Raw genomic sequence first — 208897 nt, forward strand, 5'->3', positions numbered from 1 at the left:
TCGAGATTCTTTTTCTTGGTACATTTGATAAAGACACTTCTGCACTGTACATGACATCGATGGAAACGTATCATATTCTAATATTGACTTGACTGCTTCAATATTCCCAGTATATGTTATTTATTTTTGCATAGCAGATCATATTCATATGGAGTGTTTATCGGTTTCTTTGGACACAGAGAGCCTTTATAAAGTCGACAGTTAAAGAGAAAACAAACCTTAAGAGACTTTTTACATTGCTGTATGTCCATAGTTGTCATATAACCTTTTGAGTCATACTATGGATGACAGAATGTTACCACAACATTATTGTGGTATAATAAAATATTCTAACAGTTCTACAGCTGCTTCTTTCACAGTATAAATCATAATAATGTTGCCTTGTTCTTCGATGGTACAACTTTACTCGTCTTAACTGACAAATTTAACCAAACCACCAAAATAAACTATGAGGTGCTGCAATGTCTAAAGGTCCAGTGTGTAGGATTTAGGTGGAAGGGATTTATTGGCAGAGATTTAATCTAAAAGAATCCTAGTGATGCTTAATGTTTAATCTAAAATTTACAAATTGTTTTAACCTAGAACCGGCGATTTATATTTAAATACTTTATATTTACATCAGTAGCTCTCTATGGAGGCAGACATTTTTTTACAGTAGCCTAGACTGGACAAACTAAACACCTTTTGAGTTTCTATGTCAACTGAAGGTTACCACAGGTCATCTGTCATGTTTGGAAGGGGAGGGTGAGGTGAGGGGTGTTCACCTGCAAAATGCAACTTCACCACTAGATGTCACTAAATTCTTCACACTGAACCTTTAAGCAATGTAAATAAATATTTTTAATTGTGTCACTGCAGATGGTGTTTTCAGTAACAACTTTTTAAAATAAAGCTTCATTAAGCAATATTTCAATCCTCACAAATAAATGTGTTAGACCTGCTGATCCTACTGCAGATTGAATGGGGCTGTAGCTTTGTGCAGTTACTCAGTCAATTGGTTATTCAGTCATTAAAAAAAATCATGAATAATAAGGAATGCACAAAGAAATATATTTTTTGATTAATAATTAATTTGTATCATTCCTCGAATGGATCTTTATTGGTCTTTTCAGCTGAATGAGCAAATAACACATTTTGTTGATTCTGAAGCTGAAAGAAATTTATAACAAAGCAACATTAATATTACAACAGGAACAAAATCAGTCTCTTTAAATATTAATTCCTTGTGACTTTTTCTTCCAAGAACTTCCATTAAAAAAAAACATAGTTGTAATAAATATTAAGTAATCGTGCAAAAGTCAATTCATAGTAAACCTGCTTTCAAACATGATTTGCTTGATGCAGCTTGATGTGTAAAAGCCACCACAGTGTGTAGACGTCTCAACTGGATCAACGCACCTGCTCCTGTTGGGCCGTGGGATCCCTGTGAGTTCTGGTTTCTGTCTGTTCCATAGACTGTAAATAAAGATGGACGACACATCCAGTCCTCCCACCATCCAGAAATGAAGCCAAATCCTCCTGATAACAAACGCTGCCATCTTGGGCTGATGTTTGTCACTTGGAGCCAAAATCTGCAAAGTTGTGACCGGGGGATGGAGCCGTGGTCGGCAAATAACTTAATGAAACCAAAATGACTGGAAACATGAACACAACATGTATCAGAATTACAGAAAATGACAGAAACCGTCTTTGAGAAACATTCATTTGACGTGGTTTTGGACTTTTTAGTTTGACTCATGCTCCAACCAATAACATGGAGGAGGCAGGAATTATGACCTTCATTGCATCCAGTCCCCAGGAGGTGATTGAGCCTCTGGCTTCACTTTGGGGTGAGACCTCATGTCGTCCATCTTTATAAGACAGTTTATGATCCGCTCTAAGTGAAATGTTTGGGACACAGCTTCGTCAGATGTCACTGGCTGGTCTTCCAGCGGCCAATCGCCATCTTCAGGGTGTGGTTAGGGGTGAGCAGGGTCGTCAGCAAGGGGAGGTTGGTCATGGGGCTGGAGCGGTTCTTGGTGTTGATCCAGCTCTCGATGGCCTCTTTTTCATACGAGTAGCCATCTGTTAGGAAATGTACACACTCAACTTTAAGTGCACAAACATATTCCTACACTCTGAAGAAACAAACACACGCTGGTGTCTGTGTCTCATTCGCCCACATGACCTAGTTATAGTGGGAAATGTCTGCTGTTCACGTACCAGCAGCAATGACCGGCTCCTTCATCAGCTCTCGGGTGATTGGACACAGGAACTCGTCAGGAACGCCTGAACAGACTGAATGACTCTTCAGCTCCTCCACCTTCCTCAGGAGTTTACTGCGCAGGCCCACAGACTCTACAGACATGAACACAAGAGAGAGAATAAACAAAAGCACCAGAGAGAGAATAAACAAAAGCACCAGAGGAGAGAAATTAAACAAGACTTTGTTATAGAAAACGGGGTCTCACGTCGAACTGATCAATAACAGTCACATTTATAATATTAATATCAATGTTTTGAGCATTTGTTACTTCCACTAAAGGGATTACATTTCATTGCTGTTTGTCTTTTTGTAAGATTAAGCATTAACTACTAAACTGATTTTCTTTAAACGTGGTGGAAGCGGTGTAGACTAAGGAAGAGCCCATTATCTTATGGAGTGGTTTTGATTAAGGGGGCAGATCCAGATTTATTAATTTGTTTGTATACTACAACACGTAAATCTTCATGAAAAAAGATCCGGTACATTAAGGGAACTGATATCTATGAGTGTGTGTTCAAGGGGACCTCTGGGCCTTGGCAGAGGTCATTGTAGATATTCCCTTCGTTGAGCACGTTTCACTCTTGGATGGCGAATGTGAGCATGGATTAGAGTGATGGGAGATGACCATGTCTGCTGACTCCAGCAGGTCCTGGAGAGCGGTTGAGTAAGAATCCTGTTTATTTAAAAAATGAATGACCACAGAAAATAAAGCGCTACAGCGGAACATCAAATGGTTTGTAGACTCCCTGCTGATCTGAACTGGTATATTCTGTTTCATGTTACTCTGCTGCTGCTTCTTCAACTTCCCACCTTTGATAATCGCCTGTTTCTCCATTTTTCCCTGCAGAAGATAAAATGTGTTGCTGCTCGACTCTTCTCTTAAAAAAGTTGGGATTGTTGCAACGTTACTAAAAACAGAACAATGTGAACACAAGCTGTCGAGGCGCTGAAGCTGTGTAAACTGAGGAGTGATTGACAGAAACTGTGGGATGGAAATGACGGCATTGGAAATACAACAAACATTCGCTGACAACCACATGACGAATACTGGCCTGGCTGGTAGACTGGCATCAACAACACAACACTCATACTTCAGCCTTGTGGTTGCACTTCTTACAGATACTAGAATAAACACCATGTAGTTGTATGCCTCCGTCAACCAGTTCAGTGTCAGCCTACATATTTATTTCCAGATTTAAACGAGGTCGCTGTGACGTTAATCTTCGAGTCCAATTGATAACTGATTCAAATTTGAAGACATTTCCCAAAGGCCGACTTGAGATATAATATTCAAGAGGCCAAAAACCAGTTTTTCGACCTCTGACCTTTAACCAGCCAAATCTAATCAGTTCATGTTTGAGTCCAAATAAGTATTTGTATCAAAGTTTAAGAAATTCCTTCAAGGAGTTCTTGAGATATGTTAACAAGACCAAAAACACACGTTTCATAAGGGCACAGCCACCTTGACCTTTGGCCCCAATTAATGTCAGTTCACCCTTGAGTTAAACTGAAAATTTGCACCAAGTTTAAAAAAATGCCCTCCTGGTGTTCATGAGATATTGGGACGTAGGACAGACGGACGGATGGACAAACTGAAAACAATAAGCCTCCACCCGCGTGCTGTTGCCTTGGCTGAGGCATAGAAAAGACAGAAATACATCAGAGGGTTGATAAGTCAACAATTTCAGGAAAACCTCATTTAAAGCAGGACTTGGAAATAACCAGAAAGACCTTTTGACATTAGGTGTAAATCCACTTTAGACTTAAGGGGAAATACTGTTTTGGGGGATTGAGTTATGTAACTGATGAAGTGCTCCAGATTAAAGTCATGACTCCTGAAGCCTCACAGCTGAGTGCTTTATCCAGTGCAGCCTAATATTATGGAATTTCTCTGAATAAAACCTCCATCAACCTTCATTCATTCATTCATTCCTTCACCCTTACTTGAATTTAATGTGTCTCGTTTCATCCGTGCAAATAGGTAGAAAATCCTAATCCACACACGCCCCTGTTCATTGTCACGGTACAGCTGCTGTGTAAATCCCCTTATACTGGTTTTTATATTCTTACGTTTCAAACATAACGGGAGCATCAGGACTGTGAGGTAACGAGTGTCCTGTCATCCACTGAGCTGCGTGTGTGTGTGCGTGCATGTGTGTGTGTGTGTGTGTGTGTGTATGTGTGTGTGACGTTTCTCTTCCTCACCTATGAGCAGCTCTGACGCCAGCGTTTCCTTGGTGAGACTGAGCAGCTCGGTCCCGTCTATGTTGTTGGCCCTGAATTTCTCAACCAATCCCGAGAGGCCTTCCTCCACCAGCCACTCTGACACATCCCCCTCTGACCAATCGGTGACCAGCAGCTTCGATTGGCCGGCTGAGGTTTTCCCTGAGAGATTGGGTCGAAGCGAGAAGGTCAGTGCTTTGACAGCTGCAGCGCCTTTTGAAAAATGGCCAAATATTCTGTGTGGAAGAGCGTCCTGGAATGCTGCTGACTAATTATTGATTATGGGCCTGGAATAAATGAATATGATTACATGTCTGTCTGAGGTGTCATCCACATTGTCATTGACACCAGATGAAACTCGAAGGTGAAAAGGAGCTTGTGAGTTGCAGATAGAAACATGAGACCATTACTGATGGTACCAAAATCACAGATTGTGAAAATATTGTAAGAGGAGAGCCTGGTTTACAGATTCTTACTTTGCTCGACTGTAATATACGACTAAGGGATATTTATCTCCTTCCTACCTTCATGTGATGCGAGAGCAGGATCCTCTGAAACACAAGAACGAGGGATGAGAATCTGTAACCAGAGCAACGCAATGCAAACCTGCAGCACATGAGAATGAAAAGGAGAGTAGAGTGAAGAGCGCTCTTCAATACACAACACCTGTGTCCTTCACTCCAAGCATCTGTCTGTCGGTCTGTCTGTCTGTCTATCCCTCTATCCATTCACCCATCTATCAATCTGATTGTGTATCTATCCATTCCTCCATATCGATCTATACATTCCTCGATATCTGTCCCTCCATCTAACCCTCTATCTATCTGTCAATCTATTATCTCTCCAAATCTATCCCTCCATCCATCTAACCATCTGTCAGTCTGTCTATCAATCTATCATCTCTCCATTCCTTCATATATCTATCACTCTACCTATACATCCCTCCATCTATGCAACCCTCCTCATATGTATATCTCCATTTATCCCTCTTTCCCTCCATCTGTCCCTTTATATATATACATCCAACTCCCCTTACCTCAATCCCTCTATCCATCCATCTATCTATTGATCCCTCCATCTCTCCATCTCTCCATCTATCTATCCATCTATCAGTCTGTCCATCTATCAGTCTGTCCATCTATCTCTCCATGTATCCCTCCATCTCTTTCCCTTGAATTCAAGTGTTAAAGATAGAAAGGAAAACTAACCAGGCAGTGTCTTCCCTCCTTTCCATTGGACAGAATGTTCAGAGGAGGAAGCCGCCACAGAAACAGATAACAAGACAAAACAAGATGTAATTTATCACCCGAGTATTGATTCTGGTCTATTTCAGTGTATCTGTTTGTGTGTTCGTGTTTCTCCCACCGTGGCCACTGCATCCGTCCTCCAGCCTCCAGATGTTTACAGTCTTATCCATAGATCCCGTGGCAATTAGCGGTGATGTTGGAGAGAAGCAACACGCCGTCACGTACCTGCAGCAGACGACAGTCACCAGCAGAATGTTAATGGCTGGCTGTGTAGCAACACAAAAAATACTAGATAATAGAGGACTTTAAAACTGAGGAAGAAGAAACAAGTGGAGTTTTTGTCCACATTGATTTTCTCCAGACTCATATAAGGTCACTGTGACCTTTGACCCCTGATATCAAATCAGTTCATCTCAGTCCAAGTGACAACTGGTCCAAAATAATTGAAGAAATTTCCTGAAGGCACACTTTAGATTTTCAGGGGGCCAAAACGTGTTCTGTGAAGCCACCGTGACCTTTGACCGCATTAAAATCAAATTACTTAATCTGCCAGTCTAAATTAATATTTTAAAGCGTTTCAGAGATGACGCACTCCCGAGGCAAAAAAAGGGTTTCGTGAGATCGCTGTGACCTTGAGCTTTTACCTCTAACATTTAATCAGTTTATCTTTCAGTCCAAATTAATGTTAATGAAAGAAAATCCCATTAGGCGTACTGGAGATATTGTATTACCAAAACTATGAAAGACATCTTGATGAACAGATCACCCAAAGACATAAAGCCTCTGGCCACTGGCTGGCACCGGTGTATGAGCATAAAAACAACAAAGTAGGAGAACTGAAACGCAAAAACAGGTTTATGTGATGTTTTTAAAACATCTGAATATGAAATCTTAGTCCTGAGCCTCGGGATGCGAGGCTGCCATTCAGCTCCAGGGTTAAAAGGTGGTGATGCCAGACATTAATATGTGGCGGTGATGGAGCTGTTCTCCATCAGAGGGTCAGTTCACTGATGGTTTACCACGTCAGAAAGCTGCACTAGAATCTAAACAAGGATTAAAACAGACTTTTCAGCCGATTCCAGAAAGTCAAAGCAACGTTAAAGAGGAAAATCTCTGGTTCTGAAATATAAACTAAGAGGAAGACATGCACCAACCTGGCCTCTGGATACTCAGTTTGTCTGAAGTCGAGTTTCCTGGAGGCATTTTGTCAAGTGCTGTCATTCAATTTTTACCCCATTTATCCTCTTTCTCCTGTCTCGACTACTTCCATTTCAGTTTTCAGATTTTTTCTTTCAACATGACTTTCATGAGAGGAAGCGACTTCGCTGCCTTTCAGTCACAGGTGGCTGGATGGACGTATAAATAGCTCGTACGTGTGATCGTTCAGCTGTGGCTCACATGTACGTGTAGGGGGAGAGATGCAGGGAGAACGGTCCTATCATTTTTCATAAGATGCAGGGCGAATGTTTTTTGAACACACTGCAACACAAAACATCGACTGTATTGTCTTCTTGTGGCTCAGCCCTCTCTGTGCCTGACATCCTGTTGTGAATGAGCGGTTACAAGTTGAGCTCATTCATATTTATTACATCTTTTACATGACATTACCATTTTGTGTTGAATAGAACAAAAATACAATCATGTTCAGTCATCTGTGGAATTTGAAATCGCAAAAATATCTTAATGTTGCCTTTAGTCTTCCAAAGATTATGCTTATGGTAATTAGAGAGACGCTTTCTGTCTATATAATATGAATGTTCATAGAATTTTAACATTATGGATATGTTATAATATTTCCTAAAGTTTTTAAAAACACATCAAGACCATTTAAACTAATGATCATCCAATGATTTCCTTTATTTGTAATTTGGCCTGAAATATCTTTCTAGTTATTCTCGATATGACATCACCGTGACTAATTTTATAAAAACATAGACAGGAAAACCCCAAATTCTCAATATACAAATTATAATTTTTCAAGATACACATAACAAGAGAGCACTAACTATAACAAAATCTATCGCTCGCCAGATGAGAGAAATTCACATATTTACGGTGGTAACACGAAAAAAGTAAAGTGGATATTCACCTCTCGTGCTGTCTCAGGGTGTAAAGCAAAACTGCGTTTGCCTGCAAACACACAAACAAAATGTGAACATTGTGAAAAGTGCATTAAATAACTATTCACCTATATAATGAGTAAATCGGTAAAAGGGAAAATAACTTACTGAGTCATAGACTGTAACAGTTTTGTCAACTGAGCTGAAAGAAAAACAGATATAAAATTGTAGCTGTAAATAATGTTTTATTAAACCAACTATAAACATGGTACAGGACGTTCATACATGCTTCAACTTTTTGAGAAATAGAGCAATCTATGTCTCCCTCCAGTGGCTTGATTGAAGTACTGCATGTTTATGCTTGAGTGGAGGGTGGCCTACTTCTACATCTACATCGACCTCTTGATCCTAAACAGATCAAAACCTGGAAACAGATGTTCTTAATGGATCAAATACAGTTCACTGGATTGACTGTGGTAGATTCTTTATCTTCTTTGTAGCCATCACTTGAACATGTTCCTAAAACGTATACACATACTTACAACCTTTTGGTTCTTTGTCAGTTACTGAGTCGTTTTATTCTTAGTTAAATAAATCAACAACAGAAACTAGACATTTAGAAAATGGACGACAGGTGAAAACATGTTAATGATAGATATCTATTAATTATAGGTAAATTCAGAGTCTTACCAAGACGCAAGCAGCTGCCCATCTAAGGAGTAGGCACAGGAGAGGACTGGAGCCGACTGGCCAGTTAATGTGTGCAGGAGCTGCATCTTATAGGCTACAAGAGAAACAACTGAAGTTATGTCATCAGACAAGTCAGATAGTCCCACTAAATAAAACATCATATGGAAAAGACTGTTTTCAGACAAAGGTTTGACTGTGACATGAGATATAAAAGGATTAAAAAAAGAGGCTAGAAATGGGTTAGAAAACATGAAGGGAAGTCAGAGAATAAAGACAAATGAGAAGATTTAATCTGCTAAATATGTGGACAAATACAAAAACTTAAAAGTAATAAACAATAGCATGGAAACACAGGATTGTATCTAGATTGGGCTGGCAGCTAATCTAGATACAACCACAAAGAGTAATGTAAGACTGCAGCTCTTTTCCTGTTGAAAGGGGTTTGAAAGAGGTTCAGATTGTCAGTACATGATGCCACTGTACCTCCAGGAGTGAGCTGGTTAATGACCCAGATCTTCAGGTGACTGTCTTGGCCACAGGACGCCAGACGGAACTGCACAACTTGACCTCCTACAACACAAAGACACACAGACAAATACATCATACAAAACAAATCACAAACGATTCAACTAGTTAAAAAGATCTGAACGAAATTTACCAAAACTGTCAATGTTCCAAGTTCATTAGAGAAGTTATCTAATACATAATTGATAATTCCGATTTCCTTTAATAACTTCTTTATTCTCACGGTGGCTCTTCTCACCACTGAGGATGTCAGGAGCAAACGTGCAGCAGGTGACCCCCAGGTCGTGGGCGTTCTTCTCCGCGTGGAGCTGGTTCATGCTCAGGTCCCACAGACGCAGGTCTCCATAGGTGGAGCCCGTCATGAACACCTGACTGCAGGGGCTGAAGGAGCAGGCCGTCATGGTGGTGTCGCTCACGGCTCCGGTCCTACACAAACACAACCAGCGGCAGCAGATCGTCATTGTTCAAGAACAATAAAACGTGGAGCTGAATATTATGCGAGTGCAAACAGTGGTGTGATGACAGGTGTTTACACTGAGGTCAGTTTCATAGTCTTCTCTATATATCTTTATGGATAAACACTGGAAGAGGTTGGTTTTAAAGTGAGTGTTTACCTGCATTATTTACTAAATGATGGACAAACGTGGGATAGACTTATTTTCTTTCTCGGCTAATGTGACATCTATCAATCTTTTACCGGTTCAGCTGTTTTGACGGGAAATCCCACAGGGCCAAAGTCCCATCGGATGCACCAGTGACCAGGTGGGCAGAGTCAGGAGAGAGCGCACAGATCCTCACAGGGCTGCGACCGGGATGCTCCATGACGGCCTCGATCTCCCCCGTGACCGTGGACCAGACAACCGTGGTGGCGTCGGTGGAGCAGGAGCAGAGGAACTGTCCGCAGGGGCTGAAGCAGCAGCAGTGGACGCTGTAGCCATGTCCCGACAGCGGGGAGAAAGGCAGCTCTGAGAAGTCACTGGTGCAGTATATCCGGACAGTTTTGTCCCCAGAGCACGTGGCCAGCAGCTTGGCCGAGAAGGCGCACCAGTTGACATCGTCTCGATGGTCATTTAACGTGCAAATCAGAGACGTCATTTGGAGAGCCGGCCCTAGAGTTTCCATAGAGGGAACGAGAAGGTGATTAAAAGGTTGTTCTGTTGAATCCCGTAAAATAATGCAAATATCCCATTACCCTTCTTTCTGTTTATTCACTAAACCTTTAAAAGGACAAAACAGTGAGTTTACACTGGGCTCTCAATAACACAAACTGTTGTTACAACTTAAGTCAATTCCCAAGACTGTAAAACCAACACAGCCGGGTCTCAATTCCCAAAAGATAAACAGTGAGAGTATTTCAAGTTTTACATCTAAGGGTGAAAGAAACAGAGAATCTAGAGTCTACTGTTCCAGCTGGGGCCTAGAGACACGTGCTAGTTTTTCCACAATGAAACGTCAAAGGTATGGTTCATAACAACCTACATCTGTCCCACTGGGGCCATTAATGTGAATGATTAACCCTACACAGCAGAACGAGAAGAAAGTTCACTGATATAAAACTAATCTGTTCAGTAACTTTACATATACAAAACACATTCAAAGTCATTTATTAGGAAGGAATTCCACAAACGAATCCTTAGTAACGGTGATGGACAGTTTTCAATAATTCCTGGTATTTAAATCACTGAATGAAAAGACATTTTTAAACATTGAGAAAACTAAGTGGTTAAGTGAGGCCTGTATGTCACTATATATTTTAATTGATTTTATAATATTCAATGATAATTTTTTTTGCTTTAGTCTGTCAGATCTCAATAAATCCAGTTTACAGCTTTACCCTCAACGCAGTGTCGGCCTGAAGGAAATAACAGAATTATACAATTTGAGCAGCAACAATTGATCAACAGGAGATGAATTGGCAACTTAATTTGCTGACTCATCGATGAGTAGTAATGCAATAGTACTAATACTGGTACCAGCTTCTGAAATATCAGGATCTTGTCATATACATGAAAGAAAAAAATAAATACTGTGGAATTAGTATCACAAATGTCTGATATTTTATAGACACATTTTATTACTTGGAGAAACATTATCTGCAGATTAAAATATAATGGAAACAATAAATATAACAACTGCAGCGTTAAATAAAAGACACATATTTAGAGTTTTCTGATGGATAATTCATGTACAAGGTTCGTGTAGCTTTCCTTGTTTTTCTCGCCTTCATACGCGTTAGTGTTTTTTGTTCTTTAGTGACAGAACTTTGACAAACTGAAGCCTCACTGCTGCTGTGGATCCTGTAGCTACATGCTAAGCTAACGATGCTTCAGTGACGACACAACGATCTATCTTCGCCTCCGCGGAAACAAACCGCGATAGAATCAAACCGAACAACAAACAGATTCTGTGAGACAAAGTGAAACGAGGCTTTATCTTCAGAGACATCTCACCGCAGCAGCTTTACCTTCTCCCGTCGAGTCGTCCGCTCGCTGCAGGTTTGTTTACTTCCTCATTGAGCTGCTGATCCTGACGTAACGCCCCTCACGTCACCCGCACTTTTTCTTGGATGTATTTATCTGTTTACATTTTTAATTAACTGATTTGATAGTATGTAGCCAATATAAGTGTTTTTATTGATTGTATTTATTTATTTCCATTTATTTTAATCAAATGAAATGATTTTTTGTAGCTAATATTTCTATTTCATGCATTTATTTATTAATATTTATTTATTGAATTTTTTTATAAAATGATATGACTTAACTTGTGTTTTTAACCCCATGTAATTCTCTAGATTTGGCAACAATCTTTAAGTTCTACTTAAACGCTTATAGATGAAATATTTATATATATTGTATGTATTTATTACATGTATTTGTTTGTCCGCTTTACATTTTGATTTAATTAAATTATATGGGATATATATATATATATATATATATCATAATCATTTATCTGGGAACATTGTCAACGGCAATTCAAATTCACTTTATATCTGTAAATTAAAAATAAAAATGTTGCCCTTCATCAGAGTTCCTCATTCACAAAATTCCCCTAACACTCCGGTAAATCTTTAAAATAGAAATGAAACTTTACTGTCGTCATGTTCTGCTTTGATTCTTTCCTGAAACACGGACAACTGTGGAAACTAAGACCCTTGTGTAGTTAATTTGATCTGATTCATTTCTTTTTTAACTTTAGGTTTAGCTCATTATTTTGTATTCATCATTATTTGTGAATTACTTGGATCACATACTGATCTCATGATGTAATGTTGTAAATGCACTATGAAATATAAATATAAATAAGCAACAACTCAGATTTCATTGACTGCAAGTGATTGGACATAATAACTTGAAATGCTTAGAAATTGTATGAAGTGTAATATTTTGTAAACTTTAAATTGGCTGCCATTACTTCCAAAATGACACAACCATGATATTGTCAGCTTCCCATTTGAAATAAACATAATCAACAATAATAATACAACTTTTCACGGACTTGAAAACAAATCCTTTCACAAAAGTCTAAACCTTGAAATTGAGCTCAGCGTTAACAGATTCATATGAAAGGTGCAGTGAAGAGTTTATCAATCATTCAGTTGATTGACAGAAAAATAACAGGTAACCATTTTGATAATGGCTGGTGATTGAAATAAAACAAGTGTGAGTCATGTACGTTGAAAAACATCCTTTTAATAGGTCCGTGCCACACACTAGTGAAAAATAAAGCTCCTACAAAAGAATGATACTTTTATTCCACAATATCTTAAATAAAGTAACTTCAAGTACTCTTGACTTGGGTACAAAAAAATCTAGCTGCCTCCATCAGGCCACAACACACAGCAAGGTTCAACACAGTGGTTACAAATGGCCTTAGGTCCTCTGTATTGTGGCAGATTACGAGGAAATGCGTCATGGAAGCATAACTGAATGCTTGTTGCTCCTTTTTTTCTGCTATGGTGAGGAATGATTTCTGTGTCACTGTCCAACTTTGGAGGCCTTGTTGGATTGAAATCATATAAAAAAGGAAAAACATAATGTTGTCATAAGAATGAAAACTAAAAACAATAACATCCCCTACATGCCCCTGTTGGAAGGGTAGGCACTACCAAGATTAAGGATACCACAGTGTTTGCAGAGGATATGTATATACTGTACAAACAATATTTATGATAATGTTTTCATCACGTTCACTAAAATAGAATGCTACAATCATTCTAAGGCATAAACAATATCTTAATATTCTTAAACAATTTTTACACATCGTTCCAAACAAGACATAATATTGACATTAATAAACAGTATATACACATGAGTCACCTTTGTCTTAACTGTTCCTCTGCCGTTCCTGTAAATAAATGCAGTTTTACAGTCTGAACAAATGAATACAGTATTCTGATGCCTCAAAGCACTGAACAGTGTAAACAGGTTTTTTTTTTCTTGGCTTTGTTTGATATTTGGGAGAAAAATTACAACACAAAGACACATTCCTTTTTTTTTTTTTTTTTTTCAATTCAAAGCAGTTCAGCTGACTCTTCCTTTTCATAGAAAATGAAGTGGACCTTGATTCATAAATAATTATTACAAAATTAAATACATTCACTATAATACGATTAAATAACAAAAGAATATTTACAAGTAGTGGAAAGTATTCTAGCGCAGACACATCAGTGACAGTTGAGGATTCATTCAGTGCAGTGTTCTGAGACAGGGAATGGTATTGCACTACGACACCCCATTTCTCTGGGACTCTTTGGGGCTTTTATCCCTGTTGAAAGAAATCCAGCGCACCTCATGTAATTACTTTTTATATTTCAAGGTGACATCCCTCCTAAGTAGAACACCATGGGTTCCTTGTTAAGGATTAGATTTCCTCTTCCATCCTGCAAAGCCGCATTTCTCCATCAGGGAATAAAAACAAAAGTAAAACCTGGTGCTCCGATTTGAAACGTTATTGGGTTTATGGGGAGAATCTGAACAGTTTGTTTTAGTTTGTTTGTTTCAGAAGCTCAGTCCAGCGCTTCTCGAAGAACTTCCTCATGTTATGACCGGCTCGGCCAATGTCTGAATTGTCTTCATTGTATTTTTCGCAGTTGTCAAACACCAAGTTGACATCGATGATGAAAGTCTCCAGATTTTGATACCTGGAAAGAAAAAAAAGAAAAAAGTATTTAAATCATTTCCTGAATAACATTTCCATCTCTCACTTTTATTATTCTTTTACTTTCAAACCCTGAAGGATTTCAGCTGTAAAAACAGAACAAACGGAGGCGATCGGAAACTCACTGGCTGCTCACGAGCTTCTCACGTATGGTGGCGAAGTCCATCGGTTTCTTGATGACCTTCTTGTAGCCAGGGACTGACTTCAGGTTGACGGGTGTGAGGAAAGGCCATGCATCCTGATGCCGCTCCACCTCAGCAAGGAGCACCCTGATGAACACAAACACACAAGAATTGTATTTGTAAGAGAAAAACCCTTGAATACCACAGTGAGAAGCTGTCAAAGAAAACCCACAAGAGCATCTTATTTACTGATGAAGAGGAGACTCATTATCTCCCTGTAGATACAGTCGCCTGCAGCTACTGTCGGACTGTTTAGAAGAAGGTGATGAATAAATGAAGAATTCAACAGAGGGACAAGTCGGAGCAAGTCGGAGGCACATACCTGCATAGTCCCAGGTCCCTGTTGTTGTCTCTAGCCGTCTTGGCTCTCTTCACACACACAGGGGTCTCCGGATTGACTCCCGGCAGAGCAGGTGAGCCCTCTTCGACTTTCCTCTTCCTGTTGGTGTCTTTTGCCGCTGCTTTCTTGGGCGTGCTGCTGGCGCTCGCTGGGTCTTCCTCCGATACTTCCCCGTTGCCAGTCTGCTTCCCGCTCTTCTTCGCTTCTCCGCCTTTCTTGCCACTTCCTCCGCTGGTTGCTACTGGTTTGACTGGAGGCCTTTTGTTTTTGGGGGTAGGACCACTCGCCTGCACAGAGCCAACAATGCATTATGGTCTGGTGCAACTCAAACAGAAGTGAAGTGACCCCACTGACATTGCTGATATTGATATTGGCCTTTTCTGAAATACAATATTTTTTCTAACATCGCTCATCATCTAGTTCTTCCCGGACCAACATCGGCATAAAAACATTCTTGTAAAGCTTGCAATAAAATCTGTTGATGTCCAGATTCTCGGAGCATGAATATGAATGGACGTTTTTATTGTCACTTAATGGGCGAAATGCCAACGCCTTGCAGCAAATTATCGAGTTGAGAGGAAAATTAAAGGCAAAAAACCGGAGACTCAGAATTCTTTGAGCTCCTGGTGACATGATTCTGAATTCATCTCATCTCTCTACAGCCCCACATGCACATAAGGGACTTAAAGGCCCCCCAAAAAATTCAAAGAAAGATCTCTTGAGCATGAAAATGGTTGGACTTTTAAGTGAATGCTGAGGGCAGATGCCAATTCATTATTTAAGGCTCTGATACCTTGGATATGCAGGACGGGCAGTACCAGTCTCCCTCTGGGATACTGGTGATCTTGGGTTTGTGACAGTACGTGTGGCAGCCTTTGTCACAGCCATCACACAGCAGGAGCAGGTCCTCATTATCACCCTTCCTGCACAACTGACAGTACTACAGAACGAGAGGGCAATCATTATTTTAATTAATGAGGTTGGAAATATTCGTATTGTGTTTTTTTTTTGTTTTTTTTATGTGCTACTCACCACTTTCATGATGGACCTCTCCCAGGCGATGGACTTCTGTAGCTGCTGGATGCACATGGCCAACTGGGCAGCACTGCGCACCTCGCTCAGGGCCTTCCTCCACACCTTCATGCCGTGGGCCACCTCCTCCTCGCCACTGGGAGAAGATAATGTGGGAGGATGGGATGGGGATGAGAAAGAAGGAAAAAAAAACACACACATATGTCAATATTTGGGTGAGGTCACACAAACACAAAGCGGTAAACTGATCAGCTGAACCAGCCGCCAACAAGACAGCAGACCAGAAAGAGCTCCAGCTGTGCAAAGACAGGCATGAGGATTTTGGGGGGTGTGGGGCGCTGGAGGAGAGGCACACACCGATTCTGTCATGTTAGGCGAACGTTCATGCAGAAAGAGTGAAGGAGTAGAACCAGGGTACATTTTATAGTGGGAGCCATGAGTGTGCCCACAACCAAGGTTACTGATGCAAAACACCATGCAGATGACTGCAGAAAAGCAAAAGATGCCAGTAAACAATGACTGTACAGGAAAGGGGAGCCCCCCACCACCCACCCTAAAGATTGCACAAGACCAAAGAAACAAAGAAAATATGCCACAAGCCACCACAAAAAGCTGCTGTGCAAGCAGCAAAGACCCTCACTTCTTTTGATAGTATGGGAAACACAAAGCACACACAGAGGAGAGGAACAGGTCTTAGTGGGAGAGTGGGGAGCTTTGGTTGGAGATATGACCTACCCTTCCCTGTCAGCACTAGTGGATGGGGCGGGGGCAGGGACAGTGACCGTACCCACATTATCCAGCCTGATCTGAATGGTGGTACCTAAGGGGCTCCTCAGGTACCTTCTCTCGATGTTGCGCTCCAGATCAGCCAGACGTGTCACTGCTATGTCCAGCGGGTTATCCAGGTGACGCGTCACCCCACCCTTCTCCCCGCGCTCTTCGGGATGCTCCTTGTCTCCGCTGCTCGCTGACGTGGATTTTGTGAGTGGCTTGTGCTCGTAGTACACCAGGTCCTCCCGCTCAGATTGAGGGTCCGGATACATCCAGCCCTGGAAGAGGAAATTAGCTGTTAAAGCTCTTGGCCTCTTATCACACCACTTCACATCAACATGTTCTTACACTAAAAAGGTGTGTTCTTGTATTTTACCTTCGCCTGCAGGCTGGCAGACGTGACCTTTCTCTCCAGCTCCTCGACCTGCTGCAGGACGGCAATGTCCATCTCCATCGCCTGCTCCTCAACGCACCAGCCTCGCACTGACTCCACACTGACCTGGCTCTCCTCCAGATCACGCAGCTCGATCATGGCCACTAGAAGGACGACATGATAGATATCAGTCAGCCATGAAATCACATGCAGATGTTCTTCGGTCAATAATGCAGTGTTCGCAGTGTATTCATGGATCATCAAGGACATGCTTCTTAGTTTGAATGGCAGAATACCAAATCTGTATTTATTACTATAAAAACAATCAACTCTCTGACTTCTCTCAGTCCTGCTTATGAATCTCAGCCGTATGCAGTGATCCTGTGCTCGGGGAGAAGTGCTGAGATGCTTACCGTCTCTGTGTTTGGTGCAGACCTGGGGGATGATCTCCATGTATTTCTGCATCTGCCTCTGGAGGCCCTTCTCTCTAAAGCCTCGGCTGTGCAGAGCATTGACTAAATTCCTCAGCTGCTCGATGTCAGAAACCCGCCACCATCCTGTCAGCAACTCTGAGACAAGGAGCACAAACAGGCATGTTAAACTCCGAGACACTGAACATACATCACTGTAACAAAAACAGGGCTTCACACAGCTATGTTATACCCAATGAAACAAAGCACAGCAGAGCAGAACATTCCCTGATCCAATTATCTTGGATTATTCAGGCAAGTGAAATCTTTTCATGCAGGTGAATCATTGTCAAATACAAACTGAGGGTTGATCACGGTTTCAGCTTTAATTCTTCTCAATGTGTTTATTTGTCTCTCACCTTCTGGGATGGGTCGAGGCATGGGGTGGTCGAGGGATTTGGGCATTTCCAAGGCAGGAGAGGGCATGAATGAGGATTTCTCAATGCCAGGTAAAGGCGATTCACTCTTACTGGAGACACTTGCTGTGTTGCCCTCCAGTGAGTGACCCGGCATGGGGCTGAGGCTGCTGCACAGAGGCAGGCTGGGACTTATAATACCGCTGGGCCAGCTTCCAAAAGACACACCTAGCAATGAGCCACCTGGCTTCACCTGGGGAGAACAGAGGGTAAACAAAAGGGTGAGGGAGGTGGAGGTGGATGACATCATAGAGAGGGTCACAGATTCAAGACAAATCTCACCTGCAGGGCTGATATTGGGTAGTTGAGGAGCCCAGCTGGGTGGTGTGGGCTGGTGGAGGCTGAAGCAGCAGAAGGGGTGAGAGGCAGGGCAGGGGACGGAGGTGGGGATCTGGGCCCGGCTGGGGTGGAGGATGCCTGGGGAGACACTTGTGGCGCTGCTGGAGGAGGCGTGGTGAGGGAAGAGAGGTCGCAGGGGTTGCGAGGGAGCAGACTGAACCAGTGTCCACTCTTCTCCGTCAGGACTCTGAGCAGCTGGTCGTTGGCTTGAAATGAGAGATAGGGAGATGGAGTAGGGGACGAGGACAGAGGAGTGTTCCCCGGGCTTTCACTTGGGCCTGGCAGGCGCGGCACAGGTAAAAGGTTGGAGGCCGGGGGAGTGATGTTTGCGGCGTCATTAGTGGTCACCAGGGAGGGGGTTGATGCTACTGCCGGCTCAGAGGAATTGTGAGTGGGGGAGGTGGCTGTTACTGAGGCAGCGGCGCTGTGAGTGCCCACGGGGCTGCCGTTTTGCCTCACATGGGGACTCTGCTTGTTCTCTTCCTTCACAGTTTCTCTGCCAACGTCGTTGTTTACGTCCCGGATTGTGCAGAGTTTGGAAACACAGTCTTTCTGAGGGTAGAAGAGACTCGGGGAGTTATTCTTCCCCTCGTGCTCCTTTTCCTCCTCTTCCTGTTGCTCCAAACCTTCTGTTCGAGTGCTCGGCCCATCAGCGTCGGCGTGTTTCTCCTTCTCCAACTCGATCTCCATAGGTTCCTCTTTGACCTTGACCTCCTCCGCCGCTCTCCTCCTCTGTCGCTCCTCCTCCAGTTCCTCTGGTGCTGCAGAGGATTGAGAGAGTGTACTGTTGATGCAGCTGAAAACTCTTACTACTGTGGTTGGTTTAACAACTGAGCATATTTTTCTAAAGGTGCCTCTGGATGATAAGTAGAGTTGTGTTCGATTATTTGAGTCTATGCAATATCTAATTAGGTTTTGAAAATTAAGATAAAGTCAATCGTAATCAGAAAATGTCATTGAGCACAAACAGCTGAACTTGCAGTTGAACAAGTATATTTAGAACATTTCTTTCTTCCTCTTCCAGCATTAATTATATTACAGAATTTAATTTTCCAAATATGTTTTTGATAAGCATGTTAGACCCTCGCGTGGTGTGTGTTCTGTGCTGTATATACCTTCTCCGCTCTCCATGGCTTCAATGAAGACTCCTCCACAGTGGGGAAGCACCCAGTACCGGCGGCGGTATCGGTCCTGGCCGTACGTCATGGAGCGCAGAGAATGAGAGATCTCAAACAGCTTTTTTCTGGTCTGATGATGTTGCTGAAACAGTAAAAAACACATATAATGATTTCTATACGTTATTTTGATCCAAAGATCAGGAAAATAAAAGACACTTATCCTTACTAATGTCCTATTGTAACGACCTGTGATATATTAAGCAGTACAGGCTATGCTAATGAGGCTATTTATTGAGATAATCAATGGCTTCAAGGGTATAACGCCCCTTTGTAAGAATATATGTGTTTAGAAGTTGCTTTTTTCCAATCACAGTGAAATTTCTGTTGTTAAACTTTTCCCTCAAGAGACCTTATACAGTTAGATTCATGATATTAACTGTTTCAAAGCACTTTAACGAGCATACCTTGGCTAACTTCTCTATCTGCTTCTCCAGCTCCTCGATGCTGGTGGCCTGGTCGACGTCATCCTAACGGGAACAACAAAGTCAATGTCTGCAAGCCAACCATCACACTGACTTCTTTAGAAAATGGAACTGTAGATGGAAATCTTACCTCATCAATGACCTCCACTTTTTTAACTTTCTTCACCTCTTCCTCCTCCTCATCCTCGTCTTCATCGGCCGGGTCATCGCTGTCCTCTTCGTCATCTTCGTCTTCATCACTGTCTCCACCCAGTTTCCTCTTGCGCTTGGCGGCGGAGGACGGAGTGCCAACAGACTGGTTCTCTTCCACACCCATGCTGGCCTCCCTCTTCCCAGTGCGTTTGGCATGAATGATCCTGAGCCTGCATCAACACAAACACTCAGGATCAGCCTGATAGTCTACAAATTATTTAAGTAAGATTTTTTGGGGGCTTAAAGAAAACTCACTTTTTCAGTTTCCCCTCCATGATGAGCTTGTCCTTCCTCATGTTTGCCATCTGATCCAGACTCTTGTCAATCTCACTGCAAGAAGAAATGCAATCCTGTTAGTTACAGTTGTGTTTGAAAAATGTTCTTACAATTAAAAAAAGTGTACTGTCAGTTACTGCTCCAGACAGAAGATGCAATAGTAAAACATATAGATGGACCTACCTGATAACAGCTCTGCTGCATGCTAGCTCATTAGCCAGGAAACCCAGAATAGAGGACTTCTGCACAGGCGTGTGGGCCTGGAAAGCCTTGGTCTTCAGACTGAGGGCCAGAAGAGCCAGGTCTGTGTTGGCACAATGGGCCCCCATGTACATCTGTAGCACCTCAGACACATTATCCCTGTTGATGCCAACATTGGTCAGGTGGTCGCCCAGCATGGTTTTGGTCTGAAAAGAGAAGAGGATGAGTTGATAAACACTTGATAAATGAAGGTCTGTTTGACTTCTAAGCTTCTCTGTCTTATGCACATGCATTGAATCAAGGTAAAGGAACATGTTCTTAAAATGTTTGTTTAATTCTCGAGTAGGTTCCATTGTTTCAGAGTTTATAGTACCATCATTCTTAAACCAGCGTTTAACTAGCTCACCTTTTGTCCAGGTGGCAACCCAGGGTCACAGACTGCCAGAGAGAGCAGTTTGACCAGAAGATCTTGGACCTGGCCCATGCTGTCCCCCACATTGAGCAAGCCCTCCTGTAGCATGCCCAGGGTGGGCACATCCATGTTCAGGTCGAGTCCCAGCACCTTCCCGAAGCCTCTCAGGAATTGCATCAGCATAAGGCAGTCGGACACGGCACGTCCTGGCAGGATGAGTCCAGGGATCCGGGAGAACTCAGGGAGAGGCTGCACAAAGGAAACAGGGATTGTTAGTGGTTTTAGTTTTTTTGTTGCTGTGAGCGAAATGCATTAAATCCAATTTGTACAGCAAACGGTTATGATTTAAACAACTGTGGTAAATTGAAAAAAGCTGCCATTATATCACACATCTGTTGACTGTTATCAAGATGGTGTTGTCCAATTTAATTTATTGACTGCAAATTTTCAACACTCATGCACTAATCTTCTTTAACCACTTGGGGGCACACATCTCCACAGATAAAAATGCATCTGACCATGTGGTCTCATTGTAAATACAGAGCCATAATAAAATATAACACAAATAACAATAATTCAAATAATAAAGTCAACATGGATTTGGTGACTGTGCCGTTCTGATATCCACATATTTAACAGCACTCAAATGAGACGTTTCCATCAGTGTATATGAACCAAACTAAAAATCCTATGATTTTTTTTTTTTTTTTTATCGACCGCCTGTCTAAGCTACCTTGTGGTCAGACAGACACATGTCTTCATTTGGCTTCTTCAGCTCCCTCGCTATCTCCATCTCCAGCCTCCGTTGCTCCAGTTTACGCTCTTTGTTCAGACGCTTCTCATCCCTTTTCTCCTGCCGCAAGCGCTCCCGCTCCTAGAGAGTCCAGAAATCATTCATTTAGGGAAGCACAGTGTGTGTGTGTGTGTGTGTGTGCCTCTGAGTGCCTGTGTGTTGCGTGAAAACAGACGAGAAGGTTTACTTGACTTTGCTGAGCAGTATTAGAATTCAGCCTAATGCTGCTGTGAATTCAAAGTAAAAGTGCTTGAGGGCCAGAATCTTTTGACTTGGTAAGTGTGTAGGAAAAAAAAAAAAATGAATGGAGGGAAAGAATGCACAAAAAGAAGAGAAAGTAGGAATCCATCCAGGGAATAAGGACTGAGGCTCTTTTCATGGAGTGGACTGTATGTGTATTTTTTGCATTTATTTGTGTCCATATGGACTACCTCTGCTTTCTTGCGAGCCTCGACAGCCTTCATCAGCATAAGATGTTGCCTCCTCCTCTCCCTCTCCTAGAGAGTCAGAGAACACAGGCACATTAACAAGCACACATTGCACACACAGCACTCAAGGTCGACTAAATTTAGTATGTATTAATGTAGAATTGTGATGCACTAGATCCAATAACGGCACTGTACTTGAACAAACACAAAACAATGCTTCACATGTATACACTTTCACATGTATGGTGGAAGCATAAGTGAAGAGTACAGTAATACAATGACAACCAAAAAAGCGACACAGAGATGCGATACAAAGTAGATGTGATGACAGGCTCAAAAAGAGAAGCAGCTGGAATCGGTGACGGCGCCTCTAAACTAAAGCTGACACAACAAAAGCAACAAAACGCTCGTTTGCCCAGAGATCCTCTGATGCGCCACAACGGCGTAACGATCAAAATAATAAATTCAATTACACGAGTCAATGCTAAAGTTTATTTGACACATCATTCGAAATTATATTGGGCGAGAGGGGGACGACAAAGAGGAGCGGACGCTACAAACAGAGCAGTTCTGCTTCAGTGGTTATGGCAGCTTAAGTATTAGCACAGTATGTAACTGCTGAGGATGAGACATCTATGTTGTTCTGTGGTGCGTGACACACAGTCTACTGCGAAAGGGCACAGGAATCACCAGTGACTGACTATCATTTCATTTGATCTCTTTAGGTTTCACGCTCCTCCATATCAGGCTGTCATTGCCTCTGTGATCCAGCAGAAAGACACAATTGCCACTATTAGGGCCTTGCCAAGGACATTTACAGGACATGGTGCCTAGTGTGGGCTGTTTGTGAGGATCTTTTTGTCATTGTGATAAACAAGACAGGCAGGAAGCCAGATACGCCGCTGCATCCTTCCCATGTTCTTACTGGTTTGATTCATCTACAAATGGGAAAACTTCAAACAGGAGGAGTTCAGAAAGGACATGAAGCCGGTGGCATTCAGCGCATTCTAGCTTTAGGATTCTTCAGAAACCACTGGTTCAGAGGTTATTATGATAACAAGCTACAGTGCATCACATGCAATACAATTGCGTATGACAACCTCAAACACCAGCATTATTGCATGTGTCTCAATTTGCCCCCGATCATTACGCTCTGAGTGAAGGTGCAAGGGGTTGATGATGCAACAATCGGCTCAGAGTCCACGGAGAAACAGATAGGCAGCCCTTTTGATTCAGCTGCGACTGTGTATGAGTGAGAAGGGGCGACAAGCAGAACAGCCAGGCCAAAAATAAAATGCTACACAGAACCATATTTGTCCTCATGGTGGAACTGGTTATATTTTAGTTTGACAGTCTATCAGGTTTCTTTTCTAGTAAAGGTTGTGTCTGTACCCTCCCCAAACTCGGAGTGAGGGAGGCAGGTGGGGGCGGTGTGTCTGGAAGTGTCTCCACCATAAAGACAAAATGATTCTCGGTAGCGGTTTTTCATTCTTTGTGCAGAGTACAGGAACAGTGAATGACAGAGAGGCTGGGATGTGGTTGGTTAAAGTCCGGCACTCGCCGGACCGCAGAACAGATGCACGGACGAACAGACACAAGCTCAATGTCTGGGGCCGGAGAAATCGTCAAGCACTCATGGGTAACACAGGCGACTCCAATTGAACAGTTAAGACAATGTACAGTGTGTGATGGATGGAAACTCCTCCAGTGCACTTTCAGACAGTGAGTGAGGACTGGCTAGCGGTCTTTGCAATGCATTCTGAGTTTGTTTTTTTTAAATAGAGGAGGGGGGAGGGTTGTAGGATGGGGGAGGGGGGGGGACAGAAGCTGCCTGGCCACCGTGACAGGGTCAGTTGTCCCTCAGGACGAGCAGATAGAGGCAGCATACTGACTCTTTTTCTCTTTTGTTGGTTTTTGCTGGAAAGCCATGCAGAAGAATGTAGTATGACAGCAGCCAGTGCTACACTTAATGCATTGCTATGACAACCATAACACAACCAGTTACACGATGCAGGTGTTAGATGTACAAAAATAAACATACCCATACCATATCTAGTCTATGCCTCTCCAACTCCTGGCAGAGAAGAGTTGGCAAAAATATTAAGGAACAGAAGTAATAAATCCAAAACCAATAAGCATGGTGTTAAATAAAGATAAATACTAACCACATTTATATATATACACAAACACACACACACCTGTATTAAAATATATGCAGAAGCACATATATAAATCACTCAGTCACACACACATACACGCCTGAAAATTCTTACTGACATCTGAGTTAAATGGTTTTATTCAGCAGTGACTATTATGTTCAAGGGGGATGAGCAAGTTGTGTTGAATGCCTACCTGGTGCTTGAGAACCTCCGCCTGCTGTCTCCTCATCTCTTTCTCCTTAAAGGAAAGAAAAGAAGAAGATGAAGAGGGAACAAAAAAAATCGATACGCTTCCATAGTGCCAATATCAAGAAAATCACTACACACTGATAGAATTTCATCTCATTTCAAATAGTCGCTCAAATTGTTATCGCCAGCTGCTTCTTGAGTGGAAATACACTTGCTCATCACCGTAGGTAGCCAATGCCAATTACCCAGAATTTTGATTGCTTCTTATAATTACACAAAATGTGTGTACATAGTTATAACCTGGCATGTAAAGGCCTGCATTGTCAACGTCAGCTGTATGGACCTGTACCTGCACGTCCACTTAAGGGGCCCCCTCTTTATAAGGGTATTTCTCAAGCTTTCTATTGTTGTGCTTCGAGGTATGTTCAAGTCTTTCTTTGTTAGCTTCTCTGTTCTCTCTTTGTTAGCTTCTCTGTTCTCTCTTTTCAGGTCAGGTGCCTGTTCTATGGTTCTATTCCATGGGAGAGGGGCTCTAGATATGTGCAAATTGACTGGAGGATTTGTTTTTCACTTGGTTTGCCTGAATAAACGAAGATCACCTCCACAGACTTCAATCGCCGGACTCCACTGTTTACACCAACAGTAATCCACGTCCAATCTATACTATCAAAACTGTTACATCTGTTCCAGGAGATTCGTTAAATAAAACATACCTTTATCCGTTTTTCTGCCTCCAATATTTTGGCATTGTTAACCTCTTCCTTCTTTCTCCGTTTGGCCTATGAATAAAGATTAAGGTCAAGAAATCACAAACATACATCAATCAGTCCCGGGCGAGGACTCTGCTGCACTTTAACTGATTGTGTGCAGTTTGAGCACAGATTTCATGCTCCTGGATGCCAGTCAAATTTGTAAAACACAGCAAATGAATAATGTATCTCTTTAACGCATAATTGTAAAAATGTTGAAGCCTCCCGTTAAGAGTGGCTTGCCAACCGTGTCAACTCAAAATTGATTTAGTCCTGCCTGCTAAAACACATTGAAGCTCTTACAGTATAATTGTTGTGTCTGCATATGTGTGTGTGTGAGTGTGGGGATGTTTATGCATCTTGGCATGTGTGCGTTTGTGTGCGTGTGTGTGGAAAACAGCACCTTTCTTTTTTGCACGACCCACTTATGCTAAACTGTTACTGTTGTCTGATGAAAAAAAAAAAAAAAGAGAGACTTTTCTGTCCAATTTAAATAAGGTCTGAGGAGGCAGCAACAGCCATTTTAATATTCAACAGCCGTCAAACCAAGACCAATTTAGCATTAGTTCCATGTGGAATTATGCCTAAGAAGACGCAACTCCCTCCAATGCATGCTGCTGTTCAGTAATGAGCTTTAGGAAGATTAAAACACTATAGACTGAGGGGCTGTAGCTCTCCAGGAATGTTCTGCTTAATCAGAGGGGCCGTTTGGATCAGATTCTGTACCTCCAAAAGATGCTGCGCCCTGAGTTCCTTCTCCATCCGAATCTGCTGAATACGCTTGATCTTTTCCTGTTTCAAAAAAACATAATCTCTTAATATTTTAGACACGGGAAAACATCCGCAGATAAAAATCACTTCCTAACCACTCTCTTCCAATTGGGATGGGCACGGCAAGAAAAAAAAACAATACCCACAACAATAAGTTGAGCACTAGAAGTAATGACGGTAATTGAAGAGCAAGCTTTAAAGCATCACAAAATAACCATTCAGCATTTCCTGCCGAGGAGACGGGGACTGTGCGGAGTCAGGACACTGAGATAAGGAGGAAGGGAAGAAAAACATTTATCAGCACACACGTTAAAGAAGACCCACCTGCTGCTTGAGAATCTTGATCTGCTCTTTCTGCTTCCTTCGCTCCTCGGATGCGATGATCGCTGCAAAAGTCAAGTCAGTGTTGTGTTACAAACATGACCCGCAAAGCTGGGATCAACTGTATGTCTGAGGGAACTGCAGCTTTATTCAGAGGCTTCAAATACTAGAAACCAGAGGGGTGGATTTAAAAAAGTGCACGGTAATAATGACAACACGAGGAAAGCAACTTATCGAAACAAAGCCATCATCATTCGATATTTAATGCTTTCCACAGGTCAACAAATTGTGCATTGTGTGTATTGTGTATTCTTATCAGTGCAGGTATCACACTGTGATCAGGTTTTAACCTTGATTCTCAGGACTGGTGGATTTTATTAAACTTCACGAGGACATAGACATGAGAGTTGATCAATGATCCGAGGGTTTGAGACACGGTCAGACAGGTTTTCGGTCGCTAGTGTCTTCAAGCACATGCAGAGGATCTGAGCTCATTCCCATATTTTAGCAGGAGTGAAAGTTTAATTATAAAATATGCATCGGTTATGTGCCTACTCTGGTTTAAATGTATTGCTATGTTATACATTTCCGAATATATATTATACTAAGCAAATAAACTGGGTGTATGATTGGATTTTTTTTTTTGCTTTGACATCGTGTGTAGGAATTACAAACATGTATAAGCATAATGTTTGAAAGCAGCAGCGTGGCAGAAATAAAGATTATGGCAGAAGAGGGATTGAAGCTTGAGCTTTAATGTGCTGAAAATAAATCTGTATATACAAACAAAGTCCCTGCTGTCGTTATGCGACATTTAGATCGAAGTGGTGACCAAGCAAATAAACCTGTCCTTACACCAGAGTTTACCTTGCTGCTTCCGAGCCTCTTTGGCTGCACGTGCCAGTGCCTGCTTTTCCAGTTTTCTCATCATTTTCATCTGGGCAGCCTGTCGAGCTATTTCTGCACAAAACAGTGGGAAAAGGCTTCGTCAGTGAGAAATATTAAGAGAAAATAAATGCGGCTGTAGCCAAATACATTTGACTGAGATCATGTTTTGTCTAAAATTTTGTAAAAACAAGGAAGAGATAATTGAAACCATTATTCCCTTTGGTGATTAACACGAAAATCTCCATAAACATTTAAAAATATACATGGTTGACATATTTCTACAAGAATAGCGCTGACCACGTATTTATTTATGTGATACCACCATCACGTCTGTCAGGGAGGTGATGTTTTCAATGGGGTTAGTTTGTTTGTCTGTTATTTACGTGGAATATGCAAAAACAATGGGATGGATTACCACAACACTTACTGGAAAGATGTGGTATCGGTCAGGATACAAGACATTCAATTTTGGTATGGATTAGGAGGCGGATCCAGGAACTGTTTTCAATTTAACTTTCTTTTTGTGTATTTCACAGGGAATAATTCATTGATTCAATATATCAGGCATTTGGGGACTGATATAATTCATGAGTGAGTGCAACTTGGTGCAGATCCAATGAAAAATTGGGATCTAGTGAATTTAAAAGTGGATCCGAAGGGGGTCTGTTGGGGCCTTATGCTCTTATAAGTCCTAATCAAATTATCAATGCTACATAAAAGTCCTGAAACATTAAAAGGATATGATAACGTTGCTGATTCACCTGAGAAAGTGTCCATATGACTATAAATCAAACAAGAAGGCAGAAAAAACTGACTTGTCTGAAATATTTTAAACTGTTACTCCGTCCTTGGCCTCTGTAACCTTGATAATATCTGGCTGTCACACACACTTATGACAAACATATTTCAGGGCTCTTTTCTACCACTCACCTTGTGCCTCTAGTTTGCGCAGGAGTTTGACCTCACTGGGACTAGGGCCCTCGGGCACCAGCGGATCGCCCACATTAGGGGGTCGCCCCTTCCTCCGGCGGGAGCCTTTGGTGCCCTCGCCCGCCGATTGGCGTTCTGAACTTGAGGGGCGACCCCTCCGACCTTCCATCGCCAAAATATGAGGAATGACCTCCTCTTCCTTCAACAGGCTCCACTGTAAACCCTGGAGAGTCGAGGGAAAAATAGATATTGGGGTTGGCAAGTGGGTTGGAGAGACGTTAAAATGTGTTTTGATTGTTTACATATCATTTCATTTTGATCATTTAATATTAAAAAATTCAGTCAATAGCAAACTGGACTCTGACAGGATGTATTCCATTTAATGATTCAAATTCGTCTATTTTATAATGTGCAGTAAAAAGCTGGTTGCATGGTATTTTAAATAACAATTACTCATTTACTGATCTCTCTATTTCTAATCATATATTTGATTTGTTTCTCTGGCCCCTCAGACAGAATAGCATACGTCTATCTTTAAGAGTATCTTATCCCTAACAAAGCTAAACACAAATACATTTTCTAGTTTGTCTCTTTGTATCACAGACACATAAAATTGCAAATATCACTGGCCACCTGTGGAAGTAATGTCAGCTGATTATTAAATGCCTCCATGCACAGTGAGAGATCTATAAACTAGGACTACTGAGGGCTGCGGTTGATTCCTATCCATGCCCTGAAAGTGACTGCTGCATAAAGCTTTTGCCTGCCACTAGATGAAAAGATGAACTTGGATCAGGGAAAGAGAGAGAGAGAAAGAAAGAGGAGATGAAAAGCAGTCACCTGGGGTCCTTCTCTGGCTTCATAGAAGTCACCAACCCTTATCTTTGCACTGAAGCTAAAATTATCACGCGTGATGCCACTTATTCCATTTCTGGATAGATACTATAGAAGAGAAAATAATAATTGCGTTGGTTTAGGCAGGAAAAAAAATTGTGAAATTAGCGACATTCAAAAAGCAAGGGGGAGGCACTCGATTGGGGGGGAGGGGAGTCTAAGGTTACAGTGTGCATCTGTGCAGTGCTACTAATCATTATAAAAGCAGGGAGGGACAAAAAAAGAGCAAGAGCTCTCAGGAGAGAAAAACGGTTCTGACCTTGGGGTGCACAACTCAGGCCCTTTCTTATTTATCAGTGGCATTGCAAGGCTTTTTACTGCGAGTGTTACTGAGAGTACTTATTTTTTTTGTTCACACTCAAAGACAGTTTTGTCAGTCAGTGTGTTTGAGCTTTTTCTTGAATTGAATAAGAAGATTACACACTATGACATACTGTATGAATAAGGCCAAAGCTGTGCATCCCAACACGTTTGGGGAAGGGGGAGGGAGTAGGGGATGAAAAGAAGCAGCACAAGAAGTGAATCTAACAATATTATCTCGCACTATAAGGGTCATAGAAAGCAGGGTGGGGTTGGGGGTGGGGGGGTGGAGTGCAGGCTGGAGCGATAGCAGAGATTAGCACACAACAAATCCTGATACACAAGCATGTGTTTGAGCAATGTGGACGAGCAGTGAAAAATGCACTTCCCTAAGAAATCATAAACCATACCACCCACAATGATTCCCACTGTCACAAACGCAACTGCTCATCCGTTTTGTCACATTTGCTTGTGTATCGCGGACGTAGACTAAATCGCAGCGCTGCGGCCGAGGTACCTTCATTACATCTGGGTATTGCCTCAGTTTCTTGCTACAGGGGGCGTAGTAGGCCACCTCGCCCTGCGGCCGCCCGGCCACTGTTTTGATTCTTGTTTCTCTTCGCCACCTGGATTTGTTTTTTTAAGGATGAAAAAAACAACAACACAGCTGTTCAGACAAACAGTATGCATCATGCATTTTTGTGGACGCGATCACGAAAGGGACAAACACTTCAACACGTTCTGAAGTGAACCGCTTTCCTTCTCTCCACTCCTTGTACATACCCCAGCTCCAGAGGTATCATCAACTCCTTCTCATCCATCACCCTCTTCCTTTTCCCTAAACCTGCGGAGAGACAGAGTTCAACTATCAATTTGACAGCACAGACTTTGACTAGAAAAACCTCACACATACAGCTGCAGCAGTCAAAGCCCCTTACACCTGCAAACATACCTGCCAGGGTTTGAGACTTAAATTCATAAATAAAACTAAAATGTGGAAAGCAGATCTGTAGAAACACAGCGGTAAAAATAAATCATGTGGTATTGTCTAAATACCGGTGTCCATTAAGAATAGAACAAGAGAGAATGATTTTACCTACAGTAGGGGAAAGACGGGAGCATTTATCCAGAACGTTTCTAGCAGGTTATTATTCAGGGTATTTTTTGTGAAATTAAACTTGTTACTATGCCAAACAAGTCGTCAGGCCTCTTAGACGTGCCTCTACAGGACCTCCGAGCTCCAGCGAGTCCATGACAACACAGTGCCTTCTTCCTGCTTCCCTAAAAATAACAAACATTCTTCATATCCAGAATGGCACTCGGTAGAGCACATACCTCTGCTCGGTGTCAACACTGTCCTTATGAAACCACTTTGAAACTCACTAGATCTGTATCTTGCAAGTACAAGGGAATCACCCCCCTGATCTGCATTGGCACCAGAGTGCAATGGGTTCTTCTTTGAGTCATGCCTCGCCCCACAACAAAATTCCATGAACTTTTTGTGTAATTCTGCTAGAAGCATTACCTCATGGCAGGGCAGAGGTAATTATCAGATTTGATCAATTTATACAACTTCTAGGCTGCACACCACACCTCTTTGGCTTTTCCAGTAAGAGATCTTAAAACCACCTTTCACCCCTGCACTTATACGCTTATTACGTGAAATCATTTTGAACACCTTACCTAATGGGGAGGCTAAGCTATAGGATGATGAGCCTGGAGAGCTGTGATAGGCCAAGGCACTGGAGCTGGAGACAATGGTGGGAGTCTTGATGACCTGCAGGTTGAGAGGGGAGCAGCTGGTGGCGGTGTTCTCATTGGTTGAGGTGTTCAGTAGTTCTGGGCCTTTGGTTAGCCGGCGGGGAGTCATCTCCTTTTTAGACGATCCAGATGGCAGCAGCTTCAGCTCCTTCACTTTCTTCCCAGAGACGTCGCTGTCTGAGTTGCTGTCGGACTCTGAAATAACAAAACCAGGACAGCTCACAAGTTAATGAGGAATCAAATCGTCATAATAATGTATTATGTGATCAAATGAATGATTTTATTGTGCGACTGTGTTTCAAAGGGTTGTTAATTCCAGCTGAAACAACTGGTCAATAAATGATTTGCTGCTATGAATATTTCAGGTTTCTTCTGTTAGTTGGACAAACTAACAAATTTGAATGTCATCGCCTCGAGCTTTAGCAAATTGTTTCACCAATTTTGGACATGTTACCGTCCAAATTATTCATTTTCCCATCGAGAATTTTTAATGTTTTATTGTGACCACAATATTCAATTGAGAAAGTTGCGTTAACTGTTAAACTTAGAAGGTACAAACCTGACAGACTATCATCTGAGTCCTCTTCATCCTCCTCCTCCTCCTCAAGGTCATCATCCTCATCATCATCATCCGAGTCATCTGATTCCTTGTTAGCTGGGAGACCAGCTGTGGGGTTAAATGTCCCAGGGATCCCCACTCCTGGAATTCCAACTCCAGGGATACTGACTCCAGGAATCCCGATCCCGGCCTCTCCTCCACGAAACAGATCTACAAGCGATTGTACCAGGTGGTTCTGAGAGAAGCCCTTCCAGGCAGCTAAAGGGTCTGCTTGTGCCGGTCCCTGTCCCAGCCCTGGTGTCTGTCCCTTCCCCTTTGGGGACTTGTTCTTCCTAGATCCATGGCCTGTGGCATGGGGTGAGGTAGTGGGGGGCTGGGACGGGGGTCCAGCCTGGGTGGTTCCTTGGGTCCTGCTCGCCCCTGTGCTCAGATTGACAGGCATTGACCCAGCTTCAGAGTCGCACTGAGGGGACTTGCCTTTCGCGGCAGAGTCTTTGCGAGGTTTGCTGATGAGGGCCAAAGGTACGTCCTGAGTGGTGCTTTGGATGACTCCATTGGGGTGGTTGGGTTCAGGGAGCCCCAGCAGGGCACTCGAGAGGAAGAGGTTGGAGTGATTGTTCTGGGGTGGAAGAAGCGGAGCAGGTGGCAATGGCGATGAAGACAGAGACGTCCTCTTGGGAGACTTGTTTGGCCCCGGCTGCTGCTTCTTTAGCTCAGCTGGGAATGTCTGCCCTTGGGACATGAGAGTCTGGGAATAGGACAAGGAGCAGAGAGGGAAAGAACAAGGACGGGAAGGGAGTCAGGGGGAGGGAGGGAGAGGGAAAACCAGAATGGGAGGAACAAAGAAAGGTTAGGGGAAAAAAATTGAAAAGGAATGGGACAAAGTGGAGTTGCTCGAGCTGTCAGTTTGCATCACTGTTGATTGTTTGAGCAGGTGACAAAACTACAATGCCAAACACTGGTACAGTTAACTGTGTCTAAGCCCCATTTCTGAGAAACAAAAAGAACACAAAATGCAATAACCAAAAGGCATTGTACTCGGCCAAGTTTACAAAAAGAAATACTGAGTATGTCTCAAAAATTGTAATTACTTGTGAGCACATGTGAAAAGCTTCATTATCATCATCATCATCATCATGCGGCCGGGCATGTTCTGTTTTTTTAAACTGATGACAAGTTTGGTTCAGTCTGTGTTTAACCAAAAGCAGGTTTGACTTTAATGTTGCTCTTTCAAATGGATGTGATATGAAGTGAAACAAATCTATTTCACAGACCATGAAATACAGTAACAGTGCTCAAACCACAAGGGGAATTTAGCTCGTTGGAAACTCCTCTACACTGGTAAAACAAAAAAGGGGAAGTGATTTTCACAGAATAAGCTGATCTCAATAGGTTTAGCTTATTGATTACACTGCTACTGTTCATATTTCAACTGAAGAAATGGAATTTGTGTAGTCAAAACAAATAAAAATGCCACTTGTTATTGCATTTCATCGGAATTTCCCAGAGTCATAAATAATAGAGCAGCATGTATGCAGAGCCCACGTCGGCTTCAGAATGGCAATGAAACTAACTGCATTTTTATCAACAGGCGAGAGTCTGCAGCAGGAGAACGACTGTAAATCACTTTAAACACATAGAAACCAACGATAACATATAGATCATAATGCTAGAAGAGTAACTAAACCCCTAAACCACAGTTTGTTCAGCTAAAAACCAATGTATACAGGTATACTGTAGTGTTGTTGATTGACAAGTGTTTATGCCCACCACCACCTTCTCATATAACGCCTCCTGTGCGGAATGTCCACTAACGTTAGCCCTCTAATTAATGTAACATTACCGCTAAGAAGCCGTTTTCAGAGGCCACATATTTGGCCAGTTGCAGCCTTAAAGTTAAACTCCTTGTTGAGAAGGTTTATTGACACTTAAATCCACAGGAGTGAGACGTGATATGAAAGCTCTGTAAACTTGACTGTGACGATACCACACTGTGTTGTGACAGGATTTAACCACTTACTACGAGGCTGCAAGAGGATGTTAGAAACAAACGGCTGCACAGCGCCTGTTTGCTACACTTCTAATGCTCAGTACACTTAAGTAATTAGCCATTTGCACAATTGTAGCCATTAACTACAGTTGACAATGACATTAACTAATTCCAAACGCTTTCCTCCCCCAAGATTAGCTCAGGAATGTCTTAGATGTCTAGTTGCTGTTTCTGTGTCCAATCCCCATGCCCTACAAGTTTACTCAAATGAGTGCTGCCTCATAAATCAACTGTATGAAACAAAGACGCTCTCTGATGTCCGACTGCGGTTGTCGGAATTTGCTTGAAGCCATGTTACAGTTTCAAAGAGGCCGGGACGGGATACCACAATCCCAGCTTCTTGTGAATGAGAACCGACAATAGTAAAGATTATATTGATTTCTAATTGAGTATGCAGAGTAGTCACAGGTCTGTGCCTGTCTCTGAGCATTTGCATATTGTGTTAAATATGGTAAATGCAGTCAATGGCCACCAGATTAGAAGAGCTGGCTGTTTTGTAGTAGTGATTAAAAAAAAGAGAGGAATACAACTTTAATCTAACTGCACACTCAGCTCCGGTGGATAAATTCATTACTGTCCGTTTATTGGGAGTAACTTAGTTCATGAAATCTGACTTCAGCTATATTACTCTTGCTTACCTCTCACATTGCACATTGTACATTTGAAGTGAACCATGTGTCCCTGGTAAAAAAAAAAGGCCTTATTCAACTGCTGCTATCACGTTGTCTTACCTGTTTGAGCCTGAACTCATTGATCTGCGCGAGTGAAGCTTCAAGCTGTTTCCTTTTGTTGGATTTGGCACCGCCAGCAGGAGTGTGCTGATGTGGCTTCAGTGATGACTTCTTGGAGCTTCTTACAGATGAGGGCTGGCCAAAAGATTTCGGGGAGGTAGACAGCGTCAGCGTCGAGTGGGGTGGTGAGGGCACGGCCAGAGGTTTCGGGGAGGAGCAAAGGGAGAGGGGCAGGTGCTGGGGGGAGGAGGAGGGCAGCAGCCTGGGAGGTTTGGGAGAGGCGGTGCTGGAGCGCGCCTTTGGAGACGTGGTGAGAGCTATGGGTGAGGAAGAGGGTGAAGTCTCCCTACGGGGCTGGGTGAGGAGTGCCAGTGGCTTCGAGTTGGCAGCCAGGCCGGTGGACTGGATCACACTGAAGTGCTGCTGCGGACTGTCTGTCCAGGACCTGGAGCTGTGCAGAGCCAGTGGCGAGGATTGGGACAAGGCAGGGGGGGACACAGAGCAGGGTAAGGGCACAAGGGTCGGGGGGTTGGAGGGGGCCTTCTTCTTTGCTGTTCCAGTGCTGGGTAACGAAACCTGGGGAGGAAATAAAGAAACTGTTAGAACAAAGAACTGGCTCATGGTATGATAATTTATTATAATTCACTCAACATTTTGGACACTGTTTCAGCGAATTAAAGTGCAGTGAAGTCAAGTGCACTGTCGCAGGAGTGGCTGAGTGCAGGCAGGCTTCCTGCTATGCACTGGCACAAAAACAGACCTGTGAGTGTTCATTATTCCAATTTATCTATTTTTCTCTTTACCTTTCTTTTCTTCTTTGTCCGCTTCTCAGAGTCTGATACTTCACTCTGTTTGTCCTCTTCTTCGTCATCCTCATCGTCATCATCATCATCATCGTCTTCATCATCCTCTGCGAGGTCGTCTAGATCACTGCTGAGGGACCCATCACTTGAGCTGTCTGATGATGTGCCTGATTCGCTTTTGCTCGCCGCAGAGGTGTCCGCCAGCTTCTTCCGTGGCTTCTGTGTCGAGGAAAAAACTAAATTGAGTTTCACTGTATCGCACATAATGCATTTCACATGATATTTTTCAACTTATGGGGTACATCAAATCTCAGTACTGACCTTCTCTTTCGGTTTCTGGATCGGCTTCATAATCAGCTCTGCTGGATTGTTGTGGGGGCTGCTACGGTGACTGTTAGAGTGGTTTGAATATTTGGTCGACTTGGTCGATGCCTGAACAGGAGCCGGACTCGGGGAAAAGCTCCCTGATTGTGTGGTGGGAGGAAAGACATTGCTGCCATTCACTGCCCCATTCAACCCTAGAAGCACAAAACAGATCTACTGTATTACTGATCTGATCCATCTTTTCTGAGAAGTCTGCTGCGCGGGATAATGAAATATCTGAAGCTGAATGCAGAATGGAATATGGCGAATAAAAATATTGATTTATACGTGTATCTCATCAAACAGGCCAGCTGCGCCAGGCACAAGCTCAACACGAGTGGTTTACATAATAAAAGATAAATTAAAAGATACTGTGAAATTAAAAGAGTGCAAAAAAGAGGAGGGAGGGAGAGGTTGACGGAATCGCTAAGTGAGGACTGAAAGTCATTAAATCTGTCTTGAAAGGGAGAAATCTCATCACAGCACAAAGTGGGTTTAGGTTTTGGAAGAGTTAGACACGGCATGGCGGATGGCGGTAGAAATATAAATTAGGTTGTTTATTTTTAAGTGCCATTACTTCTTAGAATTTCATGTATTACTTAAAAATTGTTCAACACACATGACATATATGATAGTGCCTCTGATGTTGTTGTGTCATCTGAGACAAATAGAAATACTCTCTGCTTCTGATCTGTATTAGACTTTAGTACAATAAGCATTATGTAATGTAACAGAGAATCAACGTAAAGGTCGTCTGGGTGGTTCATTACCTTTAGTTGGGGTGTGGCTATTCTTGCCTGGCATCCTGATCTGAACAGGACCTGCGATGTGGTTGGGCTGCATGTGAGGGGTGAAGAATGGAGGGAAGCCGATGAAGGAGGGGAGAAAGGCAGCAGCTCCCCTATTATGGGCTTCAGCAGCTCGCCACCACTCTGTGAGGGAGAGGAGAGGTGAGGAGGGAAGAGGAGTGGAGAGGAAAGAGATGATGGCCCATTCTCATTTAGCCAATTGCTGCCCAAAACTCAAACTTCCCCCGTCTTACCAGAAAGGGCTCCTAGTTGGGGATGTGTAGCTAGAGCAGCTGACAAGCCCAGGGAACCCAAGCCTCCAAACTCCGGCCTGCCTGCTCCGGCAGAGTAGAGGGCTCCGAAGGCTGGGTGGTTGACCAGAGGGAAGGCACTTGACAATGTGGAGCCAATAAAGGGCTGCTCTCCTGCCACTCCAAACAGACGGCCTGAGATATATCCAAGAAGAAAAGTGTTCAAATGTTTTCAAAGAAAAAATAGCGTACAGCACCTACACTTCCCAATGCTGTTCCTTTGATCTCCCACTGTCTAAAAATAATCACTTCTGACTTAATGTTGTTATTCAAATATGTGTTAAAATTATTTTCATCCATGAAGTGCGGTGTTGACATCAGTGCTCAGCTGCTATGACAGTTGTTTATTGAACCTCTAGCACAATTCGTTGCCCTCCTGTTAGTTTGGTGTATGTTTATTTGTGCAGACTGAGATCACTGTTCTCAAATTACCTCTCTGAGCTCTTGATGTAAGAATCGACGGGGTGTAAAAAGTAGATTTGAACAGCTTTTGAAAGTGTCGCTTCTTATCCACCTGACATTCGAAATAAACGGAGAACGACTGTCGTCTGTTTGTTTAAGAATTAAATTCAGATTTAACTTTTACTGAGTGCAAGCTGCACCTCATTTTAAGAGGCAGCTGTGCAGCTTCTAACAGACTGACTGTTACTTCAGACTGATGCTTGTGTCTATACAGTAAAAAACCCATTTGAATTACAGAGCATTTTCTTAAAGTCCAACTTTAGCATGGAGGTATTTGTGAATTGATATTTCTTCAGTGTCTAAAAAACACTGCACGGTGACAAAGTCTGAATATTCTCCATGAGGAAAAGGGTAGTGTGTGTATAAGGTGTAAAAAACGAACCTCCTTCTACCCTTTTGGCATTCAATTTCAGCCCAGAAGAATACTTCATCAACATCATCATCGTCTAGCGTTTTCCTGAGCACAATCATTTCTGGCAGGGGCGACTGCCACGTATTACCTCCTCCCAGAGTCAGATGCAATTTGGTGTGAGCATATTTCATGCAAATTCAATTTCTATTCCAGAGGAGCGCAAGCCTGCTTGATGCCGCCGCCTAAGCCAGGTAATACACATGCAAAAAAGTGATGACTGAAGAAAAGGAAAGTGTTGTGCACAATGCAGATGAAAATGTCAAACTACTATACACTTGCACACACCACAGAAATGTAAAGCAGACTGACACCGGAGCAGTGTTTCCTGAACTAATGCGGTGCAGGATCTAATTATCCAGAGAGTGACTTTACGCAGCAGGGCCAGTTATGTCTGCCCAACACCAAAACACTGAAGAAGACTCTAAATGTACATGATTCTGCAGACGCATCTCACGGAATATTTTCCTGTGAGAATCAGACTGTTTGTGGTTATGCGGCAAAAAACAAAACCGTAACGTCGTGCCAGCAGCTCTTTGTGTTGGTTTCAAGGCCCCTGACTACCACAAGACAGCAAAATCTGCCTTTTGAATGTCATTAGAACATGCTGAATATGTAGAGCCCGCCTCGCCAGAGTCAGCTAGTGGATACAAAGATAAACGACTGCAATGCAACCCCCAGAAAGGCCAGCCACAGCATTCACTCATGCCTGGGGTGCCCACCTCTCCCCCTCGCACCCCTTGCCTTTCTAGGCAACACAAAGTGACATCTGCAAATGCCTTTTCAATATTAATGCAGGCTTCCAGAAGGGGAATAATTAAATCTAAAAATTTGCGGCGAGAAAAGAGGCACGGTTGAGACATACCTAGGATTACCTACTCTCTCTTCCTCACTCTGCGTCTCTGTCTCTCTCTCGCTCCCTCGCCCTCTCTCATTCTGTTTCAATCCTTCTCTCCTCTCTGACAAACTGCACCGCCTGCTTTTTTCATGTTTGGATGCTGCCGAAGGGGGATTAATTTGTTGTTTGTTGCAGTCAATCAAATTTCCACAGACAGATTTAAGTTAATTGCATCCGTGAGTTGATCCCAGAAGGAGAGAGTGCTACAAGCTCCGATCAGCTTTTATTCTCCAAGTGATATCCTCATCAATGACATACGCATGCACGCGCACACACACACACACACACACAGGCCTGCACACGCACACACACACAGACACACACACACTGTGAGAGTCTATGCTCATTTTTTGTGTTCTTCAGATTTTTTTCTAAAGTGTTGCTGGCACACTTGCAAAGGACCTTGAATCAATGTCTTCACAGTCAGTGATGACACTATCTACACAATATGCAATTACTGATGTTACCTACTTACAGAATACACTTGACACAATATAATTTATCTTACTGAGAATGTTTTTCCTTTTAATTATGACACTTGAATCCTTTAAAGAAGGAGGAAGGTGGCTCTAAATCGTACGGCTTATTTTTATACATTTGTAAATATGTTTGCGTTACAGTCCGCACACTAAACAAGGCATTGTAGGAAATGGGGAAAAAATGGCTTGCTTGATTCCCACAAAGCGCAGCAGAAGTTCAGAGCTAACCGCCTGCCTCTCAGCATTTCATTTGACGCTCAATCCAAAAATCGCTTATCTAGAAAATCTGAGCACACGTAATGGCACAGAGGGATAAGAGGGATGTATAATGCATAAGGAGGAGATGCTCCTAATGGCATCTTCTTTGGGGCAACACTGAGGAGATGGAGGACAAAACAAGGGGCTTTATTTTGCTCTCTTCTTATTTTCCTCTTCTCGTAAAGAAGAAAAAAAACCACAACAATCACAGAGGAAGCTGGATATATACTATTCCCTACTCAGTACAATCTTGGTGTGTGTATGTGTGTGTGGGGGGGGGGGGGGTCAACACAAAACAGCAAGACATTAAGAGATGAGGAGAAGGAGAGTATGAGCAAATGATTCACTTGCTCTCACAAGGGATATCTGACACACACACACACACACACACACACACACACACACACACACACACACACACACACACACACACACACACACACACACACACACACACACACACACACACACACACACACACACACACACACACACACACACACACACACAGAGAGAGAGAGAGACACTCCTCTTTGCCTAATGGCTTTGACCAATACATAGAAAAGAGGCTGGATGCTGGACAGGGCTGACTAGACACTGAGTGGCTGACAAATGTTAAATCATGCAGGCTGAGGCGCTCCCTCTCTTTCTCTGTCCCTCTCTCTCTCTTTCTTTCTTTCTCTTTTTCTCTCTCTCTCCCTCACACACGCATGCACACACACAAACATACATGCACATTGTCGTGCTGAGCCTGACTCTGAGGCAGCTGGAGCCAGAGAGCTGAAGGTTGTCAGGAGACATGGCGAAGCATGTGTGTGTTTCTCACACAAAAGAGCCCTCTAATTGTTTGGGATTCATTAATGCAGCAGCTTTTCAATTGCAACCCAAGCTGTCAGGAAAAAAAAATCCCTGTAGCTGGGAGAGAGGTGTAGTCACACAGGCTGTAAAATAACTATACAATTAATACCGGAGGAAACTCATTTCTCATGGTAAAGAAATAAAGGTTTCTGAATGACATGGAGATAGAAGGGTGACCATATTGGTCCTGTTTTTATGGTTATGGGGAAACTGTTGTGTGTGTGTGTGTGTGTGTGTGTGTGTGTGTGTGTGTGTGTGTTGGTATTTTTTCCCCTCTGTAAACATGGTTTTTGAGAGACAGAAGATCAACAGAGGGAGAAACTGTTTTCTTACCAGAGTTGCTGAGGGTGGATCCCAGTGCTGAGGGGCTCGGGGCCAGGCTGCTCTTAGAGTGGGGAGCCGGGGATGGCGAAGAGGATGAAGAGGAGGAAGAGGCCGCAGGGGAGGAGGTGCGAGCAGCAGACAGGGTGGGCGCAGGGGAGGCCAGCCGCTCTCCAGACTCCATATCTGTCAAACACAATCCAATCAGCGGGGTTACAATAGCAAAGCACACCCACCCGTACACACATGCTTAAACACATACACATGAACGCATACTGTCACACCTACACATCATGTTCAAGCACACGCACGCACACACACAACTCCTGACACTTTTCCTTTCACATCTCACTTCCCCGGAACAATATTTCTATTTAGCCATGCTCACTGGCTCTCATGCAGCGCCTATTGACTCTCACTATATGAAGTAGAAAGGAGGACGACATCTAAACAAAGCAAGTTTTATATTGTCACACCAGAAAATACCAACTCATAAGATTGTGATGCAAAGGGACAGTTTCAGCAAGACTTTGCTCTGCTGAGTCTGAAGAGGCAGTGAAAGGCTCCAAAACAAAATTAGCACACACAAAAAAAAAAAAATCACTTTTCTTTGCCAATTCTTTCTCCCTCCCTGTGACACACATTTGCAACCTCCACACACACACACACACACACACACACACACACACACACACACACACACACACACACACACACACACACACACACACACACACACACACACACACACACACACACACACACACACACACACACAGAGAGACACACACACACACACAGAGAGACACACACACACACACCTGTGTTCGACAACTAGGATCCCTTTACAACTCTTTGATGAAAAGGAATGTCATTTAAATTTAAGAGCTCTTTGAGGCCTTTAAAAACAACATTGCTCCCCGAGTCCTTTCTGTTGGAACTAGAAGTAAATGGAGAGGCTTTTAGATGATGGGTGCATTAACCAGCACGGTAGCCGTCCATTATCAGTCTCACAGAGTCACCGTGCCAGCCATTATCAACCAGCCGACAACATAAACCCTCGCAAGGAACACTTGGCCGTCCTGCAGCCAAATATTTAACTAACATTATTCAACTTTAATCCCCTTTTGCTTACAACTGTGAACACAATGTGGCTGAGCCCACACGGATGCTCACTTGTGCGGGCAAATAAACACAAAACAGTGTCAAAACTCATGAATTCGCACAAACACACATAGATGCACAATCACACATTTAAACCCCCAGTGCAGACGGGCCGACACACGCACATACACAAAATCACCTCTGCTGTCTATCACATCAACCTGACTCTTTTTCTCTCATCTCCTTTTCCGTATCCCTCTGCCTGACACTAATCCAGGACCGAAAATCCCCTTCAAAAGCACAGTTTGCAGATTGTGTTTTACAGGCAGGCTTTGTTATTGTGTCATTACACATAAACAGTCTCTGCCTCCATCTCTCTTTCCTTCCCTCTCTCCTGCCACCCCACCACCACCCTGCCTCCCTCCCTCCCTCTCTCCTCTGCAGTGGGAGCAGAGCCACTGATTAAATCTCTGAGACAAAAGCTGCTATCCTCTGAATATCAAGTATCAGCCTTTCGCCAGGAGCAACACTGACAAGAGAGAGGGAGAGTGGGAGAGGGAGAGAGGGAGAGCGAGAGGCGCAGATGACAAGAAAACCTGCTGCAGTCCACGGGGAGGAGGCTGGTGTGCCATCGGACTTGGGCGGCCATTGCTGCAGTGGAAAAGACGGCGGTTGTGTAATTATGAGGAAGGTCAAAGGTCCTCCGGAGTGGCCTCTCGTGCGAGGTGACAGAATGTCGGTTTAAGAGCCAAATTATCATTTTAAATGAACGTTGCATATCAACAACAGGAATGCATTTCTGGCTGAGGGAGGATTCTCGCAATCTTAACCAGAAACTGTTATCCACAAAGTGTTACTTCTCCGCCACTTTTAGTTGCATGAATGGCTGCCACACTTTGCTCATTCACGTCGGCTGTCACCCTTTAAATGTCAGGATTTGGTGGGAGAATAAAAAAAAGGATTCTGTCACAAGATAATAAAAGGAGGGAATTTTTTTTCTCCATGGTTGCTCCTGACAAAAAATGTAAGTATCATTAGAGGTGTGATGAAAATGGAGAGGAGCTGTGGCCCTTCATAATTATCATAATGCACATGAAAACAAAAGGCGCACGTCTCAGAGGACGAGCAAGCTTATGTGGTGTCAGCTGGTAAGTGAAGCAGATCATTCTCTACCTTTCAGAGGAGGAGGGAAAAAATGATGGGGAAAGAAATGCAATAGAGGGATGGAAAGAGAGAAAAAAGGGGATAAAAAGATTGAAGGGGAAAAAGGATAAGCAAGACAATACACTCAGATGTTGTTGTGGGGAAAAAAAGGAGACAGAGGAGAGGAAAAGAGTGGAGATGAAGGACAGGCTGTAAACCGTTGCTGTCGTTTCTCAATATCTGCACTTAATGCCTTGCCTTGTCAAAACGTGATGATGTGAACAGAATTGATTTCCCCCCTAACAAACAACAAAAAAGCAATCCCTTCTTTGCAGAGGTGTAAAGCAGAGCTACCCTCCCCCTCATCTCCTCTCATCTCTCACAATCTCTCACAGGGCCTCTCTCCGGGATGAGAGACGGAGAGAGAGAAAAGACAGCGAAGGGGGGGAAAAAAATTACTCCGAGGCAAGTCCATCTTCCTCCAACAACTACAAACTGATCACTTAGAGCAATTAAATCTAATAACAATAATAAGATTGAGCTCGGCAATGTCCCACCAAATGCACAGCCACAACAATGATTGCTACAATAATGGAGCGCCAAGGTATTTAAGGATCCAATCCTGACTTAATTACGAGAAATTAAAATGGATTTAGCATCAGAATTAGCTTGATTTTATAGGTAATTAACGGCACACCACAGTGGCGGTATAAGGCAAGCGTTATAATCTCCGTGAACAGCTAAATCAATTTGACTTGAACAACACCAACCAATCAACACGGAGCGGCGCAACCAGAAACAGCAGGTCTCGCGTATGCAAGGAGAGGGAGAATTTATGCTAATAGCTGAACTATGATTTATAAGACGTGTTCCAGCGCTGGATTCACAGTCACATCCGCAAATACAACACAGCACCCGGCTGTCAACGCGTGCAGCTAATAGTGGCTGGATGCAATGGCCCTTCAGGAGATAGTGTAGCTATAAACAGCTCTGCGGATTTACGATTGCATGTGCCCTTCATATAGAAGCCTTCACATGTCAGCGACTGAAAGGAGGGCAGAGCTGTATAAAGGAGGGATAGAGTGCGTGCATTTGGTGGTTGTGGTGGCGTAATGGCCTGTGCTGCTTGGTATGTGGCCTTTCATCATGCATTTGTTTTGTGGCGTTGTGTGTCTGCTGCGGTGCGCTCATGTAGTGGTGCTCAATTACATGTGCGGTAATTTTACAGAGGACATGACCAGTGCTTGCGAGTGTGTGTGTGTTTTTTTTTCGTGTGTATGTGTGAGTGTGTGCTTCAAACTATTCACCCCCTTGCGTCTCAATCCTGCCCCTATTCTCCTCAGCCCTTCAACACACGTGCACGCACACATATGCACACACACACACGGACACAGAGACACACACACACGGACACACAGTAACAGATGGCTGATACTAACTGAGATAATCCGCCAACAGAGTCATCAGCATGGATCAGTGGTAATCAGAGTGTGGACACAATGTCTCTTCTCCAGCCGTAATGGAAGGAGCGCCTGGCGCAAGGGAAGGGAAATGCATTATTCCCCATGATGCCCTGACCCCATTCAAAGACACACGGTGGCTCCCAGCTCTCTTTCTTTCTTCTCCTCGCCGCAGCCGACAAAGACTGCCTCATTGCTGCTTCCACAACATTCACTCTCTCATCTGGATCTCTCACTGACCGCTTTTTTTATTGTGATCTGCAACTGTGTCAAACACCGTCCTCCGTTTAGCTGTGTCCGACTCCGAGCAGCCAAACAAGAGACAAGTCACAGAAGAAAGTGTTGCCGTAAAGGTGCCTGGCAAAGAGGGTGATCAGAATGAGTAATCCACAATTAGCACCTCCTGTGTTTTTCCTTTCCACTACTTGTTTTGATGTTAACATTTCCAGTAACTCACAGTTATTCCTTGGAACTGACGGCAGTTGTACCCAGTCACTCTTTTGATTAACTAGACAATAAAGTGTAACCGTCATGAACCAGTCATTATTTTTAAAGTACTTTTTGTTTCAGTTGTGTTTCTTAAAGTGAAATAATTGACTCTAATTTATTATTTTACTTCTGACCTTGTGTAGCTGTTCCTCGGGCACGCTGTGTGAAATTCTCATCTTCCTCTGTGTTTATTAGGGCCCGAGCACCGAAATCGGTGGGAGGCCCTATTGAAATTGAAATGATTATTATTATTATTATTATTATTATTTTTCTTAGCTTAAATGAATTGGCTTTTTGAGGGCTTTAATGTGCTCAAAAAGTTGTAGGAGTTTGCAGTAAATTCGAAGGCGGCGAAAATTTACGTATTCTGGAGTATTTTGAAAAGGGCGTGGCAAAATGGCTCAAGAGCGCCACCTACGGAAAAGCCCCTCATTTAGCATTCACCGATCTTCAAAAAAAACAAAGACTATTTTGTATCATGACTAGATGCACAAAAAAGTCCATCAGTGCATTATGAATAACGCAACAGGAAGCCCGCCAGTTTGACTTTAGTGGCCATTTTGGTCATATTCCATATTTTTTCTTTGATGTACTTGTCGTACAGCTTTCATCAGATCAACTTCAAATTTAGACGATCGTCATCACAACAAATTGGAGATCTAAAGTTATTGAAGGATTACGTTTTAGCAAAACCGTCTGACCGTGGTGTGGCGTTAAAGTTTGATGAAACGCCATCAAAACACAAGCTTCCATATTTCAGACATAGTTTGTCCAATTGAGTCCAAACTAGACACATACGACAAGAGTCGCGACCAGAAGACATCACTGCAGAAATTGTGACTTACAATCACAGCGCCCCCTGGTGGCAACAGGAAATGTCTTGTTTTTAAGACGTGTTATGTTTTTATGTACTACTCGGAGAGCTTTCATCAGATCAACTTAAAAATTAGATGAGACTCTACAAAACAAGATGAAGATCTAAAGTTATCAAAATTTAAACTTTTCATCAATCCGTGTGACCGTGGTGAGGCTTAAAATCTTGATGTGCAAAATGAAAAGACCTGTTTTCATTTCAACCATGTATGTGTTTCATGGTCTTATACTGACCTCTAGTGGCTTTATATTGCCGGCACAACCTACTTGTACCGCAATATTAAGTCACTAGAGGGCAGTGTAGGATCATGGTTTGACCAAGGCACAAATTGTGTCACCTAAGGCAGGGGTAGGCAACCTTTACTATTTCCTCCACTCTTCCCCCAATTTAAAGCTGTCTGTTGCCGCACAACATATTTGATAACACAGGTTATAAAGTTATATATATATATATATATATATATATAGTCATGCAATATATATAAAAACTATAGTTTGTTGCATTTATTAAATAATAGAACGACAATAAAGACAACTGTTGACATTTAACTGCTATTTTTACCTGTTACAAAATAGGAAAACACCAAACTCTGACCATGGCGTGGAGTCAAAGTCTGATCACACGCCATCAAAACACGAGTGTCTGTATCTTGGACATATTTGGTCCAATCAACTCCAAACTAGACATGTAAGACAAGGGTCGCGACCTGATGACATCTACAAAGACATCATGACTTAAAATCCTAGCGCCACTGGCTACAGGAAGTGAAGCGTTTATTGTTGCTGCAGAGCTTAAAACGCACGCAAGGCAGAGACATGCGCTTGGTCATCGATCGTTCTCTCTCCCCCGACCGCAACAGACTTGAAATTGCCTGTGCTCGACCACTCTTCCCCCAATTTAAAGCTGTCTGGTGCCACACAACATATTTGATAACACAGGTTATAAAGTTATATATATATATATATATATAGTCATACAATATATATAAAAACTATAGTTTGTTGCATTTATTAAATAATAGAACGACAATAAAGACAACTGTTGACATTTAACTGCTATTTTTACCTGTTACAAAATAGGAAAACACCAAACTCTAACCATGGCGTGGAGTCAAAGTCTGATCACACGCCATCAAAACACGAGTGTCTGTATCTTGGACATATTTGGTCCAATCAACTCCAAACTACACATGTAAGACAAGGGTCGCGACCTGATGACATCTACAAAGACATCATGACTTAAAATCCTAGCGCCACCTGCTGGCTACAGGAAGTGAAGCGTTTATTGTTGCTGCAGAGCTTAAAACGCACGCAAGGCAGAGACATGCGCTTGGTCATCGATCGTTCTCTCTTCCCCGACCGCAACAGACTTGAAATTGCCTGTGCTTGACCACTCTTCCCCCAATTTAAAGCTGTCTGGTGCCGCACAACATTATTGATAACACAGGTTATAAAGTTATATATATATATATAAAAACTATAGTTTGTTGCATTTATTAAATAATAGAACGACAATAAAGACAACTGTTGACATTTAACTGCTATTTTTACCTGTTACAAAATAGGAAAACACCAAACTCTGACCATGGCGTGGAGTCAAAGTCTGATCACACGCCATCAAAACACGAGTGTCTGTATCTTGGACATATTTGGTCCAATCAACTCCAAACTAGACATGTAAGACAAGGGTCGCGACCTGATGACATCTACACAGACATCATGACTTAAAATCCTAGCGCCACTGGCTACAGGAAGTGAAGCGTTCATTGTTGCTGCAGAGCTTAAAACGCACGCAAGGCAGAGACATGCGCTTGGTCATCGATCGTTCTCTCTCCCCCGACCGCAACAGACTTGAAATTGCCTGTGCTCGACCACTCTTCCCCCAATTTAAAGCTGTCTGGTGCCGCACAACATATTTGATAACACAGGTTATAAAGTTATATATATATATATAGACATACAATATATATAAAAACTATAGTTTGTTGCATTTATTAAATAATAGAACGACAATAAAGACAACTGTTGACATTTAACTGCTATTTTTACCTGTTACAAAATAGGAAAACACTAAACTCTTACCATGGCGTGGAGTCAAAGTCTGATCACACGCCATCAAAACACGAGCGTCTGTATCTTGGACATATTTGGTCCAATCAACTCCAAACTAGACATGTAAGACAAGAGTCGCGACCTGATGACATCTACAAAGACACCATGACTTAAAATCCTAGCACCACCTGCTGGCTACAGGAAGTGAAGCGTTTATTCTTGCTGCAGAGCTTAAAACGCAAGCAAGGCAGAGACGTGCGCTTGGTCATCGATCGCTCTCTCTTCCCCGACCGCAACAGACTTGAAATTGCCTGTGCTCGGGCCCGTTAGTGCTACAACGTAGCCCTAGTATATGTTTGTGTGTGTGCTTTTGTAGACATGACATGTGCATATGGATGTTTGTACTTTGCATGCGTGTTGGCAATGAACACTAACTGAGCAAGATCATCTTGCTTATAGCGGAGTGCACGGCACGCACAAGCTTGCTTGACCTCCTTTTTTTTTTTTTTCTCTCTCTCCCTTCACCCGCACCACCGCCCCCCCTCCCTGCACGCACACCGTTAGCCAGGAAATGACATAACTAGGCGTCTTGGCAAAACATTTAGTGACAACCTTTGTCCAGAGTCAGACGTTGACTCAGAATCATTTAAAGAGACAGAATGTGCTCGCTGTGTGACACCACTGGTTGCCGAATAGATTGGTCAATTCCCGGGCTGTTGGTTCATCACTTGGTCAAATGAATGTGGGAAATGTTCATCTAAATAGGCTAAAGCCAAAGGTGATGTCATACAAGCTTGCTTCTTTTGTTGTAACTAACGATCTAAGTGTATTAAAAAAAAATCTGCAAATCCCAGCAACTGACTCTAGAGCTGGAAACCAGGGGATTGTTTGATAGTTTTACTTATAAATTACTTTATCAATCAGCTACCTGCTCTTTCTCTTGCACGATTTGTCTGATTTGGGCCTTAATCAACTGTATCACTTCATGAAACTCGAAAGGTGTGAGTGGAGTGAAATTCATGAAAGGGGAGGAAAAGAACTGAATCACTGAATCAGGATATTAACAAGGATGTTTGCTAAGCTGCATTAAGTACTTCATAAACTGAGCCTGGCCTGGGCCAAGGCCTGAAAGGAGTACAAAGAGACAGCATGCCCCAGTGTGGTCTGTCTAGGTGACAACAACTAGACTGACTCGAACCCCTCCCTCGGCTCCGCTCCTGCCCAGTGACAGATGGCAGAGCAGGGCATGTTGGGGATGGGCACCATCTCTCACCCCGCCTCAGCTAGCATTGGCAGTGGGCGCTGGCCACAGGTCGTATTACAGCCACACCACTGCCTGTCTGCCTGCCTGCCTCCATGTAACACTGGAGCTTACCACGCTAGAGCTGCTTACTGCCTGCCAGGGCAGAAAGGTAATGATATGGTCCTGTGTGTCGCAAATAGCAGAGCGTGGCGTTAGCATTGTAGAGTTTCCAGCTCCAGTATTCACTGGTCCCTGTCGTAACACGCACACACATGCGTATCCATGTCGCTGTAAGAGGCTTTAGATAAAATATAAAACCGAATGGCATGCCACACGTGTTCTCTATATTTTTGAAATGACAAGAAATCAGCTCTTGCCAAATGGCTTTATTTGCCTTTTGAAGCATACTGTAGATGCCAAAGGCTGGAATCAACACCCCTACTCACCATCCGTCTCTGCTGGCTTCCCAGTGACAATAATGTGATTTTGGGACATGGTGATGACTCGGTGGAGAGGAATAGGATAGGCTTGTCACTTGTGTTTGATGTCAAACCTATGTGTGACAGAATAGTGTTACTCAGCTCAACCAGACACAGCACTACTCCCATTTCCTGGCCATAAATAGAAGAGAATGAGACGTTAGTGAGGGTGTGTGTTGTGTTTGTGTGCATGTGTTAAAGAGTGTCTGAATGTGTGTTTGTGCACATCCACACATGCTCCATCCTAAGTATCATAAAGTAAGCTCAATAAGAAAATTCCCATCTCTTACGCTCATTCGCATCTGCATCCAGCCAAAGCTAATTATTCTCCCCATGGTAACCTAGCGGGGTCTTCACATCAAAAAACCAGAAGTGTGCATCAGGCAATCATCCCTGATGAATCTGCCCTTCTCCCTCTGCTAGCCACTCACACTCATTTGCCAGTCTCACTGCTCATTACGGGTTTTCTGCAGATTGAACCAGATCTGCTCACCACTGACTGCATGTCTCTACAAGAGTCCATAATGACTCTTGAGCTGTTTGGAAGGAACACAATAAAAGCATCTTAGCTTCAGAGAATAACATATAGTACATGCAGACACAAACACACACACACAACTGCACGCACACAAACACGCGCAACCACACACACATGCACGCGCACACCAGCCGATACCTATTAAGGTTAATTACCATTTAGATTACAGGCTGTAGTATTTTACATTTGCTCTAAAACATTTTTTGGAACGCAGCTTCACTGTTTGCAACTCAGTGCAAAAAGGCAAAGTGATGACTGGCAAAAAATGCAGCCTGAGGCCTTAAATATTGAGCTTAGAAACCAGAGCGCAACTGACTTCACAGAAATACATCCTACATATTAAACACTGTAACCAAATTCTCACATATTGAACGAGACATTTGCAGAGGTTTGCACAATTCTACATTGTTAAATCTGAACATTGTCCACTACAATACTGGAATTGCTGCACTTGTGCTTTTTATGTTTGGAGTTTACAGAGGAAATAAAACATTAACTGCAGATTGATGCAGGAGCTACAGTAAACCGGTGCTTTATCACCAAAAACACATTTTGTTTTGGACACGTCTGATCTTCTTTCTTGCATCTCAATAATGACAATATCAATTATGCGTTAAATTTTGTAATCTCTCTCAAATTGAGTTACTGCAACCAGAAATCTAAAATATATATTTTTAATGTTGTAAAATAATAACCTTGAATACATTAAATATTGACAGCGTTTTGCTTAGTGCTATTTCTATGATTAAAAACTAGATTACTGCTACTGTTCTCCTGGCATGACTGCTTAACATGCAATTTATTGTACAATTCCTTAAACTCTTACAAGTGAGCAGCAAAAAAAAAATTATGATAAAAAAATGTAATTTAGCAATATTGCTTGATATGTTGATCATGATTTTTCATTAATAAGAATTCATCAATGCAGGAAACACACAAGCCCTGACAGAAAACAGCCTAGGTTACCAAAGAATATCAAGGAAAGAAGGAGAGAGGGAGAGAGAGGGAGAATGAGAGAGAATGAGCGCAGTACTCCAGATATGCATAATGCAAATGACATGCATGTCAAATAGCACAACAAACTGACAGTGACAGAACAATGGAAGAGCCAGAGAGCGGCAAACCTCGCATGAGCAGTCGTTGGAGCCCTTCTGTCCATTTTCAAATGGGAAGAAACCATTTAGAGTCGGTTCTGTTCAACTAAAACTTTACGTGCAGCAGATAACTGATATCACTGCGTAAATGTGACAGAAGCCAAATAAGTGGTGTGATGGCAGAAAATAGCTTATTCACGACCACCGGCTACAAGAGCCTGTTTTGATAATGTTCCTGGAGCATATAATGTGTTGTTCAACAGAACAGAAGAGGTAATACATGTACAGTCACAGTCCTTAATCTTTACTGCTCCCCTCAGCCACACAAAACTTCACTACCCATATTCCTCCCTCACTGGCCAAACTGTCCAGAACAAAGGTCACACATTTTAACACTGCAGTGTAATGTAGATTGTAAAAATTCAGTTAAATTCAGCCTGCAGAAAAGAGTCTTAAAACTCACAACTCTATAAGGATGAGCTGTGGTGTCCACACAGTCGCGTGTGAGCAGAACCAAATCAAGTACAACAGCTTGTGTCACAAGAAATATTGAGCTATTCATGGAATTATGGTTGAAAGAAAATTAATATTGTTTTCTTCAATCAATTATATATTTTATGTCCATTTTCAAGCAAAATGCGGCCGTTCACTGCCTCATTCTAGCTCATTAATTAACTGGCAGATTAATTAAGGAAAACAATTCCCTAATAACAATAAAACTCCAAACGGCCCTGATTAATTACCAATAAACCATTGTAAAAAAAAAAAAAAAACATGATCATCGCTCTCCTTTGATGTGCAACGTGAGGTCACAAAAAACCCTGAAATGTAATGCTGTACAAAGTGGAGGTGAAGTTGTGTTTCTTGCTCTTCGATGTGAGGACAAACTAGTTTCTGTGACTTGCTCCTCAGCTGCTGGCTCATTTAGTCAACACCGTTAAAAGACATATTTCTGGTTTGATTGCTGTGTTTATTCTCCTGTCGGCAACCTGCCGTGTCTTATCTTTCTCCCACCCACTCTCTCTTTCTGCTTTTACACTTTCTATATTCTTACATTGTAATCAACATTAATAACACCCGCATGTTTAAATGACATGTCATAGGTTTGTGTGAGTTGGGGAAACAGATGAGTAAATGTGTAATCTTTAAAAATGTAAAAACACATTCCACAAGTAGAAAAAAAAATCTCGCAAACGTAAAATCTAATTTGCAAATAAACAAACTCCCCCGAAAAAACAAACAAAACAAACATCTGTCATATTTTTCATTCTAAAGTATAACACTGATGATCACACTGAACGCAATGATCAGTAATACAAAGTTATCTCTTCATCTCTGGTCTGTTTACAATACATCTCAATCATGTTTACCACATATTAATTCCCTGGCCCGGTGTCAAATATAATCCTCAGCATCGCCCACATGTTTACTGTCACCGTGGCAACAGATGTCAGTTCAGTCGTTAGCGTTAGTTCAGGTTAATCTAGAAACATATTAACAATAAGCAGTGAAATTTACCATTCAACGTTTCTCAAGAATAACAACCATCAGCACTAATAGCCAGACAATAACCAGATCGCTGTGCCTCGTCTAACTACATTTAATCCCTGCCACAAACTATATCAAGATAAAATGTTCATATAAAGACAATAACGATAATCATCACAATAAATGTCACATTTCTTTTAAGTTTAAAGAGTGATTTTTTGCTCCAGTGTGAAGGTTCTGGTTTTTATTTCTTCTTTTTAAGCAGAGAAGGAAAAACACTTGATAAACAGCAAAACATTTCACAAATCTGAGGTAGACCAATTATTTGTAATCCTCACTGTGCACAATGAAATAGCAACTTATCAAAATATGTATTTGTATTATGTCCTTATTGATGAAAATCATAGTGATAATTACTGATTATTTTTTATTTCCCAGCTTAAACAGAGACTCAGTAAATTCAGCACTGTTTAAATAACAACTTAATTAAGTAAAATGGGAATTGCTTTGTAATTTGTAACAAATTATTAATGAAAGTAAGAAAACATATTTAAGATGAGTTGGCTGGCAGCTATAAAACTATATATAGAAAAAAGTGCATTCCTTTAAAGGCCTCAAAGTTGTCGAATACACTTAATTATTTGTTAATTATATAAAAAAAAAGAACTAATAGAAGGGCTGTGAGCTCTTATTTTGAAAAGAATGTGTGTGAGAGGGTTTAATTATTATCTGTTCACACAAATACTATTAAGACAAACCAATATCTACATAAAGACTTCATTACAATCAAAGCTCTCGTTTCAATGCAAATTGGCACGTGTTAAATGGCAAATGACGGTAAGCATGTACCTCACATCGGGTAGTAAACAGAAGACTTGCTCTGTGTTTACAATTCACCGTGTGATCGAACACTGAAATCAGACGCAGGCCTTTAAAGCTATTGGGGGGTTTCAGAGGAACAATCTGGCAACATAAGCTCCAATGAGAGGAAATCCACCAGCATTAAACTCAATATGCCAATCACTTGTATTCCTCTGTTCAAACGGCTGCTGTACTTAATGTTAAACATGTGAAAATGACTGGCTGGAAGAGAATAGTGTTGTATTGACAGAGAGGGAGGCAAAGCAGCGGGCAGTCAGCCACTCTGTTCTGCTTCACTGCAACATGGGAGGGAGGCCAGCGTGGACACACACACACACACACACACACACACACACACACACACACACACACACACACACACACACACACACACACACACACACACACACACACACACACACACACACACACACACACACACACACACACACACACACACACACACACACACACACACACACACACACACACACACACACACACACACACACACTAATCCCTCTTCCTCTCTCTCTCTCTCTCTCTCTCTCTCTCTCTCTCTCTCTCTGTCTCTCTCTCTCTCACACACACACACACACACACACAGAGACACACAGAGACACACAGTGCAGCAGGTGAGGTGCCAGCACATCACAGCGCTGCCATTTTTCAGTGTCTTGCTCAGGGAGAAGCGCTCTGACATTTTATGAAGCACTCTGCAGAAATCAGCAGCTTGTAATGGCGGCTGGACTGTCACTCCTTTCCACTCCTCACACACTCCCTCTATCTCCTTTCCCCACACTGCTTTTAAGATTTTATCTCCCTTGATTAACATAATCTAATCAATTTTACAAAATTGGCTTTTAATTACAAAGGGCAATCTCTTCGTCTCACTCTGTGTGTAAGTTTTAAATGGTTTAAGTGTGTTTTTTTTTGTAAAAGGCAGAGTGAGGCAAGAAGTAAAGCAGCAAGTGAGAGGTTAGAAAATGTTTGTCATCACTCTCAAGTGAAAATGTTGATGGATACAATAAGATTGATGAATACAATATGGCAGAAATGTCAGAGAATAAAAATCCAAACTGTTCACTTTTAAATTGCAGGTTTTTGTGAAAGAATATTTTCTATTCCTTTTAACTTTATGAATCCACAATCTAGAAAATGCCCCTATACTTATATTTGACATGGTGAAACACCAGGCTAGTGAAACACTGCATTTAGACGTAAATTTAACAGCAGTCATCTTCGCACACCTTTGACTCCTGGAATCATGGCGGCTGGTATTACTGCACGTTTACTGGGGAGGCCTAATGACTGGAAACACGGCTGTTAAATATGTTCTCTGCATAAAAAAAACCATGGATCTATAATCATGATTAACTCTCTGGCATGTTGTCCTGCCCGACAAGCTCTCCGTTGAGCAATGATTAACAGCTAGTGACTCTACAAACCACTGTTAGCACATTAACACAATGTTTACATTAGCCAACCACTCACTGAGGCCATTACTGCTGTAGCTAAGCTAGAAGTCATCTTCAGAGGATGGACAGACTGCAGCCTGAGGCCCGACAGTTTGAAACAACGCCAGCGAACCTCGGTAACCAGGCTCCAAACTTTTCTCCCGAAGTTTCACTCAGGGCCAACACATTTCAGAGGAACTCAATTTAGTATGCCCACAGGAAAAAATATGATTCAACTTGAAATATGTGGGAAGTGTCAAGGCCAAATCTCTCGGTGTAAGCTACGCTATAAACCTTAAATTAAGCCGATTTCATTAATATGACATTAGCATTTGTAATGAGAAAAGGGGAAAAAACCCTTGGGACATCTTTGTACCGTCGCACAAAAACCTGCACACACACAAACATGCGTATATATATATGCCCACGCGCGCACGCAGACACAAACACACAGAATTCACACATAAGCCGCAAAATTGGGAACTAATTTACATCCATATTAACACAAGAATCACAAAGTGCAGCCAAAGCACAGCAAAGAGGAAATGTTGTGTTTGCGTAGGTTTTATAATGAAGTATCACAGCTTAGTTAATGTAAACCAACTATGACAGTTAGTGAATCTGTTCCACCTTTCCTGATGAACTGAGCAGGTGATTCCAGAGAAATAAAGCGTGCACGGCGTTTTCACTCCCACTCTACCACTTCAAACAGAAAGTGTGTGTGTGTGGGGGGGGTTTCAAGAGCGCAACTTTAACTATCTTTTTTTTTTAAGTTGCCGACACACTTCTGAGCTTTCTCCTTCAACAAAACTACTGCTTACATTTAGCTGACTTGGTCTGGGTGGGACTTTTTTGGCCTCTACAGCAGGCCGGGCAGGCATTTGTTGATTAGTCGAGTAAGTGACTGTAAGGTTTTCATTAAGTCAGTATTGAGCTGCATTTCCAAATTGACCAACATAGCTTAAGGGCTTGACCAATAGCCCCCTGTGATTAGTTTAACTGTTCTTTGCACGAGTCTGTGAAGTTAGGACCTGCTGGCCTGAAGATAGAGCTGAAAGCTGGGATTTTGACTCATCGTGAGATAACGCCTAATAAAAAGGTATTCAGGGAAGAATGTGCCTCTTTTAAGTTTATGTCTCAGTACATTTTACGATTTAAGATCTTTTTCTGATGTTCCCCCAAAACAGTTTTATGTGCGTTTTTTATGATAAAATATGTCAGAATCTATTTAACTTTGATTTAAGATATGGGTTATCGTCTCATTGAGCTCAAGATGTCTTTGGCAAAATGGACCCGAATAAAGAGAGAAAGAAGAAAGTATCTTTATTTAACGTTACTGATGCTTCCAAGGATCAAAAGTACAACGTGGACAAAGTCATGTAAGGAAATAATCTGGGGTTGATATGTTGAGGGAATGTGAATGTATACAGTATGAAAGTGTATAAATGTCTTGTAATATCCCAGGTTTGAACAAATTGAATATGAAGAAGAAAGTCATAGCAGCGCTGATACCACTTAGTGGTGTAAAAGGAGTAAAGGGAGAAAAAGAAAATAATAAAGTCATAACATTACGAGAATAAAGTCATAATACTAAAGGAATAAAGTCATAATATTACAGGAGTAAAGTCAAACTATTCCATCAATACAATCGTAGTACTGCGAGATCAAAGTCTTATTATTAATAAATATAAATAATTTACTGCAAAAAGTAATTATTTATCCGTGTAATATTAAAACGTTCTCATAAATGTACAACTTTATACCTAATTTTATGACATTACTTCAAAGAAATGTTTTCTTCAATATGGCCCTAATACTCCTGATATGTGGTTTTATTATGATGACAACATAAAAATATTATGAAGAACTAATTAAACAAGGATGAGCGGCAATTAGTTACTATATTGGTTTATTATTAACCGACTGATTAATAAACAACACAGGCCTACTTGTGTCTAAGAGAGCAGTGAGGTTCTAACTGACTTCAGTGACATGAAGATGTTATGATTTTTATTGCCCCTATAATGAATATGGATAAACACAGGATAAAAGCAGCTTTGTCTGGATTTACGATCCAACAAAACTCACAATATGTGAACTATCGTATGTATCATGGAGCACACAGGCTTCAGGACACTCTGAACACAGCATACTTTTCCCCTAAGCTTGAGATGATCTTAATAAACTCTGCTGCTGCTGAGAGATTAGTGTTTTCTGCTTTTATGACGGTCGAGGAAAATTGTTGCAATTGGTACAAAAGTTGGCAAAAAAAGCTCACAGCTGGCGAGCAGAGAGATAGAGCAAAGTGACTTTGACTTGTTTCTAAATGTAGGTAATAAATTAGACTAGAGCTAAATACCAGTTCAGCATCAAGAATAATAAATAGCCAGACTATTAATCAGTTTAAATTTGAGCTCCACTGATCCAAGCACTGTTTAAGTATTTCTTTAAGCAGCTTTTTAAACACCAACCAACCAGAAACGGACTCACAAAGACTCATAAAGTACACAAACACACAAAAACACACACACGTATGGGGAAGATTGGGAAAACTAGACAGAACCAAATCAAAACGCATCCCTTACAATGTGATGTGACCCATCTTTGTCAACAGAACTTAAAAATAAAATTAAAGTTCAGATTTAACTCTATGATATTAAAACCCATAGAAAAGGATATCCATAATTCTGTGAGTTGAAATCAAGACCAGGGGCCTCCTTTATAAAACAAAGGATAGGATCCATACAACGTCGGCACATGTGCTGTAAAACAATCACATCTATAAAACTGTGCACGCACATCTGCAGGAAACGTCCCCTTTAGAAACCACAGTCCACCTGGACATGTGCACACATGGATCAGCCTCATATCCTGTCCTCCATAAAAATGAAACGATAAGTGGTCGGTACAAAGAACTTCACGATGAACAAAGAAGTTAGTCGTACAAGATGAATCATGGTCAACACCATGAAGCCGGATAGTGTGTTTGTATACACGTGTGTGTGTGTGTGCGTGTCAGCAGTGCAAACGATTGTTTCTACTGCAGCAATTAAAAACACACAAAAATAGTATGAAAGCTGAAATCATATATACCTGGAGATAAATGCACAGTATTGAAAGATATTAAAATTACTATAACTCTGATCTGATATTCTCTGTTATTCTCTAGTGCTATTTGGTGTAATCGTGGATTTCTACAACTATTATCTTGTAGTTAAGATAATCAGTTAACCTACATAATGTTTTTGCTGTGAAAGGGACTTAATGTATTCAAGCTTAATATCGGGGGCCGAGCAGCCGGGCTGTCCTGAATCCTGCCACCTGCCACATCCTGGCATCCTCCTGGCATTTCAGCAGCTGCAGCGCGCTCCACAACTGACCAGTGTCAGAAGCATCGAGTCTGACACTCTCCTCTGGGGATGGGGAATGTGAGGGCGAGACGGCACTGATGAAATATTAAATTTGAATGTCTGAGTTTGATTTGGGTTTTAGATTTTTTTTTTTTTTACAGTTGAAGGTGGTTATGGGAGAATTATGTCTATTTGAATTTTTATGATAATTTCTACCATGCTGCCTTAATTTAATTCCTAATCGCCAATTTCCTGTCTCCAAAAATGTTTGTATGCATGCACGTTCTCCTGTCAAGTTTGTTTTTATAGATCCCAGCTTTTGCCTGGGAAGTGGCGCTCATCTCTTTTGGGCTTGGTTTTATTCGCAGTGGTTACAGATGAGGCCCCAGAAGTGAAAAATGTGGCTTTCTGTCTATCCTTTTGTTTATGTCTTTCTAATTCAAATCCCTTCCTAAAAGTTTTAATTAACTATGTTTAATGTTATTGTAAAAACTATAATCACTAATGTCAAAGTTTTCATAGACAATAACAAAATCAGGGCAAGATAGATATGTCAAGGAACACATACGGAATATTACACCTGCTTTGGATGGACTTACATTTCAACTTCATATTTTACATGTAGGGGAAATTGTTCTTTTCTCTGCAGTTCAATGTCTGACAAAATACGGCACTTATGTTCTCACGTATTGTATAAAAAGATAATAAATGAGTGGCATGATGGGAAATAGCTTTGCGCTACCATTTCCCCAGTATCACCTTTCTGCTGCTCTATCCAGGACACTTTCCCTCCCCCCTGGGGGAAAATGTAGAAGTCCCTTTTAAAAGTCCAGCTGTGCCTTTAAAAGAGTTTGTCACACCAGCCACGGGGTGCTTTCAAGTGCTGTGCAGAATATCCACAAAATAGACTTCGTTTTCCTGCCTGTGACACGGCCCTATTTCCTGTCACCACACTACCCCTGGTGTGATTTCATATAAAAAGTCAAAATATTTAAGCCTCCATTGTCGACTGTCAAATTCGGCTTCGACATTATTGCGTCGCTATCACAACCTTGGCGGATACGCATGTGAACACTCACACAGACACACACAGTTACCTGTGTCAGACTGAGCATCACCATTGTGTCACACTATCTTTTCTTGTGAAACTCTATCCACTAGCCCATCCTCTGGATCCCAACACTTCCTTATGGTTGGACCAATCACACAGCTTGGCCGTCACCCCCACCTTTTTGTTACCTGATATTATTTAAGGAGGAGCTAAGGAGGTAAAAAAGAATAATAGCTTTGGCTCTACGTGAATGTACGCTTGTGTTTGCAGTGTGTGTATCTGTGCCTGTCACGACGGGTAGATTCCTTGTGTGGTGAGGCTGAAACCGAAGCTGCCTGGGCCTGTTGTTGATAGCCGTGTCTCACCCACTCACTGCCCCAGAGGGAGTCAGGACCAAGACCACTGCTCAGGGTCTGTCTGTTCACACACATGAAACACAGGCTAGGATTACACAGGGCTCAAATATGACTCATCCCAAGGAGGGGGTGGAGGAAGGCCCTCTGTTGTTTTTGCACAAATGCACTCCCTCTCACACACACACACACACACACAGACACACAGCCCGGCCCGCAACGATAGCTACATCACAGGCTCAGAGAGCGGACCTTGTGGTTCCACACACCTGCCAAAGACAGATGTTAAGAATAAATCAGAGAGAAGCTCTGAGTGAAGAGAAGCTCCAGACTGCCATAACTCCACTAACTCACTACGCAGTTCACTAACTGGAGAGCAAACAGCTGCACATGACAACACACACGGTGATGAAAGTAACAATAGCATGCATGCACCTGACATGCATACAGAGAGTGGCTACATCTTGGCAAGAGGGAGAGAGGGAGAAAGGGAAAGAGAGAGAGAAAGACAGTACTTTCCAGTTTCCAGTCTCACAGGCTCCACTCCTACTTTTGTGTTGTCAGTGCTGTGCTGTTGCTGTGTAACCTGCTCTCATCCTCTGGAGCTGAGGGTTTATAAGTGTAATTGTTCTGGAAGAAGCTGAAATCCTCCAACGACATATAAACAAGTCACAACAAGGCTGAAAGCTGTGTGGGCGGTTTGGAGAGGAAGCTCTTTTTTCCGCTGCTGACTCGGTGAAAATCATGATTTCTTCATTTTAAATATAGCACCGCCGGCTTAAGGAGGAATCAACACTCTTAGGAAGCCTGCCCTTTAAGTAGATGTGCTGCTCAATGATATACTCCCCAGAAAACACTATTGTAGGGTAATGTGACCTTGGAAAGCCTAAATCAAACACCAACACAACACCATTCTACAGTGTGTCGGTCAGGATGGCAAAATAATTCCACAAACCATGTGTCAGGAAGAAGAAAACTCAAAATGCATCTAAAACAAGAGCGTAGCTTTTGTCTATGCCGGCAGCCATGACTATGGGCAGATTTTGTCACTTGGATTTTTTTTAGCCTTTGCCGTCTTACTGGCTGGGAGAAAACGGTCTGTGTGTGCGCCTGTTATGCATGTGTGGCATGTGTTTGTGTGTGTGTCATAAACAGACACCCTTCACGCTTTGTGGCCCAGAAACAGGATAAAAAAGTGACTTAACCAGCAGCGCACTGACATTATCTCTTCTTTGCCGTCCTGGAATGCCAGCCTGCAGTGAAATTCTAAATATGTGATGTCCTGTCACACCAGAGTGTGTGTTTGTGTGTGTGTGTGTGTGTGTGTGTGTGCGCGTGCACGCGTGCCAACACAGGAAAGACGCTGTTTGAGTGGGTGTTTTGCTTTGTCTTTTCACATTAAAGCCACATTGCCAAGTGTGAATATTTATGTCCAAATACTCCATGAACACCATTAAAATCATAAAAACTATAAAAAATACTTTTGGTAAAGAAGATCAACAAAGCAGCTTTAAAGCTTTAAAATTAAAACCTGTGACCGAAACATGAAGAATGTGTTGACAAAGAGTGTCAGTGGATTTTTTTAAACTTTAAATCTTCCATCCAAGAAACGTTTGCTCCCACCCGTGCTTTCAATCACTGGGCAGAATAAAGCCCGACTCCGGCCCTTGTGATGCCGATGAGTCTAACATCCATGACTCAAGAGGTCAGGCAGCCCATCCAGGCTGAGCATTTGGGGTTAAGGGGATGAAACCAAGTGTGAAATGTGAGAAGACAAGCCAACATGGTTTCTCAGGCAACAAATAGAAAGGCGACAAACATATCTCTGTGAATGTGAGGAACGTGGGGTATGTTAGGGAAGAAGGACTATCGCATCATCCATGATTCACATGAGAGCAAGATGGAAAAGGTATTAGAGTGGCTTTTTGAACCGGCTGAGTTTAGACATGTTAATCAGTAATAGCCTGTTGCACTTCAGACGGGAGTGTGAGCGTGTGTTGTGTGCGCCTGTGTGTGTGTGTCTCTGGCAAGTCCAACGCCACTTGGACTCGAGCTGGTTGAAGAAAGAGAAAGCTCCAGACCAAGAGATAATCCATCTGGACTGTTTCCTCACAAAACATATGGAAAAATGCAGACGCTTTTTTTTCCCTCTTTTCCGCCGACAATAGCTATTAATATCTCCCACAGAACATTTGCTCATGTCCCACTAAGGACTGGAATTCCTGCTGAAACACAGTCATCCTAGAGGATTAGAAGAGGCGGTCCGGCATTTTCAAGCACTCAACATATGTATTCTCTTACTCTCTGTGTGCAATGTTGGGCATGCAGTCACATAAACACAGACTAATGAGTATTATGCACTCAACAAATTCTTCTCTCTCCCTTTCTCCCACAAACACACACACGCGCAAACACACACTTGCTGTGGGTAAACTGAAGTGACGTAATCCAGACCCTTAGACACGACTTATTCTGCTCATGTAATTTAAACAGAGATAGCATTTCTTTGTCTTTTTTGGAAAAATAATTCAGTCTAATATCTACAAGGACCCCTAAATAATCCCAGCAGCCACCTGACAGGGGTTGTCCGCAGTAGTGCCAAAAACTTGTGTTAAAATGACAGCGCTGTAAATTGTTTTAATTACAGCCGACACAGATAACAGCCTGTGGAAACATCAACCCTTTTCTTCAAGTCCTCTGCAAGATCCAAACATAGAGTATTCCCTGGAAAACACAGTTGTTTTGTGTGTGGGTGTGTGTGTGTGTGTGTGTAAGGGTGAGTGTGTGTGTGAGCGCTTGTGAATACAATATTCATTTTGCTGCAGGAGGACAATCTATGCATAACAATGAGAGGCGCTAATGAAATCAGCCATCAACCTGCGATACATACATATTAAAGCAGGACCTCAGAGTGTCATTCGCTTAGTGCATCATTTGTTCCCACTCGTTTTTTTCTCTCTGCCACCTGACCTTTAGAGTATGTGTCCCCCCCCCCCCCACCCTCACTTTTCCATGCTAAAAATAGGAAGTGTACCTGCAGTACACAACTGTGGCATTATGCAAACACACACGTACAAGTCAAGACAGTACCTTTCAGAGATTCATACAGGATTGATTTGTGCAATAGGTGAATTTAAATATAGACAACAAATGCCAGAGTTTAAGGATTTAACCACTACCTTTAAACAGATAATGTTTAACATCACAAATGGTAGCCACTGTCAGAGCTGTACCTTCAGTATAATGTCATATCATCCCAGCTGCCAGGGAACGACGCCCCTCCCTTCCCTCTAAGCATGCTTCACAGCTCTGGCCTCTCTCTGTCTCTCTCTCTTTCTCCCTAACCCCCACCCCCACACTGGCAGGGAAATGGATCCCTCCACCTGACAGTGGCCATTTTGAGCCTTCTCTCCTCTCCTCTCTACTCCTGCTTCCTGGTAAACAATGGGAGAGGGATAATTGATCAAACAGCCAGGGAACCCTCCGAGCAGGGGAAGGTCACCGCCCGCCAGCCCAGCTCACTATGAGGGGGGGTGGATATGTGTCAACATGTGTATGTGCATTTGTGTGTGTGTGTGTGTGTGTGTGTGTGTGTGTGTGTGTGTGTGTGTGTGTGTGTGTGTGTGTGTGTTCATGCAAGTATTGCATCTATGAGTGTGTTTTGTGTCTGTGACCATAAGTGTAAAAAAAAAGAAAAAGACAGAGGTAGAGACACACAGAACAGTTTGTGTGTTTATGTGTGTGTGCGTGTGTGTGTTGTGTGTGTGTGCATGTGTGTGTGTGTGTTTATGTGTGTGTGTGTGTGTGTTGGAGGCGGGGGGGGGGGGATCTCACTGACGCTCTTGAGCTGCCATTTTTCTTCCCTGACAAAGACTCCATCTGCCACAGAGCCATTTGCTGCCTCCCGAGTCGGCAGAGCATTCTGCACGCCACATTCACCTTGATGTCACCTCTACACAGCTCACGCCTTGCTGACGCTGTACACTCTCTCACTCACTCACACACTCACACATGCACACACGCACACACACACACACTTCTTTTCCTCTAATATACTGATTGTCTCCCACTCACAAACAAACACACACTTTCAGTTTCTGTCACACATATTATCTCTGCACTCTCTCTTTCTCAGACCAATATGTGTGCTTGTGTGTGCTTGTGTGTGCTTGTGTGTGTGTGTGTGTGTGTGTGTGTCTCTGCATGGCTGATATCACTGTGCAACCATCAGCGCTGTGCATTGTGGGAGTGTCTGTAGGGGCAGAGAGACGCGACAGGGGCTGAGGGATTCACACGCCTCTGAAAGACAGCCAGAGGGAGAGAGGGGGGAGGGATGGAGCAGGGGAGGGAGGGAGGGAGGCACAGAAAGAGGGAGAGATACGGAGGGGGCCGGTAACTGGAAATGAGAGATGGCATTTTAAAGAGGAAGCTGAATTTCACCTGCAATTACCGTAGCTCCGGGGCACATGGCTCGGTTAAGAGACATTTCATTCCAAAGCCACCGCATATAACTGCCGCACTGAGCCCTGAGAGGCGCGTAAAGAAGGAGCGAGAGAGAAAATAGAGCGGTGGAAAACTCTCCTCTACCCAAGATGGCCCTCAGCAGATGCGGTGATGAAAGAGAGGAGGCAGCCAGGGATGTAACTGGTAAATGAAACCCAGCAGAAAAGGCTAGCGCATAGGAGAGGAGAGGAGAGGAGAGGAGAGGAAAGGAAAAAGAAAAAGGACGATAAAGAGACGGGGGAAAGAAGAAAGGTATCTAATTCAGAGGGCCCCAACTCGGCCATCTGCACACCAGACCAGACAGATGAACTGGGCCTCAGAGAACACACAATCACACACACACAAACACATGCCCCTGCACACACACACTGAACGGAGAGGAAATCAAATCCAACAAACACAGATAGTCCAACAGTTAAGTAACATGCAAATCTGGATGTGTTAAATGATTAATGTCACTTTTAGTATTCTTTGTCCTCTTTCAATGAAACCTCTCACTCACTCTCTCTCTCTCTCTGCCTCCTTCTCCTCACTCAGAACTCCAAATGGAGACGAAATGGTTTCCCTGAGGCTCAGTGTCCTGGCTAGTTTCACCAGGCACGCTGCTGTGTTTCATAGGAGAAGTGTGACTGCACAAATACAGTAATGAGCTCTCACTGGGAGCCGGGGGCCTCCTGGCACTGCTAATGGCTCTTCTGGACTGCAGCTGTATCCAGGTTACAACCTGGCCTGGCCCACAGGCCCTGGGACACGCACAGGCCCAGTAGGGACAGACTATTCCCTGCCACAGGCTCACATTGTAGTCGGAAAACCAGATCCATCTAGCGGACTGTGTGTTTGGTGTGTGCTGTGTTTGAAGTGAAGGGAGAGGAAGAAAGAAGATCTGGGGAAAGAGGTTCGGGGGAAGGAAACTGTGAGGGATGTCAAAAGACGAGGGGCCATGTTAAAGAGAAAGACCAAGGAATAAAAGACAGTTGAGGAGTTGTGGTTTGGCCATAAACAGAACAGATAGACGCAATAAACCTGGAGGCTTTAATAGAGCAACAGCTGGCGTGTGTGTGTGTGTGTGTGTGTGTGTGTGTGTGTGTGTGTGTGTACGAGAGAGAGAGAGAGAGCGAGAGAGAGAGAGAGAGAAAGAGAGAGAGTGTGCCCCTGCAATGTTTTAACATACAGCTTTCTGATTGAATTAATGCTATTTATTGATTTGTAATAGTCGTGTTAACAAATTTGGTTCGGCTTTGAAGCAAAATGTTTAGTATAGTAAAATGTACTATACATATAGTGTTTACTATACTAAAAAATGTTTAGTATAGTAAACACAGCAGTAAAATCCAGAAAGGTTTACAAATGTAAAAAAGCCAACACACATTAGCAGGTTGCAAACTTTAGTCAAAATCCCTCAATTGTTCAGCTATGCCACTTTGATATTATCACTCCAATAAAAAAATATATCCAAGATGAGATATTTGATTTAATGTGAGCATGATGAGATTGGTAGGTTGCAAAGGCCTGATCATCGCCTGTTTTCAACCCTAGCAGGGAAACGGGCATTAGGGCTGAGTCCAAGGGGCTCAAGTTGCAATCCTGTTTGTGAGAAAGGCTAAAAGGTTTGTGATGTATTAGGTCGAGAGGTCTTCTCCTGATGCTTCATAAATTACTGGCATGCTGTTATGTTGCATCATGACACCCACAACTCTGCATTGTGTGCCCAACAATTTCCCTCCTGCTACAACAAACACATTAACACACAGACAAACACACACACACCCGTTGTTGCCCTCTCTGGGAATTCTCACAGCTTGGGTTCTTTAGCTCCTGTTTTGTCTGGCTCTCCATTCAAAATGGCCCCCCCAAATGACCACGCACATTATCGTGCAGGCAGGCGGCCCCTGAGTGGACTGAGGCTCCCCGGGTGCGAGCAGTGATTCATGGCACAAGGGTCTGTAAAAGAGCAGCCTCACCCCCACGCTGCAGGCCTTCATGGGGACAAGGAGAGTGGAGGCTGTCTGGCAGTGGGGGTGATTCAAAAGTCTGGCAAGAGAACTGAACCTTGTTGAAACCACATGGGCTAAGGGAGGCAGTGTGTGTTTATATATGTGTGTGTGTGTGTGTGTGTGTGTGTGTGTGTAATAAAAAACTATTGAAATGCCTTGCTGTTTTTTGGGGGTATTTGATGATTTGCAGTGCCTAAAGAGTGACAGTGCTTTAGTGGCACTTTGTTTCCTATGAGTTGTATGTGTTTGCGACCGCAGGGCAGTGTGTCTGTACAACGCTTTGCTTCCACCGCCTGCAGGCACAGGGGGCGTGCTAACAGTTCTTAGCTTTCATGGTGACAAAACAGTGGCCCACCGTCCACGGTTTGACGACGGAGCAGACACCAGAAGCAAAATGTGGAATTATTTCAGCGAGGGTGAAACCCGCAGACTCCGCAAAGCTCTTCTGTAAAAGTTGTTTGAAACCAACGCAGACCAGATGAAGGGAAGAGTCTCCAGACATGACGACGTGTTAGACGGATTTAAAGACCAACAGGTTGGTGAAGTTGACAGCACGGCTGTTGCAATAACAGAGATTTGATATGAGCCTTTGAAAGACAAAACGTTTTTATGTGTCAATATGACATTTATTTTAAATAAACAATGCAGAAAATATTTTAAGTTTATCTTTTATTTTAGGTTTAGGTTGTAGCTCTAGTTATTTATGACAAAAGCTTAAGATTAAACTCAAATGTTGTCAATATAATTAACTAGGCTGTCCGGGGGGAATGGAAGTCAGGGAAACTAACAAGCATAGCTGAAATGTGTGTGTGTGTGTGTGTGCGTGCGTGCGCGACCATACAAGCGTGTGCAGAGAGAGGGGGAGTTAGAGTGAAAGAGACAGAGACATGAATGGGTAAGCCCAAACTAATGCTGGAGTGTGTCTGTTGAATCTGCGCTGCTGCCTATCCCGAGGACAATCTCGCGGCAGCTTTTTAACAATCTTTGCTCCGAGGCAAGTACAAAGTACTAAATGTTTAGGGGTTATCTCTAACACTTCCCCAATCTAACAGAGCACCAATTGAAAAGGGCACTGGGAGGAAAAAAAAGACACTGTGAGAAACAAAGAGGACTCATGAATAAGAGCTGAAAAATGATAGTAGTCGCTGGGATTGATGAAACCATATCAGGTTTTGTGACAGGCAGCGAGACACACTGATTCTTTCCCTTCAGGCAAGAAGGTGTAATTTCCCCCTCCACTGTCACAGGAGCCATGTAAAAAAATTATCAGTAGCTCGACGACTAAATGATTCATGATGATTTGTAATGTGCAACTATCTATCTATCCATCCATCTATCTATCTATCTATCCATCTTTCAGATCAAGACACTCGGAATGGCTACACTGGCATACTGCTTCATTGTAACACACAGTGGGATGCAGATGAAAATGCTGGCCTCACAGGACAGACACACACACACACACACACAATCACACACATAAAGAGCGGACTGCTGTGGGGCTGACGCAAGACTATCTCTGTCTCACGTGTCTCTCCCCTACGGCCGCCCGCTGCTCCTGACCTTCGAGATGTTTTTCTCTCTCCTTCTCCCTCTCCCTTTATTCCTCTCTATTTCACACACACACACACACACACACACACACATACATACACACACTCCTCCCTCCTCTGCACACCTCCCAGCCACTCAGTATTTTGTCATTAAAAGGCATTGCATTTCAAGCTTGGATCAAGCAGATGGGGTGGCGTAAGCTTTGCTGCTCCTTCACGCAGCACCTTGGCTTAAGTTCAGATAGTCCACATGCATTACAGCACTCTCCCTTAAATGCACACACAAAAACAACAGAGGTGAGAACACGCATGCACACGCACAACCTTCCTGGAAACAGAATCAGCCCGGTTGTGGATGGCTGCTTCATGTGGGTAGCGTGTAGCTCTGATGTGTACTGCCTGGCTGGTGTAGTTAAAAACCATAAGACGTGTTGTACAAAACAAGAACAGCAGCAGGTATGAGGCGTCGTCTCTTATAGCGGAGAAAGCTTCCCTGGCTGTTCATTCTTATGCTAACATATTAATCAGTCCTTACGGGAGCCCAGCGGTTTATGCCTTCTTGTGGCAAAACACTGACAAGAATATTCATAGAAAGTTCAATGGGTTCACTGTCAGTCACACACACAGAGACACACACACACACACACAAATACACACACGAACACACACACACACACATTCACATTCACGCACGCATACGTGAATGTAATATAATTATATCTCAGTGCCATTAGACATTAGACTTTCATTCCCTCGCCCTCAACATTTGCATATTCCTCTGGGTGTTTGAGTTGAGCAGCTCTTTCCTTTTTCCTTCTCTTGTCTTCCAAGCAACAAATGTCAGCTAATTACACCATCGCTGTTTGGATGAGCTCCATCTTTCCCTGTGCTCTGCTGTGCTCGAGTCAGGCAGCCAAGGCACCAGTCAGGAACAGCCAGTAGTGGTGGTGGTGGCGGTGGGGAGAGGGGGTTTTAGCTACAAGGCTAAATTGATTCCCCAAGAAAGGACTCATCAATACTTATCACGAATGACACAACCAGCTCGTACACGCCTGCGAGGAGTGATGTATCATTCACAGGCAGGGACGAAGCGTTGAGGGTTAAACCAGATAGAATCAGGTCTGGTAACACACAAGGCTAAATAGAGCCAGTTGCAGGCGGAACAAGTATTTCCCTAAGCTCTACGTTGAGTATAAAAAAAAAAAATGTTCTTATACAAGATCCCATTTGATCTGGTGACACACTCGCAGGCACAAGGCCGTTGAGTCAGGCAGGAGGGAAAAGTGCAAGTCATTGTCTGTGTGTGTGTGGAACAACAAACTGCCACCTTGGTGTGTCTGTGAAGTGAAGTGAAGCCTTGAGCCGCACCCCTGAGTACAGCTATAGCCCTCACACAAACACATCCAGAGAGAAAAAGAATGACAGAACGAAAGAGTGGGGCAAAGAGAGGAGAGGAGAGCAGAGCCGCACAGGGCAATACACACAAACAACTAAACACAATCAAAGATCCTAACCCAGAAGCACTGTAAGGCATTGTTAACAACCATTTACATTTGCTGTTGGCTCTGAGCTGATAGCAAACTCAAAGGATGTTTATTAGGCGCGTACGTTTCATACAAATATTCTGATTAGAATGGGAGAAATCTAATTAATTGCTTGATTCACTGAATGAACCCCGAACTCGTAATGTAATCATAGCAACTGCTTTTCAAGGGGCTCTTGTTAAATTTAATTGGGGGAGAGAAAGAAAAAAAAAAAAAAAACATCCTCTTTCACTGAATGAAAATCAAATTAGGCCTGAAACTGGAGGAGTCTGCAAGTTTGTTCTGGTGCGCCATAAAAAAATAAATAATAATCAGCTGAAAGCAGAAGTGTGTGACAATATATATTTAAAGAAGCTTCTGTAACACGCAAACAAATACCAGGATATTAGTACTCACTGTTAGAGATGTCTTCAACTCTTTGACATAACTGCTGTAACACCTGCAGAAAAAGCAGAAACGAAACATCAGTGTGGTTAAGGTTGAAAATCTGAATGGTTAGATTATACACACGTTTGTGATGGTGCTGGACGTTTTGCTTTTCTACAGCCTGGAGGGAGGGAAGCCCCTGAAACTCCCTGAATATCAAAGTTACAGTTACACAGCTTAGCATTTGTGATTTTCAGGCGCATCAAACAGAAAATACAGTGACATCTGAACCACTCTGTGGCTACACACACACACACACACAGAGGAAGATAATCGCACACACACACACAAAAAGTCTCTTTCTCCCTCAGCCCTTTCTTGCTAAACCTGTTTGTTAGAAATGGATCTAGACACAGGAGTTTTGAGTGTGAGGATATTTTCCCCAAACACAAGACAGTTCTTGCAGAGAACCAAGCCTTACCAACGTTCTCACGCCCAACTCTCCTGCATTGTCTCTAAGGCCCTCCTGCGCTGCAGCCTGAGCTTAATCTAAGTAGCTCCCCATAACAGATGCCACCCTGTTATGTATATCATGGCACACAGACACACACACACACGGCTGTTACAGCTTCTATTAAAGCTAATATACAAGTTGTATATTATTCATATTCAAGGTTATATATAATGTCTCAAACTTACAAAACCCAAGTGTCGATTGTGTGTTTACCGTGTGTGTTCTTACAGACATTTACACACACACACAAACAGTGTTATAGCACTTGTGGGTAGCTATCTAACAAGGTTTTGTTGACAGTAAACACATCCATCTGGTCAACAGGGACAGAAACGAGTCTCGTGGACGCTTCATCTGCAAGGTTGAAGATGTATATCAGTTTTTTTAGTTTAGGGATTCAATCTTGCATTTAAAAAGGGATTTAATAATTCCTAAATATGTCACTAGAAGGAGCGACTGCCGTAATTTAAAAAAAATTGGTATTTTGCAGCTCATCAGCCTAAGTGATTTTGTCTTTTCAGACGGCCTCCAGTCATGTCAGAGTCTGTGGCACGTAATGCAGGAAACATCTGTCATTACAGCTCAATTTATCACTGAACAGAAATCACCTCGACTGACTGTGTTGATAATCACCAGAGCAACTCAACTATAACGGTTCCCTTCATTATCTACACTCATGCAACACACAAACACACACAGGCACGCACACACACACACACACACGCAAAGACTACTGACACACACAAATACTTTGATAACTCATAGCAGTGATAATGATAAGAGAGAGCCAGGTAGGCTGAATTCATCTTCGGCTTTTTCATAAAGGCCTATTAGTGAATGATTAAAGGATCTCTGCTCAGAGGTCTTCGGCACGGAAAATGATTTGCAAGCCACGACGCAGGTGAATTATGCCGGATAAGAAAGCCAGCGCTGCCTACCATCATTTGCCTGACTGAGAATCCAGCTGTCAGTCTATTAACCTCATTTTATTCTAAGATCTTACCCGTTTTACATCAACAGCAGATAGATAAAACAAAATATCAAAAATACACACACACACCATTTCCTTCAGACTTAGCACCCATAGTCCTCACAGTGTCCTCATAAATCATGTCAACTTCTGTTATTAAAGCTGCAACTAACCGTTATTTTCATTGTCAATTAATCTGCAGATTATCCCTCAGATATCTTCAAGATACTAACCTCCTCTGCCAAGGAAGTCATGGTTTGGTTTGTCTGTCTGTCTGTTATTCAGCAGGATTACTCAAAAATAAAACTACAGGGCAGATTACTGTGAAATTTGGTGGATGGGTTGAGAAAAAACATGAAATGATGGTGCGGATCCATAAGAGAGCAGAGGTTCTTTTTTTCTTCAACTTTTTCATTCATGGATCAAGGTTAAATGATATTTATGAGTCTGTTAAATTTGATTCAGATAAAATATAGCTAGATAGCATCATCTATATAGCAATTTTCAAAACAATTAAAGTCCTTTACAAGATTACATAATAAATGCAATTAAAAAAATTGAACTGATTCACAATTGTTCTATATTATTTTTCATTGATTGACTAATGAGTTCAGTCAAATGAGTTCAGTCAAATCGTCAACTTAATATTAAAAAACAAATAAAATATCAAAAGGATATCTGCCATCCAACAATAGACGTAATGTATACGATGGAAAAAACAAATGATTATAAGTATGTGATCATTTTATGTCACAAGAAAAAGAAAGAGTGACACAAAGCGATTTATTCTGGCCTTTAACAAAGTGATTAAACAAATTACTGCCATAAGTTATTAGTTTTGAATACTTTTTTTTTGAAGTAACAACCGAAATGTCATTTTATAATCGCCGTCATTACTTACTAATTTCCATCTAATTAACTTGAAAAGGCGAAAAACAAGCAAATGCAAAAACAGGAACTATCTGCAAACGTATAATTACCTGCATTTACAGCCCGGGCATGCTTACACATGGACAGCGTACAACCAAAGTGTTGTGACGTCTCTCTGAATTGTCTTGTTTGGTTTCCCTAATCTACCCCTCCACCCCAACCTCCCTCACCCACACTGGTGTTGACTTTACTTTAGTAGTCACACAGCAGCAGTGAGGCATCTGCATGGGGTTAAACACAAGGGTCGGACTTTTGTACAAGCCACAGACAGAGATAAATGGAAAGAGAGAGAGAGGGAGAGGGAGAGAGAGAAAGAAAGAAAGGAAGGAAGGAAGAAAGACTATTCTTTACAAAAAAACCTCAATGAAACTGTTGGAAAACAAGTGTACTCTGAAGATACACCTATTGAGATCGCCCTATAATCCCTTGCTTTTAATATTTGATGTCTTGTTAGAAGAGCGACACTAGTGAGGTGTTTGTCTCTGTCGTCTCTGTTGATCTCTGGCACACCGGGTCCCTGTGGGAGCAAGCGAGCGAAACTTGGCCGCAGACATTTTCCTGAAGCCCCCAGAACAAAACAGGCAAGTCTTGACAGTCTGTCCGCCACAGAGTCGTCACACAATCAGTTGCAGGAAACCAATCCCTAAATAGCAGTGATTCATCTCATCATCACACACAATGCCAGTACACAGTGCACAAAGAAGCTCTCTCTTCCTCTCTCTCTCTGTCTGTCTGTCTTACCCTATCTGTCTCTACCTCCCCCCTTCGGTGTGGTCTCTCATGCTGCTTAAAAATAAGTGCTTCTCATAGCTTTCTTTGCCCTGTGATTTACTGGCAGTGTTAAACTGCAGGGCAGCATCTTTTATCGTTACATGATCTGGGGCTGAAAGCTGACAAAATGGAATCTCTATGCGAGTACCTTTGTATGTGAGCGAGTGTGCGTTCGGGGCAGAGCCAGGGAGCGGGCGGAAGAATAAAGAACTTGCATGAGAGACGTTTGTCTAAGTGCAATTCAAATCCTCCCAGCCTCCCGGTGCTGCGGATATGCGTGTATGTATGTGTGTGTGCGTGTGTGAGAATATGCGTGTGTTTGTCATTCCACTAAATGGTTTCTTCCTCGACTTGATGGAGCAAGTGCCATCTCAAGGGAACAGGTTACACCACACACATAAAGCGAAGCGCTCTGAGACTGGCGAAATCTCAGAACATTAGCGCAATCCATTTTTGAGAAGTAGTGTAGATATATATATATATATATATAAAGAATATATATATATTGAATAACAGGCTCTGTTATGTTTATATCTGTCTACGTGTGCATGTTTTGCGTTTCCGTTATAACTGCTATATTATCCACTTCCTTTTTTTAGTTTTTATTCAGCTATGCAGTCGACCTGTCCTCGCCGGTGCCCGTCCACAGCTGTGTGTTTGGAACAATGATATCAGTACAGTGTGTGAGCAGATCATCACCAGCGGATAATCAGGCGAGCGCAGGGCGACACAACAGGTTCAGTGTATCGTTACAGCCTGGACGATCCATCAAGATGACGTGTGAAGGTCAGAATAAGCCGTGACCAACACAGCTGTCACATCTCCTCCCAGGACCCTCTTTGGCTAACTGGCCTTCCAAAACACTCAGCACAAAACATGGCCAAATGGGGAGCACGGGGGCCAAGGCCGACCGAACATTCCTGTAACCCAGGCTGGGCTCGTAGCATGACATAATTACTCTCTGTACAGTAACAGAAAGTGGGTGAAAAGGCAAATCAGAGCGATTCTGGAGTAATGACACCGCAAATATGAGCGGGAGACTGTTTGAATATCCCGTAATGAAAACATTGAGATGTCTATCAGTATTGGCTTTTCGAGATTTAATTCAACACCCAATATAGCCACAGTTTTAAATGACTGCCAGCTCTGTTGTGTGTGAGGAGAGGGCTACGGCGGAGATGTGTGGAGAGCAGATGTGAGTCCACTTTGATTTCAATGCCTCTGTGTGTGTGGAGCGTCTATTAAATGGATCTGCTGTCTTCTTGATCAAGGGAGTCAATAAAGGGCCAGTCCTGTCAAACCCTCAGGGGTGAGTGCGTATGCACATATGTGTCTGTGTGTGTGTGTGTGCGTGTGTGTGTGCGCGTAAGTGTGACAGTGTGTATGTGTGTGTGTTATGGACAGAATTTGAAGTACTCTGACAGGTGAGTGATTGAGTGCTTTCATTTCCCTCCAGCGACAACAAGACATGTGCGCACAAACACATTCATAGTATACACACACACATGCACACACCGAGAAAGAGAGAGAGAGAGAGAGAGTGAAGTGCGAGCTGTTGTTTCCTAAAGGATGCTGCTCCTGCCTGCATGCTTAAATTAGCTCTAAATGTTTGGATTACACACGGGAGCTCTCACAGAGGATTTAGCAGCTATAGCCTAGAGTCCGGGGGATGTGTGGGTGTTTCCATCTACACACACGCTCACACAAGCCTACGCACAAGCATTAAAAAATATTCTTTTAAAGATCAAAAACATATTTCACACAAATATCACTTAATATACAGTATTCTGTAAACCCTTGACAACAACAAGTTGCATCCATGTAACCCCGGACGAAAAACAAGGAGAGATGCCATGAAAGGCAAACAAACAGCTCTTAATGGTGCCAACAGCAACAGCATTCACCGTTTCATTCATCAGGTTTCTGCAGTGAGGAGACAGTGCTTTCACATGACACTTCTTTTAAAGAGTGCGGTCGGCTCGCCGCTGTTGGTGGGGGGAGGATAGGATACGTTAGCAGACGTAGAGACGGGAAGAGAAAGGAGCAGAGAAAGAGAAGGGGAATGAGGGAGGTCAGCGCCCCCAGTCTCAGATAAAGGCCCTCTCCCTCCCTTCTGCCTCGGCTTTCGAAGCCCCTGCCAGGATCGAGAGGCGTCTCACGTTACAGCTGTCTCTCAGTGTCATCGTTCAGAGAGAGAGCGCGCAGGCGAGAGGGAGAGAGAGAGAGAGACGGAGTGAAAGAGAGACAGAAGGACGGACAGACAGATAGGGGGAAAGCGGGACAATGCCACAGACTGAGCTGGGCCAGGCTTTCATAGAGAGACAAGAGGAAAAACAACAGCAGCAGCGGCAGCAGCAGGTTCAACTGAATGAGGGAACTCGCCCGGTGGTGTTTCTTTAAGTAACGTTGATGTAACATAACTTCATACTCTAATGTGGAAGCTTTTCGGGAATCACTGAGATGCGCTCTGACCTTTTCAGGACTAATTATTTTGAAATGTAGTGACACCAGAGAGAGCAGTCAGACCATTTCCTTCACACCACCTGCACGGCAATAACTGAACATTCAAATTTCGTAAGGATGGGAAGAAAAGGGGAATTAAAGATTTTTTTTAAGTACATTTTCTTGCGTGCAGTGAGAATAGAGGAAGGGAAACACACCATAGTAAGAGAAAACGCATGATAATGATTGTAAGAAGAAGTGCAACAGGGCTTCAACCTCGCAGTTGCCCACGAGCACAGGAACATCCTTTTTTTTTTTAAACCTGAAAATCATCAAAAACAGCCACTTGTCCCAGGTCCAATAGTGACTAATCCAGTGGCTGCTTGCACTTCCGCCTGTGCTGCTAACAAGGTAGGGCCATGTAGGTCAGTGCAGAGTAAAGTTGACTTCAGGAGGGAAGAAAGGAAACATAAAATTCCAGATAAAAACTTCATGAAGGAGAAAGAAAGCTGTTTATGCAGATTTTCTTTCACTCACATACTGTTGCACTTCCACGGCCGACACAGTGAGAGCTGATTGTACTGGTGTGGTTTCACATAAAACATGCTTCTGAACAAATACACGTATAGATATAGCACCGCTCAAAACTGCCTCCCTGTTTTTTTTCCCTTCCCCTGTCATTTCTCACGGCGCACGTAGGAGTTAAATATTTAAAATTCTGGCTTAGCTGGGAGCAGTGCTTTGCCAGCACAGCTAAAATAAAAAGCCTTTGTGGCAGCAGTGACCAGATTTTAAATGCTGAAGAAGATCAATAAATGGGGGCTGTCGAGGCGCAATCTCATGCATTTGTGTGTGTGTGCGTGTGTGTGTGTGTCCTGTCCCTATGCGTAAATGCTTGTCTTCTGACAGCAGGCGTGTGTATGTGTGTGTGGATGTTTGTGTGTGTATGTGTGTTTATGTCTGTGTGTGTGCGTCTGACACCCACCGTGGCTCACAGTTCCCCTGCCTGCTACAAGCTATTCTATAGTATCATCAAGAACCCCACTGACCCAGGAGGCACACCAATAGAAAACCAATATCATTCCCATTCCCACATCCGAAACATTCTTCCTATTTCTTTTCAGTATCCTTTTCCCATCTGAGCCAGCATGGGTGACGTCTGGAAAAAAAGTGTCAATACAGGCTCCCTGTTCCAGATTGGGAAATGTCAAGGTGTGGTAAATAGCAGGTTTCCAGAGCTCGTCGACATTTCCATAATCAAGTTCTTGCTGAAATAAAAAGATGGGCATTCAGGCAAGACGGACAGAATGACACTGTTTGTTTTTCTTAAGGGAAACAATATCTGTTCCAAAATAAAGTCTAGCTCAGCGAATGTTAAGAGCACCTTACTTTCAAGATGGTAAATACAATCAGGAAGAGAAATCCATTAATAATGTTGCCATGTTTTTTTTCACTTTGGCGATTCTATACAGATCGTGTGAATGGATGCTTTCAGCTTACATAAAGCGATACTCTTCTTCACCATGCCAGTTTGTGATAGAGACAGGGAATTATGAGGACTTGCTGCTCTACGGCTCCACAAAGGGAGCACATCTGTATTTTCACCTCCTTGCTAATGTACAAAACACAAACAGCCCTGAAGTGGAAAAATCATCAGGACCTTTTGAGACTTCATTAAAAAAAACTAGCCTGGACTTTCCAAACAAGGCATCTCTTTGGAGGGGGGAAAAAAATGTCAACCTTTTCACCTTGCTGGTGGAAAAACAGGCATCCCAACGAGACAGAGCATGAACAAACAACCTTGACTTTCATCAAGGAAATTCTCACATTGAATGATAAATAGAGGCCCAGGGGACGAACAGCAAAGAAGCAGCTTATCGCCTTCCCCTCCCAAATTCGGCTGCTCTGTCTACTGTCTCCTGAAAGTCAACACGGGGTGACCCATTTGCACTTTACACTGCCTATTGTTCCATAATTAATCCACTATATGTAATCCACAAAGAAATGCACAGAAAACGAATATGGGTGTTGAGTCTTAATCAACAGCTGAACTGGTCCGGCACACAGGGTTTGCCCAATCTCACCATCTCAGTTTATAAAATACAGATGCAATTCTCATACATACAGAGAAACACCGGCAGAAATTACTGGTCAAAGATGTTTGAAAAGGCTCATAACAGGGTCTGTCAGCGAGCGTGCACTTTAGACAATTGTTTGTGCATCCTGACTGTTGTGAGGACATCCAGGGCACACGCAGTGCTACCGAAATAGCAAGGTAACATAAGGTTAGGTAGATCAACTGAGTGCTAACCAACTTCCCAGCTGAGAGTACATTAACCTGCAAGGCCATGTGAACACGTATCAATGAGTGCGCTGCGTGCACGGGCCTGTAGCACAGCAGAGAGCCGCATAGGCCAAGACAGACCCACAGCAGATCTGTAGCAATAAGAGGTGTTATCAATCTAATGCCTAGAAGCTTTTAGGGCTTTTGCCCAAATGCAGCTTTTCTCAAAGGATCATTAGCCCTCGTAGGATTAATGTCCACTTCACTAACATCTGTTTGAGTCCTCTGTGTCCTGGTGCATTATTTCATTTGTTTCATTATTGTATTCTGTGTGTATATGTGCACATGGACATTCGTGTGAAAATGTCTGACGGATGGAGGGGGGGGGGGGGGGGGGGAGGGGGGAAATATGTCCGGGACTGCTGTGTTTAATAATAGTTCTTGAATCACAGTTAACACAGAGCAGATCTCGACTTCCTCTCTAAATTTTACAGCTCTGTGTCAGTGCTAACATGCAGAGTTTTGACAGGGCTCCCAGATGGCCATCATTATCAATAGATTGTTTGCAGGTCTGATTAATCTCAGTCTAAATATAAAATACGGACATCAGTGCCAAGAAATATTTAGGTTAGGAGCCACCCACAAACTGACTGTTGAGCATTTTATATTTAGACCATTTCCAAAATCTGAGTTACACTATATAGATTTGCACGAGTTAAAGTAAATGCTTCTGTCATTATCGATTCAGTCTCTAATCATCATGCATAATCATAGCATATCTTGTCACATGCTATACAGCACATTCTGAGGCCCAGGGTAAAAGTCGGACAATCAGTTACAGACTTAATGAGCCACGAACTCACTCACAGTTTGCACAATGTGGAAATATGTACTGAAATTTCCAATAACTCATTCATATTGTCAATAATGATACCAATGTGACTACAACTATTTCAGCATGATCCTTGGTACATACGCAAATACATCAAAACACTGTGTGATTTATTCATGTTTTCAACAGTGTCGTTTTACAGTTTCTGGAGTCAGTCAGGCCGGGGGAATGAGCACTTTGTTTTTCCTACAGCAGGTGAACCTTTGGACGCAGACTGTCAGACAGCTGCTACAAGTGAAAACAAGCTTTGGTTATTGTCAAAATGTGGAACCGAGTTCTACTGAATCATCACAAAAGTTTTGAGAAACACACGAATAGTGTCACCTTTGCACTTAAACACACCAGGGTAGCGTTTGTCACATTCAGCAGAGACTGTGTTATGGCCAAAAACAAATATAACAGCTTAATCATTTACATGGCTGATCCACTGGACATGATTTTAATCCCAATACAAAATGATAGTGTCATAGTTTTAACTATAAACCTCATACACTTGACTTGACCGATATTTCATGCACACCTAATAAATCTCAATTCACCACATTTCCTTTAAAAAACCCACAAACTATGAGTTTCCGCCAGAGAAAAAGAAAATGATAGACCCATATTCAATAGTAAAGGATTATAGAGAATACAGCATTGTGTGCTCATGGGATTGTCTTCTCCAAAGCTGTCCAAGTTCTGTCAGATTCAGCACCCCCAGACACAGAGCTCGTGAACCTAATTTCACCTAATCAGCTTAGTCAATAGCAACCGTTTGCTGTGACTTTGGTAGACATGCAAATAGGGCTTAGCTATGTCTATCCTTAATTCCTGAATGTTCAAGTCAAGCGGAAGTCCTCCTTTATCTCTTCAAAAACAACAGCTCCAATTTGAAAGAGAGAGAGAGAAGCAAAGGTAGAGAGAGAGAGAGAGAGAGAGAGAGAGAGAGAGAGAGAGACAGAGAGAGAGAGAGACAGACTAAAACTCCAGCTGAGAGTTGTGTTTTTTTTCTTTCTTAGCCTGGCAAGGAGAGACATCTCTGATTTGAGTGTGCTTGAGGTGGCACAGTGTGCTTTCATTTCAAACCGACATGGCAAACGGAATCTGACACATTTATTCCCCCCTTTTGCTCTCGCTCACCCGCTCTTAAATTAGGAGAAAACACACTGCACAAATATATTAGTACTTCTTCTTGGTTTGTATGTTCAGCTGCAGCACTTGTGCACACACACGCACACACGCACACCATCAGCGCTCCCACAAACACACACTCTCACACTCAAACAAATCTGCACAAAATGACGCTAACAATAGACAGCTGTAATAGTGGTGGAAAACTGTGAGACACTGTTCCGTTTCAATTCACTGATACCACTAATGGCTTCTTAGCAGCTCCATGAAATCAAGCAGCTGTCATATAGATGCATCAGCAGTGAAAGGAGGGAAAGCCATCCCCATAAGGACAGAGGCACCGCGCCTTCGTGTTTGGCTAAACATCTGCTCCTCTGCACTCCAGCTTTGCAGCAATAAACGGGCAAACAAAAGAGGTGGGAGGTGAAATGATCACATTTTCCATTTCAAAGCATTTACCCAGTTTGTTTTTCTTTCCCCCCCCCCCCCTCCTCTTCCTCAAACTGCTAACGGGACATGGGGAAGAAAGTGAGATCAAGTCAGTTGTTTTGTTTTTTTTGTTCAAACTCTGACGGGGAGAGGGGGGGCTGATCGCAATGAGCCAAAATATCATCTCCTGTTAAGATGGACGACAGGAATTGAATAAGGTCACCGTTTTCCAGTCAGTGGATAAGAGGAGCCTCCCGTCTAAACTGTTGCAGCACAGCTTAGCCGGGAAGGATTCAAGTGTGTGAGTGTGTCTGTGTGTGTCTGTGTGTGTGTGTGTGTGTGTGTGTGTAACAATGAGTGTGCACAACCTGTCAATCAATCACATCAATTCAACTTTGTGTAAACAAACACTGCACCATTTGCCAACAGACGGTTCTTCACAGGACAATAAATAGTTCCTATACGTTTATTTCAAACAACTGTGGGATTCAAAAGCATTTGGCAGCGACATCCACTAATATATTTAAATATTTGTTATGCTGTCCTTCCCTTAATAGGATTCCTGGTAATTAAAATCCTTCCTTTCTTCCCCCCTTCTCTTCCTCCCTCCCTCCCTCCCTCCTTCCTCCTCCTCCTCCATTCATTCATTCATGTGCAATTGCGGAGATAAACAAAAAGCAGCAGTGGCTAAAACGCTGAACCCCCCCATTTTCACATTGTCCTCTTTAAAAATAAGACACTGTGATGCTTTTATTCAATTCGCGATTGAAACCCAAACACCAGCATCTGTGCGAAAAACACCACAACCCTGACCTGCACCACCTCGCCTTATACGTGTGTCTAAAAACACACACAACACGTCCATCTTCTGATGTATAACACGAGTCTAAATCATCTCTGACAAACCATCTACCATCTTCAATGTCCCTTTAAACACCCACGCACAGGACGCAATGTTGTGGGTTTTGTGTGTAAAAAAGTATTTTAAAAACTTTTCGTAAAACTTGCGAAGAGGAGAAAAAAAAAACGTGGATCCATTTCCTTTTAAAAGTGTGTTTGTGTGAGTGTAAGGGGGGGGGGGTAAATGGGGGGGGGGGGGCGGTAGGGGTGCTTCAGAGGGGACGAATTTAAAATAACCAAGATGGCGAGAGGCTTGTTGTTTCGGAAGGGGCAGGGGGGAGAAAGATGGAGGATATTGTAATATACACAAAGGGATAAGATTCGACAACTCGACCGCCGCCTGCGTCGCCTGCTCGGCTCGAGGAAGCGACCGCGACGGCAGCAGCTCCTCCTCCTCCTCCCCGGGCCGGCAGGCGAGCAGTGCGGCTAAACAACGCGGAAAAAACTCCGGAGCCTTCTCCGCAAAAGACCGAAACAAACACACAACACACATGTTTACAACACGTCCGACCGTGTGTGTGTGTGTAGGGGGGTTTGTGTGTTTGCTGCTAATTGTTTGTGTTTGCGGACTGGAGGGGCCATTAGAGCGGATGGGTTTTAAACGGACGGACGAGCGAGGACCAGCGGCGGTCGCCTCGCACTTCCAGCCCCCCTTCTCCTCCTCCTTCCACATGTCTCCTCTCTCAGCGAAAATACGCTAAAAAACACCCCGCAACAACTGCGCTTCCACCCGGCCACTGCACCGCGACACTACCCGGCGAACCCAGAACCAGAGAAAAAGTTGAATTCCTCCCAGCGGTTTAAAAAAAGACAAGTTAGCGGACACACAACAACCCGCAGAGGGGGGAGAGGAGAAGGGACACAAAGACGGTTCCCACTATCGGGTCACCCCGGAGGAATAGGAGCGGACGTCGGCTGTGTCCCCGTCTAAGTGCTGGAGGGACACACCGAGATAACTGCGATAAAACGCGGAGAGGAGCGACACCGAAAAGAGAGAAGAACCGACGGCAGCTCCGTGCGCAGCTTCTTCCTCTAACCGCGATGAGGCTTCAAGGGGAAAGAAAAGAGACAAAACAGCGTCAGAGGAAATAAAACACTTACCTTGTTTTTAGTTTCGACACTTTACTTAATGTCCAACGTGGGGCTTTCTCTTCTCCTAAGCTCTGCTAAACACTTCGGCTCGGTCTTCTTCCTGCTTCTCGCCTCTTTTTTTCCTCCTTTAGCTTGTGGAAGAGGTCGGGGACGAATGATAAAGAAGGGAATTGGGCAGTAATTGAGTCTCGGCTTGTGTGTGTGTGTGAGTGAGCGCGCGTGTGTTAGTTACTAACAGCAGATTGAAGGAGACTCTTCTCAAGGTTTATTCAGCTCCACTTCAAGGAACCGACCTGACGTCAGCTCACTACCGCCACACAAAGAAAAACTTATTATTTGTGCAGCGGCCGCGGAAACGACGGATCCTTCTCTCGCTGACCGTCCCTCACTTCTTTTTTTTCTTTTATTTAGAAGAACGTGTCGGATCGTTGCAACTTTTATTTATTAATCCGTTTGTTCGCGTCTTGTCCTGCGGACCTCATGGCGATGATCGGGCCACCGGAGCCAACACATGACATAATAAACAAACATGCACGATTAAAGACTTAAATAAATAAACACGTTTTTTTTTGTTTTTTTTTATGCGTTTGGTATTTCATTTTCTAAATGAAAATAACTTTATTGTCACTTTGATTAATTACTGGTTTGATGCATGTTCTGGTTTGATTTGCTGCTCTAAGAATAGAGGATTTACTGGAGCTGCAACGATTACTGGGTTTATTGCTGTAAGTAAATTAATCAGCAGCTATTTTTATGATTTTTATCAAGATTTGCTTTTTTTTCACAGGTATTTCTAGGAACTGTTTGGTGGATAAAACAAACACCAATCCTGACTTTTCATAATAATAAAGCTGATAATAAAAATAATAACTTACAGATTAGTCGGTGACACTTAATTTCTTATGTATTCTTTTCAAAATGTGCTTTAACAATAAAGTTCAGTATCACGATAATGTGGAAAAGGACATTATTTGGCATTTTGCATATGAAATGTTAACACAAACGTCGAAATAGCCATTGATCGATTTTTTCTATCTATTGATTATATTAGAGACACTGAATGCTCAGTTGATGTTGGACTAAGGTGCATCTGTCACTGATCAACTCTGTCAGAACTCTGACATGTTTTAAAAGCCAGAATGTGATATTATCATGTACACATCAGGTACTAAACACACACCGACCACCGAAGGACCATATCTGGCATTTTGCATATTAAATAATAACACAATCTTCTAAAAAAAATAGCCCTTGATTTGATTTTCTATCTGTTGATTATTGGATTAACAGTTTAAACTCTCATATTTAGACCCGATGAATTAAAGTTGGACTTAGGTGCAGCTATCACTGATCAACTCTGTCAGAACTGTGAGAGGTTTTCAAATCCAGAATGTGATATTGTCATGTACACATGAGGCTCTAAACACCGACTGACCATGATATCAAAGCAGGTAACGGGCTCACGCTGTGTCTGATTGCTGCGAGTGCAAAATAAACAGTCAATTTTCCATTTCCCTTCAGAATCTCCACCCGTCTATTTATCCGACATCAGTAAAATCCCGGTTTCATGAATGAACCTATAGTCGTTCCTCAGCACTGAGCCACTGAGATCCCCCCATGTGTATCACTACTAACTGACCAAATGAGGACGGCTCAGAAACACATGATCAAACAAACACAAATCAGACAGACAACTCAGGCTCCAAAATGAAGGCATTTGCCAAACACACACACAGAGGGAAAAAAAAAAACAACAACACAGAAATGGGACAGATCCTCTTCGGGATAGGATCAATACATCGCCTGGCAAAGACGGCCATCTGTGCCTAATTGTATGCTTTACCTCCTCTTCTGAACACACAATAAGCAACAGGCTGAACGCAGGCCCTCTGACCCAGACTGGGTTTCCAGACGGGGGAAGATTATTTCATTCAACTGGAAAACAACAAGGGGGTGGGCTGGAGGGGCGGTGGTGGTGTGTTTTTTCTTCTTTTTTTTTTTTTTGCAGATGGGGTGGGTAACTGTTCTTATGATGCCCCACCCTGACGGGGATGGGTCACCAGCAGCCGCAGCCAACTGGTGTGTCCCATCACCAGTGGCAGTACACACTTTTTAACAGGTATTATACAGGATTAACAAACTGTCGGCTGTTAGTTTATAGATACCTCGTAAATCACACGCAAACAATGAAGCCATTGTTAGCGGCGTGATGGAGTGTTGGTTTACGGGCACATTCATATTAATGCTTCATAAACATTATAAATGACCATAAAGGCAAATTATTCTCTCTTCCCCGATCGGCTGTTATGTCACCACGTCCAAAAGCATCACCCGAACTTTCTCTGATGGATACATGCATAGGATTTATCTGTACACATTTAAAACAAAGATAAGAAGAATAGGTGGGGTTTGGGTGGGGGTCTGATAAAACATGCACCATCACCGAGCTGGTCGGATGGACACAGAAGCCCTTATTCAGCTTGTGCTGTGCAGTTAAAGCCATTTTATAAGCTCGCTCTCCATGTTCTTTGGTCATTGATTTTCCTCTCTGCCCCTTTCCATTACCTGTTGAGATGGGGGCGTTTTGCTCTTCTTCACACACACACACACACACACACACACACACACACACATGCACACACACACACACACACCCACGCGCACAATCCTCTCTATCTGTCCCCCTAGCCACTGGCACCCTGGTGTATTTCTCCATCTCCTCCGCCTCTTGTTGCAGGGATGACAGGCCATGAGGAATGACAGTGGCTCTGTTTGTCATACAGTAGCAGCGAGAAGCAAGGATTTTTTAATTGCATTGGAGAATCTTCATTAAAGAGAGCACATGGGGGCGGGAATACGGGGAGAGGGCTGCATGGGGTGGCGTGGTGGGGCACTCTGAGCCTCGTCATTAGGAGAAGGCACTAGCAGCGTGGAAGGGTGGGCCCTCTTTGCATGCACACTGAGAATGCCTGCCGTACCTCGGTCATTTGTAACATAATAAGTGCCAGCACAATGACTGCAATGCGAGAAAGCACACCACAGGGAAGAGAAGGGGGAAGGGAGACAGCATGTCTGTCTAAAAGAAGGACTTCTTTTTTTTTGTCTTGATTAGAAAGTATAATGAGCCACTAAAGAAACAGGGAAAAAAAGGATCTCTCCTGAGACTGATGGAAAACAAATTAATCTGGTGATTTGGATTTAATTATTATTTTTCTATTAGTTCACGATGCAAAGACAGGGACAGCCGTCAGAGGCGAGGAGCTGTGCTTGCATTTATTGATTTTTGCCCAGACACATTCAGGGAATACAGATTCATCTGCTCTCCTCCCCACACAATCCACTATGTGGGATTCCATTAACACAAGAAGCTTCCAGCAACTCTGAGATGTTTAATTTGAACACCATAAATGGAGCTTAAAATAGTGTTCGCTCAGAAGAAAAGTGGCCTAAGGAAGTCTTTTCATGCAATTGAATTAGGTCTCACTTATTGTTGTGACCCACATAATAAGTATTAAATAAACACCCAATAAATTAAATTAAGACAAGGTTCTTCTGCATAGGATGAGTCGAGTGCAATTGTTCCTCCCTTGCCTGCGACATCTTACAACTTGTGAGTTTAATTTAATCTTTTGTTTTGGATTAATATAAGAACCCTGCAAAAAGAGAACTGCAATTATTCCCATCCATGTAGTGTCTCCTCTTTGTGGCATCCTTTCAATACATCAGTAGTCTTGAACACAATGCCTTGTGAGATGTAATGATTTGCAAAGTCAATGATTTGAACTGCCTGTGTGATTAAAGCACGGGGGACCAATTTGCGGCTGCTATATGTAGAATATCGGTGTGCCTCAAGGAACACTCATATTCTCTCGCTGACATAAAATTCAGCAATTATGTCAGATGAGCACTGTTATTGATCGCTATCGCACTATCTCTTAGTGAGAAAAAGGGGGTTTGGCTTCACCCAATTATAAATATTCTTGAAGCCGAACCACACCTATGGCGTATGGGAATCAGTGTGACAGTGAAATATGCATTAATCCTTGACCTTTAACCCCGGGGACATCTACCGGAAGCAGGTTAATGGATGTTAGAATTGGTTTTGTGGCACAAATGTTTTAAGCGATCCCATCGTCAGCCTTTACAGCTTTCAGAAAGAAAAGAGCCTTCGACTAAACACACTCAAAATGAACTATAGATAGAAAGCGATTTGACAAATCAACTAAATAATGTTTTCCATGCAAGGCTGACGAACAAGCCCCTGCGCAGGCGAAGCGAGTGCACTCAGAGAGTGTTTATTGTGGTGAATGTAACTGAGCAGAACCCTCTGTTGCATGATGTAATACACAGAAGGGAGAAATCATCATAATAGCAGAGTAGTAGAGTGAGTCATTCGTTGATGAGGTACATTCACACTGTCATTCAGTGAGGAGAGGCAGTCTGTGTGCACATGTTGTCAGTGTGTGACTGATGGCGAAAGAGAGGCAGGGAGAGAGAGAGAGAGAGGGAGAGAGGGAGAGAGGGAGAGAATTAGAATGTTCCTTTTCTGGGAATGAGGAGTCATTTGTGCCAGGAAAGTGGAGAAACAAGTCCCGGCCCCGCAGTGATGCATCTCTCCACGAAGAATGAGATCACAAGCAAATGTCACCCCAACCTGAGCAGAGCCAAACGACCTTGAATCAAACAGAAACACATCTTTATCCACATCAGTGTGTACACATACACACGCACGCACCACACAAAATGTCAGCAGATTTTTCCATTTGCTGAATCTGCGCATAAGTGCAGGGCTTTAGCTTCGATAATCAACCTAGTATTTTCCCCTCCAGCCGACATGAATATCACCCTGAAGGAGCCCTACTGTTGAACACTGTTAACTACAGTTATCTGAGCACTTGGTTTTTATAATTTCATCAAGTTTAAAATTGAAGTGGGATGTAATTTACCCCTCAGCTCATGGGCCTGACAAAAAGAAAGAAAAAGATCAAGAAAGAAATGCAAACAGGACAAACTGATAAGAGTTAAGTGACAGTTTGTCTTATTGTGCATTATGTGACGGACTGAGGGGATTTTTTTATTCAAGGCAAATGACTTTCACACCCGAAGGAATTTCAAGCTTCAGTGCTTTACTTTATCAAGGTTTACATACGACGAGCTTTGATTTCTGTCCACTGCAGCCGGCGAACGCACATCTGTGACACAAGAGAATACTTTGGGAGATAAGCGAATCCTCCACCCCCCCCCCCCCCCCCCCCCCCCCCCCCCCCCCCTTATTATCATAAGTTCGGTTTTGCTGTGTTCATCTCACTTCTCTGACCCACATAGAAAGGGTGAGTTTAGTTATCACCGTTGTGCAGTTGTGACACCGCGTCGTCTTGTTTTGCTTTTTTAATTTTCTTACAACCCCGGTTTACATGGTCTGTTATACATAAACACACAAACATTACTTGAATAATGCACGGTCATTACCTGGAGGGGAAAAAAAGAGACATTATTGGGATGCCACGGAGACAGAACTGCTTCTATTAAGTCACCACTGGTGATTTGTAATGCAAAGGTAAGCTACGAGATTCCACTCAAATGCTAATCCACAGGAGGCTCTCGGCTCATATCGACAGACATCATCACTGGAAACGTCAGTCATCTGAGATTTTACAGCGTTCAGCCTTCTGCAGACAGATTCCTTTTTATTTTTTATTTTACAACTTTGGCAGAGAGTTCCCTGAAAATGTGGATCAAGCGTAGAAAAGGAGAACGGTTATACACACTGCAACATACTGACAGTGGAACTCGTAACTAATCGCCCAATTAGCCATTCTTTGTGCTACATGATCAGCATTTAGTATGAATGCCACTTTCATTTAGGACATACTGCATTCGTGAATGGGAAAGGGAATTTGGGATTCACTGAAGCAGCATTTGCCCAAATAACATAAAAGCACCTATTTAATATGAGAAAATAACATTTAAGACATAGTCCATGATATAAATAAATAGAAATGAGGTGCAGTAGGCAGTGTAACTTCCCGAAATGAAATCCCTAATTGCAAGACAGGCTTTCTGAAAGAAGTGTTTTCATTTTGAAATCCACATACATGAGGATTCTTCTGAGATTCATCTCACATTTTAACTTCACTTACAACATAGAAAAGAAACACAACAAAAATAACTATTGTCAGTGTGTATTGAAAACATAATAAAAGATAATTGAATCAAATTGCCTGGTGAAGAGGATCAGTTTAGTTCAAGGACAGTGGGACAATAACGACAGGAACGTGTTTCATTCCCTTTAAATACCTCTGTTCAACCCCATTCTGAACACATGTCAAGATAGTGTGCTGCTATTAAATGAAAATGGCCGTCGCACTCAGCATCATAACTTGTCAAATTGCACATGCCTATAATCATAAGAGCAAACCTTACTTGACAGAAAATACCCTGATGTGGATACATCAATAGTAAAGAATTAGCACATATATTTGTGTGCAAGGTGAATCAGGCTTTGGTTTGTCCTCCATGTTAATTCTCTCAGCTCCTATATTAAAGATAAAAGGTCCAGAGTGACATGGATGCTAATGCATTGTATCAAATGTTTCCTATTGTCTAATTATAGACCTTAAAGTCTCATCTAAATGCAAAAATAAATGTCCAGGCATATATCATGTGAGCGAGCTATTTTCAGACGGTGTGCGTCAAGGCCGTCAGAGAAAAGGGACGTGTTTTCACTGATGCAGATTTGTTTAAATATATATAAAATCTAAGATCCTTTTACGAAAACATATAAACTATGATTTGAAGCGCTGCAATACATTTTATATTTTGTTTAAGTTGAAAGATTTCCGTTTTATCCACAGTGCTAAATTAGAAAATATATGTTCAAAATAAGATTTAATCAGAAATAGCTTTAATTCTCACTATTTAATTGATTCACCGACAACTCACCTGCACATTTGCCTTCTCTGTGTTTTTAATATTCGGAACAGACCTTTTTGAGTTCTTCCCACAGTTTTAAATTAATTTGAAGCTTGAGTGCTCAAATACACTTTGAGATTTTTGGAAGTGTCTCAGCAAAATAATCTCGTTTAAGCTGCATCATGAGCTGACGTTCACCTCAGAGTGTTTTAGAGAGAGGCTTCTATTTACTGCTATTAACAAGAATGGAGTTGGCTATGTGAGATTTTGAGTAATCATATGTGTTTTTATAAAATCAGGGTGTTAGGAAATACCAATTATTAATTTGTCTCAGATCCTCCAGGGAACTAAATCTATATAAAAGACAAGTGCAAGAGGAACTTCAACAATAAAACCCACCATATAAAAACAGAGGAGAGAAATAAACAATCTGATCTGTGTGCTTGGGGTGACAGAAATCGGTGACGCTGAAGTCAGAGCGTGTTAACATCTGTCTGTCAGCCTGTCACACCTGCACGTTCAGAAGTTTCATTATGAATCATTTCTGCTGAATGAAGCTTTAAAGCGCGAAGGTGTCAAACACGATCTCTTGTAAACTAAATATATATTTGTTGTACACTGTAATGATCTCATTTACAGTGATACAAGTCTTTAAATGCCTATTTAGCCAATAGAATTACCATTTAAACTAAATACACACTTATTTCTCCCCGGAAGCCAATTGCAATTAATTTTAACACATATCATTTGTGCGTATTTCTTATCAATGTGACAGTGTGTGTTTGTGTTCATTTAATAATTAACCGTTTATATTAATTTCTTTGATTGGAAAAATAAATGATTCAACAGACATGTTCACACTGAACTGGAGTATTTATCCAGCTGGGCAGGACGAGCGATTAGTTACTGAATAACTATGAGTGAAGCAGTAAAGGTCTGATGTTAGTGAAGGTAAATACACATCTTGGTCACACTGTGGCCTGCAGAACAGAATCTGTTTTCCAGCAGGAAATAAATGCACTGATACGTGTCCACATTTGTCTGAGAAAAGAGGGATATACTGGAAATACTGAATAAATCATTTGTTCAATGAAACATGAAACAGACTAAGACAAAAGCGTCCGGACCACGAGGTTAAGAACACGTCCGCAGACGTTCACCAGGCTGCTCAGAGGATCTATTTGTTGACAAGCATCTGAACGTGGTCTTGGGTCGGTCGGCCTGTGGGGGTGGTCTTAAGACGGTTTTAGGACTTATGAAAACCGGCCCTGTGTTAATTAATACTGGCAGGCCACTGTTCCTCCTGGCAGTGTGCAGGCGGACATTTTGGCCTGCCCTCAGTGACGCCTGGTCAAAAATAGGGCACCACACTGCACAGTAATGATCACAATGGTGACATCATCTTCGCCTTCAATGAGCTCTCCCCTCAGAGCTCCTCCGAACAAAGAGCAGCAGGCACGCAGGGGAGGGAGGCAGATGTCACTTTGTGTCTGGGGAACATTAAGACCAACAAATGTTCTTTGAATCCTTGGAAATCTGTTTGAGCCTTTAGTGGTTAGGGTGAAACACTGCTAAAAGTCACGGGCTCCCTCTCAACCGGTAATCAGGTGTTTGATTCTTCATTTTGTCTGCAGTAGCATTTTAATCTCAATTAAAAAAATGTACCCTGATAGGAGAAGGGCTTTATTTATTATCATTACCGACTAATGTGTGGATTATTTTCTTGATTCATCGATTAGATGTTTGGTCCAGAAATTTGATTGTTGATTTTTGTTTCGCAAACCTCAAGATACCCTCCTCAAATGTGGCTTGTCATTATTAGAGGAGCAAAGAAACTCACGTTTTCAATATTCACATTTAAGAAGCTCAAACAGAGAATCTTTACTTTTTTCATTTAAAAAAAACTATAAATCTAGTGCTAGATGACTGATCGATTAATCTTTGCAGCCCTAGATAGGATTTATGTTCAGAGCAAAGCTACAGCGAGAGAAGTGAACCACAAGTAGTTCACTTTGTAGATGGTGCCCCCCCTCAAACATGTAATGTAAAGTGTTAACACATGTGGCCTTGCATTTGATCCGTTCACATGTATGTTTCCAGTCCTGTGTTTGAAGCAGGCTCAATCACTCTTAAAATAACCAGTTCACCATCAACTGAACAAAGAGAACCTAAATTACAAAAAGTGCAAATAATAGCTAATAATATCCGCCTGTTCTAAAGTTAACCTGAGATGATCTTAAAACGGAGTTATTGCACTGAGAGCAAACAACCAAACTCCACACAACACAAATCTTTGGCCGCATTTAGCCTCTGGTTTGTTGTTCTACACCGTTTCTTAACCTTCGAAACATATCTCTTGAGGTTCCTGAACACACAAAACAGGAAATTCCCTCAGGGACAGCAACTTATAATATGGGCTCAGAGCTTACTCAACTCTGCTGTGTTGTGTTTTTGTTTCCATGAAAGTTCCGATTGATTCGAACTGGAAATAACTCACAACCTCAACCTAGATGCTGCGTCCTCGAGGTCTCTCAGAAGGCATAGACTCTTGCTCTTTGTGCTGGTGAAGACACTGGGCTTGTATTGTAGTTCTCCTATAAACCGGCCTTTGTGGTATTCATGTGTCTCCACAAACACAGAGGGAGAGAGAGACAGAGACAGAGGGAGAGAGAGAGGGAGAGGGAGGAAGGGACACGGAGGGAGGGAGAGCGAAAGGAAACAGATTCTCAAGATCTGGACAAGCCGTGGGAAAAGAGGGGTCTTGCAGAGGAAAAGCAGAAATGTCTCAGGACATTCCTTTGTGATTACACAGTGCTGGACAAATCCAGACATTCTTGCACTTTTTTCCCCCTCCTGTGTCTTAAGGTTCAAGCTAAAGTTAATATCATGAGTTGACATCAACACCTCTGTTTTCTCGTAAAACCTTGGATTTCGAGTTTCTCTAGCAATTTGGTTTTGATAAATGGGACAACTCCCCCACCAAAATGCAATAATGGCCTATTTTTTGGTCATACACCATAGGGAACTCTGATGTTGCACCATGCCACCCGGTGCAGCTGCAATAAATGAACAACACTCTCAGAGAGACAGGTAAGTATCCATCTCATATCCACAGCAGACAAATGAGAAGATTGGAGTGAGAGGGCGGCATTGTGCCGAACTCTCAGGTTACATGCCACTGATCTTGGCTGAGAGAGTTAGCTGCCCTCAGTGGAAAAAAAAAAGAAGTGTTCCTCCCTTGTCACAGCTAGCATGAATGAGAAACAACTCCAAGGAATGCTCCATTATCGTCCTATCAGCAGCACTGGGGGGAGGAGAGCTTGTAGTCTCTCTTCATGTTGCAGTGGAGAATCATGTGTCTGAGGGCAGAAGGAGTCGTGGGGGTATCGGAGGAGGGGGTGGCATTGGCCTACAGACCCACAAGTGGATCGAGGCAGCCTCCTCCTCGACTCACCAGACCTTGCACTTCCTCATTTGTCTCGGTCATGTGTCCTTTTTGTCAGCAATTAATCTGCGGCTCGGGCCCTCCTATATTTATCCCCTTTCGCTCTCTGTTTCTCCTTCACCTCTTGTTGTGCTAGCCTTGGGTAGATTTACACTTGGTTTGATCATCGTTTCGCCGCCGCATACGTGCAACTAATAATGGATCGCTGGCCCTTTTAAGTGCTGCATTTCACCGAGCATGATGAGTATCTTGTTGACCTTCACGTTATTATGCATCTGCTGTATAACAGCGCTCCCCCTCTCCGCTCCAAACTGACCTTCCTGGACCCTCACACACTTAACATGAATTCCGCGTGTTGCAGCAGTTTTAAATGATACATTGATTTTACTCCGTAGGAAAAAAAAAGAAAGACGCAATAAAGCCTGTATCTGCAACAGTAAAACAAAAAGTGCTCATACTTATCTCTGATCAATGCTTCCTGAGGTCGGCTGAATTAGATGTAAGAGTATGCAAATCAAATGAGTGCCCCTAATCCTGGATTTACCGTGATGATGGGATCTACAGTGCCTTTCAAAACAATTATTCAAATCAATCTAATTAAACCTGTTGGAATTGGCTTTAATTGCCTCGCCGACTAAACAAACACCAAGTTCTGGCATGCAAATAATGGTGAGGCTCCACTGGCTCTTCAAAAGGCTGTGGGGAGGAAAAGCGTGAACTACAGTGCCTCTCAGTGGCTATTAGCCTCCTCTGTCTTTTATAATGACGTCACCCCTGGACAGTACCGTGTGTGTGTGTACACTCTGTGTGTGTTTGTGTGTCATTTAAAGAATCAGATTTGGTTGAATACTCCAAAAGCTTTTATCTCTCACCTGTGGCTTTTACCAAACATTCATACTCTTCTATTTACGATGAGTATTATTTTCAGACGGTAACATGTGAGAGTACTGATGTAATAACTGACTTTATTATTCTCACTGTCTAACCTGTTTCAGAGCAGGTTTAACCAGAATTGGATGTAATATACAATATTTGTATAAATGTCATCACATCACCTAAGAGTGCAGATCTTTTTGTTTCACTTACGGAGGATTTGAGATATCCATCTCTGAATAACAAATAAATGATATATCATGATATTTAATTGTGTGCTGGTAAAAAATAAACATAAACAAATGCTCTACATAATCCACAGAAAATCCACAGACTATTATAAAACAGGTTTCATTAAAAAATATCTGTCTTTTGAAGGATTAGTCTCCGTAAAGACAGGTCATTGTTTTCTCTGGATGTGGATCACTCTGCTCCAAATCCTGGAAGGAGTTTTCTTTTCCTGTGTTCGTGAATCTTGTTCTGTATTTGGCATTTGTTCAGCACTGCCCGGGAAGCATTTAAGTAGCTGTAAGCTAAGTTTTCACTTTACAATGTCTTCCTTGGGGCGGTCTTTTGAAAATGTCAGGATGCCACGATGCACATAAGACGCATCACATGACCCAGTTTCGTCAGAAGCTAATGACTGGTTTGTATGAGATACATATGAGAAAGATCAACATTTAAGCAAAAATACATTTAATATGAACCTGCTACAATTCAGACATTTTAATGGATTTATTCAATTACAATGTCAGTTTCATGGCAGAAAAAAAACGGGGTAATTCAAAAAACCCATTTTCTGTCTTCTTATATGATGATGACAAATCTATTCATGATCGCATAAACTGTATAATTTACTGCCCCTTCTCTGTTCTCATTGTATCTACTAAAATTATATTGTCATATATTACACATGTGGCATATTTTACCATTTTCCCTCACATCCAAACTGCCTATCACACGAGGTCGGTAACTGGTGTCAGGTTTATCAAGGTAATCAGATATAATCATAATAAAATGTAAAACAATGACAGAAAGATCTCATTGCTGTAGCACACTGAAAACAATAGAAGTATATCTTTTTCAAGTTTGGTTTATATTAGCAATTTGTTATAATAATAACCCGGTGAAACATGATGATTGACAGCTGAGCCTGGCTCCCGATTGGTCGAGCATGTGCATCAGCTGGACCTCGGCTCCATTGGGACCATCCCCCAGTCGCTGATGACTCCAAATGCACAAGATGGCAGAATTTGTATTTGGGATAATTCGGCTTCATTTGTGGATGTCTGGAGGAAGTCGGCCAATACAATACAATACCCATTCAATAAAAAACACTATAATACTATAATGATTGCTGTCGTGATTAATAAGAAAGTAATAAGAATAAAAAGCAATAATTAAAAGGGTCTCAAACAGCCACAGAGACATTGAGAGCAAACACACACACACACACACACACACACACACACACGCATGCACACACAGACACACACACACACAGGGCACTTTGCTTTACTTTGAGTGGAGGGAGCCTGCAGTCCTCTCATGTTTCTCCATGTTTATTATCCTCTGGAATATGATATCTCAAGACCACCTTGAGGGAATTTCTTCCTACGTTTGATCAGTTGTTGCTTGGATTCAAAGATTAACTGATTAGATTCCAGGGGACAACTTCTTGAAGTATTCTAACAAGTCGTCACATTATCTTTCTCCAGTCTGCCATTGAGAATTTTTCCTTCCCTGTTGATACTGATGACCATGAATCATTCAGTCTTCTACCGTGTGTAATACTCACACATATCCATATCCTTTATTCTCTACTTCTCTGTCTTTAAGTAGTGCTATATAAAAAAAGTATATCTATTTATTCATACCAGTTGCATGTTTACCCATTACCCCACGTACAGGGGTGATGTGATCTCAGTGTTAAGTAAAGTAAAGGCAGGATGTGTCAGACACGTTGCTTTAATTCCACCACTCAGTAAAATAAAACACATTTACATTAAATCAGACTTCATATTGTTTGTTTTCCGCGTCACATTTGAATCTCTAATCTAACCCGGGGACACCTCGGCCCCTGCAGCTGTGTCTCCTTATGCATACGTGAGGCAGGAGGTCTCTCCACCATTAAAATGTTAATGTTAATAACGCTGTTAAAGGTTCAGTGTGTGTGATTTAGGTGAAAGGGATCTATTGGCAGAAATTGAATATAAAATACTACTAGTGATGTTTTCACTAGTGTGTTTGTGCAAAATTGTACAAATTGTATTTTTCTTTAGCCTAGAATGAGCTCTTTTATATTTAAATACTTTATATTTATATCTGGAGCCGGTCCTCTCTACGGAGACCCTCATGTTTTTCACAGTAGTAAAACCTGGACAAACTAAACACCTTTTGAGTTTTTATGACAACTGACACTACCACAGGTTCTCTTTCACGTCTGAAAGGGGGGGGGGGGGGGGGGGGGGGGGTCGGCTGCAACATGTAACTTCACCACTAGATGTCACTCAATTCTACACACTGAACCTTTAAAAATGTCAGACATGTATATATGTTAAAGAATGCTTGGTTACATCATAAATGAAGGTTTTGATACAATAATACGTGATCTTTTATACATGATAAATTTGTCATTTTAGTAAGAACTCACCTAAAACAAGTAGGTTCTAAGTGTATTATCTTTTTAATATATATAGGGTTAAATTCCTTATATATATAAATATATATATCGGTGGTGCTCTTTGCTGTCCGCTCCAGGAATTGACTTTGAGAAATGTCTCTGTTTATGGTTTATACACACAGTGTTACACACACAGTGTTATATCTACAGTCCATAGTCCTCACCTGCTAAACGTGAGTGTGTTTATCAGCCCTGTGTCTCGCAGCTGATTGGCTGCTGCGCTACACATGGATCTGTGGGCCACAAACAAAACGTGGACGCAGCACGTGCACGAGGATAAAGAAGCACCTGGAAGCGATCCTCTCGTGAAGCCACGCCCAGCGGGTCGTGACAACCCCAGCTGATCTTCCGCATCGACCCCTGGTGTCAGCAGCATCAACACAGACGCCATCTCTGCTCCTCCCCCTCCTCCTTCGTCTGTTGCTGCTGCTACAGCGAAGAACGCGACTCATCCAAGGTGAGGCTCAGAGCTGACAGCGCTTTAATGGGTCGTGGGCTTTTCACCTGTGTCTTTTCTACACATGTCAACGAAACGCTAACAAAGGAAAAACGCTGCAGCTTCGCCATTTGGACGCAGGAAGTCCCTATTGTCAGCGAACGGATGCTAAGCTAACAGGTTGGCTAACTAGCGAGCTGGCCAACTAGCTTACGGCTAACCGAGTTGACAGCTCCTGCCCGGCCGTGGGGACAAACGACAGCTGAGCTGGTCCCTCAGCACATGTGACCCGTTAAGGCTGGTGGGTTCAAGGGTTAATGGTTTAACAGAGATAACTTGACTGGTGCTAAAGACGCTAAACGACGCGTTGTTCCCCCACTGCTAGCTAACGTCATCAGTCAATGATGTTTTGCGGCTGTGACATGTCATGAGACGTTCAACGCAGAGCGATATATTCAGGAAAAATGTTAACGGGGAGAAAAACGCCAGGTCACTGTCCATGTTTACTATAGAGATTTAATTTAATTAATAATTAAAATGTCACTAACTACGGAGCTAAATTCGATAACTCACGTTTTGCCTTGTTTTTATTCTAGTGGTTAAAAGACAGATGCAGTAAATGTGAAGTTCGGACACAACTTTCACATGAATCTACATCTGCTGATGATTTGATTTAATTAAGGTGCTTATCTGCTTTAATAGGTTCTAATGGTTGGTTTAATGATTAGCCCCTTTAGCTCGGGTTAGTTAAAAGTAACAGGGGTTTACTTCCTAAACTTAAATTTAACTATCCCGAGCTGAAATAAACTACTGGCTGTTGGTGAACATGTGGCAGAGATTCACGTTTAACTCTGCCTGACTGAGAAAACACTTCAAAAGGTCAGTTTCTCTGTTAACTTCACCATAAAGATCGAATCAGGACCCGAGTAGAGAACTCCAGAAGTCCCCATCTGGAGAAGTTAAACCAAGAGGAAGTAAACACACGAGCTAATCACTAATCTGAAACTGGTGCTTAACTTTTGTGTTTTAACAATATCCAGGTTTGATAAATGATAAACACACATCTGGAGTTGTGTTGTCTGGGTGGAGGAGAAGAAGGGAATTTATCTTTTTTTGGTTTTCATAAAATAAATGACTATTACCTGGGTGGGTTTCAAACAGTGATAAGATATAAACCACGTTGTTTATCATGCGTTCACTACTTTAACGTAGTGCAGAAAATGATCAGCGACTCAATGTTATAAGTTGAGCTCACTTGATGTTTCCCCGAAGAGCCATGGTGGAAAATGCAAAGTAAAGCTGATGTCAGCGTCGTGGTTATTTACAGGTCAAGTGGTCGGTTGCCAGCGTTTCCAGGTAAACTGAACTAAATCTACTGCAACCGCTCCGTGCAGGTTCTGATCTGTGCACACAGTTGATTTGGTGTTATGGTCATTATGGAGTCTGTTTGTGGCGGTGGTTGATTGTATTGTCCTTCTTTAAAATGTTGTTAGAAACAGGCAATGCATTGGAGAAACATTAGAGAGGCTTTAAGTATTTCAGGCAAAATAATTCAATAGTAGCAAGGTGTATATCGTGTGTATTGACTTCGTACGTTTTGGGCAAAAGTACCTTTTCATAAACTGGTAACTGAGAATATCTCTCAGGTGACATATCTGCAAAGAACTTAACCTCAGCAATCCAGACATGTTGTAGTTAACCCCAACAACACATCTCTTTAACCACAACATGAACCATCTTTAGTTTAGTTCTTAGATTAAATGTTGTCCTTTTAAAAATACTTTTGTTCCTTGAAATTGTTTTAATAGTAAAACATTTGCGTTTTCTCACACAAAGAGTCTACTTTAGTTGGTGATTTAAAAAGTTTTAAGTGCTTAAGGTTTAAGTGCTTATAGTGCTGAGCTATCTTTGACCGCAGGTGCTGTAGCTAATGTCCATGGATCCATATCACTACCAGAGAGTTTCACTAACTTTACAACCATATGTCAGAAACTCTTTGCTCTCCCTCCCAGGTCCCCGGCTACATTTGTCTTTCAGCGGATACATCAACTAGAACAAAAAGTAACTTGGATTTTTTTTAAAGTGAGACTGTGCACTGGGTGTAAGATCTAGTTTTTGCAACTTAATAATAAATGATCCAAGTATCTTGTAACTGTTGAAGAGCATCTAGCTTGCTCAGACGCAGAGTGCATTGCAGCAGTTTGCTCCTTGGTCGTGTCATGTTCATGTGACGGAGTTCATAGTCCCAAAGATAGGCACTGCAACTTTGATACCAGGTCCAGGAAGCCATGGTGGCCGGTCTTAGTGTTTACAGACGCACGGTCACGTGTGCTCGATCTAGAAATCAGACGTGCGAACACAGCCGGGCATTTAGCTTGTTCCTGGTTAGAATGGGAGTTCCTGTTTTTTAAAGTCTTTGCTGCAGGACTTGCTCGTTCTTGTTACTGGGTGTGGAATAACTGCTGCATTTATAATCTAGTAAGCTTCCTGCTTTGATCATGCAGTTACAGCAGGCTGCATTGTGTAATGTTATTTTGGGATTTCTTCTCTCAAGGTTCAAGACAATTCACCATGGACTCCAGGTCGCACCGGCTTCCGTTTTGCCTGTCCAGCTCCAGGTCGTCCTACGGGTCCAGTCCAGCGGTCTCCTCCTCGTCCCTGGGCTCCAGTCGACTGTACGGTCGTGAATCGACGCTGAACAGTGACCGCTTCCCGAGGGCTTCATCTTCTTATAAAGCAGATCTGGACCTACAGGTAGGATGATGACACAACCTACAGGGATATTACACAGGAGTGTCTAAAGGCCACGGACCATACACACCCCCTTCTGTATGAATTCACTCAGTATTATTCAAATTGACTACACCCCTCCTGTGGTTTACTGTGTTTGTCAGTGTGGATTAACACCAGCTTCATATAAATGAGCCTAAATATGCAAAGGCCATGTAAAGTGAGATTATCAGCAGGACTTTGTGTCAGGAACAGTAACACTTGCACTTTTGTGACATGAACCTTTGCCATCCCACTGTATCTGTGTTTCTGTTCGACTTGGAGCTTCATCTGCTTGGCTACTGTATTCCACAGAGGACCTTCAAGTACCATTTCTTTTGTCAGCGCCCCTCGGGACCCTGGTACAGTAGCTAACTGCGTGTATCAGTGGTGCAGCAGCAGCAGCACTTTGAAGGTCTTTTTTTAGGGCAGCCTAGATTCCTTGGCACATGTTCTGTGTATTTCAGTCCTGCTGCTCGTAAAGGCCCGTCTCAAAAGATAGTGTTACTGTTGGCCTCAGTTCTGTCTGGCTCTTCCTGCTCATTCCAGAACAGTCCGAGCTAAGTGCAAAGACCAGTCCAACGCCCTCCCCTTCACTGGTTTCATTTATTGTTGTGGGTATAAGAAAGATTTGATCATTTAAGCTTCTGTTCAGTTTTATACAAAGCACATTGAGTGACATATTATGCCATGAAAAGTGCTGTATAAATATAGGTTATCAATATTGTTATCCTAAAATACTTTAAACCTGTGTAAGTAGTTGACATGAGTCACATGAACATTTACAATCAAATAGTATTTTCAAGCAGAAATGTTTTTGTAATGTTCGTCAGTTCTAGAATGACCGGCCTTAAAGTGACCCTGTGACATAATTAAAGTTATGTTTACATTCAGTGTTTCTCACTTAACCACACCAACTGTTTAAACCCGTTGTTTATATATAAATTCACACAGATATATGTCGCTTGGTATGCTTATCATTTATTCTATAGATTAATCTCCACTATTGATTCTCCTACTACAAAAATACATGAGAAGAAAAGACGAGCTGTGTTTCAATGTTTTGAATTATTGTTTAACTTGTTTGTTCAGACACAAGCATTGACTACAGCCATGTGTTTCTCCTCCTCTCCTTCTGCAGAATGCTCGTCTCCTGAGCTCCACCAGAGACTACAGCGGCTCCGACAGTCGCGCCTCCAACTGGAAGCTTCCCACGTCCCTGACGTCCTCCAGCCGGGCGTATGATCGCCCGTGGACCGAGTCCTCTCTGAGCAGCAGGAGCAAACTGGTACGGGAGCAGGACAATCACGGCCTGTTGATTTTCCAAAACATTGATTTGTTGATATGTTCATAATAGAGGGTGAAGGAATTTTGCTGATCAATGTCATTGAAATCTTAATATTTATTCATTTTTAATGTTTAATTATTCTAGGCTGATTCTGGGATCCGCTCAGGCCTGTTGAATGCCAGCGACGATGGCGATTCTAAAAGAGCCAAACTGTCGTACAGCAACCGAGGACTGTACTCCAGAACCTCCAGCACCTCAGTCACTGGATCCACTTACTCCAGCAGTGGGCTGAGCAGTGGCAGAGGTAAATAATGCATTAAAAAAACAGCTTTTTAAAAATCTACCCTCACTTATAAGTGAAAAAAACTAAATTCAGGTAAAGTGAGGTTCTGATCATTGTAATCAATATTAATCTCCGTTGGAAAATGAACCCAGCAGAACTTAACAGTTTGTGTTGCACTTGTTTCTTTCTCAGGTTTAAGTGAAAAGCACAACGACCCGTTAGACTCATCGTGGAGCTCATGTCGTTTGCTCTCGTTGTCTTCGTCTTCCTCCTCGAAGCCGCTGTCGTCCCGGAGAGAGCAGGAGGCCAAGTATGAGCCCGGTCTCTCAGGTTTAGGAGAAAGAAGAATGCGGACTCCTGGAGTCGGGTCCTCCCTGTGTGCGTAGCGTTTATCACTCGATGTAAACACACAGTTCAGGTCCTGATGAAGTCCATCGTCACAGTCTCTTCTCTTCATTCTTTACAGATCAGACAGACCGGGTGACCTCCACATATGCACAGGGAGCCCGGCCTAAAGAGACTGCCTACTCCTCCTCCTCTTCTTCCTCTTCTTCTTCTGCCAGGCAAAGCTCCCTAAACTACCACCTCCCACCCCCCACCTCCCACCGCTCTTCCCCTCCGGTGCGTGACCTGAGCAGCAGAACCACAGGCCGTTTCTCCAGCGGCTCATCCTCCCTCCGCTCATCTCAGGAACAAACAAGAACTCCTGATGCCACCTCAGATATCTCCTCGTCTTACTCCTCTCGAGCCCGATGGTACACCGCCCCCCCGGTCAGACCGGAGGCCACGCTCCCTCCAAGGCCCGCCCCCGAAGGTGTTGAGCCAGAGAGCCGCTCCTCCACACGACGCCTCCTGTCCCGTCTGTTTTCCCGGCGCTCCAGCCAGGAGTCTTCTAGTGGATCTTCCAGCGTTCGCTCCCTTGACGATGACAGTCCATCAACCGGGGGAGAGTCCGTGGACGGGGACGAGGGAACCAGGACGTCCAGCGTGGACCCAGACGCTGGAGGCTCAGAGACGACCTCTGGCGGCCTCAGGACTCGTAGAGCAGACCTCGCTCCCATCCGGGAAAGCAATAGCAATTATCGTAGCAGCCCAGCAGGGTCCAGAATGCCATTGTGGAGAGAGCCTGGTGTTGGCAGTAGTACTAATACCACCACCACCACCACCAGCAGCAGTGGAGGCAGCAGCTCCTCCTGGCTTTCCTCCTCTTTCCGTGGCCGCTGCCCCCCCCTGCTCTCCCGGCTCAGGCGACACGTGAGGGACGACAGTGCCCAGTCGCCTGCAGAAGAAACCTACAGCCGTCCACAGCATCTACTGAGGAGGTGGGACAACGTTGAACATAAAGCGACACAGGAAGATGATGATGACGAGGACGACGACGATGATGATGAGGACGAGGAGAGTGAAGAGGAAGGAGCGGTTGGTTTAGACGCCTTCGGAGCAGGTCATCCCTGCCGACTCGAGGAGGAAACGTTACCTGAGCTCGAGGATGGTCCCGTTGTGTTTCCGTCACGTCGCAGAGTCGCTCTGTACGAAAACATCTCAGCTTCTCTGAGTCAGCTGAGGGGGGTTGACAACCAGCCGGAGGAGCAGAAGGAGAAGCCCACCTCCGGTAGGGATCAGGAGAAGCTGCAGAAGATCAAAGAGAGGTATTTATTACTGACTGTTTCAAAGCTGCACTCTCAAAGTTTTATATATGAAACAGGAGCAAAAAAGTCACTTTCAGATGTAGAAGTTAAGTTCTTCTACCTGCTGTAGGCTGCTTCTGGAAGAGTCTGATGAGGATGAGGGCGACCTGTGCCGAATCTGCCAGATGTGCGAGGAGTCCTCCTCCAACCCTTTGATTCAGCCGTGCCGCTGCACCGGCAGTCTGCAGTACGTCCACCAGGACTGCATCAAGAGGTGGCTCCGCTCCAAAATTGGCTCAGGTGAGTAACAGACCTGTGACGTGGCTGCAGCTTCCACCAGCACTCGGTCCTCTCAACAGAGTCAATGATGGTTTCTTTGTTTGGTCTCAGGCACGAACCTGGAGGCCATCACAACCTGTGAGCTCTGCAAGCAGAAGCTGCGTCTGAACATAGACAACTTCAACATCCAGGAGCTGTACAGGACTCACGTGCAAGTGAGTAGAAAACGATTTTATGATGTAATAAAGTTCATGATTTGTAATTTTGATGGATTCAAACCATTGGACCAGGTTACGGAAATTGAGGCCCTTTATTTGCAGGTGTCTTCTGTCACACTTTCTAATAAGCCTTAAGAAACGAGTCAGTGTGCTGAGGTGTGTGTGTGTTTGTGTTTTGTTGCTCTGCAGTCAGAATATGACGAGTTCATCAGCAGTGGTCTCTATCTGGTGGTGCTGCTGCATTTCTGTGAACAGAGGTTCTCGGATGTCCTGGGAGCTGTTGACGCAGCAGGGGTGAGAGAGCGGCACACACACAAACACACACAGACACACAAACACCCACAAACAAACAGACAGACAGACAGACAGACAGACAACCACATTTTCTAGATTTAGCCACAGTGATGATTCAGCACTATGACAGATACTGTTTTTCAACCTTGGCTGAAAGAGCCACTTGAGTTGTTTTGTGTTGTCAGGTTGCGTTACTGTGTACAGAGCCTCCTGCTTCTCAGTCTCTGCTCATGTCGGCTCTGAACCCTCTCACACACACTGAACCACAGCTTCTCAGATCAATATTAAACTTGTGTAACCGTTGACTGCTCCTCTTGAAAAGCAAACTCTTCCCTTTCTCATCCAGTTATTCAACCTGGTGAGAGTCCTTCACGAACACATGGACAATCTTGAAAGTATGTGTCCTTCTCTCCTGTGGCTTTGTATTTGTTGAAAGGCAGTAGGCATCTGCTGCCAGGGGGATTTTCAGTCTGTTGCAGTTTACTGTGTATCCCTCACTTATGTTAACATTGCTGTATCGATTACGTGGCTGCAGACTTTGACTCCAGGTGTCTGGGTTGCAGGTCCTCATGGAGAAAGTGACGGGGAGGTGCACGACCACCGGCCGTCCATCGAGTTCTCCGACCTGGACGACGATCTCGAAGAGGATTATTAATTCTGTGAACGTGGTGGAACGAGGATGGAAAGAGGGTCAGATGGTGACAAGTTGCAGAGCTGCTCCACACCACATGGTAGTTCACCCCCCCACCCCCCACCCCCCACAAACTCACAAGCTTCGACGTCGTCACGCTCATCTGAAATGCAAGAGGGAAACGCCAAGTGCACAGACGCACGTCTTGCCTTTCGTGGCTTTTGCAAATATGCAAACTCGAATTGAACCGGTGTGTAAAAAAAAAAAACATTCTTGTCTGGACACCACTGTACATGTCTGAGAGAGTGCACTTTATTCAATTATAACAAAATGAAAATGCAAGTCTTTTTAACTGTTATACCACAAGTGCTTTAATGTTGATATAAGGTTGATGTAGTGTAGAGTTGTGACAGTAAGACTTTCAGAGAAGAACAGAAAAGTGGTGATTGTGTACTTTTGTTGTCTGTTTTTCCTCTGTTTATTATTTCCACTGAGACAGTTGACAAAAAAACAAAAACGTCTTCATCTTTGTTTCAGTGTCTGAAATGCTTTATGTACAAATCTAGTTTCACGCTTTTAATTTTGGAAATAAAGATTGAATGGACTGAAGGTTTTTTGTTGAGTCTTTCTTTCCATCATCTGATGGTGAAAGCACAACAGACTAAAATGTCTCCACTGATAAGTTGGTCTACATCTTGATTTGTCGTTCTACTTCCTGCTCTTATTGATTTTGACACATCTCTCTGAAGGTAAATACATGTGAATAATATTTTTTAAAACACAGGTTGTTGCAGGACAAAGGTGAAAAACTAAATTATGTGAGATGAGGACTTGGAAAAGAACTGAAGAAGACGAGTTGAAGACAGGTCATTTTATTAGAAGGATGTTGTACCTGATTTGAGCCGATAGATCTGTTAAGCAGTGGTGGGAAAGATTTAAAAAAAAAAAAAACACACCCACCTTTAACATTTGGTTCACACAGTATATGTACAAGCCGTATTGAGGCTTTTCCACAAACAGAAAAACTCCGGCTCTTGACTTTCAGAGCAGTCAGAGCATCTTTGGTTCGTCCTTGTTACAAAACAAGCATCACATCATTACAAAGCTTTTACAGAACAATAAAACACCAGTGCAATTCCAAGAAGAAAAACAAACTCTTCAAAACCTCATTGTGCTTAAACATAGTCGGAACTGAAGCTCCGCAACAAATTAAAGTGCGATCTTGCTCAGTAGTCGAGTGCATAGTAAAGTCAGATCCGAGAGAAAATACAAAACAGAAATCGGACAAACCCTCCGGTTCGTTTTCAGGCTAAGATTCTGTGGCATAGTCAGCAGAGCCAGAATCAGAACAACATTTCAGGTGAATTAAGAACAATCCAGTGGCTTAGAAACACAAACGGTCTTTTGCAATTATGGCATTAAAAAGGCACAATCAGTGAGACGTGTTTCTGCTTATTTTAAAAGGCACAGACAGTTCTATTAAAATTGACCACAGTGCAGCATCTCAGGAATACCATGGAGTACCAGGTTCACTTCATGGAAAGAAAAAAAATCAGCGATTTCAAGAATAAAGTCATAATATTAAAAGTTGTAATATTATAAGAAGTTTTCATAATTTCACCCAGAAGAAAAGTTGGAAATTTAAGAATGTTAAGTCGTTATATTACCTAATTATTATTATAATATTACAAGAAAGTTAGTTATACATAAGGTTTCACAAATAACGCAATCTTTATCTTAAGATTCTAAAACACATCGACAGAAATTGAGTCTATTCTGAAGAAGGAACCACGGACTTGGAGGAAATTTGGCTTTTTTGTGGAGGAGGAAATGTTTAGCAGTTGTCGACTTTAAGGTAAATGTTTGTTACATCTGTGTGAAACAATAAGATTTGTTCTTGTTGCTTATTTCCTAAAATATGTCTTTATTCTTCTATTATAACTTTTTAGTTCTCATTAAATTACGACATCATTCTCAAAATCTCCAATTTTCTTTTCCAAATGGCCCAAATACTCCGTCACACAATCAAGATACTTTCTCAACGAATACAAATAAACGTCGAAAACAAAATTCCCAAACCTGAGTTTCTTTTGAGGCCGAACTTTGGAAGAGAACGAGGTCTGAGCATCACTGTGCGATTATTTAAAGGTGAAAATATATAAAACATTTAAAGTAGAAAAAACGTTACTTTCTGGTGAACTGTTGTATACCAAATAGTTTGTTTACTACAAAATAAATAACTGCTCAGTTCGGGGCCTCTCGTACATCAGTGCAGTTTAACCCTCTTCAGGCTGAGCGGGAGTGTAAGACAGGTTTAACTCTATTCGTTGCATATTTCTGTGAATCGTCTCAATCTTTTCGTACAGTCTAAAAAACAAAACAGCCTAAATTTATTGAAAACATCTCACTAGCGTCGCCGATCGTCCCCCAGCGCGGAGAATCAGCCGGAGTATTTACATTCAGCATCTAAAATATCCCAAATGAAGAAAACTGATATTCACAAACAATATTTACAGTTTCAAACAGAAATCTAGGAAGCGCAATAGCTCGAGCGGGAGAAAATAAATAAAAAACAATTTAAAAGGGAGGGGGGGGGGGGACACTGAATTTGCTCTTTCTTAAAAGTACTACAATAGACACCAGGCCGGCTCCTCTACTCCCTGAGGCCTTCAGCTCAGTCGGCGTCCGTTATAATACTGGTGCTGTCGAACTCGTCGAGCGTCCTCTCGTAGCGGACCGTGGAGGAGGAGAGAGATCTCCTCTTCTTGTAGACGATGAAGCCGATGACGGCGAGGAGGGCGAGGAGGATGATGATGAAGAAACCCAGCGCCACGGGAGCACCTCCAGAGCCTGAGCACACGGGAGCGAAGGTGAGTCAGTTCCCTGATCGAGATGTGACTGTTTCTGTGTCCTGAGTTTCCTCTGCTGATCCTTCATGTGTCACTGAGGCCAACCCAGCTGCCACAGAGGGCTCCTCACTAAGCTACTTACGATAGTTAATTTGATAGATAGTTGTGTTTGGATTAAATAAATACATACAGTGACGTATAAGTCAAAATAAATGAGTTTTATAGTGAGAAATCTCAGATCGTGCTGAAGATAACTTAAAACCTCTGTCACATTTTATCTCTGCTTCACTTTAATAGAATATAATTTGCACAGATTATGTCTTGAATCACTTTATTCACTTTAAAATTGTATATTTCTGTGAGGTTGAAATAAAATTTATTTAGTGTTGCACCGTCATTTACTCTGATCCACTAACATCTAAAGTTACCCCTTTGCAGAAATCTGTTTTATATAGATACATATAGATTTTTTTTAAGTGGAAGCTTCACCACCCCCTGAAAATGTGGGCGTGGTCTCAAACTTGTCATCTAAAGCAAATAAGCGTATTTTCCCAGAATGCCTTGCAGGTGTGATACTCACTGGCGTCGGTTTTGCAGACAACACGACTGTTGCTCGTCTGGCAGCTGACAAAGTTCCAGATCCCTTCATCCCCTGCCATCATGACGGCACAGTGGGGCGCCAGATTCTTCCCAGTATCCAAGGCCCCAGGCTTCCAGTTAGAATAAGCCAGAGAGGAGCCGTCCTGCCAGGAAGCAGGCTTACCTTGATGGGAAAAAGAAAAACAAGGAGTGATGGTGGGAAGGAGAAAGGAAGGAGGCCATCATCACTGTGGCGCAGCACAAACGTCACAAACAATGTGTTTCAGTGCGATAACGAGTGTTAATATCAGATTCAAACAAAACAAACAATCAAACAGTTGTGTTAAATAAAGGGATGTACAAATACATCACACCACCCAGAGGATGTGCAGCAGCATTAGAAAAATGTCAGGAGCTTTTTTGTGTTTCGGTCCATGTTTAGTTTTTCACTCTCCTCCAGCTCCTGTGGGAACGATGGGGCTCTTCACCTGCTACACATGATCCACAGCCAACCACAGGAGGAAGTCTCGGCCCGGATCAAACGTGGTTCAGTTTGTTTGCCGTGTGAAAACTCTTTTTTTTAAGATTGCAGGAAGTTGAGACGTCATTAAACAGAAGACGAAGAAAAAGAAGAGGAAGCTGGTGGCAGGACTGTTTACAGACAAGTTCATGTTTGGAAGATGAGGACGTTTGTTTGCTGAATTCAAATTAGTGTCGAGTGCAGTAAAACCATAATGATATCACAGTGACTCCATTCAAACAGAAAGGCATCAGACACACATCTATCTGCAAACCAATGTCAAGTAGAGACAGATGCAGTCTTAAGAAGTTCTTAAGAAAAGCTGGAAGGGATAAAATATTGACAAGACAACCCTCAAGAGATTCATAAAGAAAAAAGAGAAAGGGAAAGTAAAATCAGTAGCCTGGGGTGCAGTAGCTGAGGAAAAGAGAATATTCACAGATGAGATGGAGGAGGAGCCAAACACTTGAAACAACTAGCTGACCAGTTCCATGGCCTTGCTCCAGTTCAGTGCCGTGAACTGGCATTTGAATACGCAGAGAAAAACAATATCCCTGTTCCTGCCAATTGGACAGAGAAACAATGTGCAGGTAAGCTAGGGTTTGCAAGAGATCACATGAATCATAATAATCATAAATGTGCTTAATTTACCAATCCCCATGATTATAATATGACATTCTGATCATTTCCATTGCTAGAAAATATCCTGAATTAATAGGAAATGTGTAAATTTGACTGATTTATAATTTTAGCTCACCTAGAGGGGAGCATATCTAAAAAATATCCCACATTACCCCGCTCTCCCCTAACACGTTTGATTTAAGGATCCTGGTCACGGTCCTAAGTGACAGCCAATTGAATTTTATGTCATAATTCATAGGTTGACATTATTACTGTTTAGTATTTTATTTCTCCTTTTTTTTTTTTTTTTAACAGATAGGTCAACAACTTCAGAATTCAAAACTGCAATGCAACCAGCTCTCAGCCCAAACTTCATTGACAGGTATTCTACGTCGTTCTCTCTTTATGTAGAAAGTTTAACTTACTCCCAAGTTATGTTTCTTGTTCATTTTTGATATAATTTGTGAACTTCTGTCTTAATCACGAGGTTTACCTTGAGTGTCCATGTCCATACCGAGCCACACCCGGCCGGTGATCAGAGGGTCGTCGGTGAGGAACTTTGACACAAACTCGTTCTCTTCCTTGGTTTTAATGGTCAGCAGTTTAGCATCTGTCAGGAGAAAAGAAAAACAACTTGTTGAAAACCAGATGCTTCAGGTGAAAACTATTATTAAAACCTTTCATAGCTTTAACTCACCCATGCTCTGACAGATGCTGCTGGCCTTCTCCATGCTGTAGACGCTGTAGTTGTAGAAGCTCATGTCGAAGGCGTAGCAGTGATCGTGATGCTGAACCCAGTCCGACTTCCCTTTGGACGCGTCGTCGCTCTGAGGGCAGCGATTGGTCTCCGGCCCCCCCCGCACTCTGGCTCCTGGTTTAGAACAACACAGAAACAAGATGGATGACTGGCCCACTCACTGAAAAGAGAAGTGGTCACCTGTTTATTTATTTAAAGTTTAGTTATACTGAACGAGTCCAAATCGTGAACAGTCCTTGAGATATTATTAGATATCTCAAGGACTGTTCCTTGTTATTATTATTAGACGGATGAAAGAGCATCGATGGTGCTCTACATACACCACAGAGAGGTGTCTTACTCTGGGAGGAGGTGGAGATGTTGGTGGTGTAGCAGATGGCTCCATCTACCAGCGTATCGCAGCTGGTCTTCACCCAGGCGCCAGCAGGGGTCACAACAACACAGATGACCTCTTGTTTACTGGAGCTCGAGTTCTGGTTCGAGTCGGAGAGGGTGGCTTTGTAGTCGAACCCGGTTCCATCGGACCACTCATAGGTTGAGCCGGTCACCTGCGTGGAGAGAGAAGCTGTCATGTCAGCTCGTCTGCCCGGCAGCTTAAGAACATCTGAAAACTATGAGGAATTAAAGGGTTAAATTAAAGCTAAACTCTTACGTCCTGGCTCGACAGGCCGATCCAGAGCGGGAAGCCGTCCGTCTTGGCGATGAGCTTCACGTGTGCATTGTGCTGGATGTCGTGGACACTTGCCAGGTGGCCTCCTCGCTCACCACACTCCTCCAGGGCCTGGTACCAGGTTAACTTGCGGGTCACAACATTGTAAGTCAGGTTCCCGTAATGCCGGAGATCCACGGCTGATTTGTTGTACTCCTGTTTTGGTTCTTGGGAGGAGAGGATTTTAAAACATGCATGATCAATTTTAGGCATGAAATATTTCCTGTAATCATTATATGTTATATTATATGTTAATTATGACCGCAAATGCAATACACCAACCATTGTCCAGTTTGCAGGTCACTATGCTCCTTTGTTTGAACTCAGGGAAAAGGGTCTTGTGTTGGATGAAAAGCCAGTTGCCCTCAGGGGTGATTCCTGCAAAGAACGGTCCCTTTACAACTGGTCTGCCACTCAACCAGTTGGAGTATTGGACATTTGTGCCGTCATACCACTTCATCAGGTCATCTGCAGCGGAACAAAATCAATATTAATCCTGGCATAAGGACATACATCTCTGGTATTGAGCCAATAAGATGCAGAAGCTGATACCGGACAGATGAACTGAAAATATTTGTGTCTACAACAGAGATTTGTTGTCAGAGTAAAAGAAACAAACCGTTGTCGTCTTTAAACATGCCCAACCAAACGAACTGGACCAGGGATTGGAACGGTAGGAGCTGCTGCCTGATGAACTCATTCTCCTCTACATTTCGTATAGTGAGGATCTCTGCATCTGGATCGGAACCACAAACACAGCATCATTAGCAACTGTTACAACATCAGCCTGTTGTAAAAAAAAAAAAGTTTCACAAGCAACATAACGTAGAAAAATTCGTACTTAGGTTTTTGCAGGTTTCTTGAACCTGCCCCTGGTCGAACTGGTCCCACCGGGAGGAGACCAGCTGGAAGGAGTAGCAGTTGTTCTTGAAGGGGACCCAGTTTGGACCTTTAATCTTATGGGGGCACTTCACTGCAACATCCTCGGGTGTGATGATGGTCTCCTCTGTAATGAAGGCATAAATACGTTCACATATTCATTCAGATGCTTTCAAAATGGGAATGCTTGCCAACATGAACAAAAGAAGCAGGGAGAGAAAACCTGGAAAGCTACTTGACCCTCCGCCACTTTGAAGAGTTTTCAGTTTATATTTTTATAATTTTGGTTGACTTAATAAACAAGGCCAATTCAACCACCAGCCTGTGGACCAGATACGACACCAGAACCTTTCTATGGCCGACAAGACAGTCTGTAAGTCAGGCTGACGTGTGTGATATTATAAAACAAAAGGTTCATACTGGATTAGCCATGTTTTGAACTGGTCCCATTCGCCCTCAATTTTTGTCTTCACCCCCTGGGCATGCACGAGAGAGAGAAGAAGAAATACGCCTCTACAAACAGTATCTAGTCGTCATGTCAGATTCTCCCAATCATCTTTTTTAAAGTGAACATGATGTAAAGGAGCTTCCTGCAGTAACGCGTGAGACTGACGAATCAGGAAGTACACCAGGCGTTTCTGTTCATCTGTATTCTCCCTCTCCCACTCACTGTGTGCTTTGTGGCAGATGGCCCCTCCCAGCTCCTCCTCACACTCCGTGGCTTTCCAGAAGCCATCGGTGTCCAGGTAGACACACGAGCCACTGGTGACGTCCGACGACCAGCGATTGAACACTGTGTGGCTGTGGTCGGTCCAGCGGTAGTGGGTCCCATCCTGAAGCACAACATGAAAAGAGGTTTGAGAATCCTGTAGGAGCAGCGGATTGTTCAGCAGCCTCTCTATGGTACACTCACATCTTCGCTGAAGAGGCCGATCCACATGGGCGTGCGAGCCCGGCTCACGTGCACGGTGAGAGTGGACTGGAAGAGGGCGTCGGCCACACTTGCCAGGTCCATGTTCCGAGATCTGCACTGCTCCATGGCCTCGAACCAGGTGAGGTTTTTGACAATCAGCTGGACGGTGTGGTTACCGATGGTGAAGGGCTCTGTTTGGACTTGGGGCTCCTCGACTTTATCTGAAACGAGGAAGCCAACTGTTAAATGCAAAGTTTTTATCCGGGCAGCTGATGTATTTTATTGGAGCGGTCACAGTGGAGACGTTGACATTGCAAGCCGAGCACATTATGTGGAAGGCCACCAGCGCCATGACAGTTTGCCATTCATTATTTACAGGCATTTCCGGGGAAACCATTATCAGGCATCAAAGTCTACACTTAATAATCAAAATAAAGTTTATGACTGAGCTAACTTGATTTCAGTTATGGAGCAAGACCTTGATCATAAAGTTCTATTGAGTGTTGAATGGAGATTTACCTGCATAGTGTTGGCAAACGGCCACGTTCTGAAACTCTGAACACGGAGTATAATCCCAGGTGCCCAGCATGGCGGAGTTGGGATTATTGATCATATACACACACCAATCCAAACTGTCTGGATCCCAGTGCTAATAAAAAAAAAAATTTAAAAAAGAGGGAGAAAGAGAAATGTGGTCAAGCATTTTCATCTGTTCTTTTACTACGAGGGATCATTGTCCAGGTGTAATAATAATAAAGATCAGTCAGGGGCTGTGACACAGACCAGATCAAACAGAAGTCCTTTATTACACTAAGAGTTCGCCACCAGTTTAATGTTTCACTGGTATAACACAGTTGAACAGTCAAAAGGAAACTAAATTGAGGTTGGACTCAAGTGACATTAGTTAAGGCACTTCTGAAAATCTCCGGATGTGTTCAGTCAGTGGAGTTCTTCTTTGTTACAGAAATGCAGTTAAAGTGAACTCACAGTGATCTGCACCGCCTTGTGCATGCCCAGGAGCAGGGGGTTGAAGTTGAGGTAGTTGACTGGAGACGCATCCACCCACTCAGGGTCCTTAAACACGATTTTCAGACCAATCCAGATCCTTTCCCTATTTCTCAGGCCCGGCAACAGTGTGGTGATGAAATCTAAGAAAAACACATCCAATATAGTAAAATCATTTTTGTGGGGGTTGTCTGTGAAACTTTTATTTCTTATTAGAGCAGATGAAATAATAAAACTACAGAAAGACAGAGCTAGAAGCACGGCAGTCCTCTCACCTTGCTCCACCTGATCTGATATTGTGACCAGGGTTCCTCTCACCGACTGACATTCCTCGTTGGCATAACTGAATGACACAGGCTTCGTGCTGCTCATCAGGGTGTAGCACTGAAATCACAGAAATCAGCATTGATGCCTCTCAGGTTTCATGTTAATGTGTAATACTGTGCGCTATACTTAAAGCTGCCTCCACACATACACTGAACTCTGGACATGTTACTGACACTTTACCGAGTGGACGTTTGTGAGAACACAAATGTCAGAGGGAGCCCAGATGGACAGATGCAAAATTACAAAATTGTAAAATGTATCTCAGGATGAAAATGACTGTTTCAGGAGGCAGAGTTTGGACCTATTGCAGAGTCCATGTCTGGAGAAGGCTTGAATGATGTTAGCAATTTATCCTGAGCCTGTGTTAAATACCCTAGACAACACTACATTTTGGTTTTGAGTGTCTGTCTGAACAGACTTCATCGTCCCTCAGGCAGTAAATAAATAAAGAATTTCCAAAAGAAGCCACAGCTCTTAAGTTCTGCTGCGTATTTTTAAAAGCAATTCCAGCTAAATTATTCAACGGTTTCAAGAAAAAGGTCATAATAATGGGGGTGGATCTGTTGTGTGATGCGCGGTCTACACTCTCCAGGAATTCTACCTTGTTCCTGAAGGATTTAGAGTCATTTCCACAGGGCCAACCTCCAGGCTGAGGCTCCAGAGGCTTTATCTCCACTGAAGTGATGTTGTGTCTCTCACACACAAAGGACAATGGCTTTTGGCAACTCATTTCATTGTCTGAAAAAAAAAGAAAAGAATGTAATCGAGTTTATTACGAATCAAATCACCTTTTCTTTTTGCTCTCTGTGGGAATTAAATCAGATTACTACTTGCTCATTTAACTATTTTTTAATCTACCTTTTATGCTGCTTTGGAAAATTATTTTAAAACAGCAGCAAAAATGCCAGACATTCAATCTACTCACCTCTTTATTCATATAGATGTTGTTTTTTTTAAGAGAAAACATGCAAAATTGAAATCAAACACATTCACATGTGACATTCACTCACTGGGAAAGGTGACATCAGCACGCAAGGAGATGCATCTTCCCAGGAAAATGGAATGGTAAAAGAACATCTGGTTGAGCCTATAACACACAACATGCATCATTTCAGTCCCACATATTTATATAGAGGTAAGTGTCACGAATAACTGCTGGTTTATTTGTGTTTGTGCAACATTTACAGAGTGGGTGTGACTGTGTGGGCTTACTTCAAGGGGAATAGCCGCCCAGGCTCGGTCAAATTAAGCCACCAGTTCTGCTGAGGAGAACTTGATATCTGAAAACATAATCACCACATAATAAAAATCATATAAAACAGCTAGAGTCGTATCAATTAGAGTGCAAGAATACAAAATGGCCCAACAGCCCCCTTAAATTCAATCAAGCTGAATCAAACTGCACACACACACACAGATATAAATTCCCTAAATATGACAGATTTCTTTCTAAACCAAAATCCATAAATTATACCCTGGGAAAATGGTGAAAATATCAATATCCGTGGAAACATAAGGAAAATCATTGTTAAATGCTTTGTTTGATTGCCCTCGACCCACATTGGGAACTTTCCAGTGACTCACTATTGCACATTGATAAATGATCAGGACTCACAAGAGACCAAATAAAAACAGAAGAGTCGAAATTGATGCAAAAGAAGCTGAGATTTTTAGATAAGTTATAATGAACTGTAAGGAACATGTTAGTAACCCATTATAACAGTGATGATGGTATTTTTAGTGGTTAGCTTGGAGGTAGAGTTTACTTGATAGGGTGTATTATGTAATCTCTATTCTGCTGCTTGACTGCGCCCACTTGTTCGTGTTCATGAAAACACTGACAGACCAGAGGGTTGTGGAAAGAATGTTTTCAGTCAGAAGAATCAACAAATTAATGAAAGTAGCCGATGGCGAAAGAAAACAAATAAACAGGCCGAAACCATGAAGAGAGAAAAAGCAAGGAAGAGAAATTCCAATTTGTTCCAACTGCGACTGAAATCACATTGAGTCGTTGGTCTTTGCTCTCTGAAATAACATGTGCATTGTTCATTATATTGTATTATTATTTTTATTACTGTATTTTATTAACATTCCCTTTGTGTCAGTCAGTGTCTGTGTTTGGTTAACAGTGACCGGCAGGAACACACAAACAAACTTGCATTGTAGCTTATTTGACCCCTTTACACAAGATTTGACCGATTATATTAAAGTAACGTCTGCTTCTGTCTGACGTCAACATGTTTATCTGCCACTGTTACTGTAAACTGCACATGTGCTGTCCCAGTCATCACATGGCCACTAACATACTCCAGTCACTTACATTCTTCAGGTACTGGTGGATCTGAAAGGCGGCTTTGGAACTTCTTGGGTAAGCCAGTTTGCTGCCATTCGCGGCGCAGTAGAGACCCGCCTCCTCGAAGGTTAGCTTGGGCTCCTGAACGAACCAGAACTCTGCTCCATCGACGAAGATAGAGGTCTCATGGTGCCCCCCTGGAGGGCACAGCAAAGAGCACACATGTTACACCCAGTCACAGACATGCACGGAGAAAAGGATCCCACTACAGGGTTTCTGTACCGTGTTCCAAATCAAATAAAAAACCTTTAAAACCTTATTTTGTATAAATAATTCCTAGCACCAGAACAAATCAGTGGGATTGCTGAGCAGGGCTACAGTGACTGTTAATACACATGCATATAAAGTGTATAAGTGAGAAACTTGATAAATAGACTTACTAATTATACCATTAATAATGTATTTATTAAGATCAGCGTTTACTAAAATTGACATGAGTTGATTAGTGTGACAATTTCCATCTCTGCTCTTGAGCCCTTTATAAATTCAACTTCAATACATTTGAATAACTTTTAAGTTAATGTTTGAGGACACTGAATAAAATGCTTTAGACACTTTTCACAACATGCAGATACCCTATAATTGAAAATGTCTGACAGAAATCAAGGATCAAATCAATTCTGACCACTGACAGATGGAAAAATACTTTATAAACTCAGATTCAGAAGATAGGCAGACTATGAATATAGGTTCTGTAAAGATTCGGTCATTACCAGGATTGTACCAGTCCGGTTTCTTTAGAGTCTTTCCTGTGGGAGCATCAACAAAGAGTGAGTCAGAAGCAGACCATCAATTTCAGCAGGCAAACAACAAGCTAATATGGGATTCAGGCCCATAAGGGTTTTTAAATGTGAAAACATCACTTTATTTACTTCATGACTGTTTTGTATTAAACTATACAAATAGTTCAACTTCTGTATCGCCACAAAATGGAAGGAGACGTAAATAGTGGTTCCTACTTGTGTGTATAATCTTACCTCGTGGTATTTGGCAGACCCACTCCAGCATGGCATCACAGTGAAATGGTACGGCATAGAAAGGTATAGTATGGGCCATCGGCAGAAAAATGTGTTTCAAGGGGCTCCTCTTTGTCTAATGAGGACACAGATTGTAACACAAATGTTGTCAGAAAGATACACACTGGATCACAAGTCAGTCTTCGATTTCAATCACAACGTAACGAATTAAAACAAATCTTATCTGAAACTTTGAAATTGGACATACGTCTGTGTGATAAGAACAACTTAAAACGTCGAAACACATCTTTGAGAAAACTTAATTTCACTTTTTCGTGTAGTTCGTTTACCAACCAACACCACAGAGGAGTCGGGGTTAATGAGCTACACTTCAACCAGGCACTTTGGCTTCACTTTCAGGAAGCTGTCATGTTGTCCATCTTTAGATTCACTCTATGGTCTTGATTCACAGATCAAACTTCACAACATGGAAAACTATCTAACAACGAAGATAATTGTGGAAGCAAAGCTTGCATTAACATAAGCCATAAGTGACTTTAAATTAAATAGAGCAGGACAAACGTATATTCATAGTGTAGAATAAATATACTCAGTCCACCTTGAACGCAGTGCAGTCCCGACTGTATGAATCATCCTCATGGAACTGATCGTATAGAACCTCCCGAGATACCTGTGGCAGACACATTGAGTAAACAGAGAGCACACTCAGAGATCGTGATTATTCTATGCAAAGCAGATATGATGTGCTCAAGACAAATAATGTTCCTATTTCAGCTGTAGGCTTAGACACAAGGTAATAAGGGAAATAAAAGTCATGCACAGATCCATCTTTAAGAATAACTTTAAGAATTCACCGAATGATATTGACATTGCAAGATCCACAGTAAACTGTATGTCTTCTCGTGATTTGTTAGGCTGTGGTTCAGGCTTTATAATAATAACACACACTCTAAATTTACTCACAGGCCGGCCATCGCTCCACACCCAGGATCGATCGGATGGGTTTCTCCTGTTCAGGCCGACCCAGAACAAGCGATTATTACTGCAACGAGAACACCAGAGCAAACCACCAACACTCAGGATCAGAAAAAGATAATAATACTAAAAGAAACAGGTTGACATTGCATGCAATCAAGTTTCACCAAATGTCTCACACTCATAGATTTGAATTCTCCAAATATGTTGGATCCATGAATTACTCCCTGGTATCAGTAAAATCAGTAAAAAATGTCAAATGTCTTGCAATGTTAAAGAAAGTGACAACGAAAATCTGCTAAGGAATGAGTGTACCTCTGAAGGCCCAAGCAACAACGTCTAACAATAAGTTACACAATACACACGTGTGCACACCTGATGGTTTCTCTCATGATGCTGTGCAGGGCCCTCATCTCTGCATCATTGGTGAAACTGGGCAGGTTGGCTCCCAAGGCCTGACAGAACCTCTCGGCCTCCTCCCAGGAGCGTTTTCTGCTCAGCCGCTCCTCATGGAACACCTGACAAGAAAAACAACAGCAGCTACTAGCACAGCACCAGTGGAGCAGCAGTCACTGGAAAACCTGGTACAGAAAACCAGTCCAGACGCATTTGTATAGTGACAATCTGTAGTCATGAGAAAACAAAGGGGATCAGACAGATGACAGACAGTAATGTTTTTGTTTTGTTTGGGTGAATAGTGATTCATAATCTACCCTTCTGGGATTAATAAAAAAAAAAACACTACACTGATTTAGCAGTGTGATCCAAAAATAAAATCGAAACTGATAATTGTCCTTTTCATACAATGTATTCTTCCATGTCAAATCCTGAAGCCTACAGTTCCCACAATGCAACTTTGCTGCTAAGGGTTCAAGGTCCGGGGGGGGGGGGGGGGACTACACAAGTCTGATAAACAAAATGTTATCATCAGTCTTTAAGTCTTTGGTTCCAACTTACACCGACTAAAAGGACATCTCTTGAGGGTTACAACCAAAGTATCAGATTCACTTTTCTGCTTAAGCTATAGAACTGGGCAACATCTGGACATTTATTTTGATGTTGGTGTAAAAATCTGTGGAATTTCCTGCCTTTTACAATTTCTTAGAACATTTGCCAAACCAATATGGCTCCTAATGGTGGAAAGAGTCGACAGGACACTGACCCCAGACATTCAAAGACACAGCCACACACACCTTGTAGCAGTATTTCCTGTCTTCTCTGGACACCCATCCGGAGGGACAGCTGGCGTTGGGGTTCAGCTCTGGCTCGGCGGGGGGGAGTGGGACTGGACCGATGTCAATTCTACAAATGGTGCCGGCCTTTAAAATGGTGCAGTTCTTCGATTCCCACTTGCCCAGGGGGGGGGCAGTGGAAATCACAGCACAACGGCCTTGCTGATCTGAAATACACACGTAGGGGAACCACTGTAAATGTATAATAAAGTTTTTCTTAATCATATAGATTACATGAACTTTAACATAGATAAAAAAATCGAATGCTTTATATTTATATTATATTTGTACAAAAAGTGTTTAGGCGTGTTGTCTTGATATAAAAACTTATGACAAATAAACCTTAAACAAACTACAGAAAATCGTAACCAAATATTTTAAAGTAATTATGTTTTATGGTTTGAGTCTCGTGTTATATTAAACTGAATATCTGGATTTTGGACTTTTGATGACAACATCTTGGGCTTTGGGGAAATGGATTAGACATTTCTCAAAATCCCGGTTGAAGCCGGCGCCATCAGAAGATGGTAAATTGTGGCCATGAAGCGATGCACATGGTCAGCAACAATACCCAATTAGTCTGAGGCACACAAAAAAATATTGATCGGTATTGAGGAGCCAAAGAAGCATCCCACACATTATTATACTAACACCTCTATCCTGGACTCGATGCAGGGCGGGTCCAACCTCAGCTGAGACCCCGATGCATCGGACCAGGCGACATCTTTGCAATTTTATGTGTTCGCAACAGTTTTAATAGCTGAAATGAAATATTCAAGAACTGCAATACGGTAAGGCTTCTTCTTGATTAGCAAAACAACTGAGAAATAAGAGAGCTTACTCTATTTATATTACATATTAAAATTCGTGTGTCATGACATTTTTGATAAATTTGCTAATGCATTATATTAGTAAACCAGTCAATTTTAATCCTCCCACCGGACAGATACACAATATTCTGCAAGTAGAGGTTCAGAATGACACACAACACATTATATAACACTGCAGTAACTCATGGGTAGAAGCTGTGTGGGTTTTACAAACCTGGTTCAAACCAGCCCCAGTTGGTGTATGTTAACACACTTTGGGACCCGTCCTGGCTCAACCACTGGTATTCTCCAGTGTTCTTAATGTCCTGCAGGCCCATCCAGAAATAACGAGGTTCCTCACTGATGTGCTCTCTGAGAAGACTGTTGATAAAGGCCTGCTCGAATCTAGACACAAACATAATATAGCAGTGAACTTTTCTTGCCCAAAGAGCAGCTAAAATTGTGTTTCAAAACAAAGGTCTTCTTTCTGAAACGGCATAAAAAAAGGATTCACACGGGCAGCAGCTGATGAGTGTCAGGGACCCCTACCTGTTTCTTATGGTGATGTTACAGCGATCTTTGAAGGAGACTTGCTTGGTGTTCACTTTATAACAGGAGTAGCCATGTCGCCTCCAGCCCTGAGGGATTCACAGGACGATTTAAAAACACATTTACATTACAGGTAAATACTCACTTCAGGCATAGTCCTAGTTCTGATAAACATCCAGTCCTCTGCAATGCATTTGGATTGAGAATTGTCAGGAATCGGTTTTTCCCACCAACTATGTCAGATTAATTCTGGCACTAGCTGCCTACACAGCTACAGATAATATGGTGTATTATATATAAACAATGTATTTGTATTTAGCTTCTTTTTATTTTATCCTCTTACCTATATTTTGCATTTCTGTTTTATTGTTATTGTCTTTATATATATATGTGTTGGAATGACTGTAGCAAAATGCAATTTCCTGCAGGAATAAATACAGTATTTCTGATTCTATCATCTGCCTTTATCCCCTTAATGTTTCAAAATCTGACCAAATATCATCCGACCTCGACAGGAATCATCCTTCAAGGACACACTGATACGACGGCTTCATTCTCCGTCACAGTTTCATGATGATTCTTAACGTAGGCATGTAGGTCATGCACACGATGTTCATGTGTACAAGGATAGATATCCCTTCTAAATATACAGTTAATATGAATAGGCAAAAAGATAACATCTGACAGAAAGTTGGGTCATGTAGACAATACTTACATCTTCAGAGCGACATGCAGCCGGTGCCGCTGATTCCCCGACCTTTCCTTTTGTCTGACACAAAAAAGGTAGCCTGTCTGTACAGTTCCCAACCCGCCACCCGTGAGACTGTGGAGGACAGAGACAAGGGTTTGATTTTTTTTCCGGCCTCGTATTTAAACAAACTTGTTCAGAAGATCGCAAGAAGACAAATACACAGCCATAGCAGTACACACACACACACACACACACACACAATACAAAAAACAGGCTGATACAATACAGGTAGGGTTACAGCAGAATGCATCCCCTCACACCCACATCAACAAACACACACCTCTCCAGAGTAGAACACGCAGCTGGTGTCGTAAATGGGCTGGACTGGTTCATTTGGGCCCCAGAAGGTGAAGGTGGCCGGTGCCTGGTCAAACCACTTGAAGACCGTCGTTGGGTTCGTGTTGATACCGACTAGACCGATCCACACATCCAAGAACTTGCCATCTGACGGACCATTACAGAAACACGAGATCAAACATCTAGTGATGGATATGTTTTAAATCAAACAGTCGAGGCAGGGTCACATTCTGTAATCCACATTTCCACCTTTGTTAGTAGTGCAAGTAAAAAAACAATGTTATGAAATCCAGAAGTGACGACTGAAGTGAAAACGATTTCTATGCCAGAAATTCAGAAACATCAAAATATCCTGAGAGAAGGCAGATCGCATCAAACACAATTGTCTATAAGCTTCTCCTTAGGGTTCCTGAGACGTTCCTATCCCAGGATACGTACCCCTGGGTTTCAATCCCCAGCGACTCTTCTGCTAGCTCCCCCCCGATTTGTCCAAATTACAACTTTATGATTTAACCCCAAGAAACAATAAATTAAAAACTTGAGAAAAATAATATATTTACCAGAATGAAAATTTGTGCTGATCATCTCTTTGCTGTCAATGGAGTGGAGATTGGCCAGGAAGCCTTCTCCTCCTCCCTCGGTTTTGTTGCAGTGCTCCTGGGCGTCTTTAAAGGTTTGAGGCTCATCCTTCACCAACTTGTAACACCAGCCGTTCCACGGGACCCAGCCGACAGCACACACTGTTTCTTTATAGACAGGAGACTCTGTAGAGAGGGAGAAGGAAGGTAGTTTATCTCTACATCCCAAAATCCACAAGCTGTACGAAATAATATATCATTGGACCCTCTAGAATAGATAAACATGAAATAATGTTTTGTTTTTTTTTATTTTGTTTTTTTGGTCTTTTCTTTGAAGAAGAAGAGGAAGAAAAAAATAAATATATACACATTTATATATATATATACAAATTTTAGCCTCACTACTGGGAATCTGGGGCTGCGAAGGTCCTTTCACTTCATCTTTCAGCTGGTTCCAACCACTGGTTGGGTGTAATGTATGAACCTATGGGCCACACAATGTGTTGGATCTATGGATGGCAGTATTGATTATTACTTTGTTGGGGAATATCTCTATACTATATGGCAATCCATCCTAGAGAGTCTATAGGATGGATTGCCCTGAAATTTGTTGCAATTTGCTAATCAGCCTCCCCAATGGATAGATGTAATGCCACCATGAGGTTTGTTTCTTGTAATATCTCAACACAACAAACTCGAATTCCTCCTAACTACCATGTCAGCAGTGAGATTGAGATATATGACTGATACACAAAGCACTTGATATAGAAGCGCTGTGTAAATGTGTGTGTGTGTAAATAGATGAACGTCACCTGTAAAGGACTAGAAAAGTGCTACATAAATACTGTCCATTTACCATCTTTTCCATTCTTTTTATTGTATAAGTAAGTATTAGGAGGCAATCGTAAAACCATTTAACTCAAGGCACCACTGTCCTGAAGTACAACCTCTCTATTGAACCTATTAAAGTAAGATTCAGACGAGTTACTGACGCAGACGTCGAGGGCAGCAGCTAACCCACCTGTGGCTGCTGTGCTGGAGGCATTGATGCTCTTCTTGCAGACGTACGGCAGACGTTTGTTGCACTCGGCAGATTCAAAGTTCTGCTTGGAGTTCAGGACTCCACAGTCGGACTCTACCAGTGGGAGGGTGGATGGCATTCCTGTAAAACACATTCCCACGCACAATGACTAAAATGAAACCAGACAGGGATTGTGACAGCGGAGCGGAGGAGCTGTAGTATCAGTTCTGCTTATCAGGGGAGGAGAATTGTTTTATGCTGCAAAAGTGGTTAACCATAGTGCTGCAAGGTGCAACACTGACATGTGGCAAATTAGAGCATCCACAACGAGCTCGTATCAGTGGAAAGACAGATGGCTGCAGTAACCTTGATGTTCAAGCTGCAGTGAAAACAGCAAATATATTACAATAGCGAGAAGGCCTGTCATTCAGTACTTTGAAATGGGTTATTCAGCAATGCTAACAACCCTGATGCTACACTGTGTCCAATAAACCAGGCACAATGAGTTTCTTTAGCTTTCACACTGGCCTCATTGTTTCTCTGACTGACACCGAGTCGCAGTTTATAGAACGACAGCAGCAACAGCAGATCACAGCAGGATGCAGCTTTCGGAGAAGCAGCTCGTTTTTCAGGCAACTGAAACTGCTTCACTGTGGTTTAAGTTCAATTTTCATCAGGAAGTTATGTTTTATGTTTGTTCACTATTGGAGGGTTCCATTGAGATAAGGGAGAGAGAAAACACGCTGAAATAAAATCAAGCAAGATTTCAGCCTCGCAAACATGCGGGTGAGTTATGGAGTTTGTCTCCAGCACTTTCGACAACATGAGTTTGTTCTTATCTACTTACGAGCAAAAAGCTGAACTAGAGTATTTTCAGGTATCATAAAGAATTTGTGCCCTGTACAAAAGTTGGCACGTAAACTTATATAACAGAGTAATCAGTTTAAAAATAAAAAATGAATGAGCATCAGATATCTTAGTTCAAAACCACTTTAGCAAAGCACATTCTCACAATTTTATTAATACGATTTTTTTTATCAGCTGCTATTTGAATTTTCAGCCAAATTCTCTTTTAAAGTTAATAACATACTTGATCAAATATTTAAAAGTAACACAAGGGAAAGACCAAGGGGCAAAAAAAAAAAAGGTCTGAGCATCATTACCTTGTTCCCAGCGCAGGAAGGAGAGGGGGGAGCCATCCGACCACTGCCAGCCCTGAGACATGTCTAACTGGTGAAGGCCGATCCACATCCTCTCAGGCATTCTGCCAAGGCCATCGAATACTGCACGACATCACCACATGGAGGGAAAGACATTTAATCAAATGATAAGTCTATTGTAATATGACTCATCACGTTCACACAGAGCTGTTAGAACAATACAATCATACACAAACATGGGGGTTCACAACAAATTGGCGTATGAGAGAGAAAGGCAGACAGGGTAAAACATACAAGAGTAAAGGCCAAACTGTAAAGGGAGATTGTTCAGAATCGAAAGTGGTGCAACACAGGCCAAATCAAAATCTGTCCAGCATCTTTTACACAGAGATTCTGCCTCTGCTTGTGATTTTAGAAAGAATGCTGGCATTCTGGAAACAGAGGCGTGACGTGAGACACAACAAAACCAGTGTCTGTCTCGCCAATCCAGCTCTCTCCCCTTTACCCCCTTTTGGGGGAAACTCTGTGACTTTGACTGGTCATATCTCCCTTAATATAGAACACAGAGAAAATGGTAGCCATGCCGTTTTTTTAAACCTCTTTTCCAGCTCTATGATTATTTTAATATTTGCAATCACCAATATAAAACTGTATAACAGTATCACGAGCAATTATATCAGTAAAGTTGAATATGCAAAAATATATTTTAAATTGGTAATATGTTTTATGAAGTTAGCTTATAGGTTGCAGCAGTAGTATTGGAGGATACATCAGCTATCATCTTATCTTGCTCAAAAACTGTATTTATTTTATTGGCCTCTATCTACTATCAGTCGACCTCTAGTTCTTCCTCTTGTGATGGGATCTCTCAGGGTGGACATTAACACCAGGTCTGAACAGATCCATACAGAACAGCGAGGTGGAGTAAAGGTGCAACCTTTGCAACGTCTAAGACGAGGTACTGAGGGAAGTTTGTCAAAGGAAACACTTCTGATGTGTGTTTTTTCCCAAAGCAAGACAGTGGCCAGAGTGAACCAAATACAATGACGCAGCAACGGATATTTTGAATGCGAGCCATGTGACATCCTCAAGCAGGTTACCATAATAATCATTCATTCCAAAAACAAACTTTAAAACCGCAACCGGTGCTGCTGCTTCTTTTTAAATTCTTTTTAAATATCTCTAGTGCTCAAACTTGTCCAACTTGTTTTCAGTTGATGTCTACGTGATCATTTACGATGGGCATGACGACGGAAATAGCATGGCATGATGGAAAGAGAAACAGAAGAACAGGAAGAGAAAAAAACAAAATGTGTGTCAACATCAACACATCGAGAATTTGTTAGTAGTCGAGTGCAACCTTGTGTAATGGATCTGCAGTAACAAAATCCCGGACCTGATTTAGACTGAACGTCTGCAGATGGTTTGCAGAGCAACATATGAGGTATATGTGTTAATGAGGTAATGCTTTTGCTCAAATAGAGGGTTCCCTTTGTCATCCAAGCTAAAAAAAATAATAATCTCTTACCTTAAAAAAAAAAAGGTAATGATCAAATGGGAATTACTTTCTTTAAAACATTAAAGAAAGTAATTCCAAAAACATAATTTCTGCTGAATAAAACTTTAGGTTAGAAATGCATTTGTTAATCAATAGAAAAATTATCATATGTGAAATTGTTGAAATTTATAAAAACCATGAAAAACTGCTATTTTGTGTGGTGTGAATAAAACAAATATTGCTATTTCTGCTGCTTATCTTCCCATAGTTTGCGACAGGAAAGGGGCTTCCCACATGATTAAACTATTTCTCTAAAATAGCAATAAAAAACTCCTGCAACGTAATTATTATTGCAGTTTTATTGTCCTAATAAGGTAGGCCGGCCATAATGATAATGCATAATGCATGTGAGCATGATTTCAATATGTAACGAAGCTAATGACTTTAACTCCTTTTGCGTTTTTGATTTGTTGACTGGTTGTTGAGAGGAAGACGGATGAGGACAAGGAAGGAGGTGGAGGAGTGGTAGTATCGAGTCAATCTTACGGGTTTTGGAATTGAGATCATCGAGCCCCGTCAGGCTGAACAGATCCGCCCCCTGACTGCGACACGAAGCCAGAGCATCCTGCCAGGTCACAGCGGCACTGGTTACAAACTCGTAACAGAATTCCCCTTCTGGCCCGGCAAACAGAGTCTGACAACCCTCCTCTGTAAAGTCAGAGAGACAGAGTGAGTTTGAGTGTGTGTGTGTGTGTACGTGTGTGTGTATCTTCACAGAATTTATTAAAATAAGAATACTTTAAAAGAAAAATATGGCACATAATTCCTCAATATTAAATTCCAAAACAATTAAAACATGATTACTAAGATAAAGTGCAACGTGCCTGTTGTTAGACACTGGCCCTTTTTTCTGTCCTGGCCATAGTCGGGGGAGGTGGAGCACCAGGACAATCCAGGGGAATCTGCATCGGGGAGGCAGCCATGATGCCAACTGCCGTTGAATTTGAAGGGGAAGTCACAGGGATCACCAGCGGAGTTTCCGTTGATGGTGTGGACGACTGCACGGAGAGGAGAAGTGAGAAAGGAGCAGCCTCAGATTTCTGATAAAAGCATCTTTCCAAGGAAAAAACAAGTCTCACTACCGACACCAAGCATTTCAAGATGCTCAAACACACATCGAATAGTTAAGGCTCCAGAAATGAAAGCAAAACTATCTCAGACGAACAGAAAGGGTTTTTTAGGGGAATCATTTGTATACAAGTCGTCAATAACACACAAAGACAGATTAACTTGGCGGACATGTGCACTCTAGTGAGTGTCTTTCTAGTTCAATGTTTCACTTCTGCAGACGTTAATGAAGAACGATGACTCTACAGGCGTCTTGCGATAAACTTGTATCACACCCTAGAATGAGAGTGTAAAAGGAGAAATTAGACTGTATAATAAGGAAGTAGTGACAGAATTAAACTCATCTTGGTGCAGAATATAAATAAAATAAGTTTGTTGCGTCAAAACAGAAAGAGACACAAGAGAAATAAAATACCTTATTGTGGACAAACTCATTTGTTTTCAAATTTTAGATTTGCATCTTGATACCAGTCTAGGTCCTTTACATTTATTTAAGTATGCGTTATTTGAAGAAAGCATATAAAACATCACATAAATGAGTGTTAAAAACCTAGAATCCCTTCATATTGTGATCAAACAGTGGTGTTAACAGAAATCCTCTTTTCATATTTCAGCAAAATTCCAATTGAACTGACAAAGAGTTCAGATGAGAACGATTTGAAGAATAATAAGTCACACCTAATGCCACTGTACATCTTACAAATCATAAATTCAAAAGCCACACTTTCCTTGTCTATTCTTATATAGTTGACTGCAATATACAGAGAGCATAATGAATAATGCTAATAATTCAACATAGCTTTCAGGGTGCCATTTTACCCATGAAGTGAAAGTGAAAGTCAGCCTCATGCTCCACTGCACCACAGAGTCCTGCTGCATATCTCTGCTCTGCACCTGAGATCTCTGTGGAATTCCCCCAAATCTCCACAACACACACGATGCTGCCTCCCGGCATCACAGGGTAAATAGCTACTGACCAAACTAACTGACCACGATGGGAAGGGTTAGGATTCACCAGGACACTAGGATCGACACAGTTGGTGTGGGTAAACCTTTTAGGGAGCTAACAGTGCGTTAGATTGTGTCAACTCCTCCTGGTGTGCACTGGATTTTTGTATTGATTTTATATTTCTTATTGTAATTGATCCTGCACCAGCTGACACCCAGGAAAACGACTGCTGTGCACTTTAACTTCCTGGGCGACAGTAAGGCAGCTCAAAATGCACCTGAACCTGTTTGGTCATGTGACACAAAAGCCAACACTTGTATTTACAAGACTGTAACACAAAGGTGGAGTCAATGCGCATGAGATTCAGGAGGAAAATCCTCTGGTAAAATGTAATGTGTTCTAGTTTAATGTGTGAGTTTAACTTTCAATCCTCCACTGGTCATTTCCGTAAGCATGAGTCAGTCTTTAGAGCAACATAATGGTTTCCTCGAGCGTGGACTTTGTGCTGTGCTGGGATCAGTGTGTAAGCTTTTGTCTCTCAAGAGAAAGGAAACCACACTCACCACGGTACGGCCTCTGGCAGATGTCGTCCTGCGACCCTCCTCTCACCCAAGAATCATTCGTGTCCCGTTTGGGTGCAACTTGGCCGTCGATCACCGCCAGGCCCATCTGATAGACGGTGTACACAGCCCCGTCCAGACAGCGCCACCACAGCAGGAAGTTGGCGCCACAGTCAACCAGGGCTAACGTTTTTGTGTGTACCTGCAACGACAAGCAGGAGGACGAGGCCACGTGGAAGAGCCGGTGACCCGAACCCCACTTCCACATCTGGGACTCGCTGTCTGCATCGCAGGTGGCGAGGTTCAGCTCTGCTTTGGGCCCTGTGCCGAGGCACTTCCCTGTGCCGAGGTGCTGGATGCTGAAAGCATCCTCGTCTGGGATGAGGGGACATGCAGAAAACACACACATGTGACCTCAGCTTCACATCATAAGAAGAGTTAACAGTCTAACAAGATCACTGAGGTTACAAGATGCCTTTAGGTTGTGCGCACAAAACTCAAACAAAAAATTGCGATCAGATAAACACTTAAGAGCCCCACAGTTTTATCGGTTGGCTGACAAAAGTATTTTTTTGAAAAGATGTGCTTTGAGGTTTACATGTTATGTTAAAAAGATCAATATACAAAACAAATTCTGATAAGAAAAACAATACTGATCGTCTTCATATTTCCTGGACTTTCAATTCTTTCTTTAGGGCAAGAAACTGATCACAGAGCTGAAATGAAGTTAGCTGGATAAGAAACTCCTCATTCATCTCAGATCAATAAAGAGCACGAAAAGTAGATGGCTGCAGATTAACCCTCCAACCGAAGACAACTATAAACTGACGTCATTTTAGGAACCCCATTTGAACAATGCATAAAATTGCAAAAAATAGATTTATTACTCTGATTATGTATTCACATTGAAGTGTTTGTGAAACTGTTTATAACCCGCTATGATTCATGCATGTAAATGACCCTACACCTACTTTATAGGGCTCTTTGATCCCAGACGGAAACTGTGAGTGGAAGTGCTTCAATGTAAGACTTTGAAAGGGGTCATACTGGGGAAATAGATTCTATAAAATATAAATATATGTAACTGAAGAGTTTAGGGGTGGACAAATCAGGAAATATTTATGAAAGGTTACAGAAGAATAGGAAACTGTGAATGTTTCACTGATCATAAACAGCAGAGACATAATAATGTGTATGAGCTGGATCAGTAATCATCACAATATTATTTTCATCAATAGCAATATTCTAAAAGTCCAATGGATATATATATATATATATATACATACATATACATATATCAATATTATATTTTTTGAAAAAACAGTGAAGAGGGTTTGATAGTTTATTTTTTACCATTTTCTCTTATATTTGCTATTTAGTTGTATCTTGATCTGTGTTACTTTATTCACGTGTTTTCTGGTAAACCACTTTGTAACCTACTTTAGATAAGTGCTATAGAGATTAAGTTTCGTTATTGTTATTGTTATTATTATTGTTATTATTATTGAGCCATCTCGGATTTGATCACAACCTTCACGCAGGAGCAAAAATCCGCCTTAAAACTTAAAAGATAAATCATAAAGATATATTTATCGTGATATTTATCGACACTTGCTGATGAGAACATGTTTATTCTGACATGACACACACGCACCTCGCTGTGGAGGATGAAGAGAAGATGACAGAGTTCGATCTGTCGCAATAAGGTTTCATAATAAATCTAAATCACTGTGGGGGGGATGGTAACCAGTTAACCAAACCAACTAGTTAACTGGGTTTGTGTTTACCGACCCCTGTTGTTGTTTATCACCCCGGGCTGAGGCTGAGTGCGCGCGGGGACAGAAACGGCTTCGTCACGGCTGAATAAAAACATGGAGAAGGAGACAGAACCGAAAGCAGCGCGTCGCAGCTCGGAGCCGCGGATACTCACCGAGACCTTGGACGTTCGCCGGCGACCAAGTTCCCCAGAAAACAGTCAACAAACAAAGGCGAAGACAGGCTCCGGATAATGTCAGCATGGTCCCGGGCTCGCTCTTGTTTCCCCCTCGGACACACACAGGAGAAGCCGTCCAGCGAAAGAAGTCCCGCGACGTAACGAACCACCGAGGAGCGAGCAGTCGAACCGGGAGAGTTCAGGTAACCGAGCCGGTGGAAGAGCCCTCGAGCCCCGCTGTCAGCTGAGTGTCGTCCGCTGTCCCGCTCCCGCCTCGCCGTCAAGCTAACGGCTACACGGGCTACACGGCGGCACTTCCGGGTTTGACTTGGAAAATAAAGTCAGCGAGAAACCACTTCCGCTTTGAGGATTAATATTGTTTTTTGTCCATCAGTCAGATTGTTGTGAACACGCTATCTCAAGATTAGCTGGAGGGATTTTCTCCTACCTTGGTACGAACATTCATCTGCACTCAAAGATGGACTGATTACATTTGGTGGTGAAAGGGTCACAAAGGCCTCTGAAAAGATGTTTTACATTTACAAAGATAAAGACATTGTTTATGGTTGACTAATGCTTTGTATCAGGTGTCTCCCTCTAAGTCAGAATCTGTTTGTGTGTATTTTCTAACTATGACATTTTTCTCTCTGATTCAGGTACATGACATAAAATTGAAGACCTGTCTGAATGGTTTCCTGGTTTCCACTTTGATATATTTTATTTAAACTTCCTGGGACATCCCTGGGAATTCTGTAGGATTATGCCCTTTACAAGACCTCGGTAAGTTCTGTCAACTAAAGACATGGACTTTGTTGTTAAGCATCCACCAACTGCAGAGCTCAGATGTGTGGTATTGAGTTAAAATAATGCTCATGCTGTGTGCTGACAAATGAACTTGTGCTTGATATCTTCTATTTCTTAAACTTCTCTGTTACTGACAAAGCAGAACTCAATGATGTTGATTGTTACCATTGGACCAAATATAAAATGCAATGCCACTCCATATGGACACTCAAATAAACAAACACTCATCCATTAAGCCTACTTTTAATTTTATTAAAAACAGAGTTGTGCAAAATAAATCTCATAATTTGCTTAGCATCCACAGACAACAGTGAAAAAAATAAATCAAATCATCAGTTATGCCTCACACATGTTCTGTCAGATGAATATATATTTATAAAACCTCTGTTATCAATACACAGGCAGTATATTAAAAAATTAAGTAAAAAAAAAATACTGATAAGTAACACTAATAAGTAATACTGACAAAACTCTTACAGCTCCTGGATTCTCGACTAAATGTACAAAATTACATCACAAATATAATTTGTATATTTTTCAGTTTTTCGTCATCAATGTGTCGGTTATTTATGACAATGTACGTTTCTTTTGACCCTGGCCAGGATTTTCCCCACCTGGTTGAATATTATTAATTCAAACATTTCCCTATTATTCAAATTCTTTTCCTATATAGTTTTAACCGATCACACTAAATCCTGTTACTAACCGACAAACAAGTGTTTCAGTAACTTTACAAATCTTAAGATCGCTAGCATCCCTTCTTCAACATTTTCATTTGTGTGAACTTTGTTCCTCTACTTCAAACAACAGAAATTCAAATGCATTATATTCAGTGTCAACACAGGACATATCTTCACAAACATGTCCCATTGAAATGGTTTGAGTAAATGAAAACTGCATTCTGAGATTGACTGGGATCCTTTCCTCAGATTAACGAAAGAAACATTTGGCCGTCATCGTCTCACCACTGTCCTGAGGAGCCAGCGTCACAGCTTTACAGTGTCTTGTGGCATTCGTACCTGATGGGGAAGTGGGTGAGAGATGGAGAACACTTTGAAATAGGAAAGGGGAGTCACTGAGTGCTATTCTCCTGAGTGAGACTCCAGGTCCGTCATCAGCACATTTCCATCTGACTCTAAAGACTGGGAGCCCGTTTGTCTGTAATAAGCACTTCCCAGAATCGGCATCCCACGAAAGCGCGTAGTGTTCCTCTTGTACACAAACCACATTGCTCCTGCCAGCAGGGCAAAGATGAGTACAGCCACCAGCACTGCTGCAGCAACGACGCCATGATGTGAACCTGTAACACACAACACACAGAAGTCAGGCTTTAATGTGTGGTATGATCACCCTCTGGTTGATTACATGTATGAAAATACAAAGTTATTTTTATCTCTGCCAAGGAGGTTATGTTTCATTACCATATGTTATTGTCTGTCAGTAGGATTACTCGAAAACTACTGACAGACATTTCATTATTTGAAGGGGTTGTTCATGACACAAAGAAGAACCTACTAGTTCTGGATAAGAAGGTGGATCCTGGATTTTTTGTTTTATTTCTTTAACATGGTAAGATAGGATGTTTCAATTCAAAACATTTAAATTCACCAGATGTGGATCTTTATTTGGATCTCCACTAAACTACACACATTCGTAATTATCAGTCTTCTAAATATCCTAGATTTTGATCATCAACATCTGAGTTATTTCCTGAGAAATCAATGAAAATGTTTGCATAATCCTCATAAATAACAAACATGCAGATAAAAACCTCAGCTCCTTGGCACAGGTAGCACTGCGCTTGTGCTTATGGCAGCTACAGGACACATTAACTGTGTCTTAAATGTATTAACCAGTGAAAATGCACTTTACCATTCAGTGGTTCCACCTCCACCTCAGAACTTCCATCTACAAAAGAAAACATACACTGAGGTTTAATATATCTTATCATATATCGTCTTAATCATTATCAATAGAATCTAAAAAATAGAAAACCTTATTTTACATAAGAATGTTTATGGGCATTTCCAGCAATTGTGACCACATTTGATATATATATGGATATGTATTTCAAAATGTATTATTGTCATATCAATGAAGTTGACTGGAATTTATCTTTGCGAGATCACCCAAACGTAGACAAGAAAAACTAATTATACTATAAATATAAATAAAATTTAAATAAAATCACATCTAACAGTATGAAAGACATAAAATGAATAAAACCTCAACACACTTGTACCTGTAGGTCCATTCTCAACAGCAGCAGTGACCCACTCTATGAAGTACATATGTGCTTTATAAAAAAAAAAAAAATCAGCTTTACTCGCCTTTTTTTTATTAAACTTAAAGATGGTTCAGAAGGTTGACAACTTTGAGATACTACTACTATTCTGGAATCTGTCTGAGTTTGTCTCAATGTTCTTAAGTCTCTATTGACACCATCATTCAATAGAAAGCTAGAAAAGTTGGACGTGTTCAATGCAGAGAAACCAATAATATTTCCTAAGGTCCCATAGCTTCCATATCAACTTACCTGAGATGGTTTTGCAGACAAAGCCGAGTCGCTCATTGCACCGTGACAGGTGCCACACTCCGTCACCCACGCTGGTGGTCACACAGGTATCTGCAGTCAGCAGCTTGGAGTCTGGGGCTTTATTAGGCCAGTTGGTGTAATCCATAGGTGAAGCATCCACCCAGGACATAGAATCAGCTAAAAGCACAGAGGGAACAGTTTTGATAAAACACGTGGGTTTACCGGGAACTGGGATCATTTGATTGGTAGAGGGAGACTAATGGATTCTTACTGTCGATGTTGAAGTGCATTCCCAACCACACGGTCTGGTGACGCAGGCCCGATGACCACAGCTGCTCCAGCACAAAACGGTTCTCTGTCTCGCTCTCGATGGTGAGGACATCTGAGGTGTTGACTGGGAAGTGACAGAATAACAGCAAACTCAAGGAACAGATTGATATGTTTGGAAAATTAAAAAACTTCTTAAGAATTCGATAAGATGTGTGGAAGGTCAATATAAATCCAACTAAAATAAATTTTAAAGGATTTTACTGTTTTTATCAATTTCCTTCAGAGTTAGAACTGAACCACAGTTTTCTAAAACCTAACCCTTGTCTCAGCAGCTCCTCCTATGACCTGTAGGGGGAGTAAGGATTCCATGTGGCAGCCAATTCTTTAATTTATCTTTTAAATCACATCTTCGTCATCTAGACAAACTCAAAATAGAAATAAAACATGTAATCCATAATTAAAATCACACCTTATCGACGCTTACCTTTCTGCCTGCAGTGCTCTCTCGACTCTTCAAATGTGAGTTTGTCCACCACAGGCTCAAAGTTGTAACAGCCGTGTCCGAATTTCACCCACGTGGACGGACACGCTCCCTCATAGGAGGTAAATGGTTTATGGCCTGGGAGAGGAGGAGACAAAAGGGTAGATTGTTGTATTTTAACACAAACGAAACAGACGCAGTGTCGAGACTCAGATTTTTCCTTTTCACTGAAGTGTCACTGACTCGGTGTGGAGACGTGACACAGGGCTCCTGGGAGCGGAGTTTCACAGTCGGCTCTCCGCCAGCCTCCGTCCACATCGATGTACACACACTCTCCTGTCAGGAAGTCGTCTTCGTCATCGGCTGCGTCCCAGTGGGTGTACACAGTGTCGCTGCCATCTGACCACTGGTAATTGATGCCACTCTGTAAGGAAGCACAGTCACAAGTACGTCAGTCAAGAGGTCGCAAGCTGTGGTGGCACTCTCCCTGTAACACTGTTAACTTATAATGCAGCAGTGGATGTCAGTCTATGCATGCACAATAGCTTGCTTATTAGTTTGATTACAGCTAGAGGTAGTTAAACCAGTAGTTCAAAGTTAAAAATAAAAATCATGTAAATTTAAAACCGAAAAATTGCGTTTTCAAGGAATAAGAAATGTACAGTTTTTCTGCAGTGATGGAAATATTAAAGTTAAATAAAAACTATTTCTAGAGGTGTCCCAGCTTTTGTTTATAACTTATAATACATCACTTCTCTCTCTGACTAAGACTTTCCATTAGGGCTCGTGATACATGAATCTGACTTTCAGAAACCACATGTCTGTGGATAGAGTGCCAGAAGAAAAAAAATGAAGATGGTCTTTAGAACATTTTGTAACACTTCTCTTTATACTTGAGACCTGTGAGTAACATGTTTCCTTCTAGTAAGATTTTTTTCCAAACTATATTCTTCAAGCCAGAACGCTTCTGTGTGTACACATTAGTCTAAAGAAATAAAAATCTTAAAACATTTAAGAACAGGCAACATTTGCCAGTTTAAGATGTTGATCATATGTCATTCACAAACCATGCTTTCATTAAAAGAAAAACAGAAAGTATTGAACTACCTTTTTAAAATTAAACTCATGCATGCTGATGAGTATTTTCTGCAGTTCATGTTCAATAACCAGAATTAAAGAAATAGTCTTTGGGCAAATACACATTCTTGATTTCTTGCTGAAAGTTACACAACAATCCCGATCTCATGTTCTCCTAAAGCCAATGCATTCATGGCATAGATAGCAAATCTTAATTCATCTTTTCTCATCCAAGCTTATCTTATCCTAGTGCAGCTTAACCAAACTGTATTTATTTAACTTAGGATAAACTTCTACATTTTGCTGTCGTACTCCATGGGAGAGGTACCTGACATTTTAGTCGTCTACTCGTTAGCTTAAAGTTATATATTTATAAAGATTTTCATCAAATTTCGTCAAATCACAACTCAGCCAACACTAGACGCCACCGATAACATGACAATGAGACTATTAGACCACTGCTCCCAGTCAAGAAAATGACCACCATATAACTTCCTGCAAACTACAATATGATGGTTTTTGGTGATAAAGTGATAAAATATTAATGCTGCTGGCTGTGGCTCTGTATTTACCATCCAGACATGAGAGTGGTATCGTAACCATGTCCTTTGAAAATTAAGTAAATGAGTGTATTTCCCAAAGTTTCAAACTATTCCTTTAAAAACTACCTCTATTAAAGCAAAAACACACACAACACCACATCGCTGGCGCAAACAAACAGAAGACACACACGATGCAGAATCATACAGAACATATTTGACGAGAGGGTACATACGTCTTGACTATACAGCCCAATCCAGTGGGGGACTGCCAATCTATTGACAAGGACAGTAAGGAAAGCCTGGTGGTAGGCATCTGTAATGCTCACTAGGTCAGAATCATTCTCTATGCACAGGTGCATGGCGTCGTACCAGCTCATGTTGCCAGACACAACCTTGTAGCTGCGGCTCCTGTACTCAATATTATCAGGGAGAGGGTGGTGATAGGAGTGGGTGGGGGGTTTGGATGTATCTGTAACAAAACAAGAGAGGTGGGGGGTGAGATAGAGATCAGGATGATTACTTAAAGGGATAGTTCACTCAAAAACGGTTCTCAGCCAAATTCAATACGTTACAAGTTTACGTTTGAAGAACTGGTTACCATTGACCTCAATTGTATTGGATTTGGTTGCAACGCTATTAACCCCTGAAACCAATGTGGACTCAAACACTTCAGCCCCCCCCCCCCCCCTCCATCTGAATAGTCATGAGTAGATAGTGACTGAATTTCATTTTTGGGTAAACTATCCCTTTAAGGACGATAATGACTGTCACTCATTACAACAAAGGAATAGTTTCACATGTTTGACTCTTTATAAAGAAGGAAAACCGACTGATCGGCACAGCTTAAATTGGCAGAATCAGGTCCAGCAAGAGGAATGCTGAACTGTGGATACGTTAAAAAGACAAAGGTCATTAAAAAGAGAGTTTTTCTCCAATTTGCAGCGAGGAAACTTTTTAAATATGAAGAATTCTAAACAGAGTTTGGTCGATTTGTTACAGCAGCAGCTACTCTGATTCATGAAGCCGGGGATCATGGGTAATATCCAGCATTTGGTTGTGAGTGGGACTAGACAGTAAGAGCTCTGTTCAAGAGATGGACTGGCTTTGTTTTTTCTCTACGTGAAAACCCATTTCATCGTTCGGTCACAGAATCAAACAGAGTTATTCAACACGTGTGGCTGCAGAGGGCGCTGTTGCTCGGTAAAAGAATCATAGTGTTGCTTTAATTTTCTTAAATTTCTCACCGTGGGGAAAACAAACCGTCACAACTCTATATCACACTTCAAGGAGGTTTTTTTACGACGTGCAGAGTTAAAAGGAGAAGTCATAGGGGAAGCTTATGAGAGGCCATTCAGCATCAGAGCGCTGGAGCTGAAGAGAGAAGCTGGCAGCAAAAAGGAGAAAAGCAGATGTGCTGAAAACCCCCCAGAGAGGAGATGAAAGACAGATAATGACGAAGTAAAACCAAAGAGAGAATAACCAACAGGATCTCACCTTGAGGTCTTTGACAGACGAAGCCATACCCAGTCTCACTGCACTTCTCATCGTACCACTTTCCCGTCAGGTGGAAGTTGTGGTTGTTGGACAGAACGATGCACAACGGCTCTTTGGCGAATCCACTGAGCCAGTCACTTTCCTGGGAGTGAATATGCAACAGATAAACACACAGATGCACACAGACCCATTTCATGAACACATGCTGTCTCAGCTCACTGATGTGACACGTCAGGATCTGTTTGGTGTTTGCACAGGTTGTTAAAACCAGGTCTTAGAGGACTTGGATCTCACGGTCTGCTGGTTGAATGATCTGTTGCTGTCCCAGTCACAATGACAAAGCTGTAGCTCTGATTCCCACCCCTGAATCTGACTGTTTATAAAGAGGTCGGCTTTAAATTTAATTATTTACTATATACTACAAAAACAGGGAATCATACCCGGCACAAGATGGCAGCGTTGGTATTGTATATATTTTACATTTCTGGATTGTGGGAGGAGGTGGAAACTCATCGTCCATCTTTATATACAGTCTATGCTTTGACTAGCTGCTCAGAGGTCCACAGTGGCTAAGAATCATATCTAATGTGGTATTAAAAACCACTCATCATTCCAAACAGACGAAATAAACATGATTTCTTAAAATCGACTAAACATCGACACAAATACACATAATAATAACACACAACAAATAAGTAGATATCCAACAGTCAGGTCAGTTCACAGGAGCTTACTGTGAGGAAGCTTTTCGGTTCAACTGGAGACCAGTTGGTGAAGCTGACTGATTTCCCATTGGTCCACCTCATGATGTCTCCATCACCAAGACCAATCCACACGCCTACAGAGCTGCCCTGCATCAGCATGGTGATGTAGGCTGGGGAAATGTTGGTGGAAAGGAAAATGACAATTTTACATTAATTTTACAATAAGTTTTGATATTAAACAATGTGATCTTGTCTTGATGATGTTTGCATCTCATCAGGTGGGTGAACTTTTAACTACCTTGTTCAATCTCGTTTTCTATAGCGACCAGTGAGCCTTGGAAAGACGAGCAGATGGACTGGGCATCCTTCCAACTCTTTCCATCCTTTGGATTGTCAGGCAGGTGAAGTAAGAGACACTGTCAACACACACACACACACACACACAAACACACACACACAAACACACGAACATGAATATAAAATTATTCATTTAATAATTATTTACCTCTCACTGTCAGAACTCGTCTAATAGGTGCCTCCTGTGGTTAAAGGTCAATAAGGTGACATTCTCTTCTTTACTGTGCTCATAAAGGCGGTTGATAACAGTATGCTTTAACACCAGTGTTTATGGACTGGGGCTTTTAGGCATCGACCTTGAACCACAGCCAGGAAACTTTGTTTTATGTTGTTCTCATCTCTGTGACTTCCCTCTCTATCCTGTCAGCGCTCTAATAAAGACATTAAAAAAAGGACATCCATCCATATTTCAAGGCTTTAAATGTAGTTTATTATGCAGAACAATGATAGTTCTACTAAAGACCAAATCTATTTCAAGGCAGTGGCTTTCATCTGGTGCAGCAGAGTAATAAATTAATGAAGATCCATATAACTATTAAGTTACTTCAATGTTTTGAATTAATTTTCAACCTGATGATTTGTCTTATTGGAAAATGTGTTGATAAACTTTTTATAAATATATTATATGTTTATATAAATGGAGGCTAAGAATATATCTAATACGCCAAATGAATTTGATTTAAAATGTTTAATTGGGTCACACTATTACGCTCATACATGGATATGAATGTGTACATATTTGATATTCTATTAAATTTGTATTTTTTTCACCTAAATTAGATTGTGTCTAAAACATGCATTTACTATACAGAGATTTTATTTATTAAATGATATATATATGTCATTTGTAGATTAACTAATACAAATTTGGTCATAAGAAATTCCTATCAACAAATATTGTAAGTAAATGCAAAAATGTACATTAATGAACACTTTAGTCAGCATATATTGACATGAAAATTACATGTTTAGATCTAAAGCTCGATGATTTAAGAGAAGATCAGAGGGTTTTAGTCTTAACTGAGGTTGACTCAGCTTGAACATCATCAGTTGGGTTTTTTTCACTCTAGGAACATTGTATGTAAATATAAACATTCTGCTTCAGTCCCAGAGGCGCCTGTGACTATTTTAGACCTGATCCGTGGGGAGAACGCAGTAAAATGAGACGCTATTTTCAGTAATCATTCAAAAACAATAACACTTTGGATTTCTTAGCATTATATGAACTGAAAAAAATGCTTTATCAAACAGTATAATGTAGTTTTAAGGTGATATAAAGACATTTGTGTTTATTAATGTACTTACATTTGTTGGCTAATAAATAGTTTATGTTACAGGAAGTGTCTTTTGCTATGTTGTAATTTAAAGACAATAATCCCCCACCTGCGACCTGCACTCATTGGACGGTACTAGCTGTCAATCACACGTTATCCATGCCTCAATGCATATTGTACTTTATCGACTATTTGAGTCCTAATGGGAACATCATTTAGAAAATGATCATCATGCTGTATTGGAGAATATTTGAAACTAGAGAGTGAAACCATGAACTTCTTTGGAAAATGCCTAATGATGTTATAAATCAAGTGAGAAGGGTTAAGGTCATTTTCTCATAGACATTAACTGCACTCATTTTCTCAAAACAGTGGAGTCGCCCTCAGCTGGTCATTTAAGAGAATACAGGTTTCAGGCACTTCGGCTTCACTTAAGGTGTAATTTCTCAGACAGATACTCCCCAGTAACCTGAGGCACTGTGTGTGTGTGTGTGTGTGTGTGTACATGAGCAAGTGTGTGTCTGAACCTTGTGTCCGAAGTACAACCATTTCTCCGGACATCCTCCGATGTAGTGCGGCTCCCTGGGCGTTTCCAACACAGACGCAGTCTTTCTCTTGCACACATAGCCGTGGACATCGCTGCATTTATTCGTTGACCACTTTCCTGCAACACGCCACAAAAACCTCACCTTAGTCTAGCATGTGCAAGTACACAGTGCATTTATCAGTGTGTTATTCTGCATGTGTGTTTACCCGTTGAAGAGGACATGGTGAAACACAATCCTTTTCTCCTCTGGCCAGCAACCTCTTGAGCCCAGTTCTGAAAGTCTACTTCTGTCTTGTCGGTCCACCTGCAAACAAATGTATAGATTCTCTGTTGAAGTCCATGCGGATGTTCTGATCTTCATGAAACTGATCAAGAACTTTGTTTCTTTTATCGCCCAATATTGTAGCAACAGACATCTGCTTGCGACTGAAATAGTATGTTTAATGTGATCATAAGAGCACGCACAGGAAAAGTGGTATCGACTGAATTTATAATAAATGGGAAGAACAAAAATGATGGCAACAGATAAAAACATATATATTCCAAAGCTTTTCATTTTCTCTTACATCCGTCAAGGAGGTCTTCGCCCCTATCAGTTTGTATGCTGGCTTGCATGTTTATTTTTGCATGTGGATTTCCACAGAACTAAGGGGAAGGATGTTGTACAGGCCAGGAAAGAATTAATCACAATTTTGATCCGGATCCAGATCAGTTAATGGATAAAGTACTTTTTTTTTAACTTTCTTAAACAATGTGAGGGTGTTTTTTTTACATTTTCACTTCTCTTTTCGAACAGCTCCTGAATGTACTCACATGACGTCCTCTCTTGGCTGCCCAACGGACAGGCCGATCCACCACTCAGTCGGGCCCAGGGAGAGCTGAATGAAAGAGAGAGAGAGAGAGAGAGGGGGATGGAAAAAGAACTTTACTTTAACCCTCCTCCTTTGAAATCCTCTCCTCACTGAGCTGGATGTTTTTTTCAGAGCCCCTCTGACATGAGCGGCCATTCAGGGGCTCTCCTTGGCAAGTGCTTCACTGTCTTTCATCGCCTCGTTTTGTTCCCTTTATCCCTCACAAGCCCCGACACCACAAGAGATTTCTTTAGTCGGGTCCAGTAGGCTTCGGCCAAACAATCGGCCCTTTTCTTGCTCCCTGTGTGCAAAGGCGCTCGAGCACGAACGTGTCAACATATGAGGAGCGTTTCAGCTTTTCAGTGTGTGTCTGTAAACACTTGAGGTTGTATGAGGGATGAGTGTTCACACTTGTTCAGTTGTGTTCACACTTGTTCGAGCACGTGTACATTTCTTTGGCTGTGCACTTAGAGCTAATACTTTGCTTTAACACGAGCAAAGACAGACTTTCTAAATACATGTTTCTACTTTGTTAATGAGTTGAATTGTCCTGTCAATTGAAGTAGTTATTGATATGAAAACAATATTCTTAAATAGTCTGCCATAGAAATTAAACATTGCGAAAAACATGTATTACTTGTAAAACTACTGACATCCTATATGTCTTAATCATATTTTACCGTAGAAATGTACAGATAATCATTTAAGACACACGTGTACTGTACAACAGATAAGTTATATTGCTATTCGTACAGTGTGTGCATTAGTCTCAAATTGTTTTACTATTCACATTCTCTTATCACAAGATTCTCATTTCTTAAATCACTTAACCTGCACACAAAGGTGCTTTAAACAGCATATATAGCAAGACTGAATATAAAATAATAGAATAGTGACAATACTGAATTTCTGGGTTTCTGTGTACATTATATGAGTGGCAGCTGTAACACACCCGCCGCAAGCGTTCCTTTACGAAGTGCTGCTCCTCCCTGGAGTGAATGGACAGAAGGTAGGATCCCATCATCTGGCAGGCCAGAGACACAGCGTCCCAGTCAAACGGCTGCTTCGCCAGCAGGTACTCAGCTCCACGGTAAAACACCCAGGGCTCGCTCTCTGCGGCGGAGCACGGATGACAGTTTTAAAAGTAGTTTAACAGTGGCTATGATGAATTGATGTAATGTTAGGACTGGTGCTGTTTCCCAAAAACTCCCCAAAAGGTAGAGGTGGGGGTAGAAATAAAGATATATATAATATTAAGTTCATACTAACACGTTTACAAGTGTATAAAACATTAAGCTTTTCAGTTAGCTGCTAATAAAAAGCTGTTTCATCACCTTGAGTCTTCACATTGTAGATTTGTAGAAACCAAGGTCATATCTTTCCTAGTTGCTTTATTTCATAAACACTTCAACAGATTGCAAAGTTTGTGTCTTTCAAAAGCAAATAATCTAAGTGTTATACTCACCCTCAGTGTACCAGTAGGGTTTTTTCAGTTTTTCACCTGCGAAATAGATCAGAGTTTAGTGAAATCCTATGAGAGGAGTCTGGTGTTGATCGTTTTAAGCCAGTGTGGAGAGTAGTGAGGGTGAGAGTGTTCACCTCTGGGCACCTTGCAGACCCACTCGTGTCTGGTGTCACAGGGCTGTGGCGTCAGAACGTCGGTCAGGTCACTGTACACGGCACAGTCCCTCCTGTCGTCCTCCTCGTTCTTATCCTCTATGAAGGACGTCACCACCTGCACAAGACAAAATCCTGTAATGGATGAATCTGAATTTAAATGAGGGTAAATGAGACACCTTAGTGGACGTGGCTGTGGGCTTACAAGGGAGCCGTCGGACCACTCCCAGGCTCCGGGATATTCAGGGTCTCTCTTGTTTAAACCCACCCAGAACCAGCGACCCTGCGTTCTGGAACGAGAGGAGCAGAAGAAAAATCACACTGAAACAGTTGTTAAAATACTTCACCAGCACATTATGGAAGAATTCAGTCCAGTTGTGTGGGAATAAATAATCAGAGTAAGACAAAAATAATAACTTTACAGATAACTGTTTAGTTGATATAGTGCCTTTTGTTTTTCTGTAAATTCCGAATGATAATAATAATAGCTTTGATTTTTATTGTTCCTTTAAAGGCCACTTTATAGAGTTGTGAAATGAGAAACAAAACAAAACGAAGCGAGGACAATAGTAGAAATGCTAGCTGGGGGAAAACTAGCCACTGCTGTCCTGTGATGGGGACAAGGTCCCAGCAGAGATTCCTGAGATGTATATTCAGATATATCAAATGGATTTGTTCAATCTAATCATCTCACAGTCTATACAAAATATAGTTTGACACTATTTCACACTTGATTCTACAAAAGATACAAAAAAAACTGTTATCTGTGATTTCTTGAAGTCGTGTTTCCCCGTAGAAACATAATTTGTGACAGAGTAAAACAAATGTATTCCGTCTTCGCTGACTTATGTGCATTAAATGAAAAAAAAACTGTCTCAACTGATGCGTTCATCAGCTTATGTAACATTCCTGCATGCACGAGGCCCAGAGGGCTGTACCAACCCTTTAAACATGGTACTGAGCAGCTGCTTAACAAACACCTGCTCCTCATGGTGGTAGAAGCTGGCGAGCTGAGCCCCGAGGGCCTGGCAGAAGAAGTCTGCTTCCACCCACGAGCGTTTCATCAGGACCTTCTCGATGTGGAACACCTAGAGGAGCAAACGCATACTGTCAGCACAGAGCCCCAGGATCAGTGGACAACAAACTGCAGAAATGGATCACACATATTGAAACAGATTTTTTCTTCCTGTATATTTTGATTTATATTCTGTGTATTTCCTGAGAAGATGATCTCAAAGATGATTTCTGTCATTTTAGGTAGCACTTATCAAACTGATATGTTCAAGTCTTCATTTATCCAGTAAGTTTTGCTTTTAATTTGTTATTTGATGGTATAAAACAGAGAGGAACGTCATGAATGAAAGCTGAGACTGACTCACGATCAGAGGAGTGTGTGCAAAGACAGGATCACGATACCAGGGCTCCACAGCTCGATCACTACTGTGCAGAATCTGGCTCCAAATTACATTATTGACGCAAGTGTTTAAATTGTGGCTATTTTATCTTCCTTTCTGGATAGTGGGAGGAAGTGGAGACACGTCATCCATCTTTATATTCACTCTGTGGTTTAATCTAAGTTACATCCCCTCACACAAGCTGAGTGAAAAAAGTGATGAAGCTTGGCGGATGAATCTGAATCGTGACTCAGGACAGAGAGGAGCGAGGAGCAGAGAGAAAAGATGATCCAACCTTAAAGCAGTCGAGGAGCCCAGACTGTGATTCCCAGCCTGCAGGACAGGGGGCGTGAGCGTCGATGTGGTGCTCTGGCAGCTGGAGATCGTGGTAGCTGCTCACACTCTGCTTGCACACCGACAAGGCTCTGAAGGACCTGCAGTCTTTCACCTCCCAGTGACCCAGAGCGGGTCCACCTGACATCGCAACACAGCCGCCGCTACTGGCTGAGGACAGGGACAGGGACAGCAGGAGCGTAAACACACAGAGTTGTGATTTGCAAATCATATTTTGATTCAAACACAGGCTACCTGGCTGATGTTTGTTCCAGTTTGTGAAGGTGAGGGGAAGAGAGGAACTGTTGTGAAGAAGCCAGCTGTACTCTCCTGTCTCCCTGTGATCCATGAGGCCGATCCAGTAATACAAGCTGCTGTTGGTTCCTCTCTCACTCAGCAAACTGTTGACAAACGCCTGCTCGAACCTGCCGACGTGACGAAGAGGAGACAGAAAGTCTTTGTTGCAATAAACAGAATTTATTGTTAAGAACACGTCATCCTAATAAATCCTTTACACAATAAATCACCTGTTTTCCACAGTAAGAAGAGGAGCCTTGCAGTAATACCCCATCTGTGCATCTTCACAGCTCTGCTCGTGGCTCGTCACCGTGTAGCAGGAGTGACCGTGTCGCTTCCAGCCCTGCAGAAATAAAAACAACACATTAATGAAACAACTTCATATAAGTAGTATTTATAAAGTTGCTGCAGTCTTGTTCTATATTGTTCAAGTCAGTCTGAGTTTACAGATCTGATCTGAATGAATCAATGAGCTGCAGATTTACAATGAAAGAAGATTTTACTCGTTTACTCCTTTACATATCACACAGGGGAAAACTTGTGTCGAGCCAAACTTCCACTGACTTCTCTCAATCTTACTATCACCTGTCATAGGTTATAACAATATAAATCTTTTCTTCACCATAAATAAACTACAAAAACATAACATATCATAGTTCACTAGTCAAACTATTAAGGGCTGTGGCTCTTATAGCATTAACCAGTCTGGTGAGATTTGAGATTTTAAATCAGCTTTCGCTTCTGCTTCAATAGTTAAGGTATGAGCCAAAATATTTTCTTAGTTTAAATTTTGCCCTGATGATGGCGCTATAAGAGAAGGTGCTAGAATGAATGCCCTCAGGACTGTCTGTTAAAGCACGTCTCACAGCAACAACAGTTGAAGTCACAGGATCACCGGTCGTTAGAAATCAAACTTCTCGTCTTCATTAATGTATTTAACGATCTATCCAATCACTGTTGAGATATCTGTCTGGAGCAAAGTGACTGAGCGTGACATCCACACAGCCACACTGCTCAAAATAAATATTCACTTTGTAGTTTAAGAACCTTTAAATGTTTCCTTTTGGGATCAGTTCCAAAACTCAACAATAATGTTGACTCTACAATAGAAAAATTGTCAAATCCACCAAATCCTCGCCTGTGTGAGATGGTGTGGTCACCCATCTACCCCCCCGTCCTCTCCATACTCGGGCTCCAGAGGCCAACACTAACATTTACATACAGTTACAATTCAAGTCTTTCTTTAAAACTGGAGTGTGAAATCCTTTATATCCGGCTGACAGACATTTTAACAACAAGGAAACCACTTCACATCGTTCACTTGCACTGAGCCATCTCACAACACAGACACTATCGAGATCAAAGTATTAATACAGCTTTGTTTGCTTAAAAAACACACAGGGATCAACAGCCACTGCTCGAGCATGTCCACTCATATCGTGCCTTCAGGGCCATATTTTTTGACTCATGTTCCAGAGCAGTAGCCCGATGAGTCAGGAGTCTGATATTTTCTTGTAAACAGAGTCAAAGAGCAACATGAATGCCAGACAATACGTCAGCAGTCCAGTGAATCAGCTTATTGTGCTTTTGAAGGGTTGGGGGGGGGTGGGGGGGGCAACGTGCTCAGAAGTCGAGCTGCAGCAGGCGTGTGGCTCCTCCTGGTGCACGTCCTGCTCTGTATGGAGCTATTGTAATGCAGCTCAGCACGTCATCCGTGTGGTCCAGTGGACACAGAATTAAAATGTCAACAAATCGGATTTTCTTGCAATTCATTCGGCTATGTGAGGAGCTAGGAGGAAGCGAGAGCAAAACTTTAAACATCAGCCGGTTTCATGCATGTGCAGCGACATGTTTGTTTGTCTGAAACTTGGAGGAAGGATGTGGTTAGGGGTTGGGAAGAACCCGTTAATAATAGATTTTGGTGCAGGTCCAGATCAGGGGGCAGATGCAGGATATACTTTCTTTAACATTGTGAGGGCTTTTTAAAAACATTTTCATTGATTTCTCAGAGAATAATTCATAGTGTGAATTTTTCTTTTTCTGAAGTTTTCTTGATGAAAAATCCAGCATGTTAAAGGGACTGATATTTATGGGTTTTATGCAGTTTGGTGCAGATCTAAATAAAAATGCTGTTCTATTGAAAGTAAATGTGGTTTCATGCTGGCCCTTGATATGCATCTTGTGCTTGTAGATGTTACCGCTGCTCTTTGATTTACCACATTGTGGTTAAAGTTTTATCAGATGACAATAAGACAATCAAATTTAGTTTCCACTTCTTGCTCAAAGGCACTTCAGCCAGTGGATCTAAACAAATGTGCATGTGCATTCGTGCGCCTACCTCAGGACAATCCTCGTCCCAGGATCCAGAGGGATGACCTGGGTTCTGGCTCCGCCTTCTGCACACAGCCGGCAGTCGCTCGTCACATGACGCTAAGAGCCAGGTCCCTTTCTGTGAAAGGAGAGCAACCGACAAACGATTACAAACATTACGATAAACACTGAAAAAGGATCAGAGCTGTTATAATCTGATGATTAATCTACTGCTTAACAAGAACAAAATGATTACTGGATATCATTTCATTCCGTTAAAGTTATTTGATGGTTCCAGCTTCTCAAATTAGACACATGATGCTTTGCGTTGTCTTCAATAATGGAACATTTAACGTCTTAAGGGGTGGGGAATTTGCATGTTCTTTGTGTGTACAGTCAAAAGACATTGGGGTCAGGTTAACTGGAGACTATCTGTGACTATGTGAATGTGAACATGATTGTTTGTCTCTGTATGTCGGCCCTGAGGCATCCTGAAGGTTTCCCACCTTCCTGTCTGCTTTGGCACAGAGCGTTGCATCCGTCAGGTTGCGAGGAGGGTGATACTGATGCCAGAGAGTGAGAGTCACCGGTGAGCCATCCGACCACTCCACCATCGGCGATGTCGCCGGCTTCCGAAGACCGATCCACACCTCCAGGCCGTCCCCAGAAACTGAGAAACATGGAGATAGACACACAAAAGGGAATTTACACAAATATATAGAGTTTACATATCCCAAAAGTATCTAACAGAAAACCATGTCGTCCGTTTTTGCACGATGCTCCTTACAGTTAGCCAGCAGCTTCAGCAGCACCTCCACCTCAGACAGTGAGTTGAGGCTGGTGAGGTTAGCGCCCTGGGAGCTGCAGGCCCCGGTAGATTCCTCCCAGCTTCCTCCCTCTGAGTCTGACAGGACTCGGTAGCAGAAGCCGTTATGAGGCCACCAGCCATTCGCACACTCCGTATGGATATACTGCCAATTCTCTGTGAGAGGAAGAAGAATCAGGAGAGGAGGAGGAGAAATCAGAAGAGCGCAGACAAAAATAACAACACACATTCACAGCAGACATTGTTTTGGTCTTGCCGCCGACGGCGCTGCAGAGAGACGGGTCAGGAGTTCACTCCCCAGGTGCAGGGCAGCTGTTCCGCCCACGAGCTAAAAACAAAGTTTCAAGCACAATGTGTCCTCTGACGGATAATTTACCTCTGACACAGTCAAGACACCTGTGAGGATGAAGGGGAGTTTGTCAGGTGTTAATGTGTGTGTGTGCGTGTGCGTGTGCGTGTGTGTGTGTGTGTTTCTCACCCAGTGGCTCTGCTCTCCTGGTGTTGTTGGGTGTTTTCTTACAAATGTAAGGCAGCGCAGACTCACAGGAAAGACTCTGCCAGTGACCCTCGTAGGCCGAGTTGTACACTCCACACTGTCTGTTGTCCTTCAGAGGGCTGGCAGGCAGAGCTGATGGGAACACAGTGATGGGAGGATCAAGAGTTATTATTAATAACTGTAATAATTAAGGATTTCCTTGGCCAGAGAGAATAACCATCATAACCACTGCATTGTGTGGGAAATCATTGTGCTACAAGTATAAAACTGTTGCCAAGGATCTTCAGAACAATTGGCTCTTGGATATAACAAGTAATCGGTACCTGTGGTAAAATTGACCAATGACAGAGGGGCTCCATCAGACCACTGCCAGCCACGGCCGTTCTTCAGGTGGTTAAGACCAATCCACACCATCACTCCCACACTTGCCAGTCGATCTAAGGCAAGATACAAAAACATGCATCTTTTGAACGATGTCAAATCCCATCTGAGCAGAATACAGTGATACATCAAACAAAAGGTCATTGAAGAAGATAAAATAACTGAAAGGGAGAGAGAGAGAGAGGAGGAAACTTCATTTGAGAGAGGATGAACTGGAATGGAACCCATCACAGCACATATCTCTGACAAGGGCCCTATCTCGCAATGTCAAAGATAGTGATTCAAAAACACTACGTCCAGCCCTTTGTTTGCTTTGGCACCACATTCTACTACAGTGCAGCAGCTGAAAAAAGTTTCCCCCTCTATGAATCCACATTTAAATGAACCACATTTAGATCCAGATTTTTAAATCAAATTGAACACAGTAATAGGAATCAGCCTCTTAAATAAGCCTTTCTCCATGAGGACCATGAATTATTCCCATGGAAATCAAATCAGTGAAAAGTGTTTGGGGATCCATGAAAATCTGCTCAGTAGTTTTTGTGTAATCTTTAAACCAACCAGGTACCTACCTCTGATGTACCTGTGCTCCGCCAAGCTGGTGATGCTGAGCAGGTTTCCCCCTTGGGCCTGGCAGGTTGACTGCGCCTGACTCCAGGTCAGGATGGTGTACAGGTTGAACTGGTAACATGCGTGCAGCTCCTGGTTTGACTCCCAGAAATGCTCACAACTGGAATCTATGAATAAAGGCATGATTTTTTTTTAAAAAGCAAAAGGAAACTGATATGTGAAGAGGTGGCATGATATTATTTTGTATACATGGGAAGAGAGTGAAGGGAGACAATAAAAGGACATTGTGATCAGAGCAGTTTTAAAGGTATAAGATATATTTATTAATCCATCACACATGCACAGACACACTCATCCAAATGGGGGGAAATTCGTCCTCTGCTTTTGATCCATCTGGTGAACACAGCAGGACACACAGAGCAGTGGGCAGCCATGCACGGATCCCGGGGAGCAGATGTTGGGGGAGTAAGGTGCCTTGCTCACGAGCACTTAGACATGGTTAGACATTTAGAAATTTACCGAAAACAAATCTCACTGGGAAAAAAACTATTTTTATATGGTAAGAAGTATGTTGTGACCCAACCACTAAATTATTACACATCTCTATGATCCTGGTTCCAGGGCATTCATGTGTTCCCATCTTCTGGAAACATGTAGCAGGGATACAGAGTTGATTATTGATGTTGGGTGAAAGAGAATGTGGTGGGAACTTCAGCGGGTCAGGGGACGCCAGCTGAGAAGGCGGCCTTTCCTATGTGGCCCCGGATGAATTTGTGTTCACACAGCGAGCAGAATGTGGCCACATGCTTCCCAGACCACATCCGGATGTGGTGCTGGGAACGTGACTGACCACTGGTGATCGGATCACTTGGGACACATGTTAATACCAGGTCCGATCAGGGTCCTAAAGGTTACAGGTTTAGGTTCAGGGCTGTGTTTAGGTCAGTTCTTCATTGTGGGCCTTGGACTTGTGCATGGGAGGATAACAATGTTGGGAGGTGTCCACATACTTGTGTACATTTTCTTCCTGCATCTGTAGTGTCTGTGTTTTACCTTGGACCGGACAGAAGCCCCATCTTTCAGCTCCATCATAGCGAGTGGTGGTGGAACACCACTGCAGATGGTCCTCACGCCCCTCACTCGTGCACTCGTGGAACCATTTGTTGTTGTATTTAAAGGGCAAAGCGCAGGGCATGCCATGTGCGTTCCCCAACAAAGTGTGGATATCTGCAAGTAAAACACCCGGCAGTCATTTTGAAAACTTGTTGAATATGACTGATGAGCTGTTGCATTAAAATTAAGGACATTTCAGGTGTTTACCTTCATATGGATACGAACAGGGCCCTTCTCTCGCTGTGTTGTACCTTTTCCACACATGATGAGAGTTTTTCTTTACTACCAACAAACGTCCGGCCACGGCAACCTTCCACTGGGACGCCCCGTGCAGCATCTTTCCACTGCAGCGCCACCACAACACGGGCTGGGCCATGTCGCACTCGAACGTGCCCAGGGGCTGCGTGGGGTCCGACATGTTGAGGCCCAGGCACGTGCTGGTGCCCACGTTGAAGAGGCGGTGCTGGGAGACCCACTTCCACAGCATGCGGCGCGTCGGCCGCTCGCAGTCCTCCAGCACCAGGTTGGTGCGGTCCACTGTGACGCAGCGTTTCAGCGGCTCACTCTCCAGGATGAAGATTCCCTTTTCTGGAGAGAGATTGGTGAGGGGCAGGGAGAGGAGGGTGAGTCGAGCAGAGGAGAGGGAGGTATGAAGAGGGGTGAGAGATTCAGAGGAGGAAGTGTAGACGTGATTGTGAGTGTGAGAGAGGAAGATGGATGGACATGTGTAAACAAGAAGGGAAAGCCACTGGATATTCAGCCATAACATAGGATGCATACTTATTGTATACAAAAGTCAAGGAGATAAACAGCTGGAGAAGTGTTCACTTCCTCCAGGTCACTGTTGCACACTGAAAGATTGAAATATTTATTTGATGGATTAATCAGGTATTTTGTCTATAACATATAAACTAAATATAAGGCTTTTAACAAAAGGAAAATAGGGTTTACTTGAAAGAACGTATTTAGAAAAATGTTTCTTGATGTAATCTAAACAAGAAAATCTGGTTTTCTTGAGAAAATGTATTTGAAAAAATATAGTTTTCTTAAAATAGACTAGTAAAGAAATTATGATTTTCTTGAAATACTCTAGGAAAATATTGTTTTCTTGATACAATGTAATTAAAAATACATATTCCTTGCATACATCTATTCAAAACAATATGGTTTTCTTGAGATAATTAATTCCAGAAGAAAATCTGGTTTGGTGAATGAAAGTAAAAGTGAATGAAAGTAAATAAAAGTCTTTGTGTGTCTTGATGATTGTATTAAGCTCATGTATTATTATGACTGTTCACAGATAATAAAAGTTTATGATTAGTCACAGATAATAAAACTCAAAACTGTCCACAGGCAACCAGGCGTCTGGTGAGAGGTTCACTGACCCTCCAGGAAACTGGGTCATTTCAGAACCACCTCTGAGCCCAGCTCGACGAGGAACACGTTGAAACGATTAATCGAGTTTTTCTTCACGCACATTCACTGTCCAGTTCACCGCTGCACGCTAGAAAAACACGAGGGAAAACTCCACACGGAGAAGATGTGGAGTCGCTTAGCAGGAGGCCACTCGAAGGAGAAGCAGCTGCAGCAGATGCAGAACTTACTGTAAAACTCTGAGAGCTGGTTCCTCTCCAGCACCTCATCGTCCTCCGCGCACCCGCAGCTCCTCCACAGTAACACCGCCACACAAAGAGTCGCCACGACGGAGAACGAGTCGCTGCAGCGGGACCACCGCGTCGACATGTCGGCGGAGAGAAGCGGCGTCGAAGCGCGAGCGACGGCACATTCCGAGACTCCCGCCCGGACACTGAGGCTCCTGCTGCTCGGTGTTTTCTTCCAGAGTCGAGAGGGAAGTTTGGCCAAGTTCAGACGAGCGGCGACGTCACGTCTGACGGAGGAGCTGCTGCTGCTGCTGCCCGGTCTGAGCCGAGCCGAACCGAGTCAAAGCTGAACCGAGCCGAGCTGAGCCGAGGAAAAGTGAACCAAGCTGAGCTAAACTGAGCTGAGCCACAGGCTGCATACCAGACTGAGACTGAGGGACCTCTGTAAACAAACAAGTAGTTAAAGATAGACAGACAGACAGACAGACAGACAGACAGACAGATATATATAAATAGATAGATAGATAGAGACAGACAGACAGACAGACAGATAGATATAAATAGATAGATAGAGAGACAGACAGATATATAAATATAGACACATAGATAGATAGATAGATAGATAGATAGATAGATAGATAGATACAGAGACAGACAGACAGATATAGACAGACAGACAGACAGACAGACAGACAGACAGACAGATAGATAGATAGATAGATAGATAGATAGATAGAGAGACAGACAGACAGACAGATAAATAGACAGACAGACAGACAGACAGATAGATAGAGAGACAGACAGACAGACAGACAGACAGACAGACAGACAGAGAGACAGACAGACAGATAAATAGACAGACAGATATATACAGACAGACAGACAGATAGAGAGACAGACAGACAGACAGACAGATAGATAGACAGACAGACAGACAGACAGACAGATAAATAGACAGACAGATATATACAGACAGACAGACAGACAGACAGACAGACAGACAGACAGACAGACAGACAGACAGACAGACAGATAGATAGATAGATCGACAGACAGACGGTCTACAATAAATTACAAGCAAATTACAAGAGAGATTAATTATAACAATACAAAAATAGAAATAAAATCTGTGAGTAAAGTAGATAAAGAGCAAGAGGGAGAGTTGTTTATGCTCTAAACTGTTATTTATGATTAGAGTATGTAAACGTTCGTCTGCATTTGGCGGAAAGTGGCAAATTTAAATGTTGGACCAAAAGTACAAATGTGTAGGATCACTTTTTTGGGAGTCATCCCTTTCTTTTTGCTCAAGCCTCAGTTCTCACTGAGTTCCCCTCGAAACCACTTTAAATTGTGTTCCTCTGAAACCTGATCTAATCGGTGTCATCAATATCTGTCTGGATTTGACAAACACATAATGAAAGAGTCCTTTCACAATAAGTCAGAACTTTGCTTTATTTATGTGCCATGTCACTAAAAAACATTAAAGGCTCAGCCTTTCTTTGAAATAAAACATCAAGCACAATATATAAAATAAAAAAAATCACAATCATCCACCAGTATATTTACAATCATTAAAATTAAGGACATTTTTCAGTAGTAGACCACTCGTAGTGTAGACTCCTCCTTTCAAGCTGCATGTTACAGTGGACAAACATCAGAGTGAGTTTGCAGGATCATGCAACAGGAGGGTGCAGTGTTTAGTACATGGACAGTGCACTTTGACAGCAGCAAGTTCATCATGTAGTGTTCATCCATTCACAGTGTCGTCTACTGTGTTCTGGCATCTCCAAATCAACACAGAGATAGATCCACGCAACAGAGTGTAAACAAAGATGGACGACATGTCTCCACTTCTCTACACTATACAGAAATTAAGCAAAAGCCAGATACGTATGCTGCCATCTTGAGCAGCTGCAGCCAGAGGAAGCGGTGGCGAGGTCCTGCCCAGGCACATTCTCAACCAATGGTGACTCAGTCTCAGCCGTGAATCATGACATTAACCCCGTTTGTATAGCATCTAATGACTAATTAAATCTAAACTTAATTCAAGTGAACACTTGAATAAACATCTGTGTGATTGGAACTACCTAAAATGACAGAAACCATCTTTCAGAAAAACATATTTGATGAATACTGTCAATTTTAGTCCGGCCTATGTACCATCCACTACCATGGAAGAGGCAGAGATTATGACCTAAAAAGCAGGCGGCCACCAGGGGGCAATCAAGACGCTTTGGCTTCACTTTTGGGGAGCAGTGATGTCGTCCATCTTTATATACAGTCTATTATCCACACACTCACACACAAACACAGATACACACAGACACACACACACACACACACTTAAGTGCACTCAGATGTTGGTTTGCATCGTCTCCAGTTTATCATCAGTAGGAATTCATGGTTATAGTCTTTTCTCTCTGCGTGTTCTTGTAAGTTACATTTTTGAAGGTGGACGTCGAGCTTCTGAACAAAGGGTTGGTCCCCTGAGAAGAGCAAAAACACATGAAGATCATTAAAATACGGTCACCAAAATTAAAACGTGGATATTTTTTCACATTTGTTTTAAAAATAACAATCTTAAAGTGACTCATAAATACTCTTATTTTTAGCTTGCACCTCTGAATCAGCTGGACATTCAAATTAGTTTAGCAAACATTCCCGAAAGTAGTTTGTTTGTTTGGAGCTATTTTTAGCTGCAGATTTTCTCGCTCTAGTAAACATGTGCTACAGCAGGACTTCAGCGCTGGTTCATCATAAAGAAGAAGCAAGTGGCTCATTCATATTTTATTGTAACAGTTTGTAACAAAAATTCAATTTGTAGAAAACTTCCTTTTCTTATCCGTTTATAAAGTGGTTACACCGCCTCCGCCAACCAGTTCAGTTTGAGTCTACATACCTTTTTCCCTCACACTCATATGAAGTCACTGTGACCTTTGACCTTTGACAACCTAATTCCAATCAGAGCGATTCAGAAGCTTTGGTTTCCCCTTTGGCTAGCAGCCATTTCAGTCGATCTTCATATACAGTTTATGGTTTGAACAGTGAGAAAAACACACTACCAGCTTTTAAACGACTTCAGGGTCTTACCGACTGCCATTTCGCTTTTGCCTTCTCCGCCTCAAACTTGGCGACCTCTTTACGGTCGTGCACCGACACCAGCACCTTCCACACAGCCAGCAGGATCAGGCCGATACACACGATGGAAAGGGAGACTCCCAGGATGATCATGGGGATGTTCGGGGGCTCCGGGCACCCTGGGACGGGACAGGTGGGGGGGGTGAGACTCGTGCCAGATCTTCCTTTAAATTGAACCTGTTTTCCGTGTTGTTGTTTCATGGCTTACCGTACATCTGGAGGTTGTAGGCAGTGGTACCTGTCTCACTTTCCACCACATCAAAAGAGATCCAGCACTCGTTCTCCGTCATCAGCGTGCATGACAAAGAGGAGGTCTTGTCATAATCTGGGAGGAGATGTGAACATGCATATCCATAAGGACGAGACAAATCCATCCTGTATCCCCTTCCCTTTCGACATTGTTCCGAGAATGTAAAAGGATACACTCCCCTCTGTTGTGATTTCCATATCAAAGACGACAATCTGGTGTGTGCATGTGTGCGTGGACCACCCCATTGTACATCACAGCTGAAGCCTGAAAATCCTCTCTGATAATCAGATATACCTCTCGGCTTGCACGAGTATAGTGGGTTTAATATAATCTCTTCTATAAAAGGAGGACAAGGCTCTTTGGCTATTCACATGCACTACAATAGCTCTGCCTGTACGACAAGGTAAATAATATGTTCCCCATTGTCAAGGGCTGACTGAATGGACATGGATGGTGTTGTGTTAAGAAGAAGGGGATTCGGACTTCAGAGACACACACAAGTCAATGCAGGTCAGCATTCCTCCAGATCTCTGACCCATGGGGAAATTTAGCACGGCCCTGTGTAGATTCCACCATCAAAAACATGACCACAGAGGGGACAGTCTCATTTACAGCGCAGGTTACAAGACTCCTCATGTAATATATCACGGTCAAACCCAATTTATTAATGGTTGATTATGCATGCATATCCATATTCTGATATAAATCTTAATTTTAGGAAATACACATATAAACGATTTGATGTTTCTTACCCAGCCCTGAACTTGATATCAGCAATCAGAAAATATAAAAGCATGAGTGGGCTGATGCATACGCTGCCTCCATGCTGTATATACCTCAATCGGGCAATGCAAGACATGTTTATATGGCAATAATGCAATTTAATTTCATGTATACATAAGATAACAAATGATCGGTTGTTCTAAATGAGCTGTAGATTATGTTTCCAATTTGTGAATGCAAAAGTTAATGCATGCAAGTGTATGCAGAGATTCCTGGAAAAACGTTTTGTTACCAAGTATGACAATGTTTCACTTCATTGTGACTTCCCTTATCATGAGGTTATGACGCGGAATAATAAAAAATATATATTATTATCTCATAAAATGTGTTTTTTGGAGGACATTATCCACGTGACGTTTGTTTTGACTTTGACCTTCGAGCTCCAAAACCATCTGGAGATATACTCCAAAGTAACAAACCCACAAGTTTGGTGAAAATGTATCCATGCAGTGTTAAGTTATGTTTTACGAACTCAACAAAAATGTATCTTTCTTATGTAAAGTGACTTTTTACCTTCTGTTGTGTTGATGGACATTTTAGGAACGCTGCACCTTTGATCACACAGCTCAGCCTCGTCCTTATCTAGGAGGTGACACTCCACACAGCTCCTGGTATTAGAACAATTTGAGAAACAAAACAAAAGCACAGTTTTACCTCAGAGCTTGAGGTTTAATGATCACAGAAGAATCACAGTGTTGGTCACTTATCACCAGTTTTCCCAAGGCTTCATTCAGCCTCTATCACCCGTCTCCTCTACAACAGTGATATCAAATGGCTCTGGGCCTGACAGCTGCTTTGCAAAGGAGAAAGAAAATCTCTTAGTGCTCTGCTGAGGACATTAGTTGTCTTTTGATGTCCCATGGAAGGTGTAGACACATGTGAACAAGGGACGCCAGAATCGGATACGTCTGAACTCCAAAGAACAGACAGATCATGTCGTGCAAGGAGACAACATCTTATATCTTTTCAGGTAAAGAAACAACAATTCAAAACCCTTTACACTGAGCCAGTGTTCACTTTTCAAAAGCCAGGGACCTGAATGGGTTCTCACCTTGCAGAGCTACAGGCGTCTCCGCATGTCAGGCACTTCTCACACTTGTCCCCAGACGCTCCGGGTACAGCGCAGGCACACTGGCCACACTTGCATTTCCCCCTGCCGCTGCAGACAGTGCCATCCTCCGACATGCACGCTTCAGTGCTGGTGCTGCAGTTGCAGTACTCCCCCGTCCATCCACTGTGACAGTGACACTCTCCACAGTCGCACACTCCGTGGCCTTGAAGACACACATGAAATCAAATGAAAGGCTCACCACCAGATCATCATCCCATTCGTGAGAAGTCGCTCACCTCCACAGAGTTCTCCCCGGAAGCGAAGACAGGAGTAGTTGTCACACTCGCAGTAAGGTCCGTAGATGCGGCCGAAGCTGGATGCATGACACACACACTGGCCGCAGTAGCACTGCCCTTGACCGCTGCAGACTGCGGACTCATTGCTGGCGAGGCAGTTGCTCAACAAAATGCTCTCCTCGTTGCACTCGCACTGCGCTCCCAGGAACCCGGGCTGGCACAAGCACACCCCACACTGGAACTCCCCCAGGCCCTCGATACACTGGCTGCTGTTTGCTTCAGGAGCCTGCCGGCAGTCGCACGAGCAAAGAGACTCCAGTTCCACCTCCAGGCTGTCCTGCAGGCCCACCGCTTTGAGGGAGAAGTGCCGGACCCCCAACAGGCATCCCGCGAGCTCCACGGTCACATTGAACACGACCTGAGGAGCGAAGAGGACGTCAGAGTACCACCATGAAACGAGGGCCCATATGCATATGACTACAAATATATACTCTATTAACTGTGTCCATATTCAGGTGCTGCATCTCTCCCACTAAGAAGTTTCCTTTAAATGCAACTGACAAATGCATCCTTATGTCACCGATCTACAAAGTTTGTCTCTTCCCTTCCTGATCCTCCCTTGTCTCTCGAGCACCCCTGCCCTCATGTGTCACAACTTTTTCCCAATTGTCTCCATGTTTATCATTAAATCTCTGAGTTACTCTTTAGTTATCACCAGTTCGTCCTGACACCTTTGAGCTCCAGCATTTTATTGGTAGAGTTCCTACATGTATATCTATCTGCCTCATGTTTTTTGCTTCTAGCCTGAGGGTTTTTGATATAATTTAGATGAAACACACTAAAACATCACAAGGATTATTTTATGTTCAATTTCGGCCAATAGATCCCTTCACCTAAATCTTACACACTGAACTTTTAAGACTTTCTTTAAAAAATATATTTTTAGTCTAATGAATTAGTTTGTTATTGAACCAAATTGCACCAGCTTGCATGAGAGGTGGCAGTCACAAGCAAAGAATGGGACATTTAGAGTATAAGCGACTGACCGTCTCCCCTGGTTTGACGTTGGAGCAGCGTTTTAGGTCAGGCAGGACAGTACCATTGGGGCAGATGGCTGTGAAGGACATCTGCAGCTCCTCTGTGTCTCCGTGGACCTCCAGTTCGATCTCGGAGCGCAGTTCCTGGAAGAGAGTGCATGATAATTGCAGGTCCCTGAATGGAAACGCCAACGTCAGCACAGACAAGACCGGAGCAGAAAGGTTCCCTCTACAACACAGCATAAAAAAAAAAAATCCCCAAAAGCCAACGATCAAAACCAATTCCTGCTTCTGGCTTTTGTTAGCGTGGGGTGTGGTTTCCAGGGCTTTAACTGGGATTATACCTTCACCCTGCGCTGACCTGTGACATGCCAGGGAACGTCTGAACCCACCTATAACTAACTCTCTCCCAGTGAGTCAGCGTGCCAGGTGTGCTGTGCTCGAACGAAACGCCTGAAGAAAAGAGTGAGAGCTCACCTCGGCTCGAGGACATGCTGTGTTAGACTGACTCATGAACTCTCTGACGGACTGTCTGGGTGCTAGCGGAGGGTTAACTGTGGGTTTCCGGCCGTGCCTGTGATTGTACTGTGTCTCCAGCGTTGTTAGGGAGGAGAAAACGGGTGGATGGTCGTGGGTAACACCCAGACTGAAGGTGGATTCAGGTAAAAACAGATTCTAAAGACTTGGACGTGTTTTTCGGTAAATACGCTGAAGGGTAATTGAAGTGGGGCGGCTCAACAATCCATCCACTGAGAAACAAACATTAATCCCCAAACTGCAGGTAAGTGTAAATACTCATCATCTGTCCTCCATCACTATAAATATCTCTTTGTTTTTTATCTACAATCAGTGTGATGACAGGCTCTGCTCTCTTCAGTGTGGTTAACGTGGCAGCGGCCAAAAGTGGCTGTAAGCAAACATGACTGATGAAGTAATTAGAGGACGGCCGACTCGCCACCAGTCAACGCCGCCAGGGGGGGGATTTACAAAAAAACAGGACACAGCGTGAAAGAGGTACTGGGAGAGAGAGAGAGAGCGAGGGAGCGAGTGGGGGAAGAAAAGAGCCAATGAGAGTCAGAGGGACGAGCAGATCAAACGGCTTGGACAAGAAGAGACTCGCTGTGGAACAAGCTGAGGCAAAGCACCGGGTTGGTGAAGGGAAAAAATGTAATAGGAGAAAGAATGAAAAGAGAAAAGCGAGAGAAAGAGAAGGCAGAGATACTGGCACGCCCGCTTTAAATGTACATGTGTGTTTGGATAAAACCTGGCTCAAGCTTCAAATATTAGGTGGGAAATTATGATTGAATTACATTTACAACAGTTATTTCCTCCTTTATTACGGCAGGTGTTATCGGTTTTATCTCACATGACCAGTGCACACACACACACACACAAACACAAACACACACACACACACACACACACACACACACACACACTACCTGCACACCCACATCACCAAGACCCTTTATTTACTTTGTACGCGGTTACAATCAGTTCCAGGATGTTCCTCGAATCACTGGCCACGGCTCCGACTGTGGCGCCAGGTATGAGATCTGCATAGTTCTATGATGGAAATAAACAAAAACAAACACAAAACACAAGAAAAACAGCACCAGCAAAGTTACAAATCTGGGCAGACCTGTCTCGTGGTGCAAAACGGCTTGTGGAGGATAAGAGGGCCAGTTCTAACAGGTTGAATGAGAATGTAGCTTAATGCATGAATATGTTAACCTCATTAAAAAGCTGTTACCTTATAGTTGTGTGTCTGCTCCTTCGTCACAGCAAATATCAGCAGGATGTTGTTCTCCATGACTTTATCAATCAGCTGACCGAGAGTCGGATACTCCTGAAAACCACCAAACATGGTGATATGCAAACAGTGAGGCAGTGGTGATCATCACAGCGGAGCCTATAATGACTCAGGAAGTAAAGTCAGGAAACTGAGGGTTTCAAGGAGACAAATTTAAGAAAAAATACACAACTATTTCTGTTTGATTTGTCTTTCTGAAATGAAAATGAAACAATAGGGACCATTGTGGCATCTATTGCACTTCTGTCCGTCCTGGGAGAGGGATCCTTCACATGTGGCTCTCTCTGAGGTTTCTACATATTTTTACCCTGTTAAAAGGGTTTTTAGTAGTTTTTCCTTACTCTTGCTGAGGGTTAAGAACAGAGGATGTCACACCATGTTAAAGCCCTATGAGATGAATTGTAATTTGTGAATATGGGCTATACAAATAAAATGTGATTGATTGATTGATTGATTGATTGTGGGTTCACCTGCACCGTGGACATGGAGTACTCATTGTTGACATCCAGGTGACACTGGCCGTCGTTAGGAATCACGATGCCGGCCATCTTGCTGTCCATCCCGAAGTGTGAGTCGGCATCACTGACGAACACCAGCAAACGCATGGAGTCATTCCTCCAGCCTATCTTGTCCTATCAGGAGACACATCATCACCAGGGGGGGCCACTCACAGCACAGAATCACAAACTAACCAACGTCTAGGTTCATACATTTAAAAAACGAATCCTCGTCTTACCCCACAAACGGCCACTTGCATGACAGCATCGAAGCCGCACTCCGGCAGGTCGATGTTCGCGGACACACGCTGCTTCGCAATGATCTCGTTGAACTCGTCGGTTCTGCTCGTCAGAGACAGGACGTGTTTATAGCCGAACGCTGGCAGGCAGGTTGAGCGCACGCCACTGGGACACACCGGGACACCAACATTAGATACAAGTAGAATCTCAGGGGTTGAGGACGTTGTTGATGTTTTGTCTTTTACCTGCAGGGGTTGGCCAGCTCCTTCTCTGTGATCCTGATGAAAGGAAGCACAGGTTTCTCCACGAAGGAGCCGAAGCCCATGCGAAATTTGCTGGTGAGGTTGGCCATCTCTTTAGACAGAGAGGAGCCCAAGTCTTTGATCATGTCCAGATCATCGATCATGGACGCTGACAGGTCCATCAGATAGTACACGTCCACGGGATAGTCGTCTGTGTGTTGGATCTTCACCTGGAACGTCACCTGACTGCCTGTGCACAAAAATCACACACCTTCATTTTCGTCTGAATACGAGGACCTGGAGTCAGTTCAAAAACACTTTGTGTTGCATACCAGCTCGCAGCTTGAGGGCCATCTTCTGTGGAGAGATCTGGGTGCTGTTAGCGCTGTCTGTCTTCTTCCCGAGCGGGAGATCAAGGAGGATCTGACCTTCGGAGACGGGGAACTGCAGCTGGCTCCTGGCACATCCCTTTTCCACCAAGATATCCAGTGTGTCACATCTTTCGCTGACTGAGAACCAGTCTGTGAAGTTCTGAGAAATGAAGTTACGGGTAGTAGTGGTTTTATTCAATCCTGCTCATAGCATAACAGTCTGTAATGATCCGAAGGTGCAAGGTGGTGTCATGCCCGCCCGGCTGCTTACCTCCTGTGTGCACCAGGCACAGTGAGGGCTGAGCTGCAGACATTGGTCACAAGTCCCAGCGCTGCCAGTCGAACATGATCCTGCAACACACATGAACACAGTCAGGGTCAAGGAACCACAGGAACCACATGAGTTCCCCAAGCGTGTGAAGTTTTAGGACATGATAAAATGTCAAAGGGAAGTTTAACGTAGAGTTCAATCATGTATTCATAAGTGACCTATAACTACTTTATAGAATACTACCAAGTGCAGTAAAAAGTAATAAAACCCCTGACCGTTGAAATATGTCTTTCACAATATCCTCGCAGGTTAACCAGTCACAAATACCAAAACAGGATTTATGTAATATTGTTAAGAAGCCGTGATTCTGTATTGTCTCATTATAAACGTGTTGCCCTTGTTTGTTTGTTTGTTTGTTGTTCTTACCTTCCACGCTGCTGATCCAGTAGCGGAGAATCAGGCTCAGCAGAATAAGCCCCATTAGTCCGTGAGGTTACTGGTTGGACAAGGTAAGAAAAGAAGAGTTGTGTCAAGTTGTCTCATATTTAGCGGATTGACACGGACCCGCTGCTCCGAACCGAGTGCACCGCGGGCTGGGGAGGAGCGCGCTGCCGCCCCGCGATACCTGCTCACTGGGCGAGGAGCTGGGGGGGCGCGCTCACCTGCGCTGCCTTTATATGTCCACTTCCGCTCAGGTGAGCGAGCGAGGCGCGCGACTTCAGAGCTCTGTGTGTGTGTGTGAGTGTCTGCCGTTGGTGCTCGAGAGGGAACGAGCACGATTTATTTATTTAAAAAAAAAAAAATTAATATAGCCACCTAAGATTTATGCGCAGTATACAATTTGTTTTGTGGAAAGCTGTGTGTAAATTATGAAACATTAGAGCCTCTGTTACATGGCCTATGAATTTTAATGCTGTACTTTAGAGGTAAAGGTCACAGGCTTAGATAACGGTCCTATTGGGTTCTACTCTGTGTGTGTGTGTGTGTGTGTGTGTGTGTGTGTGTGTGTGTGTGTGTGTGTGTGTGTGTGTGTGTGTCTGGGGGTGTGGGGGTGTGCTGACTAAGGCAAAAACAATTATATCAAGAAAAAAATCTCACATCAGCCGATATCGTTAATTAAGATTTAAAGAAGTATTGAAATCACAGTATTGTTGCTTTGAAGTTCAAAGACTGAGTTTTGCTCCTGAGATAAGGCTGTGTGGATTTAAACTCTTCTTTCAGCAGAGAGGGACAAAGACCTGATGAACACTTGATTTAGTTTCTGAGAATTTATTTATTTATTATTTGATGTAGTATTTACTTGACTTGTTATCTCATAATTTGAGTCTTAAACTTGAGTTTACAGACTATATCTCCCTTTTTTCCATTTATATTTTTTGACTCCATCCGTCATCGTTTGATTGATTTAGTTTTTTACTTTGAAATTTAAATTTTTGATCTTTGATTTATTTTGAAGAATAAGTTATTGTATAGTATTTACATTTTTGTCTCTAAGTTATAATCGTGACTAACACTTCCATAATGTTTTGACTCTGTGTGCCTTGTTCTAAAAGCTGAGATGTAAATGTTTGTCAGACCATCTTTAGATCCAGCTACAGTTATGATTTAGCATAATATTATCTCAAAACACGGAACTAATTGAATAATTTTTTAGGTCAAGCACTGGCATTTTTTAATTAACATTCTAATCCTGTGCTCAGGCTACAGCGATGCACCAGTTCAATACAATACAAAGCTGTAGAGGCCTCAATAAACACACATATCCTGGCATGTGCTGATTCAGCGATTCACTTTTCTTCTTCTCAGTTTCTACTTTTTTTTAAATCCTCTTACGACCCCTCAGTTTTCTCCAGTGACATTTTGGGGTCAACCCCTTGGTTTTAAACCAATGGAAAAAAAACACCTGACTGTTAAAGTTACTGGTTAAAACTACCTCCACAAAAAACCAGCAGTAAAACGTTGATTACACATTGATGCATCACTATTAACATTCCTATGATGAAGCAATATACCTTCATGCAGAACAAGTACTTCTGTTGATACTGTGAGAACTTGTTTCTGGTGGAAATTTGAACACTCCTGTAATGGGATATATTTTTTGTTACTTTTACCTCGAGAGTATCTGATTATTTCCTCCACAGTGTAAGTTGTCCGACTGAACTTTGGCCAAACAAGAGTAATAGAATTCAGACAGGCCACGCCGTGAGCAAATAAAACCTGTAGAGTCCCGGTGCCCAGACGCTGTAGTAGAAGATATGTTAATCTTTAACAACACAAGAACCTGAATCGTTGTCACTGTTGGCTAGACAAAAACAATCATGCAGGCCTTTCACCAGATATGAAATGTGTGACTGTGTGACTGTGTGACTGTGTGACTGTGTAACTGTGTGACTGTGTTACTGTGTGTGTACAATCTGAGGGCGAGGAGGGTGCAGTTGCGTAGGTGTTGGACCGTTGACAGCTGCGGCCCGAATATCTCGTAGCTTGTCCCAACTCAGAGGAATCTCACAATTCAGCACCACACCCCTCTGGATCAGGGTGAGTCCCCATCTGTTACCCCAAACCCCCTCTCGCCCCTCTCCTCTTCTTTCAGTGAGACCTCCCCCCCTCTCCCCCCTCTCTCCCCTCAGCTCTCTGTAGTTTGATGCACCTTACCCAGTATCCTTCTGGGAAGTGTCCATCTGTGAAACTGTGATATATCATCCATACTTCCCTCTGCTTGGATCATTTGCTTGTTTACCTCTGGTTTCCGCTGCTCTCTCCTCTCTAGTCTGAATTTCTCATCACTTGTTTTTTTTATTTTCTAAATTTACCAAGAAACATCTCAACAAAATGACAACAAACTCCTGTGACTCTTCTTTTAACTTCTCATTTTACAGTTATTTCACATCCTGGATGAGATCAAGTGGGTTGGATGCTCAGGATGTCAGAGAAAAATGAACCATGGTTGTGACAGAAGTGTTTTAAGCATGAGCCTCATCAAAATTCCACCATCAATAAATGATTCCCCCTCTCTGTCTCTGTCTCAGCACTACACTCTTACTATGCATGGAAATGGAGGTGTAATCCGTCAGTGAATCAGCTCACCTTCAGGGGCGTCCTCTGATACCATGCTGTCCCGTCTCAGTCTGTCTTCCTTGTCATCAAGTGAAAAATGGAGAGAAACAGAGAAGCATCAGGCCGATACATTCAGTCCCATTGTATCCCGAGCAGTCCTCAGAGTAACAGTAAACCTATTGTAACGGCGCCCTTTATGAAGCATGGCGCTAGGGTGACCCTGCTGCCCATGCTCCTTGGCTCATGTGTGCTTGTGTGAGTGTTAGTGTGAGTGTGTCGGAAAGTGGGTGAGTGTGTGTGCGTGCACGCTGGGGTCATGTGTGGGTGTTTGTACAGGCTCCAACTTGCCCGTTTGCGTGTGTGTGTGTGTGTGTGTGTGAGAGTGTATGTGCATATGTGTGTGTGTGTGTGCACGTGTGTGTGTGCAGGGGGAGGCTGTGATGATAATGAGTGACAGTAACAACTGCCCGGCTATGCGACCTCCACAGGAGTGAACTTCTTTATTAAGAGATGATCTAACTGATGTGCTCGTGTTGAGCTGTGGAGGCTAGAGCTGCAACAAAACAACCTTTGAATCAAAGTAATGGACATTTTCTGTAAGTTTGAATTGTGTGTGTGTGTGTGTGTGTGTGTGTGTGTGTGTGTGTGTGTGTGCGTGTAGATATCTTTGTGAGCCTAGAGCCTACGAAGTGAGGACATTTTGGCCGGTCCTCGCATTCTGACCCACTTTCAATGGGCTGTTTGAGGGTTAAGACTTGGTTTAAGGGTTAGGGATGGAATTAGGTTTATGTTAAGGTTAGGGTGCGGGGCTTGGGAATGAATTATGCCAATGAGTGTCCTCACTAAGATAGAAGTACACAGTGTAGGTGTGTGTGTGTGTGTGTGTGTGTGTGCTGAGCTTGTATTACTTCCTGCAGTGAGGAGGAGGAGGAGGAGGAGGAGGAGGAGGACGAGGAGGAAGCCAGTGCTGTAATACAGCCTCCTTCTTACAGTGGAATGGCTGGAATGCAGGTGTACACACACATGCATATGCTAGTGGGGCAAGATAAACGTACATAGGCCCTACCCTGTAAAATGATTTAAACTACAAACCCCCCAAAATACCACTGTTTGTCTCCGAGGCTTTTACAATCACTATCCTCAGGCTCAGCCCCTCTGTTCAGATAAGAGACGAGACTGTGTGTCTGTAGCCGACCCAGAAACACTGAGGCTGCACTTCAGCTCCCTGCTAACATCAGCAAGCTAACGTGATAGCACATTGATCTCTAGCAGCTGTCGTGTTTTACACGTTGGACAAGTGGTAGCATGCAAATGTTTGCTCATTAGCACCAAACACAGAGGGCAGGTGCTGCTGATAAGATTAGTGGGTATTTTGTTATGAAGAATTTAAGGACAAATAATTATGAGCAGTTATTTTCACTAAAAGCTTAAGACAAAAACCTCTTGGTGGTGCTAGAGGATATGTATTGTGCTGTGTGCAAAGATAAACGTGGTTTTAGATTGTTGTAAAACCACCTTTTAACGCAGATTTCCCCTTTGCAAAATTGGTTGTACATATAAGATATTTATGTATGTATTTATATATATATACTGTGTATGTAATAGTAGAATATGAAATGTGGCATTTTATTTTTGAAGGACTTGTGTTTACTTTCAGGTCAGCATGTGTGTTTGCAGCAGATCCTGTTTGTAAGTGTTGATACTATCTTGTAAAAATCTTCTATTACAGGTAAAAGTCTCTGTTTTAATCTACTTATATATTGGTTTGTTAACGTCCATATAAACGAGAGAATACCTGTTATAATTACTCAGCAGGTAAGTGCAGTATACTATCTATATATTTTTTAACTTTTAATAGACTGAACAATCTACTGATCTACAGACTAATCGTAGTCAATGAGGAAAAATGAGGAAATAATCATCAGTTTCATCCCCATACTGTCAATCACAATGCAGTGTCAAAGATTGACATGGTTTGTTATCTTGGCAAACTTTTATTTCACTTGTTAACGGGTACCTGGTTAAAATGTTGCTGATAGCTAGTGAGACAGCAATCACCAGAAGATGAGATAAGGGGGATCGTCTCAGCCCAAGAAAAGTGGATTGAGATTATAGATTGTAAATTTGCCCCAACGAGATAATACCTATGGAGAAGATTAAACAAACCAGTTGATGAAAACTGAGAGAAGGAAAAGTGTTACACCCAATACAGTTATCCTGTTTGTTTGTCCGTAGATGTCTGTATTACTATATAAAGTTTAAAATACCTATAAAAAAAGGCTTGTATTTATTAGAATATAGGACTAGACGGTGAATATTGTATTGTACGTTTGAAGGTCCTCTAAACAATTTAAGTCACCAACTAACATGTAGCTGGTATTAGCGGCCACCAGTGGACATAACCTTAGCGTCATAAAGTGTTTGGGCTGTGATCAATGATACAGATCATGAATCATTACCTCTCTTCCTTTTTAAACTAAACACTGTCCCATTTTAGAACATAGAACAAGATGAAGAATATCCCTTGTATGTTCTACCGCTCTAATTTATGACTTACATCAGTTGATGTAATCAGATAAGTGACCAATAGCGGATGTAATGGACACATAAAAAGAAAATGTCAGTGTCTCATCTCTTTGTCATTTTGGTCTTGTCCGAGACACTTTTGGACAAATTTGGAAATTATGGAGGAAGAAGCAGCGACGGTAACAGTGTTATATTCTGAGGAAGCATCCCATGTGTTGAATCACTGATGTGTATCACACTGAATGAATGATATCGGATACTGTGGCAGGCCTCCCGTCTTTAACGTCTCTGCCCGAAGTCTGACCTTGGGCTTTCTCGAGGGATCAATGCCATGTGTCCCCTCAGCTGTGGAGAATTAAGAGACAGACAGAGAGCGGAGGACAGGAAGGAGAGAGAGAGAGAGACTCTACTTTGGCATGTATATAATATCTTGTGTTCAAAGGGCTTGATGTCCTTACAATAGCCACTTGACTGACAAGTGTGTGTGTCTGTGTGTGCTTGGGCTGCATGCGACATATATTCCTGGAGTCGGGGTTAGAAGGGGTGGCAGTGGGTGTGATGTCTAATCTTGCATCCCCGGTGGGTTTGATCCTCTTGACTGGTAAGAGATGGGGGCATGGTGCCTCCATGTCTCCGGGATCAGCTGCACTAAGTCTGAGCTTAAGGAGGCAGATCCGGTGGAAGAGTGAAACTACAAAGGCCGAGTTCCTGAAATAGCGCAGGAGAGAATCATGAGCACACACATGTAGCCCTCACTCATCATCCGATCCATCAGAGCTTATCTACATGAGATCAGAGGAAACGATCTGAGATTGAAAAGTAGCTCTGTCTGCAGGAGGTGTTGGAGAGATCTGTCTTACAGCGCCCCCTGCTGCCATACACCAGTAAAGACCCATAGTTTGATCAATGAAGTGGACAGTGGATTATTGTGAGGATTATTTAATAAAAAATAAAAATAAAAGATTTAATCATAAAGGGTTTTAAGCTGAGATTTCCAGAAATCTCAGTTTGCTATTTCATTGTCATATGAGAGTTAATCAGTTAGATTTGGGATTAAGAGGTCAAAGGTCATTTTTAGAACTAAAGATGAATTTATCCATAAGGCAGAATATGGCTCAGCGTGTAAGAGCAGATTCAACATGTCTCCTTTAACTCTAATTATCTGAGCTTTCAATACAAACTTTATATTAGATTGTTAAAAATCACATCTGCGGCTTTGTATTATATCTGAGTGTTCCATCGTATTGATTCATTTCAATCATGTATTTTAATCATTGGCTCTTCCTTGATCCTAAAGCTGCCCCCCCTGCTCCGGATCCATACCAACATTTTATGGGTTCTTCCTCAGCCCATGTCCCATCCGTCCACGAAACACATCCACTTGTTTTTTCTTAATTTGCTTACAAACAAACAAACAAACATAACCTACTTCATGGAGGGAAAAAAACAAACAACCACCAATAACTTCATCCGACTAACAAGTATTTCCTCTGCATCTGAAGCCTGGCGCCAAAGAGCCAAACACATATCAAATGTGTGTGTGTCATTAATCCACAGCTGCAAATGTTAATGAGATTAACGTGCACGATGGGAATGAATGGGCCACAGATGGGCTGCATGGGAAGATGGAAAGTTTTGAGCAATGAGCTAAAGCATGACTGGAATTTTCATGGGACAATGTGTGTGAAACAGACCAGCAGCAGATCCATCCATTGGCTGTACTGGCTCTTCCCTTTATGCTCTGCAGCCAATCCCAGCTGACCCTATATCCCATTTATCTATTTATTCATCTATGATTGTCTATATCATTTTAATCCTCAGGACGAATGTGCAATAGCAAGAAAACACACACACAAAAAGACCAGTCAGGAGTCGGGTGTGAGAAAGAGAAGAGCCTTTTATTAAGCACTGATTTTATTCCAGTCTTTTCAAAAGGAGAGCGAGGAGAAGATTGTTTAAGAATCAGCTGAAGGTGACCGGGGAAGCAATGAGGATAACATGAACATTTTTTTTTAGATCTATATTTTTCCTTTTTTTGTTTTTTTTTTGTTCCAGCAACAAGTGTTCAGAATAAGAAAGTACACTCAGTAAAATAAAAAGAGCTTGTTACTGCTTGTATTTTCCTACTGTGAGCATTTACAGCTACAGTACAACCGATTGAGGAGAAGCACCGTGACCATACAGCTGTGACCATACATCTTGTTCCTCAGTCAGTTTCTTACATCGGAAATCATAAATTTCAAGAAAATAAAAAAAGCAAGGAAAAAAAAAACTATTTTTTTCCCACTCTTGGCCCTTAACGTAAATAATTTATTCAACCTTTCAAACACATGTCGTCAGCCATGTGATTTTCAACTTCCATCAAATTAAAACGAAGAACTGCTGATTTTCATGCGTGATTGTTGCACTTTATTTTGCAGCAGGCAAGATTCAAGTTACTTTTTTTGAATTCTTCCAGATTATTTGGCATATTATTACCAATTCACCAAGATGTGGTTAATCTGGAGAGATTTACAGTCGTAACCCAGGATTAGTGATTTGTTTTTTAAAGGGCAAACACAAAAGGTGATGGGAAAGTGATGAGTCGTCTAAGATCTCTCTAAAATGGCAAAGGCAAGAAGAAATGCAGCAAATGAATGCATGGAGCCTGCATTCATTTGTTTCAAACACACAGTAAACCAACTACTGTTGGGGAGAAGCAGGTAGTTGTCTTACTTCTGAATCTCTAAAATGGAGCATCACAACCGAACAACACTCATCACGTCGTGCAAAAACAAGAAACAACCGGGACAGATGTGGTGACGAACACAGACGAGGCGAAGCACAAAGTTTCTGAGAGAAATGCTGCGCGTGGGAGACAAAAAAACACGGTACAAGTCCGATTCAGCCAGCTCCTGAGCGTGGCTTTTTGTTCTGCTTCGTCCACGCTGATGAAAAAGGGGCTTTACCTGCAAACCCCACAACACCAGCCGGCTCTGGCAGAACCATGAGGTAGATCACTTGGTCAAGCTGACCACAAGAGAAAAAACAAAACTCCTAAAAGATGCCCATTGGGTGTAAAACTCGTAATTTCATAAAAGTACGGCTCCTGTTTCATGTCATCCTAAAGTTTGAAATAAAAACAAAAAAAGGAAGGAAAAGTGAGAATAAGGGATAACCTTGCTCTGAGTTTACCACCGTGCTGTTTTCTTAGTATTGCCTTGGGGTTCTCATTGTCTTTATTGCTACCACATAACTCGATAGCGAAACACTCGAACAATAGAAATCTCTGTGATTTCACACACACATTTAATCAATCAGATAGAAATACTAGAAATATGACACCTGATCAAGTTTGATGGAAACGAAAAACGTTGGAGGATGTTTGATGTCACGTGAGGAAGGAAGGCACCGTTTCCGATAATAAATTCATTAATTCTCTAATGAAATGGTCACCTGTGTCAGCTGTCAAGTACAGTTGAGCATAAATTGATTCTGTGAGCTTTTCTGTGGCCACTTTGAAAACCCAAAAAAGAAAAAGAAAAGAAGCTATTCGGAAACATGAAACTTCAGTGCAAACAACGTTTTGCAAGGTTTTTCCATATATCACAAATAAAGGACCTATGAAATCATAGAAACCTTGAATGGGGAAGGGTTTTTTTTTTTGGGGGGGGGGGGGGGGGTATCTCAATCTCATGCATTTTTATATCCCATCATACTGGGGTGTGGGGGTGTGGGGAGGTGGAAGGGGGGGCTGAGGTGGGGGGGGGGCTAAGGACGGGAGAGGCCGGGGATCCTCTGGTATTGGTTTCGAGGATCCATGAAAAAAAGAGAAAAAGAAGAGCATGTTGTTTCTTATCAAAATAAATCTCGTATTTTTTTTCTTCTTCTTCTTCTTAGTTTTTTTTTTTTTTTTCTGTGATCAGCCGACTGCTTGAGTCCATTTACACTGTCCTCATTTCCACCACAAACGTTGGGGCTGTGCAAAGAATGTTCACGTGTCTGGTCCAATCAGAGAAGGCGGTGACTGCTTTCACTGTGATGTCATCAGCAACTTCTCACCTGTCGTCTGGCTCACAGAGTGGAGGAAAACAGCCTGAGTGGAAAGACACGGAAAACAGAAATGAAATAAACTGAAAGGAAATAGTGTAAACGAATATTATCAGCAAACAGAAGAATGCTGCTTTTAATAGAGGAGCATTATACGGTCTTAATAACAAATATTTATTAATATTAGTTTAACCTGTATTTATTTTGTACGTGGGCTGTTGTAATACCCGAATAATAATAATAATAATAATAAATTATCTTATCTAACTGTAGCTTAGCTTAGCTTATCTTTGACTTTCTTGAGAGTTTGACTGTTGGAGGCTGATTTCACATTTTTCTACTGAAGGGTAAAATACTATGTTTTTTCTGTTGTTTTATTATGTCTGAAGATAGTTCACTAATCAGCTACACAGTTTACCCCTGAATAACTTCACCCACCCCACCCCCACTCAAACACTTCACCAACCCCGCCCCACCCCCATCAGCATAGGGCTGAGTAGATAATGAGTGCATTTTCATTTCTGGGTGAACTATCCCTTCAACATGTCTGAGCAGGATTTTGAGACGGCTGAACGTGGCGCAACATGCAGCCTACATAGTGTGTATGATGTGTGATGTGGAAATATGAAATATACACTGAAGTATTATCAGTGAAGTGGAAAGCATCTTGTGTGCAACAGCTAAAAGACAGAGATTAATGCCATCTACTTATACAAGTATAATGTATAGTATTTTTACAACCAGGTAAATCCCAGAAAACGGTGGCCGGTTCTTACTTGACATGATACACATTCTGAAACGCACCTGTGATTACTTGCTGAGTTGACTGTAAGGAGATGAGTTGTTGGAAGAGTCCACTTGCTGTGGCGTGCCATTTTCCTGGAAAGAAAAAGCTCTCTCATTTAGAACGTGATAATAACGGCCTTCACTGTGTTTGCACTGAGATAATTGATAGTTTCACAGGAGCAACACTTCAAAACAAACCCAGGGCCTCCTGAATAGAAGTGGACTGGATTGGCACGGGGTTGTTATAATTTTCTAAAAGAGTTATTGTTTTAGGGATATATTGCGACACTGGGAAGGAGGTGAATGAAGATTTGAACGAGAACAAGATGTGATCAACTTACAGGTGGTGCCTGCAGGGCAGGATACTGAGGCATGTAAGCTCCCTGGACACCAGGGTTGGCAGCAATGTACTGTAAGATAAGAAAAATAAGAGAAATTAGAGCCAAACTATGAACAATATATATTACGACATAGAGTCTGGCCTGAAATACAGCCTTGATACACATGCATCTTGTGTTACTTAACTTTAGGTATATAGCCCTTTACATATAACACAGCTGATCTTAAGTTATAGTGCAGGGGAAACCAAAACCACAAGAAGGAAGAAAAATAAAACACACAGAATTACATGTTGACAAAGTGATAACAGGGAAGTTCATACAGCTACTGAGAAACCATAGCAGTACAACTCTGATCAAGAGGATCTCAAGTCTCTGTGGAGTTTTGGGGGTTGATACTGATATATAAGGAAGCGAAAAATTCCAATACCAGTATATTAGCCGATCTATATATATATATAGGTTTGATCCGAATCTCAATTGAGCCTGTAAATATGGAACGATTTTGTCTGAGAACCAAAACTATTAATCGGTAATCCATTCAGAAGAATAAAGAAATTCAACAAATACAAAGTATGTCCATGCAAAGATGGCGACTGGTGGTCTATTTATAATCATAGGATAAACTGAGACCGGTGTTTTTATCATAACATCTGTGAGTGTTTTATATTTATTTGTACCAGACGGATTAAATGTGAAACACTGTGTGAGGGTTGCAGGAGCTCCCAGACTTCCACTCACCGCTCCAGTGTTTCCCAACGACAGCTGTCCCATCTGCTGAGTAATCATGGCCGAGGGGTGCAGTGACATGGAGGGATCCACAGAGGGAGACATCACAGAACCCTGCAACACAAAGCAGCTCCGTTTATTAAACAAAATATCACATGATACAGCTACACATACTGAATCAACTCATTCTGATCAAACAGTAACAACACAAAAAAGACTGGAAAAGGAGTGCTGTGTGTAAATATAACACAAGTCCCTGTTTAAAACCTTCATATGTAAGACGGAGCAGAAAGATCAGATGCAAAAAAACACGTGTCTTAGTGGGTTTGAGAAAACGTAAACTAATATGTCCGCAGTCGGCAGCATTCTGAGGCGAGCGTAAAGCATTCTGAGCTCCCGGGCTGCGTTAAGGGAAAGTATGACATAGGCAGCTCTGCTCTGTCTTCAGATGGCGTGTACTCCTTTAAACATGATGCCTTCAGGGAATAGACCATTTCCTTGTAAAAAGTGGGGGAGGGGGCAGATCAGCAGAGACACTTGTTCCGCTGGAAACCATCTGTTGGAAGAGTCAAAGAGTCACAAGACTGTCTGCTTCAGGCATTTCCTGCTGGATCCAAAGAGAGGAGGAGGAGGAGGCCGCGGGGGGGGGGGGGGGCGGAATGTCTGTTTCGTTGTTCCATTCCTCTTTCATACACACTCCCAACACACACACACGTATATACACACACTTAGAGTATATAAAAAACACAGTGGCTGTATTTCCCAGAACTCAGCTCTGTCCCTCTACACTTGGGAACGTTTTTCAGACGTTGTTTGGTTTGATGGCGTCGGCAGAACGGGCCGATCTAAAATAACACTGTTACTGAGCTACTGTGAGCCGAGAGCCTCAGCTGTAGCCGTGCCACACACCCACTTCCTGTACACAGACTAGGAGGGAGAGTATGAACAAACGCCGTCGTTCCCTTACCGGGTGTTGCATGATGTATGGTTGATGAGCCGCCACCCAAGAATGACTCTGTACCTAGCAGAGGAGACAGAAAAAAGAAGGTTACTTGTGTGTCACTGCAGTAAGGCAGCCGCTAACCTATATGATAAATATATATATATATACACAAGCTCTTACTGATGTCCACCCCATGCTAACAGACACAACTAACCCTTTACTTTAGCTTTAGGGCATCTACTGAGAAAACCCAGTCATTTGAGCCTCTGATGCAGAGGATCTCAGATCTCTGGTAGCGAGGCGTGGTGACATTAAGAGGGGTCTTAATTTATTTATTGGTTGTGGCATGCACTACTGTATGTATCTATAAGGGCCTGGACGTGTACTTATAAGTAGAGATGTACCAATCGCCATGGATTTACATCTGGCACCACTTTGAAAAATGACCTGAAGGTAGTTCTAATCACACTGATGCTTGTTCAAGTCTTAATTTTTCTGCAAGGTTTAATTAGGTACTTTAATTCTATAAAAATGAGGTCAAACATCATGATTGACAGCTGTAACTGATTCGTGATTAGTCAAGCTCGTTGGTATCTAGCTACGGCCACTCCAACCCCCCCCCCCCCCCCCCCCACACCCCCCACCACCCATCGCTATAATCAGCAGACTCTAAATGAGCAAGATAGCAGCTTTCATATGCATAATATTTTGGCTATATTTCTGGATAGTGGGAGGAAGTATAGACGTGTCGACCATTTTTCTATACATCTTTGCTTCAGTGTTCGTGCTGCCATTTAACGGACACCTGGAGGGGTGTGTCTGAGAGGAGCTGCCTCCTCAATCTTATTAAACATTTAGCTGTGGTCAAAAGTAGGTGTGGGTGAGGACGGAAAACCTATGTCTATAGCATCTGGTAGATGACTCTATTCCAAACCTGTGTGTGTTTAACCCTGCTCAACGAGCCCCTACATTCATCCCTCCTGAATGAATTCCAAGCGAGGAATGTTGTGAGTGGTCGGAAGTGTTCGTGCCGAATAGAAGATGAGGAATCAAGCAAGAATCCACTTGATGATAAAGCATGACTCAGAGAGAGAACATCACTCGTTCGACACACTAAGCTTTCTGCTATATTACATGATGAAGTGTGAGGTGATCTGGAGCACTTTTCTCGCCCGCATCTGTAGCACCTGTCACACCCACACACGAGCAAAGATAGAGCCTAGCACCCTGATAATCGCTCCATGAATTCAAATGCAACACAGAGGGGCAGAGTGAGACAGGGGATCTTGTGCAGTACCTGGTAAGCAGAGACCGGAGACATGTAGGGGGACATCGCAGGCTGCACAGTCATTATCCTGTTGGTCACTGGATACGGAGACGGATAGTACCTGGGAAACAAAAGACAGTATTTCAAAACCAAGCTGAGGATTTACGAGGCCAGTAAAAAAGTGAATATCATGAGCTCTTACTACAACCTACCCATTCTGTATCGCTGCTGAGGAGGGGTCATAGGTGAGAGTCATTGCACCCTAAGACGAGGGAACACAAGATTATTATTAGACACAGATTTTATACCATGGCATTCGTGAACCTCCTATTTTCTTTTAGTTTGTATTCAGTTTATTTTATTTATTTACTTTCATTTGATTAAGCTTTGCTTGACATTTAAACTGTTTTAAACTTCATTATTTAGTCTTATAAAGCAGTTTGTGACTTGTTATATAAATAGAGTGATTACATTAATACATAATAATAATTTCTACAGGATTATATAGTAAATGGGATTTATATAAGACAAATAACCATTTAAAAAATTGGTTAAAGTTTATTTTTTTAAAATAGAATAGATTTAACATTTAGATGTACGCAGCCCTTTGATTCTGACTTTTGTGAATGTATGACGTCTTGTGAACGTCTTGTGCGAGCTGGGTGCAGCTGTATGCATGCCACACTGATAATAACCCAATTCATTCTCATAGCATTAATAATTTAACACAGAGGAGTTGGCAAAAGGTAAGAGGTATAGTAAGATGAGAGGTGGACACATACTAGTCTGAAATCCCCCGTCTGTCCGTTGGGAGCGAATCCGCTGTGAGCGTGTTTCTTCCTCTGACTGTCTGCAAACTTACACAGCAACGGCTGAGGTGGAGCTGTGAGAAAAGCACAAAGAGAAGACAAAAACGTATTTAACATTCACTCAACGATCAATCATCACCACCTCCACAGTTTTCATGTGGAGGAAAATGTGCAGTGAGTTGAAATTCCTTCCTACCCATGCCTCCAGACGCTATCTTGATAAATTTTCCATTAAAGTGGGAGATGACTGCGTTACACTGCTCCGTTGTGTCCATCCTGATAGGGGAGAAGATGAAACAACACCATGACTCATCAGTAAATAAGACAGAGTTGATCTACGCTACAAAAAAAAGGGCAAATCCTGAACAGAAAGAGGTATTGTTAAGCATGACGCACATTGCGATTACTCTTAGCACACCTCGTAAAGAATTCAACCATGACCAGCCTCTTCATTTTAATGCTTCTTCACACTCTGCACACTCCAGTCGGATTCTGACACAAATATTCTTGCCTTTATGTGTAAATAGAACAGGAGCTAATCAACGGTATCTCGGCTCGTCTTCACACCCTCAGCAGGTTCGTCAGTTTAAGATTCAGTGTGAAAACTATTTCGAAGATCGAGGGTGAGTAACAAACATCACAGACAAAGGTCAACACCAGCCTGAGTTTTGCATTAGATCAGATAGACATGGTTTGCCATTCCACGACTTGTGACGGGGGTTTAAACACAGAACAAGTCCTGTGCAGACGACCGGTTTGGCCGACTTCAATGACGTAAAGTGTCGAACTATAATTTGCATGTGTGAACGTTAAACAGGAAGATGTTGAAATCGGGTCTGAACTGCACCAAAACTGGATGTTTTTCAACATTATTGTCGATTTCTCAGAGAAGAATTCATGGATCTTAATGAAGGGCCTCGGCACAGATATGCGCTCTCTTGATGCCACTGTAGTTGTGATTGTATATTCATCTTTTGCAAGTATTCCTATTCTTAACACAAATTGTAAAAAAGTATTTGTGTATGATTGATTGCTCTTCAGAAGTAGCTAAGTGGTTTGAATGTTCATTGGGTCTCAAACTGTTTGGTTCATTCTGCAAATACTCTCAAGGTGATTCCACGGGGACTAATTAAATCAATGATCTGAAACTAACCTGGCGAAGCCCACGCCTCGGCTGTTGCCGCTGTAGTCTCGGAGGATCCGCGTGGAGACGACCTGGCCAAACGGCTGCAGCATGTTCTCCAACTCCTTCTCGTCCACAGAGAGGGGCAAGTTGGAAATGTACAGATTTGTTGGGTCCTGCTCCTGTTGCTGTTTGCAGGAGAAGAGGAAGGAAAAGAGAAAAATATATTCAATGTGCTGTGTGTTTTATTGTGTGTTCTGCCTGTGACATCTGACCCGAGATGTTTCTCATACAGCAGGCAGAGGTGCAGATAAAGGCAGTGCTGCATATTATCTTCAATGACAAATCGAGCAGAATGTATTTTTCTCTGGAATGAAACTTGTCTTGCTGGATGAGGATCCGAGACGCGGCTAAAAGAATGGTTTACGGTCAGAGGAAGACATTTGGTTAAGCAAACACTAAGAAGCTCTTGTGCACACACGCACAACCTGAAACACACTTCATCTTTACTGTGCAGCAGCTCAGTGCCTCCACGGTCTTCCCTAGAAACAGCAGGAGAGCAGCGTAGCCTAGCTACCGCAACACAAACTGTGCTCTGCTGTTTGTTCCAAACAGAGCGGCTACATGCAGGTCTCCAGACACGACCGCTCATCAGTGAACTGGGAAACAGGGTCGCAACTGGAAGGGACTTTAAAGAAAATATCTGATGACCAAGACTATTTCCTTTACAAATAGCAGATGTGACACAGACATATCCTGTTTTTTGTCTAAAAATATGTTTTGAAAAATGAAAAAAACGGTGTGCTTCAGTATAAATGAGTCACAGAGGATCAAAAGTGAATCAGAGTAGTATTACTGCAGCTATAGTGCTTTGGTGCAGAAAAAGATCAGTATGCATGAGTGGTAAATGTGATTCTCAGTGATAGTTTTAATAAAATCAAGCAAAAACTTTGCATTGTCTGTGCAGTCTCAACCAACCAGAGATTACTGTGCGTGTGTGTGAGCCGCGGTTGCTGTGTGTGACCTGTCACACTGACCGACGGGCTGTTTGGCAGCGAGAGACGGGACATCTGGTTTCTACAGTGAAAGTAAATGGGGTCACGAGAAGAACAGCTTGTCGGCTGAGGTCACGTGACCAGTCGAATGTTGTTCGCCAACACACACACCGGACACATGCACACATTAAAGAAGAACAGCCCCACAGAGATGTTCACAGGCAAGGCAAATATGTACACACACGCACACACACAAACGCACACATATATATATATATACACACACACACATGGCTGTAACTCACCTTGGCCATCTGGGCCTGTATGCCACTGGTTTTCAGAGCATGCACAGCCTTCAAAGCAGCTCCTGGGCTGTCAAAGTCCACAAAGCCGTAACCTGTATTAGGTAGAACAGTATTTACATCATCAGCCAACACATAATGAGTCAAACCACCTATTGTAAATGAAAGACTGTTGCTGGGGTTCATGGTTTGGCACTGTAAGAAAATACATTGAGATGCCTTTTACATTATGAATCAATCGTAGTCGTTTAAATTTCTGCAAACTATACGGATCAGATTTCTCTCATTGGTTTCTGCGTTACTTTAAGTTACAGTTCAACACTTTGATGAGAAGCTTGATACCGCACTCACGTCTTAAATTTGTTTTGGAATCCTGCTTAAAGAATTAAGGAGCAAGAGACTAGAGTAATCTAAGGCAAATGATCTTCTGCTGTCCTCATTGGTTGCTCGGTTTTCTTTAGACTTAAATTTGATTACTGAGACAAATTTCAGATATTGTGTGGGCTCACGCGCGAGCCAATCAAGCTTTCTTTTGTTAATCTTGTCTCGAGAATTGTATTATTTGAAACAAATAAACGTTAGTGGAGGGAGACAGAAATAGAACCATTTTAACCATCTTAACTGAGGATCTAAATCTCACAATGACCTTAAGATGAGTTATGTCTCGGAGAAAAGGGCAATAAAGACCAATAAGAGATCGTATTTTAAATGTTCCTTTTCTCTGGGTAAATATGTTACATGGCCCAGCAGCCAGTTATCTAATTTAAGCATCAAGACTGGAAACAGAGGGTAAAGCCTGGCTCTCTCCAAATGTAAGAAAACCATTTTTTGTTTAATCTGTACAAAACTGTATGTAACAGTAACTGAGGTGTGTAAATTACATGTTGAAGTTTTGCAGGAGATTAATTCTTTGCTGAGATCAACAATTCAATTCATAGTATTTAAATCAAAATGTCAAACTGTTAACCGGCTTCTATGCCTATGATAAATTGCACACACTTTCCGTGCCCTTTCACCGGTTTCCAAAGCACACCCGGCTCTTTCTGATTCATGAATATGTTTTCCCATCATCCCGTCACTCACTGGTTTCTATGTATTTCCAATACTGTGTAAATCTGCGACTCCTGAGCCGGCTAATCCATCATAATCGGCTTTTGTTTCAGTCAAACTCACTGTATGGTATCATTGCATTGTAATGCAGTGCAGGGGTTGTAAATCAGCATACGTTCAGCTGCGGTGTCAGACCATAACGCAACAAGTTTGACAAAAATAAAAACAGACATATCCTCTGTTGGTCTGTTCATGGTGATGGATCACCCAACTCGAGGAAGAATTAAACGTAGCAATCGGTTCTCACACTGGGTGGAAAATCATGAGCTGCAGGGAAGGAGTGGAAATTCATTCCAAACCACATGGAACATGTTAAAGGAATTTTCTGCAGTCATGTATAGTCATACGCAACATACAAACTAAAACATCAACGACTGTTCCATTGATGGATCAGGTAAAACATGTATTAGCCTCTATATTTAAACGTGCAGCAGGGTTTAACCTATACTGGGATTTCAATGATGATGTTAAATATAGATTTTCTTCTTATCGAACAGAGCTGAACAATGGCGGCTACTACGGTGAGTTAAGGACCTTACTGACCTTTACATTTGTTGGTTGTCTTGTCCAGGATTGCCTTTGCTGACTGAATCTTTCCATACCTGAGCAAACATCAACATAAAGAGTACTGTCAAAAAAAAGAAGCAATGGTGATCATCCCTTAAAAAAAACTACTGAATCTCTGAGCCTTCTCAATACCTCCCCCAAGGAGGTTATGTTTTCACCTCTGTCCATTTGAGCGTTTGTTAGCAGGACTACACAACTTAAACTACGAGTGCATTTCCACAAAACTCGATGAAAGAATGGGACATGGGCAAAGAGACAGAAGACATAAATCTTTGGGACAGATGTGGACAAACTACCATTGGTTTCTTTAATTTTACAAAATGGGGCATTTTGTTTTTGTCTTAAATATTTTCACCAATTTCCCAGGGAGTAAGTCATGGATTTGGATGGAGAAAAGAGACTGATATTCATGAATGTGAGTAATTTGGTGCTTGATTGAATTCACTGTTGGGTCATGGTGGAGGGTTGCTCTCTACTGAGTGCCATTCTCGTTATGTAGTGTTGATGTCAGTCAAATGTCTTTGTGTCCCTCAGGATATAATTTGCACAGAGAGTAACTTCATTCATCACGGTGATATCAAACAGCAGAAAAAAAAGGACAATTTATGGAAATGATAACAAAAAGTGGTTAATGCTCATTGACGTACATCACTACATGTTACCAAACATTGATAATCCAATTTCAGCGTTTCAGGCTCCGTTTGACTTTATAATAAGTTGAACTGTGGCCCAAGCTGCGAGCTGCCATCTGAATGCCTAGCTTACATCACCATTCAGACCTTGTTGCTATGAAAAGCGCTTTCATTTCTGCTTTGTGCTGCCGAACACCGTCGGGAGCATGAACAAAAACACAAGCAAACAGGACACAAACAGCTGCTGCGGCTGGTTACATGGGTGAATGCCTCTCTCCATATGTTCGGGAGTCAGAGGGGACGGGAGGAGACAAAACTCCACTAATGATGGCGTCCACCGCACGAACCACTCCGACTGAAGCTTGGAGAGTCGAGTATTGAACGTGTTTACCTGCCTGCTTTACACAAACATCTTTTGAATGTCCCGTTGGCTTCACATCCCACAGTGGAGCGAGGACTTCTCTGTGTTTATTTTATGTGTCAGCGTACACTATGGTTAGACCAGTGCATAATTCTGAATACAGACGTGTAGGTTTTTGCAAGAGAACATCAAATACTAAAACAAATGAGTATTTTTACGATCAATTTGATTAATTAAATCAGTTTTTTATTTAGCTATTCACATGCTATTTATTTAGTTAAACTTCCCAAACCTCTCTTGTGATTCCTCGAGGAAACAGACTCATAACAGTTGTTGACAGGATGTTTTGATGAAACCCAGAGTGATTCATCAAAACATTCTGTCAACAAATTCAATTTTTCTTCGGTAATTAAATTGGGGAATGCCGGCTTTTATTTGCCAAGAGCAAAGAGAGACGACTGCTCACACTCTCATAACTGACTGTCCAGGAAATAGGAAGCACCCTCAGCTAGTTAGCTTAGCACAAAGACTAGAAATAGGGGGAAACAGCTAGCCTTGCTCTGTCCTAAGGTAACGAAATCCATCTAGTGTTACCAGCCCTTTAAAAATTCACAAATTGACATTATAAATCTTGCATGTAAAATTATTATGGTTTTACAGTTGTTTCCTGTCTTTGTGCTAAGCTAAACTAAGCTAAGCTAAGCTAGCATCACCTGGCAGTGTGGTGTCTGTGGCTATCAAGTCAGACTGGAATGACTTTGGTATTTGAAATTCTACAGCCTGCTACTGGCCCCTTTTTTTTTCCAGCAAACAAGCATATCAGTGACAAAACACTGCTGTGCACACACAAGCATACTTGTAGTGTTCAGTTTGTGTGTGTGTGTGCGTGTGTGTGTGAGTGTGCGTGTGCACTCACTGGTGACAGAGTTTGACCAGGTCCAGGTCTGTAGTGGCGGGAGGCAGTCCGCGGATGTACAGGTTGGTTTTGCTGAGCTGCTCCAGGCCTGTGCTGCTGCTGTTGCTGCTGCTGCCGGGACTGGACGGAGTCATGGGGTACGACTGCACACAGGAAACCCACTGTTAGGACGTGTGCATGGGAGCTCGGTAATCTAATTTAAAACGCAGGTCAACGGTGATCACAAGAACATCTAGTCTCGTCTGGGTCGCAGTAAAAAGTTGGGCTCTTGTACATATGAGATAAGCCCCGTTTATCACTGATCCACACAACAGTCCGTTTTCCACATTGGGACAACAACAGGCTCCAGTGAAGTACTTAGGTGGGATTTGAGGTACTTGTACTTGAGTACCATTATTCCATCTGAATTAAGGGCTTCTGCATCATGAATACCGTTGCCTTAGATTCTTAAAGTACATTTCCTTTATAATACAGCACCATTTTCAATATGACACTTTTTATTGACCTGTCCAAGGTGTACCCCACCTCTAGGATTGGCTACAACCAGCCCCACGAAACTCAAAGAACCAATGTTAAAATGGATGTAATGTTACTATTTTTAGACTAAAACATGTCTACTTTTTACCTCAGAAAAAGATTTGAATATAGTTCTTCCAACCGGTCTCAGTGTAAGTCAGGTTTTGACCTTCAAGCGCCTGGTTGTTGTAAAAATGTGATTCAAACCACGGAGTATAACAAATATATTTATTCTGGGTTGTGGGCGTTGATGATTCACAATTTGATTAAATCTGTGTTCACATCTTCGCATCCTGCCGTTGTGTTTATCACAAAACTACAGTTCTCTTCATTCCTGTGAGCCAAACCAGACCGCGCTGCCCTGCAAAGCATTTCCTTCCCCTTACTCATTCATTAAAATAGCTCCCAGCCACACCGAAACCTCTCCCGATCAGATCAAAGACAAAGGCCTGACAGAATCACACCATCTGTCCATAACCAAAGGACACTCCGCTCTAAGTGCCAAATCCATGGGTATAACTACGATCGCGCCAACAAGAATCACCGACGTACCCCTCCAGAGTCTTGTGACGGGCGAACGTTCGCAGCAGCTATTTTTCTTTTACAGATGAGGAATTGATTGCTGTGGCAGGAACATCTGTTCGGCCTGTTATGTCTTCAAGTGGAGGCCTTGCATTTTTGTTGGTATGCAATTACCACGCTAACTTTATTGGAGACCACCACGGGTTCACATAAGGCCTCTGAGAGCGTGCAGGGTCTCCATCAAAGACAGCAGCTATACTGTGTTTCACAGACACAATATGAAATAGTACAGCAGACTAAACCTGTGTTTGCAATTACACTGAAAACTCATTCACTGCTGCACCGCAGGGGGTTGAGATTCATGTCCTCAAAGACATCGAGTACAATCTTCCAATGAAATATTACAGCTGGATTTGAAATGTGGTTATTTGGGGTGTTAGAGGCTGCAAGCTATAAGAAAAGAAGAAAAAAAAACTGAAACCCTCAACCCACATAATCTGATTCAGGGATCTCTATCATCACAGGGGCCTTCTCTATCCTCATCTCCCATCTAAATCAAAAGGTGCGGTGGGAGAGCAGATGGGTCTTCGGTTACATTTTTTTTTCCAGTTCACCTGAGAGGTCAAAATGAAGGATGCGACCTGCACACTTCACTCCAGCCCACTGACACACATTACATTACCTTAGCCTGAGCTATCTCCCCCACCCCCCACAACCCACCCCCCCCCCCCCCCCTCCATGAATTCACCCAGAATATATTAACCTATAAAACATACTACAGTTCCCGTCATGCATATTGACCACAGCAGGCGATCGACTGGGCAAACAAGGTTATACGGATATAATAATGAAGGGAGCTGCACATCTGGTCCGACGCTGGGTTTATCTCAACATGAAGCCTAACAGACGATCGAGCTTCCCCAGTCGGACTAAAACCATAGATGTGTATTTATTACATGTTGTTGGATATAATGAAATGAATTCAGGGATAAGAATGATGTTATTAGAACGCATATATTCCATATGGAAGCCGGGGAGGGCTCTCCAATGTCATATCTGGCTGCCATTATTCCGACTGTGTGTGTGTGTGTGTGTGTGTGTGTGTGTGTATGTGTGAGCAGAAAAAAAAAAGTAGGCAGAGATTAAAGAAACGATAAATAATAATAAAGTGCGTGTGCGTGTGCGGGACCTACCGGCTTGCGAGGGGCTGTCTTCAGCGGGTTGCCCGTGTTAGCAAAGATCATCCTGGAGGTTACAGATGATATTTTTTCTCCCCCCCTCCGCCACAAATAAAAAAATCGCCCCAAAAAAAAGCGAGAGAGAAAGAGAGAGGAGACGGAATCCGAGCGGCGAGAGGAGAACTATGAATGAGCCGCTGGGTTCAGATCATACCGGGGAGGATGGTTGATAAGAAATAGATCCTGCACAGGTGAAGTGACACATCTATACGGACAGATGCAGGAGATGGAGCAGCCCTCCGGTCCGGTTCATTGATCTACGACGTCCTGCTGCAGACCTCAGTCCCACCTACTACAGACCCAACCATCTGCGGCTCCGCGGGGGTGTCCGCCGTCACATGAGGCCGCGCGGACGCCGGATTCAAACCCGCACCGAGGCTCTGTGTCGTTGCGTTAGAGGCACGATGTTGTGTTCGGTGTCTGCGGTTTCGTGCGTGATCCGATACAAAAAAGCACCCGATGCGTTTGATTAGCAGAAGCGCAACACAACCCCCTCGCTGCCTTTCGTGTTGTCGTCGTCCGCACATACCAAACATTCTTCACCCCCACCTCCTCCAACCACACACACACACACACACACACCCTCTTCCTCTTCCTACCCTTCCCCCCATCCAACACACTACATGTCAGAGAATCAGGATGCAATGAAATATAAGCAGGGCCCTGGCCTCCGCTGGAGGTCACAGTCTCCCTGTAAACACAACCGTACACCAAGGTGGGTTAATCATGAACAACAACAAATAAAAAACAGGCTGGGAATATTTTTGAAATTACACATTGTTGTAAGAAAAACTAATTTACTTTACTTTACACGCCGTGTAGCCTCCTGTTTTCTGATTTGCAGCATGTGTCCTGTAAAGGCTGCATGGAGTTGTTCGCTTCAGTTTACAACAAAATGTGTTTTTACCCACAACAAATTTGTTACTGAAAACCAAGAATTAAGTTTACAAAGTATAAATAAGGGCGAAAAACGAATACAAATAATGCATAGGCCGAAAAGGTGTTGGCGGAAGAACACTTTCCTTACATACCCTGAAGAATTCAACTTGCAACCCTATTAGGTTCTAAAATCTATTCCATCAACAAGAACAAATATGTTACCTTCTTTTTGTTTTTACATTTTCTTTTTGTATAAAAAGGGAGCTACACCTTTTTAAATCATTGTAATCACCTTTTCATATATTTACTCCTTCTACAGAAGCACATCTATTTTTCAAATTTGTCTTTACCCTTATTTTGTTAAACTTGCCAGTTCCCCTCAGTTGATATCCGCTGTCGAGACTCAAACAAACTGAATTGTGATATGCCAGCTTTATACATTATTTGTGTACTAACCCATAAAATCTGAAGGAGATGTAAATTATGCTTTGGCTTAATTTGTTGTCGTAGAAACAAAATATTGACTCATGAACTCATACATCAACAGAATCATTGATGTTTTTTTTCCATTCACAAGATTGATTTGACCAAACGTGGTTTGTAAAAGTGAAAACTGTGCATTTTTGCATTTGTCACTGAAATAAGTGAGAGGTGGAAAATGAGGAACTACAGTTTCCTGGTTCCTCTTCTGATTAGCATGAAGAAGACCCGACCACTGGGCATGTTTTTTCAATCTCTGGCGTTCGACCTCTTAAGACCTTTTGGGTTCATCAGACAGAGAAGAAAGCTTTTATTTGAATCTATTGCCCTCAGAGTGAGGAGCGGCCTCCCTCATTACACCAGGTCCATCCTCTATTGTCCGTTGGCTGTGTTTTACATCTGCCTCTTCTAAAAGTTTGAGTTTTAACCTGTAATTCGTATTATCTGCTGAGCTGTAGTTATGACCTTTTGTCTTCATATGGTTTAATGTGAAAATAACAATAACTAATCAGGTGTATTGCTGTGGGCAAGATACCTTACTTTTGGGAATATAACCATGTTTTTAACCTTTCTATGTACGACGTATACTAAGATGTTCCTAAATAAAATTTGTGGTTTAAAGTAATCTTCCCCCTGATATTGTACCTTGGGAAATATTAGATAAAAGTTTCAATAAAATATTTCATACAAGCTCCAAATATTCGCCATCCAGATAGGTTACACGTCGTTACAGTAACACAAAATTACAGCACATAAACAATACTCTACACAACAGTGCATCAACCCATCGAACCTCACTGAGCCACTTTGCAAGCCACACTGTTCAAACACATTAATCTGTATTCTTTAACGTCGCAATTCCTACATTTTTGAAAGATGCTAAATATGTTGCCTCCATGAACTATTGATAAATAAATAGGCTTGGATATTTCACTCAATACAAAGCTCATGATGCTTCAATGCTGATACAACAGGAAGACACTGTCCCTGTGTTGAAGGAAAAGATTTTTCCAACTTTGGAGCTACTCAAGAGGAAACCCGTTACTGTGAAGGGCTCAAATCAATATAACGTGTCCTTGTGTTTAATTTGATCCTTTGAGTCGAATGTATTCGACCTACATCTTTTTGCAAACCTTTAAATCATCATCTATGTAAAGACCATGAGAAGATCCAGTGTGCTGTGGTTCAGTGTGGCTTTAATAAAAAGAAAAAAGTGAGCACTAAATAAATAATTCTGGTCAGTTTAGCCTTTCCTTATAAGTAGATCACACAGAGATGACAGATGAGAGAGGATGGGTGATGTGCAAAACAGGTAGAATCAAACTACAGACTTTGGATCGTACGGTGTTGCTCTTAACCGCTGCAAATAGATTCTAATGTTTATTCAGAGAGTTAATTATAAACTTCAGGCTACACAGGTATACAGTGTTTGTGTCGGACTAAACTGGCTGGGTTCACGCTGTCTTTTACTTTTACCTAATTACGCTCATTTTATACACATACAAACACTTAAGGACTCAAAGCAACGCTTTCTCGCAGGTCCTGCAGGAGATTTATGGAGCAGTGCTAAATCCAAATCCCATCAGGGTGCAGAGAAGCTCTTAAAGCATCAAATTTCTCTTCCTTGTTTCCTCTGCTGGTGGGATTAAGGTTTCATGCTGGTGTCGTGTTACAAGCTACTTCTGATCATCCTCAAAAAGAAAAAAAATCATTCCTATCTAAATAATCTGCAGCAATAATCTTTTTTCAAACCGATGATTTCCTGTGCTTGTTAATATCCATTTTTGATCAATATTGATGAGTAAACCCATCAAATAGATTTCATATATATGCTAATATTTCACAAATTAAAACTGTGCATTTCTCATCCATTTGCTTAATGCTTTGAACCTGTTTGGTTTCGAATGCTGCATTTATCTCAAGCCTTCCTATGGGCTCGTTTATCCATGTTTCCATTGTTTGTCTGGGTCATTTACAAAAGCTTTAGAAATGACTTTTCCCCATATAGAGCAACAAAATGAATAGGTTTCGAATGGAGCCACTGGGAAGCTGTCAACCAATCATATGTGGAGCTGCATTCAATGGGACCACACAGTCAGCAATAATGATTCATTAACAAAAACTCAACCCCCTCGAAAGGAAAAAAAATAATGGCCGTCTGCCTCCTGTATTGTCTTCACTCATCAAGTTATTGCTTAGATAAGACCCTTTAATGGTGGGTGTAGCCTAGACCTGCTGAAGTGTCATAATAGGAGACTACAAGCCAAAGGAAATTAGATAAAACTGAGAGAGCATTAAGGATGTATACTCTAATAATCTGGAGGATGGGCATCTTGAAGACGCACATCCTGGTTCAGGCTGTGAGGAGGTAGCAGGAGGTGCTGTGGGTGTGGAGAGGGAGGGACTGAGGAATGTGGATGATTATCTCTCCTCTCTGCATCCACCAAATAACTAACATGCCAGCTGACCTGTCTGGCTGTGACACGGCTGTGGACAGATCGTCAGAGTTGTTCTGCAGGATTGGCCACTGCCGGTGTGAAATACACCAGAGCAAATGAGGGCTTTTCCGCCAACGCCAGGGTGACGGCGTGGCTTGGGCTGGAGTTTGTGGCTCCTCTGGGAATAATGAAATGCCTGCATGTTGAAATATGAGACGCCACACAGACATCACAGCACTTTTCATTCCTCGTAGTATTAAAGGAGAGACGCTGCATGTTTGATCAGTGTTGCTGATGATAACAACCCTGGCTAAGTCCATTGTTGCATTCATTTAAATTATTATATGTATATCTAGTAACTTTAAAGTACTAACTTAATGTCCCAGTTGATGGCATATTTAATATTGTTCTTATCACTTCTCTCTTTAAGAATAAATATTGGACCTATTTGGTAGTTTCAAACAGAGCTGATGTTGTATGGTGTAGCTACATACTGTGTACTTTACATACATTTATACTCTTAACAGCAGCTTGGGACAAAGATTACATTGTGTTTGACCATTGATAACTGTTCAAAACCTGTAAATAAAGAGCCATTAACCCACCAGAAGCACACAACCTCCCAGTAAGGCCAGCAGGAAAGAGAGTGAGGAAAACTATATCTTATCCTATAATGATCTTTTCAAAAAACACAAACACACTTAAATCAAGTTTAATGATACAACCTATAATACAACCATGGGACTGAAGAGCATAGTTGATTATTATTTGTATTTGTATTATTACAGGGATGATGTAATATTTTAATATAACATGTGTTATATTATGAATATGCTTGATAATATAATAATAACATGCAATATATATTAATCAATTAGTTACATATTTGTTATTTCATTCTTTCCTTGTTTGACCATCGACCAAAAACATGGGAAATAGTTAATTAGTATGATGATGATGATCATCATCATCATAATGATAGTAATAATACCATTATTATTACTATAATATTATTATTATTATTATTGCTATTATTATGTGTTTCGTCCCTGTTGCGCCCCCGTGTGTCCTGAATTTGCAGGCGTCCATCGTGACGTCACGAGAGCGACGGAAGTAGTTTTTCCTGAGAAAAGAATCTGGCTGATTCATTGTAGTCGGTGTGTTTGAGTCTGAACACCGAGAGAAACTCGTTCTTCTGAAGCTTCGACAGATTTGACAGCAGGTGAGTGGAGTCAGGGCTCGAGCACAGACAGTCGCCTCCAGAAAACACGGTGAGACGGAGCCAGCGTCGGTAGTTTGTCAGTGCTTCTCTACTACGAGATGACACAGGCGAAGTTAGCATGAGTAAGCTAACAGCACGCTAATGCTAACAGCCAGCACTAGTTTATAAATCGAGCGATTTAACGTCAGCTCTCTTAACAAGTTCCTCCTTTGTTATTAAATTGCTGCTTAAATTGCAACACATTGAACGATAGTTGCAAGCACATATTTTGAACTTCATTATCCGTGTTTACTTGACGCTGGAAATCAGCTAACTGGTGCTAACTAGCCACTTGGCCGCTAACGTCATTTCTCTGCAGGATTTCTTTGGATATTTTAGAATAATAATGACGTTGTAGATGTGACAGACTCACGCTTTTATAGACAAGAAAATGTATAAGTCTACTGGGTCTCCAACCAATAAGATAAACAGGCCCCATGATCTAGCATCAAAAGTACAGATTAGGTTTAAATACAGACAAAATAATATTGAAAATAAGAATATAAATGAAATCTACACTAGAGAATATACAAAGGAAGCAATAGCCTAAACAATATTGAAATATAAAAACTGTAAGTATAGTTTTTGCTGCTGTTGCACTATATTGCATTATACTGACTGATCTACTAATTATGTTGTCTAATGCATATTTTTTTTTATATCTCATCTTGGTTTACCAACAACCACACAAATCTTAGTTCTACGATTTATACTTTATCTATATTTAAACAATTTGTACTGAATTTATCCAAAAGTAGTTCAACTTATCTGTATCTGATACATCTGATCTTGTTATTATCACGTGTCACATGTACCTTTCTGATATCTGATCAATTCAAGTTGCTGCTAATTACTTTTTAATGTGTTTTTTTAAAACAGATAACTATGGATCGGCTGCTGAGACTTGGAGGTGGAATGCCCGGGCTTGGCCAGGTAACGCAGTGATCGAATAATCCATCGATGCTTAGTATCCGTGCTGATATGTATTTTAAAGCTCTTAGATGTGATTTATTAAAACATTTTTGTTTGCCACACTGGATTCTGCTCATAACACTCTAGGGATTCAGTAGTGTATCGATTAAGACAATGTCCCTTTCAGCGTTAGCAAATATTAAATGTGAGACAAATGTAAAGCAGTCCCATATATTGCAACACAAATCTCATAGTTTTAATGTAGTGTTCCACTGGATTAATTTACGAGGTTATCACCCTTTACATATTATATGAATTACAATTCTGCATGATTCTTGGATTGCGATGGTTAATTGGCAAAAGACAAGAACAACTGTTAAATAAACTGTGGTTTGATTCCTCAGGGTCCCCCAACAGACGCTCCTGCAGTGGACACAGCAGAACAGGTGTACATTTCCTCCCTGGCCCTGCTCAAGGTAATCACCTATTATCTGCACTAATCCTTTTTTCAATGTGGACATATTCATTTTTGTTTATTTAATGACACCTTTGTGACGTGTCATTCATTAGATGTTGAAGCACGGGCGTGCTGGTGTACCAATGGAGGTCATGGGATTGATGCTGGGAGAGTTTGTTGACGACTACACAGTGCGAGTGATTGATGTGTTTGCCATGCCCCAGTCGGGAACGGTATGTTTTCTTCCTCATGATATTAATTGTTATAAAACACCTGATCCAGATGTCTCATAGCATACTGTACTTCATTAAACTTTGCATTATGATATGAAGTAGGATAACAAATGCTTTGTTCTTGTGCTGATTTTCAATAGTTTTACAACAAAGTCTTGTTTTTTCTTCCCTTACAGGGTGTGAGTGTTGAAGCAGTGGATCCTGTTTTCCAGGCTAAGATGTTGGACATGCTGAAACAAACTGGCAGGTAAAACTTGCAATCAGAATATTCCATTTATTCCTCTGGTCAGATTTGGTCTCTCACAAATACCTTGAAACCCGTTCGCTGTCTTTCTTTCTTCGTGTCTCTCTTTAGACCAGAGATGGTGGTGGGATGGTACCACAGTCACCCTGGTTTTGGCTGTTGGTTGTCCGGCGTGGACATCAACACACAGCAGAGCTTTGAGGCCCTGTCAGAGCGAGCTGTTGCTGTTGTGGTTGATCCCATACAGAGCGTCAAAGGAAAGGTAAAGATCTGTGACTGCTGCTGAACACAAGATCCTCAATTCATTGTGAATCCAGAGTGAATAGTAGAAATAATGTACTGGTCAGTAAACTGGTTTCATGTCTTCCACAGGTTGTTATTGACGCCTTCAGATTGATCAACGCCAACATGATGGTTTTGGGTCATGAACCCAGACAAACCACATCTAACCTGGGTCATCTGAACAAGCCGTCAATCCAGGTAACAGAAGATTGATGAGTTATACAATCACTTCATTCTGTCAGTGCTACTCCTGTAAAAAATCCAGAGAATGGAGACATTTTGCTCTTTGTTATTTTATTGGGTTTCACTCACTGTTTTTCTTTTGATTTGCAGGCTCTGATTCATGGACTCAACAGACATTACTACTCCATCACCATCAATTACAGGAAAAACGAGCTGGAGCAGAAGGTTAGAGAAAACACATATTATATAATGCTTTTAATAATGTATATTTGTTGTGTTTCATAAAATCATGAATAAACATGGCTGTCGTTATTTCAAGATGCTGTTGAACCTGCATAAGAAGAGCTGGATGGAGGGACTGACCCTGCAGGACTACAGCGAGCACTGCAAGCTCAATGAGACCATTGTTAAAGAAATGCTGGAGCTGGCTAAGAACTACAACAAGGTGAACTCCTTCAGGCCTCAGTCAACAGCCTTCTGAAAATCATTTTATTTAACTCATCAGAAAAGCCCTCCATACAACACAGACTAGAACATATGTTCTAGTGTGCCTTGCTGCATGATTGCAATCAAGATGAGTACATATGATTAGAATATTATTTTTGGCTTTAACAACCTTCTATACAGGAGTATTACTCTTCATATTGACTTTTAAACTCTGTTAATGCAGATATCATATCACAGTGATTTCACAGAGGAAATTACTTTTCTATCATTTTTATTCTACTGTTTGCTCCAGAGCAGCAGTCAGAGAATCAGTGTGACTCTCTCATAAGCTTTATATCCATTATACACGATTCCTCAGGTCTTGCATGACCATACCATTATATTCAGTATTTCCTTTGAGCCATGCACACGAATACGCTGTGGCTCTTTGAGATTTGACACTGTTGTGTTTTTAACTCAGGCGGTCGAGGAAGAGGACAAAATGACCCCAGAGCAGCTGGCGATCAAGAACGTTGGAAAACAGGTAAGAAAACAAAGTTCCGATAAAGACATTTGTGTAAGCTGATGTTTACAGTTTTTCTTCTTTAAGTATTATGACAAATTGCTCCATCAAGGCCAGTTAATGTTTGGAGGAAGAGTTGATGAATGTCCAAGTGGAGAATGAATAGAAACTGGGATCTGATTACTTAGTCAATAAAGTTATCTAAATTTAATTTTTTTTAAACCAAAGACACTGTATTAGTTTAAATCGTCTTTATCACATCTCCCCGTTGATGTTCTCAACTTCTCTGTCCTCTCTGCAGGATCCCAAGAGGCACTTGGAGGAGCACGTAGATGTTCTAATGACATCCAACATCGTTCAGTGCCTAGCGGCCATGTTGGATACCGTCGTTTTCCAGTGATGGTCCTGTGTGTGTATAACTGTTAATATTGCAACCCTTGTTGTCTTTTATATAAAATAAATGTATGTATGAAACGATTGGCTTATTTCTTCTTGGAGGAGAGACGGTGTGGGTGGCATCATATTTAGATTTCCAAGCAACAAAGTTCTGGTTGATAAACACATGGGTTTGTTTCTCTTTGAATCAAAGTATGTTTATTGTATTATTATTTGACAATATCAAGGGATCCAGTTTTAAACAAGGGGCAAGTCAATTGATTTGGAAAACACATTTGAATCCTTAATCCTGTTTAGGACCTGGAATCTAAATATGATCCAAGAGAAACCAATGGTTGTATACACTGATTAACCTCAGCATTAAAACTAGTGCTGATTTGTGATCTCAGTAATTTCCCTTGACTTCATTACATCAACAAACTAAATCCATCAGGTCTGATTAGTAGAAGGCTGCTGTTATTTAACCCAGGTACTTAGATGTAATAACCATTCTTACCACTTGATGGAGCAAGAGTTGCAGTTTACACGGGTGAAAACAAGATTTTATAAAACATTTCAGTCCGATTATGGTTCCAAAGCTTCCAAGTTACACAACTCCAGGGATCAGTTTGTATTAAGTTGGAAACAACAGTTGGAAACAGCAAACATCACATATTCCTGGTGCCAAACTAACAAACTTTATATCCTCTTTACCGAGTCCATTGTAACATATTATTGCCCCACTGTGCACTGATTAACAGTCTGCTACTTCTGACTGGGCCTGAATTTCAAAGGGAGGATACCCTCCCACATGTTTTCTCGCAGGCTTGAGAACAAAGTTAGTGAAATGGAAAAAGATGATGCAGGCTTCATGAGCGGAGACTGCATGATCATGGCCTTTTACAAGTTTAAAAAAAAGGGAAGAAGCAAAAGTGATCCGTCCTTTTTTTCAGCTTATAAGTTTGGATCTGTAATGTTCAGTCGAAAATTCAGAGGTGAGTCATCACAGATCTTGTAGTCGGTTGTTTTCAGAAAGGAAGAACATGAAGGATGGTAAAGACATTAGCCTGACGTATGAAATATACAGTCTGACCTGGGCTAGATAGAACTAATAGCATAGCAACAAGGGACTTTTTGTCGACCATAGAACAATAGTGTTTTCTTGCTCTGATCATGGGAGCTGGGCCCAAATGCCAATATCCCTCTTAGTTTATTATAGCGTGAAGAGAAACGTCTCATTAATGGGCTCACGGGATCTCGGCCAGCAAGAGAAGAGCAGCTTGCACGGCAGTAACTCCAGAGAACACGGAGCATATGGTGTTTCTCCACCCTGTCCAGTATATACTAACCTGACAGAGAGTTACGAGCGACGTGGCCTCCTGCCATGATATCGACCCCGGGAGGCTTCGGGTTACATAATTCTTGTGCCTGACTGAAATCTTTGCAAATCGCACAGGATGGAATTGGCTTTCTTTCAATGTGAACGTTGGGATGGTGTGAAATGAAATGAAACACCCTCTCTCGGGTGATTCGGGGAATGTGAACCTTTGCCCCCAGACAAACTCCTCGTGAAAAATCCATAAACTAAAAGCCCTGGCTGCAGAGATCCCAGAGGTTCCAGTGCACCTTTACTGTCCAAACCCACCTGTGTTTTCTCCAGTCCATTGCATGAAGGAAGCAACAGAGGACATCGTGTCTCGTGTTCCTTCAGAGCACTTATTTTTAAAGTCCCTGACCTCATGGCAAACCACTTCTTAGTAGATAATTTCAGAGGGGGAGACTGTGAACAAGGCAAGATGAATGCTGGGGTTGTTTGGTGTGGCTTAAGAGGACAGATCACTCCCATGGACGAGAACACATCACCCTGGCTCTGCCCCAGTGGATGGGAGCTGGAGGACCACAGCATGAAGTCATTCTTTAGTATGTGCTCTCTCAGATAAATAGTTAGGAGTGCTTTACAATCATAAACAATTATAGCATTAAAAAACTGCATATAAGTCAACTTTTGTTTTCGTGAACTGATGAGAATTCTTTGTTTCTGAGTCATGGTGTTGTGAAATGAAGTGAGGAGGTGATAAATGATCGTGAACCTTCTCTGGTTGAGTTTCAGATTGTTCCTGAGCATGGAAACAGGTTTCGACAAAAACAATCTCACTTCATGGTCCATGCATCTGCTGCTCTGGAAGTTTTGATCATATGATTCTCGGAAGGATGTGAGTTGACACCACTTGTGTCCAGACTGAAATATCTGAAGTCGTTTTTCATTAATTTGCCATTCAATCTCCTGCTCGGTCCCCATGAGTGGAGGAATCGTACTGGGTTTACCATCATGTAGGTAGTACTGCAAGTATGTATTTTCACTTGTCATGTGAAATATGGAAACATCCATTCGATTGGCACAGAGTTTGATATGGACATTCTTGGTTACCAGAGGTTAATCCCATCAACATGTCGATGGTCACCTGACTTTTGCTCTACAAGGCCACCAGGAGGCGCCTCAACAGCTAAATAGATTTCTAATTAAGTGCACACATTTACGACCTGTTCATGAAGGATTTAGCTACTTTTCATTTAGTCCTGGCACCAATCAGCCACATATTCAATTTGTCAAATATTTTAGTTTATAACCAAAACCAGCAACCTCTAACAGCTGAAGCATGGGACTTTAGTCCAAAGTGTGAGTAGCTATAGACCTTATGTTTGCAGGTTGTCTGTCCCCTTCTTGCAAACATGATATCTCAGGGAGTCTTTTCATATTTAGTGCAAATGTTCACTTGGACTCACGGATGAGCTGATTAGTATTTGGTGGTCAAAGGTCAAGGTCTGTGACTTTTCAAAAAATGCTTTTGTTATTGGTAATGCAGTATCTCATGAACACCTCGAAAGAACCCTTTGGGGGGTCAAAGATCAAAGAGGGACTTCTTCAAATTTAGGTGGTCAAACTTGGGTGCAACTTCAAAGTGTCCACAGAGTTTAATCTTAGACTCACAGATAAATGGGTTTCATTCCGTCCTCACAGAACCTGGTTTTGGCCTTTTGAACATTAAATCTCAATATCTTCTTTAAATGTGGACTAGTTTCCATGACTCAACGATTAACCGAATAGATTTCATTGGTCAAAGGTCAAATTCCCAGTGACCCCATTTTGTAAATGCAACACGTCAGGAACCCCTGGAGGGACCGAAGCTGGACGCATACAACAGCAGGGCAGTAAGTCTAGTTTCTTTTTGTTCTGCACTCTAATGAGAGTTTTAGCAGTGTGTGCGTAGTGTACTGCATGTGTTAGAAAGTACAAGTACTCTGCACATCTCTTTGGGGTTATAAACGATCACCCATCGACCGAGATCTGCTTTCACACGGTCTCCTCAGCGCCCTGTCTCCATCCCGACTGTATTTCACCTCCCAGCGCTGCCTGTTAAATGTGACCAGGCAGAGGTGACGTGGGCTGCTGGGGCATTTCAGTGTAATGCAAGCTGCCGGGACAGCTGTGTTCCATCAGTTCAGAGTCTGACTCCCCTGTCCTGACCCTTCGGTTAAAGTACCCTTGACCTGCGCAGATCCTCACTCTCTCAACACATCTGTCTTGCCAAGAAATAAACAGATCTGCAGGGGTACTTCATATACCTGCTGTGTTACAAGTACTAATGTATACAACATGAGAAATGGTGCCGGCTTCTGTCAGAGGGGGCAGGACAGCTGGGAGATGAGGAATGTGGGCTGTGGTCCGACAGAAGAACTTGAAGCACAGTTTGAATCGGTGGTCGTCTCTCATCGGCCTCAAAGTGTAAATGAATGGCGGAGGTGTCAGAGTCGTCCCGCGGCCTCCTGCCTGCCAGGTCGGCCACATTTCACCTCAGGAATACCTGTGGTGTGACTGAATGTGTTCCTTAAAAGGGACGGATTAAAGAGGGGGGATTTACTAGAGCGCTGTTACGAGGCAGAACATTTTATAGGGTTAATTAAACAGCAAACGAGGAACAAGATGGTTCTTTGTGGTTGTTTTTTTCATTGGAACAAGAAGTTAAAAAGCAAAATAGTCCAAGAAAACCAAAGACTGTGAAAGGTTTGCATTAGGTGCTAAACTTCCCCAAGAGCTCAGGAGTTCTTCTCCTTCCCTTGATCTCAACACAGACGTGTTATAGCTCCCTCTGATCTGCGTTTGGTGAAGTGGTGTCGACCACTGTCCTGACCAGAGGCCGTAAAAGTCACATTATAGAGAGAGTTTGTGTTCATCTGTCTGGTGGTGACCTAACAAGACAGACTGACCTGCCCTGACCCCACCCCCCCCCTGTTCGGTGGAGGACAGTCTGCAGGCTGAGAACACAAAACACAAACAAGGTATTTTCTCATTCGCTGAGAGATCAGTTATGGATTAAAGTTTATTCACGTGAAAAAGGAAGGATGCTCTTGCTTGCACTCCTGCTATTTTTTTTTGATCATTTGCTTTCTTTTCTGTTTTTAAGCATTTTCTTAATTTTAATTTAACATTTTCTAACTATAATTTCTACTTCTTTCACATTTGGTTCCCCTTTCTTTCTGAAGTCATTACATTTTTCATCTATATTGAATGTGAAGCATTTTCAGCTGCATTTTGTAAAGGTGCTGTACAAATTATTATTTTTTATTAAAACATTCTACAACAAAATAAAATACTCAACTCATTCTGGCGTGGTGCCCCAGAAAGAATCCTTAATATTTTGCTGTGCATCAAGATTTTCTTGTCCACTCTCTTTACAGATAGGACATTTTTAGTAAATCATGGATCCTAAAGGTCAGAATCTGGCATATTTTGGGAACCGATATCTATGTGTGCACTTTGGTGCAGTTTGATTAAGTTTCAGACTGTTGGGCCTTGGCCAAGGTGCATGCTCTTCAGAGGACTTTTTTAGTTTAATTGTATACTGGCATTATTGTTTTTTTTTATATTTGAGATCCCTTGTTATCCTACAGGTTTTATCTGTCTCCTGTTGTGCTTCTCCAGAGATATTTATGAGGTAACTTGAAGTGATCCAAACTGACCCGTGCTCCACAGTTCAGTGGACGAGGAACTCTTTGTCCTCTGTGCTGTCAAACTGTTTGAAACTGCTGATTGCTGGGAAAAGGGAACACTGACTAAGACCCCATTTGTTTTCAGGCATGTGCAAAAAGGAGCTCGGGTTCTGCAGGGAGAGGCCACTGGCCAACATTCAGACCTGTAGCCACACAGCGAGTCCACCGACCCAGCCATTTCTTATAATTATGTGAAGTCATTTCTCCCCATGTTTGCTCTCTTTGTCTACGTTATGCAACGCAGCCATATGCTTCCAATCCACAGGAGAGAGTCTGCAGCAAATACAAGCACAAGAATTTACCAGAAACTGTTATCGCTCAAAGCACAGATAAATGAATCTGGGAATAGTCCCCCCCCCCCCACACACACACACTCTCTCTTTGACTGTTTGTTTAAAGGTTCCCCTTGAGATATTGGACAGTGAAATGATGGGAGGAAAGGATATAATAGAGGACAAGTACACAAAGGCTATCCGGTGCGGTGGAGTCCAGAACACGTAGTTAAAGTTCCAGGGATGATTCAACCCTCGATGGGTTTATCATGATGCAAGATTTTGGACCATAAATGAGCTCTCTGTTTTTACTCTGCTGCGTGTGTGTGTGTGTGTGTGTGTGCGTGTGTGTGTGTGTCTGTGCGTCTCGTTGTCTGGGTTGTGGCTCTCCACTCGTGTTGTGCCCCACAGCCTCTGCTTCCTTGCATCAATGCTCATGAAGCTTTAATGACAGTAACCATTTCCGCGGTGTTGTGATGTTATTTGTTGCCCGGGACAATATTTCCATTCTTGCGTGATGATGTCACAGTCGACAGAGTTTCCACCACAGCAAAGGGCTGTGAGGGGATGAATGCGAGTGTGTGTGTGTATGTGTTTGTGTGTGTGTGTGAGTTTGTGATGTGCAGTCAGACCGGCTGCGTTTGTACAGGGAAGCAGGGTCGTGTTGAACAGAACCGCAAAAGAGAGGAGCTGTTCATTGGTCGGGTCTGAGCGGGACTCAGCGTCTGGGGCCGTGTTGTTTAAGTCAACAAGTGACTCTGTAACACACGCAGGGAAATAAGCAGCTCTCTATGTTACAGTGTGTTTACTCTTTGTCCTTTGATTAGAGGTTACATAAGGTATTCTTCCTCTCAAAATGGCAGTGAGGAGATATGAACTGTGAGCAGGCCATGACTTGCACGATTGACTCAAAGGTTGCTCCCTTCACATTTAAGATTTTATCACATCCAGTTTTTTGACACAACGTTACGTGTATTTGTGTCTTGCCAAACCGCAACATAGAATAATATTGAAAGGTCTCAACCTTACTTTGTATTGTTGTATGTTGTGATTTGTGCTAAGTTTATTATAAAGGAATTGGAAATGTGAAGCAATGATCCATATATACATAAAATATGTATATACATGATTATAACCTTCTAATAGGCCGGTCTCAATAGGAGTAACGTTAAATAACTATGTCCAGAATCAGTAGAAACCATGCATATGTCTACCAAGGCCCAACAGTCTCCTAAATCCAATAAAGATGTACCAGATTGCACACACATATCTATACATAAATATCTGTCCCCTAAATATGCCTGATTTTATTTGTTATCAAGATCCAATAGTTATTCTCTGGGGAATCAGTGAAAATGTGAAAAAAATAAATAAATAATCTAGCACTCTAAGAAAGTGACTCAAACTTTTCTTGGATCCATCCCCTGATCTGCAGCTGAGCCAATAACTACAGGACTTTTGCCTTTCAGGTTCTGTGGTAATCGGTCCAGGGCTGAAAACATAACCCTGGACTATTAATACTTATTAAACCTTATTAAACCTTTCCGATGTTGCTCACGGTTTATTTGCAACAGTAAAACAACAGTAAACAAGTTCAAGTTGGTAAAACTTGTAAGTTTTGCACATCTTTCAGTGCAAACTACCAAAATAACTTAAATGAAAAATAACAGTAAGCTCAGTTTGTCTGATATTATCAGTCCTTTATTACCTGGGTACTTTGCATTTGCACATATTTGTATTGAACAGATTTGACCAATGATTCATGTACTTAAAGTCCTCGTCTTGATCTTTCTCCTGAGACTCTTTGTACCACCAGCAGGTTGATTTGAATTTTGTTCAATATTCTGGTTCGGAAAATAACTAATAACACATATCTAATGACGTTCTCATACGTCACTGCTGAGCTGTGCAGCTTAGTTCATAGAGACAAAAGTTTATGTTGCTCAATAGAAGTAAGAAGAAGCCTAATATAAAAAGGAGAACTCCATAAGACGGTCCTTTAAAAATATTAATATCGTCAGATTTGCTCACATTTGCAACAATGACAGTTACTATGCATTTGTGCAGACAAGAGCAAATTGAAGCATTTTCCATTTGAAATACAGAACTGATTTTAAAAAGTTTAACTTCCTATTTTCATGCAAGTAAACTCAGAAACCTCCAGACTTCCTTCTCTGGTTTTGAGACAATCGCCTCTGACTCAATCATCTCCACAACAAACACAGATGTTCACAATACTTTCACCATGTCTGTGTCATATCTGTGGGAGTCTGTTATTTTTCATTTCTGCAATGTTAAGGTCAATCATGGCTCAGCAGATAGACTGTATCTAAATAAATAACAGGAGAAAGTTTGTTTTCCATACAGGACGCCGTTGAGAGTTGGTTTATCACTGATATGTGACTTCCTTTACCTGTACGTGCACTTCACACCTCCTGTCTCAGTCTCCCCTGAGTCACATGAAGTCTCTGTGATTAGGTGTGAACTCCCGAAGATGTTCCAGCTTTTAACAAATAACCTCTGCTGCATCTGATGTCATGGGCTGGATTCCTTCAGGGGACGAGGAGCTGTGCAATTACAGGAGATTAGAAAAGGAGAGAGACATTATAAAGAGCCACGAAAAAAACACACCCACACACACACATTGTGATGAGGTCATGCTTGTCTCCGAGGACTTTCTATCATCGTCTGTTTAATTGGTCCTCGGAGCTGCAGGACAGGACACATAACCCTGAGTAGACAGTTTGCATTGTGTCTGACACAAGTCAGACAGTGTGGGAGGGAGGCAGAGGTCAGATGTTTTTAACGAGGTCTGATTGAGTTTTGGGCCGCAGGTAATTCTTTGCAGCTTTCCCGTCCTTTTGGTATATTTGCCTTTTCCTGTAAGAAAGGCACTGACCAGAAGTTTTATTTACTGGCAAAAGTGAGTAATGAAATGGGGAAAGTCATACTCCAAGCTATTGTGGTTCGGTTAAATGTTAATTCTGTTTCCTGAGATGTTTTTAACAGGCTTGTTATTTTACCCTCAATAGTGTATCTGTAACTTGTGCCTACTTTGTGGCTTGATGGGGAAAACATTGAGAAACTCCATTTCCACAGATTCTTAATGAATTCCCCATGCAGAAAACTTTTCTGCTGGGAAATAATATGATACGGTTTGCCAGTGTGCCTGTCCACAGCCTGTGAGTCATTCTCTCATTTGGATACTTTTTCTGCACCAACTCAATTTTACAGTAAATTTGATTTAATCGACTCTCGGTCCCAAATGCTCTCCATTAAACCGTCAGCAGTCCGACTCAAGTAGCAAACTCATAGTAGACACAAACGGATGTGGGCGCGGTGTTTGGCTCCCTGTGGCACAGTTGGTAAAACATTCTGGCATTTCCCTCAGAAAACAGTGCTGTGGCGAATGGTCTACGGAGAGCTGCAGCCTCACATGGAGCCAAATGGAGAGACGGGGCTCAGACTGACACCAAAAAAGGTAGTGCAGAGTCGTGTGGGGGCGGATGAAATGGTAATAAAAAAAGAAAGAAATTAAAGGAAAGTGTCACACAAGACAGAGTGGAATGATATCCTCGCCCACATGAAATTATTCCTTGATGATGCCGGTATTACCCTTTGCTTTTAAAGACCGCAATGGTGGTTATGGTTATTGCAGCCATTTATCTTCCAAATCAGAAATATTCTGCATTAATAGCAACTGTTTCCCATGTTATTTTAGGGGGAGATGAAAAAAATGAATGTTATTAGATTCTTAGTGATGTATGAGGCATCAATGTGTCAACAACATTTGCAGGTTCTAATTAAAAAACTTTTAATTCGTTTTTCTTTGATTTCTTAACCACCAAATATAATGTAAACGTTAAAATGCAGATGGGTGATTTTATCACATTAAAATAGAGTCTGCATTATTTCATACCACAAATGTACAGCTACATTCTCTTACTAGAGTTAGGGTGTTGATTGAATCATGTAACTGCTAAATAAAAGAGGCCCTTGCATTGAGCCTTGGGGAACTCCAGACATTTATTTGAATTAAATGCATAATTGCTTAATGAGACAAAGTTCCTGCCCTGTATGGGACTTGAGAGTTTGATCCAGTCTTCCAGTCTGTTTTAATAATGCTGTATGGACAGTCTTAATGGATGAAATGCTAATGGAAAGGATGCAATACCAACTTTATGTGACAGATCGGTGTCTGTGCCCTCCTTCTTGTTATTAGCCTCTCAATAAAATATAACCACAATCTTCCTATCCTTAACCAAGAGTTGTAGTTGTCTGAACTTCCCCATATCTGAACAATAACTTTTTTTAAACAACCACAACTCTTCACTAAGTTGATATTGGAGAAAAAGCACATTTCCAGTGAACATAAAATCCAAAATACAATGTTACATATTACAGATAATATATTTTAGCATTCTGGGGTTTTCATCAAGTTGTCCAATGTGAGTGTTCTTGTCCGCTGACAGGTTTTTGGAAATCAGTCCTTGCTTGTCTCTGCAGGACAGTTCGTTCTTTACAGCCCCAACAACACCACTACCCTGCCAATGCTGAAGACATGCCATTATAGTCCTCCTGTTACCCACTGGGAGAATCATTGTCTGGGTGTAAACTGTGACCCAACCTTCACTCAGCAGCTACAGCAGACCACTCACCCACAGCTGCTCTGCCCTTCCTCCTCCACCCCCCCCTCTGAATCAAACCTCCCCATCCCTGCTGTGCTCACGCTGGCACACCTGACTCTGAGCACAGTGTATCATCTCTAGCAGTGGTGTCAAAACAGGATCCTATCGTATGTGTGTGTCTGCAAAACCGTTTGCCAGGAAGTCAAGACTTTCCTGTGGTGAGAATTACGCGTCTTGGATTCTTGTTTCATTTACACGATCCTCTGGTGACCTCACGAGTGGCCGCGGCCGAGAGCAAACACCTCGGCAGTTCGCAGACTCTGTTTGTCGAGGTGTCTGTGTATTTCTGTGCATGTGTGTATTTGTGGAGTTGTCTGACGGAGTGCACGTACGTTGAAGGGGGCTGTGGTGGTCTCTTCATGAGGACTTTCCTTTCTCCGCCACACAGACCTCTGCAGTCTCTCTGTTGATCACTCATTTTCTCCTGTCGTGCTATATAATGTTAATAGAAATCAGTTGTCATGCATTTCCCAAAAGAGGCTGACTTCACCTGGGGCAGGTGAAGTCAGCCTCTGAACGGCCCCAGGTGAGCTGGCACCTCCATGTCATCCAGACGGGAATGAGTGAGTAATGGTGAGGCTCAAGGCAAAGGCACACCGTTAATGACATTTCCCCTCATTTGTTTGGAAAAGTACGCACAGAGCTGGTGAGTGTCGACAAAGGATTGTTGATTTGGCTGGGGAAAAGTTTTGTTTTTATTCCGTACGCGCAAACTGGCAAAGAGAGAGGGAAAGTGCCGACGGTGAGAGAAGCCCACGGCAGAGCGAGGCCAAGACTCTGACTTATATTTCCTGACTTGCAAGAATCTCATAAACCTTCGTTCTGCCTCCCTTCGGGCTCGACGCCGTGAGAGTCTGCTTCAGGTTGTCAGAAGGTTTTTAGGAGGCAGGCGGGAGAGCTGAAGAACACCCTGCTCTCACCGCTTGTATATTATGGTCTATCGTCAGCATATTGTGATTTAGACAAACATACTTACAATCTAATAAAACAAAAGGTGAAACATAGCATAATGGAAACTGTTCACTCGTAAATGAGTGTTTTAAAAGATCAGGAAAAAATGCCAAGTAACACGACTCGCACATGGAATCTAATTGACTCAGAATTTGGGGCACAAACAGCTTTTTTTTTTTTTTTTAACTTCTTTTTATTTCCTTTTATCAAATGTAGTTATACAGTACATCACATCCAATCATGAAATAAGGTGCCAGGGGTACAAGTCTTAGGCTCGTGGGGTTAACTGTCCATGGATGTCTTGGACCCAAGCCATCAGGATCCAGGCATATCAGAATTGAGTTACACATTAACATTGTCCACAAACACAGTACATCACACATGACATTACATTAAGACCGTATTCCGAAAGAGAAAGAGGATGGCCTGCAAATGTCCACTGCTTAAAAGGAAAAACAAAGAGAAACGAAAAGAAATATATATTCTGCTTATCATATCAAATGGAAGTGTAGAGCAATGGGGGACCAGTTGTTTATGAATACCTCTGTTTTCAGTTGTAACAGAGCAGTCAAATGTTCCATCCTGTACAAATCTTGAATTCTATCCCTCCATTGGGTTATTGTGGGGGGGCTGTGGCTTCAGCCAGGAGGCTGTTATTACTTTATTTGCTATTAGAAGAAGGGCTCTCAGAAGTTTTGTTTGGCTATTTCCTTCAAGGTTATCAGGCAATATCCCTAAAATAAAGTGTGATGGTTCTAACGGTATGTCTATAAATAAACATATTTTTATTTCCCTTTTTTTTTTTTGCCAGTATTCTGATTTGGACACTCCCAAAATATATGTGTGTGGTCTCCCACCTTCACAAACAGGTTTTAATGTAGAATAGGATTAATACATGTACTCATCAGCAGTGGCAGGTAAAAGGTGTGGCCAGCATCTCGATGGCCAGTAAAAGGTGTGGCCAGCATCTCGATGGCCAGTAAAAGGTGTGGCCAGTCCGGTGTGTCTGCTTCCTCCACAGGAGAACAAACTGCCCAGTCATGGATGACGCGGCCGGCCCGGTCGTAGCGAGGGCGGCTGCGCTCAAACGCACGTCGCAGACACACATCAAAAGTGTGAGTAACAAGGTTTGCCCAGGTCAGCGCAGGATGATTCTCGGCCTCGCTGCCTTTGGAGCTCACCGTAAGCCCCTTGGAAATGTGCCCTGTCTGTGTGAATGTCATCTCCTTTCCACTGGCGGCCTAATCGGGAATTCATTAATGAGATGTTCTCCAAGACAATCCGTCGTAGTCGGCGTGACAGCAGGAAAAGGCACAGACGTTTTCGTGTCGGTATCAAATTCTGTGCAGGTCTGTGAAGCTCATTTTTCAGCGTGAACAAAGAGGCTATTTTTTCAGTCTAGTGAGTAAACACGATGCAGACGTGTGTCCCTCTACTTTCCCTGTGGGTCAATTTAAAACCACAGGCTACAAGTCTACAAGAGGAGTCTACAAAAAAAGAAAAGGACATCACCTCCTGTCCACGATATGTGAATGCACTGTGGCTACACTGTGGTCTGTGGGTCTGTGTGTTAAAGAAGTTAAAGAAGCACGACCTGTCTGACCAAACACACCAACACACTGCAGCAAAGGTGACCCTCGTAAGGTTTTGCTTATTTAAACCTCGTGTCTCGGTGTGAAACCCCAGACAAGCTTTCCACATCCCAGACTTAAGGAGAAGTGTCATGAAAGACTGCCGTCCCGGAAATGTCTGGTTGGACTGGTGGAGGTTTAAACCATGACTGGACACACAGTTGTCTGCGGAGGTGGAGGCTGAGGGTCAGCATTCCTGATGCTCTGCAAAGGGAGTGCTGCTCTGGGATCAGGATGGACCCTAAAAAAAGATTAGAGGAGGACGAAGTGTGAGACGTTCTTATTATCCAACATTTACAGCGTCTTCTTTAAGGCACTTGCACACCCTTCCTTATTAGGTCTCCACCTTCAGTTCTGTCCTAACCTGAAAATAACAGATGTGATGAGCCTTGATCCACGAACCAGATCAAGAAATCACAACCAAACTGAAAGAGTTAGTTCAGATCAAACTAGACATCTGTTTGGTTCAATAGTTTGGACTTTCTGACCAGTTACAGGAAGTTGAGACATATTTAAACAATAGAAGAAGAAAGAGAAGCCTTATTGGTTTATAATTTAGTTTGCTGCTCTTTTTCAGATTTTTTTTTCCAGTTTTTAAAGTTTGAATTATTGACTTTTCATTAACAATATTTCATGTTCATATCGTCACAGTCTGAGTTGAGAGACATTGGTGCCTTTTTGTCATCTCTTTGTCTTAGACTGGTAAAAAAGGTTGTTGATGAGTTCCTCTCAGTGCTACAGAACATTTTAACATCTTTGAGCCGTTTGTTTTGGTTTTATAATTCAGAGCTTATCCAGGTCATTATCCTACTGGATGGAGAAGTGGAGCATTTAGCATCTAAAGAGTCACCATCAGGAATTGGTAGAGCTCATAACCAAACTGAAAGGAGATTGACTATCGATTGAACTATCAGGTGTCCAGAAAGGTGACTTCAAAGAAATGTTAACGCTGCTTCAAGTCACATCTTGACCTGCGATTTGCTGATGAACTAACTTGGACCTGCTTTTTAAAAGAGACTTGACCCGAGACTTGGATCAAACCAATCGGGATCCCTCTGCTCCTCTGCTGGACTCCGGACACTGAGGTTAGCTCATCTCGAGGGTGGGAGCGTGTCTCGTGTGACTCAGCGTACATTTCGGTCGATGAAGCGCGGCCATCTGCCCCCCCCCCCCCCCCCCCCCCTCCCCCCCACATGTCAAGTGAAACCCTCGCTGTCACTCTCCAAGCGGCCCCACCCAATCTGGTTCCCAGGGTAACGGTGCATTGTAGCACTGTGTTGTGGAATCTTTGAGAAGTGCTTCGTCAGAGTGTTCTTCTCCGCAAGGGCCGCCCCGCTCCCTGCGACCTCTAGCCCCCGTCCTCAGCCCCGGCAGCAGATGCTCTTCGCATCCTGTGCTGAAAATTCGGAGTGATTCAGACTCGACGAGGATCTGACAGTGCTGACACCGGCAAATTGATGTTGCTCAACCAGTTCATATTCTCCTTGTCGCTGTCTGGAGCATGAACTTCTGCATCGATGTGGGTTTCCTGTGCCGCTGGCAGGGAGATGGAGTAAAGCAGCAGGAGCACAGCCAGATGTTGGTGGGACGGTCATGGTTCCACCGCCGCTCATCTTGCCTCACCACTCTGGAGCTCTATTCTACTCCCTCTCAGCTTTCTCTTCACCTATCACTTTGCACATCCCCCACTCAACGCCCCAATTGTTCCATCCAGCTGTTGCCATCTGGCTTTTGCTCTACATACTGTCCATTTGCAGTCCGGTGAAGCTGCAGTGGAGAGCCACACATGAAAACAAAGAACTCCCAAGGCTCTGAGTGCCTTGAAACTCGGCAGACACTGCACTACACTACACTGCTTTTTTAGATTTGGAAATTGTTTGATACTTCCCACAAAACAGCTGTTTCTTGTTTGTATTTTACAGTTCAAAAGTTTGGGAAACACACTTCTTGGCTTTCTTTGGTAGATGAGAAACCAGTCTTGTCCATTCAGTTGCTTTTGGACGCTGGTCAATTCAGCAAGACACAGTTCCCTCTAAAACCAATGGATTATACAAGATGGATGACACGGCAGCTCCTCAAAAGTGCAGCCATGTTATCTTGATCGCCCACTGGTGGTTGGTTGCGGTATTAGCCCACAGATCATGGACAAAACTAAAAAGTCAAGGTGCATGTTCAATGATTTTAACAGGTAGGGTGCCAGGGTAAAGCATCAAGGGCTTTTAACTTCAACAACGGTTAAAGTGTTTCCGTTTACAGCACATCTGTCGGGCGTTGGCCATTATCGCGAAGAGCTTGTGAATCTTGACATCTGCTTCTTCTTCATGTGTTTAGCCTGGGGTAGTTGTAATCTTCCATTTTTGTGTTGTACTCTCAAATATCCATATGACTCGGACAGTGGTGTTCTCATATGCAGCCAATCTGGAAAATTTCAGGATAATATCCGAAAACTTCTGAGCAGCCGTTCATCATCGTCTCATCCGCACAAACAATGTGTTTTAAATCATGGATGATTGATATCACAGCTCACCACTTTGTTTGGAACATTATTTTTCAACTCACTATCAGCTTGCAGACGTTTACAGTGAACATCAGCTTTCAGACACATTATTGCTCGGTAATGCACCGCAGATGTTTTAAATCAATCATACTTACAACTTCATTCCCAGACAGATGTGCTGTGGCAATAAACACCAGTGTTTTATGATCGGTTAACTCAAGCAATTTAAACTGTTTGTTTTGAAATTCGTGGAAAACGATGACGATGGGAAAAAAAAAGCAGGGAAATTGCATCTAAAACGCTGCGTCATGCTTCAGAAGACGCTCAACACTTATTTCAGGATTATCATATCAGGTTTTCACTACTTTCAGCTCCCAAATACAAATCGCTCAAAACAAACAACCAGAGTGGAGATAAACGGTTGTAATATGGTAAAGTGTGGAAAACAGAGTCAGAACAGAGAGAAAAAGGAGATAAGGTTGAATCAGTTTGATAGAAGCCAGGCGGCCGTCCAGAGGCTTCCACAGAGACAGCTCATAAATCCGACAGTGAGACCCAACAGCCCCGGGGAATTAAGTCACAGGCTCAAATCCCCCATTCCAGTAGGAACTCCATGTCTCTTTCGATCACAAATATTTATGCTTTGTTTTACAACAGAGTGAATCAAGAAATTGCATTTTTTAACCAGATAGATGTTTTGATCCTCCACACTCGGGTGCTGTTTCACAAGTGGAAAGTTTGCACAGGATTTGTTTTTTTTTCACACAGGAGAGAGATTGATGACTCAGATTCACTGACTTTAAAAACAGGGACAGTGTTTTTGCTGTTTTCTTCCTCTGTTTTCTCAGAGCTGCCTGGTCACGAGCCCTGTGACAGGACTCCTTAGACCTCAGTCTCACCCACACACACACACACACACACACACACACACACACACACACACACACATACACACACAAACACACACAGAAGCTGCTCTCCAGACCAGACCCATGGAACCAGCATCGCCTGGTCATGCACCATAACAAGACCCAGGGCAGTGTGACAAGATCAGGCTTATTTAATTTTTCTCCCTGTTGCACGTTTGTTTTCAAACATTTGTCAGCTGAGAAATTGAGTTCCCATAAATTAAACCTTTGTGGATACATGGCTATGGCCAAACTTCCATCAAACTTTTTTTGACAATTAAAACACTGTTTTCTCTTATTCTATTGGATCCAAATGTGCACAAAATAACAATGTTAGGCTGAAATACA

General features: G+C 42.3%; 8 protein-coding genes and 1 long non-coding RNA gene across 20 annotated transcripts; 3 read left to right on the forward strand and 6 right to left on the reverse strand.

Annotated features, from left to right (window-relative positions):
- Window positions 1–1613: 1613 nt before the first annotated feature.
- On the reverse strand, window positions 1614–11523 carry wdsub1 (WD repeat, sterile alpha motif and U-box domain containing 1). Its single transcript, XM_053423186.1, has 13 exons — window positions 11455–11523; window positions 9688–10099; window positions 9229–9416; window positions 8949–9035; window positions 8466–8559; window positions 7944–7977; window positions 7805–7845; window positions 5834–5940; window positions 5677–5694; window positions 4993–5019; window positions 4451–4630; window positions 2203–2337; window positions 1614–2064 (listed from the first exon to the last, which is right to left on the reverse strand). Exons 2-13 carry the CDS (start codon window positions 10083–10085, stop codon window positions 1913–1915), a joined length of 1461 nt encoding a protein of 486 aa, XP_053279161.1. The 5' UTR covers window positions 10086–10099; window positions 11455–11523; the 3' UTR covers window positions 1614–1912.
- Window positions 11524–12665: 1142 nt separating this feature from the next.
- Window positions 12666–82060, reverse strand: baz2ba (bromodomain adjacent to zinc finger domain, 2Ba). 9 transcript variants are annotated; one of them, XM_053445093.1, is made up of 38 exons: window positions 81572–82060; window positions 69256–69298; window positions 40243–40416; window positions 36489–36680; window positions 36217–36378; window positions 35405–35601; window positions 35084–35302; window positions 34281–34856; window positions 31500–32247; window positions 30863–31135; window positions 29963–30023; window positions 29697–29805; window positions 28826–28927; window positions 27986–28208; window positions 27035–27127; window positions 26171–26232; window positions 25802–25867; window positions 25040–25105; window positions 24331–24375; window positions 24026–24052; window positions 21982–22047; window positions 21491–21631; window positions 20752–21006; window positions 20328–20551; window positions 20124–20198; window positions 19807–20038; window positions 19659–19721; window positions 19192–19336; window positions 18020–18837; window positions 17681–17930; window positions 17265–17420; window positions 16855–17015; window positions 16443–16756; window positions 15708–15843; window positions 15469–15615; window positions 14658–14962; window positions 14279–14422; window positions 12666–14136 (listed from the first exon to the last, which is right to left on the reverse strand). In XM_053445093.1, the coding sequence occupies exons 3-38, from the start codon at window positions 40412–40414 to the stop codon at window positions 13980–13982; spliced, it is 7182 nt and encodes a 2393-aa protein (XP_053301068.1). In that variant the 5' UTR covers window positions 40415–40416; window positions 69256–69298; window positions 81572–82060; the 3' UTR covers window positions 12666–13979. The 9 variants fall into 9 exon arrangements, with proteins under 9 accessions (XP_053301068.1, XP_053300987.1, XP_053300908.1 ...); XM_053445012.1 differs by having other exon boundaries at window positions 24020–24052; XM_053444933.1 differs by having other exon boundaries at window positions 27023–27127.
- A 13710-nt stretch (window positions 82061–95770) lies between these two features.
- marchf7 (membrane-associated ring finger (C3HC4) 7) lies at window positions 95771–103910 on the forward strand. Of its 4 annotated transcripts, XM_053445929.1 has the most exons (11): window positions 95774–95932; window positions 98466–98665; window positions 99822–99968; window positions 100113–100272; window positions 100444–100629; window positions 100718–101900; window positions 102010–102179; window positions 102270–102373; window positions 102566–102670; window positions 103017–103065; window positions 103234–103465. In XM_053445929.1, exons 2-11 carry the CDS (start codon window positions 98483–98485, stop codon window positions 103323–103325), a joined length of 2379 nt encoding a protein of 792 aa, XP_053301904.1. In that variant the 5' UTR covers window positions 95774–95932; window positions 98466–98482; the 3' UTR covers window positions 103326–103465. The 4 variants fall into 4 exon arrangements, with proteins under 4 accessions (XP_053301694.1, XP_053301904.1, XP_053301766.1 ...); XM_053445719.1 differs by lacking the exon at window positions 103017–103065 and having other exon boundaries at window positions 95771–95932; window positions 103234–103910; XM_053445791.1 differs by lacking the exons at window positions 95774–95932; window positions 103017–103065 and adding an exon at window positions 95940–96212 and having other exon boundaries at window positions 103234–103910.
- Window positions 103911–104651: 741 nt separating this feature from the next.
- On the reverse strand, window positions 104652–129520 carry ly75 (lymphocyte antigen 75). The gene is made up of 35 exons (XM_053445607.1): window positions 129228–129520; window positions 127301–127672; window positions 125545–125718; window positions 125207–125368; window positions 123166–123285; window positions 122003–122143; window positions 120964–121167; window positions 120387–120550; window positions 120071–120178; window positions 119356–119444; window positions 119042–119211; window positions 117959–118164; window positions 117141–117283; window positions 116754–116832; window positions 116389–116460; window positions 115791–115905; window positions 115527–115562; window positions 114781–114950; window positions 113673–113740; window positions 113471–113547; window positions 113062–113198; window positions 112409–112517; window positions 112116–112276; window positions 111648–111777; window positions 111129–111349; window positions 110886–111048; window positions 110178–110342; window positions 109956–110072; window positions 109619–109804; window positions 109280–109503; window positions 108968–109175; window positions 108568–108741; window positions 108364–108480; window positions 106731–106913; window positions 104652–106151 (listed from the first exon to the last, which is right to left on the reverse strand). Exons 1-35 carry the CDS (start codon window positions 129313–129315, stop codon window positions 105976–105978), a joined length of 5229 nt encoding a protein of 1742 aa, XP_053301582.1. The 5' UTR covers window positions 129316–129520; the 3' UTR covers window positions 104652–105975.
- Window positions 125129–127440, forward strand: LOC128460758 (uncharacterized). Its single transcript, XR_008342247.1, has 2 exons — window positions 125129–125389; window positions 125586–127440. It is a non-coding gene; the product is annotated as an uncharacterized LOC128460758 (long non-coding RNA).
- Window positions 129521–130265: 745 nt separating the features above from the next.
- Window positions 130266–151456, reverse strand: pla2r1 (phospholipase A2 receptor 1). Its single transcript, XM_053445990.1, has 30 exons — window positions 151109–151456; window positions 149712–150092; window positions 149445–149618; window positions 148394–148558; window positions 147764–147877; window positions 147423–147572; window positions 146906–147100; window positions 146625–146788; window positions 146147–146257; window positions 144039–144151; window positions 143767–143936; window positions 143474–143682; window positions 142727–142872; window positions 141990–142074; window positions 141767–141902; window positions 141633–141668; window positions 141120–141280; window positions 140130–140194; window positions 139523–139620; window positions 139297–139433; window positions 137437–137554; window positions 137169–137308; window positions 136435–136576; window positions 135174–135409; window positions 133565–133745; window positions 133325–133459; window positions 132842–132964; window positions 132571–132747; window positions 131907–131942; window positions 130266–131334 (listed from the first exon to the last, which is right to left on the reverse strand). Exons 1-30 carry the CDS (start codon window positions 151245–151247, stop codon window positions 131117–131119), a joined length of 4455 nt encoding a protein of 1484 aa, XP_053301965.1. The 5' UTR covers window positions 151248–151456; the 3' UTR covers window positions 130266–131116.
- A 1075-nt stretch (window positions 151457–152531) lies between these two features.
- itgb6 (integrin, beta 6) lies at window positions 152532–161719 on the reverse strand. Its single transcript, XM_053445980.1, has 15 exons — window positions 161521–161719; window positions 161095–161174; window positions 160785–160983; window positions 160456–160702; window positions 160210–160375; window positions 159944–160105; window positions 159414–159509; window positions 159137–159226; window positions 157670–157804; window positions 156624–157041; window positions 156328–156550; window positions 155790–155884; window positions 154452–154568; window positions 154196–154362; window positions 152532–153591 (listed from the first exon to the last, which is right to left on the reverse strand). The coding sequence occupies exons 1-15, from the start codon at window positions 161573–161575 to the stop codon at window positions 153493–153495; spliced, it is 2349 nt and encodes a 782-aa protein (XP_053301955.1). The 5' UTR covers window positions 161576–161719; the 3' UTR covers window positions 152532–153492.
- Window positions 161720–170504: 8785 nt separating this feature from the next.
- rbms1a (RNA binding motif, single stranded interacting protein 1a) lies at window positions 170505–184165 on the reverse strand. Its single transcript, XM_053427301.1, has 14 exons — window positions 183816–184165; window positions 181585–181727; window positions 179652–179710; window positions 178002–178093; window positions 176732–176889; window positions 175775–175854; window positions 175552–175652; window positions 174982–175031; window positions 174800–174890; window positions 173527–173580; window positions 172572–172673; window positions 171834–171902; window positions 171511–171585; window positions 170505–170752 (listed from the first exon to the last, which is right to left on the reverse strand). Exons 1-13 carry the CDS (start codon window positions 183864–183866, stop codon window positions 171517–171519), a joined length of 1119 nt encoding a protein of 372 aa, XP_053283276.1. The 5' UTR covers window positions 183867–184165; the 3' UTR covers window positions 170505–170752; window positions 171511–171516.
- A 4587-nt stretch (window positions 184166–188752) lies between these two features.
- On the forward strand, window positions 188753–192652 carry psmd14 (proteasome 26S subunit, non-ATPase 14). Its single transcript, XM_053427311.1, has 11 exons — window positions 188753–188879; window positions 189798–189851; window positions 190235–190306; window positions 190401–190520; window positions 190697–190767; window positions 190876–191026; window positions 191137–191244; window positions 191380–191454; window positions 191549–191674; window positions 192137–192199; window positions 192480–192652. Exons 2-11 carry the CDS (start codon window positions 189804–189806, stop codon window positions 192576–192578), a joined length of 933 nt encoding a protein of 310 aa, XP_053283286.1. The 5' UTR covers window positions 188753–188879; window positions 189798–189803; the 3' UTR covers window positions 192579–192652.
- The last annotated feature ends 16245 nt before the right edge of the window (window positions 192653–208897 follow it).

The sequence above is a fragment of the Pleuronectes platessa genome, chromosome 1 (genome assembly GCF_947347685.1).
Source record: "Pleuronectes platessa chromosome 1, fPlePla1.1, whole genome shotgun sequence".
NCBI classification, from domain to species: Eukaryota; Metazoa; Chordata; class Actinopteri; order Pleuronectiformes; family Pleuronectidae; genus Pleuronectes; species Pleuronectes platessa.

What these genes read in the sequence shown, in the direction of transcription:
- rbms1a (XM_053427301.1), bottom strand. Translation starts at nt 183,866, where the DNA reads ATGATCTTTGCTAACACGGGCAACCCGCTGAAGACAGCCCCTCGCAAG. An exon ending in GATAGCGTCTGGAGGCATGG is followed by an intron (nt 175,653 to 175,774) that starts GTAGGAAGGAAT and finishes CTTTTCTCACAG; the next exon opens with CTCCACCTCAGCCGTTGCTG. An exon ending in CATACATCATGCAACACCCG is followed by an intron (nt 172,674 to 173,526) that starts GTAAGGGAACGA and finishes TTTGTGTTGCAG; the next exon opens with GGTTCTGTGATGTCTCCCTC.
- baz2ba (XM_053444857.1), bottom strand. Translation starts at nt 40,414, where the DNA reads ATGGAGTCTGGAGAGCGGCTGGCCTCCCCTGCGCCCACCCTGTCTGCT. An exon ending in ATCCACCCTCAGCAACTCTG is followed by an intron (nt 36,681 to 40,242) that starts GTAAGAAAACAG and finishes GATATATCTCAG; the next exon opens with GCCGTCTGTTTGGAGTGGCA. An exon ending in AGCCATGGAGAGCGGAGAAG is followed by an intron (nt 18,838 to 19,191) that starts GTATATACAGCA and finishes AATCCTCTGCAG; the next exon opens with CACCAGAGGAACTGGAGGAG.
- marchf7 (XM_053445719.1), top strand. Translation starts at nt 98,483, where the DNA reads ATGGACTCCAGGTCGCACCGGCTTCCGTTTTGCCTGTCCAGCTCCAGG. An exon ending in TGGGCTGAGCAGTGGCAGAG is followed by an intron (nt 100,273 to 100,443) that starts GTAAATAATGCA and finishes TTTCTTTCTCAG; the next exon opens with GTTTAAGTGAAAAGCACAAC. An exon ending in CCGCTCCAAAATTGGCTCAG is followed by an intron (nt 102,180 to 102,269) that starts GTGAGTAACAGA and finishes GTTTGGTCTCAG; the next exon opens with GCACGAACCTGGAGGCCATC.
- ly75 (XM_053445607.1), bottom strand. Translation starts at nt 129,315, where the DNA reads ATGCTGACATTATCCGGAGCCTGTCTTCGCCTTTGTTTGTTGACTGTT. An exon ending in ACAAGGCGGTGCAGATCACT is followed by an intron (nt 111,778 to 112,115) that starts GTGAGTTCACTT and finishes TTTTTTTATTAG; the next exon opens with CACTGGGATCCAGACAGTTT. An exon ending in GACCTGCAAACTGGACAATG is followed by an intron (nt 109,504 to 109,618) that starts GTTGGTGTATTG and finishes TCTCCTCCCAAG; the next exon opens with AACCAAAACAGGAGTACAAC.
- psmd14 (XM_053427311.1), top strand. Translation starts at nt 189,804, where the DNA reads ATGGATCGGCTGCTGAGACTTGGAGGTGGAATGCCCGGGCTTGGCCAG. An exon ending in CCATGCCCCAGTCGGGAACG is followed by an intron (nt 190,521 to 190,696) that starts GTATGTTTTCTT and finishes CTTCCCTTACAG; the next exon opens with GGTGTGAGTGTTGAAGCAGT. An exon ending in TGGCTAAGAACTACAACAAG is followed by an intron (nt 191,675 to 192,136) that starts GTGAACTCCTTC and finishes TTTTTAACTCAG; the next exon opens with GCGGTCGAGGAAGAGGACAA.
- pla2r1 (XM_053445990.1), bottom strand. Translation starts at nt 151,247, where the DNA reads ATGTCGACGCGGTGGTCCCGCTGCAGCGACTCGTTCTCCGTCGTGGCG. An exon ending in ACCCTACTGGTACACTGAGG is followed by an intron (nt 141,281 to 141,632) that starts GTGAGTATAACA and finishes GCTCCGCCGCAG; the next exon opens with AGAGCGAGCCCTGGGTGTTT. An exon ending in AATGCACTTCAACATCGACA is followed by an intron (nt 132,748 to 132,841) that starts GTAAGAATCCAT and finishes CTGTGCTTTTAG; the next exon opens with CTGATTCTATGTCCTGGGTG.
- wdsub1 (XM_053423186.1), bottom strand. Translation starts at nt 10,085, where the DNA reads ATGACGTCTCTGATTTGCACGTTAAATGACCATCGAGACGATGTCAAC. An exon ending in TAACCAGCTCACTCCTGGAG is followed by an intron (nt 8,560 to 8,948) that starts GTACAGTGGCAT and finishes TTTCTCTTGTAG; the next exon opens with CCTATAAGATGCAGCTCCTG. An exon ending in CTGTTACAGTCTATGACTCA is followed by an intron (nt 7,846 to 7,943) that starts GTAAGTTATTTT and finishes GTGTGTTTGCAG; the next exon opens with GCAAACGCAGTTTTGCTTTA.
- itgb6 (XM_053445980.1), bottom strand. Translation starts at nt 161,575, where the DNA reads ATGGGGCTTATTCTGCTGAGCCTGATTCTCCGCTACTGGATCAGCAGC. An exon ending in GTGCCTGGTGCACACAGGAG is followed by an intron (nt 160,984 to 161,094) that starts GTAAGCAGCCGG and finishes TTCATTTCTCAG; the next exon opens with AACTTCACAGACTGGTTCTC. An exon ending in GACGCCTGTAGCTCTGCAAG is followed by an intron (nt 155,885 to 156,327) that starts GTGAGAACCCAT and finishes TTCTAATACCAG; the next exon opens with GAGCTGTGTGGAGTGTCACC.